The following is a 288,358-nucleotide window of genomic DNA, read 5'->3' as shown; positions in this document are numbered from 1 at the left end:
TTGAAGATATTTTAAAAGTTTCAAGCTGCGGTTGGATTATATTGAATGAATTCGAGTCTCTGGTTCTTTTCAGAACTAATAGAGACACAGCACAACATAGGAGTCGTTAGGGATCTGCGGTTAATAGTAAATACTGGAATTGGAAGAATTTTCATCGGAATTAGGAATCTCCAGGACCGATAGAGGATAAATCAGGACAGACCAGTGGCTGGACATTTATTTGAAGGATCCTAGGATTGCGGACATTGTGGAAATTACTAGAGTTGATACTGGAGCGGATTACTGGGTGGATATTAATTGCAGTGCATATAACCATACCTTACGTTTGTCCAGGTCCCTACTAAAGTTGCCCGGTCTCACCCCACCCGATCGCCTTGCGGTGTTAAAGATAGAGGTGTTTCGAGATTAAACTCGGGAGGGTCAAGACATCATTAGTTACGTCCTTCGGACGAACGACTCAACCTAACCGTTGGGACCTTCCAGGATTGCGATACCCTTCTACCTAATCCTGCGAGCGGCCCTCATCCTAGGGTGCTGTTCAACCGTTAGGCTCCCTGTTCCCAAATCACTAGCTCAGTTCACCCTGTAGGCCTTGGATACTCACGTAGTAGAGTCACCAAGAGTGAGATTTCACAGGGTGTACAGCCATCCTGTGACCACAGTAATCAGGGAAATGTCAAAGCCATTGTCAAACCCGAAAAGAGATTCATGCTACCATGGACAGGATTCCCGAAACAATGCACGTTTCGAAGAAAAAGTCGCCGGACAGGACTTTCGAAACAATGAGTGTTTCGAGAGACGCGGTGAAGGACAGCGTGTCCAAAGCAAAGAAGGCTTTGGAGACGCTGGCAATATGGAATTAAGCGACAGCGTCGAAGCAAAGGTCGTCCGACGCCAGGCATCGCGATGCCCCCAGGTCGGAGCATTTAGCGATCCCTGGGAGGAGAGGGGTGCGTTGCGCACAGGAGCGCCTCGCATCTCGTTCGAGCCGGATACTGACGACCTAGCGGAAGCGCTAGGGGATGAAGGGATGCCAGGGAGTCACCCTGAAGCCGAGAGAGGCTTGGGGGTGGCCTCATGGCGGGGTCAGTACCCCCACAAGGAGATTATACATAGAAATGAGCTAACTGAAGCGAACCAACTTCCCGTTGCACCCAGACAGGAACTGAGTCCTGAAATCCCAAGGGCTCAGGTCTGGGAGGCCAGTCGGCCGCAGCAACGACGAACGGTACGCGTGGTCGGCGGGGGCGGAGTCGCAGGACACGCCCCCTCGAAGCAAATCGACCCCGACCCATACGGTTCCGGAGGACAATACTTTGACGCATGGAAAATAATTTCAAGAAATCGCACCCTAAGAATGAAAGTGATTGATTTCAAAAAATACAGTTTGTGGTAAATGAGCGAGAAAGTCTTCAAAAAATTATAGTATTGAATACATCTCAATATAACTCTTCTGTATTCCGACGCATTATATCGATTCTTATCAGATTTATAGGTTAGCCTTTTGAGTACACCGTAAACAAGTAACAGCTGAATTGAATAAGGTTTGCAGCTCACAGTCAACGCCGACAAAGTTAGTGCCGTTGTCAGAAAATAATTCAAGAGACTTTCCTCTCCTAGCAAAAAAGCGCTCAATACTAGTTTCAAATTAAGTCAATATTGCAAAATTATATTATAAGTCTATTTATGACGCATATTGGAGAGCATTCTATTGACATAATAAATAATAAGTCATTTTTGTACTGGAAGTTCTGTGAATGCGAGGTAGTAAATTAAAATGCAAAGTTTGAAAAATGTATCTATTTATTTTGAGTCTTTGCAACAGTCTCAATAACGTTTCATTTAAGTGTTATCATTAATGAGGTTGTAGTAACTAATTGCCACTTTTGACTAGCAAATAATAAATTATTTCAGAAACGTAGTCTTAGGTTACCCGTAATTCACATTACGCTTACAAACTGAAAAGTCTGATGTTTATTCAATTCAGCAAACAATCTTTGGATATCTGAGTAAAAAAATCAATATATTATGGTAGTAACTAATTCCTGGGCCTCGACCACTTTACAAAATTCTCAATATTACGCTATTTTTTCGACTTGGGAAATTTCGGGTCGTAAAGATAGAAAAAATAATAGTAGAAAACAATAAACATAATAAATTGTGGTGTTGTTTCCTTTCATTTGTATTGAATATTCCTATACATGGTGGATATGGTGGAATACCAACGACCTTGGTCCAAAATAGAATAATTCCCATTATTATTTTCATATTTACCAAAATTTATTTTTGTTTGTGCATAATTCATAAGCATTCAGCCAATCTTTGGATAGCTAAGTAAGAAAATTATTATATTATAGTAGTAACTTAACCCTTGGCATTCATTTTTTGGAAAGTTGGGAAATTTTGCTGATGAGGTTGGGAAAATGTGGATTCCCTCCCCCCTGGTATTTCTTTTCGCTACGGCCCTGGTGACATGTTATTTTTAACAGGATTATTGATGACTTTCTGTGAAATTTGAAACCGAAGTGTTGGATGTAGTAATGATCATTCATTATAATATATAGCATCAGAATTAGATTGGTTTTCTTTATCGCAACTCCAGTCATTTGGAATAGGTCGATTGGTGATTGTCACACGATACTGATTTTCTACCCATTGAGTAACATCGCTATTGAGATATTCAACCAAAGGCTCCCTGTCTTGTTTTTTTTTTTTCGTCAGTCTGCAATTTTGGAGGTGTTATTTCCATCAAACTAAACATCTCTTGAACTAGGAGTAGATGAACAAGACGAGAACGAGCGCAAAATCCCATGTATTTTTTCATGGAGCTGAACTTTTTGCAATTTTTGGTTCGAACAGGAGTGGGGGAAACGTGTGACGTCATCGACGCAGGATGGAAGAGAGATTCAAGCGTGGAACTCGGCACCCTTGGTACTCCACCAAAACCTATCAGCTCCCTTAGTACTCGGTCCCCTTGGGATTCGCATCAGCGCTCAGGCCCCCTTGTCACGTGATTTTAATTAAAAAAAGTTTATTGTTATGAGATTCGAACCTGAATCCTCCGTGCCGTAAACATTGTCCTTAGCCTCTACACCAACGTAAGATATTGAAGTTAACTGCGAATGTTGGGTATTTATAGCGTTAGTTTTGTCGGGACCGAAATTGACTCATTCATTATACCTGACAAATTTTTTTTTTATTTCCATAGAATGTAATCGTCATTATCATATTGAAGATACGAAAATATACTTAGATATGGGAAATAATTAAAATTTCATATAAATATCTGTATGTGTGTGTAAAAGAGAGAGACGCGTGTGACGTAATCGATTAAAAAATTTACGTGGCTTTGCGTATAGGATATTGAGAGATTCATTTGAATAATTTATCGTACAGATCTGTTTCATGTCCTGTTATCAGTAACCACACAAAGATAAGCGCTCGATTCATCGATACAAAAGTATATGAATGTTATATGCGAATTATCGTCTCACACGTATTAAATTACAAAGCGATAACAGCTTCCTGCTAAAAGCGCTTATTGTGCAGTATCAGCAAGATGAACACTTGTGCTCTAGACAAAGCAATTGCTGACACTGTTCAAATATTGTTTTTTATACCAAACGTATGAATAGACCCTGCGAGGTCAGAAAGTTGTTCATCAACGAGTTGTTCATTAACCAAGAAACCATTCTCTAGTACAGTTCATATACGATTCATATCAATTACTTATTCAGTTAATGTTCCAAGTTTTTCACGTTATATTCAAATTGTAATTAAGTGTTTATAGAGAAATAAACCAATTTTTAAAAAGTGAATTATATAATAAATTGGCGCAGTCGTGCGGATTCCTGAACGTTGCTAGAACAAGAAAATTCTAACTGGCAGCGGTGGATTCCAATCCTTCAAGGAATCAAAGAACCAAGCCCTTCAAGGACACAAAGGACCGAGCCCTTCGAGAAAGCGAGAACCAAGAGAACCCGAGGAGTCATCACTTGAAGAAAACCACGGAAGGAACACCTAGTGAAGCCCCTGGTGGAAAAATTCGAGAACAAGACGAATCACCCATGAAACAAATACTGTAAATCAACAAAGATTCATCTCGTTTATTGTATTGAATTTTATTTCATTGCAATAATCATACAGACTGATTATTGGCTTATTGTAAAACCAATTGTTGATAATTGCACAGATCAATTATCATCAAAATAATCGTACTGTTCGATTATCTCAGAGGTATTGAGTATTGCTATCATTGATTTATTATAGTCCAGTGAATCGATTAATTGAGCGATATGCCTGACAACGAAAATGCCCCTGAACCAATCCCTGAACCTATTCCCGAAATTGAACCATATAAATTGTCGGAAATATTTTCGATCGTCCCTGAGTTTGAAGGAGACCAAATATTTCTAACAACCTTTACAAATGCTTGCGATTGTGCATACCAAATGTCAACTCGCGACCAAAGAAATCTTTTGACGATACACATTAAAAACAAACTTCGCGGAAGAGCTGCCCAACTGATAAGCTCTCGAAACCCCGAAATATATCAAGAGATCAGACACCTACTGAATTCAAACTTTTGTGATACCCGAGATCTCACCTCCTCAATCCAAGACCTGCAAAGACTAAAACAGCTACCAAATGAAACCGCGTTGATATTTTTCAACAGATTACAAGTACATTACGCCAAAATGCACGCTTGTATTCAAAAATCTACACTCACTGCCGATCAAAAAACAGCTCAATCGAGACTCATCGAAACCATGACACTGAATACACTACTTACCGGACTTGAACCCAGACTAGGACAAATCACTTCCGCTGGAAATCCCAGAGACATGCTCGAAGCACATATGCCAATCAGGAGAGAACTCCAACTTTCGTATTTCGAAAATCAAAAGCATGACAAACACAACCAACCGAAAAACAACATTTCCAAAAGACCCCAACAACCTCAGTCTTCAAGAACGTGTAACTTTTGTGGACGCTTTGGTCATTTGTCGAACGAATGCCGCCAAAGACAACGACCACCACCAAATAACACAAATTCCTTTCAAAATACGAACTTTCCGAAACCAAATTTTCCCCAACAAAACCGTCTTCAAACGAATTTTCAAACCAATCAACAAAGACCGCAATTCCAAAACCAAAACCAGAATCGTCCCTCAGTAACCCCAACTCAAATCAACAAAGAACACATTGCGTTAAATATGAAGAATCACAACCTCTCCAAGATTATAACACAGAGTATGAGAACTACTATACAGCTAGTAGCCAAGAAAATGACTATTATACTGATAATGGTCAATGCCCGCAAGAACAACTTGAACGATACGATCAATACAACCAATATGATCAATACAACCAATACGATCAATATGACCAACACGACCAATATATAAACAATCCAAATATCTCAGAATACTAGGATTTTCTTTCACTTCCAACACAACATCACCCTCCAGATTTCAGTCAATCCCAAGACATAACATCGGACATTCAAACCCAAATCCAATCGATGAACCTAGAAGATTATCACCCCGATCTGAACTTCCCGGAACAACGCTTCATGTAAGTTCACTTCACTCCATGAATTCAAAAAACTTATACTATATCAAAGACCTTTCAAATATTTTCAAAATCTTAATAGATACTGGTGCAGGAATTTCGATATTCAAACCAAAAACTTGTGAAAAATACCTTCACCGATTCCCAGAAAATGTAATAGTCCAGGGAATCACGGACCAAAAAGTTTTAATCACTGAATCGACCCTGATCAATTCCAAAGATAATGATCCCCACAAAGTCTATGTTCACAACCTTGATATTGAATTCGATGGTTTATTAGGATCCGATTTTCTGGAACATTATAATTGTATTATTGATCTTGAAAACAAACAATTAATTACAAATTTCAAAACAGTTCCTTTGTTCAAAGTTATAGATAATGAAGTAACTGAGAATTCGAAACCAAATTACATTTCAATTGAACCCAGAATAGAAAGAATATTCAAACTCAAAAGTAACTTTGAAAATACCGACGCTATACTGTTAGCGCAAGAAAAAGAGAAAGTCAGAATACCAAACGCCCTAGTAAAAATTGACAAAAATGGTGAATTTTTGACATCCATCATAAACGCCAACGCAATCCCCAAAACAATAGATTTTTCAGACCTTATTTTCGAACCAATAATAGACTTTGAATCAATTTTGAACTTTAACACCTCTCACGATGATTTAGAACAAATTGACAGAACTCAAGAGATAAAAAATCATCTCAGACTTGACCATTCAAACCATGAAGAAGAACAAATGATAACCGAATTATGCCTAGAATTTTCTGACATATTTTATCCTGAAGGCGACAATCTCACCTTCACCAATGAAATCAAACACACAATCGAAACTAACAATGCGAGACCCGTGTTTACAAAATCTTACAGATACCCTCATATTCACAAAGAAGAAGTCAAAACCCAAATCTCCAAAATGCTTAATCAAGGTATCATTCAACATTCGACACCCCCATGGTCATCACCTGTTTGGGTAGTACCGAAAAAGCTAGATGCTTCAGGAAAACCCAAATGGCGTGTTGTGATTGACTATCGAAAACTGAACGAACTGTCAGTAGCCGATAAATATCCGTTACCCAACATTTCCGACCTGCTAGATCAGCTTGGAAAATGTCAGTATTTTACCACCCTCGATCTTGCGTCAGGATTTCACCAGATCGAAATCGACCCAAAAGACGTTCCAAAAACAGCCTTCTCTGTTGAGAACGGTCACTATGATTTGCCCGTTTGGATTAAAGAACGCACCATCCACATTCCAAAGAGTTATGGATAACATCCTCCTTGGCATCAAAAACAGGCGCTGTCTTGTATATATGGATGATATCATTATATACTCACCAACGATCCACGAACATATTTCAAGACTGACAGAAGTGTTCAAAAGACCAAGGAAAGCCAACTTGAAAATTCAGCCTGACAAATGCGAATTTTTAAGGAAAGAAGTCGCCTATCTTGGACACGTCATCACGAAAAACGGCGTTAAACCAAACTCCTCTAAAGTTGAATGCATCCAAGAATTCCCCCAACCAAAAAACCCAAAAAAAAAATCATATCCTTTTTAGGTTTAGCTGGTTATTATCGACGCTTCATACCAAATTTTGCCAAAATTTCCATACCACTCACAAAATTACTACAAAAAGATACCCCATTTAAATTCGACTCAGAATGTTTGAAATCATTCAACGAATTAAAATTAGCCCTTACTTCTAGTCCAATTTTGATTTATCCCAACTTCGAAAAACCTTTCCTCTTAACGACAGATGCTAGCGCATTTGCAATAGGAGCTGTTCTTTCACAAGGACCGATAGGAAAAGACCTTCCAATAGCATATGCCTCCAGAATACTATGCAACGCTGAATCAAAGTACTCTACGATTGACAGAGAACTTTTAGCGATTGTATGGGCTGTGAAACACTTTCGACCATACCTGTTCGGAAGAAAGTTCAAACTTATCACTGACCATAGACCCCTCACTTGGCTTTTTTCAATAAAAGACCCAGGTAGTAGGCTAGCACGTTGGAGACTTAAATTAGAAGAGTACGACTACGAAATAGAGTATAAACCTGGCAAAATAAACAAAAATGCCGATGCCCTATCACGGATCAAAATTAATCACTTCAGAGAATGTGTAAATTTTCACGGAAAACTTACGATACTCGCTTCAAACGAAATTGATGAAACGAACAAACCAACAGACACAAAAACACAAGATACAGAAACACAAGACACAGAAACACAAAACAAAGAAACACCAGAACACGAAGAAACCCCCTTCGAACAAATTTTACAAGAATACGAAAATTTCAGTCACTTATATGAAACTCGATCCCTGATCGACTACTCAAAAATCAAATTTGACAATTCGCAACTTTTAGACAAATCACATAAATACATCCTCACTTTTTTCTGCCAAAAAAATTAGAAGATCTTCATCATAAAATCGTAGATGACATATTCGAGGAAAATGCCGAATTTTACAACGATAGAATCAATATTCTTTCAAGTAAAACCGTCAAAGACAGAAAATATTTCATAATTTCTCTACCCTTCGATCATACCTCAGCAGTAGAAATTCTATTCTTTATCCTTTATAAATGGACAGATGAAATAGACGTTTCCAAAACGTACTTTGTCGAAAATAATTTGGATTTACCTATTTTGGAAATTCTTTCTTTCATTTTCGCTGAAAAAGAAATTAAGATAACAGTATGCCAAAATCTAACAAGAACTCCCGACGAAGAACAAATTCCCATCGTAATGGGCCAATGCCATTCAGGAAAAAATAATTTACATCGAGGAATAAACGAAACGGTTAGACGCGTAAAAGAAAAATATAATTGGCCAAATTCAATCAAAGACGTAGAAAATTTTGTAAAGAACTGCGAAACATGCAAAAAAGCAAAAATTTGCAGACAAAACCTTAAAAGCCCTTTAGTCATTACAGAAACTCCGAAAACACCATTCGAGAGAATAAACATTGACATTCTTGAAATTCCCACAAAAAACTATATACTTACAATTCGAGACGAACTCACCAAATTTACCCAAGCTTACCCAATTGAAAATAAATCAGCAAAATCAGTAGTAAACACTTTACTGGTATACTTTCAGCACTACGGAACTCCACTCAGAATTCATTGTGACTTCGGTCGAGAATTCAACAACGCCCTACTGAAAGACCTTTGTACACTTTATGACATTAAACAATCATTTTCTAGTGTGGACCATCCGCAATCAAACGGTTCCTTAGAACGTTTTCACGCGACCCTTCTAGAAATGATAAGAACAAATAAAATCGACAACCCTGATGAACACCCCTTAGGTATTTTACCATACGCAATAACTTGTTACAATAACACCAAAAACAAAACACACGGATTCACCCCTTACGAACTACTATTCGGACACACCTCTAGTAGACCACCCGAAACTCTTTACAACCAAAAAGAACTCATAACCAAGTACATACGAGATTTAAATAATAAAATGATAAATGGACTCTTCTTGTCTACAAAGACTTGGACTCCATAGAATTTGCCTTAAATAATAATAACAAAATTTTGGAAAACATGCTATATACTTTTGACCAATCAAACCCTAGAATGTTATCCTTCAAAACCGAAGTGAAAACACACATTGGTTTATTGACCCAAATATCTGACTCACTCGACTTGAATATCGAGAAATATTTGCAGATACCCAAAATTATTATAAAAGATCCAAACGAGGATTAATTAATGGAATAGGCACCTTCTGGAAAGCCATTACTGGTAATCTAGACTCGTCAGATGGCGAATATTACACCAACTGTATTAATAAACTCACTCAAGACGAACACCAATTAGAAAACCTTTTGAAAAATCAAATATCGGTGACCACATCAGTAATTAGAAATTTCAACACAACTATTCAAAAACTTCAAATCGATGAAGAAACCTTCAATCGAGATATCAAGCAAAAAGAACAATCAATCTATAATATTTCAGACGATCTTGCGTATTATGAAGCACAATTGAAAACATTGGAAATATGTGAAACATTAATGGAAAGCTATCTTTTCTTGGAATCAACTCTTGATGACATATTGAATTCAATAACATTCGCTAGATTGAAAATACTTCACAGTTCAATTATCACTCCTAATGACCTAATGAACTCACTTCAGGAAATTTCTCAATCACTCCATAAAAACAATCTACCTTTACCCACAATGCTCTCACATGTTGCTAAATATATCGAAATCATCGAACTTGAAGCATATCAAGTGGACAAAAGACTTGTTTTCATATTAAAAATTCCACTGGTCGAACCAGAAACATACACTCTGTATCGACTTTTATCAATACCAATCCCAGATAACCGAACGGGACTTCATCACATATTATTAACTGTTCAAAAATATATTGCGAGAGATGACGAATCCTTGTTGTACATTTCACTTCAAAATTTAGAAAACTGTAAAACTCTGAATCATGGCGTAAGAATCTGTTCCGATCTACTACCCTACTCGATTGATAGAGAAGCTATATGCGAAGCCCAACTATTGAGAAGAGTGACCGTCCTCCCGAAAACTTGCCAGTCTTCACTGATCTACGCTACGAAATACAATGTCCAGGAACTGAGTCTAAATTTGTGGCTCATAACAATATCTGAAGTCCTACCAATCACCATTAACTGCGAAAATATGGAACCAGTTACACGAGTGATCAAAACCAATTCCCTACTAAAACTCCAACCCGGATGCAGCTCATTCGTTGGAAGCACTAGAATTCACTCCAAATACTTCGTCGATAGATATAAGAACGTCACATACAAAAACCATGCCGTTCGAATACCATACAGCTGTTGCGATCATCTTCCTGAAAAACGACATCTCCCAGAACTGAAACCGCTGAAACTCAACAAAATCAACGTTGACGAGTTGAACATCGCTCAACATAAATTAAACCAATATTCCGAAGAATTGGATAAACTCATCAATGAGCCGTTTGTGAACAAGCACATATCATGGTTCACATATTGCACTATAACATTGATCATTGTATCAATCATACTTTACATCTTTTGCAAATGTAGACGAAAAGGACCAATACGAATCGGTATTACATCCACTTCGAATCAACCACCCCCGGATCATCCAAGATCAGACAGACAACCATCCCGTATCTTATCGAGATTCATCCCCAGGAGAAGACCAAATATCAACCTCCAAGAACCTATAGAAGAGGAAATCCAACTCAACACCAGTTTCCACAAGGAAAATGTTTTGTGAAAAGTTGCAGCAAAAAGCAACAACTTTTTGTATAAAAGGGGAGTTGTTATATGCGAATTATCGTCTCACACATATTAAATTACAAAGCGATAACAGCTTCCTGCTAAAAGTGCTTATTGTGCAGTATCAGCAAGATGAACACTTGTGCTCCAGACAAAGCAATTGCTGACACTGTTCAAATATTGTTTTTCATACCAAACGTATAAATAGACCCTGCGAGGTCAGAAAGTTGTTCATTAACGAGTTGTTCATTAACCAAGAAACCATTCTCTAGTACAGTTCATATACGATTCATATCAATTACTTATTCAGTTAATGTTCCAAGTTTTTCACGTTATATTCAAATTGTAATAAAGTGTTTATAAAGAAATAAACCAATTTTTAAAAAGTGAATTTTGAAAAACAAGATATAACATGAATACAACAAAAGTTATAGAACACACAGAGTCATCTATGAGTCACTAGCTGAACTATCTATTGGTTGAAGAAGGACACTGTAAACACTAGACTTATAAGACTGCATCCCTCAAATGTCAATACATGTCAGCATGGCAGGTTCGGCGTCGCCGGTTGTACAATAAATCGTTGTTTATGGGGCATTGTAGCGTTACCGGTTTTGAAATTATTCGTGAATGACTCGATGAAAATTGGTAGCGTGAAAGTTATATATTAGTAATGATGAATCCGATTTGAGAAAAAACATTACAGATTAATGAGGCTGTATCGTTTCAAAGTGCGATCTCTCTATGTTATAACAAACATGGCGTCGAAGTGTACAGGGTGCGTCACAATACATCATTTGAGAAAAAACATAACAGTTCCACGAGGCTGTAAGTTTTCAACGTGCGATCCCTCATGTATACAAGGTATCTCAAAATACATCATTGAAAACCAAATATGACGTCGAAGTGTACAGGGTGCGTCAAAATATAGGAAAAAAACATGTCGATTTGAAATATGATATTATTGTGTATACAGGGCGTTTTAAAATACATCATTGAAAAAAAAAACATGTTGATTCAACAGAATTCCAGCGTTTCAACATGTCGGAAGTCTCGTATCTTTGTTAACCGAGTTAGCATCATCAGGAGAAGAAGGAAATGACACCAAGGGTGTCGTGCGTTTCGTTCCGTGCGTTTATTCGTTATCGTTTCATCGTTATTGTCGTAACGGTTCTTTGTGTTTCAATATGACAGTCATTTATCATTTAACGCGTTCCGCTAACCAAGTTAGCATCATCAGGAAATGACTGAAGTCCATGCTTTGTCATTTGAAGATTCATTTCGCGAATTCTCAGACTCTTCAACGGAAACTTGTGGAACATTCAACCTAACTTCTGTTAAAGAGTAGTGTCGGCCAGCTAATCACAATGGAGAAATCAAATATCGCTCGATTGATTGTGCTATATGAAATTGAACTGGAGAATGTGGATCGAATAATAATAATAATAGTGATAAAACATTGAAACCTTGAAAGTGACGTAGTCACCGTGGGAGGAGATGGCGTGTGTGATAATTTGTGGAAATTATTGAGTAATTACAAGAAATAATAGCACAACTGTCAGAAGGGCTCTAAGTTGTATATTCGCTAATAATGATCGGATCGTCGCATACAGCACGTCAAATGAAAGGATAAGAAATTCAGAAGTCAACGACGAAGAGAAATCGAAGATGACGCAACATGTCATAAGGGTACTAAACCAAATATTTGTTAATGATAGTTGAATCTCAACGTGCAGTACATCAAATGGAAGGGAAACGAATACAGAGTGTACCGACAGAGAAAAAACAAAGATGGTGTAACGAATATAATATCCAACGCCCAATGTGAAATAGCATAGGAAAAATTGCAAATTCAACAAAAATCACTGAAAAAACTTGGAATTGAAAAATGTTGGGTTATGAACAACTATAAGTCTATTCCAATTGCAGACGCTTGATGCAAAACGCAGAATTTATTGACAAAGGAAATGAAAAAACCATTGTATACTGAAACATATGATATATTTGGATTCCTTAGGGTGAGAAGGATTCGAATCAATCAAAAAACGACCACTTTCGGTTTCCACTTCCGGTCGTCCGATTCCGATGGTTTTGACAGCATCCAAGGTGCATTTTAATTATTGCATATCATTAAAGAAAAAAAACTTTTTGTAATTCTGCGTGGATATTTTTAAAATTTTTTTGACAAAACATTTATCATACAATGTTGAAAACGTGTTCACCAGGAAGTTTGTAGATTCATCAGGATTGTTTATTTCGTGAAATATTTTCCAATTTACAGTATTCACGCATTCTATAAACTGTTGTTTACCATGTTCAGCCATATGTCTGCATGATATATACATATCTTTGAATGTGGAACGTGTTGCAATGGAGAATACAATTCCTTCATGGTCTGACATATATATCTATATATATATATATATATATATATATATATATATATATATATATATATATATATATATATATATATATATATATATATATATATATATATATATTTGTTCATTGCATATTGGTGAGCCCGGTATATGAACGGGGCGTTGGTCCACCCAGCACTTCCCGAATATATTTAGGTATATACTTTTCGGAATACTCTTCAGTGGTATGATTTTATTAATAGGCCCATCAGAGGGGTAGATTTTTTCTGAAAATAAAAATTTTACATATCCTTTAAACCTTTGTCAGCCCCATGCTGTTGGTCAGCCCATAGTTATACAAATCGCTATATGAAGAGCATCTTGGTCAGCCCTACAATGCTGCCACATCGAAGGGCTGACCAGGAACGTGATCCATTTCAGTGTATCATTGGATTTCATCGTGAGGGTATCAAGTGTTTTTAAAATCCTGGCAAATCCAGTTTTTCAGAGGTAAACTATGTGTTAGTTTACCGGAAAAAATATATTAGGAAAAGAAAAAGATGCCGTTACTATTGACTATTTATGTTTCATATAGTTTCTGTATTTTGTATGATTGATTACTTGTTTATTTTGTGGTAATTCATGATCACTTTAATGAAATGAATAAAAACACTTTTGTCTAAGTACCACTAGTTGATTTTATGTATACGACCAGTTTCGGGTTTGACCCCGCATTATTAAGTATTTTTTCAATACTTCAAATCAAATCAAAAATCTTTATTTCCGTAGACCTAGGGACGGCATGGAAAAAGTCACATAACTCAGTACAATTACAATGAGGTCACAATCATAAAACAACATAATTATATGATTAATTACATAACATTCAGACCATAAAAGGGGTACAAAAATTAAAATTTAAAATTCCAAATCAGACTGAAAAAATTCATCAAGCGAATAAAATACCTTTTCACATAATACTTTCCGAACTTTTTGTTTAGAGAGCTTTACACTAGTTATTTTTTAATGGATATTGGGAGCTTGTTGTACAGTTTTATTGACATGATATGAGGTCCATTAGTCACCTTGGCTAACTTATGACTAGGAATTAAAATGTTATAGTTTTTTCTCAGGATGAAGCCCGAAAGAAGACATGTATCATCTCTGTTCTAAAACTTGGAGCAATTTGATTTAACGTAGATTACGCAATTAAAAATATACATGCAAGTAACAGTTAATATATTCAACTTTGCAAATAGTGGTTTACAGGAATCGAGTTTTTTTTTAAACAAATTGTTCTAATATTTTTTTTCTGGAAAATAAATAAGACACTGATTCTATTGCAGTTGCCAAAACAAATAATACAGTAATTGAGGGCAGAGTAAATATATGCATAATAGTAACTTTTAAGAATTTCAATAGACACACAATTACGCAGATTCCATATAACGAAACAATGTGTCGCTAATTTCTTCAGTATGAACTCAACATGACGATTCCAATTGAGTTGGGAATCAATAAAAACTCCTAAAAATTTTTTATAGTTTACCTGTTCAATATTTTTAATCTCAGACCTAACCAATACACTACAATCAGTTTCCTGAATTGTAAAGAAAATGGTGTTGGTTTTAAGATTATTTAGAATCAAGCCATTCTTAGAACAATAATTTTGCATGTTGAATACAGCATCATTTGCTCTTACTGACAATGTTTCACATTCCGAACCACTGACAGTAAAAGATGTGTCATCAGCAAATTGTATAGAGCACTGGGATGATTAATTTTTGAAAGGTCATTAACAAATAAAATAAATAGTTTAGGCCCCAAAACACTACCTTGGGGCACACCTGTAACAACGTTTCGAAATTCAGAAAAAAATGACCCAGTCTGAAGCCTAACTTTAACAATCTGTGTACGACCATTTGAATAGATAGGTTTCAATCCATTTCAGACTTGGACCACGAACGCCCATGCCAAACAGTTCATCAAGAAGAAGACCATGATGACTGATATCAAACGCTCGTGTCAAGTCGAAAAGAACACTAAGTGATTTTTCATCGTTGTCGAAGTTTGATAATACATGATTATGTAGAGAAAGGATGGCATCCTGGGTTGACAAGCCCACTTGAAACCCATATTGGTTGTCAGATACGATATTGTATTTATTTAAAAAGGACACAAGTTTTGATATGATTCTTCAAATATTTTCGAAAATGGAGATAGTAAAGCAATACCTCTGTAGTTCGACATTACATGCTTATCGCTTTTTTATAGACTGGGACGACCATTGCTTGCTTAAGTCGGGAAGGAAAAATACCTTCAGAGAAAGATAAATTGATTAGATAAATCAGAGGTTCCATTATTTTCAAAGCAGCCTTCATTAAAACATTGCCTGGCAATTCATCAACCCCACTGGAATTTTTCGAACATGCGAATTTAATTATTTCCACGAGTTCAGTTTCATCTATTGGATAGAGGAAAAGACTCTCAGTTTTTACACAACGATTTTCAATGCCACCAAGTGCAGTATTTTTTACTAATGACTCCACTGAATCGACAAAATAACTACTAAATGCTTGAGATATACCGGGACCATCGTCAACAAGTACACCATCGCCAATGTCTTAGATGAATCGTTTATAATAGTATTTTTCTTAATGATAGACCAGGCAGCTTCAGATTTATGTTGAGCCTTGAGGAATTGTTTATTAAAGTATTGACTTTTTGAGAGCACAATTTTTGTCTATGATCTTTTAAGAGTTGCTTATATTGACCCAATAAATGTGGTTTGGTTCTTGTTCAAATTATAAATATCTCTGAGTAATATACCTTCTTCAGCGATTTCCTTAGTAATCCATGGTTTGTGTCTACTTGAATTTTGATTTTGTTTAATTTTTTGAAACTGTTTAGGAAAGGATATATCAAAAGCTTGAAGAAAAACATCATGAAAATGGGAAAATTTAGTATCGAAGTCAAATTCAGTGAAGTATAGAAAATTGCACTTTTCATCCGATAATAAATTTATGAAATGGAGGATATTATGATGATTAAAATTTCTCTTCAAAAAATAATGGTATATATCAGCGGCGACGAAATTTATAGGTAGGTAATACTTGGTAATGGGGTCAAACCCGAAAACGGTCATATAAATAAAATCAAATATAGTTAATTAGACGAAAGTGTTTTTATTCATTTCATTAAAGTTTCAGTATTCCTACGAAATCTGCAATTGTTTGACACGCGTTAACTATTTTGGCGCGAAACTCTTTGAGAACCGTTACGATCTTTGCAATGGTCCTAATGCTATTTTGTTAATTGGCTTGCCAATATTTTGGTATACTTAGAGAATAATTAGAGAATATATAAGTATATGACGATTACAAATAATATCATGGAATCTACTTAATTTTAAGTAATTCACTGTTTTCCAATTCCTAACTCAAATGAAATATTATTTTCCTGTGTTTTCATTTTTAGTTCGAATGGATGTTCCAAATTTGGTATATCGATTTGATGTGAATGTGTGTAGAAAGTAGCAAGTATTAGAATAAATATGATACTTCTCGGAAGCTCATCAATTTTTTTCATCAAATAGACGTTACAGTTTGTTCAGAACTGTTGTATTAAATATTCATTATGCATGTATTTCTTCAAGCATTACGATATCCATTTATCACTAGTGAATAATGAAATCATTACAGAAAAGCAAGTAGGCAAGTTCGTTGAATATGTCAATTCCATCCACCCGTCAATAAAATTTACCACTGAGAGAAAGGTAAATAATTCATTAAATTACCTTGACTCAACCATTACAAAAAATAACAATGAACATGAATTTGCAATTTTCCACAAACCATCTTACACGGACATTATCATACATAATTCCTCTACGCACTCTTACCAGCATAAAGTTGCTGCATTCAATAATATTCTTCATAGACTATTGAATAATTTCCAGAGAGAGCTGAGTTTGATCAAACAAATCAAACAAAAACTACAAAAGCAAGCCATGGACCATATCTACCCAAATTCAAGATGCGATAACGTCAGTTATGAGACATTGTCATTTTTGGCTGAACCAACTAATAATATTTTTTTAAGAAAGACTGCGTAAACTTAGCTCACAGAAATAGTAATAGTCCGAATAATAGTGTAAGTGCATTTATTAAAAACAATAAAGACAAAACTTCGGTATCGGATAGATCAGGGGTATATCAGCTGAGTTGTGGCTCTTGCCCAAAACTGTATAATGGCCAAACAGTGAGATTATTTTCCGAAGAATTAAAAGCTTAGATGTAATTTTGTGAATAGAAAGACCAATTTCACATTTGCAAACCACCTTTTAGCAGAAGTACATGAGTTCAGTCATGAATATGACATGTTATTTTTAGAAGAGAAGAGTTTGAAATTCAATCTTCTAAAATGTCAAGCAATCAATAGATTCAAGAATTCGGGTAACTAACTAAATGATCAATTAGAATTGAATAACCGTTACTGAATATTTTTCAAATGTGGGGACTGGGACATAAGCTCAGGTCATTTAATCCATTACAAACTTAAGTACTTGAAATGTACGTACTTTAAATTTTAAAATTAGGTATACCAAGCATTAAATTTGTAAAATATAGTAGATAAAGATACGCCCGAAGAAGCCATTGTATGGCGAAACACGTGTCGCGTTTTTATAAAACTGTTTAGTGGAACATTTTTGGCTGTGAGTTTTAGAAAGTATTTTGAAGTGTTTTGTGTGAGAAACTTTGCCAAAAATCCCACAGATATAATTCAACGCGACAAAAGTTGTTTTCTGTTAGGAACTTAACAATAGAAATAATTGTTGTATACGTTTTTGTGAGAGATTGTATCAATTAATCTAAAAAGTCGTTCACTTATACTTCAAGGTCCTTCTTCACAGTAAATTAGAAATCAACCCTGAAAAATCATCGTTGAATTTCTGATAAAATCACTTATCCAATAGATGGCATATATGGGGTTTTTTTGTTTGATATTTTGAAGAGGAGTGTGTACGCATCTTAGCGATACCTTATATTATTTCACAAAAATTAGGTGTTTCGGGAAATTTACATTACTGTCTTATTTATGGAGATATTGAACGTGGCTCCTTTTGAAAAAAATTCCCTATATGCAATCAATTATTTATATTTTGAGCTGTTTTGGAATCATCCGTATCTGTGAGTATATAGGTTGGAAATGAGTCAAATCACTTTTCAGTATCGTCCTTCCATTTTTTATTTTTATCATTCATTTTTGGATCCATTTTCAACCCGTTTGATATCTTGATAGAGTTTTTCAACACACTGATCTCATTTCAGATCATCAGACACGCACAGTTTTGAAAACAATAAAACCTTCTCAAAAACAAACTTGGTCTAAGGAGCAAAACGAAATATAGTCAAAAAGTTTTTCGCTCCCAAAAAAAAAAGAAGTGCTAGAATTGAATTAGTTCTTGTTTGTATCTAAAATATAAGGAAAAGAAATATTCATCATTATTAAAAAATAGAAACTGGGCTGTAATCAAAGAATACGTTTACTGTTGTTATAGAAAGAAGAAATTATATTAATAATTTTCATTTGATATTTTTTTACCCATGTTGTAGTTTCATTTCATTAGAAATTATGTTATTTTTTCATACTACGTGTTTATTAGTTTACCGATCAATTTTTGTCAGCAGTTCTCAAATTGAAGAATAATACTCCATGCAAATAAATGTTTATTCAACCTGATCAAATTTTTTCTGTGCTGAAATATTCCAAGTCTTTTTTATTTTGATTGAAATGTCTGCTGCAGGTTATAATCGATGATGATATGACGTATTCATCGTCATGAACAGACAACATAATAAAAATACATTGGTTTAATCTTCTCTTCATTATGTTCAACCTGAACAACATCATACCTCCAAAAACTGAAAGACAGTTTTCGAAAAAACTATTGTTAAGAAAAAGAGAATTGAAACTTATTACTAATACTTATCTGTTTCACAAATTATATCTTACCTTATGCTAGTCACTCAGAATTTCGTTTCGTCATAGAAAACATACTTAGTGCGATTTTTACCTAATTTTTGAACTAAATTATATATCGGAAATCCGTAGTGCTGTCGCGGATTTTTATATAGAATTTATTGAAACTGTAGACATTCTGGATATTCACTATTCATTTCTCAATAAATTCATTACCAGATCATTCATCACATTTTAGATTTTTCGTTTGTGAAAAAAATGTCATTTTTCATCTACTCATTTCTACTCAGTCACACTTCGATTATTTTTGTGCAGTCAGGTTTTCAAATCTACAATTTCAAAGTCAAATCCGAAGTTTCCTGCTTAATGTCTAAAATTGATTTACACAACGCGATTTCTGTTGAGGCGTCCATGCCAAATAATTAGAATTTGAAAATCTACATTTGAAAATACAAACAGGAAACGGTTTAAAATATGTCTGTCGCACCCCTACGAACGACAACCCTCAGAAGTATAAACTTGTACTAGCTATAGATTAACGAGGTCTTACATTTCAACGTGTGATTCCGAACACTATATTAATATTTTCAACTTATAACATATTCAAATTTTTGTATCTAAGATAGTGCAGAGGTTAAAATTGCTTCGACAAGCTAAATGGAATAACGCACTGTTAGTAATTATATTATTATTATCCTAACTAGAACAGAAACAGTACATTTCCGTACTCGACACCGTTATCCGAAAAAGCTGATTTCGGGTAAGTAGTCGAATGTGGGAAAGTATGAGTTCAGATCAAGCATTTTTCTACAAGTGAACATGTTACGAAGCTCTGATAAAACTTTTATATGCGAAACAATTCCTGATCTAAATTGCTTGTATAGATATAGGGTGATGCACGCACACGAACGCTTGTACAAAAAACATACAAAACAGGAACTTTTTCATAAAATTCTACATCTCTCAAAAAATTTTCCATTTCTATTATCGAATTTCTGCACCACGACAATCTAGTTAGAATCATGAAATGCAAGTGCAGCGTTGCCCGATTGTGGGCTGACCAACATGCTATCCATTGAAAGTATTCGTATAAACCTGGGCTCACAAAGACACTATTCACATCAGGTGTATACAATTACACATCCACGCCTCCTGGCGAAGTTTTGTGAAAGTAGGTGGTGTATCAGCTATGTGTATATGGTGTAATGGTCGGCCCAACCGAAAATTCGCTAAACGTCATTTCACATGATAACATGTCCAAAAAACACTATATACAGTGGGAAACGTTGGTGAGCCCGAAACCGGGACGACCGACGTTTCCGAGGGCTGACCAGAGTTCACATCGTATATTCTACGGGCTGACAAATGACCGTTTACATATATATATATATATATATATATATATATATATATATATATATATATATATATATATATATATATATTCTTATTGATATTCCACAAAAAGGATTTAAAGCTTTATATCTTCTATTGATCATCTGCGAGCGCTTTCGACAGTTGGTAGTACTGTCATCTTCTAGGCACTCCTCAAACTGAACTTGTCATCCTGTCGTCTGCCTCTTTATACGGTCAGAGCGTCTCAACTCAGGTATTTCAGGTACTTTAGGTAAATTCGTCTGTATTTGTACTGCATCAGGTACTCTTCTTTGTGTTAGATCTTCTCTAGGAATCTGTATGGTTTTGTTTAATATATTGAATGCTAGGTCTTGTTGTGTTTTGATTTGTACTTGTTCCTTGATGAGTGATTTATGACTGTTAGATTTATGGACGTTCGAATTTTCCCAAATGTGGGATCGTCATTCAAATGAAGGATCGTCGATATAGAGTGGTTCGATGGAGCGGCGGAGAAAGTAACCCTTTAAACCTCAAATTTAGAGTGTGTACATCGCTACGAAATCTTATTTTGTTATAAAAATATGATGGACATTTGTTAATCAATATTTTATAAAAGAGGGTAGCCGAGTGTAAAACACGTGAATTTTCCATTGTCAACCAATTGGTTTCTTTAAGTTTATTTGAAATTTTGTCATATTTTCTGATACCATATATATACCTAAGATATGATTTTTGAACTCTCTCAATTCTCAAAATTTTTTTTTCATCCAGGCATGAACCATACACAACATCACAATATGCAAAATGACTCAACACAAGAGCAATTGTTGATTTTATTTTCAAACTTATTGATAATAAATGACGATGAGGATAAAGCATTCTCAAACTCATGTAACTTCTTTGAACACATTTTGTGACATGTTTTGTAAACCTTAAATTCACGTCCATTTCGATACCTGAATTTTTTTCCACGTTCGTGGGGCATATTACTGTATCACCAATAACAATATTAATATGTCTCTCCACCAAGCTACGATTAGTACCAAAAACAAGCAGATTAGTTTTGTTTTGAAATAATTTTAAGGGTTTTATGTTTTGTATTGTGTACAAAACGCAATAGATAAGCAACCACACATTTAAGTTCACGAAAAGAACTGAAACATTCAACTAATGGAAACCCTTTCAATGAAACGTAACAAGTAACGGGATTATTTGCTACGGCTTTAAGTTCAGGGATAGTAATTTCAGATAATGCGCCTTTTGGCCATTCGTCTTTGTCCTGTGATAACCAAGAGGGGCCGTTAGGCCATATAGAACTAGTAATAAATCCAGAAGGTAATTTTCCGCGACTTATGTTTTCCAAAAACCGAAAAGTCTTTTAAAAAATGATTTTTTATTCAATACATAAAAATTATTAAAAACGATGTTTAACAGTACATGTATAAAATCAGACTGAATGCAAAAGGTCGTTTCCCGAGGCGATGCTCTCTGGCCGGCTATGCTGATAAGAAGCTTTCCTAGGAATTGTAGCTGAGTGTCAGCAGAATGAATCCGGGGTCAGTGACAACGTAATTCCTCCCTCCGAAGATGGAAAACAGGGTTTCACGAAGAGAAAAATGTTTTCCGCTGCCTTGATAAGGGTGGATCTGTATTTCCCTCTTGAGGTCCTTCAAGTGGTTGGTGTCGGACTAACAGGTGCTTGTATTTGTATATAACAAATATCAAAAAACATACTATGATTATAGCATATGCTGGAAGTGTCCAAATATAACCTGATGATGGACGAATATATGTTGTCAAGGGTAATAAGCGGTCGGCCTCTCTGTGGATTTCGTTTAACTTGTCTAGAGGAACGTCTTGGAGTTTTAGAACTGGTACCACCTGGGTTGTTGGGATTTGAGGAAGCACTATGTCTGGTAGAAGTAGGGGTTGTTCACCTATTTCTGTTGCTTGGTTGACATATTCGTCCGTGGGGGTTTTGAACTGGCATCCAAGAGGTAAGGTGATCAAGTGTGCTCCCTTAAGAGTGGTTATGTCTGTTGTTCCACAAATAGTCTGGATACGGGTGGCATTCTTGAAGATGCCAGTATAGTGGGCTTCATCTACTTGTTCGATAATGTTTGATTCCTGTTGGATTGGTATCAGCTCGCAGTTGAGTGGGTTACTGTCGATGCTCAGGATTTGGAAGATACAATCCTTCGTGGTGGATCCCGGCAGGAGGTTGTTCCAAGGGCAGTAATGGACATCGTGCAGGTCCAGGCAGGGCGTTGTGGAATATTGAAAATACACCTCATCCGTTGTCAGATAGGGTGAGGGTGGTATAATGGTGGTTCCATTCAAGGTAGGAATCGAGTATAGATGGTAAAGGGTAAATATATGTGGAAGTACCAAAGGGAGTTTGATGATAAAGACGATTTTATTATGTCTTTGATATGTACCTATATCGATGATATCATAATATCGAGATGTATTTACTGGGTCTAATCCAAACAACAAATTTTCAAAAGAATAATGTTCTGATAAAAATGCTATCATTGTTTCGAGATCTTTTATTTTCAAAACGCTAGGGTGCGTAGTATGTAATTTTGCAAAAGTTATTGCATTTTCTAGATCTGTTAATATTTGGATTAGTAGGTGTAAAATGGCACTTAATTGATCGAATGCTTCTTTTGTTTCAAGAAAATGATTGAAATCAAAAACAAAGGTTGAGAGTTCTGTAGCAATTTTATCTATTCTATTTGCAATTACTTGTTGATTATGTTTCACCGTAGCAGTTGTTTCACTGAAAGTTTCAATTATATGTTTTGAGAGTGAGATCTGATCATTTACCCTAGAAATAATGTTTTCCTGGCTGTTTTGCAATTCTATAATGGCTTGGTCATACTTTTCAGCGTCTTGAGAATCTAGATTACCACTAATACTCTTAATTATACTGCCTAATCCGTTTATAAGGCCTCGTTTTGATCTCCTGATGGGTGTGAGTGTATCAAATTTAGCAAATGATAATTGGAGCTGAAAGAATATCGACTGATTGATCGCTTTCAACTCTTGAAAATATGGGTGTGATAGCCCGCTATTGACTGCTTCAAGTAATTTTGAATATTGATTTTGTATAAGAATAAGTTCGTCAGCGATAGGAGTAAGGTCAAAGTAATGAATGAAGGTGTGGAAACTACTTTTGACTCGTGCGGTTCCTAATTTGAAGGGTAGGATACCTGGATTTTTATTTAGTGACTGTATTTGAACTTCCTGGCTCATCGTCAGCGATAGGACGAACCTGAAACAATGGTCTTTTGAAACTTGATTTGTGTAGAGTATTTTTAGGTAATTTCAATTTTGTCCTTTGGTCTTTCAAAACTGTTACTCTTTTAAATTTTGAGGCTAATTTATTACGTGCTTCAGTGCGTTTGTATGCCGGTGTTTTTTCTTTGTAAGTGAGAGGGGGTTCGCGGTTTGCGTTCCGTTTTTCAATTAGTTTTTGTTTGGATTTGTTGAGTTTTTCATTGAGGTGCCTATAAATCTCGGAGGTCTTGTTTTTATGAGCTGCCATGTAGGCGCTTTGTACTCGATTTTCAATATTGATATTGAAAGGGTCCGAGGTAGATAGATGTCCAGTTATAACATCAATAGGTTTCATTCCTGTTGCGGAATGTATTGAATGGTTATACCCCATTATTGCATAAGGCATTTGTTTAATTATGTCAAGCTCTTTGTGAGTAGTTTGAAGAATTCTCAAATGCTCAATAATCGTGGAATGGAATCGTTCAACGATTCCCTTAGATTCAGGATGATCGGGGGTAACATAATGTAATTTTATGTTGTGGGTTTTCGCGAATTCTTGGATGAGTTCATTTTTCAGTTCAGTTCCGTTATCTGAGCTGAGTGATTCAGGAACACCATGATGATTAATATAAGTGAGTAAGTTATTAGCAACTTCAACAGCGCTAAGGTTGAGAAGGGGGTACGCTTGTCCATATTTGGAGAAAGCGTCAACGATAGTCAAGAATTTTTGATTCTTTACTTGAAATGTGTCCATAAAAACTGTTTCGAATGGCTTAGTTGGCGTTGGACTCACTTGTAAAACTTGTTTAGGGGGATTACGGTCATATTTATTAGGTTGACATACAGGACAGTTGTTAATGTATGTGCGGGTATCGATTCCTAATTTTGGCCAATAATAAGTTTCTCTAATTCGTTTTTCCGTTTCGACTATGCCTCTATGGTTTGTTTTGCCTTCGTGATATTTTTGTATTGTTAATTGTTGATCGTCAGTCCGAATAACATCTTTTAGCACTTTTGTACATCTAACAAATTTATACGAGGGTGTTTTGAATGTATTTTTAATTATTTCACAAAATCGGGGTATCATATTTTCGTCTGGCAAATATATTGCGTACGTATATTTTGGATCAAGAAAATCCTTGAGCAGTTTGATAACGTCTTGTTCAAAATTTTGCAATGATAACTGAGCAAATATTTTTTTTTTATTTTTAAAAATTTCTTTAATTTTCGGTTCTGCTGGTGAATAGAACACGAGATCAATATGAAGTTGGTGGTCAAAATTATTCAAGGGTTGTTCCGAGATTGGAATGGTGAGTACAGGGTCTTCGGCGTTGGAGTGGACGGTTTCACAGTTATTATTGTCAGATATGTTCATATTGGGTATTTCATCACTGACACCTGTGTTAGTGACTTCGTTGATAAGGTCTTCAGCATCAGTTCGGGCTATGTTATTACTGCTAAGATGATTTCCGTCGCTGTTGGCTCCATTGTTTGTACTCACATCTATTATGGGAGGTACACTAGGAGAGTCCGTGAAATTGATCAAGTCTAGTAACGATGGGGTTCCAAAATATGATGAGGGGGGATTTTCGTCACTATCGACATCATTTAGATTGGGATTTTCATCCATCTGAGGGATAATTGATTCCTCATCTCTTGATCGATTTGGTCTAATGGGAGTGTTATTGGAGATATCCAAAATATCCAAAATTTCACGATGGTCTCCGTTGGATTCATCTGTAAAATTTTGTAATTCGTTTGTATGTATTTCCACTCTAGATAGTGCGTCCGCGTTGGTGTTTGACTTTCCCTTTTTATAGATGATTTCATAATCGAACTCCTCTAGTTTGAGACGCCATCTCACTAAGCGTGAGTTGGGTTCTTTGAGTGACATCAGCCATTGTAGGGGCTTGTGATCGGTGAAAATTTTGAATTTTCTGCCATACAAGTATGGTCTAAAATATTTAGTAGCCCACACGATTGCTAAGAGCTCCTTCTCGATAGTAGAGTAATTTTGTTCAGACTCATTGAGTGTTCTAGACGCATATGCGACTGGTTTGTCAGAACTAATTGGTCCTTGTGAAAGGACGGCTCCTAAGGCAAAGTTGCTTGCATCAGTCGTTAAATTGAATGGCTGTTCGAAGTTTGGGTATGTCAGGATTGGTTCATTGGTAAGCAATGTTTTGCAATGTTCAAAACATTGTATGAACTGAGAATTGTGGACGATTTTTGAACCTTTCTTCAGGCACATTGTGAGAGGTTTCGTCAATTTGGCGAAATCTTTTATAAATCTCCGGTAATACCCGAGAAGTCCTAAGAACGCTTTTATTTGTTTTGTTGTAGTTGGGATAGGAAATTTCTTTATAGCCGATATTTTGCTGGGGTTGGGTTTGATCCCATCGGTCGTTATGACGTGTCCCAGATAGGCGGTTTCCTTTTTGAGAAATTCTGATTTATCCATCTGAACTTTAAAGTTTGCTTTCTTCAAGCATTTAAATATTTTAGAGAGGTTGTCTATGTGCTCCTGAAGCGATGTTGAGAACACGATAATATCATCTAGGTAAACTAGACAAATTTTGTTAACGTAATCTCTGAGGATGTTATCCATACAGCGCTGAAACGTCGCTGGACTGTTCTTGAGGCCCATTGGCATCCTCAGGTGCTCGTAGTGACCTCCTTCAACATTGAAGGCTGTCTTCTCAATGTCAGAGGGATTCATTTGAATCTGGTGAAAGCCAGATGCCAAATCAAGTGTTGTGAAGTACATAGACTTGCCTAGTTTATCCAAAACATCTGTGATGTTAGGAATTGGATACTTGTCATCAATCGTCTTCTCATTGAGCTTACGATAATCGATGACTATTCGCCATTTTTTCTTCCCAGATGCATCTTCCTTTTTGGGCACTATCCAAATAGGAGACGACCAAGGGGACTTGCTGGGTCGTATTATATTCTGGTCCAACATTTTACGAATTTGGGATTGAACTTCCTGTTTATGAATGAAAGGATAACGGTATGACTTCGTATAAACCGGAATTTCATCCTTAGTTTTTATTTCGTGTTTTATTTCAGTTGTCGCAGTTAATGGTTCACCTTCTCTGTAGGAGATGTCTGAAAATTGTCTACACAGTGTTAGTAATTGACGTTTCTCTTCAGAATTAAGGTGGTCCGTCCGTATTATATTTTGAATGTCACATTTAGGTACACCCTGTAAGTTTTCAGAGAAGTGAATTTCAAAGTTATTTTTCCAGTCATGTTCGCTTATGGTGGGGAACTCTGGAAGCTGATATGTATTATCGTTTTTAAGGGATACGGTTTTAACCGGGTATAGCATGGTTAATTTGGTGTCGTTTTCCGTTGGATTTAAAATTTCAACAGATGCTTTTCCTTTGTATGCTACAGTTAACGTTTCCGGAATCAGGCATGACAAGATTTCTTGTTTGGGTATCACAATATAACCGTCTGGACAGTCAACAGGAATTTGTGCGGAAATTTTGGAATTTTTTGGAATAATTTTTTGGAACAAGAGAGTTGGGTTCGATGTAAAATATTTTATAGTTATGGTCGATTCAGGGGTTATTATTTTACTATTAATAAGATCTAATCGGCTTTTTAACAATTTCAAATTATCGATTCCCAATAGGCCATCGAATATATTGTGAAATTTATATAGGAAAAATTTTATTTTCTTATTTGTTTTTAGTTCTTCAAAAGCCGGAATTATGAGAGACGAATTATGATTTGAAGTATTGAAACAAGTCGATACCGAAAAAGGTTCCTCAAGAATAAAATCTTTGAAGTATCGATTAGCAATTACTGGATCTAAAAATGAACGTGTTGAACCTGTATCGATTAACAATTTTAGAGGAGGTTGTTTTATTTCAATGAAAGGGAGCTGCCTTTCTTCGATGTTATTTGTTTCAATAATTAAGTGTGGTCTTCTTGACCCTGGGCCTCTAGAAAATTTTCTGGATAAAAATTTTCTTCATCATATACGTATTCGTCTGGTTGATAACTAGCGTTATTTTCATCAATTTCGTCTGGGGTTGAATCGGAGTATTCGACGACAGGGACAGAACTTTGTTCAGTATGGAAGAGTTCTTCCGAAATGAAATTTCTATTCTGATTATTATTCTGGAAGGTGTTTGGACGAGTTTGTTGTCTGAGAGTTGTGCCATGTGATATGCCACTCATAGGGGTAGGTCGAATATTATTTGTATTTGGTCGGTTTGGAGGATTTTTCCAAACATTTTGAGGTCTCCCGAATACTTGAGAGTTCGTGAAAAATCTTTGAGGGGGCCGGTTGATCGGCCTTATAGGTATAGGTTGACTTGGAAATGTGGGGCGTTGTACATTGCCATTTGGCTGATGAAAGTTTGGTGAAGAAGAAGTAGGTCTCGGTGTATTGAAACTAGTGTGGGGTTGTTGATAAGTAAGATTTGGAGGTCGACTTTGTTGATTGTGATTAGGGCGAGAGTTGTTTACTTGAGGTTTTGGGAAGAAGTTTCTTTGTAAATTCAAAATGTTCATTTCGTCATTGAGAATTGTCAAAGCATGTGGTAGTGACTGAGGATTACGAGCCCTTACTCTCGTACCATATGGTTCTTTTAAACCTACCAGAAAAACGCGTAAAGTTTGACCAGTAAAAAGTTTTCTTTCACATTTCTTCTCAACTTCGGTGGTGGTATGTAAGTCGATATAGTTACAAATAGTGTTTAAAACATGAATACAATTTGAATAAAACTGCTGCGGGGTTTCATTCCCTTGTCTCATATGCATTAAAGTTTGATTGAGAGAATTTAGGTCTCTCTGATCTCCAAAATTTGATAATAATGTTTCTCGGATTTCTAACCAAGTTTTAGCATTATAAATATTTACTGCTTCTAGAGCCGCACCCGTGAGTTTTGAAAATATAGTGTTCACAATCAATAAATTTTGAGGTGCATTAGCATTGATGTTATCAAAATATATTGCTGATAGTTCTTCAACTGTTTTTATAAATCTAACCAGACCAGTTGGATTCCCGTCATATTCAGGGATGGTCCTCAAAAGATCAGAACTAATCGTGGGAACAATCACAGCGTCAGGCATACTGAGAGCTGCAAGTCTATCTACTAATAAATCTATAGTAGAATCTATTTTGAAAAAATTCAAAATAAAATTTCAAAAATTTAAAAAAAAATTTTTAATTTTCAATGCAAACTACTATAAATATTGAATATTTGTATCGATATTAGGTATAATATCAAATTCAATTTATATATTTGACAATATTGGTATCGTATTGGAATTATTGATTTATTTTTTATTAAATATTGGATAAGGAGGATGTTTATAGGAACTCTGAAGTTTCAGAGGAGTCTGACATACATAAATGAAGTGTACTTACAATAAAATCAAAAAACGCTTAGCCATCTGCATCTCGGCTATGGACTGCTACTGCTTTGAAGGCTTTTCGATTCCAACTTATTGTCTATGAACGTCGTTTCCACGATGGATGCGTACGTTCGCGATTTTGAACAAACAGTAAAAACTGAAGCGAACAATTTCACGATGAACCTTTTCACTTTCAAAATCCTACCGACTGCGCCACTTATGTTTTCCAAAAACCGAAAAGTCTTTTAAAAAATGATTTTTTATTCAATACATAAAAATTATTAAAAACGATGTTTAACAGTACATGTATAAAATCAGACTGAATGCAAAAGGTCGTTTCCCGAGGCGATGCTCTCTGGCCGGCTATGCTGATAAGAAGCTTTCCTAGGAATTGTAGCTGAGTGTCAGCAGAATCCGGGGTCAGTGACAACGTAATTCGCGTGACACTAGATCTGCGGGATTGTCTTTAGAGAATAGATGTTGCCAATGACAGATTTTTGTATATCAGCTATTATATTGGCTATGAAGGTTTCAAGCGATACGGAGCAGTTTGCACCCAATGTATTGCGATCGTGGAGTCGGACCACAAATAAATGTCAGTGAAGTCTAATAGAAGAGATTTCTTGACCATGATAAGTGAATTGGAAAGTAATACTGCACTGCATAGCTCTAAGCGAGGCAAGCTAACTGGGCTCACAGGAGCCACTCTTGATTTGGAGCATATTAGTTGTGTGTGCACAACTCCGTTTGAATTTGTTGAGCGTAAGTATAGGCAAGCTCCATAAGCCTTGGTTTATAATTTAGTTATTGTAGATGATTCAAATGCTGGAGATTGGCATATTAGGGATATAAAACCCTATTTTGGTTCTAACTCTGAAGAATCAGTAGGGTAATATTTTGTTACTGATCTCCTATTTCAACCTATGTTGGATTTGTTAGGTTTCCTACAGATATATTACTAGTATTTTTCATTCTTGATGAAGGAACTTAGTGCACGATGTTCCTTATTCTGAGAGTACTATCAGTTTTTGTTTCTGATTGGTTTGTATGTGTTTTTGATATAATGGTTCTCTTGAAGAAAATTGTATCTAGTTTTTGTGTAGTCATTTCAAGTTGAGGCAGACATATTTGATTGTAACATTTTCCCGACTCATGACAAATCCTGATTTAGACTTCCCGATATTACTTATTCTTACAGGATGTGTGGTACGCAGAGCTACCGTAGCCGAAACTTCAATGAATAGCACTTCGTGTTGTATAAAATATCCCTTTGGTGGTCTATTTTATTTTTTTGGGAGAAGGGTTGTGTAGTGTTTATAAAAACCTACTGTACTCTTCATTTAATTTTTATTCCGCCGAAGGTAATTATAATTGATTTTAAAAAAAGTTTCCTGAGGTGTAAGCAATCCAATTCACACCTTTTGCCTCGCAAAGATTTTCACTTCTCAATACACATATGATTATTAGTTTCTGGTACAGATAATAGATTTGCGCTGTAGGTGATCCTTGATCATGAGGACGGCAAAGAGTTGTGGCATTTTTTGGAAAAGGGAGTGATGAACGAGAATCTCAAGAAGGGATTTGTTCAGTGGTGAGCCGTGTGGTCAATTTTCAAGAATTGAACGATATCGTTTCGGATATAGTTTCATATATAGATTTTGAGAGTTCCACAAAAGGTTGCATTTCCTGAAGATTCTACTGGGTCACAACCACTTTTCCAGAACGAGCGACGCCATTTCCTTGAAAAGGTTATTCGTGATTTTTTTGGTTAACGGACCCTTCGATTAAGGAGGTATGAAAATTCATTTCGATCCATTCATTTTCATATGAGATTCACCTTTTAGTGATTCGAACTTATGAATGAATTTTCATTATGGAAATTGTTTTTTCAGGGTTTTAGTATTGGAGACTTTTTAGAAGAGAGTTTCTGGAATCATTAAAGAGGGAAGAACAAGGACTTCTATCTCTGATTGCCTCACGGAATATATTTTCAGTCAATTCACCAAATGATGGAATTTTCATTCATCAAGTTCGATAAATGTGATTATCCATGTCCCCACGATAGTCAAAGTCCATTTTGGAATTAGAAAAGTACGTGCTCCAAGTCTGTCCCGTTTCTGGTCGAAGAAAACTGCAGCTACAGCTCGACGATAATCTAACAGGCAAATATTATACTTACACTTGACTAATTTTTCCGAAAATAACTACTTTTTGCATTAGAAATACTGTTTTATTAACATGATACAATTATTGAATTTTGAGTTGATCCATTCATAATGTAAACCTGAACTGGGTATATTCTGGTGAGGTAATTTTCAACACCATTCCTATTGATTATTTTTTTATGACATGAATCTTATAAGTAATACTTTTCCTGACATTTTTACCTGGACTATCCTTAGGTAAATGAAAGCGTACTTTCACCTACGATCATTATTGAGTTATTACAATGTGTTTCACATATGATTAAATGGCAAACTTGGAGCTCATTCAGATTTTGATTTCTACCCTTATTCAATTCACCGGCCAGTATTTTGTGAATGTCAAGTATCTTCAGAATATCTGATTTATTATAGTTTCATTTCATTCCCGTGGCTTAAAGAACTGAATTTGATTAGATTTGGTTTCACAATCGACCATATCAATGATCATTCATTTTATTGACTGTGTGGCGCTCAACTTAGATATCTATAAAACAAAATATTCAGTTGCTGAGATTTGAGAATACAAAAAAGTTTTTTTGAACGAAATCCATATAATTTTTGTATTACATGAAAGATAGGGTCAAAATATTTGAATCAATCAAAGAATTTTCGTTGATTATCCCAAAATTCGAAAAAATTTTTCGTGTGGAGAATTTGAAGACGATTCGAACGGATTTCATAACAAATTTCGAAATTTTAATTTTTTCTTAAATAGACATCATTCAACTATTTCAACAATTATTAGAGAAATATACGAAATTTTTCATCAATATCAATTCTATTCAATAGATATTCTAATCAATTATGTTATTACTTTCTTATATGTCCTTTCGGCAACATTACTTTGCGACAGAATGATGGCTTTAGCAATAGTAAAATTCTGAATGTTTAATTTACTGGCAGTTGCTTTCTCATAAATTTTCATGGCCATTTCAAATGTGAACATTTTCACTCTGTATGTCTCAGGAAATTCAATACCTATTGCAGAAAGCTCTCTCAATAAACTATTATTGTGACACATTCAGAATTAGAAATATTGAAGCCAGAACCCCAATATTAGCTTTGACATTTTCAACGATAGGTGACTTTTCAATTATGAAATTATTTTTAACTTTCCATCACAAAAGAAAATATAACTAACTCCAGATATATTTCAGATAATAATGTATTTTTGACAACCTCAAAATAATTTATATTGTATAGATTTCGTCGTATTTGTAGCCTATATCCGATATGCCATATAGATACATAACTTACCTATTAAAACTAGATAAAATAAAACATTATATAATGTCGTTGTATATGAGTTATATAATTATTCTGATGATATCAAATGAACATTGTCATTTCTAGAACTGGCCAAATGAGAAATCTTTACATTCTGTAAGTAAATTTTAAATTTCATGTACCTGCTTTCTGATCTCAATTACCAAGATATCATTATATTTACATGGTTCAATTAAAATGTTACCTATCTTATTAACGACATACAATGAATTCGATATGCGGACGGACGACTATTTCAGAAAATGGGTATTTAAATTCTATGATATCCATCTGAGCATATCACATAGTTGGTGCTTAGCGACAGTTATGCTTTGAATAGCATAAAAACATTTCTGTTCAGTATATCTAATAACGAATGACTACGAGAAACACCATTCATTTTTGAACTGCTTGTAGACTAGTTTCTAGTATTTGATATAGTTTTCATTCTGAAAATCGCACAATCTTTCAATGGAGAATAACAATGAAAACATTCTAGATAATTTGGAAAATTACGTTTTCTCTGAGAATGGGTTCGCAACAAGTGAGTTATCAACCGAGGATCAATTCCCGTATCATGCAACCACCATCACAAATGCTACGTCTAGCGCCTTCGAGTGATTTCAGTGATAATTGCCATAATTCTCCTTATCCTTTCCTTTCTAACGTCTCGAACCTGTCAAACCAAGACAGGCAATCAGCAGCAGTAAAAAACGATATTTCAGCGAAGGAACTCGAACAGTATATGGAACAGGGAGCGAAATATACTGATGAAGCGACGTCAACGTCGGAGATTGTGTTTGAAAAAACCCAAGGGAGTCATCAACCGGGGATCGATTTCCGTATAAGCCGAACACCATCACAATTGCTACATCTGGAGCCTTCAAATGATTTCAATGCTTCATCTCCTATGACATTGCGAGAATTCACCAGTATATCCATTACTAAGGTGGATCGCAGAGAGATATGCAGATATGCATGTATCAGCGAGGCTTCGGCCTTGATACAACTGGAAATAGACTCGAAGGGGACAGCGGTTCTGGAACGTGTAAACATGAATGCGATCAATGTAACATGTATTTCTCTAAGCAATGTTACCTCAGACAGCATAGAAAATTGATACATGATGGTGACAAACCCTTCAGGTGTGTTAAGTGTGGCAAAAGATTCAGCAGTGAGGAGGTCTTGCAGAAACATGTCGACAGGCACTGGAGAGACAAACCCTTCAAATGTGTGCATTGTTATGAAACGTTCAATTACAAATGCGATGTCACCCGGCACATGTATCATCATACAGATACCAAACCGCACTATTGCCCCATTTGCGGTAAAGGTTACAGTAGAAGGGACCATATGAGAAGACATACTTTGACGCATGGAAAATAATTTCAAGATATCGCACCCTGAGAATGAAAGTGATTGATTTCGAAAGATTCAGTTTGTGGTAACCGGGCAAGAAAGTCTTCAAAAAAATGTAGTATTGAATACATCTCAATATAACTCTTCTGTGTTCCGGCGCATTAGATCAATTGTTAGCAGATTTATAGATTAGCCTTTTGAGTGCACCGTGACCAAGTAACTTTGTATTTATAATATTTTCAATATATATTGATATTGAATGTGAAGTAGTTTCAAATTAAGTCACTATTGCAAAATTATTTTTGAACTTTTCTAAATTTTTCATGAGTTACGTCTGTTTATGACGCAAAAGATTTAGCAGTGAGGAGGTCTTGCAGAAACATTCCGAAAGGCACTGGGGAGGTAAACCCTTCAAATGTGTGCATTGTTATGAAACGTTCAATTACAAATGCGATGTCACCCGGCTCATGTATCATCATACAGATACCAAACCGCACTATTGCCCCATTTGCGGTAAAGGTTACAGTAGAAGGGACCATGTGAGAAGACACTTTGACGCATGGAAAATAATTTCAAGAAATCGCACCCTAAGAATGAAAGTGATTGATTTCAAAAAATACAGTTTGTGGTAAATGAGCAAGAAAGTCTTCAAACAATTATAGTATTGAATACATCTCAATATAACTCTTCTGTGTTCCGACGCATTATATCGATTCTTAGCAGATTTATAGGTTAGCCTTTTGAGTACACCGTGACCAAGTAACAGCTGAATTGAATAAGGTTTGCAGCTCACGGTCAGCGCCGACTAAAAATAGTGCCGTTGTCAGAAAATAATTCAAGAGACTTTCCTTGGGCGCAAAAAAGCGCCCAATACTAGTTTCGAATTAAGTCACTATTGCAAAATTATAAGTCTGTTCATGACGCATATTGGAGAGCATTCTGTTGACATAATAAGTCATTTTTGTACTGGAAGTTCTGTGAATGCGAGGTAGTAAATTAAAATGCAAAGTTTCAAAAATGTATCTATTTATTTTGAGTCTTTGCAACAGTCTCAATCGTTTCATTTAAGTGTTATCATTAATGAGGTTGTAGTAACTAATTGCCACTTTTGACTAGCGAATAATAAATTATTTCAGAAACGTAGTCTTAGGTTACCCGTAATTCACATTACGCTTACAAACTGAAAAGTCTGATGTTTATTCAATTCAGCAAACAATCTTTGGATATCTGAGTAAAAAAATCAATATATTATAGTAGTAACTAATTCCTCGGTCTCGACCATTTTACAAAATTCTCAATATTACGCTATTTTTTCGACTTTGAAAAGTTGGGAAATTTCGGGTCGTGAAGATAGAAAAAATAATAGTAGAAAACAATAAACATAATATAATTTGGGTGTTGTTTCCTTTCATTTGTATTGAATATTCCTATACATGGTGGATATGATGGAATACCAACGACCTTGGTCCAAAATAGAATAATTCCCATTATTATTTTCATATTTACCAAAATTTATTTTTGTTTGTGCATAATGCATAAGCATTCAGCCAATCTTTGGATAGCTAAGTAAGAAAATTTTTATATTATGGTAGTAACTTAACCCTTGGCACTCATTTTTTCGAAAGTTGGGAAATTTTGCTGATGAGGTTGGGAAAATGTGGATTCCCTCCCCCCCTGGTATTTCTTTTCGCTACGGCCCTGCTGACATGTTATTTTTAACAGGATCAATGATGGCTTTCTGTGAAATTTGAAACCGAAGTGTTGGATGTAGTAATGAGCATTCATTATAATATATAGCATCAGAATTAGATTGGTTTCCTTTATCGCAACTCCAGTCATTTGGAATAGGTGGATTGGTGATTGTCACACGATACTGATTTTCTACCCATTGAGTAACATCGCTATTGAGATATTCAACCAAAGGCTCCCTGTCTTGTTTTTTTTTCGTCAGTCTGCAATTTTGGAGGTGTTATTTCCAACAAACTAAACATCTCTCGAACTAGGAGTAGATGAACAAGGCGGGAACGAGCGCAAAATCCCATGTATTTTTTTATGAAGCTGAACTTTTTGCAATTTTTGGTTCGAACAGGAGTTGGGGAAACGTGTGACGTCATCGACGTAGGATGGAACGAGCGATTCACGCGTGGAACTCTGCCCCTTGGCCCCCTTGGTACTCCACCTAAAACCTATCAGCTCCCTCAGTACTCCGCCCTCGGCCCCCTTGGGATTCCGCATCAGCGCTCAGGCCCCCTTGTCACGTGATTTTGATTAAAAAAGTTTATAGTTATGAGATTCGAACCTGGATCCTCCGTGCCGTAAACATTGTCCTTAGTCTCTGCACCAACGTAAGATATTAGAGAGATATTGCTGTGACAAATCCTGTGCGGCGTTATTACCGCAGACGTTATATTGACAGTTGAGCATGCGCAGAATGAGTTCGAGAGACACGTTGCGGTAATACCGTTAGCGCATCACGTTATTTACGGCAGAACAACACCTCACGTAAAACGTTGCGCTATTCTACTTCGTACTGAATCGGATAGATCCGGTAGCTGTGTTTGTTTTTATTTTCGAGGTTAAGTTGTAGGTAGTTCATTTTATGAAAACAAGTGTTTGTATATTTTTTTCCAAAATATGTCCGCTACAAAAAGGTTGAGATTTACGTCGGATGACGATTTATGTTTGTTACGCGAAGTTGTTGGGCAAAATCCTCTTCAGAATCCTGAGAAATGGAACTCTATACAAGCTAATATAAAATCAGTGACGGGAAAAGAATTTGTCATTCGCACATTGAAAGATCATGTAATGCTTCTTTTGACCTTATGGAAGAAAAAATCTGATGGTGACAAATTCCGGTAGGATATGTGCATTGTCTTTCTTATTTCTTTACAAGATGCCAATGGTTTCTGTATTATATACTCTATACTTTTCAGAAGTGGCACAGAAGAAATGTACACTGAAAAGGATACTCTTTTACAAGAAATCTCTGACTTATGTGCAGAATTTCCAATGCCTACCAAAAAAACAAAGGTTATTTCCAAAGAAAAACAAATTGCTGAGTTAGGCCGGCAAACCAGGGAAAACATTGCAATAGATGCTTTCATAGTGAATAGTGAGGATTGCAGTGGAACTTCTGGGGAAATAATTCTATCAGGGGAACATGATTATTTTGGTAATTCAATTATCTTATGGTTATAAAATTTCTATTGCAAACTATTTTTTTTAGATCCCAATCCAAACTTACCATCAACTGAGATTTGTGTAGGTGAAGTAGATACTCTAGATGTCATTGACCAAAACACAAAAAGCCTACCAACAGCAAAAAAATCAACAGGTAAGCAAATTGTTAGGTACTCAATTGCATCAGCCCTGAAAAGTTGAGGAGGTACCTACTTTATTTTAATATTCTTGTATAAAACTACAAGGAGATATTCATTTTCAGGACCTGGTATAGCTAGGAGCAGACAAAATAAAAGTGTTGTCCTCAGAAGAAATGCCATGGAATATCTAAAAAATAAAAACGAAAAAGAGCAGGAAATAAAATTGAGAGAATTACAATTGCAAGAGCAGAAATTGAAGCTTCATGAGAGAAGTATTGAGATTGAAGAAAAAAGACTACAAATGGAGATTGAAGATAGAAAAAAGAAGATTGAATTAGAGTTTGAAAAAATTAAATGTGATATAAAGCAAAGAAGTGAATTACAAGCTCATATATCAGCACAACAGACATTTCTGGATACACTTTTGAAGAGGTTACAAAAATATAAAGACTGATGCCATAAGACTGCTTTAACCAAATTATGTTTTTTCATGTTATAGGTAGGTATTTGATTTGTTTTTTACTTTCGAAATAATGTATTAATGTTGCTACTTTGCGTTGACTCACAAATATTTACTGTGATTTTATTGTAGTTAGCAGCTCAAAATTATTTTTAGTTTTTTGTGATATTTATTTGTTTTTTACTTTCAAGTTAATTTATGTTGAATTTAGTCTATTAGCACATAATTATTTGTTGTTTATTTTTATGGAATGTTATTTTTTGGTTATGTGTTTCCTGTGAAGTTATTAAATCATTTCTTGATATTGTCTTTATTGCATTTTTATCCAAAACTTTGTACATGGACTGATAACTAGAAAAGGGTATATTGAAACTCAGTGCACATTTGAATATTTATTTTAAACTGAAAGTAGGTATATACGGTCAAAATTAATTTCCTAAATATTCCTCCAGCACTGGTGGCACTAGATGGAAGAACTGATTGGTTTGACTGCCATATAAAGTTGTATGACAATTGCTCAAAAGTATTCCAACTTTGTACATACTTTCTATGTCTTGTAAAAGTAATTTTTGATTTTTTCTGAAGTCTAGAAATGCAAACTGACTGGTGACTTTTTGAAAACCCCACTCAACAGCTATTCTGACTGCACTCATGGATTCATTAAAATGCTGTTGATAAATAGGAATTCCTTGTCGGTTTGGAAAGGGGCATAAAAGTAAGTCCATAATGGGGTAGGCATGGTCACCATATAAAATAAACCTGTGATCAGGAAACACTGCAACATCCTGCAGTTCTGCATACAAATTTGATTCACGAAAAATTCCAGCATCGTGTCTCCGTCCTACATATGCACCCTTCAAACTGGTAATCATACCATCTGGGCATATAACTGACTGGTATTTCACACAATGAAACCTCTTGTGACCAGAATAGTACTCTTCTTGATTTATTGATGGCCTGCAAATTGGTCTAGCAGTTCCATCAATAAATCACCAGCAGTTTGAAATTGCAGCTCCTCTTCCATGAATAGCCTAAAAAAATCTACTATTAAAAAATGTCAATATGTTAGAATAATATACACATACGTCAGCATACATATGCATTCTTTGCAAATTCAGCCATGGTAAATTTCGCAAATCGTCAAGTAAATGCATGAAATTATTGGCAATGAGGTTCGGAATATGATTAATTATCTGAGATAATGATTGTGGAGACAGGCCAAATAAGAGCTGGAGATCCTTCAGTCGCCCAGGATATGCTAGTCTTCGTAATAAAATACAGAGTCCCATGACACCTAAAGAGGAATTTGTTATGTATTTCAGTACTTCAATTCACTGCATTTGTTAACATACCTGGAACAGAATTACGTGTTTGGGTTCTGATTACGTCTGGTATATGCAAGGCAGCAGCTAGTCTGAAGATATCGTCTCTTTCGAACCTGAAATTAATTTTTATATCTTCTGCCATCATATTGTACAGATTGAACCTATCTTCAGCAGCCCCAACAGGAAAATTTTCAACCACGCCGAAAATATTGTGCAAAATCACTTGCTCCACTTCATCGTCATCAGCATCAGCTAAAATTACTGCTTCTAATGCCTCATCCATGTTAGATCCTCAGGAGAAATTATGCGATAAACAGGGCAAACACTCAAAATAAAGCACACTGGTTTTAGAGGTTAGTTCCAAATAAAACAGCGCATAAATAAAACTCAAAACATACTGGCAATACGTGTACCGCCCCAAACAATGTTTAGACGTAAACGTAATATTTAACGCGGGGTAAATAACACACCGCATGCGCTAACGGAATTTGCAATATCTCTCTATTGAAGTTTACTGCGAATGTTAGGTATTTATAGCGTTAGTTTTGTCGGGATCGAAATTGACTCATTCATTATACTTGACAGCATTTTTTTTTATTTCCATAGAATGTAATCGTCATTATCATATTGAAGATAGGAAAATATACTTAGATTTGGGAAATAATTAAAATTTCATATAAAGATCTGTATGTGTGTGTAAGAGAGAGAGACGCGTGTGACGTAATCGATTCAAAAATGTACGTGGCTTTGCGTATAGGATATTGAGAGATTCATTTGAATAATTTATCGTACAGAATTGTTTCATGTCCTGTTATCAGTAACCACACAAAGATAAGCGCTCGATTCATCGATACAAAAGTATATGAATGCAACAAAAGTTATAGAACACACAGAGTCATCTATGAGTCAATAGCTGAACTATCTATTGGTTGAAGAAGGACACTGTAAACACTAGACTTATAAGACTGCATCTGTCAAATGTCAATACATGTCAGCATGGCAGGTTCGGCGTCGCCGGTTGTACAATAAATCGTTGTTTATGGGGCAATGTAGCGTTACCGATTTTGAAATTATTCGTGAATGACTCGATGAAAATTGGAAGCGTGAAATTTATATATTAGTAATGATGAATCCGATTCGAGAAAAAACATTACAGATTGATGAGGCTGTATCGTTTCAAAATGCGATCTTTCAATGTTTCAAACATGGCGTCGAAGTGTACAGGGTGCGTAAAAATATATCATTTGAGAAAAAACAACAGTTTCACGAGGCTGTAAGTTTTCAACATGCGATCCCTCAATGTGTACAAGGTATCTCAAAATACATCATACATATATATATATATATATATATATATATATATATATATATATATATATATATATATATATATATATATATATATATATTTCAAACCAAGCTACTTCACGGCGTTCCGATTGTTAATACACATCCACAATCTTGGTTCTTGGTTCGGAATGTTTTGATTTTTAATGTTCATTTCTTGTTAACAATTTTTTATTTTCATCTCGTGGTAATAGTTCAATTTTTTGATTTTTGGTTGTTGCTCATATTTTATTTCATTGTAATTTCAGTTTTTTTACTTAATATAATTGATTTTTTCAGCTAACTTTTTAATTGTTTACAGATTTTTCCAGGGATTTCAAATCAATTCACATCAAGGATATCAGGTGCAAATCTCTTTTTTCGTTAACCAGCTGTCGCACCCCTACGAACGACAACCCTCAGAAGTCGAAACTTATGCGAGCTAAGGATTAACTAGGTCTTACCTTTTAACGTGTGATTCCTAACACGGATTGGACGATATCAAGTGAAAATCGATCGTTCAGACTAGAGCTTGAACCACCGACCATCACGGCAGTCAATTCGAGTAAGTGAACAAAGCACCCACGTCGAACCGCCTGGCTACCGACCGACAATATTAGACAATGAAAGTCCGATCTAATGAAATGCAGTTTTAAAGTTCTAGGCGTAAACTCAGGAAACAAACAAAAAAATTTTAAAAAATATTGAAAATTCTCATAGGAGATACAAAAGAGTTCACTTCATCAACATCAATGACAGCGTTTATTTCAGAAAACAAGAAAAACATAAAAAGTGAAAAAAATAATCATCCGAAATCTTTGAGATGAATAACTTTGTCAATAAAATTGTGTTTGAAATTTGTTTTGTATGTTTTCGAGGAATGTTTTTGAATCGCTAGGTATAGACTCGTTGCCACTCCTTATGTTCAGAAAGCACTTTTCAAAGGTGAATCAAATATAAAATAAGAATGATTTCTCATTGAAAATGATGACGGATAAATAAATACATTTTTCGACATTATTTTTCGAATCACTTCTATTCTGTTGGGTATATATATTTTTTGAAAGTACTTTTCTGACGGAATCCGAATATGAAATATATATCCATTCGAATAAAGACACCTAACTCCACGCTTTTACTGGATGCCCTGTATATTCAATATTTCAGAGAAGCCGAATGCATTGAAATTCAGAACTTTTGTATGAAACACTTTTTGATAGCGTTACTCCTTCGTCTCAAACTTTTGATGGAAGCTCTATATGACCCACACTGTATGTTTTTCTATGGGCATTTTTGAATTGCTTCAAATCAAAATGGTTTTCACAAAATTGAGTATGTATTATTCATTTTGCCTTGACCCGAAGAATTTCGAAAAAAATATATGAATTTGATTTTCATCGAATCTCCATTAGATATTACTCAAATTTGACTAGAGCGGAACAGTTCTTGACTGAAGAAAATCAGTATGGTTATTAGTGATATTTTTTCATGGCACAGAAAAAATTTGCAATAATAATGGAAAATGATGTTTCCGTTAGGTATGCCTTGTTTGTACAGGAGAAGGTAGGTTTCCAAATAAACTAAGTAATTTGATACCAACAGTTTTATCAAAATAAAAATAAAACTAGATGGATAGTAAATAGTTGTGGAAATTCAGGATGTGTAATTCACGATACATTTTATTTTTGAGTGTGAGAATTACAAATGAATGTTTTTATTTGAACCCAGTCAAAATATGATAAAACAAATTTTGTCTGTTCCTGAGTTTATTTCACCCTACAATTTTTTTAAGGGGTTCAATTCGAAGACTCCTGGTCACTAGCTGACGAATGGCATTCTTCTTCAATGGCATTCTTCTTTAAATGGATTTGCCTCTTTTTCATCTTTATATATTGCGGTAATAACTTACCGTGAAATATTCATCTTAAACAGGCGGAATAACTTGCGAGGAGGTAAACTCGTATTACCTACCACAATGAAAAGGGCACGTGGATGATCACAAAATAAACCTCCACATGGAGCCATATAAACATGCAATAAGTTTCAATAAGCAACAGAGGCAACCCTGCTGGAGGTGGAACGTACCGCTGAATATGACTTTTTTTATTGAAGGAGGTGAATAAGGTATAGAAGTGTTAGGAGTTCAATGAGTACTCCTGACATGTTGATATTTTATATGAAACTTTGTTTCAAAGTTAAAAAAAAATATAATGAATGTAAAATTTTGTAAATGTTTTGTCAAACCAAACTTAAATTACCCTAAAACTGCGTCAAAATACCTTATGCCAAGAAATGTTCCAGTAAATGTTAAATTTGAAACAAAAATATTCTTAGAATTGTGTTCCGTACAGTTAAATTTACGTGTAACGGCAAATTAGTTACTTGAAAACTCAAGATGTCTGTGGTTCGTGCGTGGGAAACGATTCTAAAAATATCTGTGCTAAATGTCAGTGAATTTTTCAAATTTTCCTAATATTAAATCCAATAATAGTTCTTGTAAATAAAATGATGAAGTTCATTGATAAATAAAAGTTCAGAAGTTGTGATTTTCACACTGGAAGTTCCTTGTGACTGGAAAACTTTTGATTCGATTTGGAGGTTATGAATTGTTCAAGATTTTCAAAAATGTATTCTTCTTATGGATTGGGAATTATAAATGATATTGTAATACCTCAAAACTGGTACAGCTTCCCTGGATTGGCTTTCCCCTGATTGGAATTCTGAATTCTTCCAGACACTCTAAAATCTCCAGTAAGTATCCTTTCTCGTTATTATTATTTATACTCTGGCTCCTATTGATGGTTTTATATTGATAAGAACATGCAAAACGGCCTTTTCTCTTTCTTTTCCCTTTTTATTTCAAACAGCTCTCCAAAAAAAATTCGCGTCTGGACAATTCAAAACCTTCTATCTCCCGTCTCTATTGATTCACTTCTGGCAACCAGACAAAATTTTCCTGCCTGCTACTCTTCATGACAATAATTTTGAAATTTCTTCAATTTTGATACTTTTCACTGTTCACACATATTATATCTATGATTTCTGTTACCCAATTCTCACTAATACTAATAATGATTAATTTTGATTACATTTCATCACATTTAGTTTTGAATTTTTCTAATTTTGAATCCAAAATTCATCATTTTTCAGAAGTTAACACCTCCTTTTCAATTTATCAATCTGATTGGCTACTCTTCAGTTGCATCCAAATCATGTACTGAGTGTTCTTACCATTTTTCAGATAAAATTCCTAATGTCAGTGTTAATTAAATTTTTGTTATTAATTTGTAGTGTAAATCTGTTTTATTGTATGTTATTATGTTGTATTATTGTCTTTACTGTTTTCAGTGTATTTATCCCGATGATTGATGGTTTCTGGTTAGTTGTGCTGTTTGGAAATGATCTGAAATACTCTAATACTGATAAGTCACAACTTTGCCTGATCTGGGCATGAACATTACTCCAAATTATACAGATAAGAATTTGAATAAAGGTAAAGTATCTGGCTTTCTAATAAAATTAAACATCTAAGAATAACTTTGATTTTCACAAACTTTCAACACTGAACTAACAAAATATGTGAACTTTCAACATCAAATTAATAATAATATGAAAAACTTTCAACATCGAACTATCAAAATAAATACAAACTTTCAACTTTTAACTACGAAAATAAATGCAAACTTTTAACATTTAACTAATTCAAATATGAAAATCTTTAACTTTGAAAACAGAATAATCTATATATATATATATATATATATATATATATATATATATATATATATATATATATATATATATATATATATATATATATATATATATATAATCAATAGATGGTGCTGCTATGTTAAACCTAGAAACGTGTCATACAAGCTACAATTCAATAGCATAACCTCTACGTGTTGTTCGCTCTACTTTTGTGGATGAGATTAATGCATGTTCGAAACAATCATTCTCACAGCGAAATGTTGAAACACTTCGATTGACCATAAACATGCGCGTACGATTGCAAAATGATCCATTAGCACAAATATTTTCCAAACGATTACTAGATATTGGGAACGGTAAAATAGAACTGCAACCAAATACGCAATGCATCAAACTGTCAGACAATTTCTGCACTGTTCTTCAGTGCAGAAATTTATTGATTGATTCAGAGTATTTTTCCGGATATATAGAATAATTATATAACTGAATAACTGAATCATAACTAGCTCAATGATCGGGCAATTTTGGCAGCCTAAAATGTTGATATTGACGAAATTAACTTCCAGATACAACAGTTGGTACCAGGCGATCTGGTGCCTTCTAATTCAATCGATACTGTTGTCGATGAAAATGAAAAAGTGTAAATTTTCCAATTGAATTTTTAAATTCACTAGATATACCTGAAATGCCACCACATAGTATTCGATTGAAGATTGGTTCCCATATTTTTCTCCTACATAATTTGAATCCAAGTTATGGAACGCGTGTGACCTCAATGTCCTCTAAAAACGCCCACCACAACGACTCTTCGGACGGATGCTGTATCAGCCCGATTTTGATAAGCATTTGTATAAACCCACACAGCACTAGATATTCATGGAATATTCCCTGTATATCATAAAACGAACGTATATATTCCAATTATTCATAGAATATTCTTGGAATATATACATGCCTTTAGAATATTCATAGAATATGCTTGAATGAATATGGCAGGATTATTCCCGAAAGAATGTGCATAGAATGTCTATAAATAGATTATTCTCCCTTGAATATTCTAAGAATATTGTCGATCGAATATACCATATGGTATATTCTTAGAATATATCCCCACGATATATTTTGGAATATTCTATACAATGGAATTTTGAATTATCTTATAATAACGTATTCAAATAATTCAATATTATTAAAAACAAAAATATTTGAAGATCTGAATCGAATGCATAACCTAATGTATATAACCATGATAGTGTTAACCAGTTTTTGAACTCAACGCGAAGATTCTGGATGAATTGCTCCAACAGCAACTGTTGGAAACGACAAAAAATTTGAATGGGCCAATAAATGAACCAATTGCATCAATAAATTGGTTAATTCTCATCCTATTTGTCTTTTTGTATTTGAAATTATTTAATTACAAAGCGAAAAATCCTGGAAAAAGAGAAATGGGTAAGTGAAGAATTGGAGTAAACGTTTCTCATTGGTCAATTGAAGTGTAGCGCGCGACAGTCGAATAAGCTCTGTGAAAGCGACTGTCCCTTAATGCTTGGTACATTTGCGTTAAATCCGACATTTGATTCAACATGGCGGTTGACGTGGCAGGTTCGCGTGTGTGATGCCTGGTGTGTTGGTGTTATCAAAGTATAATTCTGTCACGTTCAGTGTACCATTTAAAATTTGGGGTTGTCCAATTTGCAGTACAGCGAAACAGGAGAGTTGCATATATTCAGTCTTCAAGAAAAGTAAGTAAAATGCAATAGTATCGATAGTAAAGTCATGGTGATTAACCTACTATACCTCAATTTAGGTTCGAGGAGAGTTGGTGTGTGGGATTTGTTGGTTTGACTAAGTACATGTTTGAACTAGAGTGATTTCAGTTGTGTATCTTCAATAGAGAAAAGTAAGTGAATGACACATTCTTTTGTATCATTTGTTTTCATAATGTTTATCACTCGTTTTCAAGATAGTGTCAATTTGCCCAAAAGGAAACAGAGTGGTACCTGGTACAGGCAGGTGCGCCAAGGAACTGAAAACGTAATGAGTACTTTTCAACAAGACAATGCAAGTTGCTCTCCAAGTCATAAAATGTAAATGTTCATGAGTAACCTATGCGAAAAATATCTATTTGATTTTCATTCCAGTTTTATTGTGCCACTTTCAAATAGTGATAATGAACGTTTTGTTCCAGGTTTACTATTGAAACACTGGCTGATGCATTGTTGGACAAATATAAGGAAAACTATTGTGGTGAGCACAGTTTGGATAACTTTAAGTAAGTGAAATTCATTGAAGAACCATCATACCACTCATTTTAAATACTTCATTTGTGGGTTTATTTTTTCAAGTGAGAAACCTAACCTAACCTATTTCTTGATGTAATACACTTTTTATTTTTCAATGAAATGATATATTTATTATTTTTTAATTAGTGCTGATGAATTCACAGAGTTGTTATTTTAGTATATTTTTTAGTATACATTTGTTCGAGAGTAGGAACATCCTAATTTGAATACATTTCTAATATTTGTAATGTGACAGTATTCAGAAATATTTTATTCAGTGAATAAATATTTTGAATTGTGATATATTCACGGTAAAATTATCATTTAGATTTGTAAAAGTATTCCTAAATAAGCATTCGGTCGAGCTGATAACTTTTTATATGTATTTAAAGGAAGAAGTGTCGAGCAGTTTTTATACATGACTTTTTTAGGATAAGGGAATTTTGTAAAAAAATATAGGTTGTTGGCAGTTCCAATTCTCTGGCGAAACAATAAAAAGGATAAATCCAAGCTGCGTATTTTTCCTCCCGAATTATTAAATATATTACAACTGGCGACGAGGAGTGTAACAATTCAAAATAATTGTAAAACCCACGAGTGGAAAGAAAAATGGCGAATCCATCGTATTATGGTCAAGTGCGGGAGTTTAGTGCTCAAGATAGCGATTGGGGTATTTATAAGCGGCGGCTGGATAATTATTTTTCAGTGAACTCAATCACGGATGACGACAAACAGAAAGCTATATTATTGAATGCTTTCGATGAAGGCGCGTATAAACTGATGTACAACTTGTGTCTTCCAACATTACCAGAAAATAAGACATACACAGATCTTACGCAACTATTTGACAAATATTTCAAGACAACAGAGTCCTTGTTTGTAGCAAGATCAAAATTCTTTTCATCTTTCAAAAATCCACACGAAAGTGCAAATGAGTGGGCAGCAAGAGGGCGAAATGCGGCTCTGAATTGTGAGTTCGATGAAACAATGGTAGATATGATGTTACGTGATAGATTTATCATTGGCTTCGATAAGGGGTCAATTCAGTCTAAACTGTTCAAAGAAAAATCGTCGTCTAAATTGGCTGACGTATTGGAAACGGCAGTAGCAGAAATGGCGGCGGTAGAAAATAATGCTGGTAGTCATCAATCATCCGTAAAATTGGAGCCGGGGGTGAATCACGTGGCTTCCAGGAACTTTCGTCCGAGCTCAACACCAACAAGGCAGTTATCGTATAGTGAAAGTTTGGGGGTAAGATGTGCTTGTTGTGGTAGAAGTAATCATATTACCCAAAAGTGTCGTTTTTTGAACCATGTTTGCCATGCATGCAACTCTAAGGGGCACTTGGCTCCTGTCTGTCCAAGAAAAAATGATAAGGGTAAAAGGGGAAAGTCAAAAAATAAATATGTTCAGAATTTTATTGAAACTGAAGAATTATTTTCGATAACTAGTAAAAAAATTGAAAATGATCCATTCATTGTTGAAATTTTGATTGATAATAATATTTATAAATTTCAGTTAGATACCGGAGCTAGTATTTCAGCCATATCAGAATCATTTTGGCAAAGCAATTTTTCAACGTATGAACTATTACCTCCTGATAAAAATTTAAATGTTTATACAGGCGAAAAAATGCAAGCTCTAGGTATGTGCAAGATTAATATTATATATAATGGTATTGCAAAATTACTAAATGTTTTCGTTATTAAAAATGGTGGTCCTCCTATTCTTGGTAGAGATTTTATGTCATTATATTCCTTTGGTATAAATCAAGTTAATTTTGCAACCGATTCAAATGATATAAATTATTTAATGAAAAAATTTAAAAGGGTTTTCTCTCCGGGTCTTGGTACTTTTAATAAAGGTACCGTGACTTTGACATTAAAAAATGATAATGTTACACCAAAGTTTGTGAGGGCTAGGCCATTGCCATTTGGCTTAAGAGACAAAGTTGAGGCTGAATTGTCAAATTTAGAAGCTTTAGGTATCATTAAACCAGTGGATTATTCTCCGTGGGCAACACCCATTGTACCTGTTATCAAAAAATCGGGGGCTGTTAGAATTTGTGGTGATTTTAAAATTACGTTAAATCCAGTATTAGAAATAGACCGATTTCCGCTTCCTCGTATAGAAGAATTGTTTTCGCAATTGCAAGGAGGTGTTATTTTTTCTAAAATTGATTTGTCACAAGCGTATGCGCAGATTTGTCTAGATGAACCATCGAAGGTGTTAGTTACAATCTCGACTCACAAAGGGCTTTTCCAGTACCAACGATTGCCGTACGGAATTGCTCCAGCTCCAGCAAAATTCCAAAAAATAATGTCCTCATTAACCCAAGATATTGAAGGGTGTGTCTGTTTTTTGGATGATATTCTTGTTTGTGGAAGAGATTACCGGGAACACTTAGAAAGATTAGAACGTATATTCACTAGATTGCAAGAGGTAGGAATGAAAGTTAGTCGTGAAAAATGTAGTTTTTTCCAGGAAGAAATTAGTTATTTAGGATATGTAATTGATAAAAGAGGTTTACATACTGCAAGTGATAAAGTAATAGCTGTTAAAAATGCTCCCACACCACAAAATATAAGACAGTTGCAATCGTTACTTGGCATGATTAACTATTATGGAAAATTTATTTCTAATTTGGCCATGATTTTGAACCCATTATATAACTTATTGAAGAAAAATGTGAAATGGAATTGGTCAAAAAATTGTGACGTGGCTTTCAATAAAGTTAAAGAAATTTTATCATCAGCCGATGTTTTAGTCCATTACAATCCAAAATATCTGATTAAGTTAACTACGGACGCTAGTCCATATGGTGTTGGTTGTATTCTTTCTCACATCTTTCCAAATGGACAAGAATGTCCAATTGCTTACGCATCGCGTACTCTTTCCCCGGCAGAGAAAAATTATTCCCAAGTTGAACGTGAAGGTTTAGCAATAATTTTCGGATTATGTAAGTTTAACCAGTATCTCTACGGTCAGGAATTTACATTAGTTACTGATAATAAACCTCTCTTAGCCATTTTTAACCCTAAAAAGGGTATTCCGCAGTATTCCGCTAATCGTCTTAGGAGATGGGCTGTTATTTTATCAAATTACAGATATAAAATCGAGTATGTTAAATCAGAGAAAAATAATGCCGATTTTCTATCGCGATTACCAATTAATAATAACGAAAATGAAGTTTGGGAATCTGTTGAAGTGGATTATCTTAATTTTTTTTCAGATAACGAAATAATCTCTACAAATTTTGAGATGATTAAAAAGTTTACAGATGAAGATACTGTTCTTCAAAATGTTAAGAGATTCGTGAAAACTGAATGGCCTAGATACTCAAAAAGTGATAATGAACTTAAAAGATTTTATGTCATTCGACACGAACTTACAATTGAACATGATGCTTTGGAATAATAGATTTATCATACCAGAAAAATTAAGAAATAGATTATTGAATCAGTTACATATGTCTCATTTAGGAATTATTAAAATGAAAAATATCGCAAGATCGTATTTTTTTTGGCCTGGAATCAATAAGGACATAGAGGACTTTGCAAAAAGATGTGATAAATGTTCAGTAAATAAAATGAGTCCTGCGAAAACTAAACTGAATCCTTGGAACTGGCCAGAAGAAGTTTTTGCTCGACTTCATATTGATTATATGGGACCATTTCTGAATAAATATTTTTTTGTCATTTTGGATGCTCATTCAAAATGGTTGGAAGTTTTTCCAACTACCACTATTAATTCTAATTTTACTACAGCTGCATTACATTCTACTTTTGCAAGATACGGTTTACCTAAAACTATTGTTTCCGATAACGCCTCAAATTTTACAAGTTTTGAATTCCAACAATTTTTAAAAAAATTTGAAATAAATCATATCACGACTGCCCCTTACTTTGCACAATCGAATGGAGCAGCAGAAAATGCTGTAAAAAATATTAAAAATGCCTTAAAAAATGCTTTAGGCCGAAGTAAAAAAATAGATATTAATACCTCATTGAACTCGTTTTTATTCGATTATCGTAATGCTAAACATGTTACTACTGGTGTTTCACCTGCTACTCTGATGTTTGGCCGCGACATACGAACTCGTTTTAATAATTTAAAACCTGACTTGCAGGAAATAAAAAAGAAGGTAATTAAAAATCAAGAAAAACAGACCACCTATTTCGGAGGTAGAGAAGATAAAAAATTTGAAGTAGGGGAGAAAGTTCTAGTAAAAGATTACAGAGAATTAAATAAATTCACGTGGATACCAGCAGTAGTGGAAAAAATCATAGGTAGATGCACGTATATTGTTAAAGTAGTAGATATTAATAAAACATGGAAACGACATACTAATCAGATGCGAAAAACCAAAGTTCAGACTAATTGGCCTGACAAAGAAATCTCTGCTGAGAATAGGGATATCCAAGATTCGCTTGAATTACCTATCAACGACCAACCCTGTACTTCATCTGTTGGAAGTAATGAAAATATATGTATTCCAGTTGGTAGACCCAAACGATTAATTAAACCACCTGATCGTTTAACTTATGAATAATGTACCTTTTAGTATTTAGTCACTGATATCTTAATTATAATGAAGCCTAAGTATATATTTTAATTTATTTGTTTGAATTGGTGGTGGTGACTGTGATATATTCACGGTAAAATTATCATTTAGATTTGTAAAAGTATTCCTAAATAAGCATTCGGTCGAGCTGATAACTTTTTATATGTATTTAAAGGAAGAAGTGTCGAGCAGTTTTTATACATGACTTTTTTAGGATAAGGGAATTTTGTAAAAAAATATAGGTTGTTGGCAGTTCCAATTCTCTGGCGAAACAATAAAAAGGATAAATCCAAGCTGCGTATTTTTCCTCCCGAATTATTAAATATATTTTAATATTGGTTGAAACGTCAAATATTTCAGTGTATATTGTTTTTAAAATATATTTGTTTATGAATATTATGTGTTTTATTACTTGTGTGAATCTTGCATCAAAATGCAATATATACATGCCTAATAGCGGTTACTCGTCACATTCTTGGAATATTCCAAATATTCCTAGAATATTCATAAAATATATTTAAAGAATATTCTATAGTGTTTCTCTATTGTATATTCCTACAATAAACTAAGAATATTCTGAATATTTTATGAATATTCCTCGGGTTCTATTCCTGGAATATTCTTGATAGAATATACCTTAGATATTCTAAGAATATTATAAGATATTCTAAGAATATTCCCAAGGAATATTCTTAAAATATATCAAAGGTTCGCCAGGAGCACTTCCAGGGAATATTCTCCAGAAGATATATATATCCATGGCATATTCATAGCATAATACAATATCCTTAAATGTATATTCATGAAATATACCTGGAATATCTATTGCTATGTGGGAAACTGTTTGTAATGATGCCTCTCGTCACTCTTTACTCATCCTTTGTGTAACATTGAATAAAGTAATTTGTTATTTCCAATTTCTAAGTTTCTCAATTCCTTTTTAAAAAGTGTTTTCGCCAAGTCACGACGAAAACTGGCGCAGTCGGTAGGATGTTGTCAACCGAAGTGTATATCGAAGTAATTTCGGTTCGTATCAATGATTTATTGGCAACAAGCTGAGATTTTGGAAAACCTGCCGGAAGAGGACAAAAATCGCCAAATCCGACTTCAAGAAGACCAGGGAAATCCTATTGACAACCTAGAATTGAGAAGAAAATCAAGAAAGAAACAAGAAACCAGAAAAAAGAATCCACAAAGAAATTAAATCAACAATATTACTACTGTAATTCGATTTTAAGTACAACCCAACCTATCCAATTCCCAAAATTACCTTCACCCAACTTAAGTGAAAATATTATATTCTCATTTTTCGATTTTCATCCAATTTGCGCAAACAAATTTTATGAACATTGAAAACGATTCAGATGATTTGAGTGAATTATTAAAAACTCATTCAAAGAAAAAACCAAAATGCCTGAAACAAATTATCAATTATTAAGATTACATATTGACACAATACCTCAATATGAAGGAAATCTCCATACTTTAGGAATATTTGAAAACAACTGTGAAAATTCAATTGCAACTGTGCAAAGTGAAATCGATCAAACATTAAACAAATTTTTACTAAGAGCTATAATTGGTAAATTAACAGAAATTGGTTATTAAAGCTGCATTTCAATTAAATTTTGGAGATCGAAGAAATCTTGATTGTCTTGTTCAAGATCTAATTTCTTTAACACCACATAAAAATGAATTACCTTATTATTTTGAAATGAAATGCCAGGATCCAAGAAGCCTTAATGTTTCGAAAATCAATAACTCCTTAATTCAACTACAAGAAAACATTTCACAAATTAACAACTACGACGATTTAGCTTTAAAAACATTTATAAGAAATCTACCAGGATACCTACAAAATGATGTCAGACTAAGAAACCCAGATTCGCCAAAAAAAACAATGTCTCTAGTAATCAAAGAAGAAAATTTCTTATATTCACAAAATATATCAAACAGCGTGAATACTCATAATTATACCATTTACAAGAGTCACCCCATCAAATCAAAAACCTATTTTACAAAAACCCAATCCACATTTTCATAAACAATACCCTATGAATACCCAAAATAATTATAAACTAAACCTCAATATAATTTCAAAAAACCGAACTTTCAACCTTCTCATCAACAAATAAATAGTCAAAGAATTCCTTTCCAATGGATACCAAATAATAATTTTCCAAAACAAAAACACCTATTCTTTTTGAATCAACTTAGTCAAAGAATAAGACACCCCCAACAACCTAATCAATTCTAGACAAACTATAGATCAGAACTTATGGACACATCTTCAGGTAATACGAAAATAAATCAACAGATCAAATACCACGCAACGGAATTATTTAACCAAGAAGTTTCTAATTTTGACGAATATGACCCACATAACTATTATTTTGAAAACCAGCAAGAATATGAAAACTCTGTTATCAACAAGAATACGAAAATCACCAATATCCTTATATTAACGAAAACCCATCGTATTCTCATACCGCTAAGAATCCAGAAAACCCAGATTTTGAAAACTAACACAAAAATGAAAATTCAACTCGAAATTTTCAACAGGATGACACCTCACTGGACCAAACATAATAACTTATTTAGTTAAATCAATTTACATACATTTTCATCCCCGAATTGAACGCGAACTTTTTAATAGATACAGGAAGTACTAGAAGCCTCATTAAACCTCAATTAGCTTATAAATTTTATAAAAATTACATTTTGAAAGAAGATTTTAATATTCAAACAGCACACAGTATAAGTTATCAAGATGAAGTAGTAATTATTCCGATTTTTAAACAATTTAAAATAAATCAGAAACATAAATTCTTTTTATTTGATTTTAGTAATAAATATGACGAACTCATTGGTATAAATTTCCTCGAACAAATCAAAACCTCTGTAAATCTTGAGAAAAGACAAATCATAACACCCCTAGCTAAAATACCCATTGTATACAAAAGAGAAGAATTTTCAAATTTAAAAAAAAGCCTCAAAATAAAAAAACATTTAATTATTGTTCCACCCAGAACAACCAAAATAGTAAAAATACCCGTTAACAAAGAAAAAGGTTTAGGATTTTTGAAATATCAGAAATATGATGATTCAGTCAAATCACCTCAAATACTTGTTGATATCGAAAATTATTTTGCATACACTACCATTACCAACGCACAAACTTTTCCAATTGAAATATCCATCGAAAAACCATTCGAAATCGAATTATTGAACACAATAAAAGTAAATTTCATTGAAAAAATGGAAACTAATGAAGAATTAGACAATAACAAAGATAATATTAAAAAAACAAATTCAAAAAACTTACGCCTTGAACACTGTAATTTAGAAGAAAAACGAGCAATAAAAAACTTATGTTACAAATTCCCAGATATTTTCTGTAATGATAAATCACCTTTAACATTCACAAATGAAATTCGACATGAAATAAATTTAACAGATGAAACTCCAATTCATACAAAAACTTGTAGATATCCAGAAATTCATAAACAAGAAGTAAAAAGCCAAATTCGAAAAATGTTACAACAAGGTATAATTCAACCATCAACGTCACCCTTTTCAAGCCCTATTTGGGCCAAAAAAATCAGACGCCTGAGGACAAAAAAAATTGAGATCAGTAATTAATTACCGCATACTGAATGAACGAACAATGTATGACAAATACCCTTTACCAAACATTAACGTTATTTTAGACAAATGAGAAAAAAGTCATCATTTTACCACATTAGACTTAGCCAACGGTTTTCACCAAATAGAAATGCACCCTGATGACATACAAAAAACTGCTTTTTCAACGGAAACCGGACATTACGAATATAAACGAATGCCCCTATTACTTTTCAAAGAGTAATGGACAACATACTACGAGGTTCACAAAATGAAACATGTTTAGTATATTTAGATGACATAGTTATTTCCAGTACATCTTCACAAGAACATTTAGAATGCATACAAAACGTATGTGAAAGACTAAGACAAGCCAATTTTAAAATCCAATTAGATAAATCTGAATTTTTAAGAAAATAAATCACTTATTTAGGACGCGTAATAACACCCGACGGAGTAAAACTAAACCCTGATAAAATTGAAACTATTGAAAAATGTCCAATCCCAAAAACACACAGAGAATTAAAAAGTTTCTTAGGACTTGTAGGATACTACAGAAAATTTATTAAAGACTTTGCAAAAATAGCAAAACCGTTAACTTCATGTTTTAAAAAAGATTCAAAAGTAATACATGATACAAAATTCATAACAGCATTTAATATGTGTAAGATTATTTTAATTAATGCACTTGTATAACAATACCCCGACTTTCAAAAAAAAATAAATTTAACAACAGATGCATCAAACGTAGCATTAGGAGCCGTTTTATTTCAAGGAACAATCGGCTCAGATAAACCAGTAGCCTTTGCCTCACGAACTTTAAATGAAACAGAAAAAATATAGCACAATTGAAAGAGAATTATTAGCAATTGTATGGTCCTGTAAATACTTCAGACTTTATCTTTTTAAAAAAAAAAACACAATCTATACAGATCACCGCCCACTTGTTTGGCTTTTCAAACTGAAAGAATCCAATTCAAAATTAGTACGCTGGAGACTAAAACTAGAAGAATTCGATTATGAAGTAATATATCAAAAAGGTAAATTAAACACAAACGCTTTATCCCGAATTCGAATTAACGCAGTAGAAAATGAATCTATAATTACTTACTCAGGCGACGTTGTCGAAGAAACCATGTCATTATTAAGAAATTCATCAAAACACCCTATACAGAATACTAGTAAACCCCAAACTCATCCAAAAGTAGAAATTTTATCAGACATTCAAATTTAACCACAAACACCTCCAATTGAAGAAGATTCAGACAATACCCAACATAGTAACCTAAATGACAAATGAAGGAATAAGAATCCATGATGAAATAATCAATAATAAAACTGATCAAATTTCAGTATACCCACATATTTACCCAATATCGAAAGTAAAACATGAAAACTATGAAAACAGAAAAACCACGAAAATCTTATACTTAAATTTCTTAGAGATTATACTATCCAGAACAAAACTTATTGCATATATTTTCATTCGGAAAAACTTTATAGGAATTTTAATGAAGTATATTTAGAATACTTTACAGTAAAAGGACCTGAAATAATGAGATGCACAAAAAACGTAAATACCGTAACTGATAAAAATGATAAACTTTTATTTACAGAACTCCATCATAGTAAATCAAACCATAGAGGAATAGACGAAACCCTAGAAAAACTGAAAGAGGAATTATTATTGGATCAATATGAAAAAAACATTAACAGACTATATAAACGCATGTGACATATGTCAAAGAGCAAAATAAGCTATAAAAAACCCTCATGTACGACTTATGTTAACAGAAACACCATCAAAACCTTTTCAAATTGTTCATATTGATATTTTCCAATTCCAATATGATTAACAAATGTATTCAACTTTAGTAGACGCATTTATGAAATTTGCCCAAGCAATAACAATATCAGGAAAAACCGCTATACACATTAGCAGCGCCCTGATTGAATATTTTTCATCTATTGGAATACCAGAACACCTAATAATAGACAACGGAACGGAATTTATTAATGAAACTTAAAAAAAAATATTAAATTTACATAAAATGAAAATTCCCTTTACCACCCCTAATCACCATTAATCTAATGGAATAGCTGAAAGATTCCACTCAACAATAATTGAACATTTAAGAATACTACAAGAACTATACCCCGAAGAAAAAGACCTTATGGACTATGCAATTATAGAATATAATGTATCCATGCATAGTGCAACGAATTTCAAACCTTTTGAACTAATTTTTGGACACACAAATTCACGTGATCCATATGAATTATTTATACCACATTCATTTTTCACAGACTATGCTGAAAATCATAAAAGAAAATTAGAACACGTTTATGATAATACTAAAAACTACTTGAAACTAAGAAAGCGAAAATTATTGAAAAAACAAATATACACGGGGACACAAATATTGATTGTCAAGTAGTATTAACCGTATTCAAACAAAATTCACAAGAAAGGAATATAAGAAAATATAAATTCATATACCTTATACTATATCGAAAGTATTAGATAGATATAGAGTACAAATTACAAGTAAACAAAATCCAGATAGAAAGGAAATTGTTCATATTAAAGAGCTTAGAAAAAACTATTTATTTCAGACTCTTCATTCAAAGTAACACAGAAATGAAGTCACCAACATTTCATGAACTTAATGACAACCCCGGATTACTACCACTGAAGCTAGGAAACGCTCAGAATAAAATAGACCAATGGTGATTTATTCGATTATTCGATATTACAGATTTAGTGAACGAATTTAATATTTTAGGAGAAAGATTACACCAAATAAAAAGTGCAATTGACAACAAAACACAAGGAAGTAACTATCAAGTAGAATTTTACAATTCATATTATTCAACAGAATTATTAGAAAATAAAATTATAACGCAAATTTATCAAAATAATCCTTCAATTAGAAGAAAACAAAAACGTGGACTTATTGATGGATTAGGATCAATTATCAAATCAATAACTGGTTACTTAGACCAAAATGACGCAGAAAAATATGACACAGTAATTGAAATACTTTTATCAAATCAAAATAAAATGAAAACTCTCATACCAGACCAAATAACACTTTTACAAAGATTAATTCATTATTTTAAAAAGAAAGCACAATTTCTTATGCATAATCAAGAACTCTCGATTAGAAATCATTGAAAACCTCATACAAACTCAAGAAGTAAAAAATCTTGAAATAAATCAGTTTTCAATAATAGAATTAACGATTTCACAAATAACCATTGCATTTCAAGCAATTTACGATATCCAAATGGACATCACTTTAAACCGTAGTTGTATATCATTCATTTCAATGACTGCTAACGATGGCCTTTCTCTTGATAACAAATTCTGTGAAATTTGTGAAAAATCCTTTAAAACAACGAAAGGTCTCAAAATTCATAATGGCAGAGTTCATAAAATTTCTAATACAAAATCCTCTTTGAATGAATCAGCTTTCACACAAGCTGTCGATTCTGTTCTGTTGCCTCATTCTAATAAAGATACGTCATTCAATACTACTTTTCATGAAAAATTGTCCTCATTGAAACGATCCAGTCACAATTCCAGTCTATAATTTCACAAAGGGCCTCTGCCCTTTGCGAAATTATAGAAGAATGCTTACATACAAACTCTCCAACAAGCTGGGAAAACTTGTTGACTTTTCCTTATACTTTGTTCTCCATCCCACATGCCAAGGACTCCGGTAGATCTTCTCTCGCATCTCTCATAAAGAAAAACATCAAACTTCTCAATTCCAAGATCAATGTTATTCCATCTCAAATCGATGAAAGGAAATATAACCAAAACTTTTCTAAGCTTGTTTTGAGTAAAATAGCTGATGGTGACATTAGGTCAGCTATCAGAATCTTGAGCTCAAGTAATATGTTGGCCGAATACGATGAATCCACACTTTAAGTTCTCCGATCAAAACATCCTCGATCAGATTCCTCCACACATTCTCTGGATTCGCAACTACCACACGATTTTTCAGAGTTTCCGGTGTTCCAATTTTCAGAACATGAAGTATCGGAGGAAATTAAATCTTTTCGTTCTGGTTCTGCTGGTGGTTTGGATTCTTTCGTCCCTAGTCATATGCAAGACCTCATTAGTCACAGCTCTGGAAATTCAGGACAGAAACTTCTTTCTTCTGTTACAAAATTATGTAACTTCATTTTTACTGGTAGGGTTTCTCCAGAAATTTTTACTATACTTTTTGGCGCTTCACTGTGTGCTCTTCGGAAAAAAGATGGAGGAGTAAGACCGATTGCCGTCGGTACCTTTTATCGTCGATTGGTAGCTAAACTTGGTTGTATGAGGATTGAAGACGAACTAGGATCGATGTTACGTCCACTACAGTTTGGTTTCGGTACTGCAGGTGGATGTAAAGCTGTTGCTCATGCTGCTCGTAGATATATTGATCTTCATCCAAATCCCGATTCAAAAATTTTCCTGAAAATAGACTTCAAAAATGCCTTCAATATGATTGATAGAAACATCATGCTTCGTAAGGTTAAAGATTCGTTTCTAGGATTATATCCCTTCTTAAGTCAGTGTTACAAATCAGCCTCCTATTTGAGTTTTGGTGAACATCTGATTCTGTCTGAGAGAGGTGTTCAACAAGGTGATCCTTTAGGACCTGCTCTTTTTTGTCTGACCATCAACGAACTTACTAGAAGCTTATCATCCGAATTTAATTGTTGGTATTTGGATGATGGCTCAATCCCTGGCGATGAAAATAGTGTTTCAAAGAATTTGGAAAAAATCATTGATTATTCAAAACATCTTGGACTTGAACTAAATTTTGAAAAATGCGAGTTGATTACTCTTTTAACTCCGAATAATATTTCCGAATCCATTTTGAAATTGGCTCCTGGCATAAGAATTTTGGAAAAGTCTAAATGGAGTCTTCTGGGTGCTCCTCTCTCTAAAGATTCACTTTCAGAACATCTTCGAGAAAAACGGGAATCACTCAAATTGCTGACCACCAGATTGAATGAACTTCCGAAACACGTTGCATTTTTTCTTTTGAAAAATTGTTTGGCGATTCCAAAACTCATGTACGCCCTCAGATGTTCCCCCACTTGGTCAAGTCAGTTAGAACTTGACGAATTTGATAATTTACTCCGCCACACGACGGAATATGTTACAAACAATCATTTCAATAATAATTCATGGCTCCAAGCAACTCTTCCTGTGAACCTTGGGGGATTAGGGCTACGTTCGGCTTCTTCCTTAGCTTTACCAGCGTTTCTGTCATCAGTTAATAGTGTTTTCGATCTTATGGATTCCATCCTTCCTTCCATATTTATCAATATCAAAGACGTTTTTTATTCTGAAGGTGAATCACTTTGGCATGCTGCAACTAATATTGCTCCTCCTACAGATAAAAAGAAAATACAAAGTGTATGGGACCGACCTCTCCTGAACATTATAACTGATAAACTTCTGAAATCTACAAGTGTATACGATAAGGCTCGTCTGAAAGCAGCAATTATCAAGGAATCGGGTGCTTGGCGTATATCTCGACATCACCAAGTGAACGACATATTGAAACGAGCTATGTTGTCAGCGGATGTTCCTGCGATTCTGGAACCCTTAGGTACCAGTCGAGATGATGGTAAACGATCAGATGGCATGTCTCTCATACCATGGAAATACGGTAAACCTGTGGTATGGGACTTTACTTGCGTCGACACGGTCGCGGCTTCCCATCTAGCCGAAAGTTCCAAGTCTGCTGGAACTGCAGCATTGTTTGGCGAGAAATTGAAAAGGAAAAAATACCAAAATCTTGGAAACAACTATCTGTTCCATCCAGTAGCGGTTGAAACTTTTGGTGTTATGGCCCGGAGTCTCTGTTATTCGTTCATGAACTCGGAAGGAGAATAGGCCAAGCAACGAAAGATCACCGTTCTACCTCTTTTTTGATAGAAAGAATTAGTATTGCTATTCAACGTGGCAATGCTGCTTCAGTACTTGGAACTATTCCTCCTTCACATAATTTTGATGAGATCATGCATTGCCCTAATTTCAGTACGGAACTGAAACCTCTTCGAAACAAGCCAAAATATGTGGATATTTATCAGTCTCCTATCAAGGTTAATTCACAAGTGATTGATCCACCTTCTTCTTTTTCAGTGCGGTCGGTGGACTCAGGTCATTCTTGGCCCCAAAAAATGAGTTGCATTCCTCGTAGAATTGGTACCATTTCAGTGGAAGCGCTTCTTGAAGCTAGAGCCGAATCGATCCCTCTACGAAACCCTTTTTCACTTGGAAGGATCGATCGCAGCTTGAGAAATGGTTCTTATGGAGATTCTGTGAAACGCGTTCTTCCTTACGAATCAGTAGAGAGTTGTCCTAAAAATCTAGAGAAGAAAATTGGATAATTTAGGAAACACTTGTTACATGAATAGCATTTTACAAGTGTTGTTCATGACGAAGAATTTCAAGAACGAAGTTTCAATAATGAACGAGAACGGGAATGTTTCCTGCTTATTCATCGAACTCAAACAACTGTTCATGCAGCTGCAGTTTCGTAAGAAGGTATCATCTTTCCCTCCAACCGATTTCCTGGAGTCTTTGAAGTCCACTAAATACTCGTTAGGACAACAAGAGGATTGTTCCGAATTCTTGGGGTTCTTGTTGAATACTCTTCGTGAGCAAAACAATAGCAAAATCAATACTCCCAGCTGCTCTGGACTGAATAATTCCGTACAACCCATCTCGCCTTGTGTTTGTAAATATTTTGCTGGAAAAATCCTCACTTGTTTACTTTGTGGTAAATGTTCAAGAAGAACTGAAAACTTATGTGAATTTCTGGAACTTCATCTAGCTTTTCCTAATACGACTAATTACCAGTCCGTGCAAAGCTTATTGTTAAATCATCTGAAAATGGAATTTTTAATAGGCGATGATCGACTGTATTGTCAAACATGCGCCAAACTAACTGACTGTTATAAGGAAACAAGTATAGCTGAGGCACCAGTCAATCTATTTTTTATCGACCTTTTTTTGGGTAATGGTTACCTTCCACGATCTGAAAAAATATAAAAATTATAATGGAGAACTTTATACAAGTGTAGAAGGGCAAACTTTTTCAGATTGTGGAAGGTAACCATTACCCAAAAAAAGGTCGATAAAAAACCGATTTTTTTTTCCTCCACAAAAAATGACTTTCGTTGAATACAGTCAATCTAATAATAACACTGATGATTTTCAAACAAGACTCAACCTCTAACGGAAGCAAGAAACTCTTTGGAAGGTTCGAAATAGATGAACATTCCAACCTAGCAGACCACTGTTATAATATTCATGCAGTCATTGTTCACTGTGGTTCTGGCGTTGAATGTGGTCATTATTACGCCTTGGTCAAAGAAGAAACGGCCTGGTATAAGTTTGACAATGGTTGTGTCACGAAGTGTTCTGGTGATGCATTGAATTTATTGGAGCCTCTGGAGACACCCTACATTTTGTTTTATGATAGAGAGAGAGGACATTGTTAGATCAAGATCTTCAGATGATGTGGTGCTGCAGGTTTTTCCGGGTTTTCCTGCAGCTGAAAAAGCAAATGCGCCACTGGAATCAAAGAAGTCGCCCCGGAGCGCCAATTAATTTTTATTGTTGTATTTATTTTATTTTTATCGTTGTTTTATATAGATATATTTAAGAGAAAATGGAAATTGTTATAACTTTTCGGAGCTGAATATTTTCAGTGTCACTGTTTTTCGAATTTGAAAGCCGTGGATGGCTTGCTGTCCGATGACTAACTTTTAGGCTTCGTAAAGCGTATTTATGCCTTGTCAGGTAATCAGGTACCTGTATTTGTACCTGCACTTGTGCCTGTACTTGTACCTGGGATATTAACTATCTTGCTGCCTGCTGTTGCCATTCCGTTCGTTATTCTCAAATTCCTTGAAATGGGGTTCCATATTCGGTTGAGAATCACCGCTTCTTCTTGTCTGTTGAAATTCTCCGTGTGTTTGTGGATCTCTATTGCCTCTCGTACAGAAACACACGGATAATTTCAACAGAAAAGAAGAAGCGGTGAACCTCACCCGAATATGGAACCCCATTTTAAGGGAATTCGAGAATAACGAACAGAATGACAACAGGCAGCAAGATTGTTGATGTTACAGGTTCAAGTACAAGTGTAGGTACAAATACAGGTACCAATACAACTGATTACCTGACAAGGCATAAATACGCTTTACGAAGCCTAAAAGTTAGTCATCGGACAGCAAGCCATGATGGTTAAACCTCTGAAGAAGCTAGCCACTCGCGCTGGCAAAACGTCAGGAAGAAATTCCAAAAATCCACGGCTTTCAAACTCAAAAAACCAGAAAATTTTGTCTGAATAATATTTTCCATAATTTTATGGCTGAATCAAATGAGATATCAAAAGAAGTCGAAAATATTCCCAAATATTCAACTACAAGTAAATTACCGTTTGAACCTAAAATAGAAAACGTTTCACTATTTGAGAAGATAATCGATATCAACGCATATTCAAAATATAATAAAATAATATTTATTATTGAAATGCCGATAGTCGAAATGGAGAATTATATTTATTATCATTTATTCTCCTTACCAACTCCAAATAATAATTTCTTTAAAACGAGTTTTTCTTAATCTAAATATCTTATCCTAAATGAAGAAAACTATATACTTTTTGACACAAGCTGTAATGAAATCATAAATGAAGAATTCTTATGCCAATTAAACAATCCAGAAGTAATCACAGAAGAAGCCCCATGTGAAATCCAGATGCTTAAATATTCTAAGAAATTAACAAACTTAGGTAACCCAATGCCTGTAATCATTAATAGAATGAAAATACAGAAAATTGAAGAAAATGAATGGATTATTATCACACCAAGCCAAAAAGGCGCTAATCAAACTTGCAAAAATTGTAGAAAATAAATTCCTCTCCAAGGAACTTTTATTTTAGAACTCACTTTTCCATGTGAATTGAAAATATACAATACAGTCATAAGAAGTTTTCAAAGTCCTACAATTGAATTTAAACCATTCAAATTTCCGAAATTGAATTTTGAAAATAATCATTCATATTTCCATCCTCAATTTCAAAATATTACCGCAATTGAACTGGAAGCCAATAACCTGGACGAAATAAAGCACATTCAAGAAACACTAGAAATCAAGATGTACCAATCAATCATAAATCAATTGATATTTGGACTATAATTTTATTTGTTATATTTTTTATAGCCATCCTGTATGTAGCCTACCGATTCTACCCAATTAGCCATACAGAATGCCCCAAAAGAAGGAGAACCCGAAGGAACTTTCCAAAATTCCGAAATTAACCCTGGAAATTCATTCTAAGGATGGAGGAGTTATGGAGAGCCTTGACTTGAATATTTCAGCGTCGGCACCTCCGACCGAATCTATTCTAACCAGTGTGCAATCGATGGCACCTATAACTCTGGGGAATCTTGCTATTTTATAAAATTCTTGAGCATCATTTTCCATCTCTTCTCTGGTAGATCTCATGTTTATGTACCTTTTCTTTAGACCTGCACCTTTTTTACTATTCTACATGCGGAAATCCATGAAATCTCCCGCAGTTATTAGGAAGTTTCCCATTGCAAAAAATCGGAGCGTTAATAGCAGCTGTTGCATCGGTTTAATAGCTCCTCCCCTGAAAATTTCAAATACGAAAATGGTATAGATGATATCTTATATCAAATCATCCTTGAACAATATATTATATATCATGGATGTAAATGGTGACATACCTATTGGTACGAGGTTCAAGAACGTTTTCTATTTGCTCCAATAATGAAACAACTGTATTTTTTCTCAGGCGAAACCTATCATAAAATTCTTTCTCACTATATGTAGTGTATGCTCCTCTATTCCTGTAGACCTTCACTTTCCTCAAATCCACATAATTTTCATCCTCATCTTCATCTGAAGAAATCAACTCAAATCAACGATAATTCATTTTAATGCTCAGAAGAAACTGAAATTTATTGGAGGTTATGTAGACAAAAAGCCTCCTTTTGTAAGCAAAAGTTGCGAAATCGACGCTTTAGCATAAAGGACACCTTTATGTTAAGGAGCCTTTAAAAATCCATTATGGAACCGACTTTAAGCATGAAGACAACTTTAGCTTTCGAAAGAGACTTTAACATCGATTATGGAACCGGCCCTAAATCTGTTTGTGATGATGCCTCTCGTCACTCTTTACTTATCCTTCGTACAACATTGAATGAAGTAATTCGTCATTTTCAATTTCTAAGTTTTTCCACCTTTTTTAAAAATCATTTTCGCCAAGCCACGACGAAAACTTATGGATCCGTTACGCAATCGCTTTTAAGGTTGATTTCTAAATTTTGTCAAACTATTTTCATTTGTAATTTCAGAAACCTCGTTCCAAGTAATTTCACATACATTTTTACCATCATTCATTTTATTTTGATATTAGTTTTTCTTTGTTTATTCAATCAATACTTTGTATCTTTTCTCAACTTCAAGATATAGCAATTTCTGTTCGGGGTTAATATAACTCAGATAATGCATGTTTTCGAGCCATGAGCTAGAGGTTTTCACTTTTTGATTAACATATTTTTTTGTACGTTTACCAATATGATGTTTCATTAGAGGAAAACTAGACTTGAAGTGATAGATAAAAAAATGGTAAAATAAATCAAAAATTATATTCAGATCACTTTGAATATAAAGTTCATTCCAGTTCTCATTGCTTAGACTGGTTTTTAAATTGTTTATATTTTCTTCAGAAAAAATCCTTTCAAATTCAGATGATATCAAGTTACATTCATTTGTTATATCAATTTAATGAAAGATAGTTCGATGATCTGAACATTATTGTCAAGAACAAAAACAATTCCATTATCATTGAAGTTGACAAATAGATATCCAAAGTTGAGATAGTATTGGTACTAATCCCAGTTAGCCATTCCACCTCAGAAACTGAATTAAAAATATGAAAGCAGCTCAAAAAAGTTATTATAATTCAAATTGAAATCACCGCATATAATAATATTCCTATTTGGTTCATATATGTAGTACATGATTTCCACTATTTTGTCAAACAAAAACAGAACTGCCACCAGGTGAGCGATAACACGATATTACAAAAAAATCATTATAATTGTATTTTTTTTAATTTGTAACTTATCCTACAGACTTCAATATGTTTTCCGTTACAAAATTGTTCTAAGTTTAATTTGCTGTAGGAGGTACAGCTTTTTGTATGAATACGTATTTCACCTTTCTTGAACTCAGATCTACAGTATAAATTAGCCAGATCAAAACCATCAAACGCATAACTATTTACGGTGTCATTTGTACACCAAGACTCTACAAAACACAGAACATTATTATTGTTAAAATTCGATAGATCAATCTGAAGTTCATTAATTTTTTCATAGTATAGACTGTATGAATTTACTTGGAGTTTTTTTCCGAACACCAAACCGTTATTTCAACACCTTGACACGTGTTTCTATCATCAAGTGATCATCTTCAAGAGAAAGATTAATCTTCCTCTGGCACTTGGTGATCAAAACACGTAGTGAGTTGTTAAAATAAAGGTTTAGTGTTCGAAAAAAACTCCAGGTATATTCATTACTACACCAAAGGTTCCGAACAGTGCTGTAATGGGATAAATCGTCACTTGAATTATTCATCACATAATATATGGACAATATTATCGACTCTATCAAAATATTTTTATTCACAATAAATATACACTTCAGGTGCTGCAATTCAAATTGTTATCAACACGTTATCCCCCATTGTACTATAACGGCAATATTCTACTGCACTGGATGAAGGTCACAAGCATGGTTATTTGAGGTTGAATGAATAAAATTGTTGATAAAGGTATGAACTTTCGGTCAGCTAGTCTCCGAATCTGCTTAGCCATCAGCCGAAAAATATCACTCGGGCTCGCTCTCCCTCAATTTTAAAAGTGGAGCGTCTGGAAAAAATGAAAAGTTATAATGTAGGTTCGTTTGAGCTGAAATACAAATATTCAGGAAATATTTTCCCATTCTAGTTGAAGACCATTATAAAACTTCACCCACCTGTTAGCTGATGATTGTCCAGTTTTAGTCCGATTCCATCGCTTTTTCGATTGTTTACTTTCGTCTCCATCTTTGTTGACTGTTGACTGAGAATAAAATTCCGTTCCAGATTGGACCTCAGTCGTGATCTTTAATTAGTTGTCACGTCCGGATCACGAGAGGGTAAATCCCGTTGTTGATAGAGGGCGTAAGAAGTCTCAGTTTCATTTATTGTTGGAATTTTCCCGGAAAGTCTTGTTAGGAAGCAAATTTTCGAAACGTTATTGGAATAATTTGTCAGAATTAGAAATGTAGTGGAGTAATTGTTAAACTGTATAAATTGGACCAGTTTTCCCCTATTAGGGCCATCTGTTGACCAGCTTCCTAGGTCTATGATAATACATCTGTTCAGCAGATTTATTTTAGTAAACTGCTAAACTTCAACTCTAAGTGACCAGTGGAGAAACTCTACCCACTTACTTCAAACGAGAAACTAATATTTTCCAATTTGTGGAGGTATTTATCAATTGTATGTGGTAATACTAGGTATTAAATTATTGTTTTACCAATTTTTGGGTACTCCGTTATGATTGATTCTCAATTTATTTCACTGATGTTGGAAAGAATCGGAAATCAAGCATTTTCAACGTGAAATGTGATTGGTTCACTTGAGTCTGCTCATGGCGAATGGACCTGCGTTCCAATATTTGAACTTTTTCAAAGTAGGCTTCAAAGGAACGATTCCCCACCCGATGTTTCCGGCTTTCTCAAGTTAGCAAGGTAGGGCGATCGACCTGCCGTGATCATGATTTCTCATGTGTAAGTTCAGCAAGAACCTTTCGAAAACTTGGTGTTTTTAAAAAAAACATCTCGTAATGTAATGTCCAAAGGTTCATTAAAAGTAAAAAAGGTAGCCGTTAATATTTGACTATTCGATAGTTTTGTGGTTGTTTGTGGCCCTTTCACTTTTTTTAGGATTAGTGAACTTTACGTGAGTAGAAACACGCCATTTTGTGTCAATCTATCTGATCCATTTACGCCTCTAGAAAAAGGTCTAATTATTTTTTTTCCTATTCCAGAATAATTTATAGTCTGTATAGTTCCTGTTATTCCTGGATCCATTGGAAGTCTTGACCCGATCAGACCATTCGTAGATTAGAATTTTTTTTTGTGGAACCTGGAAGTGACTCGTCTCTCCGGAGAGATTTTTTTGATCGTGTTAGTGGAAAACCCTACTGAGCTCGAAGGTATGCCTCCTTGTATAATTTAAACTGTGTACATTGAATTGTCTATATTTCATTTTTCTCGTATCATATCACAACAGCTACCCTAAAGGGGCTGTTGTCAACGTTACTGAACTTTTATTTGAAGTAATGTTCGATTGAACGTGATGAATCTTGATGATAATCGAACACCGTTAACGTAACGAAAGTTATTGAGGCCTCTAGTATCTTTTCATGAAGCATATTGAAAAGGAAATCAACATTTACAATCGATCATTGAAACTTTTATTTATTTTAATGGATGTAGGAAAACATTATTTCCTTTTGCTGACAATTATTGAAATAATTAAAAATACCAGTGGTGTTTCTTACTCGTTTTCTGACATTGTTGCCAAGTTTGAAAATAATCAATGATTTTCCAAAATTCGATTTATTGAATTCAATTAAATAAAAATGCAGTTTGCACGTTGTCATGTAGATACACAGAAAATGTGATAAAACATATAATTCATTTTCATGAATTGAGATCATTGACTTGAACCATACTTTTTTCTGTCACATTTAGGGGAAGACTTATTATATCTCACAAAAGTAAATATTAGGTCAAAATAGTTCAAATGAGATTTTTCTTTTCTCAAGGGTTTCATCTTTTACTGGGATTCTGCCTGGACTCTGAGACCTGGAAGATACATTTTATTTTTTTACTGGGATACTGGATATATATATATATATATATATATATATATATATATATATATATATATATATATATATATATATATATATATATATATAAAATATAATAACGGATAGAACAGAATACCTGTGCTATGTGAGAATATTCAATTTGGAAATTTCAATTTTGAAAGAAGTCTTCAACATCAAAATGACAACTTTTTGACATTGAATAATGTGAAATACTTTTTCAAATTTTTTATTATCGTTTATTATGGGGATTAATACTGTGTTAATATTACAGGATGTATTCAGATTTATATTTTTTGTTAGTAAAAATGAATAAATTTTGCAGAGGTTGTCGATGTCTGTCTTTTTGTTGATATTGTTTTCTTTAATTTTGATCTCAGCCATTTCCAGAAATTGCCTTTTATTTGAATCTGTTTCGAAATGGAGAATTTTGGTGTTAGTATAATTGGCTGAATGATCATTATCTAGAACAGGTTGTGTGAGTGCACAAAAATTTCGTTTTAAATTTTTACAATTACTTTTATGACGAGCTATGCAGGTTTTTAAATTTTCTTTTGTTTGACCTATATATATCTTATCACAATTGTTGCAGGGAATTTCGTAAACTACATGTGACTTTTCAAATAACGAATCTTCATCTTTCAATTTTGAATGTAGTTTAGTTAAGGGTTTAACTTTCCTTTGTGAAGTTTTTATATTCTGTTCTTGTTTAAATACGTTTATGATTTTGCTGGACAATTCAGGGACATAAGGAATGGAAAATTATTTGAAATTTGGATTTTCAGCTTTATTGTTCTCTCTGATGTTGATGATATTAGATGAAGTATTATACAACAATTTATTTAAAAATTTTGGAGGATAAGAATTAGTTAATAACATATTGAATAATTGTTTTAAATTTTTTTCTACCAATGTAGGATGAGAAATTTTTTCTATTCGATTTTTTAAACCTAGAACTAAATTAATTTTCATTTTTTGTGGATGGCAGGATAAATAGTTTATATATCTGCCTGAATCAGTGGGTTTAGTAAAATAATCTAAAATAACAGAGTTATCATCTTTCCTGATTAAAAGAGTAACTAAAAAAGGTACTGTTTTGTTTTTTTCTTTTTCTATGGTAAATTGAATAGATGGATTGTAATTGTTAAAAATGGTTTTCATCTCATCAATTTTGTCGAAAGGTACAGCACATATTATATCATCCACAAACTTTTATAAAAAAGGAACCTGAGATGATAATTTTCGAATACATTCATGTAATAAATCACGGGGATTGGAACGTGTGTGCAGTCGGAGACAAGAGAAATGAGAACTCTTTTTTCTGTTCAAGCTTTCGAGACTTTATTGACTCTTCTTCAGGAACTCTAGATGATAAGATGAAAATTTAACAATTGTCAAAATTTGTTGTACATTACCTACGAAAGTTGAGGTTATGTATATGAAGCAAGAATGAGAAGAATTGTTTCCTTAAAACACTTTGAAAATGTGATGATTTATGAACACTCATGATACTGGATAACTGGTTAAGACTGAGAACATTATAATAAATTGTGGATGGCACTAATAACATTAGATTGTTTTAAAATAAAATTTTTTAAAATTTTTATACATCTTGTGAAAGGGACATGTCCAAGTCAACTGTCAATTGTCTTGTCAAAAAATATTTTTTTTAAATTATTGGAAGAGGAGAAAAGAAAAGATCCATGTCTGTGGTATGGAATGCAAAAGTGACTAAGTTTATCATCAGACAGGAATAAAGCGCAATTGAATTTTGTGATGAATTTTCAAAAATAAATTGAATAGAATTTTGTTTTCGTTAATATCTTGGAAAAGTGAACAGTTGTCTTGTCATTTACAGCACGTATTGAAATTGATAGATGAATGGTTGAATTCAATTTTATTTTTTGATTAAGTTAAAAGAGTTTGTAAGAGGTTTATTGAATGACAGTTCCAATCATTATGATGTGCAGATTGATTTTTATTATATTGGATTGGTAGCAGGATGGTTGGTGCATCTGTTTTGATTGTCTGAGTGAAGTAGGTAAGTATAGATTATACTAAGTCCTTCTATGTCTCATCTAGAATTTATACTGAGAGGATTTTTGAAAATGTTTGTCATTTCTAGGAACATTCTTTTGTGTACGTTGTTGGATTGGTCTAATATTTTGACATTGTCATATGCAATTTTGTGGTCATGGTTGATGGAATGTTGGGCTGAAGTGCAACTATTTTTGTTGTTTTTCATATCACTTTTGTGTGCTGTGATTCTATCTTTGAGGAGTCTGCCAGTTTGGCCTATGTATATTTGGTTACATTCTGCACAAGGAATTCCATAAACTATGCCTGAGTTGTGTAGAGTTGGAGTTTTATCTTTTAATTTGGAAAAAATGTTTTTTACTATCACTGTATTTTTTAATGAAATTGTAATGTTTTGGAAAAGTTTGAATTTTTTTTTATTTTATAAGATAATCCTTCGATGTGAGGAATGGAAAAATATTTGGAAGTCACAGCATTGTGTATGGGAAAGGGAGCATCAACCCCACTGGGTTCAGTGAGAGTGGTGGAACGACTGAAGATTAGACTGTTGATTAATTTGGGTGGATATCCACTGGTGATAAATAAGTTTGTAAGTTTTTTGAGATTATGGTTCCGAAGGGTGAAGTGGCTTGTGAGGATCACTCTGTTTTTCATTCCTAAGACCAGATTGATTTTTTGTTTGTTATCGTGAAATGATTGGTAAAGCAGGAATCTACCTGAAGCGCCAGGTTTGGTGTACCAAGTCGTGATTAACGAATTGTCATGTCTCCTTATGAGTTTGGTATCGAGAAATGGAACACTGAAGTTCGCATCCTCATTTTCGATGGTAAATTGGAGATGTGGGTCATAGTTGTTGAAAATTCGGAGGACCTCTTCGATTTCATCATTCGGAACACTGAGTATTATGTCATCGACATAAAAAAAATATGTCTGCCACCAGCAGGAGCCAGCCGCACATTTGTGGTTTAACTAAATAGATCTTGTGTTTACAATGGCTCCGTGCATTTGTATTTATTTCTTCTGGTAATCAAGTGTTGCCCATCCTTACAATATTTACTCTTTTTAGCTGCCCGAGCTTTCGCTAATGTTTATTAGCTTTATCGAGGGCTGTAATATAAATAGGACATAATAAATATATATATATATATATATATATATATATATATATATATATATATATATATATATATATATATATATATATATATATATTATGACATAAAAAAAATATGTCGATGACATAATACTCAGTGTTCCGAATGATGAAATCGAAGAGGTCCTCCTAATTTTCAACAACTATGACCCACATCTCCAATTTACCATCGAAAATGAGGATGAGAACTTCAGTGTTCCATTTCTCGATACCAAACTCATAAGGAGACATGACAATTCGTTAATCACGACTTGGTACACCAAACCTGGCGCTTCAGGTAGATTCCTGCTTTACCAATCATTTCACGATAACAAACAAAAAATAAAATCAATCTGTGACTTCCAAATATTTTTTCATTCCTCACATCGAAGGATTATCTTATAAAATTAAAAAAGTTTTCAAACCTTTCCAAAACATTACAATTTCATTAAAAAATACAGTGATAGTAAAAAACATTTTTTCCAAATTAAAAGATAAAACTCCAACTCTACACAACTCATACATAGTTTATGAAATTCCTTGTGTAGAATGTAATCAAATATACATAGGCCAAACTGGCAGACTCCTCAAAGATAGAATCACAGCACACAAAAGTGATATAAAAAAACAACAAAAATAGTTGCACTTTAGCCCAACATTTCATCAACCATGACCACAAAATTGCATATGACAATGTCAAAATATTAGACCAATCCAACAACGTACATAAAACAATGTTCCTAGAAATGACAAACATTTTCAAAAATCCTCTCAGTATGAATTCCAGAAGAGACATAGAAGGACTTAGTATAATCTATACTTACCTACTTCACTTAGACAATCAAAACAGATGCACCAACCATCCTGCTACCAATCCAATATAATAAAAGTCAATCCGCACATCATGATGATTGGAACTATCATTCAATAAACCTCTTTCAAACTCTTTTAACCTAATCAAAAAATAAAATTACATTCAACCATTCATCTATCAATTTCAATACGTGCTGTAAATGACAAGACAACTGTTCACTCTTCCAAGACGTTAACCAAAACAAAATTCTATTCAATTTATTTTTGAAAATTCATCACAAATTTCAATTGCACTTTATTCCTGTCTGATGATAAACTCAGTCACTTCTGCATTCCATACCACAGACATGGATCTTTTCTTTTCTCCTCTTCCAATAATTTAAAAAAAATATTTTTTGACAAGACAATTGACAGTTGACTTGGACATGTCCCTTTCACAAGATGTATGAAAATTTTAAAAAATTTTATTTTACAACAATCTAATGTTATTAGTGCCATCCACATTTTATTATAATGTTCTCAGTCTTAACCAGTTATCCAGTATCATGAGTGTTCATAAATCATCACATTTTCACATTTTCAAAGTGTTTTAAGAAAACAATTCTTCTCATGCTTGCATGACAATTGTTTTGACAATTGTTAAATTTTCATCTTATCATCTAGAGTTCCTGAAGAAGAGTCAATAACGGGGTCTCTCAGTCAAAAAATCAAAAACTCTGCTTTAGTTTGCCAAGCTTTCGCTTCTAGTGGGAAGCTTCTTCAGAATAGTAAAAATGAGTAAAAAACAATTAATTGAACATATAAATCGACGAAAAAAGTTAAACATTAATGGAGTTCAGTTTGAGGAGTGTCTAGAAGATGACAGTACTACCAACTGTCGAAAGCGCTCGCAGATAATTAATAGAAGATATGAAGCTTCAAATCCTTTTTGTAACATTTAATATTGAAATACTGAAAATAAAGGAAAATATATATATATATATATATATATATATATATATATATATATATATATATATATATATATATATATATATATATATATTTAAGAAAACAATTCTTCTCATGCTTGCATGACAATTGTTTTGACAATTGTTAAATTTTCATCTTATCATCTAGAGTTCCTGAAGAAGAGTCAATAACGGGGTCTCTCAGTCAAAAAATCAAAAACTCTGCTTTAGTTTGCCAAGCTTTCGCTTCTAGTGGGAAGCTTCTTCAGAATAGTAAAAATGAGTAAAAAACAATTAATTGAACATATAAATCGACGAAAAAAGTTAAACATTAATGGAGTTCAGTTTGAGGAGTGCCTAGAAGATGACAGTACTACCAACTGTCGAAATCGCTCGCAGATAATTAATAGAAGATATGAAGCTTCAAATCCTTTTTGTAACATTTAATATTGAAATACTGAAAATAAAGGAAAATACATATATATAGATATATATATATATATATATATATATATATATATATATATATATATATATATATATATATATATATATATATATATATATATATATATATATATATATATATATATATATATATATATATATATATGATGAGCTGTTTTCTCGGGTTTCGCTCCGTGTTCTGTGTATTTTCTCCCCATAAGGATTATTTTCACAACGTTTCGGCAAAGTCTCATTTGCCATCTTCTGGTGATGTCTAGTTTTTTCAACTAGACTGATTCGAACTCTGTGTCTCAATTTATAGGGATGGATGTTTCCCTTTACCTGCGTTGCTGCCACTACCTGTGTTTGCTCGACTACCTGTTTTGGTCTTATTACCTGAGCTGCCTCTCCTGTCTCTGTTTTTGTACCTGTATTGTCATGTACCGAGTTTTGCCTCTGAAGTTGAGCAGTCTGATTGCTTGTGCGAAGTGATAAAACGGATCTCCATGTTGATGGTAATCTTTGCGCATCATCCCTCTTGTTCATATTATTAGGTCGTTTTTCAATTTCGATTGCCTCTCTGATTGTTCGTGAGTAAAAGTTTTCGTTGCTTGCTAGCATTTTTGTGTTGTCGAAATTGATGTTATGTCCTGTTTGAAGTACGTGTTGGAAGAGAGAAGACGTGGTGACTTTTCCCATCGGCCAGACCAACAGACGAATCAACATTCGCAAAGATGAACACAAACTAGCAGTGAAGGGAAAAGTCACCACGTCTTCTCTCTTCCAACACGTACTTCAAACAGGACATAACATCAATTTCGACAACACAAAAATGCTAGCAAGCAACGAAAACTTTTACTCACGAACAATCAGAGAGGCAATCGAAATTGAAAAACGACCTAATAATATGAACAAGAGGGATGATGCGCAAAGATTACCATCAACATGGAGATCCGTTTTATCACTTCGCACAAGCAATCAGACTGCTCAACTTCAGAGGCAAAACTCGGTACATGACAATACAGGTACAAAAACAGAGACAGGAGAGGCAGCTCAGGTAATAAGACCAAAACAGGTAGTCGAGCAAACACAGGTAGTGGCAGCAACGCAGGTAAAGGGAAACATCCATCCCTATAAATTGAGACACAGAGTTCGAATTAATCAGTCTAGTTGAAAAAACTAGACATCACCAGAAGATGGCAAATGAGACTTTGCCGAAACGTTGTGAAAATAATCCTTATGGGGAGAAAATACACAGAACACGGAGCGAAACCCGAGAAAACAGCTCATCATACTTTATCCGTGAGAATCTTCGAGTTAACATATATATATATATATATATATATATATATATATATATATATATATATATATATATATATATATATATATATATATATACATATATTTCCCACTTGACATTGTCAGCCAAAAAACTTTTATCAACTGTATTGTATTTTTTTCCTCTTAATAGTCAGAAATGCAGGTTACATTGTTTGAATAATTATTGGTTTCGATGATCAATACTAGATTTATTGGATTGCGGCTTGTCAGTTCCATTTCATTTCTTTTGTTAAGTTGAAAAAATGATCAGAGTGTAATTGTGGGGACTTTGGCATCTCAATTTACCTAGCGCCCAGCGCCCAAAAAAAAAAAAGAACTCACTCCTTCTTCTCTGTAGTAAACCGGTATGTCCGACTGTCATCGTGACAGGCCACCAATTGTGACGCGTGGTGACGCGGTTACATGGGTCATACTGAAATACAATTTCTTGAATGTCTAAATAGCGCGTGATACACGATTCTCTTTAAGAAAAACAGATGCGAAATGTATTGCTGTCATTTTATATTTGTTATGAAACATAACACTCGATCTTATGAAATGGAATATGTTGTTCATACTTGAATACAATTTCTTGAATGAGTCTAATAATCCTATGATACATGATTCCCTTTCAGGAAAACAGACGTGAAATGAATTGCTGTTATTTTATAGTTGCTATTAAATATAACACTCGATCTTATAAAATGGAGTATGTTGATCATACTGAAATACATTTTTTTGAATGTGTCTGATTCTCTGTTACGGGTTATGTTGTTTCCAGAGGTTATAGCAGTGAAAATAAGAAAAAGGATACAGTTTTTTTTATTTCTACTCTCTGAACTTCATTATTCAACTTCTACTTTTTATAAAATATGTACATTCAGAACAGGGATATGCTGATATTTTCATGCCTAAAACAGAAAGATCTATCAACTACGAATGTTATAACAATTTATTGTTCAATACTAACCAAATACGAGTCCAGTGGGGTTGATAGTACGAGTACGGTTCATCGTCAGGTATATTGATTTGCTTTTGAGTAGATAACCAAAATATGGACCGTTTACTAATTGTTTGCATCATTTTGGAAATTCATAACAAAATAACATAACCTCAGTTCTGCTTGTCATCAGAAGGTTTATTAGAACTACCAGGTCACTTCATTATAAATATCGGGGTTCCCAACCTGAAATATAAAGAAGGACACTAATGAAAAAAATTGAAAATAAGCGGGTTTTTTTGTTAAATATGAAAAAAAGGAGAGTTGAGGAGAATGATCATTTTTTTGGTGTTCTAGGAAGATTGAAAAGACGTGGATCGCTTGGTTGCGGATTTTTCTTCGATACCCTTGTAATATTGCGGAAAAGTTAGTCAAAGGAAGGTCCTCTGACTATTTCTAGAAGATTTGTTCCCGAATTACACAAGTTTGCTAAATTCACATTGAATAAGTTCTACTCAAGGCCACCCATCATCGAGGTAGGTTTCATCAGCCCTTGCATGTTTTTATGTGAACCCTGTCAAACTTTTCATGAATATGTTCTTTTTAGGGCCTTTTTACTTTTGCTACTTGTTATTTTACGATACGTGGGCTCATCAAATACCCTACTTTATATCAATTTGCCTTTATGTTACGGTTCAGTTCAGCTTGGTTTTACTTATCGTTTCAGAAGATAAGGGGCGAATATCTAGTTGAAGAAAGCCCGGGGTAGTATTCATCACCTAGGCCTGGATCATTGGTTGGAAAATAAGTAGGAGCGCAATCACTCCCAAACTTGGACATTCAGTCAAAGTGATCACGTAACGAGTATTTTGGATGCTTCGTTCGAACGCCTAGGCCTACCCTGCTACACGGTCACTCTCTACAAGACAGTATCCTCCTTCGAAGCTGTACCCGGGTTGGAAAACAATAAATATAACACTCGATCTCATGAAATGAAATATGTGTGTCATACTGAAATACAAATTTTTCAATGTGTATTTCTCTTTCAGAATAACAGATGTGAAATGTATCCATGTTATTTTATATTTGTGATGAAATTAAAAACTCAATCTTTGAAATGAAAAATGTTGGTCATACTTGAATACAATATCTTGAATGAGTCTATAAAACGTAAGATACATGATTCTCTTTCAGAAAAACTTATGTAAAATGTATTGCTGTCTTTTTATATTTGTAAAGGATCTCATGAAATGGAAAATGTGTGTCATACAGAAATACAATTTTTTGAAAGTCTAAAAATCGCAAGATACATGATTCTCATTCGGAAAAACAGATGCGAAATGTGTTGCCGTCATTCTATCATGGTTATTAAATTCAACACTTGATATTGAGAAATGGAATATTTTGAAGATACTTGAATACAATTTCTTGAATGAGTCTATAAATCGCAAGATACATGATTCTCTTTCAGAATAACAGACGGAAATGTATTGCTGAAATGTATTTAATAGTTCTATATGGAATTCAACACTCGATCTTTGAAATGGAAAATGTGTGTCACACTGGAATACAATCTCTTGAATGTGTCATAAATCGCAGGAGACATGATTCTCATTCGGAAAAACAGATGCGAGAACTATCGCTGTCATTCTATTATAGTTATGAAATTCAACACTTGATAATATAAAATGAAATATGTTGGTCATACTTGAATACAATTGCTTGAATGAGTCTTTAAATCGCAAGATACATGATACTCTTCCAGAATAACAGATGTGAAATGTATTCCTGTTATTTTATAATTCTATATGGAATTCAACACTCAATCTTTGAAATGAAAAATGTGTGTCACAGTGAAATACAATTTCTTGAATGTCTAAAAATCGCAAGATACATGATTCTTATTCGGAAAAACAGATGCGAAATGTATTGCTGTCATTCTATTATACTTATGAAATTCAACACTTGATATTATGAAATGGAATATGTTGGTCATACTTGAATACAGTTTTTGGAAAGAGTCTATAAACCGCAAGATACATGACGCTCTTTCAGAATAACAGATGCGCAATGTATTCTGTCATTCTATTATGGATATCAAATTCAACACTTGATATTATGAAATGGAATATTTTGGTGATACCTGGTCACCACGTCTTCTCTCTTCCAACACGTACTTCAAACAGGACATAACATCAATTTCGACAACACAAAAATGCTAGCAAGCAACGAAAACTTTTACTCACGAACAATCAGAGAGGCAATCGAAATTGAAAAACGACCTAATAATATGAACAAGAGGGATGATGCGCAAAGATTACCATCAACATGGAGATCCGTTTTATCACTTCGCACAAGCAATCAGACTGCTCAACTTCAGAGGCAAAACTCGGTACATGACAATACAGGTACAAAAACAGAGACAGGAGAGGCAGCTCAGGTAATAAGACCAAAACAGGTAGTCGAGCAAACACAGGTAGTGGCAGCAACGCAGGTAAAGGGAAACATCCATCCCTATAAATTGAGACACAGAGTTCGAATTAATCAGTCTAGTTGAAAAAACTAGACATCACCAGAAGATGGCAAATGAGACTTTGCCGAAACGTTGTGAAAATAATCCTTATGGGGAGAAAATACACAGAACACGGAGCGAAACCCGAGAAAACAGCTCATCATACTTTATCCGTGAGAATCTTCGAGTTAACATATATATATATATATATATATATATATATATATATATATATATATATATATATATATATATATATATATATATATATATATATATATATATATATATATACATATATTTCCCACTTGACATTGTCAGCCAAAAAACTTTTATCAACTGTATTGTATTTTTTTCCTCTTGTTAGTCAGAAATGCAGGTTACATTGTTTGAATAATTATTGGTTTCGATGATCAATACTAGATTTATTGGATTGCGGCTTGTCAGTTCCATTTCATTTCTTTTGTTAAGTTGAAAAAATGATCAGAGTGTAATTGTGGGGACTTTGGCATCTCAATTTACCTAGCGCCCAGCGCCCAAAAAAAAAAAAGAACTCACTCCTTCTTCTCTGTAGTAAACCGGTATGTCCGACTGTCATCGTGACAGGCCACCAATTGTGACGCGTGGTGACGCGGTTACATGGGTCATACTGAAATACAATTTCTTGAATGTCTAAATAGCGCGTGATACACGATTCTCTTTAAGAAAAACAGATGCGAAATGTATTGCTGTCATTTTATATTTGTTATGAAACATAACACTCGATCTTATGAAATGGAATATGTTGTTCATACTTGAATACAATTTCTTGAATGAGTCTAATAATCCTATGATACATGATTCCCTTTCAGGAAAACAGACGTGAAATGAATTGCTGTTATTTTATAGTTGCTATTAAATATAACACTCGATCTTATAAAATGGAGTATGTTGATCATACTGAAATACATTTTTTTGAATGTGTGTGATTCTCTGTTACGGGTTATGTTGTTTCCAGAGGTTATAGCAGTGAAAATAAGAAAAAGGATACAGTTTTTTTTATTTCTACTCTCTGAACTTCATTATTCAACTTCTACTTTTTATAAAATATGTACATTCAGAACAGGGATATGCTGATATTTTCATGCCTAAAACAGAAAGATCTATCAACTACGAATGTTATAACAATTTATTGTTCAATACTAACCAAATACGAGTCCAGTGAGGTTGATAGTACGAGTACGGTTCATCGTCAGGTATATTGATTTGCTTTTGAGTAGATAACCAAAATATGGACCGTTTACTAATTGTTTGCATCATTTTGGAAATTCATAACAAAATAACATAACCTCAGTTCTGCTTGTCATCAGAAGGTTTATTAGAACTACCAGGTCACTTCATTATAAATATCGGGGTTCCCAACCTGAAATATAAAGAAGGACACTAATGAAAAAAATTGAAAATAAGCGGGTTTTTTTGTTAAATATGAAAAAAAGGAGAGTTGAGGAGAATGATCATTTTTTTGGTGTTCTAGGAAGATTGAAAAGACGTGGATCGCTTGGTTGCGGATTTTTCTTCGATACCCTTGTAATATTGCGGAAAAGTTAGTCAAAGGAAGGTCCTCTGACTATTTCTAGAAGATTTGTTCCCGAATTACACAAGTTTGCTAAATTCACATTGAATAAGTTCTACTCAAGGCCACCCATCATCGAGGTAGGTTTCATCAGCCCTTGCATGTTTTTATGTGAACCCTGTCAAACTTTTCATGAATATGTTCTTTTTAGGGCCTTTTTACTTTTGCTACTTGTTATTTTACGATACGTGGGCTCATCAAATACCCTACTTTATATCAATTTGCCTTTATGTTACGGTTCAGTTCAGCTTGGTTTTACTTATCGTTTCAGAAGATAAGGGGCGAATATCTAGTTGAAGAAAGCCCGGGGTAGTATTCATCACCTAGGCCTGGATCATTGGTTGGAAAATAAGTAGGAGCGCAATCACTCCCAAACTTGGACATTCAGTCAAAGTGATCACGTAACGAGTATTTTGGATGCTTCGTTCGAACGCCTAGGCCTACCCTGCTACACGGTCACTCTCTACAAGACAGTATCCTCCTTCGAAGCTGTACCCGGGTTGGAAAACAATAAATATAACACTCGATCTCATGAAATGAAATATGTGTGTCATACTGAAATACAAATTTTTCAATGTGTATTTCTCTTTCAGAATAACAGATGTGAAATGTATCCATGTTATTTTATATTTGTGATGAAATTAAAAACTCAATCTTTGAAATGAAAAATGTTGGTCATACTTGAATACAATATCTTGAATGAGTCTATAAAACGTAAGATACATGATTCTCTTTCAGAAAAACTTATGTAAAATGTATTGCTGTCTTTTTATATTTGTAAAGGATCTCATGAAATGGAAAATGTGTGTCATACAGAAATACAATTTATTGAAAGTCTAAAAATCGCAAGATACATGATTCTCATTCGGAAAAACAGATGCGAAATGTGTTGCCGTCATTCTATCATGGTTATTAAATTCAACACTTGATATTGAGAAATGGAATATTTTGAAGATACTTGAATACAATTTCTTGAATGAGTCTATAAATCGCAAGATACATGATTCTCTTTCAGAATAACAGACGGAAATGTATTGCTGAAATGTATTTAATAGTTCTATATGGAATTCAACACTCGATCTTTGAAATGGAAAATGTGTGTCACACTGGAATACAATCTCTTGAATGTGTCATAAATCGCAGGAGACATGATTCTCATTCGGAAAAACAGATGCGAGAACTATCGCTGTCATTCTATTATAGTTATGAAATTCAACACTTGATAATATAAAATGAAATATGTTGGTCATACTTGAATACAATTGCTTGAATGAGTCTTTAAATCGCAAGATACATGATACTCTTCCAGAATAACAGATGTGAAATGTATTCCTGTTATTTTATAATTCTATATGGAATTCAACACTCAATCTTTGAAATGAAAAATGTGTGTCACAGTGAAATACAATTTCTTGAATGTCTAAAAATCGCAAGATACATGATTCTTATTCGGAAAAACAGATGCGAAATGTATTGCTGTCATTCTATTATACTTATGAAATTCAACACTTGATATTATGAAATGGAATATGTTGGTCATACTTGAATACAGTTTTTGGAAAGAGTCTATAAACCGCAAGATACATGACGCTCTTTCAGAATAACAGATGCGCAATGTATTGCTGTCATTTTATAATTTTTATGAAATAAACAGTCGATCTTATGAAATGCATTATGTTGGTCTTACTTGAATACAGTTTTTTGAATGAGTCTATAAATCGCAAGATACATGATTTTTTTTCAGAATTATAGACGGAAATGTATTGCTGTCATTTTATATTTGTCATGAAATATAACACTCGGTCTTATGATATGAAATATGTGTGTCATACCGATATACAATTTTTTGAATGTGTATTATTCTCTTTCAGTATAACAGATGTGAAATGTATTCCTGTTATTTTATATTTGTAATGAAATTTCTCACTCAATCTTTAAAATGGAAAATGTTGGTCATACTTGAATTAATTTCTTGAATGAGTCTATAAATCGCAAGGTACATGATTCTCTTTCATGAAAACTGATGTATAATGTATTGCTGTCATTTTATATTTGTAAATAATCTTATGAAATGGAAAATGTGTGTCATATTCTAATACAATTTCTTAAAAGTCTAAAAATCGCAAGATACATGATTCTCATTCGGAAAAACAGATGCGAAATGTATTGCTGTCATTCTATTATGGATATCAAATTCAACACTTGATATTATGAAATGGAATATTTTGGTGATACCTGAATACAATTTCTTGAATGAGGTTATGAATCGCAAGATGCGAAATTCTCTTTCAGACTAACAGATGTGAAATGTATTTCTGTAATTTCATATGAAATTCAACACTCGATATTATGAAATGGAAAATGTTGGTCATGCTTTATTAGAATTTCTTGAATGAGTCTATGAATCGCAAGATACATGAATCTTTCTCAGAATAACAAATGTCAAATGTATTGCTGTCATATTATATTTGTTATGAAATATAACAATCGATCTTATGGAATGAAATATGTGTGTCATACTGAAATACAATTTTTTGAATGTGTCTTATTCTCTTTCAGAATAACAGATGTGGAATGTACTCCTGTTATTTTATATTTGTGATGAAATTACACACTCAATCTTTGAAATGAAAAATGTTGATAATACTTGAATACAATATCTTGAATAAGTGAATTAATCGCAAAATACATGATTCTCTTTCGGAATAATAGATGTGAAATGTATTACTGTAATTTAATATTCGTTATGAAATATAACACTCGATCTTATGAAATGAAATATGTGTGTCTTACTGAAATACAATTTTTTGAATGTGTCTTATTCTCTTTCAGAATAACAGATGTGAAATGTATTCCAGTTATTTCATATTTGTAATGAAATTACAAACTCAATCTTCGAAATGCAGAATGTTGGTCATACTTGAATACAATTACTTGAATGAGTCTACTAATCGCAAAAAACATGATTCTCTTTTAGATTAACAGATGTGGAATGTATTCCTGTCATTTTATATTTGTTATGATATATAGCACTGACACTCGATCCTATGAAATGAAATATATTGGTCAAACTGAAATACGATTTCTTGAATGTCTAAAAGTCGCCTAATACATAATTCTCTTTCAGAAAAACAGTTTCAAAATGTATTGCTGTCATTTCATTTCCGTTATGAAATTTAACACTCTATCTTCTGAAATGAAATATGTGGGTTATACTGAAATATAACTTCTTGAATGTGCCTGATTCTCTGTTAGAATAACAGATGTGAAATGTATTTCTGGTATGTAATAATTTTATATGAAATTCAACATTCTTTTTCAGGAAAACAGACGTGAAGTGTATTGCTGTTATTTCATATTTGTTATGAAATATAATACTCGATCTTATAATACGAAATATGTTGGTCATACTTGAATACAATTTTTTTGAATGAGTCTATAAATGGCAAGATACATGATTCTCTTCCATAAAAACTGATGTAGGATGTATTTCTGTCATTTCCTATTTGTTATTCTTCCTATGAAATGGAAAATGTGTGTTATTCTGAAATACAATTTCTTGAATTTCTAAAAATCGCAAGATACATGATTCTTTTTCGGAAAAACAGATGCGAAATGTATTGCAGTCATTTTATTTAAATCACGAAATTCAACACTCGATATTATGGAATCGAATATGTTGGTCATACTCAAATGCAATTCCTTGAAAGAGTCTATAAATTGCAAGATACATGATTCTATTTCAGAATAACAGATGTGAAATGAATTGCTGTCATTTTATATTTGTTATGAAATATAACACTAGATCTTATGAAATGAAATGTGTGGGTCATACTGAAATATAACTTCTTGAATGTGTCTGATTCTCTTCCAGAATAACAGATGTGAAATGTATTGCTGTTATTTTATATTTGCTATGAGTCTTGGAAGAGTCTATAAATCGCAAGATACATGATTCTCCTAAAAAAAAACTAATGTATAATGTATTGCTGTCATTTAATATCTGTAAATAATCTTATAAAATGGATAATGTATTCCATACTTGAATACAATTTCTTGAAAGTCTAAAAATCGCAAGATACATGATTCTCATTCGGGAAAACAGATGCGAAATGTATTGCTGTCATTCTATTATGGTTATCAAATTCAACACTTCATATTATGGAATGGAATATTTTGGTGATACCTGAATACAATTTCTTGAATGAGTTCATGAATCGCAAGATGCATGATTCTCTTTCAGACTAACAGATATGAAATGTATTTCTGTAATTTCATAATTTTATATGAAATTCAACACTCATCCAACATATTATGATAGGGAATAGGTTGGTCATGCTTTAATACAATTTTTTGAATGAGTCTATAAACCGCAAGATACATGATTCTTTCTCAAAATAACAAATGTGAAATGTATTGCTGTCATATTTTATTTGTTATGAAATATAACACTCGATCTTATGAAATGAAATATGTATGTCTTACTGAAATACAATTTTTTGAATGTGTCTTATTCTCTTTCAGAATAACAGATGTGAAATTCATTCCAGTAATTTCATATTTGTGATGGAATTACACACTCAATCTTCGAAATGCTGAATGTTGGTCATACTTGAATACAATTACTTGAATGAGTCTACTAATCGCAAAAAACATGATTCTCTTTCAGAATAACAGGTGTGGAATGTATTCCTGTCATTTTATATCTGTTATGATATATAGCACGGACACTCGATCCTATGAAATGTGCTGTTATGTTATATTTGTTATGAAATATAACACTCGATCTTATAATACGAAATATGTTGGTCACACTTGAATACAATTTCTTGAATGAGTCTATTAATCGCAAGATATATGATTCTTTTTCAGAATAACAGATGTGAAATGTATTCCTGTTATTTAATAATTTTATATAGAATTCAACACTCGATCTTTGAAATGGAAAATGTGTTTCACACTGAAAAACAATTTCTTGAACGTGTCAAAAAACGCAAGATACATGATTTTCTTTCAGGAAAACAGATGTGAAAAGTATTGCTGTCCTTTTATATTCGTTATGAAATATATCACTCAATCTTATGAAATGAAATGAGTGTGTCATACTGAAATACAATTTCTTGAATGTCTAAAAATAGCAAAATACATGATCCTATTTCGGAAAAACAGTCGCGAAATGTATTACTGTCATTTTATAATTCTTATAGAATATAACACTCGATCTTATGAAATGGAATATGTTGGTAATACTGATATACAATATCTTGAATGTCTTAAAATCGCAAAATACATGATTCTCTTTCGGTAAAACAGATGCGGAATGTATTGCTGACATTTCATATTTTTCATGAAATATAGCACTAACACTCGATCTTATGAAATGGAATATGTTGGTCAGACTGAAATACAATTTCTTGAATGTCTAAAACTCGCAACATACATGATTCTATTTCAGAAAAACAGATGCAAACTGTATTGCTGTCATTTCATATTCGTTAAGAAATGTAACACTCTATCTTATGAAATGAAATATGTGGTTCATACCGAATATAACTTCTTGAATGTGTCTGATTCTCTTTCACAATAACAGATATGAAATGTATTGCTGTTATCACATATTTGCTATGAAATATAACACTCGATCTTATAATACGATATATGTTGGCCATACTCGGATACAATTTCTTGAATGAGTTTTTAAATCGCAAGATACATGATTCTCTTCCAGGAAAACTGATGTAAAATGTATTGCTGTCATTTTATATTTGTAAATAATCTTATAAAATGAAAAATGTGTGTCATACTGAAATACAATTTCTTGAAAGTCTGAAAATCGCAAGATACATGATTCACATTCGAAAAAAACAGATGCGAAATGTATTGCTGTCATTCTATTATGGTTATTAAATTCAACACTTGATATTATGAAATGGAATATGTTGGTCATACTTGAATACAATTTCTTGAATAAGTTTATAAATCGCAAGATACATGATTCTCTTTCAGAATAACAGATGTGAAATGTATTTCTATAATTTTATAATTTCATATGAAATTCAACACTCGATATTATGAAATGGAATACGTTGGCCATACTTGTATCCAATTTCTTGAATGAGGCTATGAATCGCAAGATAAAAGATTCTCTTTCTGAATAACAGATGTGAAATGTTTTGCTGTGATTTTATATTTGTTATGAATCATAACACTCGATACTATGAAATGAAATATGTGTGTCATACTGAAATACAATTTTTTGAAAGTGTCTTCTTCTCTTTCAGAATAACATATGTGAAATATATTCCTGTTATTTCATATTTGTAAAGGAATCACACACTCAATCTTCAAAATGAAGAATGTTGGTCATACTTGAATACAATTCCTTGAATGAGTCTATTAATCGCAAAATACATGATTCTCTTTTAGAATAACAGGTGTGGAATGTATTCTTGTCATTTTATATTTGTTATGAAATATAGCACTGACACTCGATCCTATGAAATGAAATATATTGGTCAAACTGAAATTCAATTTTTTGAATGTCTAAAAATCGCAAGATATATGATTCTCTTTCAGAAAAACGGATGCGAAATGTATTTCTGCCATTTTATATCTGTTATGGAATATAATACTCGAACTTGTGAAATGGAATATGTGTGTCATAGTGAAATACAATTTCTTGCATGTGTCTGATTCTCTTTCAGAATATCAGATGTGAAATGTTTTCCTGTTATTCTTTATTTGTTATGAAATATAACACTCGATCTTCAAAATGGAAAATGTGGGTCATACTGAAATACCAAGTCCTTCAATGTGTCTAAAAATCGCAAGATACATGATTCTCTTTCAGAAAAACAGATTCCGAATGTATTGCTATTATCCTGTATTTGTTATTGAATATAACACTCGATCTCATGATATGGAATATGTTGGTCAAATTTGAATACAATTTCTTGAATGAGTCTATAAATAGCAAGATACATAATTCTATTTCAAAAAACTGATATAAAATGTATTGTTGTTATTTTATATTTGTTATGAAACATTAGACTCGATCTTGTGGAATGGAATATATTGGTCATAACGAAATACACTTTCTTGAATCTGTCTGAAACTCTCAAAATACATGATTTTCTTTCAGTGAAACAGATGTGAAATGTACTGCTGTTATTTTATATTTGTTATCAAATATAACACTCGATCTTCGAAATGGAAAATGTGGGTCATACTGAAATACTATTTCTTGAATGTCTAAAAATCGCAAGATGAATGATTCTCTTCCAGAAAAACAGATGCGAAATGTATTTCTGCCATTTTATATCTGTTATGGAATATAATACTCGAACTTGTGAAATGGAATATGTGTGTCATAGTGAAATACAATTTTTTGAATGTGTCTGATTCTTCTTCAGAATAACAGATGTGAAATGTAGTGCTGTTATTTTATATTTGTTATTAAATATAATACTCGGTCTTTAAAATGGAAAATGTGGGTCATACTGAAATACAATTTCTTGAATGTCTAAAAATCGCAAGATACATGATTCTTCTCCAGAAAAACAGATGCGAAATATATTGCTGTCATTTTATATTAGTTATGGAATATAACACCCGATCTTATGGAATGAAATAGGTTGGTGATTCTGAAATACAATTTCTTTAATGTATCTTAAACTCGCCAGATACATGATTCTCTTTCAGAAACTCAGACGAGAAATGTATTGCTATCATTTCATATTTGTATGAAATATAACACTAGATCTTATGAAATGGGATATGTTGGTCATACTGGAAAAAATTTTTTGAACGAGCCTAAAAATCGCAAGATACGTAATACTCTCTCCAAAAAACAGATGTAAAATGTATTGCTGTCATTTCACATTCTTTATGAAATATAACACTCGATCTTATGAAATGGAATGTGTTGGTCATAACGAATTGCAATTTCTTGAATGTCTTGAAACTGTATGATACATGATTCTCTTTCAGAAGATCAGATGTGGAATGTATTGCTGTTATTTTATATTTATTACGAAATATAACACTTGATTTGATGAAATGAAATATGTTGGTCATACTGAAATACAATTTCTTGAATGTGTTCAAAAATCGCAAGATTCATGATTTCCTTTCACAAAAATAGATGTGAAATGTACTGTTATTATTTTATATTCGTTATGAAATATAACACTTGATCTCATAAAATGGAATATGTTGGTCATACTTGAATACAATTTCTTCAATGCGTTAAAAAATCGCAAGCTACATGATTATTGGAAATATAACCGCTAAAATAGATACAGTTCATTCAATTCTCCCAACCTATTGGTATTAGAGTGACGTTGGTTTGTGAAGAGTTGTCAAAAAGGCCTAAATGTACCCCCCGAAAATAATGGAATAACGTTAGGTCTTTTACACCCTTGTTAGTTCTTGTAGAGGATATCGTCAATGACCAGTGCCACAAATGGTCCGATGGAGACCAGTCGAACAACGCCTTGCCCACATGATATTATTTGTGGCGTATTTGGTAGTTAATTGGCAATTGAATTGCCCTTTGGGTTCGTAATTTGTTCACATAATTGCTAATTCTGGTTCATTTCACTGATAAACTGTGAAATGAGTTCCTTGTGAGGTCCTAATTTTGGAATGATAATGGTATAAACAGAGTAGGTATATGAAATACATAATTTTCCTATTTTTCCTATAATCATAATTCAAATGGGGTTTTCTTTTACAGAATAAAATATTGGTTATGGATTCACTAGTTGTTAACTCGTGAATTTCCATCGTTATCTCAATTTCCTCACATTCCTTCAATAATGCATCTCCATATAAATCATCGAAACCCGCAAGTTTATATTTCAAAAGGCATTTCACTGAAGAAAGAAAAAATTAATGAGAGACGTAAATATTTTATTTTCTTAAGAGTATAACATTGATTATTCTTTATTTTTGCTCCTCCTCAATTTCCTTTTTCTCATTCGCCAGTTTTTTATGGGGCCTTCCCAGCCTGCTTGAAATATTTCTTCATTTCCTTGTTCTTTCTTATTGGGTTTCTCACTATATACCTATCTAAATTAGGGATATAGGTCTGAAAAATATCGTAACCCTAACATTTATTACTCATCTGTAAATGAAATAAAAAATAACCTCTGGTAGAAGTTCATTATATGTCAAAGTGAAGTGCAGTAGATTTGCGAAGAATAAAAACTCAAAGTCGTCTCCACAATTTATTATCACCCTCGGATGTTAGAACGGTAAAACCATCAACCAGAACATGTTTCGAACCTATATAGGTTCATCATCAGATGATTATTCGAAATTCTACAAGAAATAAATATTTCTTAAAGGTAGTAAAAAACGACGGAAGGTCACATCATATCTGTCAATAATCGAACTATGGAAGGCTTGGAGCCTCGCAAATAAAATAAATGATTACAAGTATAATAGTATCTAACTTTTTCATACCTAATACGCCTAACGTGTCCATCATGTCTGTTTTTGAATTACCTGCAAATTATTATTTATTCCGGGTCGAAGAACGAAATTTTATATTCTTATAGAAAAGTCAGACGTCTTTCAAAAACTTTACTTTTTTTTCCAACAAAAACTTATATTTTCACATCAACCTTGATCACTACTAACAAATGTCAACTAAAAACGATATACAGGGTGTAATCAGATAACAATGATAAATCTATAACATTCTCCCCCTTAGTAATTGAATAACAAATTACTACTATTTTATAACATCTAAAACGATGAGTCTTGAAACTGGTCGTCGAAAAATCGTGCCACTACTATTCTTCACATCGACGATCCTGATTTTACCATCTTTGGCAGGATAAACTTCCTTGATAATACCTCTTTGCCAAATATTTCTGGGTCCATTTGGATCTACCATTAAAACAACACCTCCTACACTGACAGATTTTGAATCACCATGCCATTTTGATCTCCTGATCGAACTTGGCAAATACTCCTTTGTCCATCTGAACCAGAATAAATCAGATAATTTCTGTGCAGCACGCCAACTGGACATCAAATTCATATCCCTATCGCTGGTTTCGGTACAGGGGAGTGCAGCATACGACGGACCGATGAGAAAGTGATTAGGAGTCAATGCCTCTGCATCTTCAGAGTCCAACGAAGCATATGTTAAAGGCCTAGAATTTAAAATATTTACGCATTCAATCAAAAAAGTTCTCAGAATATGTTCTGGATAGTACTTTGATTTTAAAATTTCTTTTAAAACCTTTTTTATACGTTGAATAAGTCGTTCCCAACATCCTCCCATGTGAGGTGCTAGAGGAGGATTGAAAACCCATTTAATTTTTTTCATTGCACAAAATCGTAGTATTTCATCCTGGTTCTTCTTCAGTTCTTGAGATATTTCCTTTTCAGCTCCTATAAAGTTTTTTCCATTATCACTATATAATTCCTCAGGAAATCCTCTCCGACATCCAAACTGACGAAGTACATTGACAAATGAATTCGTACTCAAATCATGTGCTATTTTAAGATGAATAGCTCGAGTGACCATACAGGTGAAAATAACACCATATCTTTTTTCTCGGCTCCTCTTGACTGATACTTCTTAAGGTCCGAAATAGTCAACGCCTGTTTCAATGAAGGCCCTGATTGTGGGTTCAATCCTGCAAGGGGGTAGTTGTCCCATCATTGGGATTCTCGGTAAAGTTCTTTGATTTTTACAATGTTGACAGCTGTTCCAAGCACTTCTTACCGCTTGCCTCATTCTCAATATCCAAAATCTCATTCACAGATTGTTCACTACCATTTCTTGACCATGGTGCTGAACCATTTCATGATAATGTTGGATCAGAAGTTTAGTTATTCTGTGGTTAGGATCTAAAACTATAGGACGTTTTGCAGAGTCGGTCAACTGAATTGACTGGTCCAGTCTTCTACTGAGCCGTATGAGTCCATCATTCTCAGAATAACTGCAAGAAAGAGTGTAAAGTCGACTTTTACTTCTGATGGGCATTTCATTTCTAAGAAATGTCATCTCTTCATTGAATGGATCCAACTGAATTTTTCTGAAAAGATGAATTTTAGTTTTGGAAATTTCCTCTGCAGTTAATTCGGACTTGAATTCACTGCGATTCTTAATGATTTCATAAAACCTAATGACATAGGCTGTAGCACATAACAATATCTTCCATTTAGAGAACATATTCGGGTCAGGCACTATGAGATTATCTTGAATGAAATGATAGAATATAAATTCGCAAGGTCTTCCTTCCAAATGATCAATATTTACTTCCCTTTAAATTTTTTCTTTTGGCCACTGATCTGGTGATAATATCAAGAAATCTGGTCCGGTAATCCATCTGCGGTTATTATCGCTAAACGTAATTTTTTGTAATCTCTTCGTAGCTCCATCAGCCACATTTTCTTTGGAATTGATGTATTTCCATTCTGAAGAATTCTTCAATTCCTGTATTTCTCCTAGTCTCTGGGCAACAAAAACTTTGAATCTTCTAGCTTCAGACCGTATCCAATACAAAACCGTACCAAAACAGTACCAAATAGCTGAAATTTCTATGTCTAGGGTTTTCTTCAAAAAATGTCCTAGGCACGCTCCCATCAGTGCCACTCGTGTCTTTGCAGTGATAAAACTTGTCTGAACTTTCTCTTCTTGTTGAATTCTTAAGTAGGCTACAGCTGCGTAACATTTTTCAGAGGCATCGCAGAATATATGGAGATGAATTTCACTATTTTGTCTATCCAAAGTGAAGTATTGTCTGTGAATCTTGAAATTGTGGATAGTTTTCAAATCTGCAATCCACAGTTGCCACTTTTCATTCATACAATCTGAAATTTCATCATCCCAGCCAATTTGACTTCTCCAGATGTCCTGTAGTGAAATCTTCCCTTGAATTAAAAAATTTGCCAGAAATTCTAATGCATCAAAGATGGACATCAAAACTTTCAAGATTTCCCTTTTTGTTGGTCGTCTTAGGTGTTCCAAAATATCGCTGTCAATTTTCTGAAATTTTATTTGAAAGCTGAACGTATCGTCATGAGGATTCCAAAAAACTCCTAAGATTCTTTCCATTACGAATTCTCCATTCTTTTCCATATTCTTTCAACCTGAAGCTAAGAGTGAAACATCAATACTTTGGCTGATTTTTTCATGATTCGTGATCCAGTTATAAATGACAAAACCTCCTGCTTTGTGTACATGAATCACATCCCTAATAAGACTTATTGACTCTTCGAGTGTGTCTGCTGATCCCAAATAATCATCCATATAGTATTGTTGTATGATGGCGGTTGCTGCTTCTGGAAATTCTTCTCTGAAGTCTTCGGCATTTCTGTTTTTAGCCTCCTGGGCTAAGCAAGGTCCAAAGGTCGATCCAAAAAATACGTCAACAATTTTATATGTATCAGGTTCAATTCGTCGATCTTTACCTCGCCATAATATTCGTTGTGCAGAGCAATCTTCCGGTCTTACTTTAACTTGCAAAAACATTTCTTTTATATCAGCAGTGAATGCATATTTTTTAATTCTAAAATTCAACAGAATACCATTCATGGAGTTATACCAATCGGGACCTGTCAATAGATTATCATTGAGGCTCACACCGTGACTTCTGACTGAAGCATCAAAGACAATTCTCAATTCATTTGGTTTGTTCACATTTGTTACCCCAAAATGTGGCAAATACCATGTTTTCTCATTCACATTATTTGCTTCTTTTTTTGTCAACTTCTTGATATAACCTTTCTTCTCCATGTCTTGAATTTTTTCGCAATATATTTCACTGTACTTCTCATCTCTATCCATTTTCCGTTCAATATAGTTCAGTCTTTTTAGCGCATTTGTTCTGCTGTCAGGAAGAACAATGTTATCTTTTTTCCATAGAAGTCCTGTTTCAAATCTCTCTCCACTTCGTTTCATTGTTGTGTCCAAAATATGTTGTGCTCTCTTATCTTCAATCGACAAAACTTTATCAGACATACTTTGAACAGTTCCCAATTTCCAATTTTCTTTAACCATTTCGTGTAGAATATCCAAATCATCCTTCTCATTTCGGAGATCGTGGGTACTGATATGACAGACGATATGTTCATTACTGGAGACATCCAAATTTCCATGAATTACCCATCCCAATAATGTTTTGCTCAGGGCGGGTCCATTCCATGATCCAGAAATGAGTTTTCTGTTAACTAAAGTGGCCAATTATCATGTCCGATGAGTATCCTGGGTTGAGCATCTTTCAACGGTGAAATCTTGTCCTGGATGTATGGATACTTCATCCTGATTTTATCGAAATCTACTGTCTGCGAGGGAAGAGAAAGTTTCGTTGTTCGTACATGGCGCATCTGAAAATTGGAACCATTGTCTTTGGAACTAATAGTAAATGAAATAACTTTAGAATCATTTTGTTGATGAAACAAATCGTCATTAGTCCATTGTAGAGAAAGACTTTGTGTGGGACCGTCAAGACCAAGATAATTAGCAAATTCTTCATCTATAAAAGAAATTGTTGATGCGTCATCCAAAAGTGCATAAGTTTCGGCTGTTTTGTTTCGACAAGTGACAGCTACCGGTAAAATTTTCAGTAGAACGGATTTATTATTGATAACGTGAGAATTTGTTCCAACAATGACAGAGTCAACCACATTATTGGCTTCATTAATAGTCTGAGGAACGTCTTTATGTAATAACTGATGATGAAACTTTGGACATTGTTGGACTCCACATACCTTTCGTTTTCTGCATTGCTTCAGATTATGATAAAAACTCAAACAAGAAAAGCATATCTTATTTTCCGTTATTATTGACCACCTACCATCTACTGGCGTTGACTTGAATTCAGAACACTCTGTAAGATGATGCACATTTTTCTTACAGCAAATACAAGATTTTTTGCTCGTTGCTAAAGTAACTCCTTTTTTGACATATTTTGATTTTGACGTATTTTCCTGAATGTCATATTTTGGAATTTGAATTTGACTAGCCGCATTTGCCTTTTCATCAAACCACTTTCCTAATTCTACTAGTTTGAATCGTGGTTTTACTAACTTAGAAAGGTGTTTTTCCCATGAAAGCTGATATGAGGTTGGTAATTTACTCATTATTTCATTAACTAGAATTGAATTATGTGAATGTTCTTCCTCATTGAGCGACTCTATAGTAGCTACAAAATTTTTGATTTCATCACAAAACTCTATGAATAACTCAAGCTTTTCTTCTCTCACGGGTGGAAATTTCTTTATTTTCTCTAAAAACATTATTATATGATCTGGTCAACCAAAACGATTTTTCAGTAAATCAATAACTTTGTCAACATTTTGTGGCATTATTAAAAGGGATTGAACAATTTTTTTGGCATTTCCTTTTAGGCATTTCTGTAGTCTAGATTGATTTTCCTCGTTTGAAAATCCACAAATAGCGTTAGAATTATTATAATGATAAATAAAATTGGGCCATTCACTTGGATTTCCGTCAAAAATGGGAAGTTCTCGTGGCAGAGATTGCCTTGTTAATATTTTTGTCATCTGAGGAAGAGTCATTTGATACATATTTTTATGAAAGAAAGGGGAAGAATACTTTTCCGGACCATTTTTAGAATGATAATCTCTTTCCAATTCATCTTCTTTTACCATAAATATCGAATGCTTATCCTCACCGTCATGCCTGTTTGTCCATGGAGTTTTACCGTCGATCCAATCTTCCACGTTAGGTTTTTGGGACTGATGAATTGACATTAACTCACGTTCATCACTATTCTCTTCAATTTCCGCTATTTTCAGGGATAGTTCTAGATCTATAAGCTCTTTTTCTAATGTTTTCTTCTTCATTGCCGTTTCGATTTCCAATTTCTTCAGTCTTGAAGCTTGACTACTCCTACTGCTTCCTCTTAGATTGGAGGGAGATTTTCTGAATGCTCCTTGACCTTCAACTGCTGTCACGACTACTTCAGATTTAGCCTCTAGCTTCTCTTTCATTTCTTTCAACTGTACCTCAGGTTTTGAACAGATTTGCTTGCATTCATGCTATCCATTGTGTTTTTCTTTGCATATCTCGAAGAACCATATGTTTTTGAATTACCTGCAAATTATTATTTAATCCGGCTCGAAGGACCATATGTTTTTAAATTACCTGCAAATTATTATTTATTCCGGGTCGAAGAAAGAAATTTTATATTCTTTCAGACGTCTTTCAAAAACTTTTTTTTTTCAACAAAAACTTATATTTTCACATCAACCTTGATCACTACTAACAAATGTCAACTGAAAACGATATACAGGGTGTAATCAGATAACAATGATAAATTTATAACAATGTCCCTTACAAAACGTACTCGTTCTTTGTCGCTCGATCCTCACGTTAATGACATGGGGAACGAATATTATACGGTGTAATACTCATCTCATTAACTAACGTTTACATTGAACACACTTGAATAATGAACGACCATTGAGATCTGATGTTTGTTTTCTCGTATCAGAACTGCTACTTATTCTATTCTCCTGAATATTCATCCTGAAAATCCATCATCACCCTTGTGTTGAAACATGAGTTGTAGGTTATTTGAATGTGAAAATAAATACATGTGGATGAAATTTTGTAATCCCAAGGTAATGTGTCTGTTGATATATAATTTATAAATTCGTTTATCATCTGAAGAAGTTAGTGCAACTTTTCTTTGATTTATTGTGGAAATTCCATGTTTTTTAATCAGATTTTCTGATACTTCAAAGTTTTTGAATAGACAATCGTAATAATTTTGAAAATTTATTTTTTGAAGAGGGGCTTTCGTTATACTTTTATCATCTTTTTTTGTTATATATTTTTTTTTATCATCCTCTTCATGCCTTTTTTATGGCATGCATTTTTGACTTTAGTCATATGAACCCTTTCATAATTCTTTCGTTTTTTTCATCTTTCATCAAACCTAAAACATTTTAATTTGCTATCTACAGCATAGCCACTCTTTGATATGTTTATAAATAACATCAGTGAAAAAGTAGTAAATCAGTGAGTCAGTATCTGTATATAACAGTTCTGCTTTTTCATCAAATTTACGTTTGATTTAATCATAATTGAAGTCATACAAAATGGTCTTTGAAATTTCTAAAACGCTGAAACCTACATAAATGATTCATTGAATTTTATATTAACTCTGTTCATTTCAATCACTACTATGTCATTGTCAAAAATGGTTATCTAGCTTTCTGCTCCATATCTCCCCTCCCTTTTGGTACATAACTAAACTTCTTTATATTTACGGCAATTCTCGATTATTTTTCCGAATACATTTCATTCATTAGCTTGAAGAAATTCTTTTCGAATTAATTTTTACTCTTTTTTCTCAACATCGTATTTGAATCAATATAAGTTTTTCAACCAAGGTATTTGCTTGAATTTCAAAATTTTCACGAATATTTTCAAGAAAAACATTCATCGTCTTCATCGTCGGAATCATCATCATCCGTCTCCCTAGGAAATAGGTCCCACTGATGGCCCATCATAGTCCACCTCGTCATCATTCCACAGGCCATAATACAGGTTAGCATCCGATTCAGTATCCGCGTTGCGGGATCCGGGAACTCGTATTCGAAGACGTCCTCCTCTTCGGTGCCGGTATCGTGCAGCACCTGCAGTCTCGTATCAGACCATCCTACGGGCTGCTCGTGGAGATGAGGCTCTGTGATGAAATGTACATCTTCTCCGACGGTCCAGTTGCCAGGTGACCTTCTGGGCTCCAAAAATGCTTATGGCTCGCTGGTGGAATCTGCTTGAGAGGGAGTGGGGATGAAGTGGAATGAAGTGTTCACAAGCTGTGTCTCAATTGATATTTTTTTCAGGAGTGAAAAGAAGGAGGGAAGTGGACACTGCCCCAACCACGCAGTGCCCTGTATACACCAATGAACTCACGTGTACTTGATGAAAAAAAGGATCTGAGGGAAGGAAATAAATGAAGGTTATGTCGCCACGTCGTCAACCCCCTTATTGATCCGCTCCTGGAGAACCTTCACATGGTCGCTCATTTCGTCGACTTATCTCATGTTCTAACTGATGCAGATATCTTCTTCTGATGATTTCATATGAATGAATGAATGAAAATCGTTTATTACAAATTTTTTCAGGTTTTTACAATCTTTTGTGTGTGTGTGTTTGTGTAGGACCCTGCTATAGGTTTATGCCTCTTCAGGGTGAGTGGGTTGTGTGTGTGTGTTGTATTTTATGTTGGTGTTTGTGTTGTGTTGTTTTTGTGTTCCAGTTTTCTTCAGTGTTTTTAGGTTGATCCATGTGGTAGTCCGGGTTCGTTGCGGTGGTCAGTGATCCAGATATTGGGACTCAGTACTGGTTTTTTGGGCCGGGGTTGTGTGTGTTAGGATTTCGGTTCTTTCCAGGACGCTGCTATCAGGTATCCGCTATCTGTATCCCAGTGGGAAATCCTCTAGGATGTCCTGGATCGGCTCCGGTGGGTCTTCCATTGCTCCCAGGAGTCTGGCTGGGGGAAAGGGGAGCTTTTTCCTGGGTTTCCTTCAGGATCCTCCACGGTGGATCCATGGCGATGTGAGCGTGTCGATGGCATCGGTGTTGTTGCTGCTCATCGTTCTGGTCGCATATCGTCCTTGGAGTTCCAGAAATCTTTGGTTGATTGGTGTAGTATTTATGAGGTTGTATAGGTCTAGGGAAGGGTATCGGTAGTGCAGGTTGTGTATGTTGCGTAGGATTCTTCTCTCGGTCGTAAGGATGCGGTGGGACAGTCTCGGAGGAAGCGTACAGTATATCATTGCTTTGTAGTCGAAGAGTGGTCTTATAAAGGTTTTATAGGTATGAAGCAGAGTTCTACAGTCGCATCTCCCAAGCTTTCCTCTCAGAGCCTTTAGTAGGTTAGCTCTCTTCCGGAGTCTGTCCAGTGTCTCTCTCAGGTCGATTTCCCAGTTGAGGGTCCTCGTGAAGGTGACCCCCAAGTAGGAAACCGAGTCCTGGAGTATGAGGTTTTCCCCCAAAAGTCTGAGATTTAAGTTGTCCGGGTTTAGTTTGGGACGGGTAGAGGTGTTAGGATGTCGGAAGAGGATTGTTTGGGTTTTTGTGGGGTTGATTTTGATACGCCATTTGTTGCACCACTGCTCGAAATGGTCGATAATATTTTGGGCTTGAATTTGCAAGCGGCGGGTGTTGGGGGCGGAGGAGTATAGGATGGTATCATCGGCGTATTGAAGGATTTTTTGGGTTGTGGGAACATAATGTGCATAGATAAGGAATAGGGAAGGGGCGAGGACTGATCCCTGGGGGACTCCGGCTTTTGGGGAGAAAGGGGTGGATAAGGCTTCGCCGACTTTGACGCGGATATGTCGGTTGGATAAGTAGGAGGCTACTAGTCGGATAAAATGATGAGGCAGATTGATTTGGATAATCTTCCAGATCAGGCCCGCGTGCCAGACCTTGTCGAAAGCCTTTTAAATGTCTAAGGAGATTGCAATGGTGCAGAAGGATGCGTTGATATTTTGGGATATGTGGGTGTGTAGTTCGACTAGTGCGTTCTGGGTAGAATGTTCGCTTCTGAAACCATGTTGATAGGGAGGGATAATGTTGTGGAGTGTGAGGAAGTCGTTCGAACGGTTAGTCATCAATCGTTCCAGCCGTTTTGCAAGGCAGCTAAGCAAGCTGATGGGTCTATAGGAGTCGGGATTAGTAGGATTCTTGTGGGGTTTAGGGATTAGAATTGTGTTAGGCTGTTTCCAGGCGTTTGGGAAGTAGGCGTGTGCGAGACACGCATCTAGGATGTGTTTGATGAATGTGATTGCTGAGACGGGGAGGTTTTTCAGAACACGGCGGTTAACCGAGTCTGGTCCAGGAGCGGTATTTCTACCACTGTGGATGGTATTGAGGATGTCTTTCTCGCTGAATGGGGATCTTAAGGGACAGTTGGCGTTGAGGGGGATTTGACCTGGGTGCCTCTGCCCAGCTGCGCTGGCACCTGTTGATGAATGTGGTTAAGAAATAGGTTGTCGAAATGTGGGTCTTTAGGAAGACGGAAGGTGTTTTCGAGATTTTCACGGAAGGCTTCGGCTTTGTCGGGAGGGGTGGAAATGATGTTACCGTCAATCACTAGGTGACTGTCGGTTTTCCATTTTTGTCCTGTTAGGATTTTAAAGTTGTTCCAGAAAGCCATTCCATCTCGGTAGTCTAGTTTTTAAGTCTCCTCAATCCACCTTTTCTGGGTGAATTGGTTGATGAGGAGGCGTATACGAGCGTTAAGACGGTTCCACTCGGTTTTAAGGACAGGATCCCTGGTACGGACGAAAGTTCTATATAGTTTGAGTTTATTTTTGATGAGGTTGCCGAATGTCCATTTTGACTGCAAATACTACAGTATTTGGGTATGGGGGGAAGAGGATTTGAGTTCGAGGCCTCGCATTCATGTGTTCGGCCGTATATGTTGACTCCGTGAGTCAAACATTTGGTGTATTGGTCCTTATTCACGGTGATGATGCGAATAAGGGGGGTAGGTTTTGAAGTTTTTTTGGAGGTTATCCTCCAGAGTTTGATTACTTCAATTTTGGCGGCTTCTAGGAAGCCACTTATTTCTTCGATTGAAAAGTCGAGGTGTACACCCCTAATCACAAATGATAGGTGCGGTTCTTTAGGACCGTAGATTGAGGGCTTCTTGGTCTTAAATCGACCACTTTGAAAGCAACGTGACCAGTGCGGTCACGTAGTAGCTTTTGGAGTTGCTCCGCAGATTTTGAGCAATTGTAAGTTTTGAGAAGGGCAGTTTTATTGAAATTTACTTTCAACTCCGTGATTTGTCCACGGAGGAATTCGTTTGTATTCAAAAGGTTGAAAAGTGCCCTTTGAGTGGCTAGGTCATCGGGGATTTCTCGGATGTTGAATAGATTATGATTAGATAGCTGAACTAGTGTGGATGTTGGAGGGGGGTCATAGTGGGTTCACGCTCGGGAGACGAGCCGGAAAAGAAAGGAGAGGGATTGGTGAAAGGGATTTCAGTACGTTTGGATTGGCGAGTTTGTCTCGCCATAGTTTTTTAGTAAATTAGTATTGAGTTGTACAACCTTATGCTTGGAGATACTTCGATAGCAGCACCTCCAGGTGCTGTCTCTGGGAGTTTAGCTGCACCTTCGCCTTTTGGATTAGGCTCTGGTGTCTCTATCGGAAGAGTTTGATTATAATAATCAGTGACTCCTCACGCCGGTAGACACTTATGAGGTAATCCTCTGGGTTTAGGTACTCACTTCACTTCACTTCACTTTACTTCACTTACGCTTTCACTTCACTAGTTAAGGTTTCAACCTTTGCAGGTCGAGCTCTAACACTTGGAATGGTTTCATATGAAAATAATCATTCCTTATATAGTAGATAGCGAGCCACCTCTCACCACAATCTGTGCAATTGCGCGCACATCGCTAGTTAGGTACGAACATTCCCCATCATTCCAAATCGATGAGCGTCAGAAGCGACCCCTCCCACCAACAATTCCAACTCGATGCGCCTACAGAAGGCTATACGAGCATGTCAGTGGTCGTTGGAACTTCACGAAGTGTAGACGTGCGTACTCTCTGTCTCGATATTCCCAGTAGAGCCGACGTCACAGGCGATCACTCTCGATGCGCTGACAGAAGGCGAAATCATTCATTCGTGATTGGAACTTCGTGGAGTGCAGATGTGAGAGGCTCATGTTGGAGAATAGTGGAATGGCTGATGTGGGGTGCTATGCAAACTAGTTCGTATGTCATAGCGGTGGGGGAGGGACCGATGAGCTAACAGAAAGCACTGTGTGTATTCATTCGTGGCTGGATCTTCGAAAAGTGCAGAGGTGTGGTGTTTGTGTTGGTGAATAGTGGATGGTTGGTACACTATGCAAACGAGTTTGTAGAGAGTACACATGAAGGGTTATGCCCACTCTTTACCGTGCACATTTGAATAATGAACGACCATTGAAATCTGGTGTTTGTTTCCTCGTATCAGAACCGCTACTTATTCTATCCTCCTGAATATTCATCCTGAAAATCCATCATCACCTTTGTGTTGAAACATAAGTTGTAGGTTAATTAAATGTAAAAATGAATGAAATTCTGTAACCCCAAGGTAATGTGTCTATTGCTATATAATTTACAAATTCGTTTATCAACTGAAGGAGTTAGTGCAACTTTTCTTTGATTTATTGTGGAAACCTCATGTTTATCAATCAGATTTTCTGATACTTCAAAGTTTTGGAATAGACAATCGTAATAATTTTGAAAATTAATTTTTTAAAGAGAGGCTTTCGTTATACTTTTATCATCTTTTTTTGTTATAAATTTTTTTTATCATCCTCTTCATGCCTTTTTTATGGCATACATTTTTGACTTCAGACATATAAACTCTTTCATAATTCTTTCGTTGTTTTCATCTTTCATCAAACTTCAAACATTTTTATTTTCTTATGGAATTTGTTATCTACAGCATAGTCTCTCTTTGATATGTTTATGAATACCATCAGTGAGAGAGTAGTAAATCAGTGAGTCAGTATCTGTATATAACAATCTTCGTGGAGTGCAGATGTGTGGTTCTCGTGTTGGTGAATAGTGGATGGCTGGTACTCTATGCAAACCAGTTTGTACAGAGTACATATGAAGGGTTATGCCCACTCTTTACCGTATATGTAATCTATTTTTCAATGAAGGATATCTTTACCGTGCAAATTCCAATGTATACTTTGTACAAGAAAGTTTGTACTCAGTAAAAATGAAGGATAATCTGACCCAAGGTTGAACTATTCTTGAATTTTTTCTTCTGCACCAGACATATCGTTCGAAGTCACCCACCACCAGACGTTAATGACGTCATATTGGTGGGGGTAGGCTTAGAATCGGCTCAAAACATCACAGACCACAAGGCAACCATTCTGGTTATGATTTTGATAAGTAATGAAACAGAAACAGAATATACAAAGAAATATTTCAATTACAATGCTTTGAAAGAAAATTCAACTAGACAACATATTTTTATACTGTAGAATCTAACGAATTGGTGATTTCGCTCATGGAAATATTCAGGCATTTTATTGCACAAAATAAAAAAAAATACATCAAGAAGGAAATTAACGTGAAAAATGGATCACTTAAGGGCTTGTTATTCCAATGATTAGAAGGAATGATCTATATCGTGAACATGAAACATATTCCGAAGATGCTGAAACAAGACAACAATATAATCAATATCGTAATCACGTAAATATACTAATCAAACAGAATGAGGCATTTTTTATAAAAATGAAATAATTAGGAATAAAAAACAATCTGGAAACTTGTGGAAAATTGTAAATCCAGAACCTAAAAAAATGATACACTAAAAAATAAGTAATGATGATATAATAGATGATATTTTGAAAAAATTAATTTATATTTTCGTTTAACATAGTCGTAAATTCTGCCAAAAATTTTGTACGTGGATTGTCATATATGAATGAATCATCCCAGTGTGGACAAATCCGAAAACACGTCTATCAAAAAAAAATATTTCTATACAGATTACAACTCATCAACGAAGTCATTGAGAACATTTACCAGGACAGTTTTGTAACTTTCTATTACTCTTTTCTCAAGCCAGAGTAGGATAACGGGACAAGTGCCACGCCTAGCTGTGGATTATGTGGAGGCAAGGGCATAGGTCGTCACTTGTCACTATAAATCAACGTTGCTACACAGGAATAGGAGACACTTCCAGACTACCAATGAAACAATGAAAACGCTTCAATGCAGAAATGTAAAGAATCAAATATTTTTTTAAAAAATGGGACTGATTCTTGAATAAATAATTCAGAGTGTCGGTGGATGTATAATGATGGCCTCGATAAGAATATTTGAAAAATACAAGATCTCACCCAACGGTTTAATGCATCAAAATTTACAAACTCAGATGGAAAACATATCTTCTGAAACCATCAATGAAAATCGAAACCGATGACTGGTGATCTCCCACTCCGACTTCTCTGATCCTGGTGATTCCTGGTGATTCCGGCAGTCTCCAGCAGCTACCCCAGACACTTCTTCAACGTTCTTCTTCAATTCTCATATTCCATGCTGCTTATCTCAACCGATTGTGGTTTCGTCCTTTCAAAAGTTTTTATAACATACAGTTGGTATAATATTCTCATACTTTCTTTTTTTATTTTTGTTTTACTACGCTTCACTAAGCTTGATTCTCTATTTTACCTGAATATTAGGTTTACTTTTAGGTTCAATCGATTCTAGGGTTAGTTTCAATTCACAACTTCATACTAATATTCAATAATGTACTCATTCAATTTCCACCCTATAAATACTCTAAGAGTTGGAATTCACTCATACGGATGACTATCAGAAATCAAATATAATTTTTGTCACCACTACTTCCTCCTTATTCGAAAGACAAGCACAGAGAAGACCGTTTCACAATTTCATTCTTTCTACACCGAGTAGGTATCAGTTCAAAGTTCAAACTCTTTTCCCACCTGATAAAATAGACATATAAACAAAGTCCACCGATTCTAAGAATGACATAAAAATAGATATCTCTCTGTGTTTAACTTCTAACTTGACCCTACACGGTATAAATGAATTTCCTGTCTCAATAATATTACAGTTTGAGAATGAATTCTTTAAATGAACGAAAGAAGAAGATTTATCTGACGTCTAATTGCATATTCACCCGTGATACGGACTAAAATAATCAGAAGCGAATAATATGGCTTTTGAATGTCAATATTCCGATTTATATTTGTTTGGTAGCGCAACCGAAGATTGCTCGGGAGAATCTCAGATCTCAGAAAATAAAAATAAGAATTTAGATAATGGGTAAGTTGTAATTCACAATTGATGAAATTGAAAATGAAAAGGTTCATTCGTGTTCAGATTGTGTCACAAACAATATGAAATTACAAATGGAAAAATGTAACGTGGCAATGATTGGCAATAATAGGACTGTTCACTTCAAGTTTTGACATGAATTAAGTATCGACGGCACTAAACTTGCTTTTTAAAAATAATTTCATTGTTACAAAAGTTGAAAATCAAAAAATAGAGAAATACAAAATATATGAAATTATACGTCTTGTTACTTTGAGGAATGAAATCCGACTGACTGTGGATGCGAGGCTTTGCTTATCAGCATCTGGAACACGGTGGTGGTAGTGCTAGATCAGCGGGATTGTCCTAGGTGGTGAGATGGATCCTCCCCCCGAAGATTCAACTATCATGCACAGTCGGGTAGTTGAACAGATAGATCGGTTCCTCCATTTATTACTTGCAGTTGATTCTCTTCTTGACTTATTATTGGTGCAACATTGAAGTAATTTTTTTCTGTACAAGAAGTAAACTATCATTGATATGATCGTTAAGTGAATCACTAAAGTCCATATACTTGGTGACTGGTAAAGTCCGCCTTGGTTGAATGTTATTTCAGGATTCAGGATTCAAGTATGCCCACTGACTATATGTGAAGATTTCAGAATTGTTACCAATTAGCTGATTTTCAGGTTTTGGACTTCTTTCAAATCGTCAAATCGTCCAATTGAAATCTCATATTTACACTTCTTGAAGGGTTCGATCTTGGTTCAATTCGGGAATCAATATTATTTGATTGCTATTGATTACATTTCCTTCATTGATTATTTCGGTTTGATTCGCCTTGATATTGCAGCCTACTGGAATGTCGACTAAATAGGATCCAATTATTCGTTGAACTTTCTCTTGTTCATTACACTGTAGGTGGATTGTCGTTTCATTTAAAAATGTCGCTATCCTTTGGGTAGAGTCCTCCAGTTGGTTAGATATTGGCTTAGTCATCCTAACATCGATTTGTCTACATGAGGAAGTGTCTTCCATCTTCAGGAGTTTCAGCTCACAAAGATTTCCAGAAATTTCTCTAATCGGCATTTTCTTGCACACATAGAATTGTGGTTCGACTTTGACACAATCGTCGTTTTTACATGTGAAATATTCTGAGTTCTTCAGTAAAAATGAATTTTCGAGTATAAGTCCCTTGAACTGACTTTGACTATATGTGAGGATTGCATATAAGTGATAGTAATCGAAAATGTATGGATATGTGATCAGAAAATGAATAAGAGAGGTTATTCTACCATTTAGAATGAAACATTCGATTTTCATGATTTTCTCTAATTTCAAGATGTTTTCTAAAGTAATGTAAATAGAGAATTGATTCTTTGGAACACTTCTGTGTGATTTAAGAAGTTCGACGTATGAGTCTGGGGGTTTCACTATGCTTGGATGCATAATGTTGAGTTTTGCGAATGCTATCGAATTTTCAATCTCCTTTTAGGCAGATTTGACTATTCCGAACATATCAATCGTTTGGTTTAGTATATCTTGAACATATGCTTTAGTTTCTTCATAACTCTCTGTTTGAAATATGGCAGCAATATGAACTATTATTTCTTGAAGAAATTTTTCATTGTGAATTGTGTTGTGACGGCTTCTCTTCCTTGCGAAGCTCCTGCTGTCTTGTAGCCAAAGTCTTTTCTACCATCGCTTTGGAGTACCCATTCCATTGAAGATAATTTTTGATGATGTCTAGTTCCTTCTCGAGACCTTCCTTCGTATTACAGAGCCCAAAAGCACGGTCTAATAGAGTCTTGATGATTCCTCTTTTAGTCGATTGATGGTTGTTGGATTCGTGGTTCAGATACTGTCCCATATGAGTGGGTTTTCGTCACAAGTAGTGCTTGCACTTCCCTACATCATAGGATTATCGGAGAGGATAAGAAGAATTGGTTCCAAGTACAACATCAGAACCTGCTTCAGATCCGGTAACACTATCCGTAGCAGCGATTCTAAGAATTGGATTTACCGGATACCCTGTGAGTGCGGAAAATCCTATATTGGTGAAACTAAGAGGCCATTGAATGTTCGCATTGCCGAGCACAAGAAACACACACAACGAGGGGAAGCCAGCAAATCAGGAATAGCAGACCATGTTTGGGCTCATCAACACAACATCGAGTGGTCCCAAGCTGAGATCTTGCACAGAGAGGAACATTGGTTCAGGAGAAAATTCAAGGAAGCCGCATACATGATGTCCAACAACGTATTCAGCCAAGCCAGCGTATGCAACATATGGAAACCCATCATCAAGCAAAAATGGCCAACTCCCGCCAAAACGGTCATCTCCCACGGAACCAGTGAAGCGGAAAATGGAAAGCGGGGATAAGTAGAAGTACTCGAACGACCTATAAATAGGCATCTCTCGGAGGAATCAGTCCAGTCATCACCCGAAGACGATTGTAGATACTAACAATCGAAACGTCGTGAACTAACGTGACTTGGAATCTCTCCACTTTTTATTTTTATTTTCTTTTTTCATTTCTTCATTTCAATTTATTCAATTGTTCTATTTTTACTTGTATTTTATTTCACTATTATTTCATTTCAGGTTTATTTTGGTTAATATAATTGTTATTTTCAGCTATTCATTTTCTATTCTTCTTTTTTAGTTGTTTCAGGGATTTCAAGTCATTTTATATAGTGGACAATGGAAGTCCGAACTAGTGAAATTCATCATGAAACATTGTCAATCACCTTCAAACAAACATTGAACAGTTTGATTGAATTTATTGATCAGATTGATTGAAAGTGAATTTTGTTTCACAACACTAGAAGCCAATTCGTTTTGGTTGTTTTGGAGTTCACTAATAAGTTTTTCGTACCGCTTCACGTCTTCTGCATCAAGGTTACCTGTAATTCATCAAATTATCGAACCAATACCATTAATCAATACTCTTTTGATTTGCCTGGGATTTGTGATTATTTCTTGCAATTTGGATTCAGTCTAGTCTTTTCCAAAGTAAAAATTTTGATCTAATTTTCTGTTTCAGCTGAGGAAATATTGTTTTTGTTTATACTGAGTGCTTCTAAAGTTTGTCCTTATTGGTCGTTCAGTTTTTGGATTTCAGTTATGAATGGATTCAGGTCATAGTAATGTCTCCGAATGTGTTAGTACTGTTGAATTCTCGCAGTGCCCAATTTTATAGGGATCATACCACGATTGTTTTCCAGGTATTTCAATGTTATTCTGTCTTGAAGTCCGAATTCCAAAGGTATTCTGAAAAGAAATTAAATGTACTATTTATTAAAATCATAGCACTACTTTCTTGGTCTATTCAAATTGTCCATGTGTACTTTTTCATGATTTTCTGTAGAAACTGTCTTAATAGCTTCGTCTACTTTTGTGATAGTGGTCGGTTTTTCAAATTTGTTAGCGTGTTTTTGTCTCGAGTGTTTTTTCACATTGATTTTAGAATTAGATTCGAACATTTCTGGGTTTTCGCGCGTTTCATTAGATTTTGAAATAACCTTTTTTTCCGATTCAATATTCTTATGTTCACTTCCGCGAAGAGTAATTTAGTTTTTTCTCGGTGATCATGGATTTTCATTGGTGATGTGTCCATTAACTAGATAGATTTGTTTTAATTTTATTACAGAATATATTGAGTGATTATATGCAAGTATAGCGTTAACCATTTTCGTTTGAGGCGGTGTTTTGAGAAATCCTCTACTATTGAGAATTCTAATGTGTTCAATGAGAGTAGAGTGGAGTCTTTCAATTTGTCTGTTTGATTAGGGATGATTGGGAGAGCAGAAGTGTACATTTACTTTGTGTAGTTTGAGCTTCAATGACTGTGTTTTCAAATTCAGATCCATTGTCAACTATAATTTGAATAGGTACGCCATGATGTGAAAATAATATTTGGTTTGTCAGCTATATCGGTAGGCAATGAAAAGGGAAATGAAATACTTGCGCGTATTTTGAAAAACTGTCTATAATGGTAAGAAATACCTAAAGTATGAAAGTCAATGTGGATAATTTCGAATGGTTTGGTGGCTGTCGAGTTATATTAATTTTTATTTTGATAGAATGTCTTTCGTATATACTTCGTTAACAAATTTCACACTCGTTAATGAAGGTTTGGATGAAATATTCCATATTGGGTCAATAATAAAGGGTTTTGAGTTTCTGTTCGGTGTCGTCAATACCTCTATGATTACTTTTACCTTCGTTATATGTCTGTATCAGTTCTAAAGCTTTTTTTTATCTGTGACATCGATTAGTTTGCTTTCACATCTCTTAAATTTTATTGAAGGTCAATTGAAATTTTGTCTAATTATTTCACAAAATCGTTCATAGTTATATGCATTTCCGAAGTAAAGATGATAAGGTATGTTAGGTGCGATATATTCTTTTACGAAATAGATTACGTCTCTTTCAAAGTTATTTAAAGGAAGCTGAACAGTTTTTCTCTGTTTCTTCTCAAATAAGATTGTTATTTTTGGTTGGGATGGTGAATGAAGAACTAATTGGAAAATAATTTGATTTTGACCAAAATTTACTGGGGTTTCTGGAATGGGTATTTCAACAATTGGATTTTTCTTGGTATAAGTGTGTACGGTAACGTCATCAATTTCTTCACTTGGGTTTAGTTCATGTTTTTCAGGAGTTTGAGTAGTTTCTATGTCGGCATTAACTACCATAGAAGTATTATCTTAAAAATGTTTACGTATTTCTAATATATCCGAAGATGGTTGGTAGTCTGGGGTATTTCAGTTAGGGTTAACACTATTTTGGTTATCTAAAGTAATAGATGGACCGGCTAGACGTTCGGACTCTTCGATCTAGTTCTTCCCAAAAAATATTTGACTCTTTTGTGTTCAATGCGTGAAAGTGCATCAGCATTCGTAATGAACGTCTTTTTTTTGTAAATTATATTATATTCATATTCTTCAAGTTTAATTTGCCATCTTAGCAATTTAGAACTGTGTTCTTTCGTTGAAAATAGCCATTGGAGTGGTTTATGATCCGTGACTATATTGAATTTCCTGCCAAAAAGGTAAGGACGAAAATATTTGGTTACCCAGACACTAACCAAAAGTTTTTTTTCTATCGTGCTGTAATTTGATTTGGAGTCGTTTAGAGTCCTTGAAACATATGCTACCGGAGGGTATTTTCCAATAGGTCCTTGATTCAAGACCGCTTCCAAGGCTACGGTTGAGGCGTCCGTTGTTGAATTGAACGGTTTAGTAAAATATGGTACTGAAGGATTGGTTCATTAATTAGTGAATTTTGACAAGTTTCGAAACACGATCGGAATTCTTCGTCGTTGATGATCTGTGCACCCCTCTTCAAGCTTTTTTTGAGTGGTTCCGTTAATTTTGCAAAGTTATTAATGAATCGTCTATAATATCATAACAGTCCTAAGAATCCTTCAGTTTGTTTAGTTGTTTTTGGAATAGGGAAGTTCTCGATTGATTTAATTTTATTCGGATTTGGTTTGACATCGTTTGGAGTAAAAATATGGCCAAGATAAGCCACTGCTTTTCATAAAAATTCTGACTTATCAAGTTGCATTTTGAAGTTTGACTCTCTGAGTCTTTGGAAAACTGCTCTCAACCTTTCGATATGCTCTCAGAGAGATATGTCATCTGAATGAACTCAGCATTTTCTGTTTTGAATACCTCTAAGGAGATTCTCTATCACTCGTTCAAAAGTCGCGGGAGCATTCTTGGGAACTCGTAATGCCCATTTTCGGTATTGAATGCTGTTTTTTCGATGTCTTCCTCACGCATTTCAATTTGGTGAAATCCGCTGGCAAGATCTAGAGTCAAAAAATATTGGCATCTACCTAGTTTATCTGATGAATCGGTTATATTCGGAAAGGGATATTTATCATCAATTGTTTTTTCATTAATATTCCAGTAATCCACAACTAGGCCTTATAATTTTTTGATCTAACATTTTTTGAATTTGTGTTTGGACTTCTTCTTTGTGAATGAAGGGGTATGTCTTAATATAAACGGGTATTTCGTCAGTCGTGTAAAGACATTACACGATTTTTAGTTTTATTCGTAAAAGTAAGCAGTTCATCCTCATGGTGAAAAATATCGAAAAATTCCAAACATAATTTTTCTATCATTGATTTTTCTTCGACATTCAAATGGTCGGTTCTAATATCAGTAGTAGTTTCAAGTTTCAGGTTTCCAGAAACATCAAATGCCTTTGAAATGGGAATAAGAGCACTATGTTTATGACAGGACTTTTGAAATACTGCTGACACTATGAATGGATCATTTTAGATTCTATCGGGGTATAGATAATAAGATAGATTTGGATCAATAAAAGATTTGGTCGGACCTGTATCGACTGAAAATTTCAAATTATATTTTAGTAAAGTTATAAAGGGTAATTCACTAAAATTACTTGAATTTGAAGATATTATCACTGGTTCTTCGTTTAATTGGTGTGTTGACTTATTCATTGAATATTTTCATCGGGATTATATTGGGTATTTTCGAAATTTTTATACTGACCCTGGCTTTCAACTTCAGAATTTTGTGAATAATATTCGACATCATTCGTTTCTGTATTGAAAAGTTCCTCTGAGATAAAGTACCTTTGTTGAGGTGTACTAGGAAATGAGGGACCTGGTTGATTTATGTTGAACGTTTGCCTTGTTGAAACAGTCATAGGTGTTTGACTGGGAAGATTTCGATTGAGATTGAGCTTGAAAACGTTCTGGTTATTAGTGGGTTGTTCAAAAACTTGAAAATTTCGGAAAAATATTTGTTGTGCAATATTAATTCTTGGTTGAATATTTAAAGGCTGTGAAGGGAAATTTTTCAATGTATGGAATTGATTATTTTAAGATCAACGCATCATCGCATTAATCCGCAAAATTTCTATACAGTGTGTCTTTTAAAATATTCCGAATTGTGACATTTTGAATATTAACTACTAGTTTAGCATTCCCTATTAGTTTAATTACCAAACTGTTCAATAGATATGTATTTTGGAAAGAAGATAGTCAAGCTATCACAAGTACTTAAGTTCATTTGGGTTTCCATCGAATTGTGGAACGCAATTTGAATATTCGGGTTTGAGAACATTTGCCATTTCTGAAGAGTTTGAAATATTCAATTCTGAGTTTTGGTTATAAAATGTATCATCACTATTGATTGGAATTGATTGAGAAATGAAATTAGTTCGATTAGAAAAGGGGTTTACAAAAATTCGATTGGTTCTTGGATTTGTGTTGGAAATTGAATTGTGTGAGTCAGCTGAAGACAATTAATGAAAAATATTATCAAGCGACATAAAATCGGAGTACTCACAATGAAAGCAAGATTTTGGTAACCGCTTTCTTGCCCACCATAAGGAGTCTGCCTGTCTTGTCAGCATCTGAAACAGGATGGTGGTACTGCTAGATAAGCGCGATTGTCCTAGGTGGTGAGATAATTCACGAAAACTATTATCATTTGAATAATTCAAAAACCTAATTATGTTAGAAAAGAAGTGTGATGCATTGAACTAAAATAATAAAACAGCTTATTTTCCGTTCTTTATTCTGTCGCTCACCTAGACATACTGCTCATCGGTACGTAGATGATATATGGAAAAGTACTATGTTCAGAGTGCTACACTAATAAACTATATACAGGATGTCACATGAATCATCTGAATTGAAAAAAATCCTCCAATAGGTACGATAAAAATAATCTCATAGAAATAAATGGAATATTCAAACACATTCATTGATTTTTATAACATAGCTGAGATTACCATACCTACCACAAACATCTGAAATTTTTTTTTAGTTAGAACTACATAAAAAGTAGACTCCGATATGTCACCGAAATTTCTTACAGGAGAACATACGCCTCCAAATACTATACATCCATTATCACATTCGGGATTGACGATCTTCAGATCGGAGGTGTATGATGTCACGTTGTTCTCATCTTCTATGTAATTCACGGGATTTTATTTGAGATTCCATATATCTTTCAGCCATATCTGAATATAACACCGTGAACAAACAGGAGATTAAATTGAGGACGGTGTTGTTTGTAGAAATCCCAATTCCCATCTACTTTCGGATTCCGAACTGATCATGTCGCAATGTTTTCTCTTGCAATGATCTACAGAGTCAGATTTAAAACCTTCCTATCTGCATTCGACAGTCCTTCCCAGTGGACACGATATGAAGGCAAATTTGCCCAATATTTCGTGAGATACTACGAATAGATCTTTTTTGCGAATTTGATAGCCGTTGTTAGCATTTTCGCAAGGTCTTTCCAGTATCTCGAATATTTGTCCCAAAAGTTGGGCCTCTACATACAAGACGATTGTCTTGTATGTAGAGTTTCTCCCGAACGAGAGATTTCTCGTTCGGGAGAAACATCCAAAACAAATCTGATGGCCGTTGAGTCAAGCAAACTGGACATTCTAGTGCAGAGGCTATGACGTCTTTAAAACGTTCTCCAGGCGGATATGTAAAAAGTCTCAATAGTTATTACTGTATTGCGTGCATAAAAGAGGTGTGTCAATATTCGGTCCACACCGTAGGTCGAAGCCAAAAATTCTCTCGAATGTGGCATGAAAACACGAATTTTATACACGAAATACAAACAATATTTTCTGTACAACCATTGAAGTGAATTAACATCGTCTGAAATATATTGAATACATACATCTTGAAGTAGTTTTTGTCCCGCTAAGTTATCGCGTTATCACTTTTAAACGACTGTTGTCTTTGAAATAGTTTTCAATGCTTTCAGAAATATCGAATATAGAAATGTTTCCTGTCTGAAAAAACTTAGCCCAAAATAACTTAGTAAAACTTCTCTTTTTCATTCACTCTATCCTTGATAACATCAATAATTACAATACAATTTCACAACATCCAATGGATATGGATCAACCTTTTTTGCGAATTTGCTAGCCCTTGCAATCATTTTTACAAGGTACTTCTAGTATCTCGAATATTTGTCCCCAAAGTTGGGCCTCTACATACAGGAGAATCTCTCGTTCGAAAGGAACATCCAAAACAAATCAGATGACCGTTGTGTCAAGCAAACTGGACATTCTAGTGCAGAGGCTATGACGTCTTCCAAACGTTCTCCAGGCGAATATGTAAAAAGTCTTTATAGTTATTTCTGTATTGAGTGCGGAAAAAGAGTGTCAATATTTGGCCCAGAGCGCAGGTCGAAGCCAAAAATACTCTCGAATGTGGCATGAAAACATGAATTTTATAGACGAAATACAAACAACATTTTTTGTACAACTGTTAAAGTGAATTCACATCGTATGAAATGAATTGAATACATACATCTTGACGTAGTTTTTGTCCCAATAAGTTATCACGTTATCGCTTCTGAACGACTGTTGTTTTGAAAATAGTATTCAATGTTTTCAGTAAAATCGATTACAGAAATTTTTCCTGTCTGAAAGAACTTAGCCCAAAATGACTAAGTAATACTTCTTTCATTCATCCTATATTTGATAATTTCAATGCTTCAATACAATTCCACAACATCCAGTGGTCTTTCTGTGTTGTTACTGTAGGCGGTTTGTTGGCAAGCCGCGTGTTAGACTTTTTGACTCGTTTGATCGTAGTTGCTCCAATTTCAAGTTATATTCAGGAAGATGGATATTGATTTCAATGGTGGTAGTATAACCCGAATAGATATATCTGAGAAATATGCATTTCTGCACAATATTCCGTGAGATACCATGGATCGACCTTTTTGACGGATTTGATAGCCGTTGCTAGCATTTTTGCAAGGTACTTCTAGTATTTCGAATATTAGTCCCAAAAGTTGGGCCTCTACATACTGGACAATCTCTCGTTCGGAAGAAACATCCAAACCAAATCTGATAACCGTTTTGTCGAGCAAACTGGACATTCTAATGTAGAGGCTATGACGTCTTCCAAACGTTGTCCTGGCGAATAGGAATATGTAAAAAGTCTTTATAGTCATTTCTGTATTGAGTGCCAAGATAGAGTGTCAATATTTGGCCCAGACCGCAAGTCGAAGCCAAAAATTCTCTCGAATGTGGCATGAAACCACAAATTTAATACACGAAATACAAGCAACATTTTTTGAACAACTGTTAAAGTGAATTTACATAGTCTGAAATATATTGAAAACATACATCTTGACGTAGTTTTTGTCTCGATGAGTTATCGCGTTATCGCTTTCAAACGGCTGTTGTTTCGAAAATAGTATTTAATATTTTCAGTAAAATCGAATACAGAAATTTTTCCTGTCTGAAAGAACTTAACCCAAAATAACTAAGTGATACTTCTCTTTTTCATATTCGATGATATCAATACTTGAAATACCATTTCACAACATCCAGTGGTCTTTCTGTGTTTTTACTATAGACGTTTTGTTGGCAAGTCGCGTGTTAGACTTTTCGACTTGTTTGATCGTAGTTGCTCCAATTTCAAGTTGTATTCAAGAAGATGGATGTTAATTTCATTGGTGGTAGTATTACCCGAAAAGATATATCTGAGAACTATGTGAATTTGCACAATATTTCGTGAGATACTATGGATCGACCTTTTCTGCGAGTTTGATAGCCGTTGCTAGCATTTTTGCAAGGTACTTCTAGTATCTCGAATATTTGTCCCAAAAGTTGAGCCTTTACATACAGGACAATCCCTTGTTCGGGAGAAACATCCGAAACAAATCTGATAATCGTTTTGTCAAGCGAACTGGACATTCTAATGTAGAGGCCATGACGTCTTCCAAACGTTCTCCAGGCGAATATGTAAAAAGTCTTTATAGTTATTTCTGTATTGAGTGCGGAAAAAAAATGTCAATATTTGGCCCATACCGCAGGTCGAAGTCCAAAATACTCCCGAATGTGGCATGAAAACACGAATTTTATACACGAAATACAAACAACATTTTTTTTACGACTGTTATTGTGAATTTACATCGTCTGAAAAATATATTGAATACATACATCTTGACGTAGTTTTTGTCCTAATAAGTTATCACGTTATCGCTTCTGAACGACTGTAGTCTTGAAAATAGTATTCAATGTTTTCAGTAAAATTGACTACAGAAATTTTCCCTGTCTGAAAGAACTCAGCCCAAAATGAGTAAGTAATACTTCTTTTCTTCATTCATCATATATTTGATGATATCAATGCGCTCAATACAATTCCACAATATCCAGTGGTCTTTCTGTGTTGCTACTATAGGCGGTTTGATGGCAAGCCGCGTGTTGGAATTTTGACTTGTTTGATCGTATTTTCTCCATTTCCAAGTTATATTCAAGAAGATGGATGTTGATTCCATCCGTTGTAGTAATATCCGAATAGATATATCTGTGAAATATGATAATTTGCATAATATTTCGTGAGATACTATGGATCGATCTTTTTGGCGGATTTGATAGTCGTTGCTAGCATTTTTGCAAGGTACTTCTAGTATCTCGAAAATTTGTTCCAAAGTTGGACTTCTACATACAGCACAATCTCTCGTTCGGGAGAAACATCCAAAACAAATCTGATGACCGTTTTGTCAAGCAAACTGGACATTCTAATGCAGAGGCTATGACGTCTTCCATACGTTCTCCAGGCGAATATGTAAAAAGTCTTTATAGTTAATTCTGTATTGAGTGTGGAAGAAGAGTGTCAATATTTGGCCCAGACCGCAGGTCGAAGCCAAAAATACTCTCGAATGTGGCATGAAAACATGAATTTTATAGACGAAATACAGACAACATTTTTTGTACAACTGTTAAAGTGAATGAACATCGTCTGAAATATATGGAATACATACATCTTGACGTTATTTTTGTCCAGATGAGTTATCGCGTTATCGCCTTCAAACGACTTTTGTCTTGGGAATAGTATTGAATGTTTTCAGTGAAATCGAATACAGAATTTTTTTCTGCATGAAAGAACTTAGACTATAATAAATAAGTGATACTTCACTTTCTCTTTCATTCTATATTTGATCATATCAATATTCACAATACAATCTCACAACATCCAGTGGCCTTTCTGTGCTGTTACTATCGACGGTTTGTTGGCAAGCCGTTTGTTAGACTTTTTGACTTGTTTGATCGTAGTTGCTTCAATTTCAAGTTATATTCCAGAAGATGGATGTTGATTTCAAAGGTGGTACTATAACTCGAATATATTTATTTGAGAAATATGCAAATATGCACAATATTCCGTGAGATACTATGGATCGACCTTTTTGTCGGATATGATAGCCGTTGCTAGCATTTTTGCAAGGTACTTCTAGTATCTCGAATATTTGTTTCAAAGTTTGACCTCTATATACATCACGAACTCTCGTTTGGAAATAACATCCAAAACAAATCTGATGACCGTCGCGTCAAGCAAACTGGACATTCTAGTGCAGAGGCTATGACGTCTTCCAAACTTTCTCCAGGCTAATATGTAAAAAGGCTTTATAGTCACTTCTGTATTGAGTACGGAAAAATAGTGTCAATATTTCGCCCATACCGCAGGTCGAAGTCAAAAATACTCTCGAATGTGGTATGAAAACACGAATTTTATACACGAAATACAAACAATATTTTTTGTACAACTGTTATAGTGAATTCACATCGTCTGAAATATATTGAATACATACATCTTGACGTAGTTTTTGTCCAGATAAGTTATCACGTTATCGCTTCAGAACGACTGTTGTCTTGAAAATAGTATTCAATGTTTTCAGTAAAATCGATTACAGAAATTTTCCCTGTCTGAAAGAACTCAGCCCAAAATGAGTAAGTGATACTTCTCTTTTTCATTCATCATATATCTGATGATATCAATGCTTACAATACAATTCCACAACATCCAGTGGTCTTTCTGTGTTGTTACTATAGGCGGTTTGTTGGCAAGCCGCGTGTTAGACTTTATGACTTGTTTGATCGTAGTTGCTTCAATTTCAATTTATATTTGAGAAGATGGATGTTGATTTCAATGGTAATAGAATATCCCGAATAGATATATCTGAGAAATATACATTTCTGCACAATATTCCGTGAATTACCATGGATCGACCTTTTTGACGGATTTGATAGCCGTTGCTAGTATTTTTGCAAGGTACTTCTAGTATCTCTAATATTTGTTTCAGAGTAAGACCTCTACATACAGCACAATCTCTCGTTCGGAAGAAATATCCAAAACAAATCTGATAACCGTTTTGTCAAGCAAACTGGACATTCTAATGTAGAGAATATGACGTCTTCCAAACGTTCTCCTGGCGAATATGTAAAAAAATCAATATTTATTTCTGTATTGAGTGCAGAAAACGAGTGTTTTTATACACGAAATACAAACAACTTTTTCTGTACGACTGTTAAAGTGAATTTACATCGTCTGAAATGCATTGAATACATACATCTTGACGTAGTTTTTGTCCCGATAAGTTATCGCGTTATCGCTTTTGAACGACTGTTGTCTTGAAAATAGTATTCAATGTTCTTAGTAAAATCGAATACAGAAATTTTTTCTGTCTGAAAAAACTTAGCCCAAAATGATTAAGTGATACTTCTCTTTTTCATTCATTCTATCCTTGATGATATCAATACTCAAAATACAATTTCACAACATCCAGTGGTCTTTCTGTGTTGTTACAATAGACGGTTTGTTGGCAAGATGAGTTTTGGACTTTTCGAATTGTTTGATTGTAGTTGCTCCAATTTCAAGTTATATTCAGGAAGATGGATGTTGATTTCATTGGTGATAGTAATACACGAAAAGATATATCTGAGAACTATGTAAATTTGCACAATATTTCGTAAGATACTATGGATCGACCTTTTTTGCGAATTTGATATCCGTTGCTAGCATTTTCGCAAGGTACTTCTAATATCTCGAATATTTGTCCCAAAAGTTGGGCCTTTACAAACAGGACAATCTCTCGTTCGGGAGAAATATCCAAAACAAATCTGATGACCGTCGTGTCAAGCAAACTGGACATTCTAATGTAGAGGCTATGACGTCTTCCAAACGTTCTCCTGGCGAATATGAATATGTAAAAAGTCTTTGTAGTCATTTCTGTATTGAGTGCCAAGAAAGACTGTCAATATTTGGCCCAGACCGCAGGTCGAAGCCAAAAATTCTCTCGAATGTGACATGAAACCACGAATTCAATACACGAAATACAAGCAACATTTTTAGTACAACTGTTGAAGTAAATTTACATCGTCTGAAATTTATTGAAAACATACATCTTGACGTAGTTTTTGTCCCGATGAGTTATCGCGTTATCGCTCTCAAACGACTGTTGTTTCGAAAATAGTATTTAATGTTTTCAGTAAAATCGAATACAGAAATTCTTCCTGTCTGAAAAAACTTAGCCCAAAATTACTAAGTAATAATTCTCTTTTTCATTTTCGATGATATCAATACTTGAAATACAATTTCACAACATCCAGTGGTCTTTCTATTTTTTTACTATGTAAATTTGTACAATATTTCGTGAGATACTATGGATCGACCTTTTTGACGGATTTGATAGCCGTTTCTAGCATTTTTGCAATGTACTTCTAGTATCTCGAATATTAGTCCCAAAAGTTGGGCCTCTACATACAGGACAATCTCTCTTTCAGGAGAAAGATCCAAAACAAATCTGATAACCGTTTTGTCAAGCAAACTAGACATTCTGATGTAGAGGCTATGACGTCTTCCAAACGATCTCCAGGCGAATACGTAAAAAGTCTTTATAGTTATTTCTGTATTGAGTGCGGAAAAAGAGTGTCAATATTTGGCCCAGACCGCAGGTCAGAGCCAAAAATTCTCTCGAAAGTGGCATGAAAACACGAATTTTACAGACGAAATACAAACAACATTTTTTGTACAACTGTTAAAGTGAATTTACATCGTCTGAAATATTTTGAATACATACATCTTGACGTAGTTTTGGTCCCGATGAGTTATCGCTTTTAAACGACAGTTGTCTTGAAAATAGTATTCAATGTTTTCAGTAAAATCGATTACAGAAATTTTTCCTGTCAGGAAGAACATAGCCCAAAATGACTAAGTGATACTTTTCTCTTTCATTCATCCTATATTTGATGATATCAATACTTACAATAAAATTCCACAACATCCAGTGGTCTTTCTGTGTTGTTACTATAGGCGGTTTTTTGGCAAGCCGCGTATTAGAATTTTGACTTGTTTGATGGTAGTTGCTTCAATTTCAATTTATATTTGAGAAGATGGATGTTGATTTCAATGGTGGTAGTATAATCCGAATAGACATATCTGAGAAAAATGCAGCTTCGCACAATATTTCGTGAGGTACTATGGATCGACCTTTTTGGCGGATTTGATAGCCGTTGCTAGCATTTTCGCAAGGTACTTCTAGTATCTCGAATATTTGTCGCAAAAGTTGGGCCTCTATATACAGGACAATCTCTCGTTCGGGAGAAACATCCAAAACAAATCTGATAATCGTCGTGTCAAGCAAACTGGACATTCTCATGCAGAGGCTATGACGTCTTCCATACGTTCTCCAGGCGCATATGTGAAAATTCTCAATAGTTATTTCTGTATTGAGTGCGGAAAAGGAGTGTGTCAATATTTGGCTCATATCGCAGGTCGAAGCCAAAAATACTCTCGAATGTGGCATGAAAACACGAATTTTATACACGAAATACAAACAACATTTTTTGTACAACTGTTAAAGTGAATTAACATCGTCTGAAATATATGGAATACAGACATTTCGACGTTATTTTTGTCCAGATAAGTTATCGCGTTATCGCTTTCAAACGACTTTTGTCTTGAAAATAGTATTGAATGTTTTCAGTGAATTCGAATACAGAATTTTTTTCTGCAAGAAAAAACTTAGCCCAAAATAAATAAGTAATACTTCTCTTTTTCATTCATTTTATATTTGATGATATCAATACTTACAATACAATTCCACAACATCCAGTGGTCTTTCTGTGTTGTTACAATAGACGGTTTGTTGGCAAGCCGCGTGTTACAATTTTTGACTTGTTTGATCGAATTTGCTTCAATTTCAAGTTATATTTGAGAAGATGAATGTTGATTTCAATGGTGGCAGTATAACCCGAATAGATATATCTGTGAAATATGCAAATTTGCACAATATTCCGTGAGATACTATGGATCGACCTTTTTGGCGGATTTGATAGCCGTTGCTAGCATTTTTGCAAGGTACTTCTAGTATCTCGAATATTTGTTCCAAAGTTGGACCTCTACAGACAGCACAAACTCTCGTTCGGGAAAAACATCCAAAACAAATCTGATGACCGTTTTGTCAAGCAAACTGGATATTCTGATGCAGAGGCTATGACGTCTTCCATACGTTCTCCAGGCGCATATGTAAAAAGTTTCAATAGTTATTTCTGTATTGAGTGCAGAAAAGGAGTGTATCAATATTTGGCCCAGACCGCAGGTCGAAGCCAAAAATTCTTTCAAATGTCGTTACGGTTTGGATGTTCCACCCCTTAACTTCAAAAACTAAATTGGTCTGATAAGCCGTTCGCTCGCAGCTCGTTCAAGTGGAGAATTCGTTCCTTGAAAATAAAAAGGGAAAAAAAGCGAACAGCTGATCTAGGTTTTGATAAATAAGTTCTCTTCTGGTCGTGTGTATGTGTTGGTATTTCGAAATTGTACCTTTTTCTCTATTGTGCAATAAGATTTGGAGTAATGTAAACTTATTTTCTTGATTTACAAGAATAGGGAAGGGCACTGAAGTGAGAACTCGAGTAGGAACGTTATGTAGGAGTAGAATGTGGCTTATTATAGTTAGTTGAGTGCTTCAACGTTAAGAAGGAATTGGTTATCATCGTTGGCTCTGCTCCTAGTTGTGGAAGAGTCTAATATCTGTGGAGTGAAGCATTTCAAAGCGATATTAGGAAGAACTTTTCGCCAATAATATTCACTACAAGGTGGATAAAATACTGTGTAAGCAGTTGGGGCTTTTCTTTTGTTACTTATTTTGGATACGTGATGTTTTGTGGACGTAAGGACCCTCAAGAGGTAACTTAATACGTATTCAGGAACAACTGGTGAGTGACTTTATTTTTTTGTGCAATTTATAGGGTTCCAGTGAGGGGGCCACTATTTCTGATTGAACTTGATGTGGAAGTTATTGAAGTAGCCATTTGCTTCTACATGCAATATTGCTGTCTTTGGCAAGTGAAATCAGTAGCTCTCAACTCAATTTCCCGTCTGAATTCTCCGGAGAAAACTGTAGAATTTGTAGTTGTTAGGAGTGCTGACTTATTCAAATTGCAAGTTTTGAAATGGTCTTCCAGCTCTATTGAATTATTAGTCGTTACCATTTTATTTAAGCCTCTGATCCGTTAATTTAAGCAAGAATAATACAAATAAAATAGGGATTTTGAAGAGAATTTCAACAACGTTCTTATTTAAAAAAAAAATTGTATTATCTGTTTTGTTCTTAAGGTAACATGTAAGCGACAACGTGACGTCACTGCGGCGCGTTAACTGAGTTTGTTTTGCCTTTTTGTTGTTGTTATGAGTAAATATATATTAGATGTTAGGGGGCAGCCCTTTCTTTTGTGTGAATTGATTATTTAGTAATTTGTACCGATACGCGTAATCCTGATTATTATTGTAATATAATTGTTAATCATCTTTATATCGTTCCGATTTGTCTGTTCATACCCAGTCACCCTGGGCAGTCTACTAGTTAAGACTGGCTCATTGATAACTAGTGGCGCCCATCAAAATCAACTCAGGAAAATCTAATAAAATTGATCTCGTGGACCCACCCCGACCGAAACTTGATCTTGGGTACGAGTTCACGCACCTCAGCTATTGGACAGATGAACAAGGGTACATAATATTATTTGAGTAGTGCGTAACACAATTTTGGCGCCCAACGTGGGGCCCGAAGTGAGTTGAGAAGCTACAGGTTTTGTCTTAAATACCTATAGGTCGTATAATAAAAATAATATATATATTTATATGTATATTTATATATATATATATATATATAAATATATATATATATATATATATATATATATATATATATATATATATATATGGAACTAACAAATAATGGGGCTGAGCAGCAAATGAAAGAGTACTCTTTAAAGTTTGTCCAAGCTTTCGGAAATTTAATAAATTGTTTCCATCATCAGGGATGAACTTTTTGAGGATGTTTCATACGGTGGTCATGTAAAATATTGGACACAACATGATGGATGAACATTGATACAATACATTTATAAAACTGGTTAAAGGATGTCTAATATTGGATAAAATATTTGTGAAAAACGTTACAGTTTAAAATTATTTTGAAGGAAGAATAATGTCACATGTCACATATATATATATATATATATATATATATATATATATATATATATATATATATATATATATATATATAAAATATATATATATATATATATATATATATATATATATATATATATATATATATATATATATATATATATATATATATACATATGTATATATGTCTATATATGTGTATATATTCGGTTGTGGAAGGTTGTGTCACTATTTTCAATAGAAGATTGGTTATTGTTGAATTGTAATTCACACTAGGGCTCAGAATGGATGTCAATAAACTTTTGAAGGATGAGGTGAAGTATGAATTGCTTGTTAGAGGGTTCTCAGGGCTTCAGGCAGAAACTGTTACATCCATGCGGCGTCAGTTACAAGAAATCATCAGAACAGAAACATTTGGGGATATTGTTACAGATGCTGGCTACAACCTGGTTCCGTTAGATGAAATTGAAATTATTACAAAAAAAACAGAAAGTTTAGAATAGTTCGTAGATAGTTGGCGTAATAGTGGTAAGGAAAAAGGGGATGAAGTTGTTGATACGAAACTAAAACATTTGTACGGTAGAGTACAACGACTCAAATTAGAAGATGAGCCTGAGAAGAGAGTTCTTTGTAGCGCTGTTCCAAACATAATGGCTCGACTTGAAGCCATAGAGGTGGACGCCGATAAAATCCAACAAGCACTTCAGATGGAGTTGTTGGCTCGTAGCAGGGGTAATGCACTCTCGCAACTACCTAGTGAACCTACTAACTCTAGCACTAGTACTATTATAACTAATATTCACAAACATCAATTTGAACCTAGAAAATGGGAAGTTCACTTCACTGGCGAAGTGTATCTGCTTTTTTGGAGATTGTTGAAGAGAAAAGGCGAGCAAGCAATATTTCCCATGGCGAACTTCTGACTTGTGTTAGCGATCTTTTACAGGGTGTCGCAGCCATTTGGTATCGTTCAGTTCAGAATGGCATTAAGTCTTGGAAGGATTTTGAAAGTTTGTTAAGGGAACAATTTCAACCCTTTAACTATGAACAAGAACTTTGGGCCGAGATCAAAAGTAGAACGCAGGGTCCAGAGGAGCGTGTAGGTATATATTTTGCTGTTATGGATAACCTGTTCAAACGCCTACCTACGATCCCTACAGAAGATCAAAGGCTGAACATTTTGCAGCAAAATATACACCCCCATTTTATTCATAATCTAGGTCTTGCCTCATATAGTACCGTCGAAGAATTATTGAAATTCTGTAAGAAATTGGAGGTGAATCGGGATATGGCGGGTAAATGTGAACCTCCTCCCACTCAACGAGATAATTTACTTGAGCCGGACTTGGCTTATCGGGGTGATTCTTGTATTAGTATCCCTGGTCTTTCTAGGACGTTGATGGCAGTAGAGCATCGGAGTAAGTGTTGGAATTGTCTAGAAGAAGGACATCGGTTCTCGACCTGTTCTAAAAGTAGAATTAGGAGATTTTGTTTTGGCTGCGGACGAGATGGCGTCATAAGAGCTCAGTGCCCAAGGTGTTCGGGAAACGGTCATGGCGACGAAGCTACCGGACGTCGCTTTACAGGCCAATCCCGGTAGATCTTTCATGGCCGGTTTGGCTGGACACGGTTAAAACCGCTTTTCAAAAACCTAGAGTAGACTTTCTTTTAAGTGAAGTATCTGGAGATCCAAGACCGTATGTAGAAGTATATATTTTTGGATTTCGGTTTGTGTGTTTGTTGGATTCGGGTGCATCCCAGACAGTTATAGGCCGACAGGGTTGGCAAAAACTGCAACAAATGGGCATAATGAATTTGACTAACAAAACATCCGTTTCCGTCATGGTGGCAAATGGAGCTTCATGTAAGGCTATCGGCATGGTGAGTCTACCTATTGACTTGCAGGGTAAAGTGAAGGTCATCAACTGTCTAGTCGTACCAGAGGTGGATATGGGCATTATTTTAGGCATTGATTTTTGGAAATCTATGGGAGTCGTTCCATCCTTCTCTTCAGGATGTTGGGAGTTTGAGCAGTCCGGGTTGCACGGTATTTTAACGAAGGAATTATTATCTCCAGATTAGACGGAGCTTTTGAATCAGTTAGTTGAAGAAAGTTTTGAGAAAATGGGTACCGAGTTGGGTTGCGCCAAGGGGGTGGAACATAAAATAGATACTGTAGATCACACTCCGATTAGACAACGGTACTATGCGATATCTCCGTACATGCAGAAGATCATGTATGACGAATTGGATCGTATGTTAGAGTTAGGAGTAGTTCAGCCATCGTCCTCGGCTTGGTCATCACCGGTAGTATTGGTGAAGAAGCCGGATAATAAGTATAGATTTTGTGTGGATTACAGGGCCCTAAATAAAGTAACTAAGAGGGACGCTTATGCAATTCCGTATATTTCAATGATATTAGATCGCCTTCGAGATAGTAAATTTTTGTCATCAATAGATCTCAAGAGTGCATATTGGCAGATAAAGCTTGAGGAAACTAGTAGGGACAAAACTGCCTTTATTGTTCCGGGGCGTGGCTTATTCGAATTTACCAGAATGCCATTTGGGTTACACAATGCGCCTGCAACGTGGCAGAGATTTGCGGAAAATACTCTGGGGCACGATTTGGAACCGTTCTGCTTCATTTACTTGGACGATATTATCATAGCCACCCCTGACTTTGAGACACATGCTATTGTGTTGCGGAAAGTATTTGAGAGGTCGATTAATGCAGGGCTAACGGTAAATCAGGAAAAGTGTGAATTTGTGAAACCTCAACTAAAATATTTAGGTTATGTGGTTGACCAAAATGATTTGAGAGTAGACCCGGAAAAGGTTGAGGCAGTTGTTAATTTCCCTACCCCTTCTAAGGTAAAAGAAGTGCGTCGGTTCCTCGGACTCACTTCATGGTACCGAAGGTTTGTTCCAAATTTTTCAGCGAGAGTTGCTCCATTAACAGATCTAACTAAGAAAAATAAACGGTTCATATGGAACGAAGAAACTGAGGCAGCTTTCACCGATCTTAAACAATGTTTGGTAACTGCACCTATACTAACTTGTCCCTACTTCGGCCGTCCCTTCATTGTCCAGACGGATGCCAGTCAAAAGGCCTTGGGTGCCGTATTAGTTCAGGAGTTTGAGGAAGGAGAGAAAGTTATTGCTTATGCCAGCAGGACTTTGAACTCTTGCGAAACCAAGTACTGTGCAACAGAGCTGGAATGCTTGGCTGTCATCTGGGCAATAAAAAAATTTCGCTGTTATTTGGAAGGGGTCCATTTTCAGGTTGTTAGCGACCACGCCAATCTCAAGTGGCTAGCTAACTTGAAAGAACCATCTGGGAGGCTTGGACGTTGGGTATTGCAACTCCAAGCCTACGATTTTGAAGTGGTGCATAGGAAGGGTAAATATCATCAAGTCCCAGATGCGTTATCGCGAGTAGTTACTCAGTTAGATCTGATCGATGTTAACAGTAGGGATCTCGATCCATGGTATTGGCGGCAGCTGGAAAATGTTGAGACCACACCTGATCGGTATCCATTATGGAAAATCGAGTCAGGTAAGCTCTTCAAGTATGTGTCGAGTAGAGGATCTCACTTAGAGGAGACTTTTGAATGGAAACTAGTGGTGCCAAGGACAAAGAGAGAAGATGTACTCATTGAGTGTCACGATGACGTTACGGCAGGGCACTTAGGTATTTCCAAAACTTCACAGAGAGTTGCCCAAACTTATTATTGGCCGGGTATGAAGAAAGAAGTTGCGAAATATGTTCGAAGTTGCGAAGTTTGTCAAGCTCAGAAACCAGAGCAGAGGGCTCCAGCTGGTGTTATGGATACAAGGGAGGTGACTCGACCTTGGCAAGTTGTGTGCACTGACATCATGGGACCGTTCCCTTTAACTTCTCACAGAAATAGGTTTTTGTTGGTTGTAGCCGATGTCTTCACGAAATATTCCTTATTATTTCCTCTCAAAACAGCTACGATGGCTGTTATTCAACGCCATATTGAAAATGACGTTTTTATGGTCTACGAGGTTCCCGAATATCTGCTGTGTGATAATGGTAGACAGTATGTAGGTAAATCATTCAGAAGTATGGTTAAGGGATACAACTGTACTATGATTCTCAACCCTCTTTATCATACGCAGAGTAATCCTATCGAGAGAATAAATCGGGTACTCAAAATTATGATCAGATCCTACGTAGGAGACAATCATCGGAATTGGGACCTACACTTGCCTAAGCTAGGTTTCGCCCTTCGGACCGCAGTCCATGAGGTTACAGGCTATACACCGGCTTATCTCAATTTTGGAAGGGAGTTGAATCTCTCAGGGAAATCTCCACATGATTCAACGCCATTGGAAGGTTCACCAGCATTTGAGGTCGATGAAAGGAGTGCTTTAGCCAAACATATTTGAAGAACTAGAAGGCGTTCGTAATGAGGTGAAATGTAGATTAAATTCGGCTTATAAGAAAAGCGCGGTCAGGTATAATTTGCGAAGAAGACCTGTGACCTATGGTAGGGGAAACACGGTTATGGTAAGAAATCATGTTTTATCGGATGCAGGTAATTATTTTGCCGCCAAATTGGCACCCAAGTTTATCAAGGCTAGGATTCGTCAGAAAATATCGAACAATGTATATAGATTAGAATCCGTTCATGATCAGAAACTATTGGGCGATTTTCATGTATGTGACATGAAGCTATTCATTGAGAGAAAGTAATGACTCTGACCCTGCGAGACGGGGCTTTATAATACTCTCGCGGTGAGACGCTGCCTTAATGCCCTCTAGTAACGTATTTGTCAAATCAAAATACCTTTAAGTTCCTGTCAGATCCGATGAGGTATTTACTGTAAGAGTGTAATGTGAGAGATTGTTCTAGCTTGGTATCTGGTTAAGTTGAGAGAGAAATAATTGAAGCAGATTAGCTTTTAGTTTTCGTATAGGTAGGTTGCAAGGGTATACATAACAGAGACTTTTGATACAGTTTTTATTCTACTTATAATATTTTCCGTAATTTATAGTAACGTGTTGCTTGATGAATTATTAAGGTGTAGTTATACAATGGTGCTTAACTGTGTAACTCAGAAGGTCTTGATTCTTGTCGAACCTTTGACATGGAGATACCACATGTTAGTAGTATGGTCAGGGTTATTGTCCTGTACATAGTTAAAGATAGTTGAATTATCGGTTGGGCATAATTGGTAAATTTCATGGAAATTTCTGGAAGTAAGGGGGGAGTGTTACGGTTTGGATGGTCCACCCCGTAACTTCAAAAACTAAATTGGTCCGATAAGCCGTTCGCCGTTCGCTCGCAGCTCGTTCAAGTGGAGAATTCGTTCCTTGAAAATAAAAAGAGAAAAAAAGCGAACAGCTGATCTAGGTTTTGATAAAAAAGTTCTCTTCTGGTCGTGTGTATGTGTTGGTATTTCGAAATTGTACCTTTTTCTCTATTGTGCAATAAGATTTTGAATAATGTGAACTTATTTACTTGATTTACAAGAATAGGGAAGGGCACTGAACTGAGAACTCGAGTAGGAACGTTATGTAGGAGTAGAATGTGGCTTATTATAGTTAGTTGAGTGTTTCAACGTTAAGAAGGAATTGGTTATCATCGTTGTCTCTGCTCCTGGTTGCGGAAGAGTCTAATATCTGTGGAGTGAAGCATTCCAAAGCGATATCAGGAAGAACTTTTCGCCAATAATATTCACTACAAGGTGGATAAAATACTGTGTAAGCAGTTGAGGCTTTTCCTTTGTTACTTATTTTGGATACGAGAGGTTTTGTGGACGTAAGGACCCTCAAGAGGTAACTTAATACGTATTCAAGAACAACTGGTGAGTGACTTTATTTTCTTGTGCAATTTATAGGGTTCCAGTGAGGGGGCCACTATTCCCGATTGAACTTGATGTGGAAGTTTATGAAGTAGCCATTTGCTTCTACATGCATTATTGCTGTCTTTGGCAAGTGAAATCAGTAGCTCTCAACTCAATTTCCCGTCTGAATTCTCCGGAGAAAACTGTAGAATTTGTAGTTGTTAGGAGTGCTGACTTATTTAAATTGCAAGTTTTGAAATGGTCTTCCAGCTCTATTGAATTATTAGTCGATACCATTTTATTTAAGCCTCTGATCCGTTAATTTAAGCAAGAACAATACAAATAAAATAGGGATTTTGAAGAGAATTTCAACGACGTTCTTATTTAAAAAAAAATTGTATTATGTGTTTTGTTCCTAAGGTAACGTGTAAGCGACAACGTGACGTCACTGCGGCGCGTTGACTGAGTTTGTTTTGCCTTTTTGTTGTTGTTATGAGTAAATATATATTAGATGTTAAGGGGCAGCCCTTTCTTTTGTGTGAATTGATTATTTAGTAATTTGTACCGATACGCGTAATCCTGATTATTATTGTAATATAATTGTTAATCATCTTCATATCGTTCCGATTTGTCTGTTCGTACACAGTCAGCCTGGGCAGACTACTAGGTAAGACTGGCTCATTGATAACTAGTGGCGCCCATTAAAATGAACTCAGGAAAATCTAATAAAATTGATCTCGTGGACCCACCCCGACCGACACTTGAGCTTGGGTACGAGTTCACGCACCTCAGCTATTGGACAGATGAACAAGGGTACATAATATTATTTGAGTAGTGCGTAACAATGTGGCATGAAAGCACGAATTTGATACACGAAATACAAACAATATTTTTTGTACAACTGTTAAAGTGAATTAACATCGTCTGAAATATATGGAATACAAACATCTTGACGTTATTTTTGTCCAGATGAGTTATCGCGTTATCGCTTTTAAACGACTTTTGTCTTGAAAATAGTATTGAATGTTTTCAGTGAAATCGAATACAGAATTTTTTTCTGCAAGAAAAAACTTAGACCAAAATAAATAAGTGATACTACTCTTTTTCATTCATTCTATATTTGATGATATCAATACTGACAATACAATTTCACAACATCCAGTGGTCTTTCTGTGTTGTTACAATAGACGGTTTGTTGGCAAGCCGCGTGTTAGCCTTTTTGACTTGTTTGATCGTAGATGCTTCAATTTCAAGTTATATCTAAGAAGATTGATGTTGATTTCAATGGTGGTAGTATAACCCGAATAGATATATCTGAAAAATATGCAAATTTGCACAATATTTTGTAAGATACTATGGATCGACCATTTTGGCGGATTTGATAGCCGTTGCAAGCATTTTTGCAAGGTACTTCTATTATCTCGAATATTTGTTCCAAAGTTGGACCTTTACATACAGTACGATCTCTCGTTCGAGAGAAACATCCAAAACAAATCCGATGACCGTTCTGTCAAGCAAACTGGAGATTCTAATGTAGAGGCTATGACGTCTTCCAAACGTTCTCCAGGCGAATATGTAAAAAGTCTTTATAGTCATTTCTGTATTGAGTGCCAAGAAAGAGTGTCAATATTAGGCCCAGACCGCAGGCCGATTCCAAAAATTTTCTCGAATGTGGCATGAAACCACGAATTTAATACACGAAATACAAGCAACATTTTTGTACAACTGTTGAAGTAAATTTACATCGTCTGAAATATATTGAAAACATACATCTTGACGTAGTTTTTGTCCCAATGAGTTGTCGCGTTATCGCTTTCATTTGACTGTTGTCTTGAAAATAGTATTCAATGTCTTCAGTAAAATCAAATATAGAAATTTTTTCGATCTGAAAAAACTTATCCCAAAATAACTAAGTAATACTTCTTTTTTTCATTCATTTTATTCTTGATAATATCAATACTTGAAATACAACTTCACAACATCCAGTGGTCTTTCTGTGTTGTTACTGTAGACGGTTTGTTGGCAAGTCGCGTGTTAGACTTTTCGACTTGTTTGATCGTAGTTGCTCCGATTTCAAGTTATATTCAGGAAGATGGATTTTGATTTCATTGGTGGTAGTAGTACTCGAAAAGATTTATCTGAGAACTATGTAAATTTGCACAGTATTTCGTTAGATACTATGGATCGACCTTTTTGACGGATTTGATAGCCGTTGCTAGCATTTTTACAAGGTACTCCTAGTATCTCGAATATTTGTCGCAAAATTTGGCCCTCTGCATTGTTACGTTATAAATTCTTATAATTATAATCTTGGTCTAAACGATGATATTTCACCTTTATCTTCGATGAGTAACAAATTCCTTTATATGGTCACTTCTAACAAAAAAATATATGTTACTGTGGTGATTGGTTAGGAATGACCACTCGGCTAGCCTAGCGGTTTTGTAGGGGGTGGGTAAGGTAAATGAATCCACCACTAGGATGATGTTTTGAAATTAACCTGATTTATTAATTTATAAATTAATACACAACAATAAGTATGGAAAGGCCGTCTGAATCTAATTAAAAACAAATAAGAGCTTGTGTGATCACACCTCATCTACAATGCCAGCTACCCCAGTTGTATATGAAATATTGTTATAAATATGAAACATATGAACGATATGAAACCGACAATTACTAATTCGGTGAGATGGCTGTCTGCAAAGCGGATGTCACTATTATGTGCACTATAGTCTATGCATAGCATGCATGAAGCGTTCGGTGTGATCAAGCTAACTGGAAATTCTTCGATGATAACTATTACTGGTTGTTATTCAGCTGTTGACTGTCGCGTAAGCAACAAGGACGGTTGCAGCATGCAGGAATTGGAAAATATGATAACTCACCCCAGGCGTTACCTAGCACTTATCTTGTTATAACTTATTCCTGCAATATGGAGGGCTGCTAAACTGCTTTATACCATGCAGTGTAGAAAGCAGGGGTGACTTCGGAATGAAATTGGCCTGGAACCAAGGATCCGACAATCTGTCGATGATGTCGCAAGAAAACACTAAATCTTGCGCCTTGAATTGTCTGCTTTGTTTGAAACTCGAAATGCTTTTCGTAATTGGTAAAAACCACAAATTCCACCATAAAATACAGAGAAGACGTGTTGCTCCCATGCACAACCATTACTGACTGCCCCTCCTCTGCTTTTTTTCCTTCCTGTCCCCTTTTTATGCTTCTCACAATACACTGGAGTTACCTACATTTATTCTTTTGTTCTGTATGTTCTAAAATTCGCGGAAAATTCAATAACAACAGTTGCGACCGTTAACGGTTGCGTAACGTCACTTGTGATACGTTTAAATAAGTAAATTCAAATATTGCCGCCCGGAACTTGAATTGACCAGCTCAGGCATCTACAATCAGTGACATCCAATTCCTACTGAGCAGCTGACAAGAATTTGACAAATGACACATATAAAGTTTACAATTTACTAATTAATTCTATATCTGATTATGTACAATAAATATTCGTTAGGTAAGTAACAAGTTATACTACTACATAATATTAAATCACTATATTTCTCTGATTTATTTTTTTAAATGTTATTTCCAGGTACTATTGGACCAGTGACTAATCGACCACAAAGAATGTAAACAAATTACAGAAATCGGATCAATTTTCAAAATTTATTGCTACGAGCATTCAAATGGATGCATATTTACTGGAATTACCGATATAATACAGGCATCGTACCATCGGCAAACGAAACGTAGCCAGATAGTGTTCGAGTGATAATTCCTGATACTGAGTAAAATTGTTTTTAATGAGAGACGACTTGATGTTTCAAATACTGTGCATTCTGTTACGGTTCTTTGTGCATCTAGATATACTCTTTCTCTTGTGTTTTGAATGATAATCTCTTCTTTTTATATAAACTATGCTATTTTAGTTTTCATTTATTTCTGCTATATTTGATATGCAACCCATTATACATCTCCCCGATGAACTGGTTGTCTATTTAAAAGGTGAAGAGTACCCATGAATTATTCCTTCAAATGTTTGTTACGTGGCAATACTTTGGCACGTAACAGCATACAGGAAAATCTCTCGTTCGGGAGTAACATCCAAAACAAATCTGATGATCGTCGTGTCAAGCAAACTGGACATTCTCATGCAGAGGCTATGACGTCTTCCATACGTTCTCCAGGCGCATATGTGAATATTCTCGAAAGTTATTTTTGTATTGAGTGCGGAAAAGGAGTGTGTCAATATTTGGCCCATATCGCAGGTCGAAGCCAAAAATACTCTCGAATGTGGCATGAAAACACGGATTTTATACACGAAATACAAACAACATTTTTTGTACAACTGTTAAAGTGAATTAACATCGTCTGAAATATATGGAATACAGACATCTTGACGTTATTTTTGTCCATATAAGTTATCGCGTTATCGCTTTCAAACGACTTTTGTTTTGAAAATAGTATTGAATGTTTTCAGTGAAATCGAATACAGAATTTTTTTCTGCAAGAAAAATCTTAGCCCAAAATAAATAAGTAATACTTCCCTTTTTCATTCATTTTATATTTGATGATATCAATACTTACAATACAATTTCACAACATCCAGTGGTCTTTCTATGTTGTTACAATAGACGGTTTATTGGCAAGCCGCGTGTTAGCCTTTTTGACTTGTTTGATCGTAGATGCTTCAATTTCAAGTTATATCTAAGAAGATGGATGTTGATTTCAATGGTGGCAGTATAACCCGAATAGATATATCTGAGAAATATGCAAATTTGCACAATATTTCGTGAGATACTATGGATCGACCATTTTGGCGGATTTGATAGCCGTTGCAAGCATTTTTTTAAGGTACTTCTATTATCTCGAATATTTGTTCCAAAGTTGGGCCTTTACATACAGCACGATCTCTCGTTCGAGAGAAACATCCAAAACAAATCTGATGACCGTTTTGTCAAGCAAACTGGACATTCTAATGCAGAGCCTATGACGTCTTCCAAACGTTCTCCAGGCGAATATGTAAAAAGTCTTTATAGTCATTTCTGTATTGAGTGCCAAGAAAGAGTGTCAATATTTGGCCCAGACCGCAGGTCGAAGCCAAAAATTCTCTCGAATGTGGCATGAAACCACGAATTTAATACACGAAATACAAGCAACATTTTTTGTACAACTGGTAAAGTAAATTTACATCGTCTGAAATATATCGAAAACATACATCTTGACGTAGTTTTTGTCCCGATGAGTTATCGCGTTATCGCTTTCAAAAGACTGTTGTCTTGAAAATAGTAACTTACACATTAAAGACAAAGTGTTTCAGCCTCAGAGTGTAGAATATGTCGTCAACGATGCTGAAAAACAAATTTTGTACTTTCGACTACAATAATTTTTGTTCAATATGTAAACGTAGCGAATGTGTGTGAAATTCCAAGGGAATATGCGTGAAGGCTTGTGTGAACAATGGAAATCGATTCGTCCAACATCAGTCAATGAGGGCCAGTTAGCAGTATTTGCGCAGGCGCAATTCCAAAGAGTACACCATTCAATTGTGAATAGAAATTGATATTTCAAGATCGTCGTTTGAAAACAAAATACTGTTGAATTTGTTCCAGAACACGCAACGAGGCAAGAGAAAAAGAAGTCATGCATGAAATTTGACGTTCATAAAGTTATCATAGAATCTACTATGTCAGCATGTATTTTGATTAAAGTTGTACAACCAACTTATTTCAAGTTGGTAAGAATATATAATATAGGTATGCAGAATTATAGCTATCACCAGCTAGAACCAGACACGTGGCTTCATAACAATTCAGTACGACGAAACAAAGGCTCTTTGTTTGATTGCATATTATGTCATCAAACAAAGGCTCTTTGTTTGATTGCATAATATGTCATCAAACAAAGGCTCTTTGTTTGATTGCATAATATGTCATCACCTATATTCCTTTTCTCACCCAAGGTGACATTGATTACTGTCAATGCTGAATCAGCAACCAGAGATATGCAGTTCTCAAAGCGACGGAACAAAGGCTCTCTGTTTGATATCATAATTTGTCATTACTTATTTTCCTATAAATACCTCCTGCGAGGCGAAATGATGAGTCATTTGTATCGGTTGAAGGTGATACTAGTGACAAGTGCAACGATTTTCATCTGATCGTGTTTTCCATGCTCACTTGAGAATTTTCATTGCAAAATTTTTTATACGTTTTTGACTTTTTCTCAAATGAATTCATTCAAATTTATTTTAATTCAAAGGTGGTAAGAGTTTTTGTTGAATTATCATTGGATTTTGAAAATTTTCCTCAGATTAATTTACTGTAGTGTTTTTTTATACATACTTTTTGAAGGTTATTGTTCTTTTTTCAATTATTTTGTAATACAAAACAGTTTAGAGGTAATAACGTATTCCTCAAGCCAACCCTGGACTACTATTTTCATCCTACATATATCAGAAGATAGGAAGTGACAATTGCTGATATTTCTCAATCATTAATAATGAATAAAAGATAAGAACCGGTAATTGCTGACATCCATTTTTCTCGAATACTGTCTCTTACAATATTTATTGTATCGTACAATTTGTTTTGATGTTCCATTAGATGATAGCCTCATAACCGTGAAATGAGAATATAACTTTCACTCGATAATCATCCAAGCTGAATAAGAGTTTTTCCCGTATTTTATCTATTTGCCTTTGACAATGCAATAGATTGTCTATATACACATTTATAATATTATAAGCAGAAGCTCATTTTGTGACCAGCTTTCGAGTTGAATAAAACGTATAGTAAGAAAGGAATAACTTTTATTTATGTTGTCGTTAGTTGAGAGAGTGTTCGTATAATTTGAAACATTAATTGTTATTTAATTTTTGGTTTCTCGCAGGTGGATTTTCAAAAATTCAAGTTCGGTCGTGAAGAGGAAACTAATTAACAACAACAATTTTCTACCACATCGAGTGACGGAGAAGTATCACCCCCCATTAGGAAAAATTTATCATCAGAAAAATACGCTGTCGTGTTGTTTCATTTGAATTTGTACGAAATTAAGGTTAGTACTGCTTTCCCATTTTTTCTCTGTTCGAAATATGTATAGAGTTTGTGATTGAATACAATACTTTTTGTTCGACTCAAAAAGTTTCTCATTCATAGATATGATCTGCATAAAGTAGTGTTTTCAATATTTTTTTTGTGTTTAGTACATACAGAATGACTTGTGTTCAGTACTTGTATTGAATGACAATCGCTCCACAAAAGACATTACCCCCACTCTTAGCAACCTTTCCAGAACGAACTTTAATCTCAACAGCTTCCAGAACCATCTCAACAGTGTCCACAGAACGAGATTCAATTTTCAGCAGCTTCCAAAATCAACTCATCACACTAAGAACTTCATTTGTGAACAAAATATCGGTGAGTCATGTCAATAAATAAAATCCAAATGGTTGATTTTCCAAAAATCAAGTCGGTAATTGATAAATACATCTTACACATCAAAGATAATTATTCGGATCATATTGCAAAACAAGCTATACAATAAATTAATAAACATATAAGGAAATGCGTTTTAACTATGAAAACAATTCAATTTCCGGTTGGGGAAAAACAATGATTACACAAATTGGGAAATTGAAACGCTTTAAAGTTATTATCAAAATGATGAATGATAAACATATAGGTTCGGGTTTGAAACGACGAAGCACCAGGGTAAAGTGGCAAAATGTTAACAATGTTTTCAATAGTAGAGTAACAACGGGGGTAATCATCAATTTGACTCATAAAGAACCTAAAAAGTTTCTAGACGATGCTTTTCCGTTATTCAAACGTGAGATAAACAAAATTTCAAAACAAATGTCATGCCTCAAAGTTAATTCTACATTTTCAGGGGATTTTAATAAGAAATTGAATGATGGTGATATTGTTGATCGCAAATATTTCAGTACGGCAAATAAAGTTATCGATTCAAGTATGGACTTGGCTGCTTGGTACAATGAAAACGTTGTGGATGTTATATTGAATAAATCAGGCGAATCTGAAGAACAACTGTCGGGGTGGGACATTCAACCATTTGTAGTTGCCATTCAGACAATAATATTTGAAGTCTTTCTGTCAACGTTCTAATGGTACGTTCAGTCATAGAAGCCTTAGTGATGCTGTACGTATTGTTGTGATTTATTCCATGTTTTTTCATCAAAGTTTGTAACGTATTGTTGTGAAATTCTTTGCCTTGATCGGTTTGTGAATTTTTTGGACAACGTCTCGTATGTGTCAAGATATCTGCAAACGTTTTGGTAGTTTCCTCTCCTGTTTTTGATTTCAGTGGTCTAGTCCACGAAATCAAAAACGAAAAACAATCTATGACGACTAGAATCAGTTTGAAATTTCGAGTTTGGTGAGCGAAGTCCATCTGCCATAAGTCATCTATTCCTTCGATAATTCCTTCTAATTCCTTCTAATTGGTTTATGTAGTTCGTTGACAAGTTGAATCTTGTCTTTGGAAGTCATGACGACTGATGCTAAAGATATGTGAACCCCGCTCTTTTATTATGGTTATGCTTGAACTTCATTTTGCATCTTGTTGATGTCCTTGATAGTAAATTGTACCTTGGCTATATTCGAATTTATTTCGTTGATTTGTTTGGAGATGTCACCTTGAAATTTGATAAGTTTTTCATTTACTTGGGTCATTTCTTTTCCGTGTTGCTTAGCTAGTTGATATATGAAAGGAGAAAGTTCTTTATCGGTTCCATCCACATACTTTTTATTAGCAACATCGTAATCAGTGATGTGGCTTTTCACATGACACAATTTCACATCACCACAATGAATATCACCATCTGAGGTATAATGCAATAAACTTCCTCCAGAGGGCGTTGGCAATTTTCACTTTCTGTTACTGTCGCTACGTCCAAACTTATCGATAACCATTTTGAAAATGATAATGTATTGGAGGACGTAGTGTTTCTCATATAATTAGTTCTGCTTCTTTGAGTTCATTCGAAATGGCAATTATTTCATTGTTGTGTGAAGTATTTCCTGCATCTCGAGACGCTAGTAATAATTTGAGATGTTTGCATAGGTCGTTGGGATCGTCCCAATAAATGTATTCAATGGGTTTCGTATTGAATGTCATTGCAAGAGGTAACGTTTTGGGTGTAAACATGATGTCATGTCATGAAAAGTAGTAGTAGTGAGAGGTGTTTTAGGTTGAAAAAACCCAGTACCAGTTTTACGACGATTTCCTGTTGTAGGAAACAACGGTTTGATTATGTTGGTGTACTTGTATCTCTGAGTGCCTTTTAGATCTCCAGCGGAATTCTTGTGAGCGCTCCATGAATCCAAATTTTTTTGTATATATTCAAATCCTCAGAGTTATAATTTCCAGGCATGTCGAGAAATAACAGTTCATATATACCGGGTATCGATTTCCTTTCGGCCTAGGAACCATTTTGAAGATACTCCATCATATATGGGACCGCATACTTTATCGATTCACTTGTCATTTCCCCAATGTTTTTCGATGTACGGTTGAGAGATTATCGGATATTGATCGATATATTCTTCTAAAACTTGTTCATTAATGCCTGACGCAACGTTGTGGTCTTGTTCGTCTTCTGCATACCCACTAAAGACGTTTTCACCATCATCATCATCCTCATCTGTACCTGCAACGTGTACGAGGGATTGGAATGGAGTCGTTTCAGGCTCTTCCACTGTCTCTTGTTCGACTTCGGTTTTAGCCTCTATTTTCAATGGGGTAGTAGCTGACTGTATTGCTGTTTTATTCGCTATTTTCTTCAATGAAATAGACAGAGACAGAGGTTTTCAAAATATTTGCGATGACTCAGCTTCTGCGGATTTGCCCAAATTCAGAGCCAAATATTTTTTTCGAATGATACGTGAAATTTCGTTGATTTTATTCTTTCGAATAACATCAACTTCTTTGCTCAACGGTTTCATGATGGTGAATGATACTACATTACACACTGTGTATACTCATATATTTGTCGAATCCTTGACGATAACATCCACCATTCTTATCAAAATATTTCATTATTACAACGGTTCCATATCGATGTTGCCAAAATTCGCCACACATTCTCTTGAATTCATCGAAAGACATGTCGGGAGAGACGTGTTCATCGAATATATGTTTCGAATTCATTTCATCCTGTTTGAAAAGTACAGTCATATTGCAATTGTCTCGTATCAATTGTTTGGGGATTTTTGAATAAGTCTGATAAAGATAGGCGGTATCAATGTTCTTATGCCTACATACAGAATAATATTCGCGATTTTTCTGTTGGCCATCGCATGTTACATCATCGAAAATGAATATGGAATTCGATTTGGCTTCGTGAGGGCTCATGATATCCTTATTTTCCCTGGATGGATAATATCTCAAACCCTAAACTCCACTGAAAATTCCTCGAACCACTTGATATTTAGGTTGATACGATGATTTTGAATATACGTAGATATTTTCAAATTTGGCGCCATTCGGATGGAATAGCAATGTTAAGATAGAGTTTGTATTTCCACTACCACTTGGCCCACAAATTATTGCACCATGCTTTCCAACTAGACTACTATTGTTGGCTCCATTCAATTAGTCTAAATGTTCAATAGGTGATGTCTTGTTTTGTTGAACGACTTACATGATGTGATGTTGGACAATGAGTGCGCTACGGTTATAAATAAAAACATTACAGTCATCACCCAATCATTCTCAATGTTGACTCACTCCGGTGCAGGTGTCGTCAATTCGATTATCAATACGCTCCCATTCGAATTACATCTACCTGGTTATCAGATTTGTGGACCAGACATCAAATTGAAAAAGGGATTGGAACGCGGTGACACCGGTGTAAATCCTTTGGACGAATATTGTAAAGATCACGATATCGCGTACTCTCAAAGCGACTCATTAGGAGACCGTCATAAAGCAGATCAAGTGTTGGAAAATAGAGCCTGGGAACGCGTTAAATCGAAAGACGCTAGATTTGGTGAAAAAGCTGCAGCTTGGCTCGTAACTATAACAATGAAAGCAAAACATAAGCTCGGCATGAGGTTATTTATCTTTTCAACGTAATATGCATCAAATATTTACTACAAATTGGAAGAAATCTAGTGCTTTGGCTTTGCGAGCTGCTAAAATGGCATTGAGTCAAGCTGGAGGACGTAAAAACATACGGATACCTAGGATAATCCCATTCGAAGTAAAATCCGGAGGAATCCTTCCACTCATACCTATATTCGCTGCACTTTCAACTTTGGGTTCTTTGGCAGGTGGAGCAGGCGCTATCGCAAAAACCGTAATAGATGCTAAAAATGCCAAAAAGAAACTTGAAGAAGATCAACGTCACAATGAAGCTATGGAACATTTAGGTTCCGGTTTGTACCTACGCAAAACACCTCGAGGATTTGGTCTGTTCCTATAGAAACAACAGCAACGTAATGGGCGAGGTCTTTACTTGAAAAAGCAAAAAAACTCCTACTGAAGCTACCCCATAGAGCATTATACGATTTGGAAATTCAGAAATGTGCCCGCCAACTGAGAATTCCACATTTTCGTGGAGTCTTTATGCGCGACACGTTGCCAACTTGTGGTCGTCGGCTGCGAGAATGTGCTGTATTGAACTTAGATTCTCAATTGAATGCAGGCACTCATTGGGTAGCTTACATTGAAAACGGTGATGCTGTACAATATTTTGACTGTTTTGGTAATTTCAAATCTCCAGTGGAATTGGTAAGATATTTTTGAGGGGGTATAACGATTACATTTAACAATGATCAGTATCAAAATTTTGACCAGAGTAATTGCGGACATCTGTGCCTACAGTTTCTGCTCCATAATGTATGCAAAAATGGTTGGAGATGAATCTATGCGAGATTTAACCGATGCTGAGTTGGAAACTTTATCGATCGACTATTTGATCGAGAATGCTGAACCTTGGGAATTATTGGATGTTTGGCATAGATTTCCAAAGGACTACCAACATCGATTTGCTTTGCAGATTCGTTTACCATGTTTCATCCATTACCGACATGAGGTACCACCACCTACATCAGCAGCGTCATCGCTACAAAGAGCAATGTATCATGGACCTGACGTTTTTCTCTTTTTCATTTGTACTTCTGCTCCTGTGGTTATACAAATCAATCTGAGTAAATGAAGAGATAATCATTATCATTATCATTATTATTATTATTGTGAGTTCACAAATGGGATGTTATAATTGTAGAAATGAATGATTTTTATTCAAAATCTTGTTGTTGTTTCAATTATTATTTGAGGTTATGTCATACTGGCATTATATCAGTCATGTCTATGATATTAACGCTAACGAGTCGTTTTTCGACGCTCTCCATCGATTTCAATCCACCCATTCGATTAGATTCTGATTCTGAATATACTTTGGTTTTGCTCAGTTTCCTTTCATACAACAGTATACCCAACATTGAGGAAGGTACGAAATTCTACTACTATTAAAACGCTGACAAAACTAAAGAAAAAAGCATCGATATTCCTGTTGGATCTAACGAAATTGGTGACATTGAAGAATTAATAAACAAATACATCTCACCTAAAACGTTCAAGTAAATCCCTGAGGATTTTTTCTATCTAAAACCGAATAATAATACGGTGAAAAGTGAAATATTCTGTCTGAAACACTCGATTGATTTCTGACCTGCAAATAGCTTGGCTCACATACTGGGATTTTCATCTACTCTTCTCAAACCAAAAATGTATTACGAATCCGATCTATCTGTGGATATCATTAAAGTACGCACCATAAACATAGATAGCAATATTACGTTTGGAGCCTCCTACAATGACAGACCGGCTCATACGATATACGAATTTGCTGTTGGTGTTGATCCTCGGTACGTAATTGACGAAAAACCTAATCACTCCATTCACCTACCTATTGCACAATATTACGCTGCGAGTGCTCGACCAACATTCCAGGCTCATTGATTTCCAAAACGAAGAAATAATAATTCGTTTGGAATTCTATCTATAAAAATAATACATATCTAATGTATTATTTTTAATAATACTATCTATATGTCAAGTCTTGTCGCAACAACGATGTTATTGAAATCAACATCAATCAATCTGATGCCTATGATGCTTTGTACGATAGTCTGCTGTTCATTAGTGGAAAAGTTGAGAAGACCTTTCGTAAGCAATGCTGGCGCTTTCATATTTCAATCTGCAAGTTATGAGCAGAGTGGTAATGAATTGGAAGCAGTTCGTGAACTTGGAATTGTTATTACTGTAAGAGGCTTTCTCATCTACACCGACGAATAAATCAAACACTTGACCACCTCCGGCTGGACTTTTCCCAACAATACAGGCCTCATCAACACAACTCATCCAACATTCAACATGCTCATCCCCATCAAACATTTTTTGAATATCTTCAATGATTATCAGTGCGTTTTTTACGGTAAACATACCATTCGATTAGTACGAGCTGGAGATGATAGCAACTGTTTCAAAATAGATGAGACTCCTGCTGCACTAACACCGAAAACGGAAGTTAAATTGGAAATTGAAAATATTGAACTGAAAGTTGAACGAATCTTTATGCATGATCAAATCAAATAGCAACTTTTGAAAGCTATCCAAGCAGTTACTCCTATTCTCATACTGTTCAGAAAATGGAACTTCATATGCTGCCTGCTTTCACACAAGGTGTGATTGTATGTTTCCAAAAAAATAGTGACTACACTGAAGTCAACAATGATCCAACAAGATTCAATCATTTGAATATCACTAATATAATGCTTACTCTAAACGGTGAGAGTTACTCCAAGAAAAATATGCATTTGGATTTTGCAAAGGGGAATTTTTCGCAAGCTTATTTCAACTACTCACAGTTTGGTATCAGCTACAAAATGACTAATCAACATAATCCTCTTCTCACTTCCACCGTTTTCACGGACAAATCTCTCTTTGTCATCAATTGTTCCAGAAGGGATGAGAGCATCAAAAGTTCCAGTGTTGATGTAAAACTTGAAATCGGAGCATCCGAAAAATTTCCTCAAAATACTAGAGCCTATTGCATCATTGTGCACGACATTGTCATAGAACACCCCCACTCAGCGAAATTATTAAAAAATGGAACTGAACATTTGCTTTCGCTTCTTTCCTTGCTGTACATATTCAAGGCTTCACCGTCGAGCAAAAATTCCATCCTTAAGAAATAGCCATTAGGATTGGAATTCAGTGTAGTAACTTTTTACTGCTGGCAAATATATCATTTTCCTGTTTGAGTAAAGAAGATCACCGTACTGCCTGTTATTTGGAGTGAAACATTCACGGATTGGGGTATTTCTCTGGCTTTGTGAAATATAATCAATTGGATGCCATCCTCATGAAAAATCTACAAGGTGTCGATGTCATTTATGTGCGTGGATATCAAAAACATGACTTTCTGACTGAAAAATTTCACGAGATGAATATACCTACAGGCGTTGTGAATTTGGAGGGCTATGAAAATACAACATGAATGATTCCCACATTCGACAATAACGAAGGTGCCTCACCCTGTATGCATCACATTCGCAACCGAACCAAGTACAATTGTAGTCTCCGAAACGTAGATATTTTATACAAATGACTGTGATATATCAGCAAAATAAAAATTTATAATAAATTTCTGAATCATTTCTTCTCTTTCATCTAACCTCACCGCCTTATGATACCCTCAACAAAAATATAAAACGTATGCAAAACGGTCGAAAACGCACAAAAAACTATCGAAAACGCACGAAAAATGATCGCACGCAAAACGGTCGCACGCAAAACGGTCGCACGCAAAACGGTCGAAAACGCACGAAAAACGGTCGATAACGCACAAAAAACTATCGAAAACGCACGAAAAACGATCGCACGCAAAACGGTCGAAAAGGCACGAAAAACGGTAGAAAACGCACGAAGAACGGTCGAAAAAGCACGAAAAACGGTCGGAAACGCACGCAAAAACGGTCGAAACTCATGCAAAATCTCATTGCTGAATACTTCGCTCCCCCATTGCCCTCACGTTGAGTCCACAACGCGTAACCCTTCGACACTTTCGGGTTCACTCTTTCTCCTGATGGTGCTAACTTGGTTAACAAAGATACGAGACTCAATGCCCTTTTGGCATGTTGAAATGATGAACTTCTCTTAAACTGACATGTTTTTCCTCAAATGATATATTTTAACGCACCCTGTACACTTCGACGTCATGTTTTTTTCTTTCAATGATGTATTTTGAGACATCCCGTACACAGTCGTATTACTTACTCTTCATTTTCAAACCGGCAACACTTCATTGCCCCATAAACAATGATTCATTGTACAACCGGCAACGCCGACCCTGCAATGCTGGCATTGGCAGCGTATAACCTCGATTCCATCTCCATCTCTCTTTGCCTCGATTACGTCACATGAATTACGTACTTTAAAGAACGAAGACCGTTTTTAAAAAGACGAAATATTTTTATTTGGACAAGTTGTTCGTACAAAAGTTACATCAAGACTGAATTTTTAATAATGTAATATAAATGGTGAGAAATTATAATGTTGGCTTTTCCTGGAATGCCGGCTATTTGATACTGCAGCGTCGGCGCTCCTTGGCCGGGTCGTAGACCTAGTCGGCTGGTTGAACGTACTTATTCGGTACGTAACTCCTTCCTCCTAAGATGGGACAAACAAAACTTCTGGAGACTGTTGGGGTTGTGCGGCATCCTTGGTATTTTTCTTGCATCTTCTGAACTTGTTCAGACAAATATAAATGATCCCTATAATGGCGAATATATATATATATATATATATATATATATATATATATATATATATATATATATATATATATATATATATATATATATAAGGGAATCGTCCAGGGGTGGTGGCTGGAAGAAGTTGAACCTGTTAAGTCTAGGGGTTGAAGTCTATTTCCTTGGAGTTGCACTTCACGTAGTTCGTCAAGTGAGATATCGTCGACTTGGAGTTTGGTTTTTTCGATTTTCTGTTCGTGTATTGTAATTTCAGGAAGAAATAATGGTTTTCCCTTGGTTTCTCCCTTCTCGTTGGTGTATCCATGTCCGGAGGTTTCGATGCTGCATTGGTATGGGATTTCGATGAGGAAGGATCCTTTCAGCATCACGAAGTCGGTTTCGTCACATCGGATTTGGACTTTTTCTTGTTGAGGGAATATGGCGATATAATTCGATTCGCTGACTTCCTCGATTGAGGGCTAGTTCACCACTATGGTTGCTGTTTGGCATACGGCTTCGTTATATTCTACTTGTAAAATTGAAAAAATACAATCGCTTTCCTGGGTTCCATCTATCAGGTAGTTGTTCGGGCACAGGTAGTTCGGGTTCAGATAACGACATGGTCCAGTGTCGTATTGGAACATATCATTACTCATTGTGAAAAAGGAGTTTTTTGGAATAATTGTGGTGAAATTCTGAGTGGGTATTGAATAAAGGTGGTAATGTGAGATGCACTAGAGGGATATGCAATGCAAAAATTAGTTTTGTATTCGAAAAATATGCGTCAACAGGTATTATATCATATTGTTTATAGCTGTCCTCGATTTCTGAATATACCAATTGATCTTTAGAATGATACTTCAGAAGCGAATCGAGTATTGATTTTATATCGTCGATAGATATTATACTATGATGTAAGGTGCCAAGTTTAGCGAAAAAAATGGCGTTTTCAATATTGGTGAGAATTGAAAGTAGTGTATCCAAGTTGAATTTTATTTGTGTATATGTATCTAATAAGGACAAAAAATGTGTGCTATTATTGTTAAGCTCTTCGATACTTTCTTTGATCACATTCTGATTATGAATCATGAGTGAAAATGTTTTATGGTTATTTTCAAGTACTCTGTGAGTCAATGATATTTGTTGTTTCAGAGAATGAACAATTTGATTTTCGCTATTTTGTAATTTTTCAATAGCTGCGTCGTAACGCTGGGCATCTTCCTGATTTAAGTTACCGGAAACAAATTTGACAATATTTCCAAGTCCATTGATCAACCCTCGTTTTTTTCGAATCGCTAAGGGGTAGATTGATTGGTGTTTTTCTTTAACTGATTTCAACTGGAAGTCTATATGTTGTTTGGTGTATTGATGTAAGGATGTAAGGTAGGTTGAACTGAGGTCTTTCTGATTCATGAGTGATGATTTTATTGCATTATAATGATGAGTCAGTTCTCCGATTTCTTCTGAAATTGGCTTGAAATCAATATAATGAAGAAAAGTGTGTGTGGCTACTCTATTTTTTGCTGTCCCTAGTAGAAAGGGCAGGATCTCTGGGTTGTCCTTCAAGTTCGTTATTTGTACGTTCTTTGATGATGTTAGGTGGATTATCGTCAAGAGTAGGAGGGTCCTGTAACAAATTCGACTTTGTTACGATTTTTCGGGGTTTTTTGAAAATGTTATTGTGGTAGCTATTACGTTTTGTTTTTAGTTTCAGTTCTTGATCGGTGACAACAGTTTCCTTTATGAATGGAACGTTCAGTTTTTTTCCACGGGTTTTTACGTTATGTCGATAAACTTCGCCATCTTCAGGATAGCTGACCGGATTTTCGCAAGTGAGATTTTGTTTTTCTATTATCTTTTCTTTTTGTTGTTGGGAAGTCTCGTGAATGTAATTGAAAATCAATTGAGTTCTGTCTTTGTGTTCCTGAATATAATTATTCAGAATTTCGTGGTTTATATCTATATCAAATGGATCTTTTGTATCGATATGTCCACCTACAATATCTATTGGTTTTTGTTTTGTCAAGGAATTTATGGAGTGGTTATATCCAAAAATAGCATAAGGCATTAGGCTCGTTACTTCAGAACGGGGATTTTCAATTTTCAAAACCCTCAAATGCTCAAGCAAGGTTGAATGAAGGCGCTCTACGGGGGCGTTACTAGTTGAGTTTTTTGGGGTGATGAAATGAATGTCAATTTTGTGAAGTTTTGTGAAGTCAGTCAAAGTAGAGTTTTTGAAATCGTTTCCACTATCGGCTATGATTTTAAGTGGTAGCCCGTGGAACGACATGAATGTGATGAGACTTTCGACAATAGAGGAAGCGTTTGCGAATGTGAGAGGAAAAGCCTGTGCATATTTAGAAAAAGTATCTATTATCGTAAGGAATTTTTGACAGTTGGCTTGAAAAACATCGATATGAACGATTTCAGATGGTTTTTTGGGTGTTGGTTGGGTTTCTATCATATTTAGATATTTGACATACTTCGCATTTGTTGATATAATTCCTGACATGATTAGCAAGGTTGGGCCAATAGTACTTTTTCTTAATTCCTTGTATGGTTTCTTGAATTCCGCGATGGTTTGTTTTTGTTTCATGATTATAGACTAATAGTTCTTTCTGTCTGTCATCGTTTGTTATATTTTCAGGTTCAAATTGCATTTAATTAATTTGAATGTGTGGTTTTTGAAAGTTTGCGTCATTAGAGTGCAAAGGTTTTCGTACATTTTGTTCGATTCGTCATCATTGAAATAAAATGCATAAGTTTTTCTAGGCTGACCAAAATCACTAAAAAATGTTATGATTGGAGAAAGGTCATTGTTTACTATGTATATGTTCCATATTTTTTTTATGTTTGGTTCCCATAGCGTTTTCCTGGTTGTTTTTCTTGGCAAGGTTGATTTTGATATGTGGATTTGATTTTGAAAGACATTGATAGGTGATTCACTTGGGTTGATTCCTTGTACGGGATTTTCAGCATTTGTATGTACAGTTACATTATTTTCTTCGGGTTCATCAGGTTCCTCGGGGTTTGAAATCAATTCTTGGATCTTATTTTCTTGTACTGAGCTCGATGTGTCGGTTTCTACTCCGATTTCGGCTTCGTTCGGGGTTTCGTCAAGGTTGTTAGATAATGAGATGTTGTCTTGTTCTGGGTGTTTCTGTGTAATGTTGAATTTTTTCATATATTGTAGAAATGGGGAGGTTTCTTTAATATCTTCTGGATTTGTCCTCGCACTGCATGGCTGTGGTTCTACTTCATTGGCGTGGATTTCAATTCTTGAGAGGGCGTCTGCATTGGTGTTCATTTTTCCTTTTTTGTACATAATTTGATAGTCGAACTCTTCTAATTTCAACTTCCAACGGACGAGTCTTGAATTTGGTTCTTTTAAAGACATCAGCCATTGAAGTGGTTTGTGGTCAGTATAAATAAAAAATTTTCTACCAAAAATGTAGGGCCGGAAATACTTCGTGGCCCATACAATAGCCAAAAGTTCTTTTTCTATTGTGCTATAGCTATGCTCCGCGTCGTTCAGTGTCCTAGATGCATATGCAACGGGACGGTCAGAACCAATAGGGCCCTGTGATAAAATAGCACCAATTGCCGAATTTGAGGCGTCTGTAGTAAGGTTAAAAGGCTTGTCAAAGTCTGGGTACTGTAATATTGGGTCATTTGTCAGAAGAGTTTTGCAATGGTTGAAAGCTTTAATAAAATTTCCATCATGCTTTGTGGCGCCTTTTTTCAGACAAAGTGTAAATGGTCTTGTAATTTTGGCAAAGTCTTTAATAAATTTACGGTAGTATCCCAAAAGTGCAAGAAATGATTTTATTTGTTTCGTAGTTGTTGGGATGGGATATTGCATAATAGCTTTGATTTTATCCGGATTTGGTTTAACACCTTCTGATGTTACAATGTGCCCGAGAAAAGAAACTTCTTTCTTGAGAAATTCTGATTTGTCAACTTGAATTTTCAAGTTTGTTTCGCGTAGCCTCTGAAAAACTTTTTCAGGTTGATTATATGTTCTTGTAAGGATGTTGAGTATACAATAATATCATCCATGTACACTAAACATATATCATTCTGGAGACCTTTCAAAACGTCGTCCATCACCCTACTAAAGGTTGCTGGGGCGTTTCGCAACCCGAACGGTACCCTCAGGTACTCGTAATGGCCATTCTCGACATTGAAGGCTGTTTTTTGAATATCTTCCGGGGCCATCTCTATTTGATGGAAACCACTTGCCAAATCTAATGTGGAGAAATACTGGCACCTGCCCAGTTTATCCAATACATCGCTTATATTTGGCAGCGGATACCGTTCTTCAATGGTTTTCTCATTGACTTTCCGGTAGTCCACCACAATCCTCCATTTCTTTTTCCCACTGGCGAACGGTTTTTTGGGTACTACCCAAATAGGTGAAGACCAGGGCGAGTTACTAGGTCGGATAATATTTTGATCTAGCATTGAATTTATCTGTTTCGCAACTTCTGCCTTATGGATGAAGGGATATCTGTAAGATTTATTGTATATAGGAAGCTCATCTTTCGTTTTTATTTGGTGTTCGACTATATTTGTGAAAGTAAGCTTTTCTCCTTCACGGTGAAAAATATCTGAATATTTTTGGCATAATTTGACAATGTGCAGTTTTTCCTCATTATTCATATGCTCAGTTCGAATGAGATGTCGGATGTCATGTTCGTCTTTTTGTAAGGGTCAATATCTGCATGGTAAAGTTCATAGTTTTGAACAGGAAATGAATATGTCTTAAGTGGCTTAAACAATTCAATTTCACAATTTTGATCGTTCGGATTTTCTAGCTCTACCATAGCGTACCCATTATTGGCTCTAGTTAGTGTTTCACTGATGAAACATCCATTGATTTTTGTAGGGGGTACGATTATATCACCTGATAATTGATTCACAGGGATTTTTATTTTGGTCCCTGTGTTTGGTTTCAGTTCGACAAAAAATAACAGCTTTTTCTGGGTCTCACAGTACTGAATGTAGAGTTTAAGAATTTGGAGTATATGAAATTGAATTTGAGAAATCCATTTTGGCATTCATTTCTTTAAGTATATCTAACCCGATCAATCCATCGAAATATTGATGAAATTTAAATAAATGAAACTTCAATTTTTGCTCTGAGTTGAACTCTTCGAAAGATGGAATGCTAGCACAATAATCACGCTGTGATTGTTGAAAAACTGATGTAACTACGAAGGGTTCTTTAAAAATATTTTCAGAGTAATACATTTTTGCAATTTCGGGATTCAGGAAAGATTTGGTTGCTCCCGTATCTATCAAAAGTTTCATAGGTGGATTTTCGATTTGAATGTAAGGTAATTCTTTTTTGTCATATATGGTATTGAGGTTGATTATGTTCCGCTTGGTTTTGGCCCGTTTCGTGAAAATTTTGATCGTCAGTCTCGTCATAATAGAAGAATTGTTCAGTTTCGTCAACGTATTGTTCGTTTGAAAACTCTCCCTGTGGAAAATCACATGTTTCATAATCTTTATCGTATTCAATATTATGGAGTTCTTCGAAGACGAAGTTACGTCTCTGATTTGGATTATTCCGGAAGTGATTTCGAATGGGTTGTTGAAAGGAAGGTCTATTTTTCGAAAAATTCTGGGTACTGACAATGCTCATCGGGGTTGGTTGGGAAGTGGATGGCCCATTGTTAGGTTTCCAAACATTTCGCGGTGCTCCGAATACTTGGCTGTTGGTGAAGTATTTTTTTTGGGGCACATTTTGACAGGGTTGCATTTGAATTGGTCCTCTAGGAAATTGGGGTTGGTTAGAAAAATTTTGATTCTGTTGCAGTTGTCGAGGAATATTTTGTTGCATTTGGAGTCTGTTCGGCTGAAAATTCTGAGACTGTTGAACAAAATTGAAATTTTGGGGATCTGATACGGTTGGTGACTTTTGAGGGCTGAAGTTATTGAATTGAGATTTTTGTAAATACCGAATGTTGTTATCTTCGATGATATATTGTTGTGCTTCAGCTAAATTATTCGGTCTCATTGATCTGATCATTGAACTTTGGGGTTCTCTCAAACCAACAAATAATGTATGCAATGCATGTGAATCATAGAGTAATGTTTTGCTTATTTTCACTTGCTCGTTTACCTCTTGTAAATTAACATAGTAATGGAGAAGATTGAGCATAGAAACAACTCTTGAAGAAAAATTTAGTGAATTTTCATTTGGATTTTGTCTCAAGGAGCCTAAATCTGATAATAAACTACTTTCATTTCTCTGATCGCCAAAGTGAGTGATCAATAAATTTTAAATGGTGTTCCAATCGTTACTACCGCTAATAGAAAAATTTCTTCTGCCGGTCCAGTCAATTTGGAAAAAATACTGTTGAGTGAAAGTTTATTTTGTGCACAATTATTATTTGCGGGAGTGGCGTCCCAATAGGTGTTCAATATATCGGTACATGTTGAAATAAATCGATAAAGTCTGCAAGGGTTACCATCAAACTCTGGTATGATTTGCAAAAGTTTCAAATCAAAAACTGGTGTTACTGCCATGATAGAATCGACTATATTTCCTAATTGTCTAGTTTGATTATTATTTATACTAAGAGCTTCTAGTGATTACCAAAATCTAACTCAATTTCTGCACTGATATCACCTAATGATTCAGGAAAAACTGAGGAGCTTGACATATAGGATCACAAAAGGGAACAATGAGTAACTCACGAAAAATTCCTTTCCATCGTCTGGTGTTGGAGATTTCGGGTACTGGGATCCGCCTCTGGAACCGTAGTTGATCCGATGATGGTACTTTCAGCTTTAGAGTTTTTTTCGTTGCCGAAACGACTTATCCGGTTCTTCTCGATGAAGAGTTGAAACTCAAGGATATCTAAATCGATAGATGCCTTCGAGAATCCTACCACGACTGCGCCAATTACGTACTTTAAAGAACGAAGACGGTTTTTAAAAAGACGAAATATTTTTATTTGAACAAGTTGTTTGTACAAAAGTCACATCAAGACTAAATTTTTAATAATGTAATATGAATGGTGAGAAATTATAATGTTGGCTTTTCCTGGAATGCCGGCTATTTGATACTGCAGCGTCGGCGCTCCTTGGCCGGGTCGTAGACCTAGTCGGCTGGTTGAACGTACTTATTCGGTACGTAACTCGTGACCTCGCGTCTCTCACTCTTACACACATATACACATCTTTATATGAAATATTAATTATTTCCCTAATCTAAGTATATTTTCCTATTTTCAACATGATAATGACGATTACATCTTTCCTAACATTCTACGGAAATCAAAAAAATCTTGTCAAGTATAATGAATGAGTCAATTTCGGTCCCGACAAAACTAACGCTATAAATACCCAACATTCGCAGTTACTTTCAATATCTTACGTTGGTGTAGAGGCCAAGGACAATATCTAACACCCGGACGATTCAGGTTCGAATCTCATAACTATAAACTTGTTTTAATCAAAATCACGTGACAAGGCGGCCTGAGCGGTGATGCGGAGTCCCAAGGGGGACGAGGGCGGAGTACCAAGGGGGCTGATAGGTGAGGCGGAGTACCAAGGGGGCCGAGGGGCGGAGTTCCACGCTTGAATCGCTACGATACTCATTCCATCCTGTGTCGATGACGTCACACGTATCCCCCACTCCTGTTTGAACCAAAAATTGCAAAAAGTTTAGCTCCATAAGAAAATACATGGGGTTTTGAGCTCGTATCGGTGTTGTTCATCTACTCACAATTTTTCGTGAGATACAATGGATCGATCTTTTTTGCGAATTTGATAGCCGTTGCTAGCAACGTTGTGTTGTCTTGAAAATAGTATTCAATGTTCTCAGTAAAATCGAATATAGAAATTTGTCCAATACAATTTCACAACATCCAGTGGTCTTTCTGTGTTGTTACTATTGACGGTTTGTTGACAAGCCGCGTGTTAGACTTTTTGACCTGTTCGATCGTAGTTGCTTCAATTTCAAGTTATGTTCAAGAAGATGGATGTTGATTTTATTGCTGGTAGTATTACTCGAATAGATATATCTGAGAAAGCAATAGTAAATTAAATGATTGGAACGAGAAAATAACTTTTTAAAAAGAATTTATTTTACAAACTAGAGACGACTGTCTCTTACGAGAGCTACAAACAGAATGATAATCAATATAATGTTAACTGGATGCTAACTGCATGTCGAGATAAGGGATTCCTGGAATATCTCTTACTCAGCTGAATCTCCGTGTGAATGGCCGTGTCGTGGGAACTATGACCACGTAACTAGTATCTAATACGTTACCGGCCAAATCCAAGTTAGTTTATGTGACAACATAATATGACCAATTTCGTGAATGGTACGTCAAGAAACAGTTGAAGAATTATTACATATAACTATAGATCTGTTTCTATTGATAAAATACCTAATTCGAAGACCTATTACACAAGAACCTTTACTGTTTCAAATTCTGATAAAATTGAGATATACCGCAAGTATAGAGCACTACGGCCGCCTCATACAAAAAGTAATAGATCATATTCGGAATATTCGACAGGAAAATGTATCAACCAGATTGATTATAAAATAGCTGGGAAAAGACATATATAAGAGCTACACAGGTCACTGTTTCAGGAGAATCTCTGTAACTCTTCTATACAATGCAGGGGGAATAACAAATTTGAGATTTTTAACAAAATATCGAATTGTCTATCTTCTTCCAAACAAACTAAAATATCTGACGAATATGTGGAATCAACTCACATTACAAATGATTAATATTCCAAATAATAAAATTGTTTTATGATGAATGATCGATTAATAATTGACTTTCTCAAAAATGAAACCTTCATAACGTAATATTTCATGTTTACTTTGACAGTGAAAAATTGTCTATTTTCCACGGTGAAAAAAGTGGACATTCACGCATCAACAGAGATGTAGAAATGTCAAATTCTGTGACAGTTGAACAAAAACAAATTTTTATACAGAAAATAATCGTAAAGAGAAGAAGTAATATTGAAAATACCCATATGGCAAATGACAAATTTAAATAACTCACCTTTCCCGACATCAGCTCTTTGTTTGGTCTAACTTTTTCAAACAGTTTTTTCATAATCATCCTTTGTATTTGCGCCAAAGATGCAAATTTTTTCATGAGCTCTAACCTATTTGAGAAAAGGCAAATTTCGTTGGCAAAAGAACATTTTAGTGTTGTTTGAAACACAGTCTCTCCAAAAAACAATTTTTCTTGATTTTCTGGGTAAAGTGCAGATATCGCAATACATCTCCTGCATTCATGGTTACCAAAGAAACATTGAAGTAGCGGAGGGGACATTTGGGAGGAACAGGATTCACAATTTAATTCATTGACTAGCAACTGAACCAGAGTTTCTTCCGTTATGTTATATGTAATGTAATAATGAGTTATCTGAAAGTCATTGTTCAATAGATTTGCTTCATTTCATTCAACAAGTTTCTGGAAAGGTGATTATTTAGCATTTTTGACTTTACACTGCTCTCCAAGTTCGAAATATAGTGAATGTTCACATTGGTAACAGAATGGTACTGACGGTAAGATATAATTCACTTCAATTTTGGAGAGATAAAATTCAGTCTGAATTAACTATAAACTATTTTCAATACTTTCCAACTATCGTTACGATTTTGTTCAAAATTTATTTTACTGTTCGTCACCAAGACAGTTGAAACATATCATTAAAGTTTGGCAAACTTTAGAGTTTACTTTACAGGGCTACCCTGACAATCCTTTGAAAATTCAGGCAAAAAAGTTGAATACGCAATTCTAGCTATGAAAATGGAAACACCACTGTTCCGAGCTTTCATAAAATTATGTGTTTATGATGTCATTGGAAACAAATTAGGCTAGGACGGGTCTGTCTGAAGGATAACTAGATTTATTGAGGTTATTTGTGTATTTTCACAAATTATTATTTGTTTCTGAAACGTAATTATATGTTTTCTAGTGCGTAGTAATAAAACGAAATATTCATTTATTCGTTTCAAATGTGAAGCAACAATTTTAATGCAGGCAAAATTTGACATTCGAAGAACTGAGAATCATTTAGGAATCAATAGCAATTACGAGCGTGTCGTGAAACTGCGTAGAAATGTTTTGCAAAAATTATGAGGAGGTACAGAATCGGTGTGTTACATTATACACTGTGTCCCAGCTAAAAGTTGTCACCACCTAATCTGCAAACAGCAATTGTGGAAACTATAAAGTTTTGTGGGCGTCAAGAACTGGCTTCGACAGGAACAAACGATTCTGGCCCTGTTTCTATGACTTATGAGGAGTCAGTCATAAATGACAGCAATTTCAGAGCCATCTTAAGAATGAGGATGGAATACAAAATTGCTCAAACACAGTGAAAACATTGCTCTGAACGCGACATATATGACCGCCAAGGTCCAAAATGATCCGATATCGATTTGTGGGAAAATGATTTAGAAGAAAATTGTAAAATATTTGAATGAAGCGAAAACCTTCGGTTTTGTAGAGGAAACTGCGATATTTCGGGACATGAACAACTTCCACTATGTGTTAGATACACAAAAAAGGTCGAAACTTGTTATGCAGTGAAAGAAAATAATCTCGGATTTGTGAAAGTCAATAATACAACTCCACAACCATTGGTTGACACGATCATAGTGTCTCTGAAAAAACTTGCCATTGACTGCAACGACATGATGAGACAAGGGTACGATGATGAAAATAATGAAGTTGCCATCAGCTGTTTCCACTACTTCAAAATCGAGTTTTTCTTGTTTCGAATGTTTGCACAAACTGAATTCTGATCATGAAGCTATCTCTTATATAACTACGAAACACTATGATGAGGTATATTTTATGAAAACTTCATTGCCACCTATTTGAAAATACCTGAAAAATAGGTAAATTAATTGACATCACAGGTATGGGACAAGGGGTGAAAATATTCGAATACTCAACTATATTATAATCCAAGGTTCAGGATGTGAAAATATATTTCTTTCCAAAATGTTTGTGTTTTCTTTATTGGGCCGGATACTTTTTGGACCACCCTCTCACCCAGTTGTCTCACAGCCAAAATCATTGCAACAATAGTTACATCGTATTCTTCTATCGACGTGATTCAATGGAAGATTGAATCTCATCAAGTTTACATCGGTCGGTGGCCGGAAGGTTCGACGTGGGTGCTTTGTTCACTCAGTCAATTGGCCGATGAGTGATTCGATGGTTCAAGCCGCAGACTGCACGCTCGATTTTCACTTGCTATCGTCTAACCCGTCTTAGGAATCACACGTTGAAAAGTAAGACTTCGTTAGTCCGTAGCTGGCACAGGTTTCGACTTCGAGGGTTGTCGTTCGTAGGGGTGCAATACCTGTTTAACGGAAAAAACATATTTTATACATATTTTTTCAATAACATCATCAGGGGTTAGCATGTTAGTCATCTACTGATTGAATCCTATGTTTCAGATTCAGATATTCAACTTTCCAAAGAGTTTACGCGCCAACTGAGATGAAATTTTGACGCGCATTTGAAACCAAATTGTACTCGCCCCAGAAGATAGCTATTGGTCACACAAACTGATTTCGATAGTACATTGTCAAAATATGACGCAAGTGGGCGGAGTCGTTCAACAGAGAAAGATTTTACGTTTCTGCGCTCTCTCAGTTGGCGCGTACTATATTTACTTTCGCGTAGATACGTATATATTCCTGATTGGGAAGAAGGAAAAGATTCATTCGAGAAGGAGAACTTATTCCGTTATTCAAACAAATTGAAATTTTGTTCTTATCCAATGATTCAACTGTTGTGTATCTGCACATCAAGTGTTTATACAAGGCATATCTGCTGAAGCTTCCATTCAATATCTGCAGAACTAGGTTTCTAACATATTTCAATTTTGCAAACGTTAGTGGGTCAACAAGAACAATGACTAACTTGACACAACCAGTCAATTGAAAATTGTTATTAATGATCCGTAGCTCAAAAATTTTTTTGAAAACAACAACTGTCAAATATTATGTTTTCATTTGTGTATTCAATTTGGAATGAATTTCATTATCTGTGAAAATATTGATGATTTCAATAAATATTTTTCCAAAAATTCAAAACAGTTGTTGTTTCAAGCGATTTCGAAATGCAAAGTTGAGATTTTGAGAATCAATTCATCAATATTTTCTTGATGAACCATTTTCTAAAAATATAGCGTTTTCGAAATACAAGTGTTGAAATTAAAAAATTTAAATTTTATTTTGTCCAGAACTTCTAATATATTAGCCTTAGTTGAATATGATGTATATTCCTCAGCATTTAGGTTTGATTACGAAAGAATGGTCCAACAAAAGGATCACCCCAAATTCCTGCCACAAAATTTAATTTTGGAAATATTGGATGTGAATTTGACGTGAAATATATTTGAATCACTTCAGGATCGAAAATTTTGACAATTCATTTTCCTCTCAAGATAAAAGGTAAATTCATCCAAAATAACGTATGATGTACAACAAAGTCATACACACGAATTTCGTGAGGATCTCACAAAATTTAACTCTTCTGTCGATGTGAGGGTGGCACTTGCAGTTGTCACTGCTATATATCGTATTTCAGATGTTGATGGCTCTCTCCATATGCACATGAGAACATATTGTTACGTTATTCCCCGTGGGTTCCCCAGTAGTCAACTAAACTGAACAATAATCAAACTTAACTCCATTCCACTTTATAAATACAACAAACACTTCAACTAAAACTTCGACTATTATTCGAATATCTATCGCCTTACTAGATCGCTCCACGTACCGCACTGTCACTTCCGCTTGACTGTGGCGATGGGCGAGTGGATGGCGCTTATATTCGGCAATCGAAGGCGCCAGAATATTCCTTGAAATTCCATCGAAGTCGGTAGCATTATTCTCAAAGTAACGCCACGCCTGGAACGGTGGCGAACGTCGAACATTCGCGCGCTCTTAGCTACGTCATAGTTGGTTTATGGCTTCCAGTAGCGGCCGGCGTTATTTTCTTTAGGGCATGATTTACAACAATATGAAAATATTCCAGATATTTATTTCAATTTTCTCAATGAAATGAGCCTATATAAAGTCTACAGTCTCTAAACTTTGAATAATTCAGACATTTCGGGCAGTTCCGGAGCCTTATTTTTGGGGAAAAAGCTGAATGAAACACCCCTTATACAGTGTTGTAATCTGACGCAAAAGTAGTTTTCTTTCAAAACTATATTAGGTTTCCATATACCTATCTCTTCTGCTTTTCACACAAAAGGCGTTTATATATTTCACTTATGAGTAATTTTTTCATCTCAACAATGGAACATCCTGTATTGCAATGAAAAGCAAAAAAGGATTTTATCGAAAAATTAAGAATCATAAATAGTGTATCATATTAATAAATGCTCAAAATGGTGTCCATTATTCTCGATGCACAGGCGAAGTCTTTCTTGAAATGAGTGCTGAACCCTGGATAATATATTTTGCGATATGGAACGAAACACTTTTCTTATTCATACTTTCATATCCTGAGGTGTCGTTGGCGGTGTATCGTGAACAATTATTTTGGTATATCCCCATAAAAAATTGTCGAAACTTGTAAAGACCGGAGAACTGGCTGGCCAGTTCTGTTGACCTCCTCGTCCTATCCATCTATTTGGATATTGTCTATCCAACTCGTTTCTAACACGTCTATCAAATTGTGCTGGATCACCATCTACCTGCATCCACATCAGTTGACGAATATCAGGAGGTATACTTTCCAATAGCAGGGCCTTGCAAAAAAAAACCAGGGGGGGAAATAATCTCAATTTTCCGAACCCTACCAGCAAAATTTCTCAACTTTTGAAAGAATTAAAGCCGAGGGATTAGTTACTACAATAATATATTGATTTTCCTACTTAGCTGTCCAAAGATTGGCATAATGATTATTCCGGCTAGGGTATGCACAAACAGAAATAAATTTTGGTGATTATAAAAATAATAATGGGAATTATTCTACTTTGGACCAAGGTCCTCGATCTTCCACTGTATCCACCATGTATAGGAATATTCAATACAAATGATTGGAAACAACACTCAAATAATATTATGCTCATTATTCTCCACTATTGTTTTTTCTATCTTCACGGCCCGAAATTTCTTTACTTTTTCAAGTCGAAAAAACAGCGAAAAGTTGGGGATTTTGTAAAATTGTCACTTCAAAATTTGTGAACTGTTCAGGACTGTTTCTGTTTTTTTCGTTAATCAGCTGTCGCCCTCATACGAACGACAACTCTCAGAAGTTGAGAAACTTGTGAGAGCTAAGGACTAACGAGATTTTGCCTTTTAACGTGTGATACCTAACACGGTTGCAGAATCATTCCAGTTTCAGCCAGATAAATTCTCTCGAGAAAAATATCTGGTCGAAGTGGGAATCGATCCCTCGGTCTTCCGATCGTGAGTCGGGTGCACTACCACCGCGGCCAATTCCACAAATGTTCTCTTACTTGGGAGAATTTTTGAAGTTTTCAAACAACTCAGAATTTGAAAGTAAGGGATCTCCAAGTTATGCATGTTGGGAAATCCCAACATTCTCCTGGTTCTTTCCCTTTTCTCATTACCTCTCCCTTTCTTTTCTCTCATTTTCATTTTTTTTTATTTTAATTATTTTTTTACTATTATTTTTTTCTATCTTCACGGTCCAAATTTTCCCAAGTATTTCGAAAAAGCAGGGGGGGAGTGGGCATAACCCTTCATGTGTACTCTTTACAAACAGTTTGCACAGAGTACCAGCCATCCACTATTCAACAACACGAGCACCACACATCTGCACTCCACGAAGATCCAGCCACGAATGAATACCCACACTGCTTTCTGTGAGCTCATCGGTCCCTTCCTCACCACTATAACACGAGCACCTCACATCTGCACTCCACAAAGTTTCAGTCACGAATAAATGATTTCGCCTTCTGTCAACGCATTGAAATTGGTCGCTTGTGACGTCGGCTCTAGTGGGACTCTTGAAACAGAGTACGCACGTCTACACTTCGAGAAGTTCCAACGACCACTGACATACTCATTTAGCCTTCTGTAGGCGCATCGAGTTGGGATTGTTGGTGGGAAGGTTAACTCTGATGCTTATCAATTTGGAATGATGGGGATTGTTCGTACCCTATTAGCGATGTGCGCACAATTGGACAGATTGTGGTGGGAAGTGGTTCGCTATCGACTTTATAAGAATTGATTATTTTCATATTGAATCATGTCATTCCAAACTACAGATTTTTTCACAGAGAACGTGTTGGACGTGCTGGAGGAGGAGTTGGCATTTTGCCAAACGATCCCTACAGTGTGTCCAATACGACATTGACAGTGCTCGATTACACGGTACTGAGGCCGTGGGGGTCGAAATTCAACTGAGCAGGGGTTGTCACAGAATAATCTCGGTTTACAACCCTCCGAACATTCGTCTACTCCCAGAATCTCTGGATGAACTGCTGATGGGAAGCAACATTCCGACAATTGCTGTTGGCGACTTCAATGCCAAGCACAGACCTTGGAGCAGAGCCACAAATCGAAACGGCCAAGCGCTCCATGCGCATGTTGACATGCATGAATATCTTGTACTGGGACCAGATGAGCCTACGTACTATCGCGGGCAGACTAGGCCTGACGTATTAGACATCGCGCTTCTCAGAAACGTCTCTCTGACTAGCGAAATTTACGTTCTGTCGGAACTGGATTCTGATCATAATCCAGTAATCCTGGTATTGGGCGATGACCTTCCTCCCCCTGATTATCGCATGAGATCCAAGACGGACTGGGATGCCTTCACAGCCCAGCTCGAAGAGATGCGCGCTCCTCCTGAGGTACTCGATTCTCCCGACGATTTCGACGCGACAGTTGAGCGTTTCGAGCTTTCTGTGAATGATGCGTTTCGAGCGGCCACCTCCAGGGAGGAGTGTTCGCTGAAGAGCTACAACGAGTTTCCCCCTCGTATCAAAGCCTTGATACGAGAGAGAAACCGCCTGAGAAGGCTCTATCAGCGAACCCTTTTCCCAGGGGACAAAACAGCGGCGAACAGGATGGCCAATCAAGTCAAACAGGCCATCATTGTGCATCGAAACGAAAGGTGGGAAGAGCTCTTGGAATCCTTCGAACCTGGGAGTGACGAGCTACAACATTCATGATGTACTATGACGTCAACAATCAGTATGAGTGGGCAATGAGCCAACATCTTTCATATGGAGGCTTTGAGTTGACAGATTTCAACATAGATATCACTCAAATTCCTGATGATGCCGATAAACGATACATTCTGGAAATGGACTTGGAATATCTCCAGCATTTGCATGACAAACATAAAGATCTACCATTTTGCCCGGAACATATATGTCCTAAGAAGAAAAAACCTCCAGAAAAAGCTAAACAGCTTTCAAAGTTGATGGGTATTTTGCAACCGAAGGAGAAATATATTAAACATTACAGGGCATTGAAGCAGGCTCCAGCACATGGATTGATATTGAAGGAAATCCATCGAGTGTTGAAATTTGAACAAAGTCCATGGCTGAAGTCCTATATCGATTTGAATAAAAAGTTACGCGCAAAGGCATCAAATGAGTTTGAAAAAAAATTATATAAGTTAATGAACAATGCAGTCTTCGGTAAAACTATAGAGAACATTCGGAAAAAATTAACATCACACTTCTCACCGAATGGAATGGTAGATATGGAGCAGAAGCCTACATTTCTGAGCCTAAGTTCAAGTCTTGCACCATATTCAATGAAAACTGTTGAGCTTAATAAGCTTAATAAGCTGCAAATTTTCCTAAACAAGCCTATATATGAAGGACAGGCTATTTTGGATTTGGCAAAGACAATCATCTACGATTTCCACGATGAATATATGGTGGAGAGCTTCGGAGACGGATGTACCGTTAGGTATACCGATACCGATTCTCTCATATACGAGCTGCGACAAGACCCTTACGAGATAATGAAGCGAGACTGTCATCAACGCTTCGATACTTGGGATTATCCATCCAATAATCAGTTCAACGTTCCTTTGGTGAATAAAAAGGTTTTTGGGATGATGAAGGACGAGAACAATGGCGTACCGATGACGGACTATGTTGGACTTCGTTCTGAATTATATGCAACGAAGGTACTGATAACTGAGGGTGATTATGAGGAGAAAAAATAAATTTCTGAATGAGGGATATGATGAAGATGAAATTGCGATGGAATTGAAGAATTTGGGGAGCACCAAGAAAGCAAAGGGAGTTGAAATATCGGTTATGAAAACGTCAATCACGTTTGACGGTTATGAAGAATATCTCAACAATTGGAAATGCATGAGTGCCACTCAAACAGTAATTCGCTCTGATAAATATCAAGTGCACTCCATCGTCCAGGAAAAGATCGCATTTTCCCCTGAAGATGATGAAAGATAACTAATACCCGATTCTGATGAAACTTTACCATGGTGGTATTATTGCATAGCCGAAGAAATTGATATATCATAACTTTGTAAATTCATCAAAATAAAATGTTTGATTTGAAATTGACTATTCCTGTTCACTTCCACAATGATAAATCTTTTGAAAAACTATTACTTCTCGAATGCTGGAAACGCCTGCATGTAAAACTTTTTTCAATCTCATTGACCATAGATATATGTTGTAAATTCGATATTAGGTATTTCTAAACACCTCCCCTACGATGACAAAACGTGAGTATCAGTGCACAAGCAGTAACTTCAAAGACACTTTTTTTGTGGTTATGATATGCCTACTGGGGAAACTTCCACAATAAAAAAAGGATAACGCATGCGCAGTCCTACCTCCTGGGTGATGTGGGAACGGACTTTGCAAATTGTCATCTTGGAGGAATGTACAGAATTTCTTACACTCAGTCAACTTCAACAGTTGTCATATTCCTTCCTCACACAATGAACTTGACATAAATTTTTTGCCCTATATCATAAGGACCTTTTCTCTTAATAACACGTCCACAGAAATTCAGGTTTTGTTCCCTATTACAAACAGTTTACTGCCTTCCTGTTAGACGATATTCCTATTTTTTGAAAATATGTAACAATGAAAAAGCAGTTGATGTGCATAAAATTTTGATTAGCGAAACATCCTAAATAATGCTTCGAAGGAAATTATTTCGATATTTTGAATACTAAATTTGCATAGTAATTTTGAGATGAATTTTATTGGCTGATAGTCTGTATTTTCAGACGAAAATTGATTGGAACCGAAAAATCAGTTCTAGTTCATACCATAAACGATTTTCAATCTTTCTGTCATGCGTTATTTTTTTGGAAAATGTGTGGCAAAAATAACGTTTTTTCGAAACTATTGGAGTTCTTGAATTGACCGTTCCAACGCATTGAAATTTTGCGAAATATTTTAGGCGATAATCGCGGCATAAATGAACGTTTTATCGCACTAAATTTTTGCCTTTTTTCAAAAGCGATTCTCATGTTATTTTTGCCTCATTTTCCGTGGCGCGATACAATGCAAATAATATGGGCTTTTAGGAGGAATGAGGGTTTAAGAAATGCATTTTTCGATGCGATTCAAACGACAAAACTGGCTATTTTAATGCATCAAGATTTTGCAAAATTATCAATGCGTTTTTCGAGACAAAACTGAACATTTTATCGCATTATATCCTCCTAGATCCTCGTTAACACATTTCATTCCCAAACGACACCCTATATGAATTTTTCTAATATGTTTACCTTCATCTGGATAACTCTTCCTGATGATGCTAACTTGGTTAACGAAAATGTGGCTTAGTGCCCTTCTGACCGCAATCTTTGTTTTTTCTCTGTCAATGAATTCTACATTTCTTCTTCTTTCATTTGGCGTACTGTGCGTGATGATCTGAATATATATTGCATCATATAACTCACATCTACCTCGATTTGGGTATTCCACAAGGTTCCGCTACGAGGTCTTGAAGTAACTAAACTGATGCTCCATGAGGGGTGGTATTGGATTTTGATCCAGAATGTAATGTTGTCTCAAATGATGTATTTGAGACACCCTGTACACACTGAAGAATCGCACGTCAAAACTATAGAACCCCGTTGAACTGCCATGTTTTCTTAAATGACGTATTTGAGACATCCTGTACACACTGAAGAATCACACGGTAAAACAATAAAGCCCCGCTGAACTGCCATGTTTTTTCTTGGATGAGAAATCCTGTACCCATCAAAGAATCACACGTCAAAACGACAGAGCCTCTTTAAATTGTCCTGTTCCTCAAATGACACATTTTGGGGCATCCTGTACACATTGAAGAATCGCATGCTAGAATGATAGAACCCCAATAAACTGTCCTGTTCCTTGAATGAGACATCCTGTACACATTGAAGAATCGTATGCTGAAACGATAGAGCCCCGTTAAACTGTCATGCTTTTTCTCGAATGAGACATCCTATCCATATTGCAAAATCGCACGTGAAAATGATTTTGAGGCACCCTGTACACACATCGAGGGATCGCGAATTGAAATATGACAGTCCCGTTAAACTGTCATGTTCCTCAAATTATATATTTTGACGCACTCCTGTATACTCCATTCAATGCCCGTTACATTGCCGCCATGTTTTTTTCTCCGCTGGCAGCCATGTTTTTTCCTTTGATACCCTGTATTTGTTCTCATTCCAAACGCGCTCGAATCGTTATCTTCCAAACCGCGATAACGCTGCTCGATTCTCTGCCGTACGCGTGACCTTGAAAGGAACCAAAAATTGCATAATGAACCTTAGCGGTTTTCCCATGTTATTCTTCATAAGGAATGAGTCAGAACCGGTACAGCACCTTTACTAGTTTTGATTGACGTCTGAATGTCATTCAAACGTACAATGAATCTGATACTCAATACTGGCTAGTTTCAATAACTCAAAATCTATTTCGAACAAAGAACTGAAATGTATCGAATTTCTTTTCCTCATTATTTTCCTCGAAACTCAGTGATTCCAGAAGAAAACTGAAACATAGGAAAGCATTTTCAAATTCGAGTAAAATTTGACAGTTATTATAAAATCACGTTTATTTTCATTGAGTTTACATAAAATTTCATTCACTGAAACAAACAAAAATACTTATTCCTTAGATGTCTCACGTCTTTCAGGCTATGAGATTTGTCCTGTTTTTTCTCATCTTCATGGTCGTTCGATTCTCTTTCAGAATCATCGTCGGATGTGGGTAGTTTCCTTTTTCGACTCCTAATTTTGATAGGTTTTGTTGTGAGACTGCAGAAGTCCCTAGGCAATATTGGGTTCTCCATTCAGTAGTTCATGTTCCACTGAACAGTCGAGAAATGTATTGTTGATGTCTATTCCCTCCGTTGTAATTTTCAATTTCGTAATCGCTTCCGATATCGAATTCGTTCGGTCGATTAACCGCCTGTTACTAGCAGCAACGGATTCTTCCATATTGCTTTCGAATACTTGACACTGAACAGAATGACTTATAACAAATCCACAGATTTAAAATGTGGTCTCACAACGAAATTACTCGTACTGATTTAATTTAAAGGGGCACTTCCATTTCATATACTCATAAAGTCACGCTTCATTGACTCATCAAGTATTTAATTGGTAGAAATGAATATGGGGAAAAGAAGAAATTCCACTCAATCATGTAGTTTTGATTGACGTTTGAATGTCATTCAATGATGGATACTAGTGAACTTTCACATTTCCATCTATATGAGGGTGTGCTACAATGAATCTGATACTCAATACTGGCTATGTTCTATAATTCAAAATCTATTTCGAACGAAGAACTGAAATGTATCGAATTCTTTTTCCTTATCATTTTCTCACAAAAGGTTGCATTTCCTGAGGATTCTACTGGGTCACAACTACTTTTCTAAAACGAGCGACGCCATTTCCTTGAAAACGTTATTCGTGATTTTTTTGGTTAATGGAACCCTTCGAATAAAAAGTAGAATTCATTTCGATCCTTTCAATTGCATATGAGATTCACCTTCTAGTGAATCGAACTTTTGAATGAATTATCATTATGGAAATTGTTTTTTCAGGGTTTTAGTATTGGAGACTTTTTAAAATAGTGTTTTTGAAGAAGAGCTTCTACAGAACTTGTTTGAAATCATTAAAAAGGGAAGAACAAAGACTTTTATCTCTGATTGCCTCACGGAATAGATTTTCAGTTAATTTACCGAAAGGTGGGTTTTTCATTCATCCAGTTCAATGAATGTTATTGTCCACGTCCACAAGATAGTCTAAGTCCATTTTAAAATTAGAAAAGTACGTGCTTCAAGTCTGTCCCGCTCCTGGTCGAAGAAAACTGCAGCTACAGCTCGACGAGAAACTAACAGGCAAATATTATACTTACACTTTACTCATTTTTCCGAAAATAACTTCTTTCTGCATTAGAAATACTGTTTTATTACCATGATACAATTATTAAATTTTGAGTATCTCCATTCATAATGTAAACCTGAACTAAGTATACATTGGTGAGGTAATTTTTAACACCATTCCTAATAATTATTTTTCTATGACATGAATCTTATGAGTAATACTTTTCCTGATATTTTTCCCTGGACTATCCTCAGTTTTCAATATTTTTTGGCCGTAAGCTACAATGTATTGAAAATATGGAAGTATTTTGCAAGAGTGTTACCTCATTACTGGAGTTTTCTTCCAACACTAAACCGTTCTAGACCCACTATTAAGATTTCCGACCGTATATTTTTTAATAGACGGATTTTCTGAAATAACTGAAACAGAACCAAACTAATCCAAACCAACCATTATCCCTTCTTTCACTAAACAGAAAATTATAAAAAAATATTTGTTACAAATAGAGTATTCGAACCCACCCCAAAACTTAATCATACGTCAATTAGTCAACATCCCAACATCAAAGCCATTTACACTAACGAATACTTATGGATACGAACACTGTTACGAATTAATTATAGAAAGCGGATAGCAAACCTATACAATTGAATTTGAACGCGAACGCATACGCTCAAATCATGAAATTATCGGAAACCTAGATACTCCCAAATTAATTAAATGCCGTGAATCACCTTGTACGGTTCAGCTGCTAAAACTGAACTCCCATCCAACCCTAACAACTCATTTCTATATGAAATATTTTTTCGAAACACAACTAAGCATCCAGTGGGTTTATAATGATGTATAAACTAAAACAAAGTCATTCGATAGTCATTGTTATACTGGAAGTTTCGTGTATACAAGGTAGTAAATTGAAATGCAAAGTTTTAAAAATCAAATGTATCTATTTATTTTAAGTCTTTACACCAGTCTCAGTAACGTTTTTCTACCCATTGAACAACATCGCTATTGAGATTTTCAACCAGATGCTTGTTTTTTCTTCATCATTCTGCAATTTTGAAGGTGTTATTCCCATCAAACTGAACATTTCTTGAACTAGGCTTGTGAAGTAAACCTTTGGTGTAGTAATGAATATCACTGAGTTTTTTCTCAACATCAAATCATTATTTTCAACACCTCTACACGTGTTTCGATCACCAAGTGATCATCTTCAAAGAGGAAGATTAAAAAAAACAGTTATTGAAAACGATTTGATGTTGGGAAAAAAATTCCAGTAATATTCGGTACATAACGTACAAAACTTTTATATTAAGGGGACGTATTCCAAGAAATAGCCAACTGATCCTCCTTATTTTTACTACTGAAGGCTCAATATTCAGAATAACAAAAATAATCAGTCGGTATAATTTTAGTCGAAAATAGACCTATTCGCATGAGTGCCGTTCATTTTTAATTATATTTTTCACCACATATACCTAATCTGTAAATCTATTTTGAATCAGCGTTACCATAATTTCACGAAAGTATATACCGATGCCTCAAAAACCGACAATGGTGTTGGTGCAGCGGCGGTAACTCCTAACGACGATTTCAAATATAAACTGCCCTTTGACACTACCGTCTTTTCCGCAGTATTGTATACATTATACAAGGCAATCCAGTAATTTAGTCACTCCAATTCCAATTAGGCCTAATCCTCACAGACTCCTTCAGTTCAGTAGAAATATCACAACAAATTTATCCTATCAATCCTATTGCCAAAATGATGAAATCAAAACTGTTGGAAGCAAAAAAGAACTCTCGGAAGATCAGCATTATGTAGATCCCTTTTTACAACGGGATAGACGGAAATGAAAAAGCAGACCAATGTGCGCGAAACGCAATAGTAAGTGCTGAATCAGAAGTAGTACCTCGCAGTGTACAGAGTGATTTGAAAGTCTCAAGAGTGGTTAAATTCGCGATAAAAATTGCGTAACATTAAAAACAATATCTTGGGTTGGCAACCAACTTGTAAGAGCAGAATAGCACAAGTGACTCTCACGCGCCTCCGTCTTGGTCACACAAGATTTAAACATGGCTACCTTCTGACGAATAGTGATCCACCTAGATGCGACGATTGTGATGCAGTTCAGAGTGTCAATAACATTTCAATTGAATGCCCTGAATAAAATGTTCAACTATCTCTTCATCAGTTTCCGAATGACATTAGAGTTCTCCTCGGAACAGAATTCACCTAAAGAAATCTGATTGGTTATCTCAATGACATAGACTTATTGAACAAAATTCAAATATGTGTACACATTTATTGTTTCAGTATTTATTATTTAAGAGTATTGTACCTACTGATCCGTCAAAAAGAAATAATAACTAGCTAGATGTACTGTAGACAAGACAAGATTTAATTTTAACCGTACTGTCACGAAGTTTGAAATGTAATGAAATGAATTTTACACAAATGCAATGTTTCATATCGGTAGGTATTTAAGAGAAGGGGTCAGATTGGTCTTTGGAGGGATAAACAAAGGTTTGGATTACCATAGGTAGGAGAGATCATAATGGCGGGTTATTCCCAAGATAAGGGATACAAGGAATAATTAAGTAATTATAAACGTACGGGTTGCTTGAGAAAAGATTTTTGGGAATATTGAATTTTATGAGCATAAGTGGATTAGAAAGATCCGTAAATTTAAGATCAACTGGGAAACCCAGATTATGAATAATGAAAACTAGGCTAAATACTAAAAAATTAGGATTCACTTGAAAAACATAATAATTTCGATAGTGAAATTTTGAGACCGAACAAGCCGCCACCCTTGAACTATCCAAGTTGAATAAAACGAAAAAGAGCAGTTAATTGAAGGGTAGAGGGCAGAGTTTCTTAGTACAGCGTTTGTACTCACCACTTTTGGTTTTTAGAGTCACTACACGCACAATGCCGTCTTCTCCTGGATGGATTGCGGTGATTCTTTTCATGGACCAAACAAGTGGGGGTATATTGTCTTCATGGATCAGAACTATATCTTCAACTTGAATCCTGCTAGTTGATCAACAACGTTGATACGAGCTAATAAGGTTATTTAGATATTTCTTATGCTAGCGATCCCAAAAGTGCTTCTTTAATATCTGCGCATGTTGCCAGGCAGACAATCGGTTAGATGGAGTGTTAGTGAAGTCAACCTCTGGACAGCTTGTCAATGGAGCACCAGTGGGAAAATGGTAGGCAGTCCAAGGCAAAAGGTCGTTTGGATCCGAGGATGAAGGAGATAAAGGACGAGAGTTCAATATCGTTGCGATCTCAATTATATATGTTTCTAAATGTTTATATGTGAGCAACGTATGTATGTGAATGTTTTTTAAATAATTTGACTGCAGCTTACCAAAGTCCTTCAAAATGTGGAGTTCAGAGTGATATGAAATAGCAAGTGATTCTTCCATTATCAAAATGTTGTTTTATAGCGGTTTGATAATCAGCTGAATTGAATAAGGCTTGCAGCTCATGGTCAGCGCCGACAAAGTTAGTGCCGTTGTCAGAAAATAATTCAAGAGACTTTCCTCTCATGGAAAAAAAGCGCTCAATACTAGTTGAGAAAGCTTCCGTAGTAAGATCGGAAACAAGATCTAAATGGATAGCTTTAGTGACCATGCAAGTATAAACTGCAACGTAGACCTTGAGTTTATTCAGATTACGGAATCGCTTTTCTTTGATGTATAGTGGGCCACAGTAGTCGATACCCGTTTTCAAAAGAAGTCGCGAAGGCACAACGCGGTAATCAGGTAGGGGACCTGGCTCATGATCAGCTAGACGAGGTTTTGCACGAAAACAGGGAAGGCAACCGTGAATAACCTTTCTTACGCCATGTCGCCCGTCAAGCGGCCAATAATTTTGGCGAACTGAATACAAGGTTGTCTGAACCCCAGCATGCATGAGTCGCATATGTTTCTCGCGGATGATAAGCCGAGTGATATGGTGATTAGCAGGCAAAACTATAAGGTGAAACTGATCTAAAGGTGAGAAGGACCGATGAAGTCTACCGCTTACACTCAATATTCCTTGATCATCCAAATATGGACTTGAAGGGATTAATTTGCTAAAGTCCGGTAGAGATTAATTTTTCTTCAGGCAATTGATTTCTTTTAGAAAGAATGACGATTGTGTGAGTCGCATAATGACGTTGTGAGCTGCAGGAGTCTCTGTTGGACTCAAAGCTCCTGAGTATTTGAGGATTTTATGTTTTGTATTGTGTACAAAACGCAATAGATAAGCAACCACACATTTAAGTTCACGATAAGAACTGAAACATTCAACTACTGGAAACCCTTTCAATGAAACGTAACAAGTAACGGGATTATTTGCTACGGCTTTAAGTTCAGGGATAGTAATTTCAGATAATGGCTATAAAGGTTTCAAGCGATACGGAGCAGTTCGCACCTAATGTATTGCGATCGTGGAGTCGGACCACAAATAAATGTCAGTGACGTCTAATAGAAGATATTTCTTGACCATGATAAGTGAATTGGAAAGTAATACTGCACTGCATAGCTCTAAGCGGGGCAAGCTAACTGGGCTCACAGGAGCCACTCTTGATTTGGAGCATATTAGTTGTGTGTGCACAACTCCGTTTGAATTTGTTGAGCGTAAGTATAGGCAAGCTCCATAAGCCTTGGTTTATAATTTAGTTATTGTAGATGATTCAAATGCTGGAGATTGGCATATTAGGGATATAAAACCCTATTTTGGTTCTAACTCTGAAGAATCAGTAGGGTAATATTTTGTTACTGATCTCCTATTTCAACCTATGTTGGATTTGTTAGGTTTCCTACAGATATATTACTAGTATTTTTCATTCTTGATGAAGGAACTTAGTGCACGATGTTCCTTATTCTGAGAGTACTATCAGTTTTTGTTTCTGATTGGTTTGTATGTGTTTTTGATATAATGGTTCTCTTGAAGGAAATTGTATCTAGTTTTTGTGTAGTCATTTCAAGTTGAGGCAGACATATTTGATTGTAACTTTTTACCGACTTATGACAAATCCTGATTTAGACTTCCCGATATTACTTATTCTTACAGTATGTGTGGTGCGCAGAGCTACCGTAGCCGAAACTTCAATGAATAGCACTTCGTGTTGTATAAAATATCCCTTTGGTGGTATATTTTATTTTTTTGGGAGAGGGGTTGTGTAGCGTTTATAAAAACCTACTGTACTCTTCATTCAATTTTTATTCCGCCGAAGGTAATTATGATTGATTCAAAAAAAAAAATTCCTGAGGTGTAAGCAATCCAATTCACACCTTTTGCCTCGCAAAGATTCTCACTTCTCAATACACATATGATAATTAGTTTCTGGTACAGATTGATAAGTTTTTCTTTCCAATAGGACCGATTCACTCGGATCCCTTCGAAGTAGATTTTCTATTTCCGTTAAACCGAAAGTGAGGAATGAGGTGTTGCTAAAATTATTTGGGTGAATTCCTCATAATAGATTTGCGCTGTAGGTGATCCTTGATCATGAGGACGGCAAAGAGTTGTGGCATTTTTTGGAAAAGGGAGTGATGAACGAGAATCTCAAGAAGGGATTTGTTCAGTGGTGAGCCGTGTGGTCAATTTTCATGAATTGAACGATATCGTTTCGGATATAGTTTCATATATAGATTTTGAGAGTTCCACAAAAGGTTGCACTTCCTGAGGAATCTACTGGGTCACAACCACTTTTCCAGAACGAGCGACGCCATTTCCTTGAAAACGTTATTCGTGATTTTTTTGGTTAACGGGCCCTTCGATTAAGTAGGTATGAAAATTCATTTCGATCCTTTCATTTGCATATGAGATTCACCTTTTAGTGATTCGAACTTTTCAATGAATTTTCATTATGGAAATTGTTTTTTCAGGGTTTTAGTATTGGAGACTTTTTAGAATAGTGTTTCTGCAGAAGAGCTTCTACAGAACTTGTTTGGAATCATTAAAGAGGGAAGAACAAGGACTTCTATCTCTGATTGCCTCACGAAATATATTTCCATCACCGAATGATGGAATTTTCATTCATCAAGTTCGATAAATGTGATTATCCATGTCCCCACGATAGTCAAAGTCCATTTTGAAATTAGAAAAGTACGTGCTCCAAGTCTGTCCCGTTTCTGGTCGAAGAAAAATTCAGCTACAGCTCGACGATAATAACTACTTTTTGCATTAGAAATACTGTTTTATTAACATGATACAATTATTGAATTTTGATTGATTATTTTTTTATGACATGAATCTTATAAGTAATACTTTTCCTGATATTTCTACCTGGACTATCCTTAGGTAAATGAAAGCGTACTTTTACCTACGATCATTATTGAGTTATTACAATTTGTTTTACACATGATCAAATAGCAGATTTGAGGCACATTCAGATTTTGATTTCTATCTTTATTCAATTCACCGGCCAGTATTTTGTGAATGTCAAGTATCTTCAGAATATCTGATTTTTTATAGTTTCATTTCATTCCCGTGCCTTGAAGAACTGAATTTGATTAGATTTGGTTTCACAGTCGACCATATCAATGATCATTCATTTTATTGACTGTGTGGCGCTCAACTTAGATATCTATAAAACAAAATATTCAATTGCTGAGATTTGAGAATACAAAAAAGTGTTTTTGAACGAAATCCATAGTGCATACCTACGAAGAGCTGCCGTACGCATTGCCCCTATCTTCCTACTGAATCTATTATAATTTTTGTATTACATGAAAAATAGGGTAACAATATTTGAATCAATCAAAGAATTTTTGTTGACTATCCCAAAATTCAAAAAAATGTTTCGTGTGGAGAATTTGAAGACGATTCGAACGGATTTCATAACAAATTTCGAAATTTTAATTTTTTTCTTAAATAGACATCATTCAACTATTTCAACAATTATTAGAGAAATATACGGAATTTCTCATCAATATCAATTCCATTCTAATCAATTATGTTATTACTTTCTTATATGTCCTTTCGGCAACATTACTTTGCGACAGAATGATGGCTTTAGCAATAGTCAAATTCTGAATGTTTAATTTACTGACAGTTGCTTTCTCATAAATTTTAATTTCCATTTCATCTCGGAATTCTAACCATCATTGATATTTACATGTGTGAAACGATGACACAATTCAGTACCTCTCTGACAGGTAGAAAATAAAAGGGATTATTTGAAAGTTCTCTCAGAGCTTAGTTAAATGAAAGTTATCTTTGTTCACCATTATATTGAGCAATGTGAACATTTTCACTCTGTATGTCTCAGGAAATTGAATACCTATTGCAGAAAGCTCTCTCAATAAACTATTATTGTGACACATTCAGAATTAGAAATATTGAAGCCAGAACCCCAATATTAGCTTTGACATTTTCAACGATAGGTGACTTTTCGATTATAAAATTATTTTTAACTCTCCATCACAAAAGAAAATATAACTAACTTCAGATATATTTTAGATAATAATGTATTTTTGACAACCTCAAAATAATTTATATTGTATAGATATCGTCGTATTTGTAGCCTATATCCGATAAGCCATATAGATACATAACTTACCTATTGAAACTAGATAAAATAAAACATTATATAATGTCGTTGTATATGAGTTTTATAATTATTCTGATAATATCAAATAAACATTGTCATTTCTAAATTTCATTCTAAATTTCATGTACCTGCTTTCTGATCTCAATTACCAAGATATCATTATATTAACATGGTTCAATTAAAATGTTACCTATCTTATTAACGACATACAATGAATTCGATATGCGGACGGACGACTATTTCAGAAAATGGGTATTTAAATTCTATGATATCCATCTGAGCATATCACATAGTTGGTGCTAAGCGACAGTTAGGCTTTGAATAGCATAAAAACGTTTCTGTTCAGTATATCTAATAACGAATGACTACGAGAAACACCATTCATTTTTGAACTGCTTGTGGACTAGTTTCTAGTATTTGATATAGTTTTCATTCTGAAAATCGCACAATCTTTCAATGGAGAATAACAATGAAAACATTCTAGTTAATTTGGAAAATTACGTTTTCTTTGAGAATGGGTTCGCAACAAGTTCGGATGCAGTTGCATTTCTGAACAGTGATCCTTCTACTGGTTCTTTACTTTCTGAAGACTTGAACCCGTCAAACCAAGACAGGCAATCAGTAGCAGTAGAAAACAGTATTTCGGCGAAGGAACCAGAACAGTATGTGGAACAGGGAGCGAAATATACTGAAAGAGCGATATCAACGTTGGAGACGGTATTTGAAGAAACTCAAGTGAGTTATCAACCGAGGATCAATTCCCGTATCATGCAACCACCATCACAAATGCTACGTCTAGCACCTTCGAGTGATTTCAGTGCTTTCTCTCCTATGATACTGCGAGAAAATACCGGCGAATCCAGTACTATGGAAAGTCAGAATTCCTATAATTGCCATACTTCTCCTTATCCTTTCCTTTCTAACGTCTCGAACCTGTCAAACCAAGACAGGCAATCGGCAGCAGTAAAAAACGATATTTCAGCGAAGGAACTCGAACAGTATATGGAACAGGGAGCGAAATATACTGATGAAGCGATGTCAACGTCGGAGATTGTGTTTGAAAAAACCCAAGGGAGTCATCAACCGGGGATCGATTTCCGTATAAGCCAAACACCATCACAATTGCTACATCTGGAGCCTTCAAATGATTTCAATGCTTCATCTCCTATGATATTGCGAGAATTTACCAGCATATCCATTACTAACGAGGGACAGATATTCTATAATTGTCTTGATTGTGAAAGACATTTTGCCTCTCTAGGTTTTTTGAAACGGCATTATAATTCTGCAATTCATAAAAATATGGTTTTGAAGAATAGTGCCAACTCACATCAGACGACAAATAGCAACGGAGCAGCAAAGCACTTACATCTTAATGGAGATATGCGGGGAATGTCATCTTCCATTGGAGATTCAGGTGGATCGCAGACGGATATGCAGCTAACTCACCAGCGAGGCTTCGGCCTTGAAACAACTGGAAATAGACTCGAAGGGGACAGCGCTTCTGGAACGTGTAAATATGAATGCGATCAATGTAACATGTATTTCTCTAAGCAAAGTTACCTCAGACAGCATAGAAAATCGATACATGATGGTGACAAACCCTTCAGGTGTGTTAAGTGCGGCAAAAGATTCAGCAGTGAGGAGGTCTTGAAGAAACATGTCGAAAGGCACTGGAGAGACAAACCCTTCAAATGTGTGCATTGTTTTAAAACGTTCAATTACAAATGGGATCTTACACGACACATGTATCATCATACAGATACCAAACCGCACTATTGCCCCATTTGCGGTAAAGGTTACAGTAGAGGGGACCATATGAGAAGACATACTTTGACGCATGGAAAATAATTTCAAGATATCGCACCCTGAGAATGAAAGTGATTGATTTCGAAAGGTTCAGTTTGTGGTAACCGGGCAAGGAAGTCTTCAAAAAATTGTAGTATTGAATACATCTCAATATAACTCTTCTGTGTTCCGACGCATTAGATCAATTCTAAGCAGATTTATAGATTAGCCTTTTGAGTGCACCGTGACCAAGTAACTTTGTATTTGTAATATTTTCAATATATATTGATATTAAATGTGATGTAGTTTCAAATTAAGTCACTATTGCATGAATTATTTTTGAACTTTTCCAAATTTTTCATGAGTTACGTCTGTTTATGACGCAAAAGATTCAGCAGTGAGGAGGTCTTGCAGAAACATTTCGAAAGGCACTGGGGAGACAAACCCTTCAAATGTGTGCATTGTTATGAAACGTTCAATTACAAATGCGATGTCACCCGGCACATGTATCATCATACAGATACCAAACCGCACTATTGCCCCATTTGCGGTAAAGGTTACAGTAGAAGGGACCATGTGAGAAGACATACTTTGACGCATGAAAAACAATTTCAAGAAATCGCACCCTAAGAATGAAAGTGATTGATTTCAAAAAATACAGTTTGTGGTAAATGAGCGAGAAAGTCTTCAAAAAATGATAGTATTGAATACATCTCAATATAACTCTTCTGTATTCCGACGCATTATATCGATTCTTAGCAGATTTATAGGTTAGCCTTTTGAGTACACCGTGACCAAGTAACAGCTGAATTGAATAAAATAATTCAAGAGACTTTCCTCTCCTAGCAAAAAAGCGCTCAATACCAGTTTCAAATTAAGTCACTATTGCAAAATTATATTATAAGTCTATTTATGACGCATATTGGAGAGCATTCTATTGACATAATAAATAATAAGTCATTTTTGTACTGGAAGTTCTGTGAATGCGAGGTAGTAAATTAAAATGCAAAGTTTTAAAAATGTATCTATTTATTTTGAGTCTTCGCAACAGTCTCAATAACGTTTCATTTAAGTGTTATCATTAATGAGGTTGTAGTAACTAATTGCCACTTTTGACTAGCAAATAATAAATTATTTCAGAAACGTAGTCTTAGGTTACCCGTAATTCACATTACGCTTACAAACTGAAAAGTCTGATGTTTATTCAATTCAGCAAACAATCTTTGGATATCTGAGTAAAAAAAACAATATATTATGGTAGTAACTAATTCCTCGGCCTCGACCATTTTACAAAATTCTCAATATTACGCTATTTTTTCGACTTTGAAAAGTTGGGAAATTTCGGGTCGTAAAGATAGAAAAAATAATAGTAGAAAACAATAAACATAATATAATTTGGGTGTTGTTTCCTTTCATTTGTATTGAATATTCCTAAACATGGTGGATATGGTGGAATACCAACGACCTTGGTCCAAAATAGAATAATTCCCATTATTATTTTCATATTTACCAAAATTTATTTTTGTTTGTGCATAATGCATAAGCATTCAGCCAATCTTTGGATAGCTAAGTAAGAAAATTATTATATTATAGTAATAACCTAACCCTTGGCATTCATTTTTTGGAAAGTTGGGAAATTTTGCTGATGAGGTTGGGAAAATGTGGATTCCCTCCCCCCCTGGTATTTCTTTTCGCTACGGCCCTGGTGACATGTTATTTTTACCAGGAATAATGATGACTTTCTGTGAAATTTGAAACCGAAGTGTTGGATGTAGTAATGATCATTCATTATAATATATAGCATCAGAATTAGATTGGTTTTCTTTATCGCAACTCCAGTCATTTGGAATAGGTGGATTGGTGAATATCACACGATACTGATTTTCTACCCATTGAGTAACATCGCTATTGAGATATTCAACCAAAGGCTCCCTGTTTTGTTTTTTTTTTTCGTCAGTCTGCAATTTTGGAGGTGTTATTTCCATCAAACTAAACATCTCTTGAACTAGGAGTAGATGAACAAGGCGGGAACGAGCGCAAAATCCCATGTATTTTTTTATGGAGCTGAACTTTTTGCAATTTTTGGTTCGAACAGGAGTGGGGGAAACGTGTGACGTCATCGACGCAGGATGGAAGAGCGATTCAAGCGTGGAACTCGACCCCCTTGGTACTCCACCTAAAACCTATCAGCTCCCTTAGTACTCGGCCCCCTTGGGATTCCGCATCAGCGCTCAGGCCCCCTTGTCACGTGATTTTAATTAATAAAAGTTTATAGTTATGAGATTCAAACCTGGATCCTCCGTGCCGTAAACATTGTCCTTAGCCTCTACACCAACGTAAGATATTGAAGTTAACTGCCAATGTTGGGTATTTATAGCGTTAATTTTGTCGGGACCGAAATTGACTCATTCATTATACTTGACAGCATTTTTTTTTTATTTCCATAGAATGTAATCGTCATTATCATATTGAAGATAGGAAAATTTACTTAGATTTGGGAAATAATTAAAATTTCATATAAAGATCTGTATGTGTGTGTAAGAGAGAGACGCGTGTGACGTAATCGATTCAAAAATTTACGTGGCTTTGCGTATAGGATATTGAGAGATTCATTTGAATAATTTATCGTACAGAATTGTTTCATGTCCTGTTATCAGTAACCACACAAAGATAAGCGCTCGATTCATCGATACAAAAGTATATGAATGTTATATGCGAATTATCGTCTCACACGTATTAAATTACAAAGCGATAACAGCTTCCTGCTAAAAGCGCTTATTGTGCAGTATCAGCAAGATGAACACTTGTGCTCTAGATAAAGCAATTGCTGACACTGTTCAAATATTGTTTTTCATACCAAACGTATAAATAGACCCTGCGAGGTCAGAAAGTTGTTCATTAACGAGTTGTTCATTAACCAAGAAACCATTCTCCAGTACAGTTCATATACGATTCATATCAATTACTTATTCAGTTAATGTTCCAAGTTTTTCACGTTATATTCAAATTGTAATGGAGTGTTTATAAAGAAATAAACCAATTTTTAAAAAGTGAATTGTGAAAAACAAGATATAATAAATTGGCGCAGTCGTGCGGATTCCTGAACGTTGTTAGAACAAGAAAATTCTAACTGGCAGCGGTGGATTCCAATCCTTCAAGGAATCAAAGAACCAAGCCCTTCAAGGAAACAAAGGACCGAGCCCTTCGGGAAAGCGAGAACCAAGAGAACCCGAGGAGTCATCATTTGAAGAAAACCACGGAAGGAACACCTAGTGAAGCTCCTGGTGGAAAACTTCGAGAACAAGACGAATCACCCATGAAACAAATACTGTAAGTCAACAAAGATTAATCTCGTTTATTGTATTGAATTTTATTTCATTGCAATAATCATACAGACTGATTATTGGCTTATTGTAAAACCAATTGTTGATAATTGCACAGATCAATTATCATCAGAATAATCGTACTGTTCGATTATCTCAGAGGTATTGAGTATTGCTATCATTGATTTATTATAGTCCAGTGAATCGATTATTTGAGCGATATGCCTGACAACGAAAATGCCCTGAACCAATCCCTGAACCTATTCCCGAAATTGAACCATATAAATTGTCGGAAATATTTTCGATCGTCCCTGAGTTTGAAGGAGACCAAATATTTCTAACAACCTTTACAAATGCTTGCGATTGTGCATACCAAATGTCAACTCGCGACCAAAGAAATCTTTTGACGATACACATTAAAAACAAACTTCGCGGAAGAGCTGCCCAACTGATAAGCTCTCGAAACCCCGAAACATATCAAGAGATCAGACACCTACTGAATTTAAACTTTGGTGATACCCGAGATCTCACCTCCTAAATCCAAGACCTGCAAAGACTGAAACAGCTACCAAATGAAACCGCGTTGATATTTTTCAACAGATTACAAGTACATAACGCCAAAATGCACGCTTGTATTCAAAAATCTACACTCACTGCCGATCAAAAAACAGCTCAATCGAGACTCATCGAAACCATGACACTGAATACACTACTTACCGGACTTGAACCCAGACTAGGACAAATCATACGCGCTGGAAACCCCAGAGACATGCTCGAAGCACATATGCGAATCAGGGGAGAACTCCAACTTTCGTATTTCGAAAATCAAAAGCATGACAAACACAACCAACCGAAAAACAACATTTCCAAAAGACCCCAACAACCTCAGTCTTCAAGAACGTGTAACTTCTGTGGACGCTTTGGTCATTTGTCGAACGAATGCCGCCAAAGACAACGACCACCACCAAATAACACAAATTCCTTTTAAAATACGAACTTTCCGAAACCAAATATTCCCCAACAAAACCGTCCTCAAACGAATTTTCAAACCAATCAACAAAGACCAAAATTTCAAAACAATCAACAAAGACCGCAATTCCAAAATACCCTACCTAGGCCAAATTTCCTAAACCAAAACCAGAATCGTCCCTCAGTAATTCAACGCAACCCCAACTCAAATCAACAAAGAACACATTGCGTTAAATATGAAGAATCACAACCTCTCCAAGATTATAACACAGAGTATGAGAACTACTATACAGCTAGTAGCCAAGAAAATGACTATTATACTGATAATGGTCAATGCCCGCAAGAACAACTTGAACGATACGATCAATACAACCAATATGATCAATACAACCAATACGATCAATATGACCAACACGACCAATATATAAACAATCCAAATATCTCAGAATACCAGGATTTTCTTTCACTTCGAACACAACATCAACCTCCAGATTTCAGTCAATCCCAAGACATAACATCGGACATTCAAACCCAAATCCAATCGATGAACCTAGAAGATTATCACCCCGATCTGAACTTCCCGGAACAACGCTTCATGTAAGTTCACTTCACTCCATGAATTCAAAAAACTTATACTATATCAAAGACCTTTCAAATACCTTCAAAATCCTAATAGATACTGGTGCAGGAATTTCGATATTCAAACAAAAAACTTGTGAAAAATACCTTCACCGATTCCCAGAAAATGTAATAGTCCAGGGAATCACGGACCAAAAAGTTTTAATCACTGAATCGACCCTGATCAATTTCAAAGATAATGATCCCCACAAAGTCTATGTTCACAACCTTGATATTGAATTCGATGGTTCATTAGGATCAGATTTTCTGGATTATAATTGTATTATTGATCTTAAAAACAAACAATTTATTACAAATTTCAAAACAGTTCCTTTGTTCAAAGTTATAGATAATGAAGTAACTGAGAATTCGAAACCAAATTAAATTTCAATTGAACCCAGAATAGAAACAATATTCAAACTCAAAAGTAACTTTGAAAATACCGACGCTATACTGTTAGCGCAAGAAAAAGAGAAAGTCAGAATACCAAACGCCCCAGTAAAAATTGACAAAAATGGTGAATTTATGACATCCATCATAAACGCCAACGCAATCCCCAAAACAATAGATTTTTCAGACCTTATTCTCGAACCAATAACAGACTTTGAATCAATTTTGAACTTTAACACCTCTCACGATGATTCAGAACAAATTGACAGAACTCAAGAGATAAAAAACCATCTCAGACTTGACCATTTAAACCATGAAGAAGAACAAATGATAACCGAATTATGCCTAGAATTTTCTGACATATTTTATCTTGAAGGCGACAATCTCACCTTCACCAATGAAATTAAACACACAATCGAAACTAACAATGCGAGACCCGTGTTTACAAAATCTTACAGATACCCTCATCTTCACAAAAAAGAAGTCAAAACCCAAATCTCCAAAATGCTTAATCAAGGTATCATTCAACATTCGACACCCCCATGGTCATCCCCAGTTTGGGTACTACTGAAAAAGATGCTTCAGGAAAACCCAAATGGCGTGTTGTGATTGACTATCGAAAACTGAACGAACTGTCAGTAGCCGATAAATATCCGTTACCCAACATTTCCGACCTGCTAGATCAGCTTGGAAAATGTCAGTGTTTTACCACCCTCGATCTTGCGTCAGGATTTCACCAGATCGAAATCGACCCAAAAGACGTTCCAAAAACAGCCTTCTCTGTTGAGAACGGTCACTATGAATTTGCCCGTTTGGATTGAAGAACGCACCATCCACATTCCAAAGAGTTATGGATAACATCCTCCTTGGCATCCAAAACAGGCGCTGTCTTGTATATATGGATGATATCATTATATACTCACCAACGATCAACGAACATATTTCAAGACTGACAGAAGTGTTCAAAAGACCAAGGAAAGCCAACTTGAAAATTCAGCCTGACAAATGCGAATTTTTAAGGAAAGAAGTCGCCTATCTTGGACACGTCATCACGAAAAACGGCGTTAAACCAAACCCCTCTAAAATTGAATGCATCCAAGAATTCCCCCAACCAAAAAACCCGAAAAAAATCATATCCTTTTTAGGTTTAGCTGGTTATTATCGACGCTTCATACCAAATTTTGCCAAAATTTCCATACCACTCACAAAATTACTACAAAAAGATACCCCATTTAAATTCGACTCAGAATGTTTGAAATCATTCAACGAATTAAAATTAGCCCTTACTTCTAGTCCAATTTTGATTTATCCCAACTTCGAAGAACCTTTTCTCTTAGCGACAGATGCTAGCGCATTTGCAATAGGAGCTGTTCTTTCACAAGGACCGATAGGAAAAGACCTTCCAACAGCATATGCCTCCAGAACACTATGCAACGCTGAATCAAAGTACTCTACGATTGACAGAGAACTTTTAGCGATTGTATGGGCTGTGAAACACTTTCGACCATACCTGTTCGGTAGAAAGTTCAAACTCATCACTGACCATAGACCCCTCACTTGGCTTTTTTCAATAAAAGACACAGGTAGTAGGCTAGCACGTTGGAGACTTAAATTAGAAGAGTACGACTACGAAATAGAGTATAAACCTGGTAAAATAAACAAAAATGCCGATGCCCTATCACGGATCAAAATTAATCACTTCAGAGAATGTGTAAATTTTCACGGAAAACTTACGATACTCGCTTCAAACGAAATTGATGAAACGAACAAACCAACAGACACAAAAACACAAGATGCAGAAACACAAGACACAGAAACACGAGACACAGAAACACAAAACAAAGAAACACCAGAACACGAAGAAACCCCCTTCGAACAAATTTTACAAGAATACGAAAATTTCAGTCACTTATATGAAACTCGATCCCTGATCGACTACTCAAAAATCAAATTTGACAATTCGCAACTTTTAGACAAATCACATAAATACATCCTCACTTTTTTCTGCCAAAACAAATTAGAAGATCTTCATCATAAAATCGTAGATGACATATTCGAGGAAAATGACGAATTTTACAACGATAGAATCAATATTCTTTCAAGTAAAACCGTCAAAGACAGAAAATATTTCATAATTGCTCTACCCTTCGATCATACCTCAGCAGTAGAAATTCAATTCTTTATCCTTTATAAATGGACAGATGAAATAGACGTTTCCAAAACGTACTTTGTCGAAAATAATTTGGATTTACCAATTTTGGAAATTCTTTCTTTCATTTTCGCTGAAAAAGAAATTAAGATAACAGTATGCCAAAATCTAACAAGAACTCCCGACGAAGACCAAATTCCCATCGTAATGGACCAATGCCATTCAGGAAAAAATAATTTACATCGAGGAATTAACGAAACGGTTAGACGCGTAAAAAAAATATAATTGGCCAAATTTATTCAAGGACGTAGAAAATTTTGTAAAGAACTGCGAAACATGCAAAAAAGCAAAAATTTGCAGACAAAACCTTAAAAGCCCTTTAGTCATTACAGAAACTCCGAAAACACCATTCGAGAGAATAAACATTGACATTCTTGAAATTTCCACAAAAAACTATATACTTACAATTAGAGACGAACTCACCAAATTTACCCAAGCTTACCCAATTGAAAATAAATCAGCAAAATCAGTAGTAAACACTTTACTGCTATACTTTCAGCACTACGGAACTCCACTCAGAATTCATTGTGACTTCGGTCGAGAATTCAACAACGCCCTACTGAAAAACCTTTGTACACTTTATGACATTAAACAATCATTTTCTAGTGTGGACCATCCGCAATCAAACGGTTCCTTAGAACGTTTTCACGCGACCCTTCTAGAAATAATAAGAACAAATAAAATCGACAACCCTGATGAACACCCCTTAGGTATTTTACCATACGCAATAATTTGTTACAATAACACCAAAAACAAAACACACGGATTCACCCCTTACGAACTACTATTCGGACAAACCTCTAGTAGACCACCCGAAACTCTTTACAACCAAAAAGAACTCATAACCAAGTACATACGAAATTTAAATAATAAAATCTCTTATTATTATAAAATTGCTCGTCAAAGGACACAAGACCAAAAAGAAAAATCTAAAATTCGATTCGATAGAAACGTTGCACAAAATATACCTGAGTATAAGGTAGGAGACAATGTTTACGTTAAAGAATCTCAAATTAAAAATAAACTAGAAAACAAATTTAATGGCCCATTTGAAATTATAGAAATCTACCAAAACTCAGCAATGCTAGTTAATTGGAAGACAAGACAAAAAACAAAAGTAAATTTTGACAGACTACGACCTTGTACTGAAAATTGATTTCATTTTCAGGATTCTCCTGCTGATTTCAGCAACACACACTACACATTCCCAATACTCCGTTCAACCCATTAATAACACAATAGGAATTTTTCTTCACGAAGAAAGCACTTTGAAAATTTCCAATGATAAATGGACTCTTCTTGTCTACAAAGACTTGGACTCCATAGAATTTGCCTTAAATAACAACAACAAAATTTTGGATAACATGCTATATACTTTTGACCAATCAAACCCTAGAATGTTATCCTTCAAAACCGAAGTGAAAACACACATTAGTTTATTGACCAAAATATCTGACTCACTCGACTTGAAATATCGAGAAATATTTGCAGATACCCAAAATTATTATAAAAGATCCAAACGAGGATTAATTAATGGAATAGACCTTCTGGAAAGCCATTACTGGTAATCTAGACTCGTCAGATAGCGAATATTACACCAACTGTATTAATAAACTCACTCAAGACGAACACCAATTAGAAAACCTTTTGAAAAATCAAATATCGGTGACCACATCAGTAATTAGAAATTTCAACACAACTATTCAAAAACTTCAAATCGATGAAGAAACCTTCAATCGAGATATCAAGCAAATAGAACAATCAATCTATAATATTTCAGACGATCTTGCGTATTATGAAGCACAATTGAAAACATTGGAAATATGTGAAACATTAATGGAAAGTTATCTTTTCTTGGAATCAACTCTTGATGACATATTGAATTCAATAACATTCGCTAGATTGAAAATACTTCAAAGTTCAATTATCACTCCTAATGACCTAATGAACTCACTTCAGTAAATTTCCCAATCACTCCATAAAAACAATCTACCCTTACCCACAATGCTCTCACATGTTGCTCAATATATCGAAATCATCGAACTTGAAGCATATCAAGTGGACAAAAGAATTGTTTTCATATTAAAAATTCCACTGGTCGAACCAGAAACATACACTCTCTTTTACCAAAACCAATCCCAGATAACCGAACGGGACTTCATCACATATTATTAACTGTTCAAAAATATATTGCGAGAGATGACGAATCCTTGTTGTACATTTCACTTCAAAATTTAGAAAACTGTAAAACTCTGAATCATGGCGTAAGAATCTGTTCCGATCTACTACCCTACCCGATTGATAGCGAAGCTATATGCGAAGCCCAACTATTGAGAAGATTGACCGTCCTCCCGAAAACTTGCCAGTCTTCACTGATCTACGCTACGGAATACAATGTCCAGGAACTGAGTCTAAATTTGTGGCTCATAACAATATCTGAAGTCCTACCAATCACCATTAACTGCGAAAATATGGAACCAGTTACACGAGTGATCAAAACCAATTCCCTACTAAAACTCCAACCCGGATGCAGCTCATTCGTTGGAAGCACTAAAATTCACTCCAAATACTTCGTCGATAGATATAAGAACGTCACATACAAAAACCATGCCGTTCGAATACCATACAGCTGTTGCGATCATCTTCCTGAAAAACGACATCTCCCAGAACTGAAACCGCTGAAACTCAACAAAATCAACGTTGACGAGTTGAACATCGCTCAACATAAATTAAACCAATATTCCGAAGAATTGGATAAACTCATCAATGAGCCGTTTGTGAACAAGCACATATCATGGTTCACATATTACACTATAACATTGATCATTGTATTAATCATACTTTACATCTTTTGCAAATGTAGACGAAAAGGACCAATACGAATCGGTATTACATCCACTTCGAATCAACCACCCCCGGATCATCCAAGATCAGACAGACAACCATCCCGTATCTTAACGAGATTCATCCCCAGGAGAAGACCAAGTATCAACCTCCAGGAATCTATAGAAGAGGAAATCCAACTCAACACCAGTTTCCACAAGGAAAATGTTTTGTGAAAAGTTGCAGCAAAAAGCAACAACTTTTTGTATAAAAGGGGAGTTGTTATATGCGAATTATCGTCTCACACGTATTAAATTACAAAACGATAACAGCTTCCTGCTAAAAGTGCTTATTGTGCAGTATCAGCAAGATGAACACTTGTGCTCCAGACAAAGCAATTGCTGACACTGTTCAAATATTGTTTTTCATACCAAACGTATAAATAGACCCTGCGAGGTCAGAAAGTTGTTCATTAACGAGTTGTTCATTAACCACGAAACCATTCTCTAGTACAGTTCATATACGATTCATATCAATTACTTATTCAGTTAATGTTCCAAGTTTTTCACGTTATATTCAAATTGTAATAAAGTGTTTATAAATAAATAAACCAATTTTTAAAAAGTGAATTGTGAAAAACAAGATATAACATGAATACAACAAAAGTTATAGAACACACAGAGTCATCTATGAGTCACTAGCTGAACTATCTATTGGTTGAAGAAGGACACTGTAAACACTAGACTTATAAGACTGCATCTGTCAAATGTCAATACATGTCAGCATGGCAGGTTTGGCGTCACCGGTTGTACAATAAATCGTTGTTTATGGGGCATTGTAGCGTTACCGGTTTTGAAATTATTCGTGAATGACTCGATGAAAATTGGAAGCGTGAAAGTTATATATTAGTAATGATGAATCCGATTTGAGAAAAAACATTACGTCAAATGGAAGGATAAGAAGTGCAGAAGTCAACGACGAAGAGAAATCGAAGATGACGCAACATGTCATAAGGGTACTAAACCAAATATTTGTTAATGATAGTTGAATCTCAACGTGCAGTACATCAAATGGAAGGGAAACGAATACAGAGTGTACCGACAGAGAAAAAACAAAGATGGTGTAACGAATATAATATCCAACGCCCAATGTGAAATAGCATAGGAAAAATTGCAAATTCAACAAAAATCACTGAAAAAACTTGGAATTGAAAAATGTTGGGTTATGAACAACTATAAGTCTATTCCAATTGCAGAAGCTTGATGCAAAACGCAGAATTTATTGACAAAGGAAATGAAAAAACCATTGTATACTGAAACATATGATATATTTGGATTCCTTAGGGTGAGAAGGATTCGAATCCATCAAAAAACGACCACTTTCGGTTTCCACTTCCGGTCGTCCGATTCCGATGATTTTGAAAGCATCCAAGGTGCATTTCAATTATTGCATATCATTAAAGAAAAAAAACTCTTTGTAATTCTGCGTGGATATTTTTATAATTTTTTTGACAAAACATTTATCATACAATGTTGATAACGTGTTCACCAGGAAGTTTGTAGATTCATCAGGATTGTTTATTTCGTGAAATATTTTCCAATTTACAGTATTCACGCATTCTATAAACTGTTGTTTACCATGTCCAATCATATGTCTGCATGATATATACTTATCTTTAAATATGGAACGTGTTGCAATGGAGAATACAATTCCTTTATGGTCTGACATATATATATATCTATTTATATATATTATATATATATATAATATATATATATATATATATATATATATTATATATATATATATATATATATATATATATATATATATATATATATATATATATATATATATATATATATATATATATATATATATGTATATATATATATATATATATATATATATATATATTCTTATTGATATTCCACAAAAAAGATTTAAAGCTTTATATCTTCTATTGATTATCTGCGAGCGCTTTCAAAAGTTGGTAGTACTGTTATCTTCTAGGCACTCCTCAAACTGAACTTATCATCCTGTCGTCTGCCTCTTCATACGGTCAGAGCGTCTCAACTCAGGTATTTCAGGTACTTTAGGTAAATTCGTCTGTATTTGTACTGCATCAGGTACTCTTCTTTGTGTTAGATCTTCTCTAGGAATGTGTATGGTTTTGTTTAATATATTGAATGCTAGGTCTTGTTGTGTTTTGATTTGTACTTGTTCCTTGATGAGTGATTTATGACTGTTAAATTTATGGATGTTCAAGTTTTCCCAAATGTCCATGCGGTTTCCCTAGTTGACTTGTTTTATGAGTTTTATGTTCTCTGGTGGGGAGAAATTATGTTTGTTTTGTATGGCGTGTGTTGCGAGGTTTGATTTATATACTATTGGATTTATGTATGCCTTTTTGTGCTCATTGTATCTTTGGATTAGTTTTTTCTTGGTTTGGCCGATATAGAATTTGTTGCAGTCCGAGCATTGCATGCTGTATATCCCGTTTTGGTCTTTGTCATCTTCTTTTTCATAGTTGTTTATTTTTTGTGTTATCTTCGTGTTCGGCTTGTATGTGATGTTGATGTTCAGTGATTTGAAGATGTTTGTTAGTTTTTTGGTTTGGTGTCCTACGTACGTAAATGCTGTCCATCGTTGTGTTGTTCTGTCTGTTGGGGTGGCTTGATCCTTGTTCTGTATTTTTTGTTCGATTCTGTTTTCTAGTTTATAATAATAATAATAATGATATTTATTCGTAGTTCTATATAAATACAATAAATATACAATCTATAAAAATGATTGAAAAAAATACAAATGAGGCTAGAAACAACATGTACCGGAAGGGTACTGTTGATCTTAGTTCTAGCCTTCAAGGAAAGAAAACTAAACGAAAGAAAAAACAATGAAACAGAGGAAGAAAAAAAAAAGAGGAAGGAGAGAGAGGGAAGAGAGAGAGAGAGGAAACATGTCAAATTTATTACTGAAAATTTTTCAGAATTATAAAATCTATGAAATCAATGGCTTTATAATTGAGCAGCGATGAGATATTTTTTGTAACAGCACTTAAATGGAAAAAACTCTATTAACTATATATTTTTGTGAAATATTTTTGTACAAACTATATATATTATAACTGAAGGATCGTCGATATAGAGTGGTTCGATGGGGCGGCGGAGAAAGTAACCCTTTAAACCTCAAATTTAGAGTGTGTACATCGCTAAGAAATCTTATTTTGTTATACAAATATGATGGACATTTGTTAATCAATATTTTATAAAAGAGGGTAGCCGAGTGTAAAACACGTGTATTTTCCATAGTCAACCAATTGGTTTCTTTAAGTTTATATGAAATTTTGTCATATTTTCTGATACCATATATATATACCTAAGTGTTGCGGAACGGCTAACATACTCATTTTTATTTTCTTAATTTTGCCTCACCCTGTACCCTCAAAACGACTTCATTATGATTGCGCCCTCTGTGGTGTGTTGGAGCGATGAAAAGAGACGAACAGTGTTGTTGTATTGGTTTTTCTATGTGGTTGATTGTTCGCCATTCTCGACTGCCCAGTTCAACTGTGAATTATTCGTCTTTAGTTGATAACATTTATGTTTATCACACTGCATAATATCGTGCTTTGATACACGGATTAGCTTCGATTCCAAGAACTGGTACCAATCTCAGGACTCTGATGAGACAGCCGCAATCCACTCAAGGTAAGTCGTCTTTGAGAGATTTACTTTAACATTTTGTTAAATATCATAACGGTATACAGTCCCTACTGTTCCTATTACCGTTCCGTTACATGGTCCTTCGAGCCGCGATTAGAATCATTCCTGTTAAGTCAGAGTTTTCTATAAGAATTTTTCTTTATATCATTCAAAAGAAAAAATTTTTTTTTGAAGCGCTCATTTTTGAATTTCATTCTGAAAATTGCTAATTTCAAAGTGACTCTCTCAAATCTGCATAATTTTGTGAATTCCGTAGCGAAATTATAATTTCCAATAAACATAAAATTGAATTTTCGTCTCTATTTTCATATTCTTGCCAAACAGTACTTTCGTTGAAAAGTGGAAGTGTATCTACAGCGCATGACCAACTAATTATCTTGCGCTCAACATACCATTGCTCCGTCGATCGCTGAACTTCTTTTATATTTTTTGAAATTCCTCAATTCCCGCTGTCGTTTTTTGCTCGCGTTTTTTATCACCTGTTACTTTCTGGGTATTCCTTTCGAATTCCTTTCGAACTTCGTTTATTTGCTCCCATATCAAAATGGATAAGGTTAAAAAATACAAAATTTATCGTAATTCTGCTATAAATGAAATTACAGTATTGAGAGCCCTTTCAGATAGGGTTAAAACTGATAAGTCTATTCGAACTTTATTTAAAGTTAGATGCGAAGAGTTGGACTCGATAAAAGACGAGTTCACAAAACAGCATAATTGTATTATCAGTACATTGCTTACACTTCCAGATGAAGATGCCGCTCCAGAGGACGCGGTAGAAGAAGCGTTTCTTGCAGAGTTGTACGCTGTAAAGGCTGTTTATATGGAATTCATTGATGACGTGGTTGATACCACACAGGCACCTGTTTCATTTCTTCAAACGAGTACGAATTATTCTAAAGTTAAGCTTCCAAAAATAGAACTTAAAACATTTTACGGTGAATATAAGAAATTTCCATCCTTTATCGATCATTTCAACTCAGTTATTCACAATAATGATACCTTATCGAATGTGGACAAATTCGATTATTTGATAGTAGTAGATTTGAGCCGGTTCTAAGCCTCCCCCCACCACTATGACGTATTAATCGCTTTTTTTTGTTGTTGTTTAGTGAAGTCAAGGCGATGTGACCTTGAAGCGTCTGGTGTGTGGATCGTTCAGAACTTTTTTCCGGTTCTGGGCCTCCCCCCACCACTATGACGTATTAATTGCTTTTTTTATTGTTAAATAACATCAAGGCGATGTGACCTTGAAGTGTCTGGTGCAGGGATCGTTCAGATTTTTTTTTCATATGAAATTTTGTGTGTGTGTGTGTGACATAGTGACGTAATTACAATTACTTGGTGTGTGGGAATGCACGGTACAGGGTTTACATCCTTCAGTTATGTTCATGAAACATGACCTTGAATATGGAATTCAACTTTGAGATTAGGGAACTAGATTGCATACATGGTAAAGTCAGGGTTTGATATTGTCCTTCATGTGTATTCTGTACCTGTTTGTACAGAATAACCACACGTCTGCATACGACGAAGATCCATCGACTGATGAGCGGTCCTTCTTCACCAGTTTGGACGGTACCCATCGTGACAGAGAGCGTATACGTCTGCACTCCGTGAAGTTTCAACGACCACTGTTTGCTTGTATCGCCTTCTGTCAACACATCGAGTTGGAATTGGTGGTGGTGGTGGTGGGGGAGCGCCTGTGTTCGACGCATCGAGTTGGCTTCGACCTTGATCGACCTTGATCTACGTCACACCCTCAATGTACGTCACAAGGTAATAAAGATAAGGCGACTTTCAGGTAGTGTTTTGGGTTTGACTTTGAATGACTTTCATTCACACTTTATATTTTCACAGCTATTTTGAACAATGTTCAAAGTCGCATAACCTTGGGGGTTGACCTTGAGATTTTTAGTCTGTCTCGGTCACATCAACATTGAAATGACCTTTACATACGTAACATAATGTCGACAAGGTGACTTTGAAGAAGTCTTTTGAGTTCGACTTTGAACGATCTTCATCTACGTCACACCCTTGAACTATGTCAGAAGGAGATACGGTCAATGTGACTTTGAGATAATGTTTTGGATTTAACCTTGAATGACCTTCATTCACTTCTCATATTTTCACAACCTTCATTGATTCATGTGGTTATTTTGACTTTGAAATGACCTCTACATACGTCACATGATGTCGACAAGGTGACTTTGAAGAAATGTTTTGAATTCGAACTTGAATGACCTTCACCTATGTCACACCCTTGAACTACGTCACACTGAGAGTAGTGTGACGTACCACGACCACAATCGTATCATATAAAAGACGAGTTGTGATCGTGAACGGCGTCATTCAGTACATGAGAGCGCATCGAGATGAATTCCGAAAAAATCGCAGCTGTAGTTTGAATTTCGCTTTTCTTCTGACAGTATCGTCTTTCATCAGCATATGAAATTGGATTACGGCTAAAAATATACATTTTCCATTGTATAACTTATCTATATTGAATTTTACGAGAAAAATAGTTATGACAAAAGTTGTATGAAATTGAATTCTCAACAATTTTGATTCCTATAATTTTTTTTTCATAAAATCGATATTTTTAGAGAAAGGGTGGAGGTGAAATTTCGTCATTGTATTATCACGTTTATTTTTGACTTTACGAGAAACTTCGTGATGAACAAAGTTGTATAAAATTGAATTTCCTACAATTTCGATCTCATCAATTTTTTTTTCATAGGTTCGATATTTGTATCGATTTAAATCTGAAATAAGTAGGGGGTGAAATCTTATAATGGAATTATCTCATTTATTTTCAATTTCACAAGAAAAATCACAATGATCAAAGTAGTATGAAATGGAATGAAAGACGAGGAATTTTTTTCCACATTGTTTATTCCAAGATTACAAACTGCTTCTTCCAACCTTCCAATATCTACCAAACTAATTTGAATGTTTATCTGTCGTCATCGTCTTCGAATTGAAATTTAGGGAAATAAATGTTGATTATGTCACCATGTCGTCAACTCCTTTCTTGATCCGCTTCTGAAGATCCTTCACACAGTTGCTAATGTGGGCGACTTCCAGCCGGTACTGTTTCGTTGAATCACCCTCAACACGGTACTCCTCATTGACTCCGACGATGTCCTGACTTCCCCTTTCAATGTTGGTTTCCACCTCTGACAGTTCAGCCAGCAAACAACTTTTCCGTTCAACTAGTTGTTCCTGTCGAACCACAAATCGTCGCTTGCGTGTGGCAATCTCTGCCAATCTCTCATCGCTGTCCCGGATCACTAGTAGCTTCGTCTTCCTCTCTCGGCATATTCTGCCGAGTTCGAGCACGTCGTTGACTAAGTTGCAGCTCCTCTGCGGTGTCGGTAAGTCCATCTTGCTACCAGAGGGTGGGACGGAAGTTGTCCCCTGAACAGTTGGCACAGGCATCGGTGGCGGAGATAGTATGGATCCGGCTCTTGGTAGATTATGCGGTCCGGTTGTGGTCTCTAAAGATATCATGGTGGTGGGCATCGGTGGCTGAGGTACTATGGATCCGGCTTTTGGTAAGTTATGCGGCCCGGTTGTGGTCTCTAAAGATGTCATGCTGGTGGGCATCTGTGGCTGAGGTACCATGGATCCAGCTTTTGGTAGGTTATGCGTCCCAGTTGTGGTCTCTGAAGATGTCATGGTGGTGGGCATTGGTGGCTGAGGTACTATGGATCCAGCTTTTGGTGGGTTATGCGGCCCGGTTGTGGTCTCTGAAGATGTCGTGGTGGTGGTTGGCTCAATGTTTAATGCAGTGGATGGCATCTGCGATGCCGTCGGTGGCTGATTTTTCGTATTGACCGTCTCGGACTTTGAAACGGTGGTATCCAACGTAGAAGGGGCTCGCCACAGGGTCGAGGTCATCGGCGGCTGCCGATAAGGATTCGTCTCATCCCATATTTTCATATATTTCCGCAGCTCCGACTGCTTTGGTTTCACCTTCGGCTCCACCTGCTTCGACTTAGCGGCGGACACTCTTTTCTTATTCGATTGGGGGCAGCAAACTCATTATCGCTACCGTTCGCTGCCTCTCTCTTGTTGGCCCTCTTCGAACCCTTCTCCGCGTCTTTGCTGGTGCTGCTCGTTTCAGAAGAGGGGGTGGTTGAACGAAAATCCTCCATTCTGCTACATCCAGGTCTTGGAGATGTCACCATCACAGGTTCTCCAGGAAGGGGGCTGAGTGGGAGTTCTACATGGAATTCCGTTAGGAAGTCCACGATATTCTCTGGTAGCTCTGATCCCTGCACCAACACCACGTCTTGCAGGATATTCACCTAACCCTTCTCAGATTTGCCGGTATCAGTGAAAAGAGGCATACTCCAAGCTAGAAATTCACAAAATAATTAGAATGGAATATAATAATAGACAATAATAATATATCTGAAGAATGGTTGGTTGGATAACAGGATCAATTTTTTCTCAAAGAAACAATTGTTTTCTTGCCAACGTTTCGAATTCAATTAAATTCTTCTTCAGGGCTTTGTAATAATGTAGTTTCATAAACATACCTCCCACAAAAACTTATACGACAAGTATCGTTTCTATTACTTACCGAAAAGTAGTTTCTCCGTGTTGATATAACTATTTTGAAAAAACATTAGACATATTAGATACATTTAAAAAATAAAATAAAAAAAATGCAATACCTTCGATAGAACACCAACGCAAAAGGACATAAATGTATAGACTCCAATTACTTTTGTTACAATGGAACTATTTACAAACAAATTTCTCGAGTTGGTAATGGGTAATTGTATATCAACCATTTGTGCAGATTTGGTCATGGCAGAACTACTGAATATATGCATAAAAAGTTAACAAGCAAAAAAAAAAACACCCCAAGACATACAATCTAATGTAGTGTACAAATTGAACTGTGGAAGGTGTCACAAATGCTATGTTGGTCAAACTGGACGGTATCATAAAACACAAGTTTCAAAACGCATGACAGACTCTGAGAAACTGAATATAAGCAAAACCTCCACAGCCCTGATTGAACATGAAAAAGAATATGCACACAATTCTTGAACTAGATGTTCAACCATATTTATAAAAAAGACTCTTGAGCAAAACACACACACACACACACAACTGATCCATATATGAACCATCATGCATCAGATACTTCAAAGGGAGGGGGGGGGTTAGAACCGGCTCAAATCTCCTACGAGAGATTTTTGAAATATTTTTCCAAACATAACTTCCACAGTAAAATCAATATTATAGGGAATTTGAAATCTAGAACAATTACCATTTCCAATTCTGATTTCCATAACAAAAATCTCAAATTGATTGAGAATTACCTACTACAAATAATTTTTCTAAAGCCCTCATTAGAAAAATAATGACAGAAAGAAGTTCCTCTTCCCAAAATACTGAGGTGAAACCCAAATATCACAAAAAGTCATTTATAGAAAATTCATCTGATAAACTTGGAATGATAGTCATAAGCAATCAAATTAAAGTAGCCTTCTTAAATGAAAGTACAGTTGGAAAGCATTTTTTCTTAAATAAAACAAATAAAAAACACCCCAAGACCTGCAATCTAACGTAGTGTACAAATTGAACTGTGGAAGCTGTCACAAATGCTACGTTGGTCAAACTGGAAGATATAATAAAACACGAATTTCAGAACTCATGAGAGACTATAAAAAACAGAATATTAGTTTTGAGGGCACCCTGCGATTTTGAAAAATTTTTTGGGTTTACTTACGTATTTCGATGCGTAGATTACGAATCCGAAAGAAAAAAGCTGCGCTCTCATTCATTTACAAAGTTACTTCCTTTCAAAGTTCAGAAAAGGGCAACTTTTCATCTTTCTTTTTCATAAGATAAACTACTTAAAAGCACAAGCGTTTATTGAGTAGGTCACCTTTACACCTTATTCTCCCTTAATTGACACTTTTCAATTCAACAATCAATATTTTTCTTATAAAAACTTAATTGGAAATTGAATACTTGCATCAGTCGTACCAACTATGTCATTAACCTTAAAAACGTAAAATATAGAGATATGTAACCAAAAAAGCAGCTCCTTACATTTTTTAACATTTTTATTGGAAAAATGTTGATTGTTGAAGTGAAAAGTGTCAAGGAAGGAGAAATAAGGTGTAAAGGTGGCCTAGTGAATAAATGCTTGTGTTTTTAAATAGTTTATATGGTTAATGAATATTACTGGAGTTTTTTCCCAACACCAAATCGTTATTTCTACACCTCAACACGTGTTTCGATCACCGAGTGATCGTCTTCAAGAGGAAGATAAAACTATAAACTACTCAAAACTAAAGCTATTTATGCTATTCAGGTACATCATACAGGTAGGTAATCAGTATTACCACCCAAACAAGTGTACCACCCTAAATTAATTTTACAAGAAACCGTTAGTAGCAGCCACTAACGGTTTCTCGAGGGGTATTGTAGATGACATAATTAGGAAAAAGAAGTTTAGGTTGAGAATGAACGAAATCTCGACTTTCAGAAAGGACAAAAACCAAGATAAATACATCTCAGTTCCATACCACCAATATACGAAGAACTTTGGAAATATTTAATATTTTCAAGGAACTAGGTATGAAGGTGGTTTTTAAATCATACACTGCAGAGCCTTTTGGGAAGTCCAAAAGACAAAGTCGAGAATTCGGAAAAGTCTGGAATTTACGAAATTGAATATAAGGAATGCGATGCAAAATATTATGGACAGACAAAAAGATCTATTCAAGTGAGATATTAGAAACATATAGCACACTTAAAATATGGAAGACCTGAAAAATCAGCAGTCACCCATATTTTGCACATCATATTTTGCAACAAAACCATTTCATAAACTTCAGTTCTTTAAGATTAGTTAGACAAGTTAACAACAACAGGCAACTAGATGCCTATGAGAGTGTAGAAATAAGTGAACATAATAATATTATGAATAACGATAACGGACCAATACCAAATATCATACTGTATAGCTTGTTGAAATAATATTGTTGGGTTTACTGATTACTACAGAAAGACACATTGTAAATATATTTAGATATGCAATATTGTGAAACTAATTTCATATAGCTGATATTTGTTCTATATATAGCTGTAACATTTAAACATACATAAGGACATATTGTAAAATAATAGAAAGGCCAATTGTAAAATTAATTTAGGGTGGTACACTTGTATGGGTGGTATTACTGATTACCTACCTGTATGATGTACCTGAATAGCATAAATAGCTTTAGTTTTGAGTAGTTTCTAGTTTTATCTTCCTCTTGAAGATGATAACTTGGTGATCGAAACACGTGTCGAGGTGTAAAAATAACGATTTGGTGTTGGGCAAAACTCCAGTAATATTCATTACTACACCAAAGGTTCCAAACAGTACATCATAAGTTTATATGGTGAAAAAGAAGGCTGAAAAGTTGCCCTTATCTGAACTTTGAAGGGCCGTTACTTTGTAAATAAGGGAGAGCGCCGCTTTTTTCTTTCGGATTCGTAATCTACGCATCAAAATACAGAAGTACACTTAAATCGCCGGGTACCCTCAAAACGAATATTTACCCAATTACTTTAAGAATAGTATTGGAAAACTTGAGTTCTGGGTTAAAATAATCACCAATAACGCCTTATCTTAAGGTTTGTACTAGATAAATATATTTTTGGTCGTAGAAAATAGCGCAACTCAAAATATTAATCGATAAATTTTCCAAAAAAGTGACTTGTTTTTTTTAAATTGATTCTAGTTATTAGAGAGTCGCACTGTAGATATTTTAATTTATAGAAACACTGTACTATTTCTCCATGGCATAAAACGTATTATCTAGCGAATTTCTGAAAATTTTGAGATCTTTGAATTTTTCATTGATTGTACATTCATTTGCTTTCGTAAATTATAGATATTGTAATACAATGCAGAATTTCGACATCGACATTGGCCAATGTTTGGTATGGTCTATTACATTCTACACCAGAAGTAGTAAGTATGCTTTTTTTTTGTACAGGATACAAGTGTCTTCCTTATTATCATATTATCAATGTATTCTTCACCTTGGATATTATTTCCTGGAAAGTAGGCATATTTCAATTCGATAAGTAGAACACCTAGATAATTTACCCCTTCTGTTGCAATGTTTTTTATTTTATTTTTAATGTATCTAATATGTCTAATGTTTTTTAAAATAGTAATATCAACACGGGGAAACTACTTTTTAGTGAGTAATTCAATTAACCTTATTATTTCTTATAAAATTGAAACGATACTTATCATATAAACTTATGAAACTACGTTGTTATAGAGCCCTGAAAAGAATTCGAAACGTTGGCAAGAAAACAATTGTTTTTAGAGAAAAAATTGATCTTGTTACCCAACCAACCAATCTTCAGAAAAATTATTGGTTCACTGAATTAGTTAACTGATTAATAATATACTTACAGTTTCGATTCGTAGATTATGACCACAACAGAACACTCAAAAATTAATTTGGAAGATATAAGGTTAGAAGAAACAGTTTGAATGATGCTAGCTTTCGACTAGACACACTTTTATATCTAAACCACACCTAACCTCCCTCCACATATCACCCCTACTTCATCTAATACTGGAGCTGAATACTTCACGAAAAAAATTGTGATCGATAATGTTGTATAAAATTGAATTTCCTACAATTTCAACTCTATAATTTTTGTTTTTCGTATGATCGATTTTTATTATTTGAACCTGATAAAAACTTTGTAACATTACAATCATAATAAATCTCATCTTTACCACATATCTCACTTCCCCCACAAAAGTTATTATAATTCTTGTGTGAATTGAATGGGTTATATTTTTAGGAGTGATTAATTTTTGGAAAGAAAGTTTTTGGCTTTCTACTACTCCATCTCGATACATGAGATTAGGGAATCTTCCAAAGAAAGGATTACTTCTTTCCTTTCTTTGGAAGATTCCCTAATTTCATGTATCGAGATGGAGTAGTAGAAAGCCAAAAACTTTCTTTCCCAAAAATCCTTGTGTGTATTAAACATTCATACTCACTCACTATAAAATAATCGTGAGTCAAACCATAATGATCAAAGTTGAATGAAATTGAATTTTCAACAATTTTAAAGGAATTTTCATATCCTTTTATGGGAATAAATTCGATAGAACTATTATTATTATTATTATAAATTTCAAACCACAATAATATTATAGAAAATACAAATGGGTACGAAAAATTACTTAGTGATCTAAATGAGGTTGTCAAACAATTATAGCCTACATTTTGGTATGTCGTCCTCCACGTTCAATACAAATTATGGTTCCTCTACTGACATCTGTAACTGCATTTTTAATAAATCGAGGATTTATATTTGCACAGCACTCGCGAATGGTATTTTCCAGATGTTGTATGTCAGTAAATGGTCTACTTCGGTACACTTTCTGTTTCAGGTAACACCACAAGAAAAAGTCTAAAGGCGTCAAGTCGGGTGATCTAGGTGGTCAATAGTGTTCCCAGTTACGTCCAATAACTTTGTCTCTGAACATTTGTTGGAGGGACTATTTTACAGTATTGTATTGGTGCGCCATCAAGCTGATACCATAGGTCGTATTTAATACTTAAAGGTATATTATCTAAAACTTCACTAACCTCATTATTTGAAAGGTTGAGATAATCGACGGATGATAAATTTTCCCTAAAGAAAAATGACCCAATTATTTGGTCGTTAAGTATCCCACACCATACATTAGTATTCGACACTACCATGGCATGCATTTTATTTGTCGAAATCTACTTAAAACTTTCATTCGACGTGATTAGGCATTCTTACCGCCCTAGTTAGTATTTATAAATAATCTGTAAATACTGAATATTGAAATTTTAATGTAATTTCAACTCTAGTAATTTTATTAATACTTATTGCAGTTTTTGAGTTGTGTCTGCTTTTTCAAAAAAATTTTCAACAATTTTGAAGGAATTTTCATATTCTATCTTATTTTTACTATCACAAATTTCATGAATCAAATTCATGAAAAATTTTCTTTAAATGAATAGGTAGATACCCACCGAGTTCACGAAAATTCATTAACAGAAACAGCTGATACCATAGGTCGTATTCAATACTTAAATGCATATTATCTAAAACCTCACTAACCTCATTATTTGAAAGGTTGAGATAATCGACGGATGATAAATTTTCCCTAAAGAAAAATGGACCAATTATTTGGTCGTTAAGTATCCCACACCATACATTAGTTTTAAAGGAATACTGATCACCATGCACATTCAACTGTGAAATTGGGATTTTCTTGGGCCCACCATGAGAGTAAATGTGTGTACAGGATACAAGTGTCTTCCTTGAAAATAATATTGATGTATTCTTCAGCTTGGATATTATTTCCAGGAAAGGACATATCGCTGTAATGCAGTTATATCAATTACATCGCGGACGCTGATTTTCGAAAATCAATACATTTTTTAAAACTTGACATCAATAATATCCATTGAAGGTGTCTACCATTATGAGTCGTGAGAATATCCTGTTTTTTCTTCGTTAATGAAACATAAAAAAGATTCATTAGACGCCACCCCAGTGAGATTGCGTCTCCACAAATATTCCCACACATTCTATAGCATGTAAACGAATATTTTTTTCAATGCATCCAACATCCAGTTGGTGAAAGAATATATATATATATATATATATATATATATATATATATATATATATATATATATATATAAAAATGTTAATTCACGATGTACAGATTTTATTAGACGCCACGTCAATGAGGTCAAAGAATCTTTTTTATGTTTCATTAACGAAGAAAAAACAGGATATTCTCACGACTCACAATGGTAGACACCTTCAATGGATATTATTGATGTCAAGTTTAAAGAAATGTATTGATTTTCGAAAACTAGCGTCCGCGATGTAATTGATGTAACTGCATTACAACGATATATCCTTTCCAGGAAATAATATCCAAGCTGGAGAATACATCAATATTATTTTTGAGGAAGACACTTGTATCCTGTACACACATTTACTCTCATGGTGGGCCAAGAAAATCACAATTTCATAGTTGAATGTGCATGGTGATCAGTATTCCTTTAAAACTAATGTATGGTGTGGGATACTTAACGACCAAATAATTGGTCCATTTTTCTTTAGGGAAAATTTATCATCCGTCGATTATCTCAACCTTTCAAATAATGAGGTTAGTGAGGTTTAAGATAATATGCCTTTAATTTAAATACGACCTATGGTATCAGCTGTTTCTGTTAATGAATTTTCGTGAACTCGGTGGGTATCTACCTATTCATTTAAAGAAAATTTTTCATGAATTTGATTCATGAAATTTGTGATAGTAAAAATAAGATAGAATATGAAAATTCCTTCAAAATTGTTGAAAATTTTTTGAAAAAGCAGACACAACTCAAAAACTGCAATAAGTATTAATATAATTACTAGAGTTGAAATTACATTAAAATTTCAATATTCAGTATTTACAGATTATTTATAAATACTAACTAGGGCGGTAAGAATGCCTAATCACGTCGAATAAAAGTTTTAAGTAGATCTTGACGAATAAAATGCATGCCATGGTAGTGTCGAATACTAATGTATGGTGTGGGATACTTAACGACCAAATAATTGGGTCATTTTTCTTTAGGGAAAATTTATCATCCGTCGATTATCTCAACCTTTCAAATAATGAGGTTAGTGAAGTTTTAGATAATATACCTTTAAGTATTAAATACGACCTATGGTATCAGCTTGATGGCGCACCAATACAATACTGTAAAATAGTCCCTCCAACAAATGTTCAGAGACAAAGTTATTGGACGTAACTGGGAACACTATTGACCACCTAGATCACCCGACTTGACGCCTTTAGACTTTTTCTTGTGGTATTACCTGAAACAGAAAGTGTATCGAAGTAGACCATTTACTGACATACAACATCTGGAAAATACCATTCGCGAGTGCTGTGCAAATATAAATCCTCGATTTATTGAAAATGCAGTTACAGATGTCAGTAGAGGAACCATAATTTGTATTGAACGTGGAGGACGACATACCAAAATGTAGGCTATAATTGTTTGACAACCTCATTTAGATCACTAAGTAATTTTTTGTACCCATTTGTATTTTCTATAATATTATTGTGGTTTAAAATTTATAATAATAATAATAATAGTTCTATCGAATTTATTCGCATAAAAGGATATGAAAATTCCTTCAAAATTGTTGAAAATTCAATTTCATTCAACTTTGATCATTATGGTTTGACTCACGATTATTTTATAGTGAGTGAGTATGAATGTTTAATACACACAAGGATTTTTGGGAAAGAAAGTTTTTGGCTTTCTACTACTCCATCTCGATACATAAAATTAGGGAATCTTCCAAAGAAAGGAAAGAAGTAATCCTTTCTTTGGAAGATTCCCTAATTTCATGTATCGAGATGGAGTAGTAGAAAGCCAAAAACTTTCTTTCCAAAAATTAATCACTCCTAAAAATATAACCCATTCAATTCACACAAGAATTATAATAACTTTTGTGGGGGAAGTGAGATATGTGGTGAAGATGAGATTTATTATGATTGTAATGTTACAAAGTTTTTATCAGGTTCAAATAATAAAAATCGATCATACGAAAAACAAAAATTATAGAGTTGAAATTGTAGGAAATTCAATTTTATACAACATTATCGATCACAATTTTTTTCATGAAGTATTCAGCTCCAGTATTAGATGAAGTAGGGGTGATATGTGGAGGGAGGTTAGGTGTGGTTTAGATATAAAAGTGTGTCTAGTCGAAAGCTAGCATCATTCAAACTGTTTCTTCTAACCTTATATCTTCAAATTAATTTTTGAGTGTTCTGTTGTGGTCATAATCTAGGAATCGAAACTGTAAGTATATTATTAATCAGTTAACTAATTCAGTGAACCAATAATTTTTCTGAAGATTGGTTGGTTGGGTAACAAGATCAATTTTTTCTCTAAAAACAATTGTTTTCTTGCCAACGTTTCGAATTCTTTTCAGGGCTCTATAACAACGTAGTTTCATAAGTTTATATGATAAGTATCGTTTCAATTTTATAAGAAATAATAAGGTTAATTGAATTACTCACTAAAAAGTAGTTTCTCCGTGTTGATATAACTATTTTAAAAAACATTAGACATATTAGATACATTTAAAAATAAAATGAAAAACATTGCAACAGAAGGGGTAAATTATCTAGGTGTTCTACTTATCGAATTGAAATATGCCTACTTTCCAGGAAATAATATCCAAGGTGAAGAATACATTGATATTATTTCCAAGGAAGACACTTGTATCCTGTACAAAAAAAAAACATACCTACTTCTGGTGTAGAATGTAATAGACCATACCAAACATTGGCCAATGTCGATGTCGAAATTCTGCATTGCATTACAATATCTATAATTTACGAAAGCAAATGAATGTACAAACAATGAAAAATTCAAAGATCTCAAAGTTTTCAGATATTCGCTAGATAATACGTTTTATGCCATGGAGAAATAGTACAGTGTTTCTATAATTGAAATATCTACAGTGCGACTCTCTAATAACTATGATCAATTTAAAAAAAACACTTTTTTGGAAATTTATCGATTAATATTTTGAGTTACGCTATTTTCTACGACCAAAAATATATTTATCTAGTACAAACCTTAAGATAAGGCGTTATTGGTGATTATTTTAACCCAGAACTCAAGTTTTCCAATACTATTCTTAAAGTAATTGGGTAAATATTCGATTTGAGGGTACCCGGCGATTTAAGTGTTCTTCTGTATTTTGATGCGTAGATTACGAATCCGAAAGAAAAAAGCGGCGCTCTCCCTTATTTACAAAGTAACGGCCCTTCAAAGTTCAGATAAGGGCAACTTTTCAGCCTTCTTTTTCACCGTATAAACTTGTGATGTACTGTTTGGAACCTTTGATGTAGTAATGAATATTACTGGAGTTTTGCCCAACACCAAATCGTTATTTTTACACCTCGACACGTGTTTCGATCACCAAGTTATCATCTTCAAGAGGAAGATAAAACTAGAAACTACTCAAAACTAAAGCTATTTATGCTATTCAGGTACATCATACAGGTAGGTAATCAGTAATACCACCCATACAAGTGTACCACCCTAAATTAATTTTACAATTGGCCTTTCTATTATTTTACAATATGTCCTTATGTATGTTTAAATGTTACAGCTATATATAGAACAAATATCAGCTATATGAAATTAGTTTCACAATATTGCATATCTAAATATATTTACAATGTGTCTTTCTGTAGTAATCAGTAAACCCAACAATATTATTTCAACAAGCTATACAGTATGATATTTGGTATTGGTCCGTTATCGTTATTCATAATATTATTATGTTCACTCATTTCTACACTCTCATAGGCATCTAGTTGCCTGCTGTTGTTAACTTGTCTAACTAATCTTAAAGAACTGAAGTTTATGAAATGGTTTTGTTGCAAAATACGATGGGTGACTGCTGATTTTTCAGGTCTTCCATATTTTAAGTGTGCTATATGTTTCTAATATCTCACTTGAAAAGATCTTTTTGTCTGTCCATAATATTTTGCATCGCATTCCTTATATTCAATTTCGTAAATTCCAGACTTTTCCGAATTCTCGACTTTGTCTTTTGGACTTCCCAAAAGGCTCTGCAGTGTATGATTTAAAAACCACCTTCATACCTAGTTCCTTGAAAATATTTCCAAAGTTCTTCGTATATTGGTGGTATGGAACTGAGATGTATTTATCGTGGTTTTTGTCCTTTCTGAAAGTCGAGATTTCGTTCATTCTCAACCTAAACTTCTTTTTCCTAATTATGTCATCTACAATACCCCTCGAGAAACCGTTAGTGGCTGCTACTAACGGTTTCTTGTAAAATTAATTTAGGGTGGTACACTTGTTTGGGTGGTAATACTGATTACCTACCTGTATGATGTACCTGAATAGCATAAATAGCTTTAGTTTTGAGTAGTTTATAGTTTTATCTTCCTCTTGAAGAAGATCACTCGGTGATCGAAACACGTGTTGAGGTGTAGAAATAACGATTTGGTGTTGGGAAAAAACTCCAGTAATATTCATTAACCATATAAACTATTTAAAAACGCAAGCATTTATTCACTAGGCCACCTTTACACCTTATTCCTCCTTCCTTGACACTTTTCACTTCAACAATCAACATTTTTCCAATAAAAATGTTAAAAAATGTACGGAGCTGCTTTTTAAGTTACATATCTCTATATTTTACGTTTTTAAGGTTAATGACATAGTTGGTACGACTGATGCAAGTATTCAATTTCCAATTAAGTTTTTATAAGAAAAATATTGATTGTTGAATTGAAAAGTGTCAATTAAAGGAGAATGAGGTGTAAAGGTGACTTACTCAATAAACGCTTGTGCTTTTAAGTAGTTTATCTTATGAAAAAGAAAGATGAAAAGTTGCCCTTTTCTGAACTTTGAAAGGAAGTAACTTTGTAAATGAATGAGAGCGCAGCTTTTTTCTTTCGGATTCGTAATCTACGCATCGAAATACGTAAGTAAACTCAAAACATTTTTCAAAATCGGAGGGTGCACTCAAAACGAATATTCAGTTTTTTATAGTCTCTCATGTGTTCTGAAATTCGTGTTTTATTATATCTTCCAGTTTGACCAACGTAGCATTTGTGACATCTTCCACAGTTCAATTTGTACACTACGTTAGATTGCAGGTCTTGGGGTGTTTTTTTATTTGTTTTATTTAAGAAAAAATGCTTTCCAACTGTACTTTCATTTAAGAAGGCTACTTTAATTTGATTGCTTATGACTATCATTCCAAGTTTATCAGATGAATTTTCTATAAATGACATTTTGTGATATTTGGGTTTCACCTCAGTATTTTGGGAAGAGGAACTTTTTTCTGTCATTATTTTTCTAATGAGGGCTTCAGAAAAATTATTTGTAGTAGGTAATTCTCAATCAATTTGAGAATTTTGTTATGGAAATCAGAATTGGAAATGGTAATTGTTCTAGATTTCAAATTCCCTATAATATTGATTTTACTGTGGAAGTTATGTTTGGAAAATTATTTCAAAAATCTCTCGTAGGAGATTTGAGCCGGTTCTAACCCCCCCCCCCTCCTTTGAAGTATCTGATGCATGATGGTTCATATATGAATGGGTTGTGTGTGTGTGTGTGTTTTGCTCAAGAGTCTTTTTTATAAATATGGTTGAACATCTAGAACAGCTGGATGTTCAAAATCAAAATTGTGTGCATATTCTTTTTCATGTTCAATCAGGGCTGTGGAGTTTTTGCTTATATTCAGTTTCTCAGAGTCTGTCATGCGTTCTGAAACTTGTGTTTTATGATACCGTTCAGTTTGACCAACATAGCATTTGTGACACCTTCCACAGTTCAATTTGTACACTACATTAGATTGCATGTCTTGGGGTGTTTTTTTTTTGCTTGTTAACTTTTTATGCATATATTTTGTAGTTCTGCCATGACCAAATCTGCACAAATGGTTGATATACAATTACCCATTACCAACTCGAAAAATTTGTTTGTAAATAGTTCCATTGTAACAAAAGTAATTGGAGTCTATACATTCATGTCCTTTTGCGTTGGTGTTCTATCGAAGGTATTGCAATTTTTTTTATTTTATTTTTTAAATGTATCTAATATGTCTAATGTTTTTTCAAAATAGTTATATCAACACGGAGAAACTACTTTTTGGTAAGTAATAGAAACGATACTTGTCGTATAAGTTTCTGTGGGAGGTATGTTTATGAAACTACATTATTACAAAGCCCGAAGAAGAATTTAATTGAATTCGAAACGTTGGCAAGAAAACAATTGTTTCTTTGAGAAAAAATTGATCCTGTTATCAACCAACCATTCTTCAGATATATTATTATTGTCTATTATTATATTCCATTCTAATTATTTTGTGAATTTCTAGCTTGGAGTATGCCTCTTTTCACTGATACCGGCAAATCTGAGAAGGGTAAGGTGAATATCCTGCAAGACGTGGTGTTGGTGCAGGGATCAGAGCTACCAGAGAATATCGTGGACTTCCTAACTCCCACTCAGCCCCCTTCCTGGAGAACCTGTGATGGTGACAACTCCAAGACCTGAATGTAGCAGAATGGAGGATGTTCGTTCAACCACCCCCTCTTCTGAAACGAGCAGCACCAGCAAAGACGCGGAGAAGGGTTCGAAGAGGGCCAACAAGAGAGAGGCAGCGAACGGTAGCGATAATGAGTTTGCTGCCCCCCAATCGAATAAGAAAAGAGTGTCCGCCGCTAAGTCGAAGCAGGTGGAGCCGAAGGTGAAACCAAAGCAGTCGGAGCTGCGGAAATATATGAAAATATGGGATGAGACGAATCCTTATCGGCAGCCGCCGATGACCTCGACCCTGTGGCGAGCCCCATCTACGTTGGATACCACCGTTTCAAAGTCCGAGACGGTCAATACGAAAAATCAGCCACCGACGGCATCGCAGATGCCATCCACTGCATTAAACATTGAGCCAACCACCACCACGACATCTTCAGAGACCACAACCGGGCCGCATAACCTACCAAAAGCTGGATCCATAGTACCTCAGCCACCAATGCCCACCACCATGACATCTTCAGAGACCACAACTGGGACGCATAACCTACCAAAAGCTGGATCCATGGTACCTCAGCCACAGATGCCCACCAGCATGACATCTTTAGAGACCACAACCGGGCGCATAACTTACCAAAAGCCGGATCCATAGTACCTCAGCCACCGATGCCCACCACCATGATATCTTTAGAGACCACAACCGGACCGCATAATCTACCAAGAGCCGGATCCATACTATCTCCGCCACCGATGCCTGTGCCAACTGTTCAGGGGACAACTTCCGTCCCACCCTCTGGTAGCAAGATGGACTTACCGACACCGCAGAGGAGCTGCAACTTAGTCAACGACGTGCTCGAACTCGGCAGAATATGCCGAGAGAGGAAGACGAAGCTACTAGTGATCCGGGACAGCGATGAGAGATTGGCAGAGATTGCCACACGCAAGCGACGATGTGGTTCGACAGGAACAACTAGTCGAACGGAAAAGTTGTTTGCTGGCTGAACTGTCAGAGGTGGAAACCAACATTGAAAGGGGAAGTCAGGACATCGTCGGAGTCAATGAGGAGTACCGTGTTGAGGGTGATTCAACGAAACAGTACCGGCTGGAAGTCGCCCACATTAGCAACTGTGTGAAGGATCTTCAGAAGCGGATCAAGAAAGGAGTTGACGACATGGTGACATAATCAACATTTATTTCCCTAAATTTCAATTCGAAGACGATGACGACAGATAAACATTCAAATTAGTTTGGTAGATATTGGAAGGTTAGAAGAAGAAGGTTGTAATCTTGGAATAAACAATGTGGAAAAAAATTCCTCGTCTTTCATTCCATTTCATACTACTTTGATCATTGTGATTTTTCTTGTGAAATTGAAAATAAATGAGATAATTCCATTATAAGATTTCACCCCCTACTTATTTCAAATTTAAATCGATACAAATATCGAACCTATTAAAAAAAATTGATGGGATCGAAATTGTAGGAAATTCAATTTTATACAACTGTGTTCATCACGAAGTTTCTCGTAAAGTCAAAATTAAACGTGATAATACAATGACGAAATTTCACCTCCACCCTTTCTCTAAAAATATCGATTTTATGAAAAAAAAATTATAGGAATCAAAATTGTTGAGAATTTAATTTCATACAACTTTTGTCATAACTATTTTTCTCATAAAATTCAATATAGATAAGTTATATAATGGAAAATGTATATTTTTAGCCGTAATCCAATTTCATATGCTAATGAAAGACGACACTGTCAGAAGAAAAGCGAAATTCAAACTACAGCTGCGATTTTTTCGGAATTCATCTCGATGCGCTTTCATGTACTGAATGACGACGTTCACGATCACAACTCGTCTTTTATATGATACGATTGTGGTCGTGGTACGTCACACTACTCTCACGTAGTTCAAGGGTGTGACGTAGGTGAAGGTCATTCAAGTTCGAATTCAAAACATTTCTTCAAAGTCACCTTGTCGACATCATGTGGCGTATGTAGAGGTCATTTCAAAGTCAAAATAACCACATGAATCAATGAAGGTTGTGAAAATATGAGAAGTGAATGAAGGTCATTCAAGGTTAAATCCAAAACATTATCTCAAAGTCACATTGACCGTATCTCCTTCTGACATAGTTCAAGGGTGTGACGTAGATGAAGATCGTTCAAAGTCGAACTCAAAAGACTTCTTCAAAGTCACCTTGTCGACATTATGTGACGTATGTAGAGGTCATTTCAAAGTCGAAATAATCACATGAATCAATGAATGTCGTGAAAATATGGGAAGTGAATGAAGGTCATTCAAGGTTAAATCCAAAACATTATCTCAAAGTCACATTGACCGTATCACCTTCTGACATAGTTCAAGGTGTGACGTAGATAAAGCTCGTTCAACGTCGAACTCAAAAGACTTCTTCAAAGTCACCTTGTCGACATTATGTGACGTATGTAGAGGTCATTTCAAAGTCAAAATAATCACATGAATCAATGAATGTCGTGAAAATATGGGAAGTGAATGAAGGTCATTCAAGGTTAAATCCAAAACATTATCTCAAAGTCACATTGACTGTATCACCTTCTGACATAGTTCAAGGGTGTGAAGTAGATAAAGCTCGTTCAACGTCGAACTCAAAAGACTTCTTCAAAGTCACCTTGTCGACATCATGTGACGTATGTAGAGGTCATTTCAATGTTGATGTGACCGAGACAGACTAAAAATCTCAAGGTCAACCCCCAAGGTTATGCGACTTTGAACATTGTTCTAAATAGCTGTGAAAATATAAAGTGTGAATGAAAGTCTTTCAAAGTCAAACTCAAAACACTACCTCAAAGTCGCCTTATCCTTATTACCTTATGACGTACATTAAGGGTGTGACGTAGATCAAGGTCGATCAGGTCGAAGCCAACTCGATGCGTCGAACACAGGCGCTCCCCCACCACCACCACCACCAATTCCAACTCGATGTGTTGACAGAAGGCGATACAAGCAAACAGTGGTCGTTGAAACTTCACGGAGTGCAGACGTATACGCTCTCTGTCACGATGGTACCGTCCAAACTGGTGAAGAAGGACCGCTCATCAGTCGATGGATCTTCGTCGTATGCAGACGTGTGGTTATTCTGTACAAACAGGTACAGAATACACATGAAGGACAATATCAAACCCTGACTTTACCATGTATGCAATCTAGTTCCCTAATCTCAAAGTTGAATTCCATATTCAAGGTCATGTTTCATGAACATAACTGAAGGATGTAAACCCTGTACCGTGCATTCCCACACACCAAGTAATTGTAATTACGTCACTATGTCACACACACACACACACACACAAAATTCCATATGAAAAAAAAATCTGAACGATCCCTGCACCAGACACTTCAAGGTCACATCACCTTGATGTTATTTAACAATAAAAAAAAGCAAATAATACGTCATAGTGGTGGAGGGAGGCCCAGAACCGGAAAAAAATTCTGAACGATCCATACACCAGACGCTTCAAGGTCACATCGCCTTGACTTCACTAAACAACAACAAAAAAAGCAATTAATACGTCATAGTGGTGGGGGGAGGCTTAGAACCGGCTCAAATCTCCTACTCAATGATCTACAGAGTCAGATTTAAAACCTTCCCATCTGCATTCAACAGTCCTTCCCAGTGAACACGATATGAAGGCAAATTTGCCCTATATTTCGTGAGATACTACGGATCGACCTTTTTTGCGTATTTGATAGCCGTTGCTGGCATTTTTGCAAGGTACTTCTAGTATCTCGAATATTTGTCCCAAAAGTTGAGCTTCTACATACAAGATAATCTCTCGTTCGGGAGAAACATTCAAAACAAATCTGATGACCGTTGAGTCAAGCAAACTGGACATTCTAGTGCAGAGTCTATGACGTCTTTAAAACGTTCTCCAGGCGAATATGTGAAAAGTCTCAATAGTTATTACTGTATTGCGTGCATAAAAGAATTGTGTCAATATTCGGTCCACAACGCAGGTCGAAGCCAAAAATTCTCTCGAATGTGGCATGAAAACACGAATTTCATACACGAAATACAAACAACATTTTTTGTACAACCGTCGAAGTGAATTAACATCGTCTGAAATATATTGAATACATACATCTTGACGTAGATATACATCTTGTCCCGATAAGTTATCGCGTTATCGCTTTTGAACGACTGTTGTCTTGAAAATAGTTTTCAATGCTTTCAGTAATATCGAATATAGAAATGTTTCCTGTCTGAAAAAACTTAGCCCAAAATAACTTAGTAAAACTTCTCTTTTTCATTCATTCTATCCTTGATGACATCAATAATTACAATACAATTTCACAACATTCAATGGATATGGACATTCTAGTGCAGAGGCTATGACGTCTTCCAAACTTACTCCAGGCGAATATGTAAAAAGTCTTTATAGTCACTTCTGTATTGAGTGCGGAAAAATAGTGTCAATATTCGGCCCATACCGCAGGTCGAAGTAAAAAATACTCTCGAATGTGGCATGAAAACACGAATTTTATACACGAAATACAAACAACATTTTCTGTACGACTGTTATAGTGAATTTACATCGTCTGAAATATATTGAATACATACATCTTGACGTAGTTTTTGTCCAGTTAAGTTATCACGTTATCGCTTCAGAACGACTGTTGTCTTGAAAATAGTATTCAATGTTTTCAGTAAAATCGACTACAGAAGTTTTCCCTGTCTGAGAGAACTCAGCCCAAAATGACTAAGTAATATTTCTCTTTTTCATTCATCCTATATTTGATGATATCAATGCTTACAATACAATTCCACAACATCCAGTGGTCTTTCTGTGTGTTACTGTTGGCAAGCCGCGTGTTAGACTTTTTGACTTGTTTGATTGTAGTTGCTTCAATTTCAATTTATATTTGAGAAGATGGATGTTGATTTCAATGGTGGTAGTATAACCCGTATAGATATATCTGAGAAATATACAGTTCTGCACAATATTCCGTGAGATACTATGGATCGACCTTTTTGGCGGATTTGATAGCCGTTGCTAGCATTTTTGCAAGGTACTTCTAGTATCTCGAATATTTGTTTCAGAGTTGGACCTCTACATACAGCACAATCTCTCGTTCGGGAGAAATATCCAAAACTGATCTGATAACCGTTTTGTCAAGCAAACTGGATATTCTAATGTAGAGGCTATGACGTCTTCCAAACGTTTCCCTGGCGAATATGTAGAAAATCTTAATATTTATTTCTGTATTGAGTGCAGAAAACGAGTGTTTTTATACACGAAATACAAACAACTTTTTTTGTTCGACTGTTAAAGTGAATTTACATCGTCCCGATGAGTTATCGCGTTATCGCTTTCAAACGACTGTTTAGAAATAGTATTCAATGTTTTTAATGAAATCGAATACAGAAATTTTTTCTGTCTGAAAAAACTTAGCCCAAAATAACTAAGTGATACTTCTCTTTTTCATTCATTCTATCCTTGATGATATCAATACTCAAAATACAATTTCACAACATCCAGTGGTCTTTCTGTGTTGTTACAATAGACGGTTTGTTGGCAAGACGGGTGTTGGACTTTTCGACTTGTTTGATCGTAGTTGCTCCAATTTCAAGTTATATTCAGGAAGATGGATGTTGATTCCATTGGTGGTAGTAATACACGAAAAGTTATATCTGAGAACTATCTAAATTTGCACAATATTTCGTGAGATACTATGGATCGACCATTTTTTGCGAATTTGATATCCGTTGCTAGCATTTTTGCAAGGTACTTCTAATATCTCGAATATTTGTCCCAAAAGTTGGGCCTCTACAAACAGGACAATCTCTCGTTCGGGAGAAACATCCAAAACAAATCTGATGACCGTCGTGTCAAGCAAACTGGACATTCTGATGCAGAGGCCATGACGTCTTCCATACGTTCTCCAGGCGCATATGTGAAAAGTCTCAATATTTATATCTGTATTGAGTGCGGAAAATAAGTGTGTCAATATTTGGCCAATCCGCAGGTCGAAGCCAAAAATACTCTCGAATGTGGCATGAAAACAAGAATTTCATACACGACATACAAATAACATTTTTTGTACAGCTGTTGAAGTGAATTAACATCGTCTGAAATATATGGAATACATACATCTTGACGTTAGTTTTGTCCAGATAAGTTATCGCGTTATCGCTTTTAAACGACTTTCGTCTTGAAAATAGTATTGGTTGTTTTCAGTGAAATCGAATACACAATTTTTTTCTGCATGAAAAAACTTAGCCCAAAATAAATAAGTAATACTTTCCTTTTTCATTCATTTTATATTTGATGATATCAATACTTGAAATACAATTTCACAACATCCCGTGGTCTTTCTGTGTTGTTACAATAGACGGTTTGTTGGCAAGCCGCGTGTTGGAATTTTGACTTGTTTGATCGTAGTTTTTCCAATTTTAAGTTATATTCAAGAATATGGATGTTGATTCCATCGGTGTTAGTATTACCCGAATAGATATATCTGTGAAATATGATAATTTGCACAATATTTCGTGAGATACTATGGATCGACCTTTTTGGCGGATTTGATAGCCGTTGCTAGCATTTTTGCAAGGTACTTCTAGTATCTCGAATATTTGTTCCAAAGTTGGATCTCTACATACAGCACAATCTCTCGTTCGGGAGAAACATCCAAATCAAATCTGATGACCGTTTTGTCGAGCAAACTGGACATTCCAATGCAGAGGCTATGACGTCTTCCAAACGTTCTCCAGGCGAATATGTAAAAAGTCTTTATAGTTATTTCTGTATTGAGTGCGGAAAAAGAGAGTCAATATTTGGCCCAGACCGCAGGTCGAAGCCAAAAATACACTCGAATGTGGCATGATAACACGAATTTTATAGACGAAATACAAACAACATTTTTTGAACAACTGTTAAAGTGAAATTACATCGTCTGAAATATATTGAATACATACATCTTGACGTAGTATTTGTCCCAGTAAGTTATCACGTTATCGCTTCTGAACGACTGTTGTCTTGAAAATAGTATTCAATGTTTTCAGTAAAATCGATTACAGAAATTTTCCTGTCTGAAAGAACTTATCCCAAAAAGGACTGAGTAATACTTCTCTTTTCCATTTATCCTATATTTGATGATATCAATACTTACAATACAATTCCACAACATCCAGTGGTATTTCTGTGTTGTTACTATAGGCGGTTTTTTGGCAAGCCGCGTGTTAGACTTTTTGACTTGATTGATCGTAGTTGCTTCAATTTCAATTTATATTTGAGAAGATGGATGTTGATTTCAATGGTGGTTGTATAACCCGAATAAATATTCATGAGTTATATGCATTTCTGCACAATATTCCGTGAGATACTATGGATCGACTTTTTGACGGATTTGATAGCCGTTGCTAGCATTTTTGCAAGGTACTTCTAGTATCTCGAATATTTGTTCCAAAGTTGAACCTCTACATACAGGACAATCTCTCGTTCGGGAGAAACATCCAAAACAAATCTGATAACCGTTTTGTCAAGCAAACTGGACATTCTAATGTAGAGGCTATGCCGTCTCCAGAACGTTCTCCTGGCGAATATGTAAAAAGTCTCAATATTTATTTTTGTATTGAGTGCAGAAAAGGAGTGTGTCAATATGTGGCCCATACCGCAGGTCGAAGTCAAAAATACTCACGAATGTGGCATGAAAACACGATTTTTATACACGAAATAGAAACAACATTTTTTGTACGACTGTTACAGTGAATTTACATCGTCTGAAATATATGGAATACAGACATTTTGACGTTATTTTTGTAAAGATAAGTTATCGCGTTATCGCTTTCAAACGACTTTTCTCTTGAAAATAGTATGAATGTTCTCAGTGAAATCGAATACAGAATTTTTTTCTGCATGAAAAAACTCAGCCCAAAATAAATAAGTAATACTTCTCTTCTCCATTCATTTCATATCTGATGATATCAATACCTGCAATACAATTTCACAACATCCAGTGGTCTTTCTGTGTTGTTACAATAGACGGTTTGTTGGCAAGCCGCGTGTTAGACTTTTTGACATGTTTGATCGTAGTTGCTTCAATTTCAATTTATATTTGAGAAGATGGATGTTGTTTTCAATGGTGGTAGTATAACCTGAATAGATATATCTGAGAAATATGCATTTCTGCACAATATTCCGTGAGATACTATGTATCGACCTTTTGGCGGATTTGATAGCCGTTGCTAGCATTTTAGCAAGGTACTTCTAGTATCTCGAATATTTGTTCCAAAGTTGGACCTCTACATACAGAACAATCTCCCGTTCGGGAGAAACATCCAAAACAAATCTGATAACCGTTTTGTCGAGCAAACTGGACATTCTAATGTAGAGGCTATATCGTCTTCCAAACGTTCTCCTGGCGAATATGAATATGTAAATAGTCTTTATAGTCATTTCTGTATTGAGTGCCAAAGAAGAGTGTCAATATTTGGCCCAGACCGCAGGTCGAAGCCAAAAATTCTCTCGAATGTGGCATGAAACCACGAATTTAATACACGAAATACAAGCAACATTTTTTGTACAACTGTTGAGGTAAATTTACATCGTCTGAAATATATTGAAAATATACATCTTGACGTAGTTTTTGTCCCGATGAGTTACCGCGTTATCGCTTTCAAACGACTGTTGTTTCGAAAATTTTTTGCCAAAAAAATTATCCTATCAAATTTGTCTATTTCTAGTCATGTGTGTCGAAATAACCAATGAAACCAACATTACACTGATAACTACCCATGGATAGTTTTCACGGTTAGTTATCACTTATGTCATGATATTGCTAAGCAACCAACACAATAAAGTTGTTTGACATTTCAGTAATTCAATTTATTTCGAAAATGTCACTTCCTCGCTTTGGTGTTCAAAATGATGCGGCAATTGACAAAATCATTGAAGAAAATACACCAAAAAATACTGTCAATAGTAAAAAATACACTTGGAAAATATTTATGGAGTTTTGTGACGTCAGAAAATATGAATTGGATGGAAATCGTACTCTCGAAGAGCTTGCATTAATACTCAAGGATTGGGCGATTAATATGAGAAAAATGGATAGCACAGAGTTTAAGGAGGCTACTGTTAAAACCGTATGGAATATAACAAGCAAATCATTACAAGAAAAGTATTACAAGGAGTATAATATCATGCTAGACCCCTTTAAAAGTGTTGCATTAAAACAAGCGCGGAATGCACGCGACGCAGCACGAAGAAATTTACAAACAGATCCCACTAAACGCAAAACAAGCTCAGTACCATTAACTTCAAATGAAATGAGTAAAATTATAAACTTTTGGGATGAAAATACCCCTATAGGACTCCTACGCAAATTTTATCACATAGCAGCGGTGGAATTGGCTTGGAGAGGTGGTGAAGGTGCTGCTTGCTTAGTTGATTATTTTCATATCGAAAAGGACAACAATGGATCTCCAACTAATAGGATAGAATATAATCCAATTTTCAGTAAAACCTGCCAAGGGGATTCAAAGAACTGCGCCTCTAGCAAATGGTTAGTTCAAAATAGTGATAACGATGCTTGTCCTGTCAGATTATTCATTGAACTATTATCAAAACGAGGCACAAATATCAAGACAAATAGACTATTTTTAAGGCCAAATCGTCACTGGAAGACAGGAAGCGATAACTGGTATGACAATATGCCTCTGGGTAGAAATATAATCAACGGATGGACGAAATCTTCTGCTGAAGCAATTGGCTTGGATACGAAACAGAGGAAAATAACCAATCACTCTAATAGAGCAACTGCAGTCAGTCAACTAGCTGAGAGTGGAGTTCAAGAACAGCAATTGTTGAAAATTACTGGGCACAATAATGGAAATTCCATAAAACCTTATTTGAATATTGATCAGGAACATCATAACCAAATAATCAATAGTATGCGTGGAAACACCTATGCAGTAACCGAGGCAAATACAGCAAGATCAACGGAATATCATTATACGAATTGTTCTTTTAATAACTGTGTGTTCAATAAATAATTTTGTTCGAATTGCAAAAAATTTTCTCACCGAATATCCCTCGAACATTGATAAATAACTCATAATTTTATCACAACTTCCTCAAGCACGTTATTTTAGGTAACATCCCTCCGTCTTCGGCGCCGGGATGTTACCAAATAACGTTCTTTCGAAAACTGTGATAAAATTATTTCGTTAGTTATCAATGTCCTTGGGATATTATAGCTGAAAATAGTATTTAATGTTTTCAGTAAAATCGAATACAGAAATTTTTCCTGTCTGAAAAAGTTAGCCCAAAATAACTAAGTAATACTTCTCTTTTTCATTTTCGATGATATCAATACTTGAAATACAATTTCACAACATCCAGTGGTCTTTCTGTGTTTTTACAATAGACGGTTTGTTAGCAAGTCGCGTGTTAGACTTTTCGACTTGTTTGATCGTAGTTGTTCCAATTTCAAGTTGTATTCAAGAAGATGGATGTTGATTTCATTGGTGGTAGTATAACCCGAAAAGATATATCTGAGAACTATGTAAATTTGCACAATATTTCGTGAGATACTATGGATCGACCTTGCAAGGTACTTCTAGTGTCTCGAATATTCGTCCCAAAAGTTGGGCCTCTACATACAGGACAATCTCTCGTTCGGGAGAAACATCCAAAACAAATCTGATGATCGTCGTGTCAAGCAAACTGGATATTCTCATGCAGAGGCCCTGACGTCTTCCATACGTTCTCCAGGCGCATATGCGAATATTCTCAATAGTTATTTTTGTATTGAGTGCGGAAAAGGAGTGTGTCAATATTTGGCCCATATCACAGGTCGAAGCCAAAAATACTCTCGAATGTGGCATGAAAACACGAATTTTATACACGAAATAAAAACAACATTTTTTGTACAACTGTTAAAGTGAATTAACATCGTCTGAAATATATGGAATACAGACATTTTGACGTTATTTTTGTAAAGATAAGTTATTGCGATATCGCTTTCAAATGACTTTTCTCTTGAAAATAGTATTGAATGTTTTCAGTGAAATCGAATACAGAATTTTTTTCTGTATGAAAAAACTTAGCCCAAAATAAATAAGTAATACTTCTCTTCTCCATTCATTTCATATCTGATGATATCAATACTTGCAATACAATTTCACAACATCCAGTGGTCTTTCTGTGTTGTTACAATAGACGGTTTGTTGGCAAGCCGCGTGTTAGCCTTTTTGACTTGTTTGATCGTAGATGCTTCAATTTCAAGTTACATCTAAGAAGATGGGTGTTGATTTCAATGGTGGTAGTATAACCCGAATAGATATATCTGAGAAATATGGAAATTTGCACAATATTTCGTGAGATACTATGGATCGACCTTTTTGACGGATTTGATAGCCGTTGCTAGCATTTTTGCAAGGTACTTCTAGTGTCTCGAATATTTGTCCCAAAAGTTGGGCCTCTACATACAGGACAATCTCTTGTTCGGGAGAAACATCCAAAACAAATCTGATAACCGTTTTGTCAAGCAAACTAGATATTCTAATGTAGAGGCTATGACGTCTTCCAAACGTTCTTTAGGCGAATATGTAAAAAGTTTTCATAGTAATTTCTGTATTGGATGCGGAAAAAAAATGACAATATTTGGCCCATACCGCAGGTCGAAGTCAAAAATACTCCCGAATGTGGCATGAAAACACGAATTTTATACACGAGATACAAACAACATTTTCTGTACGATTGTTATAGTGAATTTACATCGTCTGAAATATATTGAATATATACATCTTGACGTAGTTTTTGTCCCAATAAGTTATCACCTTATCGCTTCTGAATGACTGTTGTCTTGAAAATAGTATTCAATGTTTTCAGTAAAATCGATTACAGAAATTTTTCCTTCTGAAAGAACTTAGCCCAAAATGACAAAGTAATACTTCTCTTTTTCATTTATCCTATTTTTGATGATATCAATACTCACAATACAATTCCACAAAATCCAGTGGTATTTATGTGTTGTTACTATAGGCGATTTTTTGGCAAGCCGCGTGTTAGACTTTTTGACTTGATTGATCGTAGTTGCTTCAATTTCAATTTATATTTGAGAAGATGGATGTTGATTTCAATGGTGGTAGTATAACCCGAATAAATATATATGAGTTATATGCATTTCTGCACAATAGTCCGTGAGATACTATGGATCGACCTTTTTGACGGATTTGATAGCCGTTGCTAGCATTTTTGCAAGGTACTTCTAGTATCTCGAATATTTGTTCCAAAGTTGGACCTCTACATACAGCACAATTCCGTTCGGAAGAAACATCCAAAACAAATCTGATAACCGTTTTGTCGAGCAAACTGGACATTCTAATGTAGAGGCTTTATCGTCTTCCAAACGTTCTCCTGGCGAATATGAATATGTAAAAAGTCTTTATATTTCTGTATTGAGTGCCAAGAAAGAGTGTCAATATTTGGCCCAGACCGCAGGTCGAAGCCAAAAATTCTCTCGAATGTGGCATGAAACCACGAATTTAATACACGAAATACAAGCAACATTTTTGTACAACTGTTGAAGTAAATTTACATCGTCTGAAATATATTGAAAACATACATCTTGACGTAGTTTTTGTCTCGATGAGTTACCGCGTTATCGCTTTCAAACGACTGTTGTTTCGAAAATATTATTTGATGTTTTCAGTAAAATCGAATACAGAAATTTTTCCTGTCTGAAAAAAGTTAGCCCAAAATAACTAAGTAATACCTCTTTTTTTCATTTTCGATGATATCAATACTTGAAATACAATTTCACAACATCCAGTGGTCTTTCTGTGTTTTTACTATAGACGGTTTGTTGGCAAGTCGCGTGTCAGACTTTTCGACTTGTTTGATCGTAGTTGCTCCAATTTCAAGATGGATGTTGATTTCATTGGTGGTAGTATTACCCGAAAAGATATATCTGAGAACTATGTAAATTTGCACAATATTTCATGAGATACTATGGATCGACCTTTTTGACGGATTTGATAGCCGTTGCTAGCATTTTTGCAAGGTACATCTAGTGTCTCGAATATTAGTCCCAAAAGTTGGCCTCTACATACAGGACAATCTCTCGTTCGGGAGAGAAACATCCAAAACAAATCTGATAACCGTTTTGTCAAGCAAACTAGACATTCTAATGTAGAGGCTATGACGTCTTCCAAACGTTCTCCAGGCGAATATGTAAAAAGTCTTTATAGTTATTTTTGTATTGAGTGCGGAAAAAGAGTGTCAATATTTGGCCCATACCGCAGGTCGAAGTCAAAAATACTCCCGAATGTGCCATGAAAACACGAATTTTATACACGAAATACCAACAACATTTTTTGTACGACTATTATAGTGAATTCACATCGTCTGAAATATATTGAATACATACATTGACGTAGTTTTTGTCCCAATAAGTTATCACGTTATCGCTTCTGAACGACTGTTGTTTTGAAAATAGTATTCAATGTTTTCAGTAAAATCGAAAACAGAAATTTTTCCTGTCTGAAAGAACTTAGCCCAAAATGACTAAGTTATACTTCTCTTTTTCATTCATCCTATATTTGATGATATCAATGCTAACAATACAATTTCACAACATCCAGTGGTCTTTTTGTGTTGTTACTGTAGGCGGTTTGTTGGCAAGCCGCGTGTTAGACTTTTTGACTTGTTTGATCGTAGTTGCTTCACTTTCAATTCATATTTGAGAAGATGGATGTTGATTTCAATGGTGGTAGTATAACCCGAATAGATATATCTGAGAAATATGCATTTCTGCACAATATTCCGTGAGATACTATGTATCGACCTTTTTGGCGGATTTGATAGCCGTTGCTAGCATCTTCGCAAGGTACTTCTAGTATCTCGAATATTTGTCCCAAAAGTTGGGCCTCTACATACAGGACAATCTCTCGTTCGGGAGAAACATCCAAAACAAATCTGATAACCGTTTTGTCAAGCAAACTAGACATTCTAATGTAGAGGCTATGACGTCTTCCAAACGTTCTCCAGGCGAATATGTGAAAAGTCTTTATGGTTATTTCTGTATTGAGTGCCAAGAAAGAGTGTCTATATTTGGCCCAGACCGCAGGTCAGAGCCAAAAATTCTCTCGAATGTGGCATGAAAACACGAATTATATAGACGAAATACAAACAACATTTTTTGTACAACTGTTGAAGTGAATTTACATCGTCTGAAATATATTGAATACATACATTGACGTAGTTTTTGTCCCGATGAGTTATCGCGTTATCGCTTTCAAACGACTGTTGTTTTGAAAATAGTATTCAATGTTTTCAGTAAAATCGAATACAGAAATTTTTCCTGTCTGAAAAAACTTAGCCCAAAATAACTGAGTGATACTTCTCTCTTTCATTTCCGATATCAATACTTGAAATACAATTTCACATCTAGTGGTCTTTCTATGTTTTTACTATAGACGGTCTGTTGGCAAGTCGCGTCTTAGACTTTTCGACTTGTTTGATCATAGTTGCTCCAATTTCAAGTTGTATTCAAGAAGATGGATGTTGATTTCAATGGTGGTAGTATAACCCGAATAGATATATCTGAGAACTATGTAAATTTGCACAATATTCCGTGAGATACTATGGATCGACCTTTTTGACGGATTTGATAGCCGTTGCTTGCATTTTTGCAAGGTACTTTTAGTGTCTAGAATATTTGTCCCAAAAGTTGGGCCTCTACATACAGGACAATCTCTTGTTCGGGAGAAACATCCAAAAGAAATCTGATAACCGTTTTGTCAAGCAAACTAGACAGTCTAATGTAGAGGCTATGACGTCTTCCAAACGTTCTTTAGGCGAATATGTAAAAAGTCCTCATAGTTATTTCTGTATTGAATGCGGAAAAAAAATGTCAATATTTGGCCCATACCGCAGGTCGAAGTCAAAAATACTCCCGAATGTGGCATGAAAACACGAATTCTATACACGAAATACAAACAACATTTTTTGTACGACTGTTATGGTGAATTAACATCGTCTGAAATTTATTGAATGCATACATCTTGACGTAGTTTTTGTCCCAATAATTTATCACGTTATCGCTTCTGAACGACTGTTGTCTTGAAAATAGTATTCAATGTTTTCAGTAAATCGATTACAGAAATTTTTCCTGTCTGAAAGAACTTAGCCCAAAATGACTAAGTAATATTTCTCTTTTTCATTCATCCTATATTTGATGATATCAATGCTTACAATACAATTCCACAACATCCAGTGGTCTTTCTGTGTTGTTACTGTAGGCGGTTTTTTGGCAAGCCGCGTGTTAGACTTGTTGACTTGTTTGATCGTAGTTGCTTCAATTTCAATTTATATTTGAGAGGATGGATGTTGATTTCAATGGTGGTAGTATAACCCGAATAGATATATCTGAGAAATATGCATTTCTGCACAATATTCCGTGAGATACTATGTATCGACCTAGCCGTTGCTAGCATTTTCGCAAGGTACTTCTAGTATCTCGAATATTTGTCCCAAAAGTTGGGCCTCTACATACAGGACAATCTCTCGTTCGGGAGAAACATCCAAAACAAATCTAATGATCGTCGTGTCAAGCAAACTGGATATTCTCATGCAGAGGCCCTGACGTCTTCCATACGTTCTCCAGGCGCATATGTGAAAATTCTCAATAGTTATTTTTGTATTGAGTGCGGAAAAGGAGTGTGTCAATATTTGGCCCATATCACAGGTCGAAGCCAAAAATACTCTCGAATGTGGCATGAAAACACGAATTTTATACACGAAATAAAAACAACATTTTTTGTACAACTGTTAAAGTGAATTAACATCGTCTGAAATATATGGAATACAGACATTTTGACGTTATTTTTGTAAAGATAAGTTATCGCGTTATCGCTTTCAAACGACTTTTCTCTTGAAAATAGTATTGAATGTTTTCAGTGAAATCGAATACAGAATTTTTTTCTGATGAAAAAACTTAGCCCAAAAAAAATAAGTAATACTTCCCTTCTCCATTCATTTTATATTTGATGATATCAATACTTACAATACAATTTCACAACATCCAGTGGTCTTTCTGTGTTGTTACAATAGACGGTTTGTTGGCAAGCCGCGTGTTAGCCTTTTTGACTTGTTTGATCGTAGATGCTTCAATTTCAAGTTATATCTAAGAAGATGGATGTTGATTTCAATGGTGGTAGTATAACCCGAATAGATATATCTGAGAAATATGCAAATTTGCACAATATTCTCGTGAGATACTATGGATCGACCATTTTGGCGGATTTAATAGCCGTTGCAAGCATTTCTGCAAGGTACTTCTATTATCTCGAATATTTGTTTCAAATTTGGACCTTTACATACAGCACGATCTCTCGTTCGAGAGAATCATCCAAAACAAATCTGATGAGCATTTTGTTAAGCAAACTGGACATTCTAATGTAGAGGCTATGACGTCTCCCAAACGTTCTCCAGGCGAATATGTAAAAAAGTCTTTATAGTCATTTCTGTATTGAGTGCCAAGAAAGAGTGTCAATATTTGGCCCAGACCGCAGGTCGAAGCCAAAAATTCCCTCGAATGTGGCATGAAACACGAATTTATTACACGAAATACAAGCAACATTTTTTGTACAACTGGCAAAGTAAATTTACATCGTCTGATATATTGAAAACATACATCTTGACGTAGTTTTTGTCCCGATGAGTTATCGCGTTATCGCTTTCAAACGACTGTTGTCTTGAAAATACTAATTTACACATTCAAGACAAAGTGTTCCAGCCTCAAAATGTAGAATATGTCGTCAACGATGCTGAAAAACAAATTTTGTACTTTCGACTACAATAATTTTTGTTCAATATGTAAACGTACCGAATGTGGGTGAAATTCCAAGGAAATATGCGTGAAGGCTTAGTAAACAATGAAAATTGATTTGTCCAACATGTCGTTATTATTGATTTCTTATGATTGTGATATGTGATAATATATTAAAAAATATTGTAATTATTATTATTTAAATAATAATTAATATTAATAAATTAAAGAAATTTAAATAATAATTATATATTTGAATTAATTTATATAAATATAAATTGAATAAAATTGTAAAATATTTAGAATAGATTGTACATATTAGTTGAGTAATACAATAAAAATATTTGTATGTAAGATATATAATTTATTATTATTTATAAATAAATATTGATATAAGTAACGAAATAAAAATTGTTTAAGTATTTGAATAAATAATAAATTATTATTATATTTTAAATAGATATTAATTATTTAGTGATATAGAGAGAAGAGTCTCATCATTGTCAAAGGCTGTTTGATTTATATTTTCGTCATTCACTGTTGAATTTCCATGCATGAAATTCGTTCTAGTTATCATAGAATCTACATGTCAGCATGTATTTATTAGAGTTGTACAACCAATCATTTCAAGTTGGTAAGAATATATAATATAGGTATGCAGAATTATAGCTATCACTTATTGATAAAGCCAGTCACGTGGCTTCATAACAATTCAGTACGACGAAACAAAACTTTGTTTGATTGCATAATATTCATCACCTATATTCCTTTTCTTACCCAAGGTGACATGATTACTGTCAATGCTGAATCAGCAACAGAGATATGCAGTTCTCAAAGCGACGGAACAAAGGCTCTCTGTTTGATTTCATAATTGTCATCACTTATTTTCTATAAATACCTCCTGCGAGGCGAAATGATGAGTATTTGTATATTGAATTGATACTAGTGACAAGTGCAACGATTTCCATCTGAACGTGTTTTCCATGCTCACTTAAGAATTTTCATTGCAAAATTTTTTATACGTTCTTTACTTTTTCTCAAATGAATTTATTCAAATTTAATAATTCAAATTTACTGTAGTGTTTTTTTATATACTTTTGAGGGTTATTGTTTTTTTCCAATTTATTGTAATACAAAACAGTTTAGAGGTAATTACGTATTCCTCAAGCCAACCCCGGACTACTATTTTCATCCTACATATATCAGAAGATAGGAAGTGACAATTGCTGATATTTCTCAATCTTTAATAATGAATAAAAGATAAGAACCGATAATTGTTGACATCCATTTTTATCGAATACTATCTCTTACAATATTTATTGTATCGTACAATTTGTTTTGATGTTCCATTAGATGATAGCCTCATAACCGTGAAATGAGATTATAAATTTCACTCGAGAATCATCCAAGCTGAATAAGAGTTTTTCCCGTATTTTATCTATTTACCTTTGACAATGCCATAGATTGTCTATATACACATTTATAATATTATAAGCAGAAGCTCATTTTGTGACCAGCTTTCGAGTTGAATAAAACGTATAGTAACAAAGGAATAACTTTTATTTATGTTGTCGTAATAAACTAATAAGGTATTTTTGACATTAAAAATAAAATAAATACAACAATAAAATAGTTGAGAGAGTGTTCGTATAATTTGAAACATTAATTGTTATTTAAATTTTGGTTTCTCGCAGGTGGATTTTCAAAAATTCAAGTTCGGTCGTGAAGAGGAAACTAATTAACAACAACAACTTTCTACCACATCGAGTGACGGAGAAGTATCACACCCCATTAGGAAAAATTTATCATAAGAAAAATACGCTGTCATGTTGTTTTATTTGAATTTGTACGAAATCAAGGTTAGTACTGCTTTCCCATTTTTTCTCTGTTCGAAATATGTCTAGAGTTTGTGATTGAATACAATACTTTTTGTTCAACTCAAAAAGTTTCTCATTCATAGATATGATCTGCATAAAGTAGTGTTTTCAATACTTTTTATGTGTTTAGTACTTACAGAATGACTTGTGTTTAGTACTTGTATTGAATGACAATTGATTTTTTCAATTATAATTGTAGCTCGCCCATTTATCACAATCGCTCCACGAAAGACATTACCCTCACTCTTAGCAACCTTTCCAGAACGAACTTTAATCTCAACAGCTTCAAGAACCATCTCAACAGTGTCCACAGAACGAGATTCAATTTTCTGCAGCTTCCAAAATCGACCCATCATACTAAGAACTTCATTTGTGAACAAAATATCGATGAGTCATGTCAATAAATGAAATCCAAATGGTTGATTTTCCAAAAATCAAGTCGGTAATTGATAAATACATCTTACACATCAAAGATAATTATTCGGATCATATTGCCAAACAAGCTATACAATAAATTAATAAACATATAAGGAAATGCGTTTTAACTATGAAAAAAATTCAATTTCCGGTTGGGGAAAAACAATGATTACACGAATTGGGAAATTGAAACGCTTTAAAGTTATTATCAAAATGATAAATGATAAACATATAGGCTCGGGTTTGAAACGACAAAGCACCAGGGTAAAGTGACAAAATGTTAACAATGTTTTCAATAGTAGAGTAACAACGGGGGTAATCATCAATTTGACTCATAAAGAACCTAAAAAGTTTCTAGACGATGCTTTTCCATTATTCAAACGTGAGATTCACAAAATTTCAAAACAAATGTCATGCCTCAAAGTTAATTCTACATTTTCAGGAGATTTTAATAAGAAATCGAATGATGGTGATATTGTTGATCGCAAATATTTCAGTACGGCAAATAAAGTTATCGATTCAAGTATGGACTTGGCTGCTTGGTACAATGAAAACGTTGTGGATGTTATATTGAATAAATCAGGCGAATTTGAAGAACAACTGTCGGGGTGGGACATTCAACCATTTGTAGTTGCCATTCAGACAAAAATATTTGAAAAGTCTTTCTTTCAACGTTCTAATGGTACGTTCAGTCATAGAAGCCTTAGTGATGCTGTACGTATTGTTGTGATTTATTCCATGTTTTTTCATCAAAGTTTGAAACGTATTGTTGTGAAATTCTTTGCCTTGATCGGTTTGTGAATTTTTTGGACAACGTTTCGTATGTGTCAAGATATTTGCAAACGTTTTGGTAGTTTCCTCTCCCGTTTTTGATTTCAGTGGTCTAGTCCACGAAATCAAAAACGAAAAACAATCTATGACGACTAGAATCAGTTTGAAATTTCGATTTTGGTGAGCGAAGTCCATCTGCCATAAGTCATCTATTCCTTCGATAATTCCTTCTAATTCCTTCTAATTGGTTTATGTAATTCGTTGACAAGTTGAATCTTGTCTTTGGAAGTCATGACGACTGATGCTGAAGATGTGTGAACCCCGCTCTTTTATTATGGTTATGCTTGAACTTCATTTTGAATCTTGTTGATTTCCTTGATAGTAAATTGTATCTTGGCTATATTCGAATTTATTTCGGTGATTTGTTTGGAAATGTCACCTTGAAATTTGATAAGTTTTTCATTTACTTGGGTCATTTTTTTTTTCGTGTTGCTTAGCTAGCTGATAAATATATGGAGAAAGTTCTTTGTTGGTTCCATCCACATACTTTTTATTAGCAACATCGTAATCAGTGATGTGGCTTTTCACATGACACAATTTCACATCACCACAATGAATATTACCATCTGCGTTATAATGCAATAAACTTCCTCCAGAGGGCGTTGGCAATTTTCACTTTCTGTTACTGTCGCTACGTCCAAACTTATCGATAACCATTTTGAAAATGATAATGTATTGGAGGACGTAGTGTTTCTCATATAATTATTTCTGCTTCTTTGAGTTCATTCAAAATGGCAATTATTTCATTGTTGTGTGAAGTATTTCCTGCATCTCGAGACGCTAGTGATAATTTGAGATGTTCGCATAGCTCGTTGGGATCGTCCCAATAAATGTATTCAATGGGTTTCGTATTGAATGTCATTGCAAGAGGTAACGTTTTGTGTGTAAACATGATGTCATGTCATGAAAAGTAGTAGTAGTGAGAGGTGTTTTAGGTTGAAAAAACCCAGTACCAGTTTTACGACGATTTCCTGTTGTAGGAAACAACGGTTTGATTATGTTGGTGTACTTGTACCTCTGAGTGCCTTTTACATCTCCAGCGGAATTCTTGTGAGCGATCGATAAATCCAAATTTTTTTGTATATATTCAAATCCTCAGAGTTATAATTTCCAGGCATGTCGAGAAATAACAGTTCATATATACCGGGTATATACCCAGCCAATTTTATGTATCCGCTACGCTTTTCAAAATCGATGTCCTTTCGGCCTAGGAACCATTTTGAAGATACTCCATCATATATGGGACCGCATACTTTGTCGATTTACTTGTCATTTCTCTTTTTCATTTGTACTTCTGCTCCTGTGGTTATACAAATCAATCTGAGTAAATAAAGTGATAATCATTATCATTATTATTATTATTATTGTGAGTTCACAAATGGGATGTTATCATTGTAGAAATGAATGATTTTTATTCAAAATCTTGTTGTTGTTTCAATCATTATTTAAGGTTATGTCATACTGGCATTATATCAGTCATGTCTATGATTTTAACGCTAACGAGTCGTTTTTCGACGCTCTCCATCTATTTCAATCCACCCATTCGATTCGATTCTGATTCTGAATATACTTGGCTTTGCTCAGTTTCCATTCATACAACAGTATACCCAACATTGAGGAAGGTACGAAATTCTACTACTATTAAAACGCTGACAAAACTAAACAAAAAAGCATCGATATTCCTGTTGGATCTTACGAAATTGGTGACATTGAAGAATTAATAAACAAATACATCTCACCTAAAACGTTCAAGGAAATCCCTGAGGATTTTTTCTATCTGAAACCGAATAATAATACGCTGAAAAGTGAAATATTCTTTCTGAAACACTCGATTGATTTCTGACCTGCAAATAGCTTGGCTCATATACTGGGATTTTCATCTACTCTTCTCAAACCAAAAATTTATTACGAATCCGATCTACCTGTGGATATCATTCAAGTACGCACCATACACATAGATAGCAATATAACGTTTGGAGCCTCCTACAACGACAGACCGGCTCATACGATATACGAATTTGCTGTTGGTGTTGATCCTCGGTACGTAATTGACGAAAAACCTAATCACCCCATTCACCTACCTATTGCACATAGAGACGAAATGAACAATATTACGCTGCGAGTGCTCGACCAACATTCCTGGCTCATTGATTTCCGAAACGAAGAAATAATAATTCGTTTGGAATTGAAGCGAAAGTATGGTGCTGACTATCTATAAAAATAATACACCTCCATACCCCAAGTCACTCTTCACCAAGACCTTCACTAGTCGACAACTATTGAGAACGAAAAATAAATTGTTTCTGGAATCTCTTGGTTACCATGTTGTCCAATCAAGTGTGTCCGAAAACCGCAAATCGATGAGTCCATACAAAAGGTAAAGTGGCGTACCTACTATCTTTATGTCAAGTCTTGTCGCAACAACGATGTTATTGAAATCAACATCAATCAATCTGATGCCTACGATGCTGTTCATCAGTGGAAAAGTTGAGAAGACCTTTCGTAAACAATGCTGGCCCTTTCATATTTCAATCTGCTAGTTATGAGCAGAGTGGTAATGAATTGGAAGCAGTTCGTGAACTTGGAATTGTTAGTACTGTAAGAGGCTTTCTCATCTACACCGACGAATAAATCAAACACTTGGCCACCTCCGGCTGAACTTTTCCCAACAATACAGGCGTCATCAACACAACTCATCTAACATTCAACATGCTCATCTCCATCAAACATTTTTTGAATATCTTCAATGATTATCAGTGCGTTGTTTACGGTAAACATACCATTCGATTAGTAAGAGCTGGAGATGATAGCAACTGTTTCAAAATAGATGAGACTCCTGCCGAAAACGGAAGTTAAATTGGAAATTGAAAATATTGAACTGAAAGTTGAACGAATATTTATGCATGATCAAATCAAATAGCAACTTTTGAAAGCTATCCAAGCAGTTACTCCTATTCTCATACCGTTCAGAAAATGGAACTTCATATGCTGCCTGCTCTCACACAAGGTGTGATTGTATGTTTCCAAAAAAATAGTGATTACACTAAAGTCAACAATGATCCAACAATATTCAATCATTTGAATATCACCAATATAATGCTCACTCTAAACGGTGAGAATTACTCCAAGAAAAATATGCATTTGGATTTTGCAAAGGGGAATTTTTCGCAAGCTTATTTCAACTACTCACAATTTGGTATCAGCTACAAAATGACTAATCAACATAATCCTCTTCTCACTTCCACTGTTTTCACGGACAAAGCTCTCTTTGTCATCGATTGTTCCAGAAGGGATGAGAGCATCAAAAGTTCCAGTGTTGATGTAAAACTTGAAATCGGAGCATCCGAAAAATTTCCTCAAAATACTAGAGCCTATTGCATCATTGTGCTCGACACTGTCATAGAACACCCCCCACTCAGCGAAATTATTAAAAAATGGAACTGAACATGTGCTTTCGCTTCTTTCCTTGCTGTTCACCGTCGAGCAGAAATTCCATCCTTAAGAAATAGCCATTAGGGTTGGAATTCAGTGTACTAACTTTTTACTGCTGGCAAATACATCATTTTCCTGTTTGAATAAAGAAGATCGCCGTACTGCCTGTTATTTGGAGCGAAACATTCACGGATTGAGGTATTTCTCTGGCTTTGTAAAATATAATCAATTGGATGCCATCCTCATGAAAAATCTACAAAGTGTCGATGCCATTTATGTGCGTGGATATCAAAAACATACCTTTATGACTGAAAAATTTCACGAGAAGAATATACCTACACGCGTTGTGAATTTGAATGATTCCCACATTCGACAATAACGAAGGTGCCTCACCCTGTATGCATCACATTCGCAACCGAACCAGCTACAATTGCAGTCTCCGAAACGTAGATATTTTATACAAATGGCTTTGTGATATATCACCAAAATAAAAATGGATAATACATTTCTGAATCATTTCTTCTCTTTCATCTAACCTCACCGCCTTATGATACCCTCAACAAAAATATAAAACGTATGCAAAACGATCGAAAACGCACTAAAAACGGTCGAAAACGAACGAAGAATGGTCGAAAATGCCAAAAAAACGGTCGGAAACGCACGCAAAAACGGTCGAAACTCATGCAAAATCTCATTGCTGAATACTTCGCTCCTCCATTGCCCCACGTTGAGTCCACAACGCGTAACCCCTCGACACTTTCGGGTTTCCTCTTCCTCCTGATGATGCTAACTTGGTTAACAAAGATACGAGACTCAATGCCCATTTGGCATGTTGGAATGCTAGACTTCTCTTAAACTGACATGTTTCTTCTTAAATGATATATTTTGGCGCACCCTGTACACTTCGACGTCATGTTTTTTTCTTTCTATGATGTATTTTGAGACATCCCGTACACAGTATCATTACTTACTCTTCATTTTCAAACCGGCAACACTATATTGCCCCATAAAGAATGATTTATTGTACAACCGGCAACGCCGACCCTGCAATGCTGGCATTGGCAGCGTATAACCTCGATTCCATCTCCATCTCTCTTTGCCTCGATTACGTCACACGCGTCTCTAGCTCTTAGACACATATACACATATTTATATGAAATATTAATTAGTTCCCTAATCTACGTATATTTTCCTATCTTCAACACGATAATGACGATTACAACTTTCCTAACATTCTACGGAATGAGTCAATTTCGGTACCGACAAAACTAACGCTATAAATACCCAACATTCGCAGTTACTTTCAATATCTTACGTTGGTGTAGAGGCTAAGGACAATATCTCGCACCCGGCGATTCAGGTTCGAATATCATAACTATAAATTTGTTTTAATGAAAATCACGTGACAAGGGGGCCTGAGCAGTGATGCGGAGTCCCAAGGGGGACGAGGGTGGAGTACTGAGGGGGCTGATAGGTGCGGCGGAGTACCAAGGGGGCCGAGGGGCGGAGTTCCACGCTTGAATCGCTACGATACTCATTCCATCCTGCGTCGATGACGTCACACGTTTCCCCCACTCCTGTTTGAACCAAAAATTGCAAAAAGTTTAGCTCCATAAGAAAATACATGAGGTTTTGAGCTCGTATCGATGTTGTTTATCTACTCACAATTTTTCGTGAGATACAATGGATCGATCTTTTTTGCGAATTTGATAGCCGTTGCTAGCAACGTTCTGTTGTCTTGAAAATAGCATTCAATGTTCTCAGTGAAATCGAATATAGAAATTTGTCCTGTCTGAAAAAACTCAGCTCAAAATAACTTAGTATTATGTATATTTTTCATACATTCTATCCTTGATAATATCAATACTCACAATACAATTTCACAACATCCAGTGGTCTTTCTGTGTTGTTACTATTGACGGTTTGTTGACAAGCCGCGTGTTAGACTTTTTGACCTGTTCGATCGTAGTTGCTTCAATTTCAAGTTATATTCAAGAAGATGGATGTTGATTTTAATGGTGGTAGTATTACTCGAATAGATATATCTGAGAAAGCAAATGCAATAGTATCTAATATGTTACCGGCCAAATCCAAGTTAGTTTATGTGACAACATAATATGACCAATTTCGTGAATGGTACGTCAAGAAACAGTTGAAGAATTATTACTTATAACTATAGATCTATTTCTATTGAACCTTGAACCTTGAAGAACCCTCACTGTTTCAAATTTTGATACCATTGAGATATACCGCAAGTATAGAGCACTACGGCCGCCTCATACAAAAAGTAATAGATCATATTCGGAATATTCGACAGGAAAATGTATCAACCAGCTTGATTATGAAATAGCTGGGAAAAGACATATATAAGAGCTACACAGGTCACTGTTTCAGGAGAATCTCTGTAACTCTTCTATACAATGCAGGGGGCAACTATACATTCATGAAACATCACGGTGGCTGAAAAGCTGCCTCCGTAGCAGAAGCATACACCGAAGATTGTTTGAATAACAAATTTGAGATTTTTAACAAAATATCGAATTGTCTATCTTCTTCCAAACAAACTAAAATATCTGACGAATATGTGGAATCAACTCACATTACAATTGATTATTATTCCAAATAATAAAATTGTTTTATGACGAATGATCGATTAATAATTGACTTTCTCAAAAATAAAACCTTCAAAACGTAATATTTCATGTTTACTTTGACAGTGAAAAAATGTCTATTTTCCCCGGTGAAAAAGTGGACATTCACGCATCAACAGAGATGTAGAAATGTCAAATTCTGTGACAGTTGAACAAAAACACATTTTTATACAGAAAATCATCGTAAAGAGAAGAAGTAATATTGAAAATACCCATATGGCAAATGACAAATATAAATAACTCACCTTTCCCGAAATCAGCTCTTTGTTTGGTCTAACTTTTTCAAACAGTTTTTTCATAATCATCCTTTGTATTTGCGCCAAAGATGCAAATTTTTTCATGAGCTTCAACCTATTTGAGAAAAGGCAAACTTCGTTGGCAAAAGAACATTTTAGTGTTGTTTGAAACACAGTCTCTCCAAAAAACAATTTCTTCTTGATATTCTGGGTAAAGTGCATATGAAACACTTTTCAGATATCGCCATACATCTCCTGCATTCATGGTTACCAAAGAAACATTGAAGTAGCGGAGGGGACATTTGGGAGGAACAGGATTCACAATTTAGTTCATTGACTAGCAAGTGAACCAGAGTTTCTTCCGTTTTGTTATATGTAATGTAATAATGAGTTATCTACAAGTCATTGTTCAATAGATTTGCTTCATTTCATTCAAAGAGCTTCTGGGAAGGTGATTATTTAGCATTTTTGACTTTACACTGCTCTCCAAGTTCGAAATATAGTGAATGTTGACATTGGTAACAGGATGGTACTAACGGTAAGATATAATTCACTTCAATTTTGGAGAGATAAAATTCAGTCTGAATTAACTATAAACTATTTTCAATACTTTTCAACTATCGTTACGATTTTGTTCAAAATTTATTTTCCTGTTCGACACCAAGACAGTTGAAACATATCATTAAAGTTTGGCAAACTTTAGAGTTTACTTTACAGGGCTACCCTGACAATCCTTTGAAAATTCAGGAAAAAAAGTTGAAAACGCAATTCTAGCTATGAAAATGGAAACACCACTGTTCCGAGCTTTCATAAAATTATGTGTTCATGAAACATTGGAAACAAATTAGGCTAGGCCGGGTCTGTCTGAAGGATAACTAGATTTATTGAGGTTATTTGTGTATTTTCACAAATTATTATTTGTTTTTGAAACGTAATTATATGTTTTCTAGTGCGTAGTAATATAACGAAATATTCATTTATTCGTTTCAAATGTGAAGCAACAATTTTAATGCAGGCAAAATTTGACATTCGAAGAACTGAGAATCATTTAGGAATCAATAGCAATTTCGAGCGTGTCGTGAAACTGCGTAGAAATGTTTTGCAAAAATTATGAGGAGGTACAGAATCGGTGTGTTACATTATACACTGTGTCCCAGCTAAAAGTGGTCACCACCTAATCTGCAAACAGCAATTGTGGAAACTATAAAGATTTGTGGGCGTCAAGAACTGGCTTCGAGAGGAACAAACGATTCTGGCCCTGTTTCTATGACTTATGAGGAGTCAGTCATAAATGACAGCAATTTCAGAGCCATCTTAAGAATGAGGATTGAATACAAAATTGCTCAAACACAGCGAAAACATTGTGTATTCAATTTGGAATGAATTTCATTATCTGTAAAAATATTGATGATTTCAATAAATATTTTTCCAAAAATTCAAAACAGTTGTTGTTTCAAGCGATTTCGAAATGCAAAGTTGAGATTTTGAGAATCAATTCATCAATATTTTCTTGATGAACCTTTTTCTAAAAATATAGCGTTTTCGAAATACAAGTGTTGAAAATAAAAAATTTAAATTTTATTTTGTCCAGAACTTCTAATATATTAGCCTCAGTTGAATATGATGTATATTCCTCAGCATTTAGGTTTGATTAAGAAAGAATGGTCCAACAAAAGGACCCAAATTCCTGCCACAAAATTTAATTTTGGAAATAATGGATGTGAATTTGACGTGAAATATATTTGAATCACTTCAGGATCGAAAATTTTGACAATTCATTTTCCTCCCAAGATAAAAGGTAATTTCATCCAAAATAACGTATGATGTACAACAAAGTCATACAATTGACGAATTTCGTGAGGATCTCACAAAATTCAACTCTTCTGTCGATGTGAGGGTGGCACTTGCACTTGTCACTGCTATATATCGTATTTCAGATGTTGATGGCTCTCTCCATATGCACATGAGAACATATTGTTACGTTATTCCCCGTGGGTTCCCCAGTAGTCAACTACACTGAACAATAATCAAACTTAACTCCATTCCACTTTATAAATACAACAAACACTTCAACTAAAACTTCGACTATTATTCGAATATCTATCGCCTTACTAGATCGCTCCACGTACCGCACTGTCACTTCCGCTTGACTGTGGCGATGGGCGAGTGGATGGCGCTTATATTCGGCAATCGAAGGCGCCAGAATATTCCTCGAAATTCCATCGAAGTCGGTAGCATTATTCTCAAAGTAACGCCACGCCTGGAACGGTGGCGAACGTCGAACATTCGCGCGCTCTTAGCTACGTCATAGTTGGTTTATGGCTTCCAGTGGCGGCCGGCGTTATTTTCTTTAGGGCATGATTTACAACAATATGAAAATTTTCCAGATATTTCGTTCAATTATTTCAATGAAATGAGCCTATATAAAGTCTACAGTCTCTAAACTTTGAATAATTTAGACATTTCGGGCAGTTCCGGAGCCTTATTTTTGGGGAAAAAGCTGAATGAAACACCCCATATACACTGTTGTAATCTGACGCAGAAGTAGATTTCCTTCAAAACTATATTAGGTTTCCATATACCTATCTCTTCTGCTTTTCACACAAAAGGCGTTTATATATTTCACTGATGAGTAATTTTTTCATCTCAACAATGGAACACCCTGTATTGCAATGAAAAGCAAGAAAGCATTTCATCAAGAAATTAAGAATCATAAATAGTGTATTATATTAATAAATGTTCAAAATGGTGTCCATTATTCTCGATGCACAGGCGAAGTCTTTCTTGAAATGAGTGCTGAACCCTGGATAATATATTTTGCGATATGGAACGAAACACTTTTCTTATTCATACTTTCATATCCTGAGGTGTCGTTGGCGGTGTATCGTGAACAATTATTTTGATATAAATATAAAAATAGTCGAAACTTGTAAAGACCGGAGAACTGGCTGGCCAGTTCTGTTGACCTCTTCGTCCTATCCATCTATTTGGATATTGTCTATCCAACTCGTTTCTAACACGTCTATCAAATTGTGCTGGATCACCATCTACCTGCATCCACATTAGTTGACGAATATTAGGAGGTATACTTTCCAATAGCAGGGCCTTGCAAAAAAAAACCAGGGGGGAAATAATCTCAATTTTCCGAACCCTACCAGCAAAATTTCTCAACTTTTGAAAAAATTAAAGCCGAGGGATTAGTTACTACAGTAATATATTGATTTTCCTACTTAGCTATCCAGAGATTGGCATAATGACTATTCCGGCTAGGGTATGCACAAACAGAAATAAATTTTGGTGATTATAAAAATAATAATGGGAATTATTCTACTTTGGACCAAGGTCCTCGATCTTCCACTGTATCCACCATGTATAGGAATATTCAATACAAATGATTGAAAACAACACTCAAATAATATTATGCTCATTATTCTCCACTATTGTTTTTTCTATCTTCACGGCCCGAAATTTCTTTACTTTTTCAAGTCGAAAAAACAGCGAAAAGTTGGGGATTTTGTAAAATTGTCACTTCAGAATTTGTGAACTGTTCAGGACTGTTTCTGTTTTTTTCGTTAATAAGCTGTCGCCCTCATACGAACGACAACTCTCAGAAGTTGAGAAACTTGTGAGAGCTAAGGACTAACGAGATTTTGCCTTTTAACGTGTGATACCTAACACGGTTGCAGAATCATTCCAGTTTCAGCCAGATAAATTATCTCGAGAAAAATATCTGGTCGAAGTGGGAATCGATTCCTCGGTCTTCCAATCGTGAGTCGGGTGCACTACCACCGCGGCCAATTCCACAACTGTTCTCTTACTTGGGAGAATTTTTGAAGTTTTCAAACAACTCAGAATTTGAAAGTATGGGATCTCCAAGTTATGCATGTTGGGAAATCACAACATTCTCCTGGTTCTTTCCCTTTTCTTATTACCTCTCCCTTTCTTTTCTCTCATTTTCATTTTTTTTAATTTTTATTATTTTTTTACTATTATTTTTTTCTATCTTCACGGCTATATTCGAATTTATTTCGGTGATTTGTTTGGAAATGTCACCTTGAAATTTGATAAGTTTTTCATTTACTTGGGTCATTTTTTTTTCGTGTTGCTTAGCTAGCTGATAAATATATGGAGAAAGTTCTTTGTTGGTTCCATCCACATACTTTTTATTAGCAACATCGTAATCAGTGATGTGGCTTTTCACATGACACAATTTCACATCACCACAATGAATATTACCATCTGCGTTATAATGCAATAAACTTCCTCCAGAGGGCGTTGGCAATTTTCACTTTCTGTTACTGTCGCTACGTCCAAACTTATCGATAACCATTTTGAAAATGATAATGTATTGGAGGACGTAGTGTTTCTCATATAATTATTTCTGCTTCTTTGAGTTCATTCAAAATGGCAATTATTTCATTGTTGTGTGAAGTATTTCCTGCATCTCGAGACGCTAGTGATAATTTGAGATGTTCGCATAGCTCGTTGGGATCGTCCCAATAAATGTATTCAATGGGTTTCGTATTGAATGTCATTGCAAGAGGTAACGTTTTGTGTGTAAACATGATGTCATGTCATGAAAAGTAGTAGTAGTGAGAGGTGTTTTAGGTTGAAAAAACCCAGTACCAGTTTTACGACGATTTCCTGTTGTAGGAAACAACGGTTTGATTATGTTGGTGTACTTGTACCTCTGAGTGCCTTTTACATCTCCAGCGGAATTCTTGTGAGCGATCGATAAATCCAAATTTTTTTGTATATATTCAAATCCTCAGAGTTATAATTTCCAGGCATGTCGAGAAATAACAGTTCATATATACCGGGTATATACCCAGCCAATTTTATGTATCCGCTACGCTTTTCAAAATCGATGTCCTTTCGGCCTAGGAACCATTTTGAAGATACTCCATCATATATGGGACCGCATACTTTGTTGATTCACTTGTCATTTCTCTTTTTCATTTGTACTTCTGCTCCTGTGGTTATACAAATCAATCTGAGTAAATAAAGTGATAATCATTATCATTATTATTATTATTATTGTGAGTTCACAAATGGGATGTTATCATTGTAGAAATGAATGATTTTTATTCAAAATCTTGTTGTTGTTTCAATCATTATTTAAGGTTATGTCATACTGGCATTATATCAGTCATGTCTATGATATTAACGCTAACGAGTCGTTTTTCGACGCTCTCCATCTATTTCAATCCACCCATTCGATTCGATTCTGATTCTGAATATACTTGGCTTTGCTCAGTTTCCATTCATACAACAGTATACCCAACATTGAGGAAGGTACGAAATTCTACTACTATTAAAACGCTGACAAAACTAAACAAAAAAGCATCGATATTCCTGTTGGATCTTACGAAATTGGTGACATTGAAGAATTAATAAACAAATACATCTCACCTAAAACGTTCAAGAAAATCCCTGAGGATTTTTTCTATCTAAAACCGAATAATAATTCGCTGAAAAGTGAAATATTCTTTCTGAAACACTCGATTGATTTCTGACCTGCAAATAGCTTGGCTCATATACTGGGATTTTCATCTACTCTTCTCAAACCAAAAATTTATTACGAATCCGATCTACCTGTGGATATCATTCAAGTACGCACCATACACATAGATAGCAATATAACGTTTGGAGCCTCCTACAACGACAGACCGGCTCATACGATATACGAATTTGCTATTGCACATAGAGACGAAATGAACAATATTACGCTGCGAGTGCTCGACCAACATTCCTGGCTCATTGATTTCCGAAACGAAGAAATAATAATTCGTTTGGAATTGAAGCGAAAGTATGGTGCTGACTATCTATAAAAATAATACACCTCCATACCCCAAGTCACTCTTCACCAAGACCTTCACTAGTCGACAACTATTGAGAACGAAAAATAAATTGTTTCTGGAATCTCTTGGTTACCATGTTGTCCAATCAAGTGTGTCCGAAAACCGCAAATCGATGAGTCCATACAAAAGGTAAAGTGGCGTACCTACTATCTTTATGTCAAGTCTTGTCGCAACAACGATGTTATTGAAATCAACATCAATCAATCTGATGCCTACGATGCTGTTCATCAGTGGAAAAGTTGAGAAGACCTTTCGTAAACAATGCTGGCGCTTTCATATTTCAATCTGCTAGTTATGAGCAGAGTGGTAATGAATTGGAAGCAGTTCGTGAACTTGGAATTGTTAGTACTGTAAGAGGCTTTCTCATCTACACCGACGAATAAATCAAACACTTGGCCACCTCCGGCTGAACTTTTCCCAACAATACAGGCGTCATCAACACAACTCATCTAACATTCAACATGCTCATCTCCATCAAACATTTTTTGAATATCTTCAATGATTATCAGTGCGTTGTTTACGGTAAACATACCATTCGATTAGTAAGAGCTGGAGATGATAGCAACTGTTTCAAAATAGATGAGACTCCTGCCGAAAACGGAAGTTAAATTGGAAATTGAAAATATTGAACTGAAAGTTGAACGAATATTTATGCATGATCAAATCAAATAGCAACTTTTGAAAGCTATCCAAGCAGTTACTCCTATTCTCATACCGTTCAGAAAATGGAACTTCATATGCTGCCTGCTCTCACACAAGGTGTGATTGTATGTTTCCAAAAAAATAGTGATTACACTAAAGTCAACAATGATCCAACAATATTCAATCATTTGAATATCACCAATATAATGCTCACTCTAAACGGTGAGAATTACTCCAAGAAAAATATGCATTTGGATTTTGCAAAGGGGAATTTTTCGCAAGCTTATTTCAACTACTCACAATTTGGTATCAGCTACAAAATGACTAATCAACATAATCCTCTTCTCACTTCCACTGTTTTCACGGACAAAGCTCTCTTTGTCATCGATTGTTCCAGAAGGGATGAGAGCATCAAAAGTTCCAGTGTTGATGTAAAACTTGAAATCGGAGCATCCGAAAAATTTCCTCAAAATACTAGAGCCTATTGCATCATTGTGCTCGACACTGTCATAGAACACCCCCCACTCAGCGAAATTATTAAAAAATGGAACTGAACATGTGCTTTCGCTTCTTTCCTTGCTGTTCACCGTCGAGCAGAAATTCCATCCTTAAGAAATAGCCATTAGGGTTGGAATTCAGTGTACTAACTTTTTACTGCTGGCAAATACATCATTTTCCTGTTTGAATAAAGAAGATCGCCGTACTGCCTGTTATTTGGAGCGAAACATTCACGGATTGAGGTATTTCTCTGGCTTTGTAAAATATAATCAATTGGATGCCATCCTCATGAAAAATCTACAAAGTGTCGATGCCATTTATGTGCGTGGATATCAAAAACATACCTTTATGACTGAAAAATTTCACGAGAAGAATATACCTACACGCGTTGTGAATTTGAATGATTCCCACATTCGACAATAACGAAGGTGCCTCACCCTGTATGCATCACATTCGCAACCGAACCAGCTACAATTGCAGTCTCCGAAACGTAGATATTTTATACAAATGGCTTTGTGATATATCACCAAAATAAAAATGGATAATACATTTCTGAATCATTTCTTCTCTTTCATCTAACCTCACCGCCTTATGATACCCTCAACAAAAATATAAAACGTATGCAAAACGATCGAAAACGCACGAAAAACGGTCGAAAACGAACGAAGAATGGTCGAAAATGCCAAAAAACGGTCGGAAACGCACGCAAAAACGGTCGAAACTCATGCAAAATCTCATTGCTGAATACTTCGCTCCTCCATTGCCCCCACGTTGAGTCCACAACGCGTAACCCCTCGACACTTTCGGGTTTCCTCTTCCTCCTGATGATGCTAACTTGGTTAACAAAGATACGAGACTCAATGCCCATTTGGCATGTTGGAATGCTAGACTTCTCTTAAACTGACATGTTTCTTCTTAAATGATATATTTTGGCGCACCCTGTACACTTCGACGTCATGTTTTTTTCTTTCTATGATGTATTTTGAGACATCCCGTACACAGTATCATTACTTACTCTTCATTTTCAAACCGGCAACACTATATTGCCCCATAAAGAATGATTTATTGTACAACCGGCAACGCCGACCCTGCAATGCTGGCATTGGCAGCGTATAACCTCGATTCCATCTCCATCTCTCTTTGCCTCGATTACGTCACACGCGTCTCTAGCTCTTAGACACATATACACATATTTATATGAAATATTAATTAGTTCCCTAATCTACGTATATTTTCCTATCTTCAACACGATAATGACGATTACAACTTTCCTAACATTCTACGGAATGAGTCAATTTCGGTACCGACAAAACTAACGCTATAAATACCCAACATTCGCAGTTACTTTCAATATCTTACGTTGGTGTAGAGGCTAAGGACAATATCTCGCACCCGGCGATTCAGGTTCGAATCTCATAACTATAAATTTGTTTTAATGAAAATCACGTGACAAGGGGGCCTGAGCAGTGATGCGGAGTCCCAAGGGGGACGAGGGTGGAGTACTGAGGGGGCTGATAGGTGCGGCGGAGTACCAAGGGGGCCGAGGGGCGGAGTTCCACGCTTGAATCGCTACGATACTCATTTCATCCTGCGTCGATGACGTCACACGTTTCCCCCACTCCTGTTTGAACCAAAAATTGCAAAAAGTTTAGCTCCATAAGAAAATACATGAGGTTTTGAGCTCGTATCGATGTTGTTTATCTACTCACAATTTTTCGTGAGATACAATGGATCGATCTTTTTTGCGAATTTGATAGCCGTTGCTAGCAACGTTCTGTTGTCTTGAAAATAGCATTCAATGTTCTCAGTGAAATCGAATATAGAAATTTGTCCTGTCTGAAAAAACTCAGCTCAAAATAACTTAGTATTATGTATATTTTTCATACATTCTATCCTTGATAATATCAATACTCACAATACAATTTCACAACATCCAGTGGTCTTTCTGTGTTGTTACTATTGACGGTTTGTTGACAAGCCGCGTGTTAGACTTTTTGACCTGTTCGATTGTAGTTGCTTCAATTTCAAGTTATATTCAAGAAGATGGATGTTGATTTTAATGGTGGTAGTATTACTCGAATAGATATATCTGAGAAAGCAAATGCAATAGTATCTAATATGTTACCGGCCAAATCCAAGTTAGTTTATGTGACAACATAATATGACCAATTTCGTGAATGGTACGTCAAGAAACAGTTGAAGAATTATTACTTATAACTATAGATCTATTTCTATTGAACCTTGAACCTTGAAGAACCCTCACTGTTTCAAATTCTGATACCATTGAGATATACCGCAAGTATAGAGCACTACGGCCGCCTCATACAAAAAGTAATAGATCATATTCGGAATATTCGACAGGAAAATGTATCAACCAGCTTGATTATGAAATAGCTGGGAAAAGACATATATAAGAGCTACACAGGTCACTGTTTCAGGAGAATCTCTGTAACTCTTCTATACAATGCAGGGGGCAACTATACATTCATGAAACATCACGGTGGCTGAAAAGCTGCCTCCGTAGCAGAAGCATACACCGAAGATTGTTTGAATAACAAATTTGAGATTTTTAACAAAATATCGAATTGTCTATCTTCTTCCAAACAAACTAAAATATCTGACGAATATGTGGAATCAACTCACATTACAATTGATTATTATTCCAAATAATAAAATTGTTTTATGACGAATGATCGATTAATAATTGACTTTCTCAAAAATAAAACCTTCAAAACGTAATATTTCATGTTTACTTTGACAGTGAAAAAATGTCTATTTTCCCCGGTGAAAAAGTGGACATTCACGCATCAACAGAGATGTAGAAATGTCAAATTCTGTGACAGTTGAACAAAAACACATTTTTATACAGAAAATCATCGTAAAGAGAAGAAGTAATATTGAAAATACCCATATGGCAAATGACAAATATAAATAACTCACCTTTCCCGACATCAGCTCTTTGTTTGGTCTAACTTTTTCAAACAGTTTTTTCATAATCATCCTTTGTATTTGCGCCAAAGATGCAAATTTTTTCATGAGCTTCAACCTATTTGAGAAAAGGCAAATTTCGTTGGCACAGTCTCTCCAAAAAACAATTTCTTCTTGATATTCTGGGTAAAGTGCATATGAAACACTTTTCAGATATCGCCATACATCTCCTGCATTCATGGTTACCAAAGAAACATTGAAGTAGCGGAGGGGACATTTGGGAGGAACAGGATTCACAATTTAGTTCATTGACTAGCAAGTGAACCAGAGTTTCTTCCGTTTTGTTATATGTAATGTAATAATGAGTTATCTACAAGTCATTGTTCAATAGATTTGCTTCATTTCATTCAAAGAGCTTCTGGGAAGGTGATTATTTAGCATTTTTGACTTTACACTGCTCTCCAAGTTCGAAATATAGTGAATGTTGACATTGGTAACAGGATGGTACTAACGGTAAGATATAATTCACTTCAATTTTGGAGAGATAAAATTCAGTCTGAATTAACTATAAACTATTTTCAATACTTTTCAACTATCGTTACGATTTTGTTTAAAATTTATTTTCCTGTTCGACACCAAGACAGTTGAAACATATCATTAAAGTTTGGCAAACTTTAGAGTTTACTTTACAGGGCTACCCTGACAATCCTTTGAAAATTCAGGAAAAAAAGTTGAAAACGCAATTCTAGCTATGAAAATGGAAACACCACTGTTCCGAGCTTTCATAAAATTATGTGTTCATGAAACATTGGAAACAAATTAGGCTAGGCCGAGTCTGTCTGAAGGATAACTAGATTTATTGAGGTTATTTGTGTATTTTCACAAATTATTATTTGTTTTTGAAACGTAATTATATGTTTTCTAGTGCGTAGTAATATAACGAAATATTCATTTATTCGTTTCAAATGTGAAGCAACAATTTTAATGCAGGCAAAATTTGACATTCGAAGAACTGAGAATCATTTAGGAATCAATAGCAATTTCGAGCGTGTCGTGAAACTGCGTAGAAATGTTTTGCAAAAATTATGAGGAGGTACAGAATCGGTGTGTTACATTATACACTGTGTCCCAGCTAAAAGTTGTCACCACCTAATCTGCAAACAGCAATTGTGGAAACTATAAAGATTTGTGGGCGTCAAGAACTGGCTTCGAGAGGAACAAACGATTCTGGCCCTGTTTCTATGACTTATGAGGAGTCAGTCATAAATGACAGCAATTTCAGAGCCATCTTAAGAATGAGGATTGAATACAAAATTGCTCAAACACAGCGAAAACATTGTGTATTCAATTTGGAATGAATTTCATTATCTGTAAAAATATTGATGATTTCAATAAATATTTTTCCAAAAATTCAAAACAGTTGTTGTTTCAAGCGATTTCGAAATGCAAAGTTGAGATTTTGAGAATCAATTCATCAATATTTTCTTGATGAACCTTTTTCTAAAAATATAGCGTTTTCGAAATACAAGTGTTGAAAATAAAAAATTTAAATTTTATTTTGTCCAGAACTTCTAATATATTAGCCTCAGTTGAATATGATGTATATTCCTCAGCATTTAGGTTTGATTAAGAAAGAATGGTCCAACAAAAGGACCCAAATTCCTGCCACAAAATTTAATTTTGGAAATAATGGATGTGAATTTGACGTGAAATATATTTGAATCACTTCAGGATCGAAAATTTTGACAATTCATTTTCCTCCCAAGATAAAAGGTAATTTCATCCAAAATAACGTATGATGTACAACAAAGTCATACAATTGACGAATTTCGTGAGGATCTCACAAAATTCAACTCTTCTGTCGATGTGAGGGTGGCACTTGCACTTGTCACTGCTATATATCGTATTTCAGATGTTGATGGCTCTCTCCATATGCACATGAGAACATATTGTTATGTTATTCCCCGTGGGTTCCCCAGTAGTCAACTACACTGAACAATAATCAAACTTAACTCCATTCTACTTTATAAATACAACAAACACTTCAACTAAAACTTCGACTATTATTCGAATATCTATCGCCTTACTAGATCGCTCCACGTACCGCACTGTCACTTCCGCTTGACTGTGGCGATGGGCGAGTGGATGGCGCTTATATTCGGCAATCGAAGGCGCCAGAATATTCCTCGAAATTCCATCGAAGTCGGTAGCATTATTCTCAAAGTAACGCCACGCCTGGAACGGTGGCGAACGTCGAACATTCGCGCGCTCTTAGCTACGTCATAGTTGGTTTATGGCTTCCAGTGGCGGCCGGCGTTATTTTCTTTAGGGCATGATTTACAACAATATGAAAATTTTCCAGATATTTCGTTCAATTATTTCAATGAAATGAGCCTATATAAAGTCTACAGTCTCTAAACTTTGAATAATTTAGACATTTCGGGCAGTTCCGGAGCCTTATTTTTGGGGAAAAAGCTGAATGAAACACCCCATATACACTGTTGTAATCTGACGCAGAAGTAGATTTCCTTCAAAACTATATTAGGTTTCCATATACCTATCTCTTCTGCTTTTCACACAAAAGGCGTTTATATATTTCACTGATGAGTAATTTTTTCATCTCAACAATGGAACACCCTGTATTGCAATGAAAAGCAAAAAAGCATTTCATCAAAAAATTAAGAATCATAAATAGTGTATTATATTAATAAATGCTCAAAATGGTGTCCATTATTCTCGATGCACAGGCGAAGTCTTTCTTGAAATGAGTGCTGAACCCTGGATAATATATTTTGCGATATGGAACGAAACACTTTTCTTATTCATACTTTCATATCCTGAGGTGTCGTTGGCGGTGTATCGTGAACAATTATTTTGATATAAATATAAAAAATAGTCGAAACTTGTAAAGACCGGAGAACTGGCTGGCCAGTTCTGTTGACCTCTTCGTCCTATCCATCTATTTGGATATTGTCTATCCAACTCGTTTCTAACACGTCTATCAAATTGTGCTGGATCACCATCTACCTGCATCCACATTAGTTGACGAATATTAGGAGGTATACTTTCCAATAGCAGGGCCTTGCAAAAAAAAACCAGGGGGGAAATAATCTCAATTTTCCGAACCCTACCAGCAAAATTTCTCAACTTTTGAAAAAATTAAAGCCGAGGGATTAGTTACTACAGTAATATATTGATTTTCCTACTTAGCTATCCAAAGATTGGCATAATGACTATTCCGGCTAGGGTATGCACAAACAGAAATAAATTTTGGTGATTATAAAAATAATAATGGGAATTATTCTACTTTGGACCAAGGTCCTCGATCTTCCACTGTATCCACCATGTATAGGAATATTCAATACAAATGATTGGAAACAACACTCAAATAATATTATGCTCATTATTCTCCACTATTGTTTTTTCTATCTTCACGGCCCGAAATTTCTTTACTTTTTCAAGTCGAAAAAACAGCGAAAAGTTGGGGATTTTGTAAAATTGTCACTTCAGAATTTGTGAACTGTTCAGGACTGTTTCTGTTTTTTTCGTTAATAAGCTGTCGCCCTCATACGAACGACAACTCTCAGAAGTTGAGAAACTTGTGAGAGCTAAGGACTAACGAGATTTTGCCTTTTAACGTGTGATACCTAACACGGTTGCAGAATCATTCCAGTTTCAGCCAGATAAATTATCTCGAGAAAAATATCTGGTCGAAGTGGGAATCGATTCCTCGGTCTTCCAATCGTGAGTCGGGTGCACTACCACCGCGGCCAATTCCACAACTGTTCTCTTACTTGGGAGAATTTTTGAAGTTTTCAAACAACTCAGAATTTGAAAGTATGGGATCTCCAAGTTATGCATGTTGGGAAATCACAACATTCTCCTGGTTCTTTCCCTTTTCTTATTACCTCTCCCTTTCTTTTCTCTCATTTTCATTTTTTTTAATTTTTATTATTTTTTCACTATTATTTTTTTCTATCTTCACGGTCCAAATTTTCCCAAGTATTTCCCAAGTCGAAAAAGCATAACCCTTCATGTGTACTCTTTACAAACAGTTTGCACAGAGTACCAGCCATCCACTATTCAACAACACGAGCACCTTACATCTGCACTCCACAAAGTTTCAGTCACGAATGAATGATTTCGCCTTCTGTCAACGCATTGAAATTGGTCGCCTGTGACGTCGGCTCTAGTGGGACTCTTGAAACAGAGTACGCACGTCTACACTTCGAGAAGTTCCAACGACCACTGACATACTCATTTAGCCTTCTGTAGGCGCATCGAGTTGGGATTGTTGGTGGGAAGGTTAACTCTGATGCTCATTAATTTGGAATGATGGGGATTATTCGTACCCTACTAGCGATGTGCGCACAATTGGACAGATTGTGGTGGGAAGTGGTTCGCTATCGACTTTATAAGAATTGATTATTTTCATATTGAATCATGTCATTCTAAACTACAGATTCTTTCACAGAGAACGTGTTGGACGTGCTGGAGGGGGAGTTGGCATTTTGCCAAACGATCCCTACAGTGTGTCCAATACGACATTGACAGTGCTCGATTACACGGTACTGAGGCCGTGGGGGTCGAAATTCAACTGGGCAGGGGTTGTCACAGAATAATCTCGGTTTACAACCCTCCGAACATTCGTCTACTCCCAGAATCTCTGGATGAACTGCTGATGGGAAGCAACATTCCGACAATTGCTACTGGCGACTTCAATGCCAAGCACAGACCTTGGAGCAGAGCCACAAATCGAAACGGCCAAGCGCTCCATGCGCATGTTGACAGGCATGTATGTCTTGTACTGGGACCAGATGAGCCTACGTACTATCGCGGGCAGACTAGGCCTGACGTACTAGACATCGCGCTTCTCAGAAACGTCTCTCTGACTAGCGAAATTTACGTCCTGTCGGAACTGGATTCTGATCATAACCCAGTAATCCTGGTATTGGGCGATGACCTTCCTCCCCCTGATTATCGCATGAGATCCAAGACGGACTGGGATGCCTTCACAGGCATCCCAGTCCGTCTTGGAGTTAAAATATCGGTTATGAAAACGTCAATCACGTTTGACGGTTATGAAGAATGTCTCAACAATTGGAAATGTATGAGTGTCACTCAAACACTAATTCGCTCTGACAAATATCAAGTGCACTCCATCGTCCAGGAAAAGATCGCCTTTTCCCCTGAAGATGATAAAAGATATCTAATACCCGATTCTGATGAAACTTTACCATGGTAGTATTATTGCATAGCCGAAGAAATTGATATATCATAACTTTGTAAATTCATTAAAATAAAATGTATGATTTGGAATTGACTATTCCTGTTCACTTCCACAATGATAAATCTTTTGAAAAACTATTACTTCTCGAATGCTGGAAACGCCTGCATGTAAAACTTTTTTCAATCTCATTGACCATAGATATATGTTGTAAATTCGATATTAGGTATTTCTAAACACTTCCCCTACGATGACAAAACGTAAGTATCAGTGCACAAGCAGTAACTTCAAAGGCACTTTTTTTGTGGTTATGATATGCCTACTGGGGAAACTTCCACAATAAAAAAAGGATAATGCATGCGCAGTCCTACCTCCTGGTTGATGTGGAAACGGACTTTGCAAATTGTCATCTTGGAGGAATGTACAGAATTTCTTACACTCAGTCAACTTCAACAGTTGTCATATTCCTTCCTCACACAATGAACTTGACATAAATTTTTTGCCCTATATCATAAGGACCTTTTCTCTCAATAACACTTCCACAGAAATTCAGGTTTTGTTCCCTATTACAAACAGTTTACTGCCTTCCTGTTAGACGATATTCCTATTTTTTTAAAATATGTAATAATGAAAAATGCGTTTTTTGGAAGCAGTTGATGTGCATAAAATTTTGATTAGCGAAACATCCTAAATAATGCTTTGAAGGAAACTATTTCGATATTTTGAATACTAAATTTGCACAGTGATTTTGAGATGAATTTTATTGGCTGATAGTCTGTATTTTCAGACGAAAATTGATTGGAACCGAAAAATCAGTTCTAGTTCATACTCTTCTTTTCCCGACTTATGACAAATCCTGATTTAGACTTCCCGATATTATTTATTCTTACAGTATGTGTGGTACGCAGAGCTACCGTAGCCGAAACTTCAATGAATAGCACTTCGTGTTGTATTAAATATCCCTTTGGTGGAATACTTTATTTTTTTGGGAGAGGTAATTATAATTGATTTAAAAAAAAATTCCTGAGGTGTAAGCAATCCAATTCATCTCTTTTTGCCTCGCAAAGATTCTCACTTCTCAATACACATATGATAAATTAGTTTCTGGTACAGATTGATAAGTTTTTCTTTCCAATAGGACCGATTCACTCGGATCCCTTCGAAGTAGTTTTTCTATTTCCGTTAAACCGAAAGTCAGGAATGAGGTGTTGCCAAAATTATTTGGGTGAATTCTTCATAATAGATTTGCGCTGTAGGTGATCCTTGATCATGAGAACGGCAAAGAGTTGTGGCATTTTTTGGAAAAGGGAGTGATGAACGAGAATCTCAAGAAGGGATTTGTTCAGTGGTGAGCCGTGTGGTCAATTTTCAAGAATTGAACGATATCGTTTTGGATATAGTTTCATATATAGATTTTGAGAGTTCCACAAAAGATTGCACGTTGACATGAATCTTATAAATAATACTTTTCCTGATATTTTCACCTGGACTATCCTTAGGTAAATGAAAGCGTACTTTTACCTACGATCATTATTGAGTTATTACAATTTGTTTTACATATGATCAAATGGCAGATTTGAGGCACATTCAGATTTTGATTTCTATCTTTATTCAATTCACCGGCCAGTATTTTGTGAATGTCAAGTATCTTCAGAATATCTGATTTTTTATAGTTTCATTTCATTCCCGTGCCTTAAAGAACTGAATTTGATTAGATTTGGTTTCACAGTCGACCATATCAATGATCATTCATTTTATTGACTGTGTGGCGCTCAACTTAGATATCTATAAAACAAATTATTCAATTGCTGAGATTTGAGAATACAAAAAAGTGTTTTTGAACGAAATCCATAGTGCATACCTACGAAGAGCTGCCGTACGCATTGCTCCTATCTTCCTACTGAATCTATTATAATTTTTGTATTACATGAAAAATAGGGTAACAATATTTGAATCAATCAAAGAATTTTGGTTGACTATCCCAAAATTCAAAAAAATGTTTCGTGTGGAGAATTTGAAGACGATTCGAACGGATTTCATAACAAATTTCGAAATTTCAATTTTTTCTTAAATAGACATCATTCAACTATTTCAACAATTATTAGAGAAATATACGAAATTTTTCATCAATATCAATTCTATTCAATAGATATTCTAATCAATTATGTTATTACTTTCTTATATGTCCTTTCGGCAACATTACTTTGCGACAGAATGATGGCTTTAGCAATAGTCAAATTCTGAATGTTTAATTTACTGGCAGTTGCTTTCTCATAAATTTTAATTTCCATTTCATCTAGGAATTCTAACCATCATTGATATTTACATGTGTGAAACGATGACACAATTCAGTACCTCTCTGAGAGGTAGCAAATTAAAGGGATTATTTGAAAGTTCTCTCAGGGATTAGTTAAATGAAAGTTATCTTTGTTCACCATTATATTGAGCAATGTGAACATTTTCACTCTGTATGTCTCAGGAAATTGAATACCTATTGCAGAAAGCTCTCTCAATAAACTATTATTGTGACACATTCAGAATTAGAAATATTGAAGCCAGAACCCCAATATTAGCTTTGACATTTTCAACGATAGGTGACTTTTCAATTATAAAATTATTTTAACTTTCCATTACAAAAGAAAATATAACTAACTTCAGATATATTTTAGATAATAATGTATTTTTGACAACCTCAAAATAATTTATATTGTATAGATATCGTCGTATTTGTAGCCTATATCCGATAAGCCATATAGATACATAACTTACCTATTGAAACTAGATAAAATAAAACATTATAATATAATGTCGTTGTATATGAGTTTTATAATTATTCTGATAATATCAAATAAACATTGTCATTTCTAGAACACTGGCCAAATGAGAAATCTTTACATTCTGTAAGTAAATTTTAAATTTCATGTACCTGCTTTCTGATCTCAATTACCAAGATATCATTATATTTACATGGTTCAATTAAAATGTTACCTATCTTATTAACGACATACAATGAATTCGATATGCGGACGGACGACTATTTCAGAAAATGGGTATTTAAATTCTATGATATCCATCTGAGCATATCACATAGTTGGTGCTAAGCGACAGTTTTGCTTTGAATAGCATAAAAACGTTTCTGTTCAGTATATCTAATAACGAATGACTACGAGAAACACCATTCATTTTTGAACTGCTTGTGGACTAGTTTCTAGTATTTGATATAGTTTTCATTCTGAAAATCGCACAATCTTTCAATGGAGAATAACAATGAAAACATTCTAGTTAATTTGGAAAATTACGTTTTCTTTGAGAATGGATTCGCAACAAGTTCGGATGCAGTTGCATTTCTGAACAGTGATCCTTCTACTGGTTCTTTACTTTCTGAAGACTTGAACCTGTCAAACCAAGACAGGCAATCAGCAGCAGTAGAAAACAGTATTTCGGCGAAGGAACCAGAACAGTATGTGGAACAGGGAGCGAAATATACTGAAGGAGCGATATCAACGTTGGAGACGGTATTTGAAGAAACTCAAGTGAGTTATCAACCGAGGATCAATTCCCGTATCATGCAACCACCATCACAAATGCTACGTCTAGCACCTTCGAGTGATTTCAGTGCTTTCTCTTCTATGATAACGCGAGAAAATACCGGCGAATCCAGTACTATGGAGGGGCAGAATTCCTATAATTGCCATACTTCTCCTTATCCTTTCCTTTCTAACGTCTCGCACCTGTCAAACCAAGACAGGCAATCAGCAGCAGTAAAAAACGATATTTCAGCGAAGGAACTCGAACAGTATATGGAACAGGGAGCGAAATATACTGATGAAGCGATGTCATTGTCGGAGATTGTGTTTGAAAAAACCCAAGGGAGTCATCAACCGGGGATCGATTTCCGTATAAGCCAAACACCATCACAATTGCTACATCTGGAGCCTTCAAATGATTTCAATGCTTCATCTCCTATGACATTGCGAGAATTTACCAGCATATCCATTACTACGGAGGGACAGATATCCTATAATTGTCTTGATTGTGAAAGACATTTTGCCTCTCTAGGTTTTTTGAAACGGCATTATAATTCTGCAATTCATAAAAATATGGTTTTGAAGAATAGTGTCAACTCACATCAGCCGACAAATAGCAACGGAGCAGCAAAGCACTCACATCTTAATGGAGATATGCGGGGAATGTCATCTTCCATTGGAGATTCGAGTGGATCGCAAAGGGATATGCAGCTGACTCACCAGCGAGGCTTCGGCCTTGAAACAACTGGAAATAGACTCGAAGGGGACAGCGCTTCTGGAACGTGTAAATATGAATGCGATCAATGTAACATGTATTTCTCTAAGCAATGTTACCTCAGACAGCATAGAAAATCGATACATGATGGTGACAAACCCTTCAGGTGTGTTAAGTGCGGCAAAAGATTCAGCAGTGAGGAGGTCTTGCAGAAACATGTCGAAAGGCACTGGAGAGACAAACCCTTCAAATGTGTGCATTGTTTCAAAACGTTCAACTACAAATGGGATCTTACCCGGCACATGTATCATCATACAGATACCAAACCGCACTATTGCTCCATTTGCGGTAAAGGTTACAGTAGAGGGGACCATATGAGAAGACATACTTTGACGCATGGAAAATAATTTCAAGATATCGCACCCTGAGAATGAAAGTGATTGATTTCGAAAGATTCAGTTTGTGGTAACCGGGCAAGGAAGTCTTCAAAAAATTGTAGTATTGAATACATCTCAATATAACTCTTCTGTGTTCCGACGCATTAGATCAATTCTTAGCAGATTTATAGATTAGCCTTTTGAGTGCACCGTGACCAAGTAACTTTGTATTTGTAATATTTTCAATATATATTGATAATAAATGTGAAGTAATTTCAAATTAAGTCACTATTGCAAAATTATTTTTGAACTTTTCCAAATTTCTCATGAGTTACGTCTGTTTATGACGCAAAATATTCAGCAGTAAGGAGGTCTTGCAGAAACATTTCGAAAGGCACTGGGGAGACAAACCCTTCAAATGTGTGCATTGTTATGAAACGTTCAATTACAAATGCGATGTCACCCGGCACCTGTATCATCATACAGATACCAAACCGCACTATTGCCTCATTTGCGGTAAAGGTTACAGTAGAAGGGACCATGTGAGAAGACATACTGTCGTGAAACAAAACTAGTTTGAAATTTCACGAGCTCCAGTATAAGGACCGCCCACTTAGAATGAACAATAAGAAAATGTGGAAAAACATTGGTTTTCCCAAGATATTTCAGCTTAGTTTTGAAAATTAAGATGTGAAATGCCGTTTCCTAAGCGATAGAAAAATCTTTTGCAAGATTATTAGCCTTCGCCAATTTTTAAATAGGGAAAAAGCTGATTTTATGGAATATGGCTTTTTCAGTTAGCTAGATAGGGAAATCGGGCTTTCTTCAAAGAAGCATCGATAGAAATTCTTAGCAGCTATCGTTTGACACCTCGACCACGTTTCCAGTGCTCGTGGTTCAATTTTTATTAGCATTTGAGTTTGAAAAATATAAGATTTATCAAACGCATATTTTTGCAAGAAGGAATAGGAATATCGAGACGCGGCATAAGACTTTTTGTCTTAGGATGCTGAGTTCTATATGAAATCAAGGAAAACGAAAATTAGGTTTTCGTGATTTTCCGAAGATTTCCGAGTGAGGCCGAAGACTGTTAGATTTCATTTATCGTACAACGCAAATTGAGGAAGCGAAACGAAACATGAAAAGAATGAGACAGAAACAGCGGCATATAGACGTCAATGGAAATTAGCAGAGCGGTATTTCCACTTCAAAGCCCAGCGCCTGCATAAAAACAGGTCGTAAACGCTGGCAAATCCATACGAAATGGGTTTTTTTCGTAGTGGAACTATTGAAAGTAGGTCAGGCAGGATCGCACGGCTTTTGCGATCTCTGGTTGGCTGAAAGTGGCGCGGAAGAGAGCCCGTTTATTTAGGATAAATATGCGGAGTTCCAAGTCACGATAGTTAGTCGAAGTTCGAACAGTGAACGAGTAACAGCGATTTTAAATATTTGAAGATATTTTAAAAGTTTCAAGCTGCGGTTGGATTATATTGAATGAATTCGAGTCTCTGGTTCTTTTCAGAACTAATAGAGACACAGCACAACATAGGAGTCGTTAGGGATCTGCGGTTAATATAAATACTGGAATTGGAAGAATTTTCATCGGAATTAGGAATCTCCAGGACCGATAGAGGATAAATCAGGACAGACCAGTGGCTGGACATTTATTTGAAGGATCCTAGGATTGCGGACATTGTGGAAATTACTAGAGTTGATACTGGAGCGGATTACTGGGTGGATATTAATTGCAGTGCATATAACCATACCTTACGTTTGTCCAGGTTCCTTTTGGCACCCCGCCAGAGGAAAGCAGCCCAAATCCTGCAAAGGAAGAGCAGGTCCCTACTAAAGTTGCCCGGTCTCACCCCACCCGATCGCCTTGCGGTGTTAAAGATCGAGGTGTTTCGAGATTAAACTCGGGAGGGTCAAGACATCATTATTTACGTCCTTCGGGCGAACGACTCAACCTAACCGTTGGGACCTTCCAGGATTGCGATAGGCTCCCTGTTCCCGAATCACTAGCTCAGTTCACCCTGTAGGCCTTGGATAGGAAAGTAGCTTTCGCGACCCAAGGGTGAACTTAAAATCATTAGATTTCCGTGAATCCTTTCCTCTGGCTATTTCCCCGTCAGAGTCATATTAGGGAATTTGAAATCGAAATGCAGACTAGGGCAAAACACGCGCGAGCGCAACTTGCCGAAAATACATCAATGCCAAATCGCGAGACCACAATTTTCGGTCAAACCCCTCTCTTGTCAGACAATTTTAGCCGCCTGAGTGCGACTCCGACGAGCCGACAACAACCGCGGGTTGTCTGCCTCTAGATTTGAGAGTTTTCCCCGAACGACAGGTTTTGAGTGAAAACATTGAGGCGGTGACACCTACTTACGTAGTAGAGTCACCAAGAGTGAGATTTCACAGGGTGTACAGCCATCCTGTGACCACAGTAATCAGGGAAATGTCAAAGCCATTGTCAAACCCGAAAAGAGATTCATGCTACCATGGACAGGATTCCCGAAACAATGCACGTTTCGAAAAAAAAGTCGCCGGACAGGACTTTCGAAACAATGAGTGTTTCGAGAGACGCGGTGAAGGACAGCGTGTCCAAAGCAAAGAAGGTTTTGGAGACGCTGGCAATATGGAATTAAGCGACAGCGTCGAAGCAAAGGTCGTCCGACGCCAGGCGTCGCGATGCCCCCAGGTCGGAGCATTTAGCGATCCCTGGGAGGAGAGGGGTGCGTTGCGCACAGGAGCGCCTCGCATCTCGTTCGAGCCGGATACTGACGACCTAGCGGAAGCGCTAGGGGATGGAGGAATGCCAGGGAGTCACCCTGAAGCCGAGAGAGGCTTGGGGGTGGCCTCATGGCGGGGTCAGTACCTCCACAAGGAGATTATACATAGAAATGAGCTAACTGAAGCGAACCAACTTCCCGTTGCACCCAGACAGGAACTGAGTCCTGAAATCCCAAGGGCTCAGGTCTGGGAGGCCAGTCGGCCGCAGCAACGACGAACGGTACGCGTGGTCGCGGGGGCGGAGTCGCAGGACACGCCCCCTCGAAGCAAATCGACCCCGACCCATACGGTTCCGGAGGACAATACTTTGACGCATGGAAAATAATTTCAAGAAATCGCACCCTAAGAATGAAAGTGATTGATTTCAAAAAATACAGTTTGTGGTAAATGAGCGAGAAAGTCTTCAAAAAATTATAGTATTGAATACATCTCAATATAACTCTTCTGTATTCCGACGCATTATATCGATTCTTAGCAGATTTATAGGTTAGCCTTTTGAGTACACCGTAACCAAGTAACAGCTGAATTGAATAAGGTTTGCAGCTCACAGTCAGCGCCGACAAAGTTAGTGCCGTTGTCAGAAAATAATTCAAGAGACTTTCCTCTCCTAGCAAAAATGCGCTCAATACTAGTTTCAAATTAAGTCACTATTGCAAAATTATATTATAAGTCTATTTATGACGCATATTGGAGAGCATTCTATTGACATAATAAATAATAAGTCATTTTTGTACTGGAAGTTCTGTGAATGCGAGGTAGTAAATTAAAATGCAAAGTTTTGAAAATGTATCTATTTATTTTGAGTCTTTGCAACAGTCTCAATAACGTTTCATTTAAGTGTTATCATTAATGAGGTTGTAGTAACTAATTGCCACTTTTGACTAGCAAATAATAAATTATTTCAGAAACGTAGTCTTAGGTTACCCGTAATTCACATTACGCTTACAAACTGAAAAGTCTGATGTTTATTCAATTCAGCAAACAATCTTTGGATATCTGAGTAAAAAAATCAATATATTATGGTAGTAACTAATTCCTGGGCCTCGACCACTTTACAAAATTCTCAATATTACGCTATTTTTTCGACTTTGAAAAGTTGGGAAATTTCGGGTCGTAAAGATAGAAAAAATAATAGTAGAAAACAATAAAAATAATAAATTGTGGTGTTGTTTCCTTTCATTTGTATTGAATATTCCTATACATGGTGGATATGGATATGGTGGAATACCAACGACCTTGGTCCAAAATAGAATAATTCCCATTATTATTTTCATATTTACCAAAATTTATTTTTGTTTGTGCATAATTCATAAGCATTCAGCCAATCTTTGGATAGCTAAGTAAGAAAATTATTATATTATAGTAGTAACTTAACCCTTGGCATTCATTTTTTGGAAAGTTGGGAAATTTTGCTGATGAGGTTGGGAAAATGTGGATTCCCTCCCCCCTGGTATTTCTTTTCGCTACGGCCCTGGTGACATGTTATTTTTAACAGGATTAATGATGACTTTCTGTGAAATTTGAAACCGAAGTGTTGGATGTAGTAATGATCATTCATTATAATATATAGCATCAGAATTAGATTGGTTTTCTTTATCGCAACTCCAGTCATTTGGAATAGGTGGATTGGTGATTATCACACGATACTGATTTTCTACCCATTGAGTAACATCGCTATTGAGATATTCAACCAAAGCTCCCTGTCTTGTTTTTTTTTTTTTTTTCGTCAGTCTGCAATTTTGAAGGTGTTATTTCCATCAAACTAAACATCTCTTGAACTAGGAGTAGATGAACAAGGCGGGAACGAGCGCAAAATCCCATGTATTTTTTCATGGAGCTGAACTTTTTGCAATTTTTGGTTCGAACAGGAGTGGGGGAAACGTGTGACGTCATCGACGCAGGATGAAAGAGCGATTCAAGCGTGGAACTCGGCACCCTTGGTACTCCACCAAAACCTATCAGCTCCCTTAGTACTCGGTGTCCTTGGGATTCCGCATCAGCGCTCAGGCCCCCTTGTCACGTGATTTTAATTAAAAAAAGTTTATTGTTATGAGATTCGAACCTGAATCCTCCGTGCCGTAAACATTGTCCTTAGCCTCTACACCAACGTAAGATATTGAAGTTAACTGCGAATGTTGGGTATTTATAGCGTTAGTTTTGTCGGGACCGAAATTGACTCATTCATTATACCTGACAAATTTTTTTTTTATTTCCATAGAATGTAATCGTCATTATCATATTGAAGATACGAAAATATACTTAGATATGGGAAATAATTAAAATTTCATATAAAGATCTGTATGTGTGTGTAAAAGAGAGAGACGCGTGTGACGTAATCGATTAAAAAATTTACGTGGCTTTGCGTATAGGATATTGAGAGATTCATTTGAATAATTTATCGTACAGAATTGTTTCATGTCCTGTTATCAGTAACCACACAAAGATAAGCGCTCGATTCATCGATACAAAAGTATATGAATGTTATATGCGAATTATCGTCTCACACGTATTAAATTACAAAGCGATAACAGCTTCCTGCCAAAAGCGCTTATTGTGCAGTATCAGCAAGATGAACACTTGTGCTCCAGACAAAGCAATTGCTGACACTGTTCAAATATTGTTTTTTATACCAAACGTATGAATAGACCCTGCGAGGTCAGAAAGTTGTTCATCAACGAGTTGTTCATTAACCAAGAAACCATTCTCTAGTACAGTTCATATACGATTCATATCAATTACTTATTCAGTTAATGTTCCAAGTTTTTCACGTTATATTCAAATTGTAATTAAGTGTTTATAGAGAAATAAACCAATTTTTAAAAAGTGAATTGTGAAAAACAAGATATAATAAATTGGCGCAGTCGTGCGGATTCCTGAACGTTGCTAGAACAAGAAAATTCTAACTGGCAGCGGTGGATTCCAATCCTTCAAGGAATCAAAGAACCAAGCCCTTCAAGGACACAAAGGACCGAGCCCTTCGAGAAAGCGAGAACCAAGAGAACCCGAGGAGTCATCACTTGAAGAAAACCACGGAAGGAACACCTAGTGAAGCCCCTGGTGGAAAACTTCGAGAACAAGACGAATCACCCATGAAACAAATACTGTAAATCAACAAAGATTCATCTCGTTCATTGTATTGAATTTTATTTCATTGCAATAATCATACAGACTGATTATTGGCTTATTGTAAAACCAATTGTTGATAATTGCACAGATCAATTATCATCAAAATAATCGTACTGTTCGATTATCTCAGAGGTATTGAGTATTGCTATCATTGATTTATTATAGTCCAGTGAATCGATTAATTGAGCGATATGCCTGACAACGAAAATGCCCCTGAACCAATCCCTGAACCTATTCCCGAAATTGAACCATATAAATTGTCGGAAATATTTTCGATCGTCCCTGAGTTTGAAGGAGACCAAATATTTCTAACAACCTTTACAAATGCTTGCGATTGTGCATACCAAATGTCAACTCGCGACCAAAGAAATCTTTTGACGATACACATTAAAAACAAACTTCGCGGAAGAGCTGCCCAACTGATAAGCTCTCGAAACCCCGAAACATATCAAGAGATCAGACACCTACTGAATTCAAACTTTGGTGATACCCGAGATCTCACCTCCTCAATCCAAGACCTGCAAAGACTAAAACAGCTACCAAATGAAACCGCGTTGATATTTTTCAACAGATTACAAGTACATAACGCCAAAATGCACGCTTGTATTCAAAAATCTACACTCACTGCCGATCAAAAAACAGCTCAATCGAGACTCATCGAAACCATGACACTGAATACACTACTTACCGGACTTGAACCCAGACTAGGACAAATCATACGCGCTGGAAACCCCAGAGACATGCTCGAAGCACATATGCGAATCAGGAGAGAACTCCAACTTTCGTATTTCGAAAATCAAAAGCATGACAAACACAACCAACCGAAAAACAACATTTCCAAAAGACCCCAACAACCTCAGTCTTCAAGAACGTGTAACTTTTGTGGACGCTTTGGTCATTTGTCGAACGAATGCCGCCAAAGACAACGACCACCACCAAATAACACAAATTCCTTTCAAAATACGAACTTTCCGAAACCAAATTTTCCCCAACAAAACAGTCTCCAAACGAATTTTCAAACCAATCAACAAAGACCGCAATTCCAAAACCAAAACCAGAATCGTCCCTCAGTAACCCCAACTCAAATCAACAAAGAACACATTGCGTTAAATATGAAGAATCACAACCTCTCCAAGATTATAACACAGAGTATGAGAACTACTATACAGCTAGTAGCCAAGAAAATGACTATTATATTGATAATGGTCAATGCCCGCAAGAACAACTTGAACGATACGATCAATACAACCAATATGATCAATACAACCAATACGATCAATATGACCAACACGACCAATATATAAACAATCCAAATATCTCAGAATACTAGGATTTTTTTTCACTTCCAACACAACATCACCCTCCAGATTTCAGTCAATCCCAAGACATAACATCGGACATTCAAACCCAAATCCAATCGATGAACCTAGAAGATTATCACCCCGATCTGAACTTCCCGGAACAACGCTTCATGTAAGTTCACTTCACTCCATGAATTCAAAAAACTTATACTATATCAAAGACCTTTCAAATACCTTCAAAATCTTAATAGATACTGGTGCAGGAATTTCGATATTCAAACCAAAAACTTGTGAAAAATACCTTCACCGATTCCCAGAAAATGTAATAGTCCAGGGAATCACGGACCAAAAAGTTTTAATCACTGAATCGACCCTGATCAATTTCAAAGATAATGATCCCCACAAAGTCTATGTTCACAACCTTGATATTGAATTCGATGGTTTATTAGGATCCGATTTTCTGGAACATTATAATTGTATTATTGATCTTAAAAACAAACAATAATTACAAATTTCAAAACAGTTCCTTTGTTCAAAGTTATAGATAATGAAGTAACTGAGAATTCGAAACCAAATTACATTTCAATTGAACCCAGAATAGAAAGAATATTCAAACTCAAAAGTAACTTTGAAAATACCGACGCTATACTGTTAGCGCAAGAAAAAGAGAAAGTCAGAATACCAAACGCCCTAGTAAAAATTGACAAAAATGGTGAATTTTTGACATCCATCATAAACGCCAACGCAATCCCCAAAACAATAGATTTTTCAGACCTTATTCTCGAACCAATAACAGACTTTGAATCAATTTTGAACTTTAACACCTCTCACGATGATTTAGAACAAATTGACAGAACTCAAGAGATAAAAAATCATCTCAGACTTGACCATTTAAACCATGAAGAAGAACAAATGATAACCGAATTATGCCTAGAATTTTCTGACATATTTTATCCTGAAGGCGACAATCTCACCTTCACCAATGAAATTAAACACACAATCGAAACTAACAATGCGAGACCCGTGTTTACAAAATCTTACAGATACCCTCATATTCACAAAGAAGAAGTCAAAACCCATATCTCCAAAATGCTTAATCAAGGTATCATTCAACATTCGACACCCCCATGGTCATCCCCTGTTTGGGTAGTACCGAAAAAGCTAGATGCTTCAGGAAAACCCAAATGGCGTGTTGTGATTGACTATCGAAAACTGAACGAACTGTCAGTAGCCGATAAATATCCGTTACCCAACATTTCCGACCTGCTAGATCAGCTTGGAAAATGTCAGTATTTTACCACCCTCGATCTTGCGTCAGGATTTCACCAGATCGAAATCGACCCAAAAGACGTTCCAAAAACAGCCTTCTCTGTTGAGAACGGTCACTATGATTTGCCCGTTTGGATTAAAGAACGCACCATCCACATTCCAAAGAGTTATGGATAACATCCTCCTTGGCATCCAAAACAGGCGCTGTCTTGTATATATGGATGATATCATTATATACTCACCAACGATCCACGAACATATTTCAAGACTGACAGAAGTGTTCAAAAGACCAAGGAAAGCCAACTTGAAAATTCAGCCTGACAAATGCGAATTTTTAAGGAAAGAAGTCGCCTATCTTGGACACGTCATCACGAAAAACGGCGTTAAACCAAACTCCTCTAAAGTTGAATGCATCCAAGAATTCCCCCAACCAAAAAACCCAAAAAAAAATCATATCCTTTTTAGGTTTAGCTGGTTATTATCGACGCTTCATACCAAATTTTGCCAAAATTTCCATACCACTCACAAAATTACTACAAAAAGATACCCCATTTAAATTCGACTCAGAATGTTTGAAATCATTCAACGAATTAAAATTAGCCCTTACTTCTAGTCCAATTTTGATTTATCCCAACTTCGAAGAACCTTTCCTCTTAACGACAGATGCTAGCGCATTTGCAATAGGAGCTGTTCTTTCACAAGGACCGATAGGAAAAGACCTTCCAATAGCATATGCCTCCAGAACACTATGCAACGCTGAATCAAAGTACTCTACGATTGACAGAGAACTTTTAGCGATTGTATGGGCTGTGAAACACTTTCGACCATACCTGTTCGGAAGAAAGTTCAAACTCATCACTGACCATAGACCCCTCACTTGGCTTTTTTCAATAAAAGACCCAGGTAGTAGGCTAGCACGTTGGAGACTTAAATTAGAAGAGTACGACTACGAAATAGAGTATAAACCTGGCAAAATAAACAAAAATGCCGATGCCCTATCACGGATCAAAATTAATCACTTCAGAGAATGTGTAAATTTTCACGGAAAACTTACGATACTCGCTTCAAACGAAATTGATGAAACGAACAAACCAACAGACACAAAAACACAAGATACAGAAACACAAGACACAGAAACACAAAACAAAGAAACACCAGAACACGAAGAAACCCCCTTCGAACAAATTTTACAAGAATACGAAAATTTCAGTCACTTATATGAAACTCGATCCCTGATCGACTACTCAAAAATCAAATTTGACAATTCGCAACTTTTAGACAAATCACATAAATACATCCTCACTTTTTTCTGCCAAAACAAATTAGAAGATCTTCATCATAAAATCGTAGATGACATATTCGAGGAAAATGCCGAATTTTACAACGATAGAATCAATATTCTTTCAAGTAAAACCGTCAAAGACAGAAAATATTTCATAATTTCTCTACCCTTCGATCATACCTCAGCAGTAGAAATTCTATTCTTTATCCTTTATAAATGGACAGATGAAATAGACGTTTCCAAAACGTACTTTGTCGAAAATAATTTGGATTTACCTATTTTGGAAATTCTTTCTTTCATTTTCGCTGAAAAAGAAATTAAGATAACAGTATGCCAAAATCTAACAAGAACTCCCGACGAAGACCAAATTCCCATCGTAATGGGCCAATGCCACTCAGGAAAAAATAATTTACATCGAGGAATTAACGAAACGGTTAGACGCGTAAAAGAAAAATATAATTGGCCAAATTTAATCAAAGACGTAGAAAATTTTGTAAAGAACTGCGAAACATGCAAAAAAGCAAAAATTTGCAGACAAAACCTTAAAAGCCCTTTAGTCATTACAGAAACTCCGAAAACACCATTCGAGAGAATAAACATTGACATTCTTGAAATTCCCACAAAAAACTATATACTTACAATTCGAGACGAACTCACCAAATTTACCCAAGCTTACCCAATTGAAAATAAATCAGCAAAATCAGTAGTAAACACTTTACTGGTATACTTTCAGCACTACGGAACTCCACTCAGAATTCATTGTGACTTCGGTCGAGAATTCAACAACGCCCTACTGAAAGACCTTTGTACACTTTATGACATTAAACAATCATTTTCTAGTGTGGACCATCCGCAATCAAACGGTTCCTTAGAACGTTTTCACGCGACCCTTCTAGAAATGATAAGAACAAATAAAATCGACAACCCTGATGAACACCCCTTAGGTATTTTACCATACGCAATAACTTGTTACAATAACACCAAAAACAAAACACACGGATTCACCCCTTACGAACTACTATTCGGACACACCTCTAGTAGACCACCCGAAACTCTTTACAACCAAAAAGAACCCATAACCAAGTACATACGAGATTTAAATAATAAAATGATAAATGGACTCTTCTTGTCTACAAAGACTTGGACTCCATAGAATTTGCCTTAAATAACAATAACAAAATTTTGGAAAACATGCTATATACTTTTGACCAATCAAACCCTAGAATGTTATCCTTCAAAACCGAAGTGAAAACACACATTGGTTTATTGATCCAAATATCTGACTCACTCGACTTGAATATCGAGAAATATTTGCAGATACCCAAAATTATTATAAAAGATCCAAACGAGGTAATCAAACTGGTAATCTAGACTCGTCAGATGGCGAATATTACACCAACTGTATTAATAAACTCACTCAAGACGAACACCAATTAGAAAACCTTTTGAAAAATCAAATATCGGTGACCACATCAGTAATTAGAAATTTCAACACAACTATTCAAAAACTTCAAATCGATGAAGAAACCTTCAATCGAGATATCAAGCAAAAAGAACAATCAATCTATAATATTTCAGACGATCTTGCGTATTATGAAGCACAATTGAAAACATTGGAAATATGTGAAACATTAATGGAAAGCTATCTTTTCTTGGAATCAACTCTTGATGACATATTGAATTCAATTACATTCGCTAGATTGAAAATACTTCACAGTTCAATTATCACTCCTAATGACCTAATGAACTCACTTCAGGAAATTTCTCAATCACTCCATAAAAACAATCTACCTTTACCCACAATGCTCTCACATGTTGCTAAATATATCGAAATCATCGAACTTGAAGCATATCAAGTGGACAAAAGAATTGTTTTCATATTAAAAATTCCACTGGTCGAACCAGAAACATACACTCTGTATCGACTTTTATCAATACCAATCCCAGATAACCGAACGGGACTTCATCACATATTATTAACTGTTCAAAAATATATTGGGAGAGATGACGAATCCTTGTTGTACATTTCACTTCAAAATTTAGAAAACTGTAAAACTCTGAATCATGGCGTAAGAATCTGTTCCGATCTACTACCCTACCCGATTGATAGAGAAGCTATATGCGAAGCCCAACTATTGAGAAGATTGACCGTCCTCCCGAAAACTTGCCAGTCTTCACTGATCTACGCTACGGAATACAATGTCCAGGAACTGAGTCTAAATTTGTGGCTCATAACAATATCTGAAGTCCTACCAATCACCATTAACTGCGAAAATATGGAACCAGTTACACGAGTGATCAAAACCAATTCCCTACTAAAACTCCAACCCGGATGCAGCTCATTCGTTGGAAGCACTAAATTCACTCCAAATACTTCGTCGATAGATATAAGAACGTCACATACAAAAACCATGCCGTTCGAATACCATACAGCTGTTGCGATCATCTTCCTGAAAAACGACATCTCCCAGAACTGAAACCGCTGAAACTCAACAAAATCAACGTTGACGAGTTGAACATCGCTCAACATAAATTAAACCAATATTCCGAAGAATTGGATAAACTCATCAATGAGCCGTTTGTGAACAAGCACATATCATGGTTCACATATTGCACTATAACATTGATCATTGTATTAATCATACTTTACATCTTTTGCAAATGTAGACGAAAAGGACCAATACGAATCGGTATTACATCCACTTCGAATCAACCACCCCCGGATCATCCAAGATCAGACAGACAACCATCCCGTATCTTATCGAGATTCATCCCCAGGAGAAGACCAAGTATCAACCTCCAAGAACCTATAGAAGAGGAAATCCAACTCAACACCAGTTTCCACAAAGTAAATGTTTTGTGAAAAGTTGCAGCAAAAAGCAACAACTTTTTGTATAAAAGGGGAGTTGTTATATGCGAATTATCGTCTCACACGTATTAAATTACAAAGCGATAACAGCTTCCTGCTAAAAGTGCTTATTGTGCAGTATCAGCAAGATGAACACTTGTGCTCCAGACAAAGCAATTGCTGACACTGTTCAAATATTGTTTTTCATACCAAACGTATAAATAGACCCTGCGAGGTCAGAAAGTTGTTCATTAACGAGTTGTTCATTAACCAAGAAACCATTCTCTAGTACAGTTCATATATGATTCATATCAATTACTTATTCAGTTAATGTTCCAAGTTTTTCACGTTATATTCAAATTGTAATAAAGTGTTTATAAAGAAATAAACCAATTTTTAAAAAGTGAATTGTGAAAAACAAGATATAACATGAATACAACAAAAGTTATAGAACACACAGAGTCATCTATGAGTCACTAGCTGAACTATCTATTGGTTGAAGAAGGACACTGTAAACACTAGACTTATAAGACTGCATCTGTCAAATGTCAATACATGTCAGCATGGCAGGTTCGCCGGTTGTACAATAAATCGTTGTTTATGGGGCATTGTAGCGTTACCGGTTTTGAAATTATTCGTGAATGACTCGATGAAAATTGGTAGCGTGAAAGTTATATATTAGTAATGATGAATCCGATTTGAGAAAAAACATTACAGATTAATGAGGCTGTATCGTTTCAAAGTGCGATCTCTCAATGTTATAACAAACATGGCGTTCGAAGTGTACAGGGTGCGTCACAATACATCATTTGAGAAAAAAAATAACAGTTCCACGAGGCTGTAAGTTTTCAACGTGCGATCCCTCATGTATACAAGGTATCTCAAAATACATCATTGAAAACCAAATATGACGTCGAAGTGTACAGGGTGCGTCAAAATATAGGAAAAAAACATGTCGATTTGAAATATGATATTATTGTGTATACAGGGCGTTTTAAAATACATCATTGAAAAAAAAAACATGTCGATTCAACAGAATTCCAGCGTTCCAACATGTCGGAAGTCTCGTATCTTTGTTAACCGAGTTAGCATCATCAGGAGAAGAAGGAAATGACACCAAGGGTGTCGTGCGTTTTCGACCGTTTTCCGTGCGTTTATTCGTTATCGTTTCATCGTTATTGTCGTAACGGTTCTTTGTGTTTCAATATGACAGTCATTTATCATTTAACGCGTTCCGCTAACCAAGTTAGCATCATCAGGAAATGACTAAAGTCCATGCTTTGTCATTTGAAGATTCATTTCGCGAATTCTCAGACTCTTCAACGGAAACTTGTGGAACATTCAACCTAACTTCTGTTAAAGAGTAGTGTCGGCCAGCTAATCACAATGGAGAAATCAAATATCGCTCGATTGATTGTGCTAGATGAAATTGAACTGGAGAATGTGGATCGAATAATAATAATAATAGTGATAAAACATTGAAACCTTGAAAGTGACGTAGTCACCGTGGGAGATGATGGCGTGTGTGATAATTTGTGGAAATTATTGAGTAATTACAAGAAATAATAGCACAACTGTCAGAAGGGCTCTAAGTTGTATATTCGCTAATAATGATCGGATCGTCGCGTACAGCACGTCAAATGAAAGGATAAGAAATTCAGAAGTCAACGACGAATAGAAATCGAAGATGACGCAACATGTCATAAGGGTACTAAACCAAATATTTGTTAATGATAGTTGAATCTCAACGTGCAGTACATCAAATGGAAGGGAAACGAATACAGAGTGTACCGACAGAGAAAAAACAAAGATGGTGTAACGAATATAATATCCAACGCCCAATGTGAAATAGCATAGGAAAAATTGCAAATTCAACAAAAATCACTGAAAAAACTTGGAATTGAAAAATGTTGGGTTATGAACAACTATAAGTCTATTCCAATTGCAGACGCTTGATGCAAAACGCAGAATTTATTGACAAAGGAACTGAAAAAACCATTGTATACTGAAACATATGATATATTTGGATTCCTTAGGGTGAGAAGGATTCGAATCCATCAAAAAACGACCACTTTCGGTTTCCACTTCCGGTCGTCCGATTCCGATGATTTTGACAGCATCCAAGGTGCATTTCAATTATTGCATATCATTAAAGAAAAAAAACTCTTTGTAATTCTGCGTGGATATTTTTAAAATTTTTTTGACAAAACATTTATCATACAATGTTGATAACGTGTTCACCAGGAAGTTTGTAGATTCATCAGGATTGTTTATTTCGTGAAATATTTTCCAATTTACAGTATTCACGCATTCTATAAACTGTTGTTTACCATGTTCAGTCATATGTCTGCATGATATATACATATCTTTGAATGTGGAACGTGTTGCAATGGAGAATATATATTCTTATTGATATTCCACAAAAAGGATTTAAAGCTTTATATCTTCTATTGATTATCTGCGTGCGCTTTCGACAGTTGGTAGTACTGTCATCTTCTAGGCACTCCTCAAACTGAACTTGTCATCCTGTCGTCTGCCTCTTTATACGGTCAGAGCGTCTCAACTCAGGTATTTCAGGTACTTTAGGTAAATTCGTCTGTATTTGTACTGCATCAGGTACTCTTCTATGTGTTAGATCTTCTCTAGGAATCTGTATGGTTTTGTTCAATATATTGAATGCTAGGTCTTGTTGTGTTTTGATTTGTACTTGTTCCTTGATGAGTGATTCATGAATGTTAGATTTATGGACGTTCAAGTTTTCCCAAATGTCCATGCGGTTTCCCTAGTTGACTTGTTTTATGAGTTTTATGTTCTCTGGTGGGTGGAAATTATGTTTGTTTTGTATGACGTGTGTTGCGAGGTTTGATTCATATACTATTGGATTTATGTATGCCTTTTTGTGCTCATTGTATCTTTGGATTAGTTTTTTCTTGGTTTGGCCGATATAGAATTTGTTGCAGTCCGAGCATTGTATACTGTATATACCGTTTTGGTCTTTGTCATCTTCTTTTTCATAGTTGTTTATTTTTTGTGTTATCTTCGTGTTCGGCTTGTATGTGATGTTGATGTTCAGTGATTTGAAGATGTTTGTTAGTTTTTTGGTTTGGTGTCCTACGTACGTAAATGCTGTCCATCGTTGTGTTGTTCTGTCTGTTGGGGTGGCTTGATCCTTGTTCTGTATTTTTTGTTTGATTCTGTTTTCTAGTTTATAATAATAATAATATTTACTCGTAGTTCCATATGAATACAATAAATATACAATCTATAAAAATGATTAAAAAAATACAAATAAGGCTAGAAACAACATGTACCGGAAGGGTACTGTTGATCTTAGTTCTAGCCTTGAGAGAAAGAAAACTAAACGAGAGAAAAAACAATGAAACAGAGAAAGAAAAAAAAAGAGGAAGGAGAGAGAGGGAAGAGAGAGAGAGAGAGAAAACATGTCAAATTTATTACTGAAAATTTTTCAGAAGTATAAAATCTATAAAATCAATGGCTTTATAATTGAGCAGCGATGAGATATTTTTTGTAACAGCACTTAAATGAGAAAACTCTACTAACTTTATATTTTTGTGAAATATTTTTGTACAAACTATATATATTATAACTGAAGGATCGTCGATATAGAGTGGTTCGATGGGGCGGCGGAGAAAGTAACCCTTTAAACCTCAAATTTAGAGTGTGTACATCGCAACGAAATCTTATTTTGTTATAAAAATATGATGGACATTTGTTAATCAATATTTTATAAAAGAGGGTAGCCGAGTGTAAAACACGTGAATTTTCCATTGTCAACCAATTGGTTTCTTTAAGTTTATATGAAATTTTGTCATATTTTCTGATACCATATATATACCTAAGACATGATTTTTGAACTCTCTCAATTCTCAAAATATCTTTTTCATCCAGGCATGAACCATACACAACATCACAATATGCAAAATGACTCAACACAAGAGCAATTGTTGATTTTATTTTCAAACTTATTGATAATAAATGACGATGAGGATAAAGCATTCTCAAACTCATGTAACTTCTTTGAACACATTTTGTGACATGTTTTGTAAACCTTAAATTCACGTCCATTTCGATACCTAAATTTTTTTCCACGTTCGTGGGGCATATTACTGTATCAGCAATAACAATATTAATATGTCTCTCCACCAAGCTACGATTAGTACCCAAAACAAGCAGATTAGTTTTGTTTGAAATGATTTTAAGGGTTTTATGTTTTGTATTGTGTAAAAAACGCAATAGATAAGCAACCACACATTTAAGTTCACGAAAAGAACTGAAACATTCAACTAATGGAAACCCTTTCAATGAAACGTAACAAGTAACGGGATTATTTGCTACGGCTTTAAGTTCAGGGATAGTAATTTCAGATAATGCGCCTTTTGGCCATTCGTCTTTGTCCTGTGATAACCAAGAGGGGCCGTTAGGCCATATAGAACTAGTAATAAATCCAGAAGGTAATTTTCCGCGTGACACTAGATCTGCGGGATTGTCTTTAGAGAATAGATGTTGCCAATGACAGATTTTTGTATATCAGCTATTATATTGGCTATGAAGGTTTCAAGCGATACGGAGCAGTTTGCACCCAATGTATTGTGATCGTGGAGTCGGACCACAAATAAATGTCAGTGACGTCTAATAGAAGAGATTTCTTGACCATGATAAGTGAATTGGAAAGTAATACTGCACTGCATAGCTCTAAGCGAGGCAAGCTAACTGGGCTCACAGGAGCCACTCTTGATTTGGAGCATATTAGTTGTGTGTGCACAACTCCGTTTGAATCTGTTGAGCGTAAGTATAGGCAAGCTCCATAGGCCTTGGTTTATAATTTAGTTATTGTAGATGATTCAAATGCTGGAGATTGGCATATTAGGGATATAAAACCCTATTTTGGTTCTAACTCTGAAGAATCAGTAGGGTAATATATTGTTACTGATCTCCTATTTCAACCTATGTTGGATTTGTTAGGTTTCCTACAGATATATTACTGTATTTTTCATTCTTGATGAAGGAACTTAGTGCACGATGTTCCTTATTCTGAGAGTACTATCAGTTTTTGTTTCTGATTGGTTTGCATGTGTTTTTGATATAATGGTTCTCTTGAAGAAAATTGTATCTAGTTTTTGTGTACTCATTTCAAGTTGAGGCAGACATATTTGATTGTAACTTTTTCCCGACTCATGACAAATCCTGATTTAGACTTCCCGATATTACTTATTCTTACAGGATGTGTGGTACGCAGAGCTACCGTAGCCGAAACTTCAATGAATAGCACTTCGTGTTGTATAAAATATCCCTTTGGTGGTCTATTTTATTTTTTTGGGAGAGGGGTTGTGTAGCGTTTATAAAAACCTACTGTACTCTTCATTTAATTTTTATTTCGCCGAAGGTAATTATAATTGATTTTAAAAAAAGTTTCCTGAGGTGTAAGCAATCCAATTCACACCCATTTGCCTCGCAAAGATTTTCACTTCTCAATACACATATGATAATTAGTTTCTGGTACAGATTGATAAGTTTTTTTTTCCAATAGGACCGATTCACTCGGATCCCTTCGAAGTAGATTTTCTATTTTCATCAAACCGAAAGTCAGGAATGAGGTGTTGCCAAAATTATTTGGGTGAATTCCTCATAATAGATTTGCGCTGTAGGTGATCCTTGATCATGACAACGGCAAAAAGTTGTGCCATTTTTTGGAAAAGGGAGTGATGAACGAGAATCTCAAGAGGGATTTGTTCAGTGGTGAGCCGTGTGGTCAATTTTCAAGAATTGAACGATATCGTTTCGGATATAGTTTCATATATAGATTTTGAGAGTTCCACAAAAGGTTGCACTTCCTGAGGATTCTACTGGGTCACAACCACTTTTCCAGAACGAGCGACGCCATTTCCTTGAAAAGGTTATTCGTGATTTTTTTGGTTAACGGACCCTTCGATTAAGGAGGTATGAAAATTCATTTCGATCCATTCATCTTCATATGAGATTCACCTTTTAGTGATTCGAACTTTTGAATGAATTTTCATTATGGAAATTGTTTTTTCAGGGTTTTAGTATTGGAGACTTTTTAGAATAGAGTTTCTGGAATCATTAAAGAGGGAAGAACAAGGACTTCTATCTCTGATTGCCTCACGGAATATATTTTCAGTCAATTCACCAAATGATGGAATTTTCATTCATCAAGTTCGATAAATGTGATTATCCATGTCCCCACGATAGTCAAAGTCCATTTTGGAATTAGAAAAGTACGTGCTCCAAGTCTGTCCCGTTTCTGGTCGAAGAAAACTGCAGCTACAGCTCGACGATAATCTAACAGGCAAATATTATACTTACACTTGACTAATTTTTCCGAAAATAACTACTTTTTGCATCAGAAATACTGTTTTATTAACGTGATACAATTATTGAATTTTGAATTGATCCATTCATAATGTAAACCTGAACTGGGTATATTCTGGTGAGGTAATTTTCAACACCATTCCTATTGATTATTTTTTTATGACATGAATCTTATAAGTAATACTTTTCCTAACATTTTTACCTGGACTATCCTTAGGTAAATGAAAGCGTACTTTCACCTACGATCATTATTGAGTTATTACAATGTGTTTCACATATGATTAAATGGCAAACTTGGAGCTCATTCAGATTTTGATTTCTACCCTTATTCAATTCACCGGCCAGTGTTTTGTGAATGTCAAGTATCTTCAGAATATCTGATTTATTATAGTTTCATTTTATTCCCGTGGCTTAAAGAACTGAATTTGATTAGATTTGGTTTCACAGTCGACCATATCAATGATCATTCATTTTATTGACTGTGTGGCGCTCAACTTAGATATCTATAAAACAAAATATTCAGTTGCTGAGATTTGAGAATACAAAAGTTTTTTTGAACGAAATCCATATAATTTTTGTATTACATGAAAGATAGGGTCACAATATTTGAATCAATCAAAGAATTTTTGTTGATTATCACAAAATTCGAAAAAATGTTTCGTGTGGAGAATTTGAAGACGATTCGAACGGATTTCATAACAAATTTCGAAATTTCAATTTTTTCTTAAATAGACATCATTCAACTATTTCAACAATTATTAGAGAAATATACGAAATTTTTCATCAATATCAATTCTATTCAATAGATATTCTAATCAATTATGTTATTACTTTCTTATATGTCCTTTCGGCAACATTACTTTGCGACAGAATGATGGCTTTAGCAATAGTAAAATTCTGAATGTTTAATTTACTGGCAGTTGCTTTCTCATAAATTTTCATGGCCATTTCAAATGTGAACATTTTCACTCTGTATGTCCCAGGAAATTGAATACCTATTGCAGAAAGCTCTCTCAATAAACTATTATTGTGACACATTCAGAATTAGAAATATTGAAGCCAGAACCCCAATATTAGCTTTGACATTTTCAACGATAGGTGACTTTTCAATTATAAAATTATTTTTAACTTTCCATCACAAAAGAAAATATAACTAACTCCAGATATATTTCAGATAATAATGTATTTTTGACAACCTCAAAATAATTTATATTGTATAGATTTCGTCGTATTTGTAGCCTATATCCGATATGCCATATAGATACATAACTTACCTATTAAAACTAGATAAAATAAAACATTATATAATGTCGTTGTATATGAGTTATATAATTATTTTGATGATATCAAATGAACATTGTCATTTCTAGAACTGGCCAAATGAGAAATCTTTACATTCTGTAAGTAAATTTAAAATTTCTTGTACCTGCTTTCTGATCTCAATTACCAAGATATCATTATATTTACATGGTTCAATTAAAATGTTACCTATCTTATTAACGACATACAATGAATTCGATATGCGGACGGACGACTATTTCAGAAAATGGGTATTTAAATTCTATGATATCCATCTGAGCATATCACATAGTTGGTGCTTAGCGACAGTTATGCTTTGAATAGCATAAAAACGTTTCTGTTCAGTATATCTAATAACGAATGACTACGAGAAACACCATTCATTTTTGAACTGCTTGTGGACTAGTTTCTAGTATTTGATATAGTTTTCATTCTGAAAATCGCACAATCTTTCAATGGAGAATAACAATGAAAACATTCTAGATAATTTGGAAAATTACGTTTTCTTTGAGAATGGGTTCGCAACAAGTCCGGATGCAGTTGCATTTCTGAACAGTGATCCTTCTACTGGTTCTTTACTTTCTGAAGACTTGAACCTGTCAAACCAAGACAGGCAATCAGCAGCAGTAGAAAACAGTATTTCGGCGAAGGAACCAGAACAGTATGTGGAACAGGGAGCGAAATATACTGAAGGAGCGATATCAACGTTGGAGACGGTATTTGAAGAAACTCAAGTGAGTTATCAACCGAGGATCAATTCCCGTATCATGCAACCACCATCACAAATGCTACGTCTAGCACCTTCGAGTGATTTCAATGCTTTCTCTTCTATGATAACGCGAGAAAATACCGGCGAATCCAGTACTATGGAGGGGCAGAATTTCTATAATTGCCATATTTCTCCTTATCCTTTCCTTTCTAACGTGTCGAACCTGTCAAACCAAGACTGGCAATCAGCAGCAGTAAAAAACGATATTTCACCGAAGGAACTCGAACAGTAAATGGAACAGGGAGCGAAATATACTGATGAAGCGACGTCAACGTCGGAGATTGTGTTTGAAAAAACCCAAGGGAGTCATCAACCGGGGATCGATTTCCGTATAAGCCGAACACCATCACAATTGCTACATCTGGAGCCTTCAAATGATTTCAATGCTTCATCTCCTATGACATTGCGAGAATTCACCAGCATATCCATTACTATGGAGGGACAGATATCCTATAATTGTCTTGATTGTAAAAGGCATTTTGCCTATCTAGGCTTTTTGAAACGGCATTATAATTCTGCAATTCATAAAAATATGGTTTTGAAGAATAGTGCCAACTCACATCAGACGACAAATAGCAACGGAGCAACAAAGCACTCACATCTTAATGGAGATATGCGGGGAATGTCATCTTCCATTGGAGATTCAGGTGGATCGCAGACGGATATGCAGCTGACTCACCAGCGAGGCTTCGGCCTCGAAACAACTGGAAATAGACTCGAAGGGAACAGCGGTTCTGGAACGTGTAAACATGAATGCGATCAATGTAACATGTATTTCTCTAAGCAGTGTTACCTCAGACAGCATAGAAAATCGATACATGATGGTGACAAACCCTTCAGGTGTGTTAAGTGCGGCAAAAGATTCAGCAGTGAGGAGGTCTTGCAGAAACATGTCGAAAGGCACTGGAGAGACAAACCCTTCACATGTGTGCATTGTTTTAAAACGTTCAATTACAAATGGAATCTTACCCGGCACATGTATCATCATACAGATACCAAACCGCACTATTGCCCCATTTGCGGTAAAGGTTACAGTAGAGGGGACCATATGAGAAGACATACTTTGACGCATGGAAAATAATTTCAAGATATCGCACCCTGAGAATGAAAGTGATTGATTTCGAAAGATTCAGTTTGTGGTAACCGGGCAAGAAAGTCTTCAAAAAATTGTAGTATTGAATACATCTCAATATAACTCTTCTGTGTTCCGACGCATTAGATCAATTCTTAGCAGATTTATAGATTAGCCTTTTGAGTGCACCGTGACCAAGTAACATTGTATTTATAATATTTTCAATATATGTTGATATTAAATGTTGAGTAGTTTCAAATTAAGTCACTATTGCAAAATTATTTTTGAACTTTTCCAAATTTTCCATGAGTTACGTCTGTTTATGACGCAAAAGATTCAGCAGTGAGGGGGTCTTGCAGAAACATTCCGAAAGGCACTCGGGAGACAAACCCTTCAAATGTGTGCATTGTTATGAAACGTTCAATTACAAATGCGATGTCACCCGGCACATGTATCATCATACAGATACCAAACCGCACTATTGCCCCATTTGCGGTAAAGGTTACAGTAGAAGGGACCATGTGAGAAGACATACTTTGACGCATGGAAAATAATTTCAAGAAATCGCACCCTAAGAATGAAAGTGATTGATTTCAAAAAATACAAATTGTGGTAAATGAGCAAGAAAGTCTTCAAAAAATTATAGTATTGAATACATCTCAATATAACTCTTCTGTGTTCCGACGCATTATATCGATTCTTAGCAGATTTATAGGTTAGCCTTTTGAGTACACCGTGACCAAGTAACAGCTGAATTGAATAAGGTTTACAGCTCACGGTCAGCGCCGACAAAGTTAGTGCCGTTGTCAGAAAATAATTCAAGAGACTTTCCTTTCCTAGCAAAAAAGCGCTCAATACTAGTTTCAAATTAAGTCATCATTGCAAAATTATGTTATAAGTCTATTTATGACGCATATTGGAGAGCATTCTGTTGACATAATAAATAATAAGTCATTTTTGTACTGGAAGTTTTGTGAATGCGAGGTAGTAAATTAAAATGCAAAGTTTTAAAAATGTATCTATTTATTCTTGAGTCTTTGCAACAGTCTCAATAGAGTTTCATCCAAGTGTTACCATTGATGAGGATGTAGTAACTAATTGCCACTTTTGACTAGCAAATAATAAATTATTTCAGAAACGTAGTCTTAGGTTACCCGTAATTCACATTACGCTTACAAACTGAAAAGTCTGATGTTTATTCAATTCAGCAAACAATCTTTGGATATCTAAGTAGAAAAATCAATATATTATAATAGTAACTAATTCCTCAGCCTCGACCATTTTACAAAATTCTCAATATTACGCTATTTTTTCGACTTTGAAAAGTTGGGAAATTTCGGGTCGTAAAGATAGAAAAAATAATAGTAGAAAACAATAAACATAATATAATTTGGGTGTTGTTTCCTTTCATTTGTATTGAATATTCCTATACATGGTGGATATGGTGGAATACCAACGACCTTGGTCCAAAATAGAATAATTCCCATTATTATTTTCATATTTACCAAAATTTATTTTTGTTTGTGCATAATGCATAAGCATTCAGCCAATCTTTGGATAGCTAAGTAAGAAAATTATTATATTATAGTAGTAACTTAACCCCTGGCATTCATTTTTTCGAAAGTTGGGAAATTTTGCTGATGAGGTTGGGAAAATATGGATTCCCTTCCCCCTGGTATTTCTTTTCGCTACGGCCCTGGTGACATGTTATTTTTAACAGAATTGATGGCTTTCTGTGAAATTTGAAACCGAAGTGTTGGATGTAGTAATGAGCATTCATTATAATATATAGCATCAGAATTAGATTGGTTTTCTTTATCGCAACTCCAGCCATTTGGAATAGGTGGATTGGTGATTGTCACACGATACTGATTTTCTATCCATTGAGTAACATCGCTATTGAGGTATTCAACCAAAGGCTCCCTGTCTTGTTTTTTTTTTCGTCAGTCTGCAATTTTGGAGGTGTTATTTCCATCAAACTAAACATCTCTTGAACTAGGAGTAGATGAACATGGCGGGAATGAGCGCAAAATCGCATTTTTTTTTTATGGAGCTGAACTTTTTGCAATTTTTGGTTCGAACAGGAGTTGGGGAAACGTGAGACGACATCGACGCAGCATGGAACGAGCGATTCAAGCGTGGAACTCTGCCCCTCGGCCCCCTTGGTACTCCACCTAAAACCTCTCAGCTCCCCTAGTACTCCGCCCTCGGCCCCCTCGGGATTCCACATCAGCGCTCAGGCCCCCTTGTCAGGTGATTTTAATTAAAAAAAGTTTATAGTTATGAGATTCGAACCTGGATCCTCCGTGCCGTAAACATTGTCCTTAGCCTCTACACCAACGTAAGATATTGAAGTTAACTGCGAATGTTGGGTATTATTCGTGAATGACTCGATGAAAATTGGAAGCGTGAAAGTTATATATTAGTAATGATGAATCCGATTTGAGAAAAAACATTACAGATTGATGAGGCTGTATCGTTTCAAAGTGCGATCTCTCAATGTTGTAACAAACATGGCGTATGCACACAATGGAATTATTATCAAATTGAAAGTATAAATTAATACACTAATATATGCATATCATAGTATTTGAAATTAAGAATGAATTAGAATTGAATACAGTAACAATAGAAACTGATTATTAGTTATTGACAAGATATCAATTAATTATAATTTATAAAAATGAGTTTTCAATATTTTTTGGCCGTAAGCTACAATGTATTAAAAATATGGAAGTATTTTGCAAGAGTGTTACCTCATATTACTGGAGATTTCTCCCAACACTAAACCGTTCTAGACCCACTATTAAGGTTTCCGACCGTATATTTTTTAATAGACGGATTTTCTGAAATAACTGAAACAAAACCAAACTAATCCAAACCAACCATTATCCCTTCTTTTACTAAACAGAAAATTATAAAAAAATATTTGTTACAAATAGAGTATTCGAACCCACCCCAAAACTTAATCATACGTCAATTAGTCAACATCCCAACATCAAAGCCACTTACACTAACGAATACTTATGGATACGAACACTGTTACGAATCAATTATATAAAGCGGATAGCGAACCTATACAATTGAATTTGAATGCGAACGCATACGCTCAAATCATAAAATTATCGAAAACCTAGATACTCCCAAATAAAGTAAATGCCGTGAATCACCTTGTATGGTTCAGCTACTGAAACTGAACTCCCATCCAACCCTAACAACTCATTTCTATATGAAATATTTTTTCGAAACACAACTAAGCATCCAGTGGGTTTATAATGATGTTTAAACTAAAACAAAGTCATTCGATAGTCATTGTTGTACTGGAAGTTTCGTGTATACAAGGTAATAAATTGAAATGCAAAGTTTTAAAAATCAAATGTATCTATTTATTTGAAGTCTTTACACCAGTCTCAGTAACGTTTTTCTACCCATTGAACAACATGGCTATTGAGATATTCAACCAAATGCTTGTTTTTTCTTCATCATTCTGCAATTTTGAAGGTGTTATTCCCATCAAACTGAACATTTCTTGAACTAGGCTTGTGAAGTAAACCTTTGGTGTAGTAATGAATATTACTGAGTTTTTTCTCAACATCAAATCATTATTTTCAACACCTCGACACGTGTTTCGATCACCAAGTGATCATCTTCAAAGAGGAAGATTAAAAAAACAGTTATTGAAAACGATTTGATGTTGGGAAAAAAATTCCAGTAATATTCGGTACATAACGTACAAAACTTTTATATTCAGGGGACGTATTCCAAGAAATAGCCAATTGATCCTCCTTATTTTTACTACTGATGGCTCAATATTCAGAATAACAAAAATAATCAGTCGGTATAATTTTAGTCAAAAATAGACCTATTCGCATAAGTGCCGTTCATTTTTAATTATAATTTTTTACCTCATAGACCTAATCTGTAAATGGTCACTGAACACTATTACATATTTTGTTCTATACAGACCTATTTCACAAATGGTCACTTTATTACAAAAAAATAGTTGTTACTTACCTTCACAGTATTTGCAATAAACAGACACACTTCGAGATCCGCCGATATTTTACACGTCCACTCGAAAGCACGTCTGACGTAATACTAGTTCTGCCTCTTTCACACAACATGCATAAATGAATAGCGGGAATAGTAAAAGAGATCGAAACATGCGCTGTCCCTATTATACTTAGCGTGTTTTGACCCATGATTGATTAATCGTGAGTATGAATGCTCAATGCACATAAGAATTACAATAACTCTTGTGAAAAGATAGGATGAGAAATTAATTATGGTTCCATTGCGTATGCATCTGCCTCAAAATCAGTCTTGAGACCGCTTGACACTATTCATAATACTGCTCTCAGAATCGCGTTGGGTGCTTTTCGCACTACTCCGATAGATAGTATTTATTTTGAAACTGGTGAACCCGCCTTGCAACGGCAACGAATGTATTTAACCTTGTCACATGCCATATCCATAGCAGCAAATGAAAATAAGCCTTTGTACAATAATACGTTTACCAATAAATACCGGCACTATTTCAATGGGAAGACACGCACACCTAAGCCATACTATGAAAGAATTCGAACGTATCTTCAGCACCTAAACATTGAATTCCCGGATGTCTATCCATTAGATCTCGACCATCCACCTTCTTGGACTATAGCAATTCCTGAAATTAACACCAATTTACATTTCTATAATAAACACGATACAAACCCTTCTATTATCAGAACTGCCTTGGCCTCTATTTTGAATCAGCGTTACCATAGTTTCACGAAAGTATATACCGATGCCTCAAAAACCGACAATGGTGTTGGTGCAGCGGCGGTAACTCCTAACGACGATTTCAAATATAAACTGCCCTTTGACACTACCGTCTTTTCCGCAGAATTGTATACATTATACAAGGCAATCCAGTACATTAATCACTCCAATTCTTCGTTAGGCCTAATCCTCACAGACTCCTTCAGTTCAGTAGAAATATCACAACAAATATATCCTATCAATCCTATTGCCAAAATGATGAAATCAGAACTGTTGGAAGCAAAGAAGAACTCTCGGAAGATCAGCATTATGTAGATCCCTTTTTACAACGGGATAGTCGGAAATGAAAAAGCAGACCAATGTGCGCGAAACGCAATAGTAAATGCTGAATCAGAAGTAGTATCTCGCAGTGTACAGAGTGATTTGAAAGTCTTTTTCAAAAATAAATTGTCATGTTTGTGGTATCAAGAGTGGTTGAATTCGCGATAAAAATTGCGTAACATTAAAAACAATATCTTGGGTTGGCAACCAACTTGTAAGAGCAGAATAGCACAAGTGACTCTCACGCGCCTCCGTCTTGGTCACACAAGATTTACACATGGCTACCTTCTGACGAATAGTGATCCACCTAGATGCGACGATTGTGATGCAGTTCAGAGTGTAAATAACATTTTAATTGAATGCCCTGAATAAAATATTCAACTATCTCTTCATCAGTTTCCGAATGACATTAGAGTTCTCCTCGGAACAGAATTCACCTCAAGAAATCTGATTGGTTATCTCAATGACATAGACTTATTGAACAAAATTCAAATATGTGTACACATTTACTGTTTCAGTATTTATTATTTGAGAGTATTGTACCTACTGATCCGTCAAAGAAAGACAAGACAAGATTTAATTTTAACCGTACTGTCACGAAGTTTGAAACGTAATGAAATGAATTTTACACAAATGCAATGTTTCATATCGGTAGGTATTTAAGAGAAGGGGTCAGATTGGTCTTTGGAGGGATAAACAAAGGTTTGGATTACCATAGGTAGGAGAGATCATAATGGCGGGTTATTCCCAAAATAAGGGATACAAGGAATAATTAAGTGATTATAAATGTACGGGTTGCTTGAGAAAAGATAATTGGGAATATTGAATTTTATGAGCATAAGTGGATTAGAAAGACCCGTTAATTTAAGATCAACTGGGAAACCCAGATTATGAATAATGAAAACTTAAATAACTTATACAAGATTAGTTAACAATACATCAAATAAAAATAATGCCATAATACATTCTGTTTTGTAGTACAAATTTTAGAGCTGGCAAATCTAGGCTAAATACTAAAAAATTAGGATTCACTTGATAGTAAAATTTTGAGACCGAACAAGCCGCCACCCTTGAACTGTCCAAGTTGAATAAAATGAAATAGAGCAGTTGATTGAAGGGTGGAGGGCAGAGTTTCTTAGTACAGCGTTTGTACTCACCACTTTTGGTTTTTAGAGTCACTACACGCACAATGCCGTCTTCTCCTGGATGGATTGCGGTGATTCTTTTCATGGACCAAACAAGTGGGGGTATATTGTCTTCATGGATCAGAACTATATCTTCAACTTGAATCCTGCTAGTTGATCAACAACGTTGATGCGAGCTAATATGGTTATTTAGATATTTCTTATGCTAGCGATCCCAAAAGTGCTGCTTTAATTTCTGCGCATGTTGCCAGGCAGACAATCGGTTAGATGGAGTGTTAGTGAAGTCAACCTCTGGACAGCTTGTCAATGGAGCACCAGTGGGAAAATGGTAGGCAGTCAAAGGCAAAAGGTCATTTGGATCCGAGGATGAAGGAGATAAAGGACGAGAGTTCAATATCGTTGCGATCTCAATTATATATATTTCTAATTGTTTATATGTAAGCAACGTATGTATGTGAATGTTTTTCAAATAATATGACTGCAGCTTACCAAAGTCCTTCAAAATGTGGAGCTCGGGGTGATATGAAATAGCAAGTGATTCTTTCATTATCAAAATGTTGTTTTATAGCGGTTTGATAATCAGCTGAATTGAATAAGGCTTGCAGCTCATGGTCAGCGCCGACAAAGTTAGTCCCGTTGTCAGAAAATGATTCAAGTGACTTTCCTCTCATAGAAAAAAAGCGCTCAATACTAGTTGAGAAAGCTTCCGTAGTAAGATCGGAAACAAGATCTAAATGGATAACTTTAGTGACCATGCAAGTATAAACTGCAACGTAGACCTTGAGTTTATTCAGATTACGGAATCGCTTTTCTTTGATGTATAGTGGGCCACAGTAGTCGATACCCGTTTTCAAAAGAAGTCGCGAAGGCACAACGCGGTAATCAGGTAGAGGACCTGGCTCATGATCAGCTAGACGAGGTTTAGCACGAAAACAGGGAAGGCAACCGTGAATAACCTTTCTTACGCCATTTCGCCCGTCAAGCGGCCAATAATTTTGGCAAACTGAATACAAGGTTGTCTGAACCCCAGTATGCATGAGTCGCATATGTCCCTCGCGGATGATAAGCCGAGTGATATGGTGATTAGCAGGCAAAACTATGAAGTGAAACTGATCTAAAGGTGAGAAGGACCGATGAAGTCTACCGCTTACACTCAATATTCCTTGATCATCCAAATATGGACTTGAAGGGATTAATTTGCTAAAGTCCGGTAGAGATTCATTTTTCTTCAGGCAATTGATTTCTTTCAGAAAGAGTGACGATTGTGTGAGTCGCATAATGACGTTGTGAGCTGCAGAAATCTCTGTTGGACTCAAAGCTATTGAGTATTTGAGGGTTTTATGTTTTGTATTGTGTACAAAACGCAATAGATAAGCAACCACACATTTAAGTTCACGAAAAGAACTGAAACATTCTACTAATGGAAACCCTTTCAATGAAACGTAACAAGTAACGGGATTATTTGCTACGGCTTTAAATTCAGGGATAGTAATTTCAGATAATGCGCCTTTTGGCCATTCGTCTTTGTCCTGTGATAACCAAGAGGTGCCGTTAGGACATATAGAACTAGTAATAAATCCAGAAGGTAATTTTCCGCGTGATACTAGATCTGCGGGATTGTCTTTACAGAAAAGATGTCGCCAATGTTATTGTTGCCAAAATTATTTGGGTGAATTCTTCATAATAGATTTGCGCTGTAGGTGATCCTTGATCATGAGAACGGCAAAGAGTTGTGGCATTTTTTGGAAAAGGGAGTGATGAACGAGAATCTCAAAAAGGGAATTGTGGTCAATTTTCAAGAATTGAACGATATCGTTTCGGATATAGTTTCATATATAGATTTTGAGAGTTCCACAAAAGGTTGCACTTCCTGAGGATTCTACTGGGTCACAACCACTTTTCCAGAATGAGCGACGCCATTTCCTTGAAAACGTTATTCGTGATTTTTTTGGTTAACGGACCCTTTGATTAAGGAGGTATGAAAATTCATGTCGATCCTTTCATTTGCATATGAGATTCACCTTTTAGTGATTCAAACTTTTGAATGAATTTTCATTATGGAAATTGTTTTTTCAGGGTTTTAGTATTGGAGACTTTTTAGAATAGTGTTTCTGCAGAAGAGCTTCTACAGAATTTGTTTGGAATCATTAAAGAGGGAAGAACAAGGACTTCTATCTCTGATTGCCTCACGAAATATATTTTCAGTCAATTCACCAAATGATGGAATTTTCATTCATCAAGTTCGATGAATGTGATTATCCATATCCCCATGATAGTCAAAGTCCATTTTGAAATTAGAAAAGTACGTGCTCCAAGTCTGTCCCGTTTCTGGTCGAAGAAAACTGCAGCTACAGCTCGATGATAAACTAACAGGCAAATATTATACTTACACTTGACTAATTTTTCCGAAAATAACTACTTTTTGCATTAGAAATACTGTTTTATTAACATGATACAATTATTGAATTTTGAGTTGATCCATTCATAATGTAAACCTGAACTGGGTATAATCTGGTGAGGTAATTTTCAACACCATTCCTATTGATTATTATTTTATGACATGAATCTTATGAGTAATACTTTTCCTGATATTTTTACCTGGACTATCCATAGGTAAATGAAAGTGTACTTTCACCTACGATCATTATTGAGTTATTACAATGTGTTTCACATATGATTAAATGGTAAACTTGGAGCTCATTCAGATTTTGATTTCTACCCTTATTCAATTCATCGGCCAGTATTTTGTGAATGTCAAGTAGCTTCAGAATATCTGATTTTTTATAGTTTCATTTCATTCCCGTGGCTTAAAGAACTGAATTTGATTAGATTTGGTTTCACAGTCGACCATATCAATGATCATTCATTTTATTGACTGTGTGGCGCTCAAGTTAGATATCTATAAAACAAAATATTCACTTGCTGAGATTTGAGAATACAAAAAAGGTTTTTTTGAACGAAATCCATACTGCATACCTACGAAGAGCTGCCGTACGCATTGTCCCTATCTTCCTACTGAATCTATTATAATTTTTATATTACATGAAAGATAGGTTCACAAATTTCAATCAATCAAAGAATTTTTGTTGACTATCACATAATTCAAAAAAATGTTTCGTGTGGAGAATTTGAAGACGATTCGAACGGATTTCATAACAAATTTCGAAATTTTAATCTTTTCGCAAATAGACATTCAACTATTTCAACAATTATTAGAGAAATATACGAAATTTTTCATCAATATCAATTCAATAGATATTCTAATCAATTATGTTATTACTTTCTTATATGTCCTTTCGGCAACATTACTTTGCGACAGAAAGATGGCTTTAGCAATAGTCAAATTCTGAATGTTTAATTTACTGGCAGTTGCTTTCTCATGAATTTTCATTTCCATTTCATCTCGGAATTCTAACCATCATTGATATTTACATGTGTGAAACGATGACACAATTCAGTACCTCTCTGAGGTAGTAAATTAAAAGGATTATCTGAAAGTTCTCTCAGGGATTAGTTGAATGAAATTTATCTTTGTTCACCATTATATTGAGCAATGTGAACATTTTCACTCTGTATGTCTCAGGAAATTGAATACCTATTGCAGAAAGCTCTCTCAATAAAATATTATTGTGACACATTCAGAATTAGAAATATTGAAGCCAGAACCCCAATATTAGCTTTGACATTTTCAACGATAGGTGACTTTTCAATTATAAAATTATTTTTAACTTTCCATCACAAAAGAAAATATAACTAACTTCAGATATATTTAAGATAATAATGTATTTTTGACAACCTCAAAATAATTTATATTGTATAGATTTCGTCGTATTTGTAGCCTATATCCGATATGCCATATAGATACATAACTTACCTATTAAAACTAGATAAAATAAAACATATAATGTCATTGTATATGAGTTATATAATTATTCTGATAATATCAAATAAACATTGTCATTTCTAGAACTGGCCAAATGAGAAATCTTTACATTCTGTAAGTAAATTTTAAATTTCATGTACCTGCTTTCTGATCTAAATTACCAAGTTATCATTATATTTACATTATCATTATCTTATTAACGACATACAATGAATTCGATATGCGGACGGACGACTATTTCAGAAAATGGGTATTAAAATTCTATGATATCCATCTGAGCATATCACATAGTTGGTGCTTAGCGACAGTTATGCTTTGAATAGCATAAAAACGTTTCTATTCAGTATATCTAATAACGAATGACTACGAGAAACACCTTTCATTTTTGAACTGCTTGTGGACTAGTTTCTAGTATTTGATATAGTTTTCATTCTGAAAATCGCACAATCTTTCAATGGAGAATAACAATGAAAACATTCTAGATAATTTGGAAAATTACGTTTTCTTTGAGAATGGGTTCGCAACAAGTTCGGATGCAGTTGCATTTCTGAACAGTGATCCTTCTACTGGTTCTTTACTTTCTGAAGACTTGAACCTGTCAAACCAAGACAGGCAATCAGCAGCAGTAGAAAACGGTATTTCGGCGAAGGAACCAGAACAGTATGTGGAACAGGGAGCGAAATATACTGATGAAGCGATGTCAACGTCGGAGATTGTGTTTGAAAAAACCCAAGGGAGTCATCAACCGGGGATCGATTTCCGTATAAGCCAAACACCATCACAATCGCTACATCTGGAGCCTTCAAATGATTTCAATGCTTCATATCCTATGACATTGCGAGAATTTACCAACATATCCATTACTATGGAGGGACAGATATCCTATAATTGTCTTGATTGTAAAAGACATTTTGCCTCTCTAGGCTTTTTGAAACGGCATTATAATTCTGCAATTCATAAAAATATGGTTTTGAAGAATAGTACCAACTCACATCAGACGACAAATAGCAACGGAGCAGCAAAGCACTCACATCTTAATGGAGATATGCGGGGAATGTCATCTTCCATTGGAGATTCAGGTGGATCGCAGAGGGATATGCAGCTGACTCACCAGCGAGGCTTCGGCCTTGAAACAAATGGAAACAGACTCGAAGGGGACAGCGGTTCTGGAACGTGTAAACATGAATGCGATCAATGTAACATGTATTTCTCTTAGCAATGTTACCTCAGACAGCATAGATAATCGATACATGATGGTGTCAAACCCTTCAGGTGTGTTAAGTGCGGCAAAAGATTCAGCAGTGAGGAGGTCTTGCAGAAACATGTCGAAAGGCACTGGAGAGACAAACCCTTCAAATGTGTGCATTGTTTTAAAATTTTCAATTACAAATGGGATCTCACCCGGCACATGTATCATCATACAGATACCAAACCGCACTATTGCCCCATTTGCGGTAAAGGTTACAGTAGAGGGGACCATATGAGAAGACATACTTTGACGCATGGAAAATAATTTCAAGATATCGCACCCTGAGAATGGAAGTGATTGATTTCGAAAGATTCAATTTGTAGTAACCGGGCAAGAAAGTCTTCAAAAAATTGTAGTATTGAATACATCTCAATATAACTCTTCTGTGTTCCGACGCATTACATCAATTCTTAGCAGATTTATAGATTAGCCTTCTGAGTGACCAAGTAACTTTGTATTTATAATATTTTCAATATATATTGATATTAAATGTAAAGTAGTTTCAAATTAAGTCACTATGCCAAAATTATTTTTGAACTTCTCTAAATGTTTCATGAGTTACGTCTGTTTATGACGCAAAAGATTCAGCAGTGAGGAGGTCTTGCAGAAACATTTCGAAAGGCACTGGGGAGACAAACCCTTCAAATGTGTGCATTGTTATGAAACGATTAATTACAAATGCGATGTCACCCGGCACATGTATCATCATACAGATACCAAACCGCACTATTGCCCCATTTGCGGTAAAGGTTACAGCAGAAGGGACCATGTGAGAAGACATACTTTGACGCATGGAAAATAATTTCAAGAAATCGCACCCTAAGAATGAAAGTGATTGATTTCAAAAAATACAGTTTGTGGTAAATGAGCAAGAAAGTCTTCAAAAAATTATAGTATTGAATACATCTCAATATAATAATAATAATAATAATAATAATAAATATACTTTATTGTCTGAAGTCATACTAACTCATTGACAAAGCCTGGCTATAAATAAAACATATGTCATAACTACTAAACACATAAAATAAATAAACAAATAAATAGATATATCTAATGGTACGTCACCTAGTGGGACAGTCTGGAGAATAAAAAAACAAATAGTATATACGGTAATAACATACTAGAAATATAATACATGGTTATGCACAGTAATAAAATTACTGGAAGAATTCCTGCAGCGTGTAGTAGGCTCTCTCAGAAAGAAATGTTTTTACAGTTTTTCTGAACTGACTTTCACTTAAGTTTGCCGTCCTAATATCAACTGGTAAGTGATTAAACATCTTGCCAGCAATATAGAAGATAGAGTTCCTGGTGAGATTTTTGGAGGGTAATGGGAGTTTCAGTATGTGCCTATTGTTGCGGGTAGCATAATGATTAGGAGTTGAGACAAATTTTGATCTATGTTTATTTACCAGGCAGACCGACTCCAGAATCAATAATGCTATGACCGTGAGTATTTTGTTACTTGTGAAAGTTTCCCTGCATGACTCACGGGGTTTGATTTTATATATAAACCTTATGGCCCTTTTTTGTAAAATGAGCAATTCATTGAGAAGTGTTGAGTTACACATTCCCCAAAAAGGTATTCCATAACGAAGGTGAGAATCTATAAGAGCGTAATATGCCATTTTGGCAGTAGCTGGTCCCAGTTCATTAGAAATAACTCTCACTGCATAGCAACCAGAAGAGATCTTGCTTTTAAGTTGTTTCACATGTTCATCAAATTTAAGATTTTTGTCTATGAGCACACCTAGGAATTTAGTACAATCTTTATTTCCTATTACATATTTGCCAAACGCAGGTTCATTAATCGAGCATCTGAAGGATAATAGGTGAGTCTTATCTGTGTTGAGGGATAATTTGTTCGCATCGCACCACTCTTTTACAATGTTCAAGTCTGAAGATATTATATCATGTAATTCCCTGGTCTCCTTGCCTTTCCATAGTATAGTGGTATCATCTGCAAATATAGTGAATTTACCAGATATCTTGACTTTAGTGAGGTCGTTGATATATAATAGGAAAAGAATGGGGCCGAGCACAGATCCTTGGGGACTCCGGACTTTATTTCCCGCCTATTCGATAGTTCTGTTGTTTTAACAATCTGATAACGTCCTGAGAGATATGAATCGAACCATGTGAGAGACACACCTCGGCATCCATACAGTTGAAGTTTTCTTAGCAGTATCTGGTGATCAACACAGTCAAATGCCTTTGTTAGATCACAAAACACTGCTGCTGTTGTCTCTCCAGCATTTATCTCAGAATAGACTTCATAGAGGAGTGAGAAGATTGCATCATTCGTATTTTTTTTATTCTGAAAACCGAACTGATTTTCACTAATTATTTTATGTAAGTTCAAAAATTCTAACAGACGCTTCTTGACTATTTTTTCGATAATTTTGGCAATGGTTGGAATAAGAGAAATAGGCCGAAGATTTGAGGGATTATCCAGATCTCCACCTTTATGCAGGGGGATAACAATAGAGGTTTTCAAAAAGGAGGGAAATTCGCCTCTACGGAGGGAGATATTTATTAGTGAAACTAGTAGATTGAGGGCACATAAGGGAAGGTTTTGTATTATATTGATTGAAATTTCATCATAGCCTGCTGTTTTCTTGTTTTTGATATATTTTAAGATTTCTATCAGTTCGTGAATGTTTGTGTCATACAAGATAAGGCTTTCACTAATTGTGTATTGTTCCAAGTTTTTTAAGGGATCATGTGTGGGTGTTATTTTGTTACTTAAGTTTTGTGCAATGGAACAGTGGAAATCATTTATTGTATTGGGATTTAGCCCTATATCCTTGAT

General features: G+C 35.3%; 2 protein-coding genes and 3 long non-coding RNA genes across 6 annotated transcripts; 3 read left to right on the top strand and 2 right to left on the bottom strand.

Moving 5' to 3' along the window:
• Positions 1-35,558: 35,558 nt before the first annotated feature.
• LOC141481339 (uncharacterized) lies at positions 35,559-38,130 on the top strand. The gene is made up of 4 exons (XM_074172730.1): positions 35,559-36,896; positions 36,975-37,213; positions 37,268-37,375; positions 37,484-38,130. The coding sequence occupies exons 1-4, from the start codon at positions 36,676-36,678 to the stop codon at positions 37,813-37,815; spliced, it is 900 nt and encodes a 299-aa protein (XP_074028831.1). The 5' UTR covers positions 35,559-36,675; the 3' UTR covers positions 37,816-38,130.
• Positions 38,131-38,200: 70 nt separating this feature from the next.
• LOC141481331 (uncharacterized) lies at positions 38,201-39,647 on the bottom strand. The gene is made up of 3 exons (XM_074172726.1): positions 39,174-39,647; positions 38,907-39,115; positions 38,201-38,852 (listed from the first exon to the last, which is right to left on the bottom strand). The coding sequence occupies exons 1-3, from the start codon at positions 39,427-39,429 to the stop codon at positions 38,811-38,813; spliced, it is 507 nt and encodes a 168-aa protein (XP_074028827.1). The 5' UTR covers positions 39,430-39,647; the 3' UTR covers positions 38,201-38,810.
• Positions 39,648-67,529: 27,882 nt separating this feature from the next.
• LOC141481330 (uncharacterized) lies at positions 67,530-77,708 on the top strand. 2 transcript variants are annotated; one of them, XR_012464896.1, is made up of 4 exons: positions 67,530-67,725; positions 67,814-67,981; positions 76,662-76,840; positions 77,032-77,708. It is a non-coding gene; the product is annotated as an uncharacterized lncRNA (long non-coding RNA). The 2 variants fall into 2 exon arrangements; XR_012464897.1 differs by lacking the exons at positions 76,662-76,840; positions 77,032-77,708 and adding an exon at positions 68,597-68,672 and having other exon boundaries at positions 67,532-67,725.
• Positions 77,709-80,097: 2,389 nt separating this feature from the next.
• Positions 80,098-278,380, bottom strand: LOC141481329 (uncharacterized). The gene is made up of 3 exons (XR_012464895.1): positions 278,196-278,380; positions 111,581-111,647; positions 80,098-80,218 (listed from the first exon to the last, which is right to left on the bottom strand). It is a non-coding gene; the product is annotated as an uncharacterized lncRNA (long non-coding RNA).
• LOC141481328 (uncharacterized) lies at positions 214,797-216,081 on the top strand. Its single transcript, XR_012464894.1, has 2 exons — positions 214,797-215,580; positions 215,683-216,081. It is a non-coding gene; the product is annotated as an uncharacterized lncRNA (long non-coding RNA).
• Positions 278,381-288,358: the final 9,978 nt, after the last annotated feature.

The sequence above is a fragment of the Leptinotarsa decemlineata genome, unplaced genomic scaffold (assembly GCF_025532065.1).
Source record: "Leptinotarsa decemlineata unplaced genomic scaffold, Ldec_3_MD MMD2_tig00000157_RagTag_RagTag, whole genome shotgun sequence".
NCBI lineage: Eukaryota > Metazoa > Arthropoda > Insecta > Coleoptera > Chrysomelidae > Leptinotarsa > Leptinotarsa decemlineata.
The sequence above is the reverse complement of the archived record's forward strand: the minus strand, read 5'-3'. Positions and strand labels throughout refer to the sequence as shown.

Coding starts and splice junctions, on each gene's coding strand:
- LOC141481339 (XM_074172730.1), top strand. CDS start 36,676: ATGTCCGCTACAAAAAGGTTGAGATTTACGTCGGATGACGATTTATGT. Junction 36,897..36,974: donor TCTGATGGTGACAAATTCCG/GTAGGATATGTG, acceptor TATACTTTTCAG/AAGTGGCACAGAAGAAATGT. Junction 37,214..37,267: donor AGGGGAACATGATTATTTTG/GTAATTCAATTA, acceptor TATTTTTTTTAG/ATCCCAATCCAAACTTACCA.
- LOC141481331 (XM_074172726.1), bottom strand. CDS start 39,429: ATGGATGAGGCATTAGAAGCAGTAATTTTAGCTGATGCTGATGACGAT. Junction 39,116..39,173: donor AACACGTAATTCTGTTCCAG/GTATGTTAACAA, acceptor ATTCCTCTTTAG/GTGTCATGGGACTCTGTATT. Junction 38,853..38,906: donor GAATGCATATGTATGCTGAC/GTATGTGTATAT, acceptor AGATTTTTTTAG/GCTATTCATGGAAGAGGAGC.